Source organism: Lampetra fluviatilis, chromosome 47 (genome assembly GCF_964198595.1).
Source record: "Lampetra fluviatilis chromosome 47, kcLamFluv1.1, whole genome shotgun sequence".
NCBI lineage: Eukaryota > Metazoa > Chordata > Hyperoartia > Petromyzontiformes > Petromyzontidae > Lampetra > Lampetra fluviatilis.
In genome coordinates this window covers 9123354-9411711 of record NC_136321.1, presented here as the reverse complement: position 1 = coordinate 9411711, position 288358 = coordinate 9123354, and the positions used below count along the sequence as shown (strand labels likewise).

The following is a 288358-nucleotide window of genomic DNA, read 5'->3' as shown; positions in this document are numbered from 1 at the left end:
TTTTATGATGTACTAAATAATTACAAGCTGGTTAAAGTAAAATAATGATACAGTAAATTTTTAAACATGTCATAGAATATCATATTTTACGTACATACATAAAATACATGGATGTTGTTTTGTATGTTAATTTAAATTAATTGCATCATAATGTAAACATGAATATGACAAATATAATAAGTGTAGCATGCACTTGTGCACAAACACAAAGAACCCCCGTGTAGCCTTGAACAGACTGTTGGGGCAAGTGCTGTTAGCGAGCACCCTATGAAGGCCGGAACGGTACAAGAGGGGGTGGATGGCCAGCACCATGCCCGGCCGCCTTTGTCTCCCCAGTGGCGATGTTTTCCCTACTCTACCAGGTACTCATTTGAGACCGCGTCGACCTAGGGGAGGCCCAGGAGCGGTGTAGATAATCGTCACTGGTGTTAGCCGTGAGCGGGAATCGAATCCGGGTCACCGGGTTCATAGTGCACCGCGCTAACCGCTACACTACCGCTCTCCACACACGTACACACACACACGTACACACACATACGTAGACACACACGTACACACACACCTACACACACACGTACAAATACAACAGGTCTAATAAATTTAAAACAGCAGGCATGACTTTTGGGGAAAATATATTTTTCGCTCCTGTTTAATGGGATCGTCTGACATAACTCTTCGTGACTGGGGCTTATGTTTCGTATGCGAGCTCACTGTTCTGTCCCGATGGAAATTATTGGTGTTATGTTTCTACTCGTTTAAATATCACTGCGGAGGTTTTAAATTCAAGCTGCCATCATTATCGGCCGTAATCCACCGTTGCTGTTCATGATGTGTCTCGGCTAAATCCATGCAACGGCTCAATCAACACAATGGCTCAATAAATACCATGGCTCAATAAATACAATTAATCTCAAAATAGCCAAACGTGAGTTCCGGCTCAAATGAAGATTCAGACATTGGGGGCCCATCTCCTGTTAACAGCGCTGCAGAGCCAGTGATGGGAATTCTTTATTCATATGGCAGGGGCCGAGTCCGTCGATAGGACACACCACCGCCGACTATTTTATGGACCCCCGGAGTGATGATGGGCTCTAATCTGCCGTCAAATTATTAAAATGTATGACTTTGTTCTTGATAATTTTCCATTACTTTCTACGATTCACTCCAAACTACATTCCTAAAAAGATCAATACATTCAAATCAGGGCCAGCACCAACGCCCGGTAGCCGGGTTCTTGGTGCAGCGCGCTAACCGCTGCGCCACCGCTCTCCACGCACACAGATTACACAACGCACAGACGCACACACAAAGGTCCCTATGTAGCCTTAACAGATTGCAGGGGCAAGTGATGTTAGCGAGTAGCACCTATGAAGGCTGCCATGGCACACGAGGAGGTGGGTGACCAGCAACTACGCCCGGCCTTCCTTTGTCTCATTCGCGGCGATGTTGGCACACAGCGCACCAGGTACACACAGACACACACACAGACACACACACACAGAAACACACACACAGACACACACACAGACACACACACAGACACACACACAGACACACACAGATACACGCACAGACACACACAGACACACACACACAGAAACACACACACAGACACACACACACAGACACACACACAGACACACACAGACACACGCACAGACACACAGACACACACACACAGACACACACACAGACACATACACAGACACACACACACGCAAACACGCACACAGACGGTGTCAAATACGCACTACTCCCCCCGTCTAACCCCAACCCTGCCGGCTTGTCGGGGCTGTATTAGGAGCCAGCTTTGCCGTAGAGGGGTCGGGTGATTAATTTGCCCTTGCGCAGACAGAGGGCTTGTGTGGCCAGGTGCTCCCTTGACACACAGGGGGAGAGTTTGAACAACAAGGTGGGCTAGGTAGGTGCCCCTGGCAAATCAGTAATGGTCGCAGGGCAGGTGTTGTCCAAAGAAACTCGGGCCAGAGCAAACACAGGGAGCGCAACTTCCTTCAAACAGGGCCTCCCACTCGTCCCCCTGCGAGAGGGATGTCGCGCGGCTGCTTTAACTCAAGTCACGCAGGCGATATTCGGCGCATCATGAGACGCCCCGAAAAGAAAGAGGGCAACCCCCGCAGCTTGCGCCCGGTGTGCTAATAAAGTTGTACGAGTTTGTTCACACACACAACACACCAACACACACAACACACGCAACACACACACACCAACAACAATAACAACACACACACACCAACAACACACACACCAACAACACACACACAACAAACACAACACACCAACAACAACACACGCAACACACACACACCAACAACACACACAACACACACAACACACCAACACACACAACACACACACACACCAACAACAACAACCGCCATTCGCCACTAAAGTAGCGGCGACGTCACCACGGCGCTCGTGCCAGGCTACGTGCCCTTGAAGGCCACGTGAAGTGTCGAATGCCCGCTGGCAGGAGGTCACGGGACAGATCCCAGGTGCCGTGGGTTGACTGACTGAGATGAGTGGCCGATGCACCACCACTTGTGCCCCCTGCTGTGCCAACTTGATGTGCTTTAACACCCGACGCTTCGCTCGTTGTTGTGAGCGTCGCTCCTCCGCCCTCCGTTGTTGTTGGAGGGCGACTGCCTCCAACTGCCCAGTAGCGTCCTTCACGAGCCTCCTCCACAGAAGCCTCCTCCTGCACTCTCTCCTGTCCCGGAGCCATCATCTCCACGCACACTCCACATCCCTGGGTCTCCTCTTCGCAAAGCTTAGCCTAGTCTCTGCTCTGGTGCCTCTCACGTTCATCACCGTTCAGAATATTTGTTTTTTATCAGATTTTTTTTTTAACTGAGCCCGGACGCGGAATCAGATGAGCGTGGAAGCTCTTTCTCATTGATGGCGAAGTATGGGCGGGGTCAGCGAGTTCCAACGGCGAACAATGCCAGTGTTTTAAATTGTATTATTTCTTCTGTATACTTTCTTCTGTCCGTGTGGAATCTTATCTCCTTTACGACGCATCTCCCTTATAGCCCCCCCCCCCCACCCGAGTGGACTTTAAGCTTATCCGAGATGGGCACCACTGACCCCTGATCTGACCCACAAGCCCCAGCCACCTGAGGCGACCTCTTCTCGAATTATCTGAGATGGGTTCAAACTCAACCCCTGACCCAAATTTCTTTTTTTCCATTTCGAGATTTACACCGCACGTTACTCAAGTGGGATCGCAAGCACAGTAGCGGTCATCAGCCCCCCTGCCGGCAGACCGATGTCCCAGGCCACTCTGGCAAACGGGACCAGCCCCTTGCCTTTCGAGTTCTCAGCTGTGGTTAAACAAAAACAAAACAACCCCGTTCACTGAACTTTCTTCCCGTGTGATTTTGTCCATCTCCTCTTGAGCCACAATCGTGTCCGCATTGACTTAGCCGACTCTACAATCTACGCTTGTCAAGAGGTGGGTACCACGTGGCCCACTCACCTACCCGCCTGTCAACTCACTCACGCACCCATCCACTCACTTGGTCAGCCACTCACCCACCCACCTCCCTTACGCATCCGCTCACCCACTCACTCATCTGTCCACACATTCACCAATCGTTCCATTCACTTACTCATCCGTCTGTCCACTCACTCACCCATCTATCCATCCACTCACCCACTCACTCACCCATCCATTCACTCACTCACCCATCTATCCATCCACTCACCCACTCACTCACCCATCCATCCACTCTCTCACCTATCTATCCATCCACTCACCCACTCACTCACCCATCCGTCCACTCACTCACCCATCTATCCATCCATCCACTCATCCACTCACCCATCCGTTAACTACCCGAGGAGCGCACTTTCTCTCCGCTTGTCACGAGACGGGCACCCAAACCCTTCTCTCGCCGCCCTCCTCGTCTCTTCCGCGAGCCGCCCCTGTAATCCCTCACACCCTCGCGTATTTACATCGTCACTGCGGTGCACAGCGATCTTCTCCCTCCCCTGGTCTCTGAGAGCCCAACGCTCAGAGCCGCATGTGTGTCACTACGGTCTTGTGTTAAATGCAAGATGACAGCGATAGTGTGTCATTTTAACACGTAGGCTTTCGCGACCAAAAAAAAAATGACATTTATGATGAATAGTGTAGCCATTGTCAATACCGGTTTTAAACTCATACCGGGCGGGGGGGGGGCGCGGGGGGAGGGGAGGGGGGTAACAGTGACCGCGTCATCATCATCAGCGTAGGTTTGGCTACAAGCCACATCACCATCATCATCACCATCATCATCATCACCATCACCACCATCACCATCATCATCACCATCACCACCATCATCATCATCATCGGTTTGGTTACAAGCCACATCACCATCATCATCACCATCATCATCACCATCACCACCATCATCATAGGTTTGGTTACAAGCCACATCACCATCATTATCATCACCATCACCACCATCATCATCATCGGTTTGGCAACAAGCCACATCATCACAACCCTCGTCACGCGACGAGGTTCGACGTCGCGCGCTGTCTCCCACCGGGCGACCGCTCTCCTCTTTCGAGCGTCCCATTCCAGGGCTGCTGCTGCTACTGCGTCATTCTTCTTCTTCTCATAATTATTCTTATCATTAAAATTATTATTCTTATAAGTCTTCTTCTCATAGTGATAATTTACATTATTCTCATTATTATTATCATTATTATTTTTCTTATTTTTATCAGTATTCTTATTATTCTTATTAGTTTAAATTTCGATGTAAAGCTTTCGTGACTGCAGGGATTCATCTTCTTGGTTCTTTCGGTAAAGTTACATAGAATGGAAACAATAAAAATAATAAAATAAAACATAATAAAATAATTCTTCACCTGAAGATGGCTGCTTGCGTTGTAGCCGAAACGTCGTGAGAATTATTTTATTATGTTTTATTTTATTATTTTTATTGTTTCCATTCTACGTGACTTTACCGAAAGAACCAAGAAGATTCTTATTAGTATTATTCCTCTGCTTATTATTATTATTCTCGACCTCCGTCCGTCATTTCCTCCTGCTCATGGCCCACGCTCCACTCGCCTCGCCGTTTGGATGATGTCATTAAGCTAGCATGATGTCACAGCGCGCCCGGCCGCCTTTGTCTCCCAAGTGGGCGCCGTTTCCACCCCTTGCACCAGGTACCCTTTAGAGACTGAGTCGACCTTGCCTTCCTTCCTCCCCCCAGCAATTCCGATAAGCACGGTTGGCTACGTGCGGAGCCGAAACGAGTTGAGCGTGAATATACACAGGGGGAGGCCCAGGACCGGTTCGGATGATAATCGTCACTGGTGTTGTGAGCGCGAATCTCACCCGGGTTATCCTCGCAGCAGTAGCGGATTGTGGCTCACCGTCAAACAAAGACAAAGATGCCCCGTATAGTCTTAACGGACTGTTGGGGGCAAGTGCTGTTAGCGAGCACCTACGAAGGCCAGAACGGCACACGAGGAGGTGGGTGGCCAACACCACGCCCAGCCGCCTTTGTCTCCCCAGTGGCGATGTTTTTACGCAACGCATCAGGTACTCTATGCACACAAAAACAAAGATCCCCCATATAGTCTTAACAGACTGCAGGGGCAAGTGCTGTTAGCGAGCACCTATGAAGGCCAGAACGGTACACGAGGGGGTGGGTGGCCAAAACGACGCCCGACCGCCTTTGTATCCCCAGTGGCGATGTTTACACACCGTTCCGGGTACTCATTTGAGGGTGAGTCGACCTAGGGGAGGCCCAGGACCGCTTCAGATAATCGTCACTGGGTGTTGGCCGTAAGCGGGAATCGAACCCGGGTCGCCGGGTTCGTAGCGCAGCGCGCTAACCGCTACTCTACCGCTCCCCATGCACACACACACTCTGACGCACACACACAATCGCACACACACACACTGGTGCACACACCTCTTCTGTCCACAGAGCACCACACACAGGCACACTTCTCTGCTTGTTTTGCTTAAAGATGACAGCCACATTTTCTGATCCGTATCACAAGCCCGTGCGCGTGATGGGTTTATTATTTTTTGGGCTCGGCTGGGCTCAGAGAAAAGTTTTGTAAAATGAACAACGACAAAAAAAAAACGAGTCGAGAATTCGCGTTCGAAAAACATGCCGTGTGGAATGTAGCGCCGTGGTCTGTGTCATCGTCGTCATCGTGAGGTCGTGTTCAATCCACTGCTGGATGAAGGCTTTTGCCGCAGGCACTGCCCGCCACCACTCGCGATCCCGCGATGCAATAATCCGCGCGCACGCGAGGTTCAAGGTAACGCGAGCACGATTCCGTTGCTCCATCTCATCGGCGGATGTGACCCCTCGGTCGCGTTCTGTTCCTCAGCCGCCGCTCCGCTATGTTTCTCGCGTATTTCCTGGTCGTTGGACAACGTCCGAACGGGCGACGCATCCTACGCAAGCCTACCCAGCTGCTCACCCACCCAACGACCCACCCACTTACCCATTTACCTACATACCCACCCACTTACCCACACACCCACCTACCCACCCCACCCACTTACCCACCTACCCACCCACCTACCCACCCCACCCACTTACCCACCTACCCACCCACCTACCCACCCCACCCACTTACCCACCTACCCACTCACCCACCCCCACCCACGCCGTGTTCCGGACAAGAGCTCCTCGCCAAGCCAGACGGACGCAGAGACGACGCAGAGACGGGACTACGTGCGGGCGCTCCACAAAGCTGCGCCGGGCACGGTTCGACTCTCGCTTACAAACCCTGGGGTCGCTTCATCCACGCACCAACCAGGGCTCAACACTGCGTAGATTTGCCACGCAACCTCCGATTAGCGCGGTTGGCTATGTACGGTGCAAAATAAGTTAAATGTCCATATATAACCTGGGGTTGCATGCTAGCCGCTCATCCACGCACTACCCAAGCTCAACTCTAATTAGCTTAACCATGCATCCCATAGTACCTGTGATGCATGCTAGACGCTTATCAACAGACAATCCAGGCTCAAAATCCTGCTTGTCTTCCTGCTTTGCTCCCAAGATGTATGTTTGTGTTTGTTGAACTTCTTTTGCATCGTACGAAGCCAACCGTGCTATTCTGGGTGCATTCTGGGTGATTTGGCCGTAGATTCTGCAACGAGTTCAAAACGAAAAGTTTTTATTTTATTTTACCAGATAATGCCCCACCAAGCTATATAGTAGCTATTTTGCAGAAAGGACCTAGCCACGCATGATAGCTCGACGAAGTGGTTTATCGTGTGGAAATGTTTCACAGACAAATACTCTAAACTCATCGTCTTGATACTCAATGTGGAGGGAAAAACCGGAGGACCTGGAGCAAAATCAACGCGAACACGGGGAGAGAGAGAGACACGCAAACTCCAAATATACAGCAGCAGGCGTCAGGGTCGAGATCGAATCCACGACCTCATGTATACCAGGCGAGGTAGTTACCACCTCCTAGTCACCGTGATGACAATGAGAGAGACGCAACTCCAAATATACAGCAGCAGGCGTCAGGGTCGGGATCGAATCCACGACCTCCTGCACACCAGGCGATGTAGTTAACATCGCACCACCAACTGCCACGCAGGGAGATCGAATGGAACGGGCGACCTCGAGCACCGCAAGTCCGCCAACGCAGCGGGAGCGCCCTGCGTCAAACAAACAAAAAAACACGAACAAAAATAATAGAGAGGGCGACAGAGAGCAAGTAAGAGGGAAGGTTTATTCACTCAGGATCCCAGCAGAATCCTTCGCTAAATAGCGAGACAAGTCCTCGGGCGGAGGTGGTGTGCGCGCCGCGCTCTCTCCCCCTCTCGTCTGCCAGGGCTTTACCCCAAATCCTGGGGGGGGGGGAGTTTTTTTTATCGTTTTCTTTTCCCCTTCCAGAAATGGGGGCCGTGTTGACACCAGGATTTTGTTCCCCCCCCTCCTCTCCCCCGCCTCCTCTATACAAACACAGCAGCAGCACGATTCTTTCTGCTGCCCGGTCAAGAAATGCTGATTTGTGTCCACCTCCACCCAAGACTCAAAGCAAATGCCCCCCCCCCCTATCTCCCACCCACCCCCATCTCCCACTCCTCCATCTCCCACCCCTTCCTTCTCTCATCCCCCATCTCCCACCCCCATCTCCTACCCACCACCCATCTCCCACTCCTCCATCTCCCACCCCTCCCTTCTCTCATCCCCCATCTCCCATCTCCTACCCACCACCCATCTCCCACTCCTCCATCTCCCACCCCTCCCTTCTCTCATCCCCCATCTCCCATCTCCTACCCACCACCCATCTTCCACCCACCATCTTCCACTCCCCATCTTCCACTCCCCCGTCTCCCACCCCCCATCTCCCACCCCCCATCTCTCACTCCACCCTCCCATCTCCCACCTCCTCTACCGCCCGCCACACCCACCGCCCCCACCACCCCCAGAAAGGGTAAAGCCAAATTCTTATATTTTCATAATTTTGATACTGCCACAAAACGTCCCATAGGTACAGCTGCTCAACCCGAGCGATGAATACGTGGGCGCTCGCTCCGTCGTGATGCCCTTCGCCTCTCGGCGTTCTCTGGTCTCACACTGGTGGTTGAGACAAGGCCACAAAGAAGGCGCCATGCGTCTTCACCCGCGGGTTATCGTCCCGTACAGGGCACCGACTGCGTCTGTTTCTCAGCGAGGGGCGACGCCCGCTGTGCGTTTATAAATCTTGGGTTTTTTTTTTACGTCTGAATTTTTTGTTCTTCCCAAAATTTGTCAGATTTTGAACCCTCACCGGCTCCGCTCTCAATGTCTGAGTAATGTTTATTAACCCCCCCCCCCCCCACCACCAATTGGAAGCACGATAATTAGCTGGGCAGGGGCCCACCTTGCCCTGTCAGCAGAGGGGGGCAGGGGGGGGGCGGGGAGGCAGAGAGTGGAGGGGCGGGGGGGCTGTGGAGGGGCGGGTGGGGGGGCAGGGGGAAAGGCGGGCGAGGGACGGAGGGGGGGGGGAAAGGAGGGCGAGGGACAGGGAGGGGGCAGGGGTGGGGGGGCAGGATGAGAGGCGGGAGAGGGACGGAGGGGGGGGGGGGTGCGGGGGGAGGGGCGGGGGGGCAGGGAGAGGTTGCGAGGGTTTTATCGATTCGGGGCCCACCATTGCCAACATTTTGAGAAGCGCCGATATAACCCCCACCAAATAAGACTCCACGCACGGGGGTGTTCTCAGCCGGCAGTGCGATAGGTGTTCATCTCATGTTGGGTTAAGCATCGGAATACTCTGCCCAATTCTGTGTTGCCAAGCCCCTCCGCCACCCGACGAGGCCACACGAATTGAAACTGTCGTGCGTCCTGTACGTGAAGACACACGGATAAGAGACGCGTAACCCTGGCAATTGGACACGTGTGTGTGTGTCTGTGCGTTTGGCTAGACACGTGTGTGTGTGTTTTAATTGTGTCGAATTTGCAGCGTTCGATTTAATTCTTGTTAAGCTTACCGGTGAGCTGCAACAATAATAATAGTGGCTCAATGAGAGAGAGAGAAAAAATAAAATCAATTGCGGACCCACAAAATAATATCACACGTACCAATACAGAAGTCGGGCATACGCCGCTGCTCAAACAAAGATCCCCCGTATAGCCTCTAACAGACTGTTGGGGCAAGTGCTGTTAGCGAGCACCTATGAAGGCCGGTACGGCACACTTAAGGGGTAGATGGCCAGCACCACGCCCGACCGACTTTGTTTCCCCAGTGGCGATGTTTACACACGGCACCAGGTACGCATTTGAGGCCGTGTCGACCTAACGGCACAAGCACGCGCGCGTGACATTTCACATTGCAGGACTCTAAACACACGGCGCGGCAGAAGCACATCGCGACACCGGTGGGCAGCGGTCATCTGCACGTGTGCGGACGCAAGTGGAGGGAGACAGGGCGCCGAGGTGCGTGGGCGGACCCCGAGCGAAGGGCACAGACGCGCCGGCAAGCCCGCAAAGAAAACACGCGTCTCAAATCGTGAGGCCATTCATCAGTAATACTAGCCCGAGTGATGTGGCATGTGACCTCCGCAAGAAGACGGGCGGGGAAGGGTTCACAAGCGGGGAGATTTTGAGCGCGGGTCAGGGCGAGATTTGCCGTCCTTTGGTCGTTAGCAACAAAGCGGCTTTTTTGTTGTTGAAAAGTTTAAGTCGTTAACGCTCGCCGGGCTGAAGTCGAAGCGTTTGTGCAACAGCTTTGTGTCTGTCTGTCTGTCCGTCACGGGCGGGGGTGGAAGAGGGGATGGGGAGGCGGTGTTGGGGGGTGGGAGCAGGGTAACTCCATCAGAAAGTTGACCCGATACGATGGAAACTTTCGTGTGAAGTTGTGCCGCTATTTAGGCACCTGGCACCTTTAGAGGGACCGGACAAACCCATCCAAGGTGGGGGTGGTCTTTTTGCGTTAAAAAAAAACCCCATAGGCGAAGAGAACGAACAAAAAACCAGCGCTAAAAGGGTGCCCAGACCTCGGAGTCTCGGCGCTGGCCGGCCACACACCGCTATTGTCGCCATGATCACTGATTACATTATTATCATCATCGCTGATTCAATTAGTATCAATAATTAAATTATTGTTATCGCCGATGGAATTATTGTTATCGCTGATTTGGTCGTAATTTTTTGTTTTGCTGACTGATTATTATTGTTATCGCCAATTAAGTGACAATTATTATCACTGATTCAATTATTGATCTTATCGTCGATTAAATTATTGTTATCGCTGAATACGTAATAATTATTATCGCTGACTCTATTATTATTATTTCCGTAATTAATAATAATTATCACCGATTAAATAATTCCGATCGCCGATTAAATAACAATAAATTATTATTATCACTGAAATATGTTTTTATTGTCGCCCATTTAATTATTATCACCGATTAAATAATTTTGTATTATTCTTCTCATTGTCGTCGTCGCTTATTAAACTCAGTCAGCGTGCCAAGCAAGGCTCAAAGTGGGCATGCACTTCGATAATTTTGGCCGACATTTAACCGAACGTTTCACCATCACCATCGTTAGCCATGGTCAATCCACTGCTGGATAAAGGCCTCCCGCCCCCCTGCCCACCCCCGCTGCCATTTCTCACGATCCAGCGATGTAGCAACCAACCCAGAGCACGTGCACCGACTTCATCGCTCCGTCTCCGCAATGCGCGCGGTCTAGAGCGGTTTGAAACGCATTGTACGTACATTGAACTTCCTTGGCACCGTACGTATCCATCGCAGGTGCGGGGGGGGGACAACAAACTCAAACACAATCAGCAGTCCTAAAAGAAATGATTGTTGTAATAGGTTTTTACCCTTTCAACTGGTACAAAAACTGACACCTTTATACAAGGCATCATGTTTGCAATAACCACAACACAAGCAGTCAAAATGCAAACAATGGAGACAAGAAAAGCTGTCTCGGGTGTGGACCAATCAACTTCAAGGACAGTGCATATCATTATCATTATCAGAGTTGTTTTTTTTTGTTTGCATTTTGACTGCTTGTGTTGTGGTTATTGCAAACATGATGCCTTGCATAAAGGTGTCAGTTTTTGTACCAGTTGAAAGGGTAAAAACCTATCACTATATTTTGCCACTGGTAAAGGAGCTGTCTCATAGTGGAAATTAGTTTTGTCAATCCACACGATGTAATTAACGTGTCACAGCTCCTAACATCGGAAGGGGAACGGAAGCGCGCGCGCGCATCTCAAAGCGCACGTGAGCAGTGACCCCCCATCCCCCCCTCTTTCTGGTGGGGGGGGGGGGCACAGCGACGTATCGTGCAGTGCCGCTGCCTTGCGTGCTCCTCCGTGATGGGCGCGACTGCCGCTGACTTCAATTGCCGAGCACGCAGTTGCGGCCACTCGGCTCAATGGGAGTAATCCTCGAGGCTGTAGGAGGGTATCCGATGAGCTATGAAGGAACTTTTTGCCGCAGATGTCCAGTAAAGAGTGGGGGGGGGGTGGCACGGGATGAGAACGTTGCGAGAAATAAATGCAAAAAAAAATACGATAGGATTGCAAAGTTCAAGAAAGGTAAACAAATCACTTAAAAGTTTTGCGTAACGGAAATGATGTTTTATCCTACCAGGCAAAGGCCACTGAGGTGTTCACGTATTTCTCAGTAGCGACCTGGCCACGCATGATAGCTCAAAAAGTGGCTTATCGCGTGGAAATTTATAGCAGCAAAATCGTTTTAGGCAATCTCAACGCATGTTTCTAAATGTGGAGGAGGCGGGGGAAGGGGAATCCCGGAGGAGCCGGAGGAGAAAAATAAATCCACGCGACCACGGGGGGAGAGACGCAAACTCCAATACATCAGAGAGGGCAGCAAGAGTGCCCGAGCGAGCGAGAGAGCGAGCGTCTGTTCCGACTTAACGAAGAGTTAAATGTGGTCATGCATACCTGCTGTTATCTTAGCTGGCCCAGGGGAGCCATCTGTACGGGGCACTGATGGGCCAGCCTCCAGGGATGAATCGGGGATACGGCTTCGTGTCTGTGTGTCTGTGTGTCTGTGTGTGTGTGTGTCTGTGCGTGTGTGTGTCTGTGTGTGTCTGTGTGTGTCTGTGCGTGTGTGTGTCTGTGTGTGTCTGTCTATGTCTGTGTGTGTGTCTGTGTGTTTGTTTGTGTGTCTGTATGTGTGTGTCTGTGTGTGTTTGTGTGTGTGTGTTTGTGTCTGTGTGTCTGTGTGTGTGTCTGTGTGTCTGTGTGTGTCTGTGTGTGTGCGTGTACGTGGCGCAACGGTTAGCGCGCTGTGCTACGAACACCCCCGACCCGAGTTTGGTTCCCGCTCACGGCCAACACCGGTGACGATTATCTGAACTGGTCCTGGGTCTCCCCTCGGTTGACGCAACCTCAAATGAGTACCCGGTGCGGTGTGTAAACATCGCCACTGGGGAGACAAAGGTGGCCGGGCGCGGTGCTGGCTAATCACCCCCCCCCCTCGTGTGCCGTGCCGGTCTTCATAGGTGCTCGCTCACAGCACTTGCCCCAAAAGTCTGATCGTCGTGGAAGAGTAGACAAAATACGCTCTAGAGATACGTCCACGTGGAGGCCCCTTCTGCCGGCAGCAGCGTGAAGTGGGCAAGAAGTTGCAGGGCCGCGCCTTTGCCTTCTCATTGAGAAACCCGTGCCAAGTGCCAACCCGGCGCTCCCGCGACGAAGATTTCGATTCAATGATGACAACAACAAAAAGTTGAAGTTTAACAAAAAAACAACTCTATTCCGATTAAACAACGATCCCCCCCCCCGCCATGCCCTCCCTCCTCCCCCCTCCCCGCTCTCAAAACCAGTAACCGATCGCGAGAACGGTTACCGGTTCAACCGGTTGTCGCCTGACGACGACCCGAGGTGTTGCACGCGAGATCCGTTTACGGATTTATTTGTCGAGGACCCAGACACCAAACAGCATCGGGGGGGGCAGCGGCCGCTCGCCGCACTGCACCCCCCAGCCCCAACCCACACACCCCGGGCAACCGGAACGAATCCATAAAGGGGGGGAGGGGTGGAAACGTCGACGCTCAACGCCTTCCGACGGGATTATCGCCCCTTTCGGCCCAAGGCGCGTTTCGTTGCACAGCGGTCCCGCGGAGGCGATCGCAGCCGGGGGCCTCGGGAGAGTGAGACGCGAGTCGCTCTCCCGTCACGGGGATCGGGCCACGTGCTGCGAGTCAGCGGTGACGACGACGACGGCGGCGGCGGCCGTGCCGGCAAACGAAGGACGGAGGCCTCGAGGGAGCTTGGCGACGCGGCCCTCCACCACCCGACCACCGTCGCCATCCTCGCTTCCAAACTCGCCGGCGCATCCGTCCCCACCACCATCACCACCACCATCATCACCACCACCCCCATCATCACCCCAACCATCACCACCATCCCCACCGCCGCCATTTCCACCACCACAACCACCACCATCTCCACCACCATCGCCACCACCACCATCATCTCCGCACAACACCACCATCACCACCACCACCATCATCTTCACCACCATCTCCACCACCATCATCTCCGCCACCATCCCCACCACAACCACCATCACCATCTCTACCACAATTTCCACCGCCACCATCTCCACCACCCTCCCGCGTTGCCCCCCCCCCATCTCCCGCCAGCGCGCGTCGCTAGGGAGCCTGCCCCCCCCTCTCTCCGTGGTGTCGCGTCAAGGAAGAGCGAAGGCATAAGGCCGATTGTTTTTGCCGGGATCACGAGTGTCACCGAGAAGCTGCGGGGATTAACCGCCCATAAGCCAGCGATGGGCAGCAAAGCCTCCTCAAATCCCTTAGAAAATCGTTCACGCAGCGGCAGATGGAAGGGGAAATTCACCGCTCGGACCATAACCGTGGAACTTTTTTTGGTCGCTTTATACAACAACAATAATGATTATTGTAATATTGGCATTTACATGGCACGTGCTTCAATGCCACAGCAGCTCCATCGGCATCTCCTCTGAATCAAGACAAAGGTCACCTCCCGGCGGCAGCTGTACCTGCGCTGTGTATGACAAGTGGGGGGGCACTGGGTCTACCAGTAGAGAGGGCGATGAGAGTGGTGAACGTAATCCAATTTGGGGGCGATTTGCCGGTAATGTGTTTTGTTTGTTTGAAGATTTGGACAAAAATTCGCCGTCAAACGGCGGCCCTCCTCGCTTCGAACGACGTCGGCGGGGAATCTCCACGGGCCACTGCGGACGAGGCAAGCTGCGTGGAGGGTTGGCGAGACGCCTGGGCGCGACGCCGCTATTACGCCATCTTGCTGCTGGGAAGCTGGCATCGGCACGGGGGACATCGTGCCTGCAGATCTCGCGGCGACGCAGCCGCGTAACACGCGCGCACGTGAGCAGCGATCGAAACATCGCCCGTGCAAGGACAAAGATCACGCTACACAAAGACGAAGGTCCCCCGTACAGGCTTCAGCGGACTGTTGGTGCAAGTGCTGTCGGGGCAAGCGAGTAGCACCGATTCAGGCCGGCACGGGAGGTGGTGTGGTCAGTGCCACCGATGTGTCTCCAGTGCTGATCAAGTGAACACGCGGGCGTTTTAACACACCGCACCAGACGCCCCTTTTAGGCTGCACGTTTGTATGCTGAACTTCTCTTTTGCACCGTGCGTAGCCGACCGTGCTGATCGGAGGCTGAATCGACCTAGGGGAGGCCGAGGATGGGTGTAAAAAATAAAAATGTTTGCCACCGTTATTGTTGACGAGCGGGAATGGAACTCGCGCCAGCGCTCCCCACGTACGGGCAGATACATTCTTGCTCGGATGTATAAATACAAACATCCCCCGCATAGCCCGAACAGACTTTCGGGGCAAGTGCTGTTAGCGAGCGCCTATTAAGGACGGCACGGCACACGAGGGAGGTTGGTGGCCAGCACCACGCTTGGCATACGCGCATACGCACAAATGCACTCATATACAGACACAAATATTAAATAAAGATGCCAAATAATATATATTTTTAGGAGCTTAGACCAGATCATTTCACTCGACATGACACCGCATATTGCGTCACTTGCAATAACTAGATTGGTGTGTGATTCCTGGGCTTGAAAGAATCCCACTTGCAATTACAACCCACTTATGGCAATGCATCTTTAAAGCCGCACACGTGAGAAAAATCAAAATGCGTAAATCACAATGCGTCTTAAACGCATCCCCATGAAGAGTGACAGGTTTTTTTTTTTGTTTAAATCCAGATTATTGAATCCAAAGCCAAAGGAGTAAAAACGAAATCAATACTCTATGAATTTTAAATCAATTGCAAATGTATTCTGTGTCCGATATTTTTCACTTTTATAATTGTATTTATTTCGTAAACAAATGCTACAAATTGTTCCTATCTTTCATATTTGCCCAGGAGAGTCGAACACGGAGTCTCCAGGTCGGTGCTGATTTGGGCGTTTGGTCAAATCTACACTTAAAGGTTGGAGTGTTTTTTAGGTGGAAGTGTATTGTACAAAATGGTTTCGTCACCATTATTACCGTCATCGTCATCAATGATAAGTTATCATCCATTATCCATCCACTGCTGGATGAATGCCTTCGCAGTACGTATGCGAGTCGCAGGGGTTATTTTGACCATACTTCACCAGGCTGGTCAGTGCGGGTTGGTGACGGCGGGAAGACACAAAGACCTTTTTCGCGTAGTACGCTACAACAATGCTGCACTGTCCTCTGCTGATAACCACGCAGCCCCCTTGGCGGCAGCAGCAGCAGCCGATAGAACCTGCGGTGATGGCCCATCCGAGCACTTCGCCAGGCTAAAGCCCTGCTTAGCTTCCCGAGATCTTACCAGCCGAGTGATATGGTCACAGCCATAAAAAATCACGGTTTAATAAACACGTGTGCGTGTGTGTGCGCGCTAATCAGCATTGTAGAACACTGCACATTTTAACAGGTTGGGCTTTCGCCACCAATATGATCCATAATAGAAGGGTTCTTTTTGGGGGGGTTAGATCGCGTAAATATAAATTAACCAGGAACGGAATGGCACGTTCTGTGTATGTGACAAGCCTTACTAATCGGCTGTGTCGGATGGTGGCGTGTTTAACGACACATTTAAATATTTACGCGATCTAACCCCCCCAAGAAACCTCTGTTGTGGGTGTATCAAGTTAGAAGTTCAGTTACAAATTACGGGCGGCGGAGGGGGTCAATGAGTAATTCATTTTTGCCATTTTCAGGATTGAATATATACGAATATAAATGTTTCTGTTTACAGAAATGCCAACTATGTGGAAAAACAAACCCAAAGCAACACACACATTTTGTGCTCATCAAGTTGGTTACGAAAGTCACAATGCGGGTTTGGGGTTCGGTAGAGTTGTGAATGCCCAGCCCCTGCAAGTGCCCACTCACGCCACTGCCGGAGGGCAGCTCTGGAGAGGCCCTCTGAAGAGTGTCAGCACAAGACGATCAACTCGTCCCGACCGGCCAGACGGCTCCATCAGAAGCGGTGGCGATGCCTCACACTTTACCCCACCACACGCAACCGAACTTGCACCCTCCCTCCCCCCACACCGATTGTTCGAACGCCCGGGAGATGGAATCGAACCGGCGACCCTCTGGATACGCGACACACCGCCACTGTGACGGCAGCTGCAGCAGCAGCAGCGACAGCAGTGTCCCACTGGGGCTCGTCGAGGTGGTGGTAAGGAAAGCCCTCTTGAATTTCTGTCAAGTGCTTCCCGATATTCTGCTGCCAGTCGAAAGTGTTTAGGGATTTACCCCCTGCTCACTCCCGATTGGCTGAAAACTAATTAGACAATAAGCCTCCTTACAATTGGACCACCTGCTTCCATCATTTGCACATTTTAAGAAAGACAACGATCCCCCGTATTGCCTGACTAGACTATTAGCGAGCACCTTTGAAGGCCGGCACAGCACACGAGGGGGTGGGTGGCCAGCACCACGCCCAGCCGCCTTTGTCTGCCTAGTTGACACACCTAACCAGGTACTATATGTTTTATCACACTCGTGCACACACACGCACTCTACTGCACGTGCGTGTGTGTGTGGCTGAGAGACCCTGTAAGCGATTTTCAAATTCCAGAGTAAAACGCGGCCCAATCGACAATGTCAGCGAATAAAAGGTTTGCTTGATTTTAAAATGAAAAAAACAAATCAATTGGCATATTTGTCCCATGACGTGAGAAAGCGATTTTATTGGCTCTGTCGGGTCGGCGGTGAAGGGGATGCGTTTATGAGGCTCATTTGTTTTGCAGCTGTCAAAATGATGAAACAATAATGTAGAAATACAGGAGGCGATAGGATGTTCAAACACCAACAGGTGTCTATTGAGGGTTTGAACATCTTAACTCCTGTTTCAGAATCAGAATATTTATTTAGACTCGGAGGAATCCGATGAGCTATGAAGCTCTTTTTCACAGACGTGCACGAGTTTTCGCAGATGTCCAGTCGTATTATAATTGGAGGGACAGAGATGAACATTTCCATTACACACGACAGGACGAATCTAACCAAAAAACGAGCAAACAATGATCAGCCGCAGAAATATTGCCTGCGAATGAAAGTCCACGGGCTTGAGGAGGACACATCGCTGGCAGGGATGAAGCGGAGTGGACGATACGGGTGACAGAATGGGAGCGAAAGGAGGGGATACACCCACGGATACGGAGCCAATGAGATCCATACTCTTAGTTTAATCGGTAAAGTCACGTAGGTAAAAAATTTAATGAAATTAAAATTAATAAAAATAAAATAATAATTGATGAGATCCGTTGGCTTTCGCGACCAATATCATCATCCATAATACAGGTTTCGTTTTGGGTTAGATGGCGTGAAGAAAAATGTGTCGTTAAAACCGCCACCACCCGACACAGCCAATTAGTAAGGGTTGTCACGTAAACAGAACATGCCAAATCTGGCTGTCGCCTGATGAAGCTAATTGTAATTACTGGCGAAACGTCGTACTCAGATTGTAAATGTTGTGGCTTGGCTCTCCAACACACCGGTTAGTGCTGTGCTCGTGACGAATTGGCCACGTTCTGTTTACGTGACAACCCTTACTAGTTGGCTGTGTCGGGTGGTGGCGGGTTTTAACGACACATATTTACGCGCTCTAACCTCCACAAAACCTGTGTTGTGGACGAATGAGATCCGTTCACGTGCAGCGGTGAGTGAGAGACGGGCTCGCGGCATCGCGAAGGCTGCGCGAAGTGTTGGCAGCATACGGAGGATTTCATCTAACTGTGGATGGAGCATGGCTCAGGGGTGGTGCACAAGACTAGGACTCACGAAACACCTCCGATTAGCACGGTTGGCTACGTGCCGTGCGAAATAATTTCAACATACATACATGTCCGTACGTTCAATGATCTGGAGGTAAAAATTTTATATTGAATATTTTTAAGGGATTTGTTAACCTTTCCTATACTTTCCACTCCTATCGTGTTTTTTGTATTTCTTGTTATAACGTTCTGACCCCTTGCCCCTTTACTGGGCATCTGTGAAAAAGAGCTTCATCGCTCATCGGATTCTTCCTGCATTATAAATAAAGATTCTGATTGAGGCGACAGTTTCGTGCAAATAGCCCTTTCTCATCGCATGATGGGACGTGGCCCAACACATCACCTAGTCCAGTGTACACATGGCATTCCTTCTCTGCGCCTGCAGAGAACGGGCCATGCCTGAGAATCAGAAACATAACTCAGACCCAGGCGGTCCTTTGTTTAAAGAGAGCTCGCGGAAAATAAACCTCCGCTGCTGATATCTGCGGCGATTGCCCTGCCTTGTCATTCCATGTCTGCTCTAAGCCCCTTCACTGTCCACTCAGCATTTGCCCTCTTCCTCCCTCCCTTCCACCCCCAGCCATGATGACACACTGGTCAACAACTTCGACACGGGACAGGTGTCTGAGAGCCGGTGACATATGGAGGACACTGGGGCCATAACCATTGCGACCTCGGCTCCGTGGAGGCAAAGTGTCTTTATGCAGGACGCTGCGCGGAATTCCACTTGACGGATTTGCCGGGAGATTGGTTTGCATCTCTCCCATCCCTCCCTCCCTCTCATCCCTCCCTCCCATCCCTCCTTCAACCTCTGCGCGCTTTGTCCGCGGCCGGCACTTTTGAAGGCCCCTCCCGAATGGCCACAATGGCCTTTTTTGTGTGTCCAAATCAAACACCAGCAGATGGGAATTATGTTTGGGAGAGAGCGAGAGAGACGCACACAATGCCGGCGAATTGTCGCAAGCGGGCATTCGTCGAATTCATCATCATCGTCATCAGCAGTAGTATCTTCCCTCGGTTATGTTCCATCCACTGCTGGATCAAGGCCTCTTTCCCGATTGTAAAAGCAAAATAAACCTGAAAACCGAAGGTTGCCAAATGTCCCGCATTGGCCAGGACAGTCCCGGTGGGCTCGGAAAATCTGTCCCAGGGTCCCCCCACCCCCCGCCTATCAATCAGTATTTGATCACGAGTTTAAAATATTCTGACCGCGTGCTCGACTCAAAGGGCGGTGCTACCTGAGCAGTCAGCGTGGCTACCTGAGAGCTGTGGGTGGAGTTAACGGAACAGTGGGCGGGGCTACCTGCGCAGTGGGCGGAGCTAACGGGATAAGTGGGCAGGGCCTGTGAGCAGTAGGCGGAGCCAATTTACAGGCGCAGCGAAATTCGCTTTCTCTCTCTCTCTCTGGCATCCTCCTGACTCCCTCCGTGCTCCATCCCGCCACCGGATCTCTCCGCAGCTCCACCCAGGAGCACCTCTCGACACCCGAGAGAGTCAGGACCACGATCGCCATTGCGTCGTTTCCTCCACCACCTGGAACGCCGCCACCCACACCCCTTGCAGATTTGACCTACTTTTAAGCGCCTTCTCAAACACATTTTTTTTTTACAATATGGCACCTTTCTTGCGGGTTTCAAAATATAACAAGTGGTTTTATGCTTTCTGGCAATGAGAAAATGTGTTAAGATATTAGAACACCAAACAGAATCATGTTTTACAAGTTATCCGGTCTGCATTAACCTCACGTACCTGTGGTGAACATGCAAACTAAACCCGCTCTGGTTTGACTGATTCGGAGTGAGACATCTTCGGTCAAACCGGAGCCGGTCATGAGCACACTTCCCAAGTATGGGAAACTCTCCACTATCTCCACAACTGCCTCCCATTGTATCTGTACCAGAAGCAATCGAAGGCTTTACGAACTACATGGTCGAAATACATGTTAAATAATGTGGGGGCCAGAGGACATCCCTTTTCACACCCCAAGGTGAACAGGGAATGACTGACTCCGACTCCTGGCCACGTAGCTTTACCCAGGCCCGCTCACCATCATGAAGGTCCTTAATGATCGTGAGCAGAGAGTCAGGGACTCCGAAAGCACGAAGAACAACCCAGATCCCAGGCCTACTGATGGTATCATAGGCCTTGACCAGGTCAATAAAGCAGAGATGTATGTCTTGTTGGAATTCCCTACATATCTGCTGTAGCAGACAGACAAAGAATATGGCATTTGTGCAGGACCGCCCTTTCCTGAAACCACATTGGTGCTCCGCAAGCCTCTCCTCAGCGTGCCTAGTAAGGCGATGTTGAATAATCCTCGCCAGAACCTTTCCCGGCACACTGAGGAGTGAGATGCCCCTGTAGTTGTTACAGTCTTTGTGGTCCCCCTTCTTAAAGAGGGGGGCCACCAGGGCATCCTTCCAATCCTGTGGAACCCGTCCAGTGGTCCAGACTGTTCTTATGATGTCATGTAGGGCAGTTTGTGCACAAACGCCACCCTCCCTCAGCATTTCGCTTGGGAAATTATCTCTGCCCGGTGCCTTTCCTCGTCTCAGACTCTGGATCTCCTTCAGTACTTCCTCAACAGATGGCACCTCAGCCAGCCACTCACAGGGGGTGACTTCTTCCTCCAATATTTGAGGCACAGCAGCCTCAGCAGGGTCATCCCCACTTTGCCCCATGATCTTTTCCAGGCTGAGGGATTTCCCCTCCCCCAGGACCTCACGGAAATGGTCAGAAAATCTGCAAACCTGTTCCTTGGATAACCGTTCTTTCTCCTAATAATGGCAATAGGTGTGGCGCTGCAAGCAACTTTTTGATGGAATTAAAGAGTGATTTGTGATCGCGGGCCACTGAGGCAGATTCCATCTCCTCAGCAACCCGCGACCACCACCCATTTTTGCAGCACCTCACGGCTCTCCGAACCTTCGAGCGAAGGCTGTGGTAAGCCTCCTCATCCTCTGACGTGGGATGCTATAGACAAGCAGAGTGGGCCTTTTGCTTTTTCTCAGTCAGCCTGAATACCTCCTCTGTCAGCCAGGGTCTCTGGGGAGGTCTGGACCGTATACCCAACGCACCCATTGCAGCTGCATGAGCGACAGTCCTAAACCTCGCCCATTTCCCCTCGACATCAACTTGTATCAGCTAGCTGAGACCATGCCACTATGGGTTTGAATGGGGTCCTGGGTGTACACCCATCACCGGAGTGGAAGAATAGCAGGTGCATCTTACAAATGACAAGTCAATGGTCAGTGGGCAGATCAGATTCACGGTAGGTCCTGGTCTCAAGGACATGGGCGCACATCCTCCGTTCCATCATTATTTAGTGCAGCAGATTTTCTTGCTTGGACCCAGCATGCATCCATGATGTTGTGTGGATGCGCTGATGCCAGAACAGCATGTTGGTAGTTACAAGCTCATGGGCTGCACAAAAATCTAGCAGCCTCCGACCATTGTTATTGAGCTGATCTGGCCCATGCCTTCCAACCACTCCAGACTAGGTGTCAGCATCATGACCAACTCGAGCATTGAAGTCACCCAACAAGATGACTCTATCCCGAGGGGCCACTTTAGCTAGCACCTGGGACAGGAAGTTATAGAAGGCATCTGACTCATCGGCTTTGCCTGCATCCCTCCGCGGATGTTCGTCTTTGGTGGGGGCATAAGTAACCAGAACCACCACTCTTCGCCTCTGGTTAATGGGAAGGCGAGCCCAAAGTAGCCTGGGGCTTATAGCTTCCCACACCTCACTGCCACGCTCCCACACCACCTTCATTAATTTTGTTCAGAAGAAGAGCCACTCCCTGTTGTTTGGCAGTCTCCTGCCCCGAGTAGAGGACTGTCCACCCCTCATAGTGGCGGAAGCCAGAGCCGGTCCACCGGACCTCCTGAATACCACAGAGATCCAAGCGGTACCGGTCCAGCTTCCGACAGAGGAGTGGCAGCCTCTCCTCTGCAGTGAGTGTTCGAACATTCCACGTGGCCACCTGCAGTGTTTTTTTGTTATTTTTGGAGGAACCCCGAGGGCAAAGATTCAATCTCCTGGCTCCGCCAAATGTTTTTTTTTTCCAGAAGACATCATGGACGCCTGTCCCCCCGGGGCCTCCGACACAAGCTTAATTAGATTTATGTTCCGTGATATCGTGGTAATTTATTTGATGGTGGAGGGATTACCAGCCCCTCGCACCCTTCCAGAGCCCCCATTTGGCCGTTATGGTGGCTACAAACGCCATGAAGGGAATGGCCAATAGAAATTGGCCCTCCCCCCAGGGCACTGCTCACCACAGCGTGGCCGTCCGGCACCAACGAGGAGGTAGGGGGTTGTTTTTGCCGGACTAGCACACTCACCCACACACTTACTCATCCACACTCTCATACCTGTCAACCCCTTATGAGTGCCCTACCTCATTACAGACCAATTCAGACCTCATTGGTCACCCCGTGCCCCCTTACAAATCTCAACGTTCATCCTACAAAGTCCCATCACGAGGGAGAAACACAAACAAATAGACAATTACCACTAGTACACTCACCACTTGTACACTCAATAGACAAAACAAAAATTTGCCCGTATAGAAACGGCTGTACGCCGTATGGACCTGAAAGCTCAATTTCCCTGTACAAAGAATACGGGTTGGTAAACCGTATTGGTTGGCAGCGATGTTAATACGCGTATGTGTGTAACGCCAATCCACTGCTGGATGAAGGGCCTTCCTTACGCCGTTGCGGGTCTTGTTTGACAATACTTCACCACGCCGGTCAGTGCTGGTTGGTGAACGCGGGGAGCATAGATGTGGCAACCATATGGGTTTGTGCTGCGGTGTGTCACTGCATATGCAGGGGTGTATTTGTGTGCATTATGAACGCATGTGAGTACTGTATGCAATGTTTCTGTACCGTACTTATTATGTACACAGTATACATGCGTGCGAAAGTTACATTTGCATTGTGAATGCATTCTTAATGTCCGTGTATATTTGTACGCATATGGAGACTTCAGATATAAGCTGTACACTCTATATAAACAAAGGCAAAGATCGCATGTATAGCCTTTAGCAGACGGTTGGGGCAAGTGCTGTCAGCATGCGTCGATAAACAATACAATTACAATTTTACATCGCGTCTTTAATGTCATTGCCTCTCACAACGCTTAAGCTCCGAAAATAAGAATATAGGGGGGTGGGTGACCAACACCACGCCCGGCCGCCTTTGTATCCCCAGTGCTGATGTTTAATCACCACACCAGGTACTCATTTATGGTTGTGTCGATCTAGGGGAGGCCCAGGACCGGTCAAGTATTCGCCACTGTGATTGGGTCGTGAGCGCAGCGTGCTTACCACTGCCCCACCGCTCCCCACTATATACATGGACTGAATATATATACACACACATGCAAAGAAATGGTTGATTTTTTATTATTATTTTGAAACATAAATCTTTGTACCGGTGGCTGCATCACGGGCAGATGAGTCAAGGATGGAGTGCACGGGGCAAAGAGAAAGGGACGGGAGAGTGCAGAGACAGGACGGGGAATACGAGGAAGAGGATTGGAAAAGGAGCGGAGAAACAGGAGCACGTGGTGAGCAGAGGCAAGGCGAGGAGGTAGAGGCTGCATCAGGGTCTCGACTTTGCTGCTGTGCTGCACATAGGAGGAGGAGCGGAGTGTGTTTTCACAGTGGGCGGGGTATCAGAGTAGGGGTGGCCTCACACGAGTCACGTGGTGTACTGGAGGCTTGAGCTAATTTAGATGTAGGGGTGTGAGGATGGAGGGATTCAGAGTGGGGCTGGCCACGCACAGTTTCGCGTGGTTTACTGGAGGCTTGAGTTCGGCGTAGAGAGAGAGATGTAGAGGGGGGTGGATAGCCGCCTTCAATTGCTGGCCGAGGTTCGCGCACTCTGTCGCGTTCTCCACTCGTGCCGGTTATTCGGCGAGCCCATCGAGCCGACTCTCGGCCAGGAATCAGAACAATGGGACGCTGATCAACAGGTAACAGGAACATAAAAACTCAAACAAATCTCATCGTGCGTGAAGAGGTGGGGGGGGGGTGAAGCTTGGAAATGCCGCTGGAGCAAGGTCAGGGGACGTCCAGCGAACATTCTAGACTTCACATCGACATGCTGAGACTGCCAACACAGCTTGCTAATTCATAATCAACGTTTCTGGGTTTAGATTGCGTTATTTATAAATGTGTCGTAACCCTCCACCACCCGACACGGCCAATCAGTAAAAAAGTGTCACGTTGACCAAAGACAAATAGTTCACTGCTTTAGCCCACCGGTGTGTTGAAGCGTGAAACCACAACATTTACAATTTGAGTACGACGTTTCGCTGGTAATTGCATCCAGCATCATCGGGCAATTCGCGAAAGCCTACGCGTTAAACTGACAGCTTGCTAAACTAACTTTTTATTTAACCAGGTAAGGCGTCCACTGTGCTGTGTAGCTTTTCTTTTTTCAGAAGCGACGTGGCCACAAATTATAGCCCCAGTGAAGTGGCTTATTATGTGAAAATGTATAGCAGCCAAATACTCGAAGCGCAGGTTTATTATAACTACGGAGGGAAAAACCCGGAGAAAAATCCACACGACTATAGGGAGCGAGAGAGAGAGACACGCAAACTCCAAATATACCACAGGCATCAGGATCGCATCCACGACCTCCTGTATACCAGGCGAGGTAGTTAACATCTCCTCGCCACCGTGATGATGATGAGAGAGACACGCAAACTCCAAATATACAGCAGGCGTCAGGGTCGAATCCACGACTTCCTGTATTGTATACCAGGCGAGGTAGTTAACATCTCCTAGCCACCGTGATGATGATGAGAGAGAGACACGCAAACTCCAAATATACAGCAGGCGTCAGGGTCGAATCCACGACTTCCTGTATTGTATACCAGGCGAGGTAGTTAACATCTCCTCGCCACCGTGATGATGATGAGAGAGAGAGACACGCAAACTCCAAATATACACAGCAGGCGTCAGGGTCGAATCCACGACTTCCTGTATACCAGGCGAGGTAGTTAACGTCTCGTGTCTCGCCCGGGCCACAGTGGTCAAGGCTCAGGCGGGAGCGGCAGCCCATGCAGGGGCAGTGCGCCCGACGGGAACGTCCGCCGCGGAGATGGAGCGATGGGGATCGGCTCGTGGAGGACTCCCGGGGGTTGTTGTTGCATCGTGGCACCGCGGAGTATGCAGTGGATAGAGCACGGCCGGTGACGGAACGCACGCCATTTTGTATGCGTGATGCGTTTGTATGTGTGTGCACGTGTGCGCGTGTGCGTGGGGAAGCGGTCTCGTGGCGGTTAACGCCTCCAATGAGAGGCCCAGTGTGGTGTGTAAAATGTCACCAAGATGGAGACATAAGCGGCCGGGCGTGGTGCTGGCCACCCACCCCCTCGTGTGCCGTTCGGGCCTTCACAGGGTGCTACTCGATAACATACCACTCTGGTCAAGGCTATCCGGGGGATATTTGTGTCACGTGTTCATGCATGAATGAACTTATGCCGTACGCTACGTGTGTACGGTTCGTGTTTTCTCGTGAGTGTGCTGTTGTAGGAAGGGCCCTCATCATGACACAGCTGGTGTCTCGGTGGTAAAGGCGCAGCCCTGCAATTGCCAGCTCACGCCCACCCCTGGCGGAAGCTCCAGAGGGCCCCTCTAGAGGGCGATCGGCCGAAACCCTCCTACGCTGGCAGGACGTCTCGGAGGAGATGTTCTTACCCAGCTTGACCCCACCACACGTGACCTGCCCATCGAGTTAACTGCGGTTGAACCCACCCGTGACGAGCTGGTGTGGTGGACAGAGGCGGTGCGGTGGGTGGGGGGGGCTAAAGAAAGTTAAGAAAGTCGCTCCCACCGTTTCAGCTGCTGCGCCGGGAGGTTGAATCGAACCGGCGTGCTCACCGCTACACCGCCACTGTGGCATCGTCCCCAGTGGAGTGAGCGCGTGCGTTGAACTTCTTTCGCACCGTGCTCGATGGGAAGTGCGGGTGTGTGAAATAGGTGCACGCATGAAATATTAAACTGATTCATGGATAAGTCATCAACAATACAACCTCAGGCATTGATTTATTGATGAAGTTTGCACTTTATAGAGTAAAGGGGGGGGGGGGGCATCTTGTCGCCTTATAACCGGTGATATTCTCCCCAAGAATTCTTGGATGTTGGGCCTTCAAAAGTGAACATCAAATGCCATCAACTCATGCAACAAAGTGGCTTTGAATATGGACAGAGTTAATTTCGTTTTTCCCCCTCGCACTTTTAGTTTTTTTTTTCTCCCAACGTGACCCAAAACAATTGCAGCTACTCCGTTTTCTGATAAAATAATAAAAAGTAAATATCAACAATAATAATAATAATGATACAGGTCTCATTAAATTGTACATTTATACTCAGGGAGTCTCTGAACAGTCCTCTTGATCCACTGGCATCAAAATCTCTCCGTCCGTGGACGCCGCCGCTATTCTACACGAGCCACATCGTTTGATCGACGTCTTCTCCCCCAACCATTATATTAACCTCTCTCTTTATTTCAACGGCGCTTTGTCCACCTGGCCGCCGCCGCTGCCGCCCGCCCGCCAGCGCTATCCAACTTGCAGGCGAAGTGCAAAACGCATCTCCGGGCCAGGTCACGTCCCACAAAACTAGCGGCGGCGGCGGTGGCGAGACCACGAGTCGCTCCGCGGTTCACCCGGCCCGGAGGGATGAGACGAAAAAAAAGAATCCCGTCCAGGAAACTATCTCCCGTTCATGATGATCACCGACGTCCCGTTCAGCTGCAGGTGTCCGTGGTGGCCGTGATGAATCCCGGCGGCGTCGAAGGCCGTCCTCTCGCCGTACCCCGACAGCGAGAACCCGCCGGCCTTCCCGTCCGCCGCACCGCCGCCCCCGCCGGCGAGAGTCCCGGGGGCGCCGCCCGCGACGACGCCGGCGGCGGCGCCGTAGCAGGCGTGCCTCGAGGCGGCGCCGTAGCCCGAGTAGGCGCACGGGGAATGCTCCGCTTCCCCCGCGACGTCGGCCGGCGAGCCGCGGTCGTGCCGGGCGGCCGCGTCGCCGGGCACGCCGCGGTGGAACCGCGCGCGGAGCTCCGGCGGCGAGCCGTGGCAGTCGGCGTCGCCCGCCGACCCCTCGTACGCCGCCGGCTTGAAGTCGCGGGCGTAGAGGCCGCCGCCGCCGCCCGCCACGGCCTTGCCGTAGGCGAGCGTCTGCGGAGGGGAGTGGGTCGACGGTTGGATTCGCGAGTAGTCCAGCACGGTTTGCGAGGAGCTGTGCTGCTGCTGCTGTTGCTGATGGTGGTGGTGATGGTTCTGCTGCTGTTGTTGTTGTTGCTGGTGGTGGTGATGCCTTTGAGCCTGCTGCTGCTGCTGTTGATGATGATGATGGTTCGTGGGCGGTGAACAGCTGGCGTAGGTATTTCCGTTACCGCCGCCACCTCCTCCGTGAGATCCCTCCAGCGACGACGTCGATGAGGGGCTCGGGAATTTGGCGACAGACGAAGACGTCTTCTTGGACGGAGCCAGACGCCTCTGCTCCTCCTCCTTAATCATCTGTTGCGTCGCTTGGATGAGAGATTCAATGCGACTCGGTTGCTGCTGCTGCTGCTGCTGATGCTGCTGCTGCTGATGATGATACACCTCGGTCGTGTAATCGTCCGCCAAGCCGAGCCCAGTGTGGTCCACCCCACGCCACCCGTTGCTTCCTGTAACCAGCAGCACGATTGCGCAACGAGTTAAGAGACTTGTGTTGGAATCGAGATCTCCACTGAGACTGGAGGAAGCCGATGCACTACGTTAGGGGGGGGGGAGGCGCATCAAAATCTGGCCCGGTGGCTCTGTGTAAGAGCGAGTGGCTCACAATCGGAAGGTTGTTGAGTTAAACTCCTGGTTAGGGGGGGGGGATTGACTCATCCAATCATCCCTCCAGGGTTTATTAAATGAGTACTGCGCTGGACTCGCCAGGAGGAGGAACCACAGATGAGCGGCGAGGCAGCAGCAGCAGCCACGTGGTGAGCACACCCAGGCTCTATATATTAAGTTGTTCTTGGCCAATTAATGAGTGTTTGCATGCGGGAGGAAACCGGAGCACTCGGATCAAACATACGTGTACGAGTGGAGAAGATGAGGGTCATTGACGATCGTGATGGTGGTGACAATCACGACAATGATGATGATGGCGACGATGGTGATGATGATGATTGTGACGATGATTGTGACTGATGGTGATGATGATTGTGATGATGATGGTGACATTGATTGTGACAATGATTGTGATGATGATGGTGACGATGATTGTGACAATGATGGTGATTATGATTGTGACGATAATGGTGATGATGATTGTGACATTGATGGTGACAATGATTGTGATGATGATGGTGACGATGATGGTGACGATGATGGTGACGATGATGGTGATGATGATTGTGACATTGATGGTGACGATGATTGTGACATTGATGGTGATGATGATTGTGATGATGATTGTGACATTGATGGTGACGATGATGATGACGACGGCAATGCTCTCTCGTGCTTACCGTGCGCTGCGTGGAAGGGCATGGCGTGTGGGGGAGGGGCGATGACCCCGCCACCGCCGCCGCCGCCGTACGAATGCCTCGTGTCCCCGCCAGCGCGCAGCGCGTAAAACCCGGAGCGGACCGCCTGCCACCGGCACTCCGACTCCACGTCGGCCGTCACGCCGGAGGGGGCCGCTGGCACGACCGCGCTGAGCACGGCGGCTGCGGCGGTCGCGGCGGCGGCGCCGGCTGCCGCGGCCGCCGCCGCCGAGGAGGAGGACGAGGAGGAGGAGGAGGGGCAGTGGTAGCGGCCCTGCTGGCCCAGCGGCCCCCGCAGGGGGCTGGCGTCGTACTGTGGGTAGGAGCCCAGCGCCGGCTCCGGCGAGGCGAAGGCCGGGTGCGGGTCCTCGTAGGACAACGAGGAGATGGTGGTGGTGGCGGTGTCGCTGTGGAGACACACACACGCACGCGCGCGGGGATGATTTTGAAAATTATGACGACGGCGATCATTCGGATGATGATGATGATGATGATGATAATGATGATGGTGACTTAATTACAACTATGATCACAATGACGAACATGGGGATGATGACAGTGACGATGAACAAAATTATGATGATGATCACAGCGATGACGACCACAGCTATCATCGTCGTCGTCGTTATCCGCAGGACAGCGTTATCCATAGCACGGCAATCATTGTAGCCGGCTATCCTGGCACAGGTGGCGCGTGGCTAGCGAGTGGGACACTGGCCGTGGTGGTGTGCGGTGCAGGCGTTGGCGTACGGGTGGGACAGCGTGTAGGTGTGCTGCGTGCTGCCGTAGGCTGCGTCCCGGAACGGCGTGCCGAGGGGCGGAGGGGACTCGGCGCACGACTGCTCCTCCCACTGGCTCTCGCGGTCCGAGTCGCCCCTCTCGGAGTAGAAGGTCGTGTGGTGCGTCTACACGCGCAGAGAGAGAGACACACACACACAGATTAAGCTCCCGCCCGTATAGCCACGCAGAGTGATGCACCCGTGGGTGGCTGAAAGACGCTCCTGGATGGGTAGCTGAGTCACGATTCTTAAGTGGGTGGCTGAGTCGCACGGGTTTCCGAGTCAAGCATTTGAGTGGGTTGCTGAGTGATGCGTCCGAGTGGGTGGCTGAGTCACATGGGTAGGCGAGTCACACGTCCGAGTGGGTGGCTGAGTCACATGGGTAGCTAGTCACGCGAGAAGCAGGAGGAGGTGCTACGCCCCCACCTGTGGGTAGGGCGACGCGCGTGGCTTGCCCCGGTGCTTGGCGGCGCGCCCCTTGGCCGGCCGCCGGCCCTCGGGCTGCTGGTGCTGCTGCTGCTGCGCGTCGGTGCTGGCCAGCTCGCTCGCCACTTTGCGAGCGTGCATCTGCTCCAGGGAGAGCTGCAGGTCCTTGTACTCCACGTCCCTGTTCGCACACACACACACGCACGCACACGCACACGCACGTCCCGCGCACCTCCGATTAGCACGGTTGGCTACGCACGGTGCGAACAAACACGTCCCAAATGTCGTCTCGAATCTCAACCCAAATGTTGCTTTACACCGACAATGATGATGACGACGATGATGATGGCGACGATGATGATGACTGACGACAATGACGACGATGAATATGACAATGACGACGATGATGACAATGACTGCGACAGTGACGATGATGAAGACGACAATGACGACGATGAAAATGACGTGAATGACGACAATGACGACGATGAATATGACAATGACAACAATGACGACGCCGCGCGAGGAGCTCACGTGAGGACGTAGTTGACGCTGACGATGCAGTGCGGCCGTGACGAGCGGCTGTTGTGCACGATGGTGGCGCAGCTCTGCATCCACACCCAGCCGCCCCGCTTGGCCAAGAAGCGGTAGTACTTGGTGGTCACCTGGCCCTTCACCAGCACTGAGCAGCACGCGGACGGGCAACGCACACGCACGCGGCGTCACGATCATCGTCCACCATCTCCACCCACGTCACAGCCTCTCTCGCCACGGACGCGTCACAGCCTCGCCCGCCAGGGACACAATCTTGTAGGCTACACGTAGGGGGGGCGATGATTGCTGCCGTGCGGTCTAGCCTAGGGGCACCCCCAGTGGCAGCTGTCCCCGTGCGGAGCTCACGCAGGTGGTGGGCGTAGCGCAGGTGGAACACGTCACAGCCGTGCACGTGGTGGTACAGCGTCTTCTCGATGAGGTCCTGCGGCTCGTAGCCCGTGAGCGCCGACACCCTGGCAACACAGCGGCATCGTCAGTGACGTCATCAACGGCAGTGACGTCATCGTCGACAGTGACAACATTATGAACATCACTACTGATAATAGGAATCTTATCATCATCGGAAGCATCGTCGTCATCATCCTTGGTAAAAGTATTATCATCATCGTTCTCACCAACGTCGTCAATGGGCATCAACAGCATCAGCAATAATGATTCATAATAATCGCATCATTATAGTCGTGAATAAACTCACCATCATCAATAATCATCTCATTGTCATCAACAGCACCAGCGTCACCAAAGTCATCGCCGTGTGTGCACGAATCGCTTGCCAACATCGTTATCATCATCGTTATCAACGTTATCATCATTGTTATCATCGGCATCATCATCAGCGTCACAATTATCAGCAGCAGCAGCAGCAGCAAGGGCATCGTCAATAATTATCATGCGTCGCTTGTCATCCGTAATGTCAGAGAGATCTCACCACCACCACCAATATCGCCTTAATTAAAAAATGTCATTAAATGAAATGATCCCAGTTGCCACCATTATTATCAACAGTTGCAGTGATTAAATTCGTAATCGTAGATGACAACCATCGCAGGGTCTCCAGGTATAGCGATGGTGTGGGGAGGCCACCACCCAGCAATGGATTGATCATGGCCGATGGATAAATTCGCCATCATTTAGTAATAAAGCTCGTTGAGACGACTTCTGGAATCCGTTTTTATTCAACTTATGTTACAGATACTTCACGATGCTGATAGGCAGCGTGAGAGGGACAGATAGACAGAGAGAGACGCACTGCCACGTGGCAACTCGGAGCCCCGCTCCCGCGTGGCCCCCCTCCTCTGTTCGTTCCCGTTCTGACCACCTGTCGTTCGTCTCCACCCCTATTTAATACCCGGATCACGTGGTACGTTTCCGCCAATCCTCGTTAGCCTGCATCGAATCTTCCAGGCTCCCTCGTCAGCTCGCGGGACCACGCCCCTGACTCATCTCCCCATTGGCTGAGGCCAAAGCCAGCAGAACCAATCTTTATAGCTGTCACCTTTCCATCACGTCAGGGCCATGCCCCCAGGCTTCCCCCCATTGGCTGTAAACCAGCACCGGCAGAGCCAATCACCATGACAACTTGTGATACGTCAGTGAGCCGGATATATCCTCATATTACAATTTGATCTATTAAATGTATCATGACAGTTGTATTCATCATCAACAGTAATTCATAACCAATCATGAACAACATCATTCACTTTCCATCATCATCTAAATTAGCGTTCATCAGAAATCAAATCGCATCATTGCTCAAATACACCATCGTCTCTGGAATGACAACTTCTCGTGTCTTTGAATGTACGCATGTTGGACTTCTTTCGCACCAACCGCGATAATCGGAGGTCTTTCACACGACGGGTGAGGGCGCAGCCCCTGCAAGCAGTGCCGGATTATCCCAGTAGCACAAGTAGCTGCACATGTAGTAGCTGCTGCACATGTAGCTGCACAAGTAGCAGCTACACATGTAGTAGCTACACAAGTAGCTGCACATGTAGCTACGAGCCCAACAACTTTCAAGGGCCCCGCGCTAAATGCTTTCAAGCTATCAATTCCGGTATAGTGATTCTGCACTTGCTCTATTACTATAGTACTATACCGCCTTCAACTTTTACGAACGACCGGGTGTTTAAGGTTAGCGATTTGTCGTATTATCTGGCTGTATAGCAACTAAAAACAAGTGCAATTACTTTACTGTGCAAGTCAAAAGTAAGTATTTTAATATGTGCGTGTTGTTTTTATGTAGGGCCCCTTTATAACAAATGCCACAGAGGCCCTGCATGATCATCATCCGGCACCGCCGCCTGCAATGGCTCGCCCACGCCACTGCCGGCAGAAGCGCCTCCTCCACTCGACGGAGCTGGACGAGGTTCCCTTCCCCGGGGCACAATGGGCCTCCTCTTCCACGCTCGCCCGACGTTTCGGAAGAGGTCTATAATTGGCGTAGCAACAACAAAAAAACGACCCAAAGCGTGACATTTTAACTATAAATCGTGGGCTACTAGAATTTTAGAAGTTTACCAAACGTCGCTGCCGGCCTCATTTCCACCGCCTCGATTCACGAAGTCACGTCCCGGCAATTAACCGGGGCGTGGGCGGCCACGCGAGCGATGATGAATCGTACAACGTTCGAGAGGCTGGCTGACATCACCCCACCCCCCCACACCGATTAGCACGGTTGCGCTACGTACGGTGCGAAAAAAGTTCAACACACACGCGCGTACGTTCACGTTGCCGGTTGCGCTGCTCGCGCCACAGCACAGAGGGGGCGCTTTGAGAGGTTCGAGTGGCAGGGCGGTTTTTGCCCGGCCACTCGAACCCGACGGGAAGGGTTTGTGCAACACCGAGCGGCTGACCCTCGTTAAGACGTCAACGTTCGGCGAGCCACGTGTAGCCACGCGCAGCACGCACGCACATCAACACGCCCCGCCTGTCACGCCCCCACCGCGCCACACACACACGGCTGTGGGGGGGGGGGGTACGTGGACGTGGGGTATTTATTTATTGTTTAAACTATGGACCGTGCAAGCTAACCCATTGAGACCCATCGAGACACATGGACACCCATAGAGATACATAGAGACCCATATAGATACATAGATACCCATAGAGATATAGAGACTCATAGAGATACATGGAGACCCATAGAGACCCATAGATATAAATGGAGACCCATAGAGACCCATAGAGACCCATCGAGGTACATAGAGACCCATATACGTACATAGACACCCATAGGAGATGCATAGAGACCCATAGAGATACACAGACACCCATAGGAGATGCATAGAGACCCATAGTGGTCCATATAGATAGATAGAGACCCATAGACGTACATAGAGACCCACACGAGATACATCATGATGCAAGTCCGTCCCTAAGGAAAATGGACATCTCCTTGCATCGGCAGGCAGGCATCGTTCGTAGTCTCACGTGGTCGTTGCGTTTGATTGCTCCGAGTTCGCTTGTAACGAACAAGGCCGCCGTTTGAGCGACACACCTTGCCACGTAGACCGCACGCACGGTGGGCCGAGCGTAACTCCTGAGATGCAGATGCACCGGTTGACGCACTAACCACTTCTAGACCCGACTCTCCTGGCTCAGAGATACGTAGAGGCTCATAGAGATACATAGAGACCCATTGACACTCATAGAGATACCCATTGAGATACTTTAAAGACAGGCCACAGTAGCAGTGGGAATGTGGCCAGCACCCCACGTTATGGACCGTGCAGTAAACCCAGAGACACATGGAGATGCATAGAGACCCATAGAGATACATAGAGATACCCATAGAGATACTTTAAAGACAGGCCACAGTAGCAGTGCGACTGTGGGCCAGCACCCCACGCTACGGGCTGTACAGTGAACACCGCTGTGGTCGTCTGCGCTCCTTCAACGGAGGAGGTGGAGGAACAGCGACACGACACGAACTCTCTCCCTGCTGAAGCCCTCTCATCGTGACCAGCAGCAGTATAAGCAGTAGGTCTCAACATTGGCACCGGGCTCCTGAACATCTTGCTGCTGCTGCTGGCACCATGCATGTACGAGTAGAATAGAACATGTCACGACCCAGCAGCACTTGCGCACAATCACCTTCACCCAGTCGCGTTACCACCACCACCACCGCACGAGTCTGGATAGGCGAATTGTTTTTGAATGACCCCGCCGTGTCGCCTGTAACAGACTGTTGGGGCGAGTGCTGTTCGCGAGTAGCAGCACCTATGAAGGCTGGCACGGCACACGAGGGGGTGGGTTGGCCAGCACCACGCCCGACCGCCTTTGTCTTCCTTGTGGCGTACCAGATACTCATTTGGAGTTGACCAAGTCGAGGCCCAGGACCGGTTCGGATAATCGTCGCTGGAGTTGGAGGCCGTGAGCGGGAATCGAACTCGGGTCGCCGGGTTCGTAGCGCAGCGTAGCGCTGAATGTGGCGCTACAAAATCACGCGAACTCCGGACATTCTCACCGCATCGCGCGCTTTCAGATGCCGTTCTGCGGCCGTCTGGAACGCTCTTCTTTCCGATATTGGGAAGCCACTGGAGATGTTCGCACTTTTAAATCCCCAAGGTTGAAAACTCGTTTCTTGAGAACCGCTTTGTAGCACAGCTTAGTTTGTTGTCCTTGCCCCGCGCCTCCGCTTGGCGCGGTTGACTACGCACGGTGCGAGAGAAGTCTACAACCTGGACGTGCAAACATCCTCCTTCTCCCCAGCCCCTGGTACAGACGGACGGAGAGAGACGCATCGGCGCTCCGAGCCCCGTCGTTGGCGAGCGTAATGGGGGGAGAGGTTGTTGAGAGGGGGGGGGGAACCCACAAGGAAGCGTTTTCTCATTCCCAGAAACATTTTGGTCGCCGTAGCTTCCTCGCGACACCACCGTGTTTACGTCATCTTGTTGATCTGGCGGTGCCAGATGTTTTAATTCCGCCCGCCTCTCGTTTGTTTTTCTCTCCCGTTGGCGAGCGTCAATTCGCTGCCCTGTTTAGTGGCGGTAACACCCCCCCCCTCCACCAAGATGTTCGGCTGATGCGTCACATCTTGGTGAAACCGTGCGGACTCGCTAATGGCCCGTGCGGGAACGAGCACAGACGGGCAGAGAGAGGCACGCACAGGCGGACAGAGGTGAGGCGCGCACAGGCGGACAGAGAGGCACGCACAGGCGGTCAAAGAGGCGCACATGTGGACAAGGAAACACAGAGGCAGATCGAGAACTAAAAGAATGGAGAAAAAAAAAACAGGCAGACAATTAGATAGACACGCAGATAAATGGACATGTGGAGTGATGGTGGTGCTGCTGATGGTGCTGGTGCTGGTAGTGGTGCTGCTGGTGGTAGTGGTGCTGCTGGTGCTGGTAGTGGTGCTGGTGGTTCTGGAACAGAGATTTTAACAGCTGGGTTTGATGTAACACTGACAGATTTAGCATCCTCAGGCAGGTGTCAGGTATGGGATCTTGGAAATTTTGAGAGGATCACACTCGAAGCTAAAGTGCACACAGATGTACACAAAAAAAAACTACCCCATGTAGCCTTAACAGACTGTCAGCGAGGGGGTGGGTGGCCAGCACCACGCCCAGCCGCCTTCGTCTCCCTAGTGCCGATGTTTACACACTGCACCAGGCACTCATTTATGGCCGAGTCGACCTAGTGGAGGCCCTGAACCGATTCAGATAATCGTCACTCGTGTTGGCCATGAGCAGGAATAGAACTCGGGTTGTCTGGTTCGAAGCGCAGCGTGCTAACCACTACACTACCGCTCCCCACACACACACACACGGCACGTATGTACACACAACACATGCATGCAATATGTGTGACATTAAACATGTTCATCGACTTTAAAAGATCCAAAATCTTTGACAGCTGCAGCAGCACCGCACGCTGCTGGCAGCGGCGCGTTCCTGGACAGCGATCCGCGCAACTTCTTAACAATGGAGAAATCCGATGAGCTATGAAGCTCTTTTTCACACATGTCCAGTAGGGTCAGCAAGTTCCAGTAGCAGCAGCATCATCATCATCGCCAAATGAACCCATGAGAAACCCAAAACCATACGAACGCGGCGCTCTTACCGCTCTCACCGCTCGCTCACCACTCACACCGCTCGCGAGTCGAGCGCTCACCGCGAGTCGAGGAAGATGAGCTTCATGTCGAGCGAGGCGCGGAACATGAACATGTTGGTGTGAAGCTTGATCTCGGTGATGGCGCTGGGGGGCAGCGAGTGGCCCACGGCCACCAGGCCGACGTTCTGGTAGCACGCCTCGAACGGAGAGACGTCGAGGGCACACGGACGCACCTTCAGGTAGCCGCTGCAGTGGATCACCTGCAGGGCACGGGGGGGGGGGATGAGCGTTGAGCATGCCGGGGCTGCCGTGGCGAGCAGCCGATACGGCAGAAAGCAGGGCACGAGGTTCGGAGTCCATGCTGATGGCGTTCCGGGGGGTTTCTTTTTTCCCAGGGCCGCATTGTTACGATTTGTAATTGTTAGAAACCAAAAATATTTCGCAAAAGTGCCGTGGCCTGGCAAGGAAAAGTTTGACGAGTAATCGGTCAATGTGTCTAGGTCATGGCTCTTCTTCTTCTCATAGCACGTGGGGTGTGAGGGGCGGGAGAGGGGAGGGGAAACGAAGGTGGAGGCCGCTACAATTTCCCACGTGATGATGATGATGAGCCGCTAAGGTGAGGTGTCATTTGTGGCCAGGTCGCTTCTGAAAGAGAGCTGTATAGTTCAGTGGGCCTCATCTGTAAAAATACACAATAGTTTTAGTTCATAGCTCGGAGGAATTGCGCTGGACGTGGTGGGTTCGATCCCGGACCCTGGCGATGCTGCTGCTGTTGTAGATCTGGAGTCCGCGTGTGTTCGCTCTCTCTCCCCGTGGTGGTCCCAGCGCGGATCTTTCTCCGGGTTTTCCCTCCTCCCCCTCCACATTGAGAACCAATGCGCGCTCAGATGCTCTGGCCGCGACCTCACCATTTCCGTACGCGTGGCAATGATGATATCAACCACGACGACGATGATTAGTGATCCTCACGTGGTTTTGCGCACGCCCCCCCTCTACATCGAGAATGAACGCGCGCTCAGATGATCTTGCAGCTACTATAAATTCCCACGTGCGGTGATGACGACGATGATATCAACCGCTGTGATGATGAAGTATCATCCCAGTCGCTTCCGAACGAGAGCTAGAGAACTAACAGCTCAGAGGGCGTTAATGTTCCTTGAGATTTTACGAGAAGCGCTCCCTAAATCTGTGGTAAGCATTATGTAAAATTAATTACAATTATTCTAATTATCATAATTATTACTACCCTGGGAAAATAAAACAGTTGTTTTGTTGTTTGGCGACCGTCACCATAACTGTAAGCCGTGCCATCGAGTGCCTCTCCCCTACGAAGGAGACCCGAGGTGCTGTCGTATTTTTAGTCGCTCGTCCTTCCACCCCGCACCTCCGATGAGCATGGCCAGCCACGTACGACGCGAAAGAAAGATGCAGCGTGCGGTTACGTAACCAGGAGCCGGGTAAACCAAGTGGCTCTGCCCGACCACGTGCGGGAGGAGTGTCGCCAGTGACCGCTCACGACAGCGGCACCCCGGGGGGTTTGTTCACCTTGTATCCTCCGCACGTGAGCCCCGCGTTCCGCTTGGCCAGGACGCACTTCATGCGCAGGAAAAACGATCGCTCGATCTCCAGCTCCGCTGGAGGAGGACGGAGGGGTGGTAGGTGGGGAGGGAGCAGAGAGGGGCGTGTGAGCAGCTGGTAAAGGGGCAGCCCCTGCAACTGCCCGCCTATGCCCCCCCCCCTCCGCCTCTCCGTCTCGAGACGGCCTGAATAATGTGTTCGTCTAGCAGTGGATCGATCGTGGCTGACGATGAAGATCAACGTACCATAATAATCATTGATTTGATGCCATCATCACGTGAGTTCACATCCAATACAAATTTGCGTCACAACATCAATTGTGGAAGTACTTAATGTAAGTCATTAATGAACACCCTCATTCACTTGGCATTATCATCTGAAAAAAAAATTCACGTTAAATCAAATCGCATCATCATCATCATCCAAATACAATATCGTCCTTAGAATGATAAACAACTGCTAACGTCTTCCGCAAAATTGGCAAAGGCGCAGCCCTGCTATTGCCCGCTCACGCCACCGCTGTCGGAAGAGCCTTCCACTGGAGGGAGCTCTGGAGATACCCGCTCTTGGGTACTTGGCCTTCTCTTCCCTGCCAGCAAGACGTCTTGAAGAAGGCGACAGTACCCACACTTCACCACACGGCGCGCGATCCGACGCGCGCCACGAGCGACCCCGTTTCGACTGCCACACCCGGGACATGGAACCAGGGGGGAGTCTCCAGCGCACCGCACAGCGCCACCAACCCCGGCCACCCGGACATCTGAAGCGGTCTCGGGGCATCCGCTAGCTCCATTCGGCCTCAAACGGCGCTCCTGGCGCGGTGTCTAAGACATCAGCACCGGGGTGAAGAAAGCGGTCGGGGGAGCGGCACGTGACCACGCCGGCTGGGTGCGCCGCGCCGGCCTTGGTGGCACTTGCCCCCATCGGTCTGTCGAGGCTACGCGGGGGGGGGGGGCAACTTCGTCCCACCGCCGCCCTCTCACCTTGCACGAAGTTGGAGTGGAAGGGCTGGTGGAAGGTCAGCACGGCCGTCATCTCGTCGTGATCGGCCGGGTGGATGTACTCAAAAATACTGTTCCCTGTCAATTCTACCTACACACACAGAGCGGGGCGGGCGGGTGGCACGGTCAGAGGCGGCGGCGGCGGCGGGGGGACAGAGCCCCCCCCCCCCTCCCTGGGAGAGGACCCCCCAGACCCCCCCCCTCCACCCCAGAGCCCCATGCCCACCACATTCACCCGCTGGGTCACTGGCACCGCACACCTGGATGTCACCGACGTGACGCAGAGAGAGAGACAGAGACACGGAGAGAGATGAACACACAGGTTCGACACACGGGCAGAGAGACGGAGGGATTAACAGAGAGTCGGACAGACAGGTTAATATTTAGACAGACAGGTAGGTGGATAGACAAACAGACAGACAGGTTGATGTACAGACAGAGAGACAGGTGGATATAGAGATGGACAGGCAGGCAGATGGATAGACAGACAGGCACACAAGCGAGCACACTGACAGGCAGATTAGCAGGTAGACACAGACCATCAGATGGACTGACAGGCAGACAGACAGAGGGGGAGAGAGACACAGAGAGAGAGAGACGTAATCGCGTGAACACGCACCGCAGGTACCGGGACCGAGGCACGGGAGGGACGCGGACAAGCCGGGCGAGGCAACGCGTCGACGCCCGAGTGTTTTATTGGGGACGCGAGCCGTCCGGCTCCCCCCGGCGTTGTGGGCGACGGCGAATGGACGACGCGGAGCATCTTACCTGAGAGAGGCCCAGGTGGACCGATGCCGTCTCCGAGATGTACATGATCTTGCCGTCCGGAGCCACCACGAATATGAATCCGTCCAGCGTCTGTCCACCGACGAGACGCACCGAGAGCATTTGCGACCCGCGCCAGCGTCTGTTTACGCGACGTGAGCAAAACTCGCGTGCGCACCTAGCCTGGCACAAGCGCCGTGGCGGCGGCGTCACCGCCACTTACATGGCGAGCGGCGGTTGTGGTTGTTGTTGTTGTTGTCGTGGTGGTGGTGCAGCTACAAACCCCTCCTCTGCATCAGGTGGAGGGTTTTACGACACAACGTTTTACTCACGCGGCGAACCGACACACCCCCTGTTATTACACTTTGGTAATTGGTTAGTATCTACTTCACATTTACGCCGGTAAATTGTAACGTGAGTGCGTTCTTGGCCACGTCTCAATGCTTTTGTTTGCTTGGTTTCACGGTGCGTGTGTGTGCGCGTGTGCGCGCGTGCGTGCGTTGACCTGCAGCAGATGTGAACCCAGCTCCCGGCCCACATTGTCAAGGGCACTGCTCCGGGCAGTGTGACCCCACGCCTCACCCAGACCTGACAGCGCACACACACACAAAAACAAAGACAACGGTAAAGATCCCCCGTGTAGCTTCAACAGACTGTCGGGGCAAGAGCTGTTAGCGAGCAGCACCTATGAAGGCCGGCACGGCACACGAGGAGGCGCGTGGCCAACACCACGCCCGGCCGCCTTTGTCTCCCTCGTGACGATGTTTACTACACACCGCACCAGGTACTCAGGACTGGTTCAGATAATCGTCATTGGTGTTGGCCGTGAGCGGGAATCGAACTCGGGTGGCCGGGTTCGTAGCGCAGAGCACTAACCTGCTACACTACCGATCCCCACACACACACGGACACACAAAGACAAAGATCCCCCATGTAGCCTTCATTTATTATTGCCCCAAAATAAATAAGAAATTGGGAGTGGTGGGGGGTGGGGGGATAATAAAATATGGCTACACGCGAGAGAGACGGCGCACGCAAGTGGACATCACAGAACCAAATCTGAGACGTCACTTCTTCAGGTCACACCTTAGGTCCATATGCGTTGTAGGGTAGAGGGGTGGCCAACGCCTTCCACACGCGCCACGCAATACGAGAGCAATGGTGTCACTCTCAAGAGCTGCCATTCGGCCACATTAAGCACAACAAACATATGCACAACTCACTGCGCTTTAGACCTCGGTTTAAAATCTCAGGTGGCTTCCTGGATTCGAACCCAAGGGCCCGCAGTGGTGCAAGCCTTGCGCTCTGGTCTCTGAGCCGCGTGGTCACCTCGTGTCAGCCCACGCTGTCTGATTGAGTTGCTTCGAGCGCTGGGAGCGGGCACGCTACGCTCGTCGGCACAGCGCACAGAGGAGTGGTTTATGGCTCGCAAACCACGACCTGGAAGCTGGTGTCTTCCAAATCCTGATGTCCACACACCACACGAGGTACTCATCGAAGGCCGAGACGATCTAGGGGAGGCCCTGGGCCAATTCGGATTTTACCCGACATTGATGTTGGCTCTGACCGGGTATCGAACTTGGGTCACCGGGTTCGTAGTGCAGTGAGCTAACAACTATGCTACCGATCTCCACACATGCACCTACACGCGGCCTCGTACACGATTACAAAGACAAGACAAGACAAAGATCCTCCGTATAGCCTGTAACAGACTGTTGGGGCAAGTGCTGTTAGCGAGTAGCAGCCCCTATGAAGGCCGGCACGGCACGTGAGGCGGTGGGTGGCCAGCACCACGCTCGGCCGCATTTGTGTCGAAAGCCTCAAAGTGCACGTAGCCTGGCACAAGCGCCGTGGTGACGTCACCATCGTTGTTGACCAGATTTGTGTAACTTTATTGACACGGGGCCATATGTTTGGTGTGCGTTGTCTTACTTTCCGGAGATGATATATTTGTAGGCCACCCCATACCCCTGATCATATGGGGGGGGGGGGATTGTTTGACCATACTTCACCACGCTGGTCAGTGCGGGTTTGTGAATGGTGAATTGGGTGGGAAGAGGGGCAGCATTATGCGCAGCCCTTGCAATTGCCGGCTCAATCCACTGCTGGCGGAAAGCCCAGAGATCCCTCGCTCGATACAAATCCAGGTGCCTCTTCGTCCACGCTCAGTAGAACATCTCGGTAGGTGGGTGACCCCCCCCCCCCCACACTTGAGCCCACCCTGCACACGACGTGCCCAAAATCAGTCCCGCTGCCTGCGGAAGTGGACAGAGGCAGGAGTGGGTGGGGGGTAGAGGGGTCTGGGTGTAGGGTGGCAGGGGTGGAGAGGTGTGGGGGTGGAGGGGTCTGGGTATAGGGTGTTAGGGGTGTGGAGGTGTGGGGGTGGAGGGGTCTGAGTATATGGTGGCAGGGGTGGAGAGGTGTGGGGGTGGAGGGGTCTGAGTATAGGGTGGCAGGGGTGGAGAGGTGTGGGGGTGGAGGGGTCTGGGTATAGGGTGTTAGGGGTGTGGAGGTGTGGGGGTGGAGGGGTCTGAGTATAGGGTGGCAGGGGTGGAGAGGTGTGGGGGTGGAGGGGTCTGAGTATAGGGTGGCAGGGGTGTGGAGGTGTGGGGGGGGGATCTGGGTGTAGGGTGGCAGGGGTGTGGAGGTGTGGGGGGTGGGTGTAGGGTGGCAGGGTTGTAGAGGTGTGGGGGTGGAGGGGTCTGGGTATAGGGTGGCAGGGGTGTAGAGGTGTGGGGGGGTGGGGGTGGAGGTGGGGTGGGTGTAGGGTGGCAGGGGAGTTGAGGTGTGGGGACAAGTGGCGGTGGGCATTGAACCAACTTCCAAGAGCGTTCTTTCTTTCTTTCAAACCCTGCCCGCTCAGCGGAGCTCGAACCGCGCGGAGCGAAGTTCCCCGTTGCGCCCAAAGAAGCCGCGGGCGGCACTTGATGGTTACGTAATGGGGTGGGTGGGTGTGGAGCGGGGGGGGGAGCGATGGGTGAGGCAGCAGGAGGAGGAGAACACGCAACGAAGGGGACAGGATGGGCGAGTGGGGGCACATGAGCCCGCATACTGATGCAGAGATTACTGGCGAGGAAAAGTCATTAAGCGGTGTGGTCAGGCACTTTGCAAGCATCGGCCGCTAAACAATAAATCTTAGGGGATGCGCGCCACTGTGGACTTCTCCCTCGACGACGACGACAACCGCCGTTCGCCACTCAGTGGCGGTGACGTCACCGCGGCGCTTGTGCCATGCTAGGTGCACGTTAAGGCCACGTGGCAGTGCCGAACGCCCGCCGGCAGGAGGTCGGGGGCAGACCCAGCAAGTGCCGTGGGTCGACTGACCGAGATGAGTGGCCGATGCACCACCACCTGCGGCCCCTACTGTGCCAACTTGCTGCGCTTTAGCCACCCGGCGCTCCGCTCGTTGTTCTGAGCGTCGCTCCTCTTGACACAACCCACACACGCACGTGACACCACCAACAACAACAAAACCCAATCACACCGTTTGTGTGGGGGGGAGCGACGTTTCGGACAATGGACCCTTCATGGCATCGCTGCCAATGCAAGTTTAGGTCAACACGTGGTGTCCGAAACACCGTGGCCTTTATTTAAATAAATAAATACGTGATGAACAACTCAGCACCCGTACACAGCACGTGTCAATCCACTGCTGGATGAGGGCCTCCCCACACCTGACCGTTGCTGGTCGTCATAGAAGTGCAGTGCAACACTGGATTGGTCGGCACTGCCCTCTGCATACCATTGCATTCGTACACAAATTCACGTGCACGATATAAAAAGACAAAGGTCCCCCGTATAGCCTTAACAGACTGATTGGGCAAGCGCCTATGAATGTCGGCACGGGTGGCCAGCAATGCTGAGCTCTACACACCGTACCAGGTACTCAGTTCAGGTTGAGTCGACCTAGGGGAGGCCCAGGACCGGTTTAGATAATCGTCACCTGGTGTTGACCGTGAGCGGGAATCGAACTCGGGTGGCTAAATTCGTAGCGTGGTGCGCCAATCACTGCACCACCGCTCCCCATACTCAAGACAAAGAACCCAAGTACAGTATAGCCTTAGCAGACTGTAGGGGCAAGTGCTGTTAGCGAACACCTATGAAGGCCGGCAAGGCACACAAGGGAATGCAGTGGCCAGGGCCACGCCAGGCCGCCTTTGTCTCCCCAGTGGCGATGTTTACAAACCGCACACTCTATTTGAGGCCGAGTCGACCCAGGGGAGGCCCAGAACCCGTTCAGATAATATAATCGTCACCAGTGCTGGCCGTGAGCGGGAATCGAACACGGGTCGCCAGGTTCATAGCGCAGTGCGCTAACCGCTACACCACCGCTCCCCACCACACACACACAGACACACACAGACGCGCACCCTGCCACACACACAGAGACACACACAGACGCGCACGCTGCCACACACACACAGACACACACAGACGCGCACCCTGCCACACACACACAGACACACACAGACGCGCACCCTGCCACTCACACACAGACACACACAGACGCGCACCCTGCCACACACACACAGACGCGCGCGTTCATCAAGGAAGACACAGGTACGCCGCGCGTTTTGCTCATTGCATTTAAATGAGAGCTGGGGGTGACCGCCTGTGGCCAAGGCGTGAACATGCGCGGGTGCGACTCGGCGTCTCCCCCCCGCCCGCCAGCCCCGCCGTCTCAACGCGGGCCTGGGGTGAGTAGGGAGGAGAGAGAGACGAGGGGGTAGGGCGGGTAGGAGAGCATCGGGGTAATCATCACATCAGCATTCTGCGCCACGTGGAGGCGAGTGCTCTACACGTGTAATATTAGAGGGGGGGGGGGGGGGGTATTTGACACACATGCATATACATACGGATATTGCATGCATGCATAGAGAGGAGAGAGAGAGAGCGATGGAGAGAGACTGTTACAATGCGTGCACACAAATAGAATACAAACACCACTCCCCCCACCAGCCATACGCACGTATGGGGTCTTTGCTGGGAGCAAGTGCTGTTAGCGAGCACCCATTAAGGCAAGAGGGAAGCCCTACGGGTGTGTATGGTATCATGGCTTCCATCGAGAGAGATACAAAGACAAAGGTCCCCCGTATAGCCTGAGCAGACTGTTGGGGCAAGCGCTGTTCGCGAGCACTAATGAGGGCCTGAACGGTACACGAGGGGGTGGGGTGGCCAGCACCACGCCCGAACGCCTTTGTATCCCCAGTGGCGATGTTTACACACCGCCATCAGGTACTCGTATGAGTCTGAGTCGACCTAGGGGAGGCCCAGGACCGGTTCAGATAATCGTCACTGGTGTTGGCCGTGAGCGGGAATCGAATTCGGGTAAGCGGGTTCGTAGCGCAGCGCGCTAACCGCTACACCACCGCTCTTCAAGAACCCCCCCTACACACACTGCACACCACAACACGCACAAGCCAACCAAAAAAAACCCTTGTCTCCATGGCAGCCTCCCCCTCCTAATGATCCACTAATTATCCAGGATACAAATATATTATCTTCCTGCTACTCCCTCCTCCTCCACCACCACCGCTGCCACCACCACATTAGGTATTTAATTCAACTCAAATCGATGGCCATTTAATTGTAATCAGGGGCTCCTTTGCATTTTTATTGACTTCACGTGGAACTGCGAGCAGAATTGTACGGCATTACCATTAAGTATGATTACCGTCCTCATAACTATGCCATCGTTACAATATTTGTATTTATTACTTTATAAGAGACTGGGAAAACATGTGTGCGTGTTTCTTTAATTATATATGTTATATATTTTTGCTGCGTTGCCTGCAGTTCGAGTGCAGAATATAGACGGGCGAGAGGTGTGATTTTTTTTGCTTTCTAAGTCTTGAGAATTCAAATATTGATCGTCATCATCATTACCATCAACCCCAGAACCACCGCCATTCATTAACATCACCATAATAATATATTAGAATTATCACGATCGTTATTGTAATGATCACACCGCACTATAATCATCATCTCCACCACCACGATCATCATCATCATCGACGTCATCACCGCTGTGATTATCGTCACTGTCACACGTCACCCATCACTTTAACCACCACACATCTTTAGCATCGTCACCAAGAACCACTGCTGTTCATGAGCGCATTCTCTCACCCCAATTAACTCTACCTCTCTGGCCTGTCTATGTGCTATGAAGGGCCATTGCCCGAAACGTCACCTATTATATTTGTTTGTTTTAAGGCCACACACACAGTGATCAATTATTGGCGAGTGTGTTTAGGGGATGATCTTAAATTGTGATTGTGCAAAACTGCCATCACAGCACCACCGTCTAATGTGTTTCACTCTGATCATTATCACCGTCACGATCATAAAATCATTATCATCACTGTGTTATCATCATAATCATCATCACGTATCCAAGTCCCACTTTTTCAAAACGACAATGACATCCCCCCCTCCCTCACCCCGCTGGCTAATTAAAAGAAAATGTAATTCAAGTTGATGTTGGTGAACCACGTGGGAACTCAAGGGACTCCGCGATGAGACTAATTTGGAACGAGTCACATGGCGTCTCCAGAACATCAAATCAAAACTGAGACGTTCCAGAGTTGACAATTACAGCATTGGCTTCGCGGCCCAATCACGCAACCCTTTGAGCCGTAACTTCTAAAAGCCTTAGACTCATCTCACAAAAAAAACCCATAGACTTACATAGAGATCCACATACTCACGCAGAGACCCATGGACTCGCGTAGCGATCAAGAGACTCGCATAGATATCCATTGAAAAAACTGGAATGCGCTGACAGGGTCATCTACAGTGCTCGAGACCCAGAGTCTCACCAATTTCCGCCATTCGCCACTAAGTGACGGTGACGGTGCCAGGCTAGGTGCACTTTGAGGCCACGTGAAGTGTCGAAGGCTCTCTGACAGGAAGTCTCGGGACAGACCCAGCAGGTGCCATGGGTCGGCTCACTGAGATGACCGGTAGATGCACCAGCTCTACCCCCTAGATTCACTCACAGAGGGACCTACAGACTTACAATCCCATAGACTAACACGAAGACCGAGTGACTCACGTAAAGACCAAGAGACTCACATGAAGCGCCATAGACTCAAAGACCCACATACTTTCACAGAGAGCTCATCATTGGTGTAGCAACAGCATCATCACCATCTTCACCACCACACACTGCCTCTGTGTTCCAATTATCAACGAGTCGACCCGCAACTCGCCATCACCTGATGTTCGTGATGTGATGTTGACGTCACCCATACTCACATAGGGATCATGGGTCGCTGTGTGAGTCTATGGGTCTCTATGCGAATCTATGGGTCTCTATGCGAGTCTATGGGTCTCTTTGTGAGTCTATGGGTCTCTATGCGAGTCTATGGGTCTCTTTGTGAGTCTATGGGTCTCTATGCGAGTCTTTGGGTCTCTATGCGAGTCTATGGGTAATCTATGTAAGGTGACTTTAACGTCACTGGAGTACATTAACGATGTCCTGAAGTGTAACTTTATACGTATTTAATTTGAATATATATTTTTAATAAGCTTAAATTCGTGTCGGACATATCCACTCCGACAAAGGCAGAGACTCCGCGTATCGTTTCACAAACTGTTGGGACGCCTGCTGTTGGCGAGCACCTATTAAGGGCGGAACGGCAGACGAGGGGGTGGTGTGGTTAGTACCACAGAAGGCCGCCTTTGTCTCCCCAGTGCTGATGTGTGACACACACACACAACAGCGGGGACTCGCTTCAAGGACTAGTCCTCTTAATGGAATGTCTCTGGACCGCTTCAGATATCATGCATCAGTGATGTAAGCGCGGATAGGAATCGAACTCAGGTCTCAAGTAGAGCATACGTATAGGGGGTGGAGCGGTGGCGCAGTGGTTAGCGCACTGCACTATGAATCAACTTGGCAACCTGAGTTCGAATCCCGGCCACGGCAAACGTCAATGGCGAGTGATAACCTCAACTGGTCCTGTAGCACCAACCGGTCCAGCGTGGTGAAGTATGGTCATACAACTCCCATGATCGACACGGCATTGGGGAGGCACTCATCCAGCAGTGGAGTTTGCCAATGGTGTTTTAGAAACGTAATTAAAGTACGTTATTATTGTTGCATTCGTCGGCAAATAATAATGCAATTTTATTTCTCTACTAACTGTTAGTCCAAACATTTAACATTAATATTGTTGGACTTATTCGGGAAAGCGGTTGGCGTATTAGAATGATATTGCTGCACGGCGCAGTAATATTTACACATACAGTACACAGAGGCAATGTTCATGAACACTTATTCACAGCAACAACAACAACAGTTGCCATTCGCTCAGTCACGCGATGACCTCGCCAGCGCTTGTGCCAGGCTAGGTACACCAAACAAACACACAAAGACAAGCTTCCCTGTCTAGCCGCTAAACAGACTGTTGGGGCAAGTGCTGTGCACGAGTAGAACCTATCAGGCCGGCACGGCACGCGAGCGGGTTCGGTGTCAAACACAATACCCGGCCGCCATTGTCTCCCTAGTGGCGATGTTTACACATCGCACCAGGTAGTCATTCGAGGCTGAGTGGACCTAGGGGAGAGGCCCACTACTGGTTCAGATATAATCGTCACCGGTGTTAGCTACGCGCCAAACCTTAACAGCACTTGCCCCCAATAGTCTGTTCAAGGCGACCCGGGGGGAGGGGGATTCTTTGTATCGTTGTGGATTTGTTTTTGTATTTTCTTTAAATCTAAAATGTGCATCGTAGTGTCAGCTATCGCCCGTTGTCGGCGGGGGGAGAACATTGACGGTGATGATGAGTGCCAGACCATTCGTTGGCACTGCGCTTACAAGGGGAGGTGGAATCTTGATATTACACTGCAGTCACGCGCACGCCGATCGAGACGAAGGGAGCGAGCGAGCGAGCCAGAGCAATAATTGCGGAACATTTACAAAGCGTAGCGCTTTGCTCGTGGTTGCTACATTGAGGCTGCGAGGTCGCTATCGTGCACTGCGTGTGAGTGTGTGAATATACGTCTTGTGGGGAGCGGTGGTGGAGCGGTTAGCGCGCTGCGCTACGAACCCGGCGACCCGAGTTCGATTCCCGCTCACGGCCGACACATGTGACGATTATCTGAACCGGTCCTGGGCCTCCCCGAGGTCGACTCGGCCTCAAATGAGTACTTGGTGCGGTGTGTGAACATCGCCACGGGGAGACAAAGGCGGCCGGGCGTGGTGGTGGGCACCCACCCCCTCGTGTGCCGTTTCGGCCTTCAAAAGGTGCTCGCGAACAGCACTTGCCCCAACAGTCTGTTACAGGCTATACGGGGGATCTTTGTGTGTTTTTAATGTCTTGCCAAAAAAACTCCCCGCGGGTTCGAGTACGGAACCATGTTGTACCTTTATATAGAGACGCCGACTCATCCGGCGATGATGATGCTGCTGCTTTTGTGTTGACAGCAGGTGCGCAAGCACAAACAACAACAATCATTCCGTGTCAATAACACCGGGGTCTTAGCAAAAATATATAATTGTCAACGTTTCGGGTAATGGCACCTTACGTCCTTATGAAGCATGCTAATTACCCGAAACGTAGCCTATATTTGTTTTTACTTTTCAGACCACGATGTTATTGAGGAATGCGTTGCGTTTTGTCTTACCGTAGACTGTGTAATATAAATATAGACATGAAAGTAAAGATCCCCCCCAGTAGCCTGAACATAGACTGTTGGGGCATATGCTGTAAGCGGGGCAGCACGCGTGAAGGCCGACACGGCACACGAGGGGGTGGGTAGGCGGCCAGCACAACGCCCAACCGCCTTTGTCTCCCCAGTGGCGATGTTTACACAGAGCACCCGGTACTCATTCGAGGCCGGGTCAACACACACACAGACACAAGTACATATGTAGGCGCACACACGCGCAGACATGTAAACTCACACGTTCATGTATATACACATACAACATATATTCTTGGTTCTTTCGGTAAAGTCACGTAGAAGGGAAATAATAAAATAATACAAATATAAAACAATACAAAAAATTATCACGACGTTTCGACTGCAACACAAGCAATCATCATCAGGTGTGAAATCCACAACATGTTTTATGTCAGTAGAGAACATCTCATCATCATCATATTTTTTTTCAGACATTCGGTCAAATAATTTAAATCGATCGTCTTTCGAATTTACATTTTCAGTGATAATGATGCCGATGCTACATCGAGTGAATGATGTTTGCAGTAATGAAATGGCAATTATTTTGCAATTAGAATGTATAGATTTTTAGTACGAATGTTTGCCGTGTATATGATACTACGTCTTTATAGAGGATTATACAGTGTACAGTACATGTAAGTCAGAATGTCTTATTATGCACTCTTACGACTCCAGTGTGGCCGCTTTGTTTCACCAAAACTGATGTTTACACACCGCATTTTTAAGGCTGAGTCGACCGAGGGGAGGCCCAGGACTGGTTCTGGAATCGAACCCGGACAACCGAGTTCATAACACAGTTGCGCTAACCACTGCGCCACCGCTCCCACTATATGTGTGTATAATGATACACACACACATCGAGTGAATTTACTGCCTATTTAAAACCCTCGTAGCAATATAGATTGTGTATTTAATTCGGTAATATAATTATTGTAGTCCGTATAAGTGTTCATATGTATTTATATTCTAGTAATATACCTACCGATGTAGGTGTGTATTATATGCAATTAATATTTGTATACAGAAATATTGTGTGTGTAGTTACGTTATATGTATAAGATGATACGTATTTTTTATGCCGTACATGTGTTTGTACGTTTGTGAGTGTGTACGTTAAATTGTGACACTGTAAACACTTTAAACTAAAGTGCCTATGTACTAAAAAGAAAAATAAGCATTCTATGTACAGCACATTAAACGCAACTAGAATAAAAATGATGCTTACGCATGGATTCTGTAACGATTTCCAGTCCGCATGTATCATGAAGCATTTCAATATCGAGTTTAACGATCCTGGTCAATAACCAATTTGTCCGATGTTATCTGGGCTCAGTCCCTTAAATGACACACGACTCAATAACAAAGTTGAAATTACTTCGGATAAAATGTACGAGAGTTCTCGTCGGAGATTGTTTGGCTGCCTATGTGAGGCTCTGGATCACTCTGTGTCTATCGGTATCTATTTGAGTTTTTGAGTATGTATTCGAGTCTACGGGTATCTATACAGGCTATGGGTCACTATGGGTCTCTGTGGGTCTCGGAGTCTTTGGAAGCCTCAAGAACAGTTGGGTCGGACTTTCTCGTCTGGAAAGAGTGGCAGTGCAAATGCGTTGTGTGCACGACGGGGACTCTTGTACGTGAACTTGACGTGGATTACGAATGAAAACGAACGGGCCGATTATTCTTCCACACCATTGTCACATTATATAAATAATGTATACAGAATCCAATATTCCGACTATTTTCTTATTCCTTACATCTGCGGTACGAATGCTATGATGAACTCGGAGATCTGCGTTCAATTCCTGTCCGCGCTAACATCAGCTGTGCGTGATATCTCAGACGGTCCAGAGCCCTCCCATGAGTACCCGCTGTTTCATGTGTAACACATCGGCACTGGAGTGACAAAGGCGGCTGGCGGTTGTGGTTTCAACCACACCACCCCCTCGTCTGACGTTCCGCCTTTAATAGGTGCTCGCCAACAGCACGCGTCCCAACAGTCTGTGTAACTATGTCCGGCACGAATTTAAGCTGATTTAATTTGAAAACAAATGTATATTTTTTACGTATGAAGTGACACTTGAGCGTATCGTTAAGGCACTCCAGTGACGTAAAAGTCACATACATAGTCACCCATACACTCAGAGAGAAACCCATAGACTCAGAGAGAGACCCATTAACTCAGAGAGCCATAGACTCACACAGAGACCCACAGACTCACACAGAGACCTACAGACTCACACAGAGACCCACAGACTCACAAAGAGACCCATATACTCACAAAGAGACCCACAGACTCACACAGAGAGCCACAGACTCACACAGAGAGCCACAGACTCACACAGGGAGCCACAGACTCACACAGAGAGCCACAGACTCACACAGAGACCCACACTCTCCGTGCGAGTTTGGGTGACGTCCCCATCACATCACGAACATCAGTGGTGGTTGCCCATCACCAGTCGTAGGTGATGGCGAGGTGTGGGTGGACTCGCGAGGTGTGGGTGGACTCGTGAGGTGTGGGTGGACTCGCGAGGTGTGGGTGGACTCGTGAGGTGTGGGTGGACTCGTGAGGTGTGGGTGGACTCGTGAGGTGTGGGTGGACTCGCGAGGTGTGGGTGGACTCGTTGAATATTGGAACACAGAGACAGTGTGTGTGGTTGGTGATGAACGCGTGAACGTCAATACGTGGACAGTAATTATACGTTGAGACACAAAAAACACAGAAGGGCACGTGACAGACCCAGGTGCCATGGCTTGCCAAACTCCCATACAAAGGCAAACACTAAGACCCCCCGTATAGCCTCAACATACTATTGGGGCAAGTGCTTTTAGCGAGCACCTATGAGGGCCGGCACGGCACACGAGGGGGTGGGTGACCAGCACCACGCCCGGCCGCCTTTGTCTCTCCAGTGGGGGACGTTTACACATCGCACCACAGACTCATTTTAAGGCCGAGCCGACCGAGTGGAGGGCCCCAGGAGCGGTTCAACTGTTCGCCACTGGAATTGGCCGTGAGCGGGAATCGGGGTTCTGCAGCGCACTACGATGGTGACCCGGCGTGCCGGGCTGGACACGACGCTGCACTGCACGCGCAGTCACTCGAGACGACACCCGAGTAGCGGCTCTGCCCAGCTCGGTGTAGACGTCACCGTCACACAAACATCGCCGTGCTGCCCAACATCTCTGACGCGACGCAGATGCGCGCCTGGATTGGGGGGGGGGTCTCAGTCGAGACGCTCTCTCTCACCCTCTCTGCGTGTGTCAGTAGATCAGAATCTTTAATTTATACCGGAGGAATCCGAAGAGCTATGAAGCCTCTTCTTCACAGACTTCCAGTAGAGCCACTCTCTCCCATCCGTGTTTCAGTAGATCGGAATCAGAATCTTATTTTTATACCGGAGGAATCCGAAGAGCTATAAAGCTCTTTTTCACAGATGTCTAGGAGATAAAATCTCCCCTCTGGGTGTCTCATTTCCGTTCAGACAGACCACTAAAGTTGTCTCAATTCAAAGTCTATGCGGCGCCTACGAATTATTTCAAAAAGTTGCACAGAGAGAATGGCAGAAAATTTCGATTTAAAGCTTCTTTCGTGACTGCAGGAATTCATCTTCTTGGTTTTTTCGGTAAAGTCACGTAGAAGGGAAGTAATAAAATAATAAAAATAAAACATTAAACAATTCGCACGACGTTTCGGCCACAACGCAAGCAGCCGTCTTCAGGCTGCTTGCGTTGTGGCCGAAACGTCGTGAGAATTGTTTTATGTTTTATTTTTATTATTTTATTACTTCCCTTCTACGTGACTTTACCGAAAAAACCAAGAAAATGGCAGAGAAGCAGACGGATAGACAGACTCCCGCTCTATAACCTACTATATAAAGACAAAGACCCCCCGTATAGCCTAACAGACCGTTGGGGCAGGTGCAGTTAGCGAGCACCTATGAAAGCCAGAACAGAAAACGAGGGGGTAGGTGGCCAGCACCACGCCCGACCGCCTTTGTCTCCCCAGTGGCGATGTTTACGACACACCGCACCAGGTACTCATTTGAGGCTGAGTCGACCTACGGGAGGCCAATCGCCGGTTAAGACAATCGTCACTGATGTTGACATACACAGACGATATTCCTCCTCGACATATTAACCTTATGGCGGGACCCCATAAGGTTAAAATGTATTTCCAGATAAAACAAATGTAATCAAAGGTATGTTTTACATAACCCATAGGCCGCACAGCCTTCTCGCAGTGCATTAATTCAGCAGCATCGATTAAGGTACCGGACAGTACTAGCAAATACATACTGCACACATACCTGCAGTGATATACAGGATGGTCCAGATGTTTTGTGACCCCTCCAATTTTTATCTCTTTGCATATTAGTTTCTGTTTAAAATAAACCTTCTTTTAAAAAAAATACGTTTTTTTTAATTAAATGTAGGTCACTCGACATCATCTGGACCACCCCTATACGATATTAGACGGTGGTGGTCACTAACACACAAGCTGGACTCGCCGGATTGTGCTGCGTACTCAACATCAAGGCGATCGCGTTCCAACGGGTCAGGCCACCAACGGCCGATCCGGTCCACCGACGGCAGATCCAGTCCGTGCGGCATTGGCGGCCGAATCCGTGCTCCGCGCATCCACTCCACGTCTTCCCTTCCCCAACCCGGCTCAACAGAATCACGTTGATGCCGATTGGCCAACTTCGTGATCAGCGCAAATCACCTGAAGCCAGTGGCTCCGCCCGCGTAGGTCGCAGTCCGCGCTCGAGACGCACGCCTCACGCGCATGCTGAAGTCTCTCTCGTGTGTTCGGGCAAGCGAGTGTTTGCGAGCACCTGTTTAATGTCCAGGGTGGGTGGGCGAGGGGGACTCTACACCACCACTGCTCTATATTTCACCAAGGATTGGCGTTATTTTGCACCCGCTGGAATATTGAGGCTCGCGGCCACAGCCAGAGCGAGAGGTTAATACTCGATGCGGTGTGCCGGTTGCCACAAAAGACAAGATCCCCCGTATAGCCTGCAACATGCTGTTGGGTCAAGTGCTGATAGCGAGGAGCACCTATGAAGGCCGGCACGGCACACGAGGGGGTGGATGGACAGCACCACGCCCGGCCGCCTTTGTCTCCTCAGTGGCGATGTTTACACATCGCACCAGGTACTCATTTGAGGCCGAGTCGACCTAGGGGAGGCTCAGGACCGGTTCAAATAATCGTCACTGGTATTGGCGTGAGCGGGCATCGAACCCGGGTCGCCAGGTTCGTAGCGCAGCGCGCTAACCACTACACCACCGCTCCCACACACACAGACACGTAGATGCCCACACACACACGCGCCTGGCACGCAGGAGCGCGTGCGTTCGATCCCGGGGCCGCGGCGATTATGCTGTTGTACGTCTGGAGTCCGCGTGTTCCCCCTCTCCCCGTGGTGGTCCCAGCGTGGATCTACTCCTCCGGGTTTTCCCTCCTCCCCCTCCACACTGAGAATCAATGCGCGCTCGGATGATTTAGCCGCGACCTCACATTTCCGTAAGCGTGGCGATGATGAATATCAACCACGACGACGATGATTCGTGATCGTCACGTGTGGCTAGCACGCCTCTAGATGAGAGCTAACAGCTCCATTGACTTCACCTGATAAACAAACGAGTTTCGTTTTCGTATAGCAAAGACAAACGTCCCCTGTATAGCCTTAGCAGACTGCTGGGGCAAGTGCTGTTAGCGAGCACATGTGAAGGCCGCCACGGCACACGAGGAGGTGGGTGGCCAGCACCACGCCCGGCCGCCTTTGTCTCCCGATATTTACACACACTCATATCTGGTATTCACTTAAGGCCGAGTCGACGTAGGGGAGGCCCAGGACTGGTTCAGATATTCTTCACTAATCTTGGCCTCCACACACACACACACTGGCACACCCACACAGAAACTTGCACAGAGAGATTTGCACACACACACACACACTTTCACACACGCACTTTCACACACACACACACTTGCATAAAGACACACGCACATAGAGACGCGAAAAGACCTCGAATAGCCTCATACTTGAGTGCAAATCCATGCGTGGGGCCAACACAGCCCTTTCGTCCTTTGTGGGGACAGATTAAAGACGATCCACATCTTACAACGCGATCCAATAACAGTCACAGCCAGCCCCACACCCCACCACCCACCCACCCTCCCATCACCATCGACACCACCCAGCCACTCATTACCACCACCTCCATCACCCGCACACTCATTACTACCACCACCCACCCACCCTCTCGCCACCACCACCCCCGCTTCGCACCCACCCATCCATTACCATCACCACCACGAACTTTTCCACCCATCCACCCACTCACTTCACCACCCACTACCATCACCACCACCCACCCATCACTGTAACCACTAACCCCACTCAACCACCCATCACTACCACCCACCCATCACTGCAACCACTAACCCCACTCAACCACCCACCCATCACTGCATCCACCAACCCCACACAACCACCCATCACCACCACCCACCCATCACTGTAACCACTAACCCCACTCAACCACCCATCACCACCACCCACCCATCACTGCAACCACTAACCCCACTCAACCACCCACCCATCACTGCATCCACCAACCCCACACAACCACCCATCACCACCACCCACCCATCACTGTAACCACTAACCCCACTCAACCACCCATCACCACCACCCACCCATCACTGTAACCGCTAACCCCACTCAACCACCCATCACCACCACCCACCCATCACTGTAACCACTAACCCCACTCAACCACCCATCACCACCACCCACCCACCACTGTAACCACTAACCCCACTCATCCACCCATCACTACCACCCACCCATCACTGTAACCACTAACCCCACTCAACCACCCATCACCACCACCCACCCACCACTTTAACCACTAACCCCACTCAACCACCTATCACCACCGCCACCACCAACATCCACCCCAATCCTAACTTCCCACCGCAGCTCTTACTTTCATTACAGCTCTTTCGCTCTCTCTCTCTCGCGCTCTCTTTCAGATAATTCCCATCTCGTGTGAGGAGGTCTCTTCAGGAATGTAAATCTGGGCGCGCTTTCGGTAAATGGAAAGTTAATCTCGGGCCGACAACTTCAAAGCAAATAATGATGCTGTGCGCGATGTCCGCGGTGGGGGGAGGGGGGGTGCCTTGTGTTCAGGGAGCGGTGGCGCAGCGGTTAGCGCAACTCGGGAACGCGGCGTCGGCTAACATCGGTGGCGATTATGCAAAACGATCCTGGGCACTCCCCTAGGTCGACTCAGCCTCAATTGAGTATCCGGTGGGCTGTGTAGTAAACATGGCCTGCTGGGGAGATGCCCAGGACCGGTTCACACATGCATACGTACACACACTAATATATTGTTTCCGTGCATACCGTAGCTCAGAGAAGACGTCTGCAATTATAAACACTATTGCTTAATCGAAATGAAACACATAGGCGACGTTTCGGGCAATGGGCCTTCCTCATGAGTAAACAAATACATGTTCGTACTATAAAGAGATGGCAATTGTCCCAACACGTGAGCGATGTATTTGTCTCTGTCTTGTCGTGCAGCGTTATCGGTGCCGAGTCGCTGTTGGACTGTGCTTGTGCACCCAGCAGGAGCAGCAGCAGCAGTGGCAGCATCGCCGCAGAATTGGAACTTTGATCCTCACCCATGTCGTTACTTTGTGCGTGACATTGTCTTGATGTCGCCTGGAATTACTTTTGCTGCATTGCCCAAGCGTGCATTTGCTGTTGAAAAATCGACAGGAATTGATGTACTTTATTTATTAGTAGTTCGATTATTTTATTTCCCATGACTTGCTTACCTCTGCACTGCTGTCGCGTTTTGCATCATTGTTCTTTGCTGTTGTTGTGAAAAAGAGCTTCATAGCTCATCGGATTCCTCCTCAAGGCCGAGACGATAATCGCGACTCTGGATCTGTGCCGACGGGCAGCAGTCGCCGGAGAGCGAGAGAGGAGTTTCCAAGACGCGAAGGCGGCCGAGAGGGCGAAGGAGAGAGTGGTGGAGGAGGAGTGGAGGAAGGAGGGCAGGAAGAAAGGAAAGATGTGGCCTCGAAATTGAAACAAGCGAATGATGTCATTTTCTACTCTGGCAGTCGCGGTAGCTAAGTCGGGATCTTGCAATTTCCATTTAAATAACAACCACCCGGGATTAACAACTAATCTGGGTCCGACCTATGTCGCAGAGATGTTTTTTTTTATTCTCCCACTCTGCTTTTGCGCCTGTGTGTGTGTGTGCGTGTGTGCGTGTGTGTGTGCGTGTGTGTGCGTGTGTACGTGCGTGTGTACGTGTGTGTGCGTGTGTGTGCGTGTGTGTGCGTGTGTACGTGTGTGTGCGTGTGTGTGTACGTGTGTGGGCGTGTGCGTGTGCGCGTCTGTACGTGTGTGTGTGTGTACGTGTGTGTGCGCGTGTGTGTGTGCGTGTGTGCGTGTGTGTGCGTGTGTACGTGCGTGTGTACGTGTGTGTACGTGTGTGTGTACGTGTGTGGGCGTGTGCGTGTGCGCGTCTGTACGTGTGTGTGTGTGTACGTGTGTGTGCGTGTGTGTGTGTACGTGTGTGTGTGCACATGCGTGTGTACGGGGAGCGGTTAGCGTGCTGCGCTACGAACCCGGCCACCCGAATTCGATTCCCGCTCACGGCAAATACCAGTGACGATTATCTGAACCGCTCATGGGCCTCCCCTAGGTGGACTCGGCCTCGAGTACCTGGTGCGGTGTGTAAACATCGCCACTGGGGAGACAAAGGCGGCCGGGCGTGGTACTGGCCACCCACCCCCTCGTGTGCGTGCTGGCCTTCATTGTCGCTCGCTAACAGCACTTGCCCCAAACAGTCCGTTAAAGCTATTCAGGGAATCTTTGTCTTTATCTGTGTGTGTGTGTGTGTATGTCTCAGTCTATATCTCAGTGTGCGCGCGCGCGTCGCGATTTCGCGCCTAGACTCGCAACGAGACGTAGGAATCACGAAACCCAATTAGCGAATAGACGAAGCGACGGTGGAAAAATGGCCTCGCGAAATATAAAAAAAAGATCCGCGACACCCTCAGTCCAGGCGGCGAGGCCGCATTCTCAAAGAGACAACAACCACCACCACCACCCCCCACCCACCCACCCCCACCACCATTCATCTCCTCGGTCTCTGCCATCTGGTGCGCCAATGCCTTCCTCTGTATGCATCCAACACACGCGACGGCGGACCATTCGATTTTCAAACCCCGGGGCCAGGGTTTTCTCAAACTCCAGTCCGCGCGGAGACACCCACCTCTCACCCTGCTGCTTCGTCTTTCCGCGTTTGACAATTTACTCCATCACCCCCCCCCCTCCCTTTTCACATTAAAATACAAAATGCAACCCCCGTTCCGCGCTTCACGCACACGATGATTGTTAAAAGCACGTCCCGTGTGGCGCGCGAAGCAATTGACACGCTGCATGCGTCACGTGTAACGCGTGTACACGCGCGCGCGCACGTGGAAGACGTGTGAACACACACGCGCACTCACACGTAGACAGCGTTCATTTTTTACCAGCCCGTCACGTGGGACTTGTTTATCAATCATCGGGTGCGTGCAGCGCGGAACGAGTTACATTTGTATTCCGATGGGAGTGGTAACTTGACGAACGCGGAGAGACAGAGCGTGGTGATGGGGCCGCGGGGACTGGCGTCAACTGAAAGCCGATTCAAAAACAAAAATCGAGATCTTGGCGAACCGCCTGCGTGGTGTTCCACTTGGCTGTGGGGGTTTTCTTTTCAAAACACCAAGCGGCCAGTAACAAACATCACTACCACAATTATTATAGATGATTATTAACACGCGTTTTGAACCGAGCAGGATAATCATTACGAGTATTATGATAATGGGCCAGGGGAGAGAGGCGATGGTGATGATGATGATGATGTGAGACTGAGTTCCTCAGTCGAGCAGCGCAAGGGAAGAAGCAGCAATGGAAGTGGTGTGAGCCGCAGTGTGGGTGAGTGCGTGGGTGAGTGCGTGGGTGAGTGGGAGAGTGAGTGAGTGAGTGAGTGGGTGAGTGGGAGAGTGGATGGGTGAGTGGGAGAGTGAGTGAGTGGGGAAGTGGATGGGTGAGTGAGGGAGCGAGTTGGAGAGTGAGTGGGAGAGCGAGTGAGTCGGAGAGCGAGTGAGTGGGGGAGTGAGTGGGAGAGTGAGTGAGTGGGAGAGTGAGTGAATGGGAGAGTGAGTGGGAGAGTGAGTAAGTGGGAGAGCGAGTGAGTGACTGGGAGAGTGGATGGGTGAGTGGGAGAGTGAGTGAGTGGGGGAGCGAGTGGGAGAGTGAGTGGGAGAGTGGGAGAGTGAGTAAGTGGGAGAGCGAGTGAGTGAGTGGGAGAGTGGGTGAGTGGATGGGTGAGTGGGAGAGTGGATGAGTGAGTGGGGGAGTGGATGGGTGAGTGGAGGAGCGGGTGGGAGAGTGAGTGAGGGAGTGAGTGAGTGGGTGAGTGGATGGATGAGTGGGAGAGCGAGTGAGTGAGTGAGGCTACACCGGAGGTTGTTCGTATCGACAGGACTTCACCCAAGGGAGAGGAGTGGCTTTCGCTGGGGCGCTATGGGCAAACACAACTCTAATCTACATTTATCCACCATCGATAGTCAACACGGGGCGAGCCAACACCACCGCTGTACGAGCAGTCACCACGTCCCACCACCAACTGGTGGATGATTGATCACCACCACCACCGTCATGCCCATCAACAGCCACGCTCAATCCACTGCTGAATGAAGACTTCCCAACCCCCTCGCACACCCAAATCCCTGCTGTCGTCATCCCTCACGACGCTGCCACTGCACGTCAGCGGAGATAATAATTTACTGCTGCTGCTGTGCCTGCTGATGCCACCGATCCTGACCGTCGGACATAACGACCCGTTCTTTCGTAGCGGCGACGTTGCTCCTAAGCGACCCACAGCGACCCACCACCTTGTTCACAACGACCAACGTGATGGGACCCCGGCTTCACTCTTTTGCTCGAAGAATATACGAAGGTGTTAAGATGTTCAAACACCAAATAGACAGCCTACTAAGTCGGCATTCACCACAAGTGCCCGTGGCAGAACGCGCGACACAGACGCGCTTTGGTCATCACGTCTGCGTCGTCTTTGGAACTGGTTGCCCTCCACCAGCGCTGCGCCCTCCTCCATCGCCTTGCCTCGCCGCCGGCGTGAGATCGGAGGACAACGCCAAGAGGACAATGTGGTGATGTCTCGCGCATGGAATGCGCATTGTACATTTGAATAATTATTAATATTAAACCTCTGCGCGTGTTCTCGGGTGCACGGGCTCTCTCCAATTCTGCCTCTCTGTGTCATTTCAAACGAACCTCTATCTTCATCATAATGAAGTTTTTTGGGTTAGATCGAGCAATAATATATACAGAGACCCATTAACCTAACCCAAACACATTTATTATTAATAATATTAGTCGCGAAAGCCTACGTGTGAAACTGTACCTCCATCTAACCATCCAGCTTTTTTGCACCAATTGTGATGAATAAAATAACGATGATCCACGTTTCTTCATCAGTGTCGCTCAGATCCGGAGGAGCCCAGCTGCTTTAGCGATCAGAACGGAACAACGCGGATGTGCAAAATAATTAAAATTATTATAATAACAATAAACACGACCTCGTCCTGATTGGAGATCCACATATCGCACCACCACCACCTCCTCCTGGCTTTGACATTCCTCCTCCTGCTACTGCAAGGCACACACTGGTGGTGGTGGAACCATCAATCGCGTCGTCAGAACATCACCGGGCAGGCCGATGCTGCACCGCGTCTCGTTCGTTGAGTGTATACATTTAAAGACGAGGGGCCACAGCCGTGCGACCGTGGCCATGCAACCCAAACTACGGACCACATTGTAAGCCGACAGAGACACAGAGACTCATATAGACGAATAGGAGTTGCATAGAGATACCTCGAGAATCAGAGAGATGCATTAAAGATAAGCCACAGTAGAAGTACGACTGTGGCCATACAACCCAAACTATGGACCATGCAGTAAACCCATAGGGATACAGAGACACATAGAGATACATAGATACACACTGACACTCATAGGAGATACATAGAGACCCACTGACACTCACAGAGATACATAGAGATACCCATAGAAATACTTTAAAGACATGCCACAGTAGCAGTGCGACTCTGGCCACGCTACTGGCTGCGCAGTGAACACCGCTGTGGTCGCCTGTGCTCCTTCAACGGAGGAGGTAGAGCAGGAACAGCGACACGAGTTCTGCTGAAGCCCTCTCGTTGTGACCAGCAGCAGCAGACCGACAAATTGTTTCGAGCTCCTGAACTCTTTTCTGCTGGCGCTTATTAGAGGCCGAATCGACCTAGAGGTAGGCGGCCCAGGGATCGGTTTAGATAATCGTCACCGTTGTTGGCCGTGAGTGGGAATCGAACTCGGGTGGCCGCTAGGCCATCGCTCCTCACGCATAAAGATCCCCCGGGTAGCCGTACAAGAGGTTTTGGGCCAAGTGCTGTGAGCGAGTTGGACCTAACGCAGGCCGCAGCGGCACACGAGGTGGAGGTTAAATTTTGACTTGAACCTTTCGTGACTGCAGGAATTCATATTCCATGGTTCTTTCGGTAAAGTCACGCAGATAGAAAAATAAAATAAAAAATATCACGACGTTTCGGTCGCAACACAAGCGCAACACCGCTTGTGTGTTGCGATCGAAACGTCGTAATATTTATATTATTTTTTCTATCTGCGTGACTTCACCGAAATAACCCATAGCATACGAGGTGGGGGTTGCCCAGCATCCACACGCACCCACATCGACATCCACCCACCCACGCGCGCACACCCGTGCCGGCTGCCGGGATGTGCTTCTATGGGGTTGTTTTCTGGGTCTACCTCTGAACTCCTCCGAGTTTCGTTGGCAGCGGCCGTGACGGACGGCGGGATGTGGGAGGCGTGGGGGGGGTCTGGGTCTTGGCTTGCGACGTCTAATTGCGGATGAGAAGTGTTGTGCGGCTACTGCTGTGAGCGCGGTCTGCAGAGACTCGTGCTCGCTCTGCGTCCCTGCCAAGCGCGCGCGCGTGTGTGTGTGTACGTGTGTGTGCACACGTGTGTGTGTACGTGTGTGTGTACGTGTGTGTACGTGTGTGTGTACGTGTGTGTGTACACGTGTGTGTGTGTACACGTGTGTGTGTACGTGTGTGTACGTGTGTGTGTACGTGTGTGTGTGTACGTGTACGTGTGTGTGTACACGTGTGTGTACACGTGTGTGTACGTGTGTGTACGTGTGTGTGTGTGTGTACGTGTGTGTGTGTGTACGTGTGTGTGTGTGTACGTGTGTGTGTGTAGTGTAGCAGTTAGCGCGCTGCGCTATGAACCCGGCCACCCGAGTTCGATTCCCGCTCACGGCCAACACCAGTGACGATTATGTGAACCGGTCCTAGGCCTCCCCTAGGTCAACTCAGCCTCAAATGAGTACCTGGTGCGGTGTGTAAACATCGCCACTAGGGAGACAAAGGCGGTCGGGCGTGGTGCTGGCCACCCACCCCCTCCTGTACCGTTGCGGCCTTCATAGGTGCTCGCTAACAGCACTTGCCCCTACAGTCTGTTAAGGCTATATGGGGTATCTTTGTTTATCTTTGTGTGTACGTGCTAAAGCCCAGCAAGTTGGCACAGTAGGGGGCACAGGTGGTGTATCAGCCAGTCATCTCGGTCATCTCATACAGTCGACCCGTGGCACCTGGGTCTGCCCCGTGACCTCCTGTCAGCGGGCGTTCGACACTTCACGTGGCCTCAAGGTGCACATGGCTTGGCACAAGCGTCGTGGTGACATCACCGCCACTTAGTGGCGACTGGCGGTTGTTGTTGTTGTTGTTGTGTGTGTGTGTGTCGAAGTGAGGGGGGTGACGCAGCGAACCCGCCGACCCCAGTTCGATTCGCCGTTCACGGAAATGAGGATTATCTGAACTGGTTCTGGGCCTTCTCCTAGGTCGACTCAGCCTTAAATGGGTACCTGGTCCGGTGTGGGGAGCATCGCCACTGGGGGGAGACAAAGGCGGCCGGGCGGTGTTCTGGCCACCCACCCCCTCGTGTGACGTGCAGCCCTTCAGAGGTTGCTACTCGCTAACAGCACTTGCCTAGTTGGTTAATGCTACACGGGGGGGTGGGGGGGATCTTCGTCTTTGTTATCGCCACCACCACCACCAGCAGTAGCAGCACACGCAGGGGGCTTCAAATATTCCGCTCAACATTTTCCCGAACGCTGCAAGAACGGCTCGCTTGGAGTTGGGTATGATCGGCGTCAGGCACTCACCACGGGAGAGGTGCAGGCTAGGTGCATCTCTATTCATCCACACGCCGTGTGATTATAGAACGTCGTCGGTGTTTATCTCGAGGACAGATCAAGGTGAGATGGATCTGGCTTGCCAAACTATTTTCCGGAACGGCGTTCTGGACTGATCTGGCCTTAAAAAGCAAATATATATACAGGGTGGTCCAAAAGTCAGGACACATAGTTTTTTTATATTTCAACACCGACGTTAAACCATCTGAATTGTTTATTATTGAAGTTAATATCTTGTTTTATTATTCCACTTCCAGATGACATGAAACAAATCAGAGACCATTGACTCAAGACGAACGAGTTTCAATTCGTTTTTATGCAGGCAGCTGTAATCTTAAAAAAACTAATCCTAAAATAATTTAAAAAGAGAATGCACGCATCCTGCATTAAGATTAAATCCAAGTCAGTTTGAACATTTGCTAACATAAATTAAATAACCCTACGTGCCCACACTTTTGGGCCACCATGTGTATACAACGGGCGACGTTTCAGGCAATGGACCTTCTTCATAGGAACGTGTGTGCGTGCGTGCACGCTTAGCTCGCGGTTGCCGAGAGCAGTCCGAAGGTCCCGAAACGCCAAGCGGCGAGTACCAAACCGCACCTCTCGAAATTGCAATGGCTGCGAGCTAATGCGTGTCTTGAAGCGAGCGAGGTTATTCCGAGAGATGGGAACAAGATGCGATGATTAGAGGAGGGAATTGCAGCGCTGTGCAGCGCGCGGAGAGAAACAAAGAGAGAGAGAGGGATGCGAGGTGAGCGGCGGTGTGGCGAGTGGATCAATTGGGGAGTGAGTGGACGAGTTAGTGAGAGGGCGGTGTGTGAGTGAGTGGTTGAGTGAGTGACTGAGTGTGTGTGCGAGTCAGTGGGTGGGTGTGTGAGTGAGTGGGTAAGTGTGAGGGTGAGTCAGGGGTTGATTGACTGAGTGTGTGTGCGAGTCAGTGGGTGGGTGTGTGAGTGTGTGTATGTGTGTGTGTGGGGAGCGGTAGAGTAGTAGTTAGCGTGCTGCGCTATGAACCGCGTTCGATTCCCGCTCACGGCCAACACCAGGTGACGATTATCTGAACCGGTACTGGGCCTCCGCTAGGTCGACTCGGCCTCAAATGACTACCTGGTACGGTGTGTAAACATTGCCACTGGGGAGACAAAGGCGGTCGGGCGTGGTGCTGCCCACCCACCCCTCGTGTACCGTTCCAGCCTTCATTGGTGCTCGCTAACAGCACTTGCCCCTACAGTCTGTTAAGGCTATACGGGAGATCTTTGTACGAGTGAGTGATCGCGTGACTAGTTGTGCAAGTGGTTGATTGAGTGAGTGGGTGAGTGGAGGAGTGAGTGAGTGAGTGTGTGTTTGAGTGAGTGTGTGTTTGAGTGAGTGAGCGAGTTTGTGTGTATGTGTGTGTGCGGTGGTGGTGGTTCCACACAGTGCAGACTAAGACAACGCAGTCCGGTAGACCGAGGAAGGCCTCCCCAAGATGCACTGGCGTCCCACGCCACACACAGGCACTACGCATCATAGCAGCACACACTCACACATCGCTAAATACATGCAAAAAACACACACACACAGGCGTGTGAATGTATGGGTGATGATACTGTGGGTGATTATGACGCTGTGTGTGACGACACTGCGGTTAATGTTGCTGTATGTGATTATGACTGCATGAGATGATGATGAGGGTATTGATGATGACACCCGCAGTGTTAACCTGGGCGGACGCGTGGTCCGAACCGCGGACCACTGCAGACACGGCCAACATCATCTGCTGGTGCGTATTTTTTTCTCCTCGACTATCATCTTACTCACAACTTTGTGCTGACATGGTCGTTGTTATTGTAATTATACCTGCGTGTGTAACTACATGTGCACACACAGACACACACACACGTGCGTGTGTGAATGCACGATCGCGAGAGAGGGTGTGTGTTTGTGCAGAGTTCCTATAGAAACAAAGCGAAGAAAGAACCGCTTTCTGTATCCTTGTAACGATTGCTTTATTCCTATTCTAATGCCGGTCCTCTCTATTCAATATACATTACAAGGGCTTGTGTAGGAGAAGTGGAGAGAGGGGGAGGAGGATGGGGGGGGGGAGTGAGAGGGGCTGGTGAGAGAGGTAAAATATAGATACACACACACACACACTGATAGATACACACACATACACGTAGACACACGCACGCACACACAAGCGAACACACTCACCAGGCACACACACACACACACACTGGACATCTGTGAAAAAAGAGCTTTATGGCTCATCGGATTCCTCCACTATAAATAAAGATTCCGATTCTGATTCTGACATGCAGACTCACAACAACCAGTGGCGGTGACGTCGCCACGGCGCTTGTGCCAGGCTAGGTGCACTTTGAGGCCGTCACGTGCAGTGTCGAAAGCTCGCTGCTGGCAGGAGGAGGTCACGGGACAGACCCAGGTGGTGCCATGGGTTGACCGACTGAGGCGACGGGCAGACTCGCATTACACATGAGCACAGACACGCGCATACAAAATGAACCACACACACACACGTTGACACATGTTACAGATGCCCCTTATAGCCTTTAACAGACCGTTGGGGCAAAGTGCTGTTGTGGGCGAGTACAGAGTGAGCTGCCAGTACCATGCCCGGCCGCCTTTGTCTCCCCAATGCTGATGTTTACACACCGCAGAACAGGTTCTAATTTACGGCTGAGTCGACCGCGGTGCCACTGCAAACGCATTGTACACGTGCGTGCACACGAATCACACCGATTCACAGACACCCCCAAACCCACACGCAGGCAAACATAGCCACACGTTATCCACTCCCACTGATATATACCGGGCTTAAAATAGCCTTATTTGAGACTGTCTGAGCGAGTTAGCGAGCACCTATGAAGGCCGGCACGGCACACGAGGGGGTGGGTGACTAGCACCACGCCCGGTCACAAGGATTGCGTGTGTGTAGCAGTTTGCGCGCTGCACTACGAACCCGGCGACCCGAGTTCGATTCCCGCTCACGGCCAACACCAGTGACGATTATCTGAACCAGTTCTGGGCCTCGCCTAGGTAGACTCAGCCTAAACAAGTCCCCGGTGCTGTGGGTAGTAAACATCGCCACTGGGGGAGACAAAGGCGGTCCGGGTGTGGTTGTCGCCGTCACCACCTCGTGTGCCGCCCGGGCCTTCATAGAGGTGCTGCTCGCTCACGGCAACTTGCCCCAACAGTCTGTGGAGGCTACACGGTGGGTGGGGGGGTCTTTGCCTTTGTGTCTATAGAGGCTGGATGCTGGCTGCTGGCTGGATCGCTTTCAAAGGCGCGGCGCGGCACAATGGTGACTCTGCGTTGCCTCTCTCTGCTCGCCGCTGACCGCTACTCCATTAGGCGGCGGAGGCGCGCATTCGGCGCTTTAAGAGTGGGGGGGGGGGGATTACGAATCCGCGCTCTAAGCGACCATAATTGGATTGCGCTATGTAGCTGGGTTCCAACCACAAAGACAACGATCCACCCCCATTCCCCCCTCCCTCCCCCCGTGTTGCAGACTGTTGGGGACAAGTGCTGTCGTGAGCAAGCAGCGAGTAGCAACCTACGGCTCTGGTCCGTAACACGAATGGGGTGGGAGTGGTGGTCAATACCACGACCGCCCGCCGCCCGGCCGCCTTTGTCTTCCCAGTGGGTGATGGTTTGCACCACGCCGGGTGTACGCATTTTGAGGCCGTGTCGACCTGGCCGAGGTCCCAGGACCGGTTCAGATAATCGTCACCGGTTTTAGTGGCCGTGAGCGGGAATCGAACTTTTGGTTCGTAGCCCAGGGCGACACGCGCACGCAGACATACAGATGGACGAAGACAAAGATGACACGGGTAGCCTTCACAGACTGTTAGGGCAAGTGCCGTTATAGCGAGCATCACCTGCTAAAGCCGGCGTGGCGAGCGAGGCTGCGTGTGTAGGTGCGTGGGCCACGCCCGGTCGCCTTTGTATCCCTTACCCCAGTGCTCGGTGCTTACATTCTCCCGTTCCCTCCCTCTCTCTCTCCCTCCGAGTGGGAGCTCCCTCGGCCAGCAACAGTTGGCGTGAGAAAGCAATTGCAGGGGCTGCGCTTTCGCGTCGTTTGTTTCGTTGTAAGAGAGAAACGAGAGCGGTGACGTGCCACGCGGTGACGTCACGGCGGCCCCCGTGGCGTTTGTTCGGCAGCGCGTGACAATTAGGCTAATTATTATTATTTGTACGTTTTAAAAAATAATTATTTAACTACTAAACACGGTTACCGGTTCGTGACTTTCGGAACCGATAATGAATCAATTACGATAGCCGCTTGTCGTTTGACAACTTCTAATTTAAAAGGTATATAATATAAAGACGTTTCGGGGAATAGCCCTTCCTCATATCGCGCAACTAAATAGCGAATAATATACATATACACACAGACACGCGACAATACAAATACTTACTGCTACACACGTGTAAACATGCACACAGAGACAGCCGAATACATATATATATACAAAGACCAAGATACCACCAATAGCCTGAACAGACTGTTGGGGCAAGTGCTGTTCGCGATAAACTACGTATAATATACACATATACATATTCACTCACAACAAACACACGGTAATATATATACACACATTAAGATAAACGGTGTATATGTACACACAGATACTTCACACACACACACACATACCACACCACGGTGACTGTGTAGAGACCGGCACAAACAAACACACAATACGCACACGCTGACACTATATATATACACACACACACATTGTGTTCTGTAACTACTGCATTAGCAGGTGGGGCACGAGCAACGTTATCAACGCAACACATTCGTCAGCAACACTGCGCGTGTGTGGCCTTAAAAGGGATTGATATGAAAGCCGACGTTTCGGGCAATGGCCCTTCGTCACGGCGCGTGAATGGAGGGGGCCGGAAGAGCGACACGAGTGGAGACTGCTCGTTGCACCGTGGGGCATTATGATAATTATCTCTGAAGATTGGGATGCGGCTTGACGATTTTTCGCACCCGTGGCTCGCGCCCGCAGCCCGAGCGAGAGGTAAATACTCGATGCGGTGTGCCGTTTGCCACAAAAGACAAAGATCCCCCGTATAGCCTGCAACAGACTGTTGGGGCAAGTGCTGTTAGCGAGGAGCACCTATGAAGGCCGGCACGGCACACGAGGGGGTGGGTGGCCAACACTACGCCCGGCCGCCTTTGTCTCTCTAGTGGCGATGTTTACTACACACCGCACCAAGTGCTCATTTGAGGCCGAGTCGACCTAAAATACAAAGACACACGTACACACAGACTAATATATGCACACGCACGAACGTATACATATTACCACTCGCTAATAAACGAATTCCTATACAGACTAAAATTTAAAAAAATATACAAACACGCACACGTGCATATCACTGCGGACACGCGGAAAATGTAAATATATATATATACACACACGCACACTCGGGTTGTTAAACGACAACAGTTAAACGGATGAACCGGTAACCGTTTTCATAATGAATTAGTGGAATTTTAGTGATGCACACGCGGGATTGGCACGGCAGCAGAAGGCACCGCGTGGCGAACTGGGGTCGTCATTTATCAGTTAAAAAGGTTAATGAAAGTTAAACTTTGCGTGCGTTACTTGACATTTACATATGCGCGTCAAACCGGTAACCGTTTGGAACCGGTTTTTAAATCCGATAACCGAAAATGAAACGCAAAATTGTCCAGCGGTATAACCCAAATACATATTACACGTCGAAACAAGCACACAAAGATAGCCTTAACAGGCTGTTGGGGCAAGTGCTTGTTAGTTAGTAGCACCTATGACGGCCGGCACGGTATACGAGGTGGTGGGTGCCCTGCACCACGCCCGACCGCCTTTGTCTCCCTAGTGACGAGGTGTTTACACACCACACCAGATGCTTATTTGAGGCCGAGTCGACCTAGGCGAGGCCCAGAACCGGTTCAGATAATGGTCACCGGTGTTGGCCGTGAGCGGGAATCGAACTCGGGTTGCCGGGTTCGTGACGCAGCGCGCTAACCGCTGCACCACCGCTCCCCACAATACACTCATTCACACGCACGCACAACAACTTGTTTTGCACGGACAGACTGTTCGTGTAAGTGCAACAACAACCGCCGTCCTTCACCACTAAGTGGCGTATGACGTCACCGCGGTATTTGTGCCAGGCTACGTGCGCTTTGAGGCCACGTGCAGTGTCGAAATCTCGCTGGCAGTTCACAGGGCAGACCCAGGTGCCATGGGTTGACCGACTGAGATGGCTGGCGATGCACCACCTGTACCCCCCCCCCCCCTATTGTGCGAACTGGCTGTGTTTTAGCTGCCCGGCGCTCCGCTCGTTGTTGTGAGCGTCGCTTCTCTGCCCCCTCCGCTGTTGTTGGGGGGCGACTGCCTCCAACTGCCCAGTAGCGTCCTTCACGAGCCTCCTCCTCCACAAGGGGCCGATCCTGACACCGCTGCTACCGGTCATCGTCAAGTCCACCCAGCTCCACATCCTCCTGCACCACATCAGCTCCATCTCTTCTCCAGCACGTGCCTCGCCCGTTTAACCCCCCCCCCCCCTCTATCTGGCTTAACAGAAGCTGCTGTGGGCATGCGGGCTACCGTCGAAGTGCATGCACACACACACACACGTGGCATTCATTCCTTCATTGACACGTGCATACCATTTGTTAAGAACAGACTGTGGGGCAACTACATTCGGCATACATTTCATGTTAGAGAGCTCCTATTAAAGCCAGCACCGGCGCGTATGTTTAGGGCCTTGGGGTGGTCAGCGCTATTCCCGATCCGCCTGTCGCCTTTTGTCTATTTTCACACACGGGATATCCAAGTTCTCCGCGGTCCTATTACCTACGACTCCCATTATCCGCGACAGCTGTGTGGTCCGCTAAAACGAAGTTTATCCGCCGCTCCATTTCATATTATCCGCGATTATCCGAGGGTAAACGGTAGTTACGTCATTACTCCTTTCATCCGAGATTTAAAAAAGAAAAAAATTTCCACCGCGGTTGAGTCGCGATATCAAGAATATCCGAATCCGCGGAATTGATGTCCCCACATCACCGCGAATTATACGAGTCTTGCGGTATTTGTTTAGTTATTTAAATGCGACATTAAAGCTAATGAATCGCACTGCAATAATTGCTACTTACGTCCGCATAAAGGCAAACGCGCCTACACTGTACATACTTAACGCATGCAACGCATGCTACCCATGTTGCAGGCATGTGCAGCAGCGTGCAAGTTGTCCCGCGTATTAGTAGCCGTGAGCGGGAATCGAACTCGGGTCGCCTGGTTCGTAGTGCGGCACGAAAACTGCTACACACACACACACACACGCGCACACACACACACACGCGCACACACACGCACACGCGCGCGCAATCCGTGTGTGTGTCTTCGTGCATGGACCTGGCACTTGGCTGTCAATGGCTCGACTCTCAGACTCGTGTGTGCCTGGTGGCAGCAGCAATGAGTTCAGGATCTCCATACCATTGCCAAGGTCTGCTGTTGTTGCTGCTAGCCATGACGAGATGGCTTTAGCAGAGAGAGAGAGAGAGCGAGTGTCGTGTCCGCTGTTCCTCTTCGGTTGAAGCAGCGCAGTTGGGACGACAGTACTGTGGCTTGTATTTTATGTATATATATATCTATGGGGTTTCATGGGTTTACGATGTCGTCCCTGGTTTGGCTTGCATGACCACAATCGCCCTGCAGTTGCGCGTATTTTAATGTAAATCTATGTACGTCTGTGAGTCTCTTTGTATCCTGCTGGGGTTTATGGGTCCCTATATACACGAGTCTCTGTATCCCTACGAGCCTCTATGGGTTGACCGTACGACATGGTCCGTAGTTTGGGTTGCATGGCCACGATCGCACGGCTGTGGCCCCTCGTCTTTAAATGTTTCCACTCAACGAACGAGACGCGGTGCAGCATCGGCCTGCGGGGTGATGTTCTGACGACGCGGTTGATGGTTCCACCACCACCAGTGTGTGCCTTGCAGTAGCAGGAGGAGGAATGTCAAAGCCAGGAGGAGGATGAGGTGGTGGTGCGATGGTCTATATACACAATACACGGGCTATTTACAGATATCACACACATTTAAAATACATACAGGATACACACACCAGTGGCATTATTGGCACGCAGATATGCAGTATAGGGGGAGCGGTGGCGCACTGGTTAGCGCACTGCGCTACGAACCCGGCCATCTCAGTTCGATTCGCGGCCACGGCTAATATTTGTGGCGAGTGATATCTGAACCGGCCATGCGTCCAGCCACCCACGCACGCAGCCCCCTATCAACTTCACGAACCCGCACTGACCAGTATGGTGAAGTATGTCAAACACCGCTTGCCTCCCCTCCCCCTCCTAACCCCCATCCTTCCCCAGATATTGCCTACACGGCTAACATCAGTGGCGAGTGATACCTTGAATCGTTTTTTTTTCTCGCCGTGGGCTTCTCTCACGTTCCCCAGCCCGCATTGCGCTGACCAGAGTGGTGAAGTATGTTTGCCAAACAACCCCTATGGCCCACATGGCGTGGGGTGGCCTTCATCCAGCAGTGGATTGGCCCAGGCCTTAGTCAGAATGTTTGCCGGGTCCTGCCGTAGACGTTTAGAATTTAAATTCGTGCACAACCTATGCTAACTGATGCTGAATTACATATATATGTGTGTATACGTCCACACACACACACATATATACACACACAAATGGTCAATTCAGCCTTAAATGAGTAACTGGCGCGGTGTGTAATACAAACAGTCACTTAGGGAGACAAAGGCGGCCGAGCGTGGTGCTGACCCACCACCCCCCCTCCCCTCTCCCTCGTGTGCCGTCCCAGCCTCTACAGCTGCTCGCTAACATCACTTTCCCCAACAGTCTGTCAAGGCGACACGCGGGGAGTTTTGGTTTTTGTCTTTACGAACAATCGCTGAGTGGTGGCGCAGTTGTAGCGACACCGTGAACTATGAACCCTGCCGGCCCGAGTTCGATTCCCCGAGCACGGCTATCATCAGCGGCGAGGTGATAACCGAGCCCATCCTGAGCCCCATAACAACCCGATACCAATTCACGCCCCTAACGCAGACCAGCGAGGTGAAGTATGGTCAAACAAACGCTCGTGGTGGGGAGACTCATCCAGCAGTGGATTAACAATTCATGGATACAAAAACTAGACGCACACACGTAGACTCGAGCACACACACACACACAGATCCCCGTATAGCCTGAACATGCTTGTGGGGCAATTGCTGTTCGCAAGCACTTCTACGCACACGTAAATTCACACTGCGCGCACGCATACACAGACGTAGAAATACACCACGTGACGGGGTGGGTGGCCAGCACCACGCCCGCCCGCCTTTGTCTCCCCAGTGCTGACGTTTACACACCCTACCAGGTACCCATTTGAGGCCGAGTCGACTTAGGGGCCACCCAGGATGGTTTTATTTTTTTAGAAATCCTTCACCGATGGTGCGGCCGTGAGCATAAATGGAATTCGGGATGCCGGGTTCGTAGCGCAACGCGCTAACCGCTGCGCCACCGCTCTTAACTTGACACACACGATAAGCATTATGCACGCTCCACCCCAACACGCATCTTGCTACATACGTTATATATACACACGGGGCCCCTGGACATTTCTACAACACGCATAATTTTAGTCGCCTGTCTGGATGACTTGGAGTGAATGATGTATCGGCGTAATGCACTAGAGCGTGTGCAAGGTACGCGTAGCCTTCATTAATAATATACAACAATAATAACCCTACGTTACCATACACCTATGTTCCTGTGATCAGTTGTATAAAGGATTATACAACACAGAGATCCGTGGGTTTATTGTTGTTGTCAGCTGTGGTGGTGTGGCTTTCACGATCTAGCAACTGCTGGATGAAGGCCTCCCCATGCCGTCGACAGTCCAAAACGGTCCCGCGATGTCACAAGCCACGTGGCTCCTCCCGCGATTCCATCGCTCCATCTCCGCGATGGGCGTCCGCTCACATTAAAAAAAGCACACGCGCGACTTTTCCGAGTACTCGTACCAAAAGTAATTGCCGCTCCGTCCGCACTGTCACTGCATAAATGAAGCCCAGATTTAATCCCGAATGTATAATTTCGCACTGTAATCGCATAATCGTTTTGCTATTACCACCACCACCACCACCCACCATCATCGTAATGACCAATGTCAAGCATCCTACAGCTGTGCTCTACGCGGCGTACTGTTTGGAAGACGGTGGCGCAGTACACGCGTGTGCACATACGCCGCGGGGAGCGGTGGCGCAGTGGTTAGCGCGCCGCACTCGTACCTAAATACTAACATCAGTGGCGAGCGATATCCTAAGCGGTGGTTGATTTCGGAAAAAAATTTTTGAGCAGGGTTAGGGTCAGGTAACAAAAAAAAATAAAACCGCAATGACTGTAACAGATGCGGTATCAGGAAGCCTGTATACAGCAGTGGATAGAAAATCGCTGCAACAGACACAATGTCACATTGAAACAATGCCGCGAAATGATCGTAGATTTTTTACGGTTAATATTTCTTTTGCACGGTTTTTTTTACACCCCCCCCATATTTAATGCAACTATTTCGTGTTGCGATTTATATATATGTGTGTGTGTGTACTTGTCCAAAAACACTGCTGTTGTGTTTGTTGTTGTCGTCTGTTCATTGACTTTAGGCGTCGCGTTCGCATTCAGCAAAGCCATTATTTACAACCCCGCGATTGATACCACCCCCCTCCCCCAAAAAAAAAACAAACACAATTTGCGATCGTCGTACGAAACACTTCTGCACACGTGTTTTTTTCCTCCCATGTGCAATGAAGAAGGGCCCTAACCTGAAACGTCGCCTATTAAATATAGTTTTTTTTAACGCCACACACACAGTTGTTGTTGTTGTTATTGACAAATGTGCCGAGTTGTTGCGTTAGACTGCGCTTTCGCGTCACCGCCAATAGAGCAGCATCATCGCCCCCGTCAGAGAGTTCTCTTACATTCAAGACGCCAAACGAACGTGCGGATTGTTACTCGCCGCTCGGTGTTTTTGGTGCATTGGGGGGGGGGGGGGGGGGTCAGTGCTCTATGCTCAACCACCCCGCACCATCCACAATCCTTTCAACATATGCTACAAATTACACACATGTGCATTTCAACTCTGGATCACATCCTTTACATGTAACGTGATATATATAGTGCAAATTTGTACCAATTAATTTGCATGCGGTACGTGTGTTGAACTCCTGATCGCACCGTAGGTAGCCAACAGTGCTTCATCGGAGGTGCGCAAAAAAAGTCTAACGAATTTTTATTGTTAAATAAATAAAAGGTGCATGTTCAATTAACGTACTGGATATACCGAGAAGCTTTTTTTTTATTATAAAATTGTTTCGATTTAAAGCTTTCGTGACTGCAGGGATTCATCTTCTTGGTTCTTTCGGCATTAATATATTTCGGCATTAATATCGGTAATATATTTATTTTATTATGTTTTATAACTATTATTTTATTATTTCAATTCTACGTGACTTTACCGAAAGAACCAAGAAGATATTAAATTGTTACGTAGATTTCCGACGGAACGGTCGAACGGGCAGATGGAACCACGTTGAATGAATTATTGACATCACGCAACTGCGGGAGGAGGCCTTCATCCAGGAGTGGATCGATGAATTAAATAATTATTCAGGAACGCCTTACCGGCACCTCCGATTTGCACGGCCACGTTTACGTTTCGGTGCGAAAGACGTTCAACATGCATACATATATAATAATAATAAACACGGAAAATAAGTACGTTTTGTCCAATTCCTAAAGATGCATTGAAGCTTGATATCAGTAGAGACATCATCATCATCAGCAGCAGCAGCCATGGTCTATCAACTGCTAGATAAAGGCCTCCCCGTGCCATCCCGATCGGGCTCCTCCTGCGCCGTCTCCGCGGTATTCGGGCGCGATGTTTCACTCTTTTGGCTGCAGTCCCATCACCGGCCTCGGCCATCGACTTTGATCCACCCCCCTCCCCCTGCTATGAGACAGCGAATGCTCTCGGCCGAACCCACGTGCACATTTCTTGACGGTCAATCACGATGCCACAGATTTGCGCGCCTTTCATAAATCAATGTGCTCCCATTTGTAGGCTTTGGAGAGCGCGTTTCATCCAGCAGTGGATTTATCATAGCTACTGCTGCTGCCGATTGCAATGGCGATATAAAACCACGGACAATGTCAGTTCCCGTACATTCACACGCACAAAGAGGCAACGATCCCCCATATAGAATGTGAACAGACTGTTGGGGTGAGTGCAGTTAGTGAGCCCCTATGAGGGCGAGTGGCCAAACACCACGCCCGGCCGCCTTTGTCTCCCCGTGCAAATATTTGCACACCGCGGCAGGTGCTCGTTTATGGCAATCGACCTCAGCGGAGAAATCGGACCGGAATCAAATGTCGGTTGTGAGCGTAAATCTAACTCGGGTCGCCGGGTTCGTAGGGCAATGCGCTCACCACGACACAACCGCTCCCCATAAGACACAGACATATAATCACTTACTGCAGATATTTGACATCATTGCAAGCACATTAATATTGACATTGAAAAAAAAAACCTGTTGTTAAACTTGCCACTGTAAATGAAACAATCTTATTTAAGAATTCTATTGCTTTCGTGTTTTATCTTAAAGTGTTTTTTTACATTTAATAGGTAATACATACTTAAGTTTTTTCGGTAAAGTCACGTAGGTAAAAAATAAAAATAAAATAAATCACTTGATACAGTAAATTTAGCTGTGACGGTCCCACCTGAAGACGGAGACTTGTGTTGCCTCCGAAACGTCGTGATTTCATCGATTTATTTTCATCTATTATTATTTTATTTCTATTATTATTTTTTTACCTACGTGACTTTACCGAAAAAACTGAAGAGTATGAATCCTTGCAGTCACGAAAGCTTCAAATCTGGAATTAATAGGTAATACGTCGCAAAGGCACAGATCGGGTTCGAGTGAACAGCCCCTTCCAAGGAGATGGAGCGATGAAATCAGCTCTCGTCTGCCTACAGATGCCAGGCGGATTGTTATAGCATCGCAGAATGGCGAGAGATCACGGAGGGTTTCGGGGAGAGGCCTTCATACAGCAATGGATTGATCATGGGTAATGATGATGATGATGACGATCCCACACCTCCGATTAGTACGGTTCGCTACGTATGGTACGAAATAAGTTAATATATTCATGATTATGGTGGTGGTGGTGGTGATACACGATAGCGTTGTGTACAGGAAGCGTGTCCGTTCCCCTATATCGAGAGAGATGCCCCGTATAGGCGAATATTGCAATGCGTCTATGTTAAGATCGATTTACATTTTGGACCACGAATTGTCGTCTCGTGCTTAAGCGAATTGTATTTTTCGCTAATATTGTGGGAGAAAACAAAAATAAGCTTTACACATTTTTTTCCACGACAACTCCGTGCAACGACATGTATCATTCACGCAACGCAAGTCATCCATCAAATATTACAGTCACGCATTTGTACACACATACAAAAACGAGACAAAGATCCCCCCTATAGCCTCGCTAAGCTTTTGGGGCAAGTGCTTTTAGCGAGCACCTGTTAAGGCCGGCATGGCACACGAGGGGGTGTGTGGCCAGTACCACGCCCGGCCGCCTTTGTCTCTCTCTCGAGTGCTGACGTTTTACACACCGCACTGGGTACTCATTTAAGGTTGAGTCGACCTAGGGGAGGCCCAGAACCGGTTCAAATTTTCGTCACCGGTGTTGGCCGTGAGCGGGGATCGAACCCCCGGTCGATACGCTCGTTGTGTAATGCGCTAACCGCTGCGCCACCGCTCCCCACATATGTACAAAGACAAACAGACTGTTGGGGCAAGTGCTGTTAGTGAGCACCTATGAAGGCCGGCACGGCACACGAGGGGGTGGGTGGCCAGCACCACGTCCGGCCGCCTTTGTCTCCCAAGTGGAAATGTTTTTACATGTCGCACCAGGTACTCATTTGAGGCTGAGTCGATCTTGGGGAGGCCCAGGACAGGTTCAAATAATCGTCACTGGTGTTGGCCGTGAGCGGGAATCGAACCCGTGTGACCGGGTTCGCAGTGCGCTAACCGCTGCGCCACCGCTCCCCACATGTACACACATTCATGCACGCACTCACAGATACATACATGCATACAGTATGGATCATGCTTCTTATGCATTAAACGGAACCCCTTTAAGTATTATCGTGGGTGAGGATCGCGGTGTGGAACACATTTAGCACTGGGGAGACAAAGGTGGCCGGGGAGTTGTGGTTGGTCACGCTATCTCAATCGTGTCTTTTATTAGGTGCTGCTCGCTCACAGCACTTGCCCCAACATCCTCCGTAGGCTACACAGGGGATCTTTGCATTGTCTTTGTACATAGGAATGTATATATAGGACTTGAACAAAATCATGTAAAAGCATTCCAAGTTTACGTGCAGTATTTAATGGAGTGGATATTTTAAGCGACAAGTTAATATACAATCAAGATTGACAAATGTAGCATTTATTTTGGCAGATTCTTAATTTATTCTACGGTACATTTATCTTTATTACGCAGTTTACAACAGCGACAAACAGTACACACACACATACACGCGCATGCCCAGACACTGACACGTAAATACACGCACACATCGACACACACAAAGACAAAGATTCTCCGTATAGCCTTCAGACTGTTGGGGCAAGTTCTGTTAGCGAACGCCTATGAATTCCGCGAGGGGGTGGGTGGTCAGCACCACGCCCGGCCGCCTTTGTCTCCCTAGAGACGTTCCATGTACTCTTTTGAGGCCGAGTCGACCTAGGAGAGGCCCGTGACCGGTTAGAAAAGTCGTCAGTGTTGTTGGCCGTGATCGGGAATCGAACTCGAGTGGCCGGGTTCGTAGTGCAGCGTGCGCGCCATCCGCGGCACCACCGCTCCCAAATACACAAATATTCACGCGCACAAAAAGACAAAGATCCCCCGCATAGCCTTAACATATTCTTGGGGCAAGTGCTGCTAGCGAGCACCTATACACACACAAAGACACGTGTGTGTGTGTATAGTACTCATGCACACTCACAAGTACTCATGCACACAAGTACACAAACACTCCCCCCCCCATGCACGCACACACGTGGCCTTAGCGTAACGTAAACAGGGAAATTAAGAGCAATTATTTTCCGCATGAATGTTTCGCCAAAATTGCTGGGCAAAAGGCATCACTCATATTTCGTTGGTTTAGGAAAGGGAGCGAGCGTTCACCCCCCCCCTCTCCGTCTTTCCTGGAAAGTTTGGTTTCATCTGGAGGGCTATCATGGCGATTGTAGTCAAACAAATATTTCGCGAGGACACGTAAACAATTTTGACAAGGCCTGCGACAACAACAAATTAACTCTTCACTTAAAAACGAACCGACTCAAACATCCATCGCCCCCCCCCGCCACTTGACAATTAATGTATAAAGCCACTCAATAACGGGTGTCTCTACGGGACACACTGGGCCCCCGTCATAGCAACGAGGAATTTTCACCGATGACTCGAAGTACGAGGGGGGTGCAGTATCTGGGAGAGACAAGTGGAGGATTGCAAGGCGACATTCCATGGCAGTCCAGCAGTGGATATTCGAAGCTCCACGCTCACCCCCACCCCGCTCTCTGCATATCTCAGATTTCAGATTTGCTGTACGCACAGAAAAAAACAAAAGTCGCGTTGTTGGAAGTGGCCAAACATCCCAATGGGTCAGGGTCCTCTCCTGACAAGGAGTCTTGAGACTCCGTGAGTCTGGCCCGAGTCAAGAAGGGGGGGGGGGTGGAAGGGAACACCAGACGAGAAAGAAAGGGGGTCGTACCCCCGTATCCACCCCCTCGGTTAAATTTGCAGCCCAACGTGGAAATGAGCGGTGGCGAAGTGGTTAGCGCGCTGCGCTCCTGAACCCCCACCCCCTCCCCAGTTCCGAGTTCGACCTCCCGGTCGCGGCTCACATCAGTGGCGAGTGATGTCTGGCAATAGCAATGTTAATGACCAGCGTGGTGAAGTATGGTCAAACCACCGACATGAACGGCACGGAGTCGGAAGATGTCGACTTCATATTGTACATATACTATACACATCTAAGGCGACGTTGTTATGGATGATGATGATACGGTGTGAATGCGTGCATACAAATGAGGGCACTGTATCGACGGCGCGTACAAAACAACGTTGCTGTTATATATAAACACACACAAATAATGTACACCCCCCTTCGTCATCAGACACGGCCAATCCACTGCTGGATGAAGGCCTGCCCGACCAGGCCCGTGTCGGTCGTGTTGGGGTCGCCTCGCCGCTGGAGTTCGCGAGCCGAGGTTCGACTCCCCGGCCAAGGCCAAAAATCGTGGGGGGTGTGGGGGGGGGGTGTCACTCACGCGAGTCACGGTGACGTCGCTCAATCTGACCGTCGCATATCGGACCGACGAACCGCCCGCGACTGCGTTGACGGGCATCATGGACAGATGTTCACTTCGTCGATCCATACCCTTTGGTTCTTTCGGTAAAGTCACGTGGGTAGAAGATTAATAGATGGCGACGTTTCGATCGCAACACAAGCGACCGTCATCAGGTGAGAAACAATCACAGCAGGGACCTCTTCTGCTGCTGTGTGTCTCACCTGATGACGGTTGCTTGTGTTGCGATCGAAAGGTCGTGATCTATTTATTTTCTACCTACGTGACTTTACCGAAAGAACCGACGAGTATGGATTCCTGCAGTCACGAAAGCTTCAAAATCAAGATCGTCGATATGTTTCACTAATCCGACTATTCCCCGTGCGAGACCGATGTTCCCGTGCTGGAGCGTATTTGTCTTTGTAACTTTTAAAAATTATATTCCGGTGATGTGTAAAATATGTACCGACGAGTATGAATTAAAGAGTTGTAGGTATTGAAACGTTAATCGTGATATGTATAATTGTGTTTGACGGCCTTCACAGCTGCTCCCAAACGGCACTTGCCCCAACAGTCTATGCGGGGCATCTGCGCATATATTGTTTATATTTGTCGTGTGCATTATTTATTATGCACATACATGAATACGGACACGTGATACATTATTGAACGCGCTATTGTGTATAGAGTTGTTTAACGTGGACCACGTCTCTACGCATGGACCGCAAGGTTATTCGCGTGTGTATATATATGTGAAGCGCTTGTGTAGAAAATGTATGTAATATAACAATGTAATAATATAGTGTGTACTTCTGCATAGTGAATACGCGTACGTGTGTGTACGCGGGATGGGGAGCGGTGGTGTAGTGGTCAGCGCGCTGCGCAACGAACACGGCGACCCGAGTTCGATTCCCGCTCACGACCAATCACCAACGGCGGATGATTGAGCCAGAGCCCACCCCTAGGTGGACTCAGCCTTAAACATGAGTACCTGGGTGCGCGTGTAAACATCAGCACTGGGGAGACAAAGGCGGACGGTCGCGGTGTTTGTCACCCACTGCCTTCCCGTGCCGGCGTTTATTGAACCTCGCCAACAGCGCTCGCCCCAAACAGTCCGAGTCGTTGTCTTTGTACACGCACAACCCGATTTTTATCTCAATCCACCGCTGGATGAAGGCCTCGCGGGGGTGGTTGACCATACTTCACCACGCGGGGCAGTGCGGATTGACAGAGAGGAGAGGTTGATGTTTTGGCCGCGGGTCGTGAATCTGGTTCCGAGCGCAGAGCGCTAACCACTGCGCCACCGCTCCACCCCAGTACGCCTGCGTGTTTTACAGGGTGCTTCAAAAAAATGTTAACACTTATATGAGACTATCGTTTTTTTATGGAAACAGAACGGATAATATGCTGTGGTATGATAACAAATGTCATGTTAATAGCTTCAACAAGTCAAAAAGTCTCCACTTGTGAACGCGTCGCTGGAAACTTCTCCAGGTGATCTCCAGACCCAAACGCTGCACATTTCTTGGTGGTGTTGTTACAAATTCCCAGAAGTGTCAACATTTGTTTTAAAGCCCCCTGTATATTCAGCACCCACGCAATACACTCGTACAAATTCCATAGTTGTAATTGATGTACACGAACATTAGTGAGATTTTAACGATAATCGTTTAATAGCTGCGATTGATAACGGAATACTGTACGTAACTTTTAAAAACACATACCTACACATGCGTATGGATATACGCTCGTTGCTGATTTACGCTACGTTCTTACAGCTTCTGTCGCACCGTACGGCGCGGAGAGGTGGGGCAGCGGTGGTGAGCGCGCTGCGCTAAGAATCCTGACCCCCTTCGAGCGGGTTCGAGTCCGGACCAGGGCTAGCGAACATCGTCATACCCCCTCAACCGCTACACTTCCGCTGATGATGCCCAGGACGTGTCTAACCAATCCTTGACAAGAGCGCAACGTGCAGTTTCATAGACAAACGTCCAGTATGTGACGATGTCGGCTCGTTCGCCATTGTTAGCATATAAGGCGACGCAGCAATAACTCGGCGCTGTCGACTTTCCCGAATGTATCGCACCCCCCCCTCCTACCCCCCTCCTACCCCCCCCCCTTCCCACCCCCCCTCCTACCCCCCTCCTACCCCCCCTCCTACCCCCCCTCCTACCCCCCCTCCTACTCCTCGTTCTGCCGAGCGATGTTAATCTGAACCGCCCCATTCAGGGGAGTTGTGTGTGGAGGGGAGTGCCTGCGTCGTGGTCAGCGCGCTACGAACCGACGACGATTATCTAAAACCGGTCCTGGGCCTTCACTAGGTCGACCCAGCCTCAAATGCGTAACCCCGGTGCAGAGTGTAAATATCGCCACGAGGGAGACAAAGGCGCCCGGTCGTGGTTGATGGCCACCAACTCACCCACTCGTGTGCCGTGCCGGCCTTCATTAGATTATCGCTAACAGCACTTGCCCCTGCAGTCTGTTAATGCTATACGGGGGATCTTTGTCGTTGTGTCGTGGTTAGCGCGTTGCGCTATTAACTCGGCGACCCGAGCTTTCGATTCCAGCTCACGACCAAAATAAATAAAATTGACGAATATTTAAACAGGGGGGGGGGGGGGGCTCGGCTCCCCTAGGTCGACTCAGATTGAAATGAGTACAGGACCGCGTGCGGTGTGACAAACATCAGCACCAGGGGAAGACAAAGGCGGCCGGGAGGGGTGCTGGCCACCCACCCTCTGTGTGCTTTGGCGGACTTCATTAAGTGCTCACTCGCAGCACTTACCCCAACAGCTTATCGAAGGCTATAGGGGGGATCTTTGTCTCTGGAAATTAAGTTTACTCGCCGTTGTGCACACAATAGCAAATGCCCATCATCACCACCACCACCATCATCATCACCACCACCACCATCATCATCATCATCAATACACTGCTGGATGAATTCCTCCCTAACCCGCCGCCGTCGCCACGATGCGATTCCGAGCGACGTTTCATCGGCGAGGCTCCTCTGAACACAGTTCAGTTTTTGGCCTACAACACGTTCCTCCTTGCCGTGCTCAGCGCACTCGATGACTATGAGCGCCACGTCGGCGTGATACAACCTCGACACATTCCTCAATAAACGCTGCGTGGCCTTGAACGAAAGAAAAAAAATATGCAATCGGTAACGTTTCGGCCCACGAGCCTCTATTCTTTAAAAAGGCACACAGCAGGTGGTTTAAAAAGCGCGTGCACACGTAAACACCATCACTATGCAATACCACACCACACTGCACGGTACATAAATACGCACGTATGCGTAAAAACTATGTCATATATACGATGTCATATATATATAGCCTGTGCATTGCGAAGACAAAAGACCCCCCCCCCCACTCTCCCCGTATAGCCTTGAACAGATCTATGGAGCATTTGCGGTCTGCACCGATGAGAGACGCCACTGCACACGGAGGAACGAGTGGCCAGCACCACGCACTGCCGCCTTTGTCTCTCCCCCAGTGGCGATATGTTTTTGCTTTGTGTGCACAGCGCACGAGGTACTCATTCGAGTAGGCGCGCGTGCAATATGTAGGCCGTTGCACGTGTCCCTGAATTGTGTTATCTTTCATATTCATCGTTATTGGTTTCAGCCTACCCTTGCCGGCTTCTTCTTCTGTATGATAGAACAACGTGAGGACGACGTTCTTCTAACGCGAGATGTAGCGAGGAGTTTGGGGGGTGAGGAAGACATTCATCCAGCAGTGCGTTGATCACGGCTACTGCCAATGCTGCTGCTGATGATGATGTATTTGGCGCTAAAGGAAACGTAAAAACATTACTCACCCGGCACACCACATCCAGTATACCAAAACAGCTTTCGTCGTGTTCCGTGGCTATTCGATCCATTCCAGAACTAGCGATCCCGGGACACGAGAAAATGCGAAAATAAGCCACGGGTGTAGCCAATAAAGACACGCAAAACACATCACCCGCTTCGCCTGAACAGACCTTTGGGGGCAAGTGCTGTTCGCGAACACCTATTAAGGTCGGCACGGCACACGAGAGGGACGTGGCAGGCCGCCTTTGTCGCCAATAAAAAGACACGCACACACGCGTAAAGCGAATACATATACATATCTATATCTATAGACACGTATTAATTAGCGTGTACACATACGCGTGTGGAACGTGCATATATATGTGTGTAGTAATAATGTACACGTGTGTGCAATGTACTCGTATGATGTGGAATACACCCCGCGTCGCCTGTAACAGACTGTTGGGGCAAGTGCTGTTAGCGAGTAGCAGGGCGGCACGGCACGCGAGGGGGTGGGTGGCCAGCACCACGCCCGGCCGCCTTTGTCTCCCTGGTGGCGATGTTCACTACACACCGCACCAGATACGCTACCGCTCTCCTTGCGGAAGAGCAGCACCGTCTCCACACGTGTGCAAGCTCACACACATGTAGGTGCAATGCCCTCTTACACATACGATGAGGGTACGCTGCACGTGTTTGTCACGCACACATGAATTAGAGTATCAACAGCAATGTACATACACGCGGGTGATACCATTAACATCATTAGCAGCAGCAGCAGCAGCCAGGGTCATTCCACTGCTGGATGATGGCTTGCACAGTCCCGTCGCCCACGTGACTGTAACGATCCAACCCAAGAGACCGCCACTCGAGGCCGATTTCATCGCTCCATCTCCGCACCGGGAGGACGGCGGCGACACGAATAGCGATGAACATTGCAGACGTTTGTGGATGGGGGCGCCACGGTGGCTTGGAGATGTTAAGTACCTCGCCTGGTAGGCAGGCGGTCGTGGGTTCGATCCCGACCCTGACGCCTGCTGCTGTATATTTGGAGTTTGCGTCTCTGTCAGTGGTCGTGTGGATTTTTCTCCGGGTCCTCCGGGTTTTTCCCTGCACATTGTAGAATCAAGGTGCGTTTAGATAATTTGGCTGCCATAAATTTCGACGTGATGATGATGATGACGTTGAGTCACTTCACCGAGCTACCATTTGTGGCCGGCTCGCTTCTGATAAAAAGAGCTCTATAGGTCAGTGCGGGTCTTACACGCAATAGTAAAAACAAATAGTTTATAGTTTAAAATAAAATAATCATTCTTGATTTTAGTAAAATCCCCAAGCTCTCCCAACGTCGATGCCTAGTTAAAAATAAAAACACGTTGAGATACAATGACAAATCATTTACGAAGACGCCGTTAAATGTCCGAGTAATGTATATACACACACACATCCTATATGGGTTACACGCACTTGCCGGCAATGTACATATATACAACAGTATACGTGGTATATATTACAACAGGGTTATTAAAAGCGGTTTCTTATTGTGTACATCGCCGCGAAAGAAAAAACCCCGATGATAGATAACAGTTTTATGCCGCAGATATCGAAATATCTCGAGCAAACAACTATCATCACACGTGGATGTTGATTGTTTTGTTAACCGAGCAAACGCAAGCGAGGACACAAAGCGCGACACTTGCCACAGTCGAGGCTGTCGCTGGTTTTGCCGGGGAGCGGTGGCACTGTGGTTAGCGCGCCCAAGGCCAACATCGGCGTCGATTACCTGAACCGGGCCCATGACTACCCCCCCCTAGGTCGACTCAGCCTTAAATTAGTTCCTGAGACGAAGGCGGCCGGGCGTGGTGCTGGCCACCCACCCCCTCGTGAACTTTGTCTATGGTTTAGCAAGCTATTCTGTACCGGAGTTTGCCGTCAATGTGCCAGTCTCCCGAAAGGGGCAGATGGAACAACCACGGTGCAAGATTCGATAAGGAGCGAATATATGATCACAACTGTTTTTACACCCGTGAATCGGTTAGCGGTTACCCGACTTTCAGAACCGAGGCTGTAAAACGGTAACCGGTTCACCGTTTAACAACCCTATCAACTAGCGCGCACATAGTGTGCGCAAATAATATGTACACACAAATACTATATATTGGCACTATGTATACAGTATTTGTATGTAGTGTCTGCGCATAGTATGTTCGCATTTTATAATATTTTTTACCAAACATGTCACAAATTATCTTCATTCAATGTCTTATATATCGCGATACGAATATATTTTCCAATCGACCACATTCATAAAAAGCTCCCCCGGATCGCACTGTTGGATACGTACGGTGCGAAATAAGTTCAACAAGTGTTTGTAGCCTTAAGAATAAAAAAATAGATGACGCTTCGGGCCACGACCCCTCTTCACAGCACATTTCCAGAAGCCGACTTTAAAATCCCACACACATACACATAGTAGTTGTTGTTCGTGCACCACTGCCAACGCGACACCACCAGCATCGCCAGATGATTGTCATATTTGAAAAGCGGTGTGCAGTAATATAGGAACATATTTTTTAAAGATGTCGCACCCTAACAACTTTAAATCGGTGGTACTGGCAAGCCGACTCAGCCGCAAATGGGTACCTAGAGCAATGTGTAAAACATTGCCAAGAGGGAGACAAAGGCGGCCGGGCGTGGTGCTGGCCACCCACCCCCTATGAATGGCGTTCCGGCCTTCAAAGGTTATCGCTAACAGCACTTGCCCCAACAGTCTGTTAAGACTATACGGGGGATCTTTGTCTTTGCCACACACTCAATGCAGACGGCGTGCGTGTAACTTGCGTACGTAAAGCCAATGTACACGTGTGTGCGTGTGATGGTTGTACACGTGTGTGCGTGTGATGGTTGTACACATGTGTGATGTCTGTACACGTGTGTGCGTGTGGTGTATGTCATCAGACTGCATCGTGCTGTACTTACAAATGTTCGCCGGTACGATTGGGAACGCTACCCCGAGAATAATTTTCGCCACTCGCCATCCACTCGATGGACAACTTTTTAAAAAAATTATGAACCAGCCATTTCTAGCAAACGGTGTCATATATGTCTATATGTACGTATATACATCCGTTTCCTTATGATTCAGAGGAGTATATGGTATAATAATAATGATAGAATATTGTTAGTGATAGGGGTAGCTTATACTCTGTAGTCGTGGTTAGTGCCTTAGGCCGACACTGCCGACTTCTTAACTCGCCAGCCGAACGAGCGGCGTTCCAGGAACATACCGAGTGAGAAATGACTCCCTGATTCTATTAAATGTGCACGTGCGCAGAACGTACCGACGACAACAACGCTGATGAAACACGTGTAACCATCACGCACGCGTGTGTGATATCGTACAGCTGTGTGTAAGATGCGCGTGTGGTTGTTCATAGAGCGTGGACAATGTTACAGCCTTGGGAGACTGTAGAGCGAGTAGCACACATGATGAAAGCCGGCAATGTACACCACGCCCGACCGCCTTTGTCTCCCCAATGCTGATGTTTACACACCGGGTATCATCCTTCATCCAGCAGCTGATTGACCATAGCACACAGGAAGACGATGCACACTGCTCTTACACACGGATGTGTCACAGACTGCAGATTACATGCTATTAATCACGTGTTAGTAGATACACATGTTATACACATGTTGCACGTGAAAAAATACAGTGCGGATACTGCACTGACTTCCAACTGAATTTTTTTTTTATAAAAAGTGCGTATTAATGTGCGGGGCTTAACGTCCATACATCACCACTTTCGTTTCCACGCGTACCAACATTCTCAGTGCGCGCACGAATTAAACCGGTGCACACGCTGCACGCACCTGATGATTGCGTTATCGCGTTCCGCGACGCCGGCTGCCACCCCGCGTGTTACTCCTGCCGCTGTGTTAACCACGACGATATGGTAGCAGTGATAATGTCGCTCGCACCGCATGCTTCACTCACTCACACCAGACGTTAAATATTCGCCGAGGTCATTCGCAAGAGTTGGTCAATCGTGGTCCAAAGTTTCGCCAAATTCGAAAAGTCACAACGCAAACGACGCAATTGTTATGCTATGCATATATGTACAAGGGGGTAATGATTATGTCCGCGTGTGTAATGTACAGCTATGTGTAATATACACGTACGTGTGTGTGTGTGTGTAATGTAGCGTGTACAAAGACAAAGCTTCACCCAGTATAGCCTTAGCAAATCACAGGGGCAAGTGCAGTTCGCGAGCACCCTCCTCATCCCGGCAGCAACAGTCGCCACCTTCTGACAGACGGGTCACTCCTGGTCGCCCCGAGTTCGCACCCTGGCGACACCGCTTAGAGACGCACACACAGATCGTGATCGCAGAGCCGCTCTCAAACGCGAGACACGTTAGAACTCGTACGGAGGTAATTGGCAATTCAGCGGAGAGTGCGTGCTAACGCCATACGACGTATCGGAGTTTGAGAATACCTCGTAATTTGTTCTATGGTATTTACAAACTGCACACATTCGGCGTCGTGCTTCTCAGACCCCAGCACCCGCGACGCGCCACGCTCCGGCCATGCGCGTTTACCCATCTGTTCCACATTCAGACTCAACTTAGAGTCCTTCCACCGCTGCACGCGCCCGATGCTTGTTCAACACGTCCCACGTGACGCGCTAAGCAATTCGAATGAAGTGTTGAGATCTCAGTGCGCGTGCGTGTGTCCGCGTGTCCCGTGTGTGTGTGGGTACACGTGGCACACGTGTGTGTGCGTGTGTGTACACGTGTCACACGTGTGTGTGTGGGTACACGTGTCACACGTGTGTGTGCGTGTGTGTACACGTGTCACACGTGTGTGTATGCGTGTATGTACACGTGTCACACGTGTGTATGCGTGTATGTACACGTGTCACACGTGTGTGTGCGTGTGTGTACACGTGTCACACGTGTGTGTATGCGTGTATGTACACGTGTCACACGTGTGTGCGCGTGTGTGTACACGTGTCACACGTGTGTGCGCGTGTGTGTACACGTGTCACACGTGTGTGCGCGTGTGTGTACACGTGTCACACGTGTGTGCGCGTGTGTGTACACGTGTTCCACGCGTGATGCGGACAGCGTTTATTGTGTAGCGCGTCAGGCGGGACGTGTGTTTAACAATCATTGGGCGCGTGCAGCGTGGAGAGAATTATAATATTTGAATTCGATCGGTAAAGACGGCAAGCGGTAGGTCCGGGGGGTTCTGGAGTTCGGGAAAGTCGTGCATTCACGTGCCACTCAACACGCGTGGACACTACATCATGTGTGCGGGAAGCGAAATGTGATTTTTTTTGGGTTAACCCGTCCACTCAAAATTGTACTTGTTGGTGTTAAAGTCAACAGCATTCAAATGTCATTCTACTCGCTTCATGTTGACGACCGGGTGCTCAGGATCTGCTTCCCTGCGTCGATGCCTCTATTCTGTGACTGTGTGTGTACTGAGTGGTACTCACCTACTCACCTACTCACACACCAACTCACTCGCTCACCTACTCACTCACTCACCTTGCCTTCTTGCCCGTGTCTATGCCTCTAGTCTGTGACTGTGTGTGTACTAAGTGGTGCTCACCTACTCACCTACTCACGCACCAACTCACTCACTCACGCACCAACTCACTCGCTCACCTACTCACTCACTCACCTCGCCTTCTTGCCCGTGTCTATGCCTCTAGTCTGTGACTGTATATATTGACTGTCACAACGCATTATTAGACTCCGTCGAGCAAACCGGTGAATATTGAGCGATCGTCTTCAAACTCGCATTGCCTTCAGATGAAGAGGGGAATGAATACAATACGGAGGTGCGATATTGAGAATATCAACCTTGAATATTGAGTGGTTTCCTTTTGCACGTAAGTGCATTGCACTATGCAGTATATACATACACACACAGCAATCACACGTAACATGACTACTATTACTATATATATTTTAAGTTTAACCAGGTAAGGTCCCACTGAACTATCATCGGCCTTTCTCAGAAGCCACCTGGCCACAAATGATAGCCCAACGAAGTGGCTTATCACGTGGACATTTATAGCAGACAAATACTCTAAAGTTGTATTTATAAATGTGGAGTAAAAACCCGGAGGACCCGAGAAAAATTCACGCGACCACGGGGAGAGAGACACACACCGCAAACTCCACATATACAGCAGCAGGCGTCAGGGTCGGGATCGAACCCACGACCTCCTGTAGACCAGGCGAGGTAGTCAACATCTCCTAGCCACCGCGACGCACACCACCACGCACGCGGTTTGCATGTCAGCTACATGCAACGCGCTTGACACGCGTGTGTCATGTATGTGAAATGCGTGTGCGGTCTCCACGAAAATATATTATGCAAGCAACATTATTCATGTTGACGATTCATTCTGGATGTTGTGGCTTTGGCCACGCAACAGTGGGTGGTGGAGGGGCTTGAAGACACATATGTGGTCAGACCATTACGGGGCTTTAACTCGCACAACTATTGTGAATAGAAAAAACACAGTGAAAGAAAGCATACATACACACACATGTATACACGTGTGTGTGTGTGATGTACGAAACATACGCATGTGATTTACGTGTTGTAAGATAACAACTATATTGTACACAGTATACACAATGAACACTTCGCACACAGTGCACGCTACACTGAATAAACGTGATGTATAACAATGCGTTATTGTACACATAGACAAAGATCCCTTCCTGCAGTCTTAGACTGTTGGGGCGAGCGCTGTTAGCGAGTAACAGCATGCCTCTATGTAGGCCGGCACGGCACGCGAGGGGGTGGTGTGGCCAGCACCACGACCCGGCCGCCTTTGTCTCTCCACGCACACTGACACACAGATACACATATCCGTCATTTGCCGCGAAGTAACGGTGGCTTCAACGCAGCGGTTGTACCAGACTAGGTGCGCTTCGAGATGCACAACGGATATGCATTCGCACACCGCAACAGATATATATACACACACATGCATTCAGACACACGTACACACACAATACACGTAGATACACAGACAATGTCATGAAGTTACAAATATTATAAACACATTCACATTGACAGCCCTACACATTGACACAGACTGACACACAGACACACACTGACAACTACTCACATTGACATAAATATACATTGATACGGTTAGAAACACTGACACACCACTACACAGGCTGACGCACAACTACACATACTGACACACAAGTACACACTCTGACACACAACCACACACTCTGACACACAATTGCACACTCTGACACACACGTACACAATAACACACATATACACCGATACAGCTACAGTCACGCACGCACAGCTACTGCACCGCACACCGACACGCCAACAAACACCCGTCGAACTTAATTTACCATCTCAGACACCAGCAGCAGCAGCAGCAGCAGCAGCCGCTGTACTAATATGAAAAGTAAAATAACCGCGAGACTTGAAAATACAGCTGGTTTCATTCAGTTCTCGAAGAATCTCCCAGCGTCGGCAGCATGTGGTGCGAAACGTCGGACATCACGCGCGGCACAACACATGAGAAGAAAGAGAGACGGGGCTCCACAGTAGGTGCGCGCACGACTTCGTTAGTCCAGTCGTCGGCAACCACAACAACAATAACAAGAAGTTTATCTTTAAAAAGTTTCTCTCAAATTCAGTTAAAATTAAAATAATAATCAATATTTGAAGATCCGCAATGCAACGTGGTGAATAGGAGGTGAATTCATGGTGAATACGTGGTGAATTCATGGTGAATTCATGGTAAATACGAAGTGAATACGTGAATTCATGGTGAATAGGAGATAAATACGAAGTGAATTCATGGTGAATACGTGGTGAATACGTGGTGAATTCATGGTGAATACGAGGTGAATTAATGGTGAATTCATGGTGAATACAAGGTGAATACGTGGTGATTACGAAGTGAATACTAAATTAATTCATGGTGAATACGTAGTGAATACGTGGGGAATCCATCGTGATTACGAGGTGAATACGAAGTGAATTCATGGTGAATCCGTGGTGAATAGGAGGTGAATACGTGGCGAATTCATGGTGAATTCATGGTGACTACGAGATGAATTCGAGGTGAATTCGTGGTGAATACGAGACACCGTGGGCCCTTCGCGCATAACGTCACGAAGCAGACCAAGTTGAAAGGTCCACACCACACCGCGTGGAGCAACAACGACTACAACGACGACTGCAACGACTCCGACGACTGCAACGACTCCGACGACTGCGACGACTCCGACTAAGACGTTACGAATCTCACGCACGTGGCGATGGTGGCGGCGGTGGCGTCACGGAGTTCGGTAGCTGGGAAAGGGACGCACGCGAGTAGTTGGGTTGTTTGTTTGTTGTTGTTGTTGTTTGTTTGTTCGTTACCTTCGGGGAAGACGGAGCGCATCTTGAGGTAGCTGGTGGTGAGGCGGATGATGGACGCCTTGTCGAGCTGCGAGGTGATCGCGGACGGGAGAGGCAGCAGTTTGGCGAGCTCATAAAACTCCCCGTTTTCCTTCTCCCGCCGAGTCCTGGCGGCGTTCTTTGTCTTATCCTTCATCGCGACGGCGGCGACGACGACGACGATCTATCTTGTCGGTAAACAAGTCGCGTTGTTGTTGTTGTTGATGTCCTTGTTGTCGTTGTTGTTGTCCTTGTGGTGCCCAGTCACTCTGCGCGCGTCAAAGAAGTTTTGCTTAAGTCATGTCTCGCTATTGGAGCGCGCACGCACGCGCGCACGCACGCACGTGTTGTTGTTGTTGTTGATTGTTTGTTATTGTGAACCCGGTTGTTGCTCTCGGCTCGCTCCTTGTTGTCGTGGCCGCGAGATCGCCGTCGAGCGGTGGCAGCGAGGAAATCGTCGGCGTGGAACGGGCCGAGGTGGACTCACGTCTCACCGCTCGCGCCCATCCAGCAGTCACGGCTGCACAGGAGCATCGGCTGACAGCTCGTCGCAGCGGACGATCATTGGACAATCACAACGGCGACTGCCCTCCTCCTCCTCCTGCTCAGTTGCCCGTAACTGTAAAGATCTTCTGCTGTGCAGGACGAGAAAGCGACCAGCCACCAACACCGAGGCGCTCGTGGATGAACGAGAGGAGAGAGAACGACGCCGACTCTGCGCGCGACTTGTAGCTAACGCGGCTCTCTCCGGGTCCAACAAACTTATCGAGAGATTTCGAACTCGGGCCGACAGCCGCCCGCGCTGGACTTGTGTCGTTGTTGTTGGCCTCTGCAAGTCGTCACTCGCTGCCTTCGCTAGTGGATGCCGCGGCGGTTGGCGATGTGCAACGGCGACTTCTCCGAGACTCGAGGCGGCGTCGAAACGAACGCAGGCATCTTCTCGATGGCAAAAGAACAAATTCAGCTCGGGCTCCCTCCTCCCCCTCTCGCTCTCTCTTTCTCTCTCTCGTCCTTCCCGAGTGTAAGGACGCGAGAAAGGCACACACAGGGGCACGCACACGGCACGGCACAGACACACACACACACGCGCGCACGCACAGATGTACGTACGGCTATCTTCTGTTACCCCGCGAGCCGCTTGCAAGCCTAACGTGCCTGCCGCATGGCTATGGAGCGTGTCAGTGTGTTGTCTGCGTGTGTGCGTGTATATATATCTGCAATATAACTGGTACTATATATACGCGATACTACAGTGAAGTGTTTGCGGACTCACAACATAATTAAACACGCAGACTCGTGTGTGTAAATATAAATGTACAAGCTCAAGATCATATATCCGATGCTTTCTTGATTGCAGTGTCCTAGGTGTTAGTGCGTGTGTCAGTACAGAGAGCAATACGCGCGGAGTGACTGAGTGTGATTGTCTGTGTGTGTGTGCGTGCAAGAGGAGCCGTCTCTCTCTCTCTGTCTGTCTCTCTGTGTGGTGGGGTGGATTGAACAGGCCGAGGGATGGATGCTGGGGTTTGGGGGAGGGAGAGGAGAAGGGAGGGAGGAGAGGGCGCAGTTTCGCTTTGAAAGAAAAGTGTACGGCACGTCACCGTATCATTAACATAACCGCCGCCTCCTCCCCATCATCGCATGGACGAGAAAGGAAGAGATTTCAGGGGCGCAACGTGATGAACAAATGATGCCACCTCTTCCACGCTCGCACTCGTATCTCCACATGAAACAACACGATAGGAAAGTATATACACAAACACATTTATTTTAGACATCCCATCGGTTGAAATCCGATTAGCTTGAACGGATTTGGCTGAGAAGCGCATTGCTTGATCCGCAATGGTGTTTCAACACGAGGACATCTCTGGACCGGTTTCCACATTCAGTTTCTCACGACCAGCAGAGTCAGACTTTGCGTGAAGCAAATGCGATATTCACGTTGTGGACAAGTGGTGCTGGCCACCCACCCCCCTCGTGAGCCACAGCGCAGGCCTTCATAGGTGCTGCTAACAGCACTTGCCCCAACGGTCTATCGAGGCGAGAGGGTGGGGATCTTTGTCTCTGTAACGCGACTCACGACCTCCTCTTGATACCAAGATCCAGGATGGCCATGTCTATGCGCCGCTTCTCGGTGGCAGCCCCAACAGTCTGGAACGATATCCCTCTGCACATTCGCAGCATCACCTCAATCGCCTCCTTCAAGAGAGACTTAAAAACTCACCTCTACAATCACGTGCTTTCGAGCGACTCTGAGCTTGGCTTCGCGCCTCTGAGTTGCGGCCACTACGTCTGCAAATTTGCGCGCGTTACAAATTGAACTATTATTATATTATTATTACCGGCGCTGGGGAGACAAAGGCGAACGAGCGGCGTGCCAACCACTTCCCCAACCCCCTTGTTCTTCGTGTCGGCATCCGTGACAGTAATCAGTTACAATCCTAGGGGAGGCTCAGCCTGACGTTGTACATTCATTTAAGTCTCATTTAAACAATTACAGGGACCTCGTTTTTTTTTTTTGTGAACCAAGTAAATCGCCCGGTCGCTGGTGTGTCTTTAAATACATGACGTACACGCAGTCGGATACAAATACTAAACATCAATGCACACGGATTCCTCCAGTGTGATATAAAGATCCCCAACTCTGAAAACACTCCTTGCAGACCGCAACTTGAGTACATCACTGAAACTGCGCACACTGAAATGCTACATCTGGTCAATTTTGCTGTACGGAGTTGAGACGTGGACACTGACAATAACAGCAACAAAAAGGCTCGAAGCTTTCGAGATGTGGCTGTATCGAAGAATGCTGAAAATCCCATGGACAGCCAAAACCACCAATACACAAGTTCTGCAAGATATGGGCACTGACAGGCAACTGCTGAAGACCATCCTTAGCAGGAAGTGTTACTACCTAGGCCACATTGCCCGAAACGACCACAAATTCCAGCTATTAAAGCTAATCCTGGAAGGAAAAATCGAAGGGAAAAAACGACCAGGACGGCCAAAAACGACATGGCTCAGTAACATCAAAACATGGCTACAATTAGCAACAGCAGCACAAACTCTACACGCCGTGCTAGACCGGGACCAATATCATCGTGAAGTCGCATACGCCGTTAGGCAGCACTAAAGAAGAAGAACTCTGAGTCTGTTCGCACGCGCGAAGTATCAATCCGAATGTGAGCTCTCTCTCTCTCTCTTACATCACGTAGGCATTTGTTGACACACAATTATCGGAAACGTGTAGCGTGTAACGACCTCGTTTGCACTGGCACAGAAGCAGCACAGGGCAGCACAAGGCAGCACAGGGCAGCACAGGGCAGCACAGGGCAGCACAGAAGCAGCACAGGGCAGCACACGTGCGCAGGTTGCGATAGGAATGGCGTTCGGGAACCGCCGAAAGGCAACCCAGGTGGACCGTGACGCACCCTGGGGGTAACAAAGCCATGCACGAGGTCAAGTTTGACGTTGGGTTTGTGCAACCAGCTGAAAACTGAAGAGACCAGGGTAGAGACAAGAATCGGTGGGTGGGTGAGTGAGTGGGTGAGTGGGTGGGTGAGTGGGTGAGTGGGTGGATGAGTGGATGAGTGGGTGAGTGGATGAGTGGGTGGGTGGATGAGTGGGTGGGTGGGTGAGTGGGTGGGTGGGTGGATGAGTGAGTGAGTGAGTGGATGAGTGGGTGAGTGGGTGGGTGGGTGGGTGAGTGGGTGGGTGGGTGGGTGAGTGGGTGAGTGAGTGAGTGAGTGGGTGGGTGAGTGGGTGAGTGGATGGGTGGATGAGTGGGTGAGTGGGTGGGTGAGTGGGAAAGTGGGTGAGTGGGTGAGTGGATGAGTGGGTGGGTGGGTGAGTGGATGAGTGGGTGGGTGGGTGAGTGGGTGGGTGAGTAGGTGGGTGAGTTTAAGTTGTATTTGTGCAACCAGCTGAAAACTGAAGAGACCAGGGTAGAGTCAAGAATCAGTGGGTGGGTGAGTGGGTGGGTGAGTAGGTGAGTTAACGTTGATTTTGTGTAACCAGCTGTGAACTCAATATACCAGGATAAAGTCTCATTTGCAAGAGCCAGTGGGTTGGTAAGTGGGCGGGTGAGTTCTAGATTGTATAACCAGGTGAGAATTCAAGATAGCAGGATGAGTCTCATCTTCAAGACCTGGGCCATTCGTCTTCACTCTAGTAAGAGTGCGATTATTGCTGCTGCTCCTGAGCCTACAGTGTGATCCCAATTGTGTCATTGTCTGGTGATGTGGTCCCTGACGCTGGCACACAGAGGCCTGCTCTTGAGGGGGGTCTTTAACGTCCCGCAGTTACGCGGACGTCGCGTATTTTTTTTTTAATCGAAATCAACCAAAACCTCGCGTACATCACGTGACTTCCGTGTGGCCACCCCCGCTCTCGATCCACCGCCTCCACCAGCATCATCACCGTCATCACCATCATCATCACCATCACCACCGTCATCACCATCATCATCACCATCATCACCGTCATCACCATCATCACCGTCATCACCATCATCATCACCATCATCACCGTCAGCCACGGTCAATCCACTGCTGGATGACGAGTAGTTTCAGCCCCGCCGAACCTCCGCCTTTAGCCACGATTCAACACGACGTAGAGGCGCCGTAAGGCACCCACCGCGCTATCTAACGCGGCCATTCTTGTCCCAACGATCTGAACTGCCCTCTGAAATCCTCACACCGCCTCATCTCAATTTGGTTTGTAACAATGGACGCGTCGCGTCGTGCCTGCGAGTTCACGCGCTGTCCGTGAGCGCTTCCATTATTTAGACATTCACATATTTACTCGCTTGCTCGTTCATCGTTATCCCCGCGTTCTGCGCAGTGTCACCACACGAGGAATCCCGTGAGAAATCTCCACCCCGCTGCGTGAGAGAACGGCCCGCGGAAGTAGTCACAAGCCCGCAGAACTACCTCCGAGACCTCCGTCTTCACGTGACCTCTGAACCACACACACACCCGCTCTGAGGAGCAACTCTGGAATGAAATTTAGCCAAATTAAGCGCAGAAAGAAGTGTCACGTGATGTTTATTTTGTGTGCGTGTGTGTACAGTCATTGGAGACCGGACTGAGACCATTAACTCACTGCAGTTGAGAACCCGGCTTAATCACAGCTCATAGGGTCTCTGTGTGAGTCTATGGGTCTCTATGAGTCTATGGGGTTCTATGTGAGTCTATGGGTTTCTATGTGAGTCTATGGGTCTCTGTGAGTCTATGGGTCTCTATGTGAGTCTATGGGTCTCTGTGTGAGCATATGGGTCTCTGTGTGAGTCTATGGGTCTCTGTCCGAGTCTATGGGTCTCTATGTGAGTCTATGGGACTCTGTGTGAGTCTATGGGTCTCTGTCCGAGTCTATGGGTCTCTATGTGAGTCTATGGGACTCTGTGTGAATCTATGGGTCTCTGTGTGAGTCTATGGGTCTCTGTGCGAGTCTATGGGTCTCTGTGTGAATCTATGGGTCTCTATGTGAGTATATGGGTCTCTGTGTGAGTCATTGGTGACTTGAGAACCCGAGTCACCCCAGTGAACAATGTAATTGCCATCACCACTCAACACACACAAGACAAAGATCCCCCGCGTCGCCTTCATCGACTGCTAGGGCAAGTGCAGTTAGCGAGTATCACCTATAAAGGTATACGAAGTGGTGGGTGGCAAGCGCCGCGCCCGACCGCCTTTGTCTCCCCAGTGCCCATGTTTCATTTTTACACCGCACTAGGTCCTTATTTGAGGCTGAGTCGACCTATGGAGTTCGGAATCCGCCAGGTTGAGTAGCGCAGCGCGCTAACCGTTGCGCCACCACTCCCACAAAACGCACGGTTAGACTGTGCGCACAGCGAAGACCCCCCGTGGTGCCTGAGCAGACTCGACGAGCGAGTGCTGTGAGCGAGCACCTTACGAAGGTTTATAAACACGCACGAAAGATAAAGATCCCCCGTGTAGCCTGAACAGACTGTTGGGGCAAGTGCCGTCAGCGAGCAGCGCCTATGGATGCCGGCACGGCACACGAGGGGGTGGGTGGCCAACACCACGACCGACCGCCTTTGTCTCTCTCGTGGTGATGTTTACTACACACCGCTACACCAGGAACTCAGGTGAGGCTGAGTCGACCTAGGGGAGGCCCAGGACCGGTTCGGATATTCGTCACTGGTGTTGGCCGTGAGCGGGAATCGAACCCGGGTGGGCGGGTTCGTAGCGCAGCGTTTGCTCTAACCGCTGCACTACCGCTCCCCCCACTATACACACAGACACGCACACAGACTCACACAGACACACACAGACACAAACATAGACTCGCACAAACAACACGCAAACAACACGAGGGAATATGCAAACTAGCACCGTGCGGTGTCTTCACGCGGACCCGCGGCATGCGTCAATGGCATTGTTCGCGCAATGCAAGCTCGAGGTCTACCTGCTCGGCCGTTTCACGCGCAGCTCCCAGAGCTGGTCTCCAAGGAAGTGCGGCGAGGCATTTGTCTTCGTTGCACAACGCAGATCCACCCCGACTTGTTTGCTCGCGTTCACGGAACTCACTCTTGCTGATGAGAACCCGACGCATCGAAAACCCCCACCTTTCCAGAGGTTTGCTTGTTGGCGCAACATTGCTCGCTTGATGCACACGCACACACACACAAACTATAGTAGTGTCGCGGTGTGGCGAGACGTGGACGTGTCGGATGGCGTGAAGCCCTATTTGAACATCGCGTTTCAATCTCATACATGCGAAGGGCACCCCCCCCCCGTGGCAGCTGTCTCTGCGCGGCACGAGGTGACTCGTCGGCTGGACTGTTGGCGGAGCCAGGAGAGAGGGGGGGGGGGTGCGATTATTGTTCTGGGGTTTGACTCCAATTGAGTAAACTGACGGTGAGATTTTAAAACAAACAGAAATAAAAAAAAGATCTGCAAAAATTTGGACCGTGACGCCGTGTCGGTACACAATGGCCTCCTGGCTCATTAAACAAGAAACGTCACTGGATCTTTAACGTGCCTCTTATTGAGTGAAGGAGATGGCGAGCAGTAGTAGCTATTCATATTCCTGGGGTTTTTCGGTAAAGTCACGTAGGTAAAAAACCAGGATATATACGGGGTCGGATCTCTTGGAATTTCTCATTTAGTTGATACAGCGAGCGTGCGGTGACGGTTCCACCTGAAGACGGTGGCTTGTGTTGCCTCCGAAACGTCGTGATTTTTTTTTATTTTTTATTTTACTTTTATTAATTTTCATTTAAATTTTTTTACCTTCGTGACTTTACCGAAAAAACCCAAGAATATGAATCATTGCAGTCGCGAAAGCTTCAAATCTAGAAGTAGCTATTCAACTTAACTATATGTTTTATTTTACCAGGTAAGGCCCAACTGAGCTATACAGATTTTTTTCAGAAGCGACCTGGTTATTACAAACGATAGCTCAACGAAGTGGCTCTTGAAACGTGGAAATCTATAGCAGACAAATACCCTAAACGCGTGTTTCTAGATGTGGAGGGGAAAACCGGAGGACCCGGATAAAAATCCACGCGACTACGGGGAGAGAGACATGCAAACTCCAAATATACAGCAGGCGTCAGGGTCGGGTCCGAACCCACGACCTCCTTCATGCCAGGCGAGGTAGTTAACATCTTGCCAGCGCACTGTTAACCAGGGCCGCCTGCCGGATTCGAACCGGGAGAATCTCTGCAACGAGTGTCAAACGCGGCACCGCTCGGCCACGTCGTCACGCTCAACATAAACTCTCACACACATAAAAAAAAAACAACCCACTGCTTTCATTCGCTCACGCATGTCTGTTCTATTTACACACGCACACACGCCACCCAGTGCAGACTTTCCTAAGGTCGGCGGGATTAACGCTACGGGCGATGCTGCCTCCAGCCCCGTGGAGGGAGATTCCTCGTTCGCTTATCCCGGCTGGAGGTCGCCCCCCGAACTCTGGGGGTCTCGGGAACGGGCTGCCGGACTTGGGGGCCGGCCCGAGACCCCCTCGAGCACGCTGACTCCGCCACCTGGCACGAGCGCGCACAGCGATAATCGCCTCGCTCGCTCACGCCTCAGAATAACATTTGTACGATTCTGTAAGCCTCCCTCCCCGACCCCCTCCACGACCCGATATATAAAAACAAACCCATAGCCGTATGACGCAACCCTTCCCCCTCCACGTGTTCTAAAACAAAGCACGGCAGAGTCCTCGCTTAACGCGTGGCGGCGTTCACACCGCAAGGCGTTCCCGCGATGAAGCGGTTCTTCCGTGAGGGAAAACTTTTCAATACGTGCGCCGTTATAACGCAGAACGCGCCCCCATTATAATGATGAACGCCCACCATTACAACGCGGAACGCACCAGTTTATAACATGGAACGCGCCCCCATTGAAACGCGGAACGGCCTTGTTATAACGCAGAACGCAACCATTCATAACGCGGAATGCGCCCACATTATAACACGGAACGCCACCTTTTATAACGAGGAAAGCGCCCCCGTTATAACGCGGTTTCTGAGCGGTGACGATGAAAACTACTTGTTTGACTTGCACGGCTGAGCGTCGATACCGAGACACGGCGCGCCCTCAGTTATTTTATCTCGCCATCTCCAGTGCGCGTGCGCGGTGCTGGTCGTGCACCGTAACTCGCCACGCCTCATCGGTAACTCATCGACGGGAGAAAGCGTTTGCTGTGTTTCCGCTGAACGCGTTCGTCGCTGAACGCGGCACTTTCGAGGAGGGTGTCTGCGACCGGCCGAGGAAAATCACCGTCGTTTTATTTCGCACCGCGTCGCCATCGGCCGCACGCGCTTCCTCCCCAAGGTTCAAGCGCAAATTACTTTACTTTCCACTGCTTGCGCACGCACGCGCACACACGCACGCGCACGCACGCGCGCACACACGCACGCGCACGCACGCGCACACACACACGTGCACACACGCACGCGCGCGCACGCGCGCACACACGCACGCACGCGCACGCACGCGCACACACACACGTGCACACACGCACGCACGCGCGCGCACGCACGGACGAGAGGAGATGGAGCCGTGCTGGGTGTCCCCGCGGTGTATTTTGGCGGCCGAAATCGCCGACCGACAACCCGCACAGAGAGCGAGCGCGCATCGGCTCAACTGCGGAGTGGCCCGACCGAGAGACTTGGACTCAATAATTGTCACAAAGCTTCAAATCAAAATTGTAACAACATTTTCTTAAAAAACGTAAAAAAACCCACAAGAAACAGGCGCAGGATCGTCGGTACCTGGGTCCGGGTGTTTATTTTTTTTGTTTGGAAAATGAAATATTCAATTGTCACGCGAGGCGACGACTCCCTGCAGAACATTTCAGCTCGTCAGGCTCCGCAGATGCGACGATGTGAAGCGTCAAAACAATCTCAACGAATATCAGCGGACAACAGGGAAAGTTCAATACAAGTGTGAACCAAAACAAGTGGGGGGGGGGGGGCAATCACAGCCCCATTCACAGACCCCTTGTTTTCACTCACCCACCCCACCCACCACCCACCCACCCACCACCCACCACCTACCCACCACCCACCACCTACCCACCCCACCCACCCACCACCACCCACCACCACCCACCACCACCCACCAACCACCACCCACCCACCCACCAACCACCACCCACCTACCCACCAACCACCACCCACCCACCAACCACCACCCACCCACCACCAATCACCCATCACCCACCTCACCCACCACCCACCCCATCTACCCACCAACCACCCACCACACGCACAAACACACACACCACACATCACCACACACGCACACATACACACACGCGCACACACACACCACACACACACACACACGCGCACACCACCACACACGCACACACTACACGCACACACATACACACACACACACTACACACACACCACACAGCACACCCACACTACCACACCACACACAACACACACACACACTACACACACACGCACACATTACACACACACCACCACACACACACACCTAGACACACATCTACACACACCTAGACACACACACACACACCTAGACACACACACACACCTAGACACATACACCTAGACACACACACACCTAGACACACACGCACACACTACACGAACACACACACCACACACACACACACGCACACACACACACGCCTGAGTGAGATCCGGCTGGCTCGCGCGATTTCGTCTCCAACACGTCCGAGCTCCGTGCTAAAGACGTCTTTAGCACCAGCGGCCCGGGCCTGTCTCTCTCTCTGGCGCGCTAAAGTAAATATCAACACCCCACAACCACCACCACCACCACTCACTCCTCTCTCCCTGTAGGAGGGCGACCTCGCTGCGGCGACTGCGTGCGAGAGGGAGGGAGGGAGACGGAGCGCGCATGCCATTCCAATCAGAGGGGCTTTGTCTGCCGGACAGGGAAAGGTGTTGTGTGTGTGTGTCTAGGTGTGTGTGTGGAGGAGGCTCGTGAAGGACGCTACTGGGCAGTTGGAGGCAGTCGCCCTCCAACAACAACGGAGGGCGGAGGAGCGACGCTCACAACAACGAGCGGAGCGCCGGGTGGCTAAAGCACAGCAAGTTGGCACAGTAGGGGGCACAGGTGGTGCATCAGCCAGTCATCTCGGTCATCTCGGTCAGTCGACCCGTGGCACCTGGGTCTGCCCCGTGACCTCCTGCCAGCGGGCGTTCGACACTTCACGTGGCCTCAAGGTGCACATGGCCTGGCACAAGCGTCGTGGTGACGTCACCGCCACTTAGTGGCGAATGGCGGTTGTTGTGTGTGTGTCTATGTGTGTGTGTGTGTCTAGGTGTGTGTCTAGGTGTGTGTGTGTGTCTAGGTGTGTGTGTGTGTCTAGGTGTGTGTCTAGGGGGGGGGGGGGTTAAAGGCGGTCGGGCGTGGTGCTGGCCACCCACCCCCTCGTGTGCCGCTCCGGCCTTCATAGGTGCTCGCTAACAGCACTTGCCCCTACAGTCTGTTAAGGCTATAGGGGGATCTTTGCCGTTGTTTATCTTTGTCTAGGGGTGTGTCTAGGGGTGTGTCTAGCTACGTGTGTGTTTAGCTAGGGGTGTGTATGATTGTCATTGTGTATGGGCGAAGCGGTGGCGCAGTGGTTCAGGTAACTGTGAGCTGACCACGCTCACCTGAACCGGTAGACTCAGCCTCAAATTAATTTCGATTTAAAGCTTTCGTGACTGCAGGGATTCATCTTCTTGGTTCTTTCGGTAAAGTCACGTATAATGGAAATAATAAAATAATAAAAATGAAACAAAATAAAATAATATAATATACTAATATAATAATAAAATAAAATAATAATAATAAAATAAAGTCTCAAATGAGTACCTGGTGCGGTGTGTAAACATCGCTACTTGGGAGACAAAGGCGGCATAGTCGTGGTGCTGGCCACCCACCCCCTCGTGTGCCATGCCGGCCTTCCTTCATAGGTGTTCGCGAAATGCACTTGACACAACAGTCTTGTGAAGGCTGTGTACGTGCGTGTCTGTCTGCATACGAGTCTGACCGTATGCAAGTATGCAGTATGCCTATCCGTCTTTCTCATTGTACATATCTGTACGTGTGCCTCTTTGTGCGTGTGTGTGAATGCGTGTAAGTGTGTGTGTGTGTTATTGGAGGATCTGTAGGTAATGAGTGATTTCCTAAACGCTTTGGTAAACGAGTGCAAAGGTGTCACACCTGCACACACACACAGCCCATGCACCTTCACATATACAAAGCTACCCCGCATATCCTTAACAGACTGTGGGGCAAGTGCTGCTAGCGCCCGCCTATGAAGGCCGGCACGGCACACGAGGGGGTGGGTGGCTAACACCACGCCCGGCCGCCTTTGTCTCCCCAGTGGCGATGTTTAGACACCGCACTCGGTACTCATTTGAGGCTGAGTCGACCAAGGGGAGGTCCAGGACCGGTTCAGATAATCGAACCCGGGTCGCCGGGTTTATAGCGCAGCGCGCTAAACGCTACACTACCGCCCCCCACACACACATACAGCTCCCCCCACACACATAGACCACCCCCCCCCCCCCCCACATACAGCGCCACACACACACAGCCCCACACACACACACAGCCACACACACACACAGCCCCACACACACAGTCACACACACACACAGCCACACACACACAAACTCCCATGCAGTGTGCAGAGTGATCCATGCATAGGTATCTCGATGCGAGCCGTGTCCTTCCGAATCGCTCTCTTCGTGGCATTTACTCAAGAACTTTGCATCAGACACTCCCCGTGGCATCCAGGAGTTCACGTATTCTCGTGGTGCCCACGATTTCCCCAGGGTCACACCTTCATAACGAATCAGTCTCGTCTGGTTTTCATTGACATGTCCAAGAAATCTCACCTTAATACAGGTTGTTGTTTAAAAAAAAAATTGAGCGCGTAAATACATGTGTCGTTAAACCTGCCACCACCCGACACAGCCAATTAGTAAGGTTTGTCACGTAAACAGAACGTGCCAATTCGTTACGAGTACAGCACACCGGTGTGTTGGAGAGAAAATCCACAACAGATTTACAATCTGACATTTAACAATGTAACCCTGCCTTCTCAAAGGCAGGGTTAGATTTGTTGTTGTTCGCTTCTGATATCCGTGACACATTTCCCACTCGTCTTGTCTGTCCACCAAATGTTTAAACATCCTCCTGCGTCTTAGAAGCAAAACACACAGACTTCACGTTGTGTCGTGTTTGCTCTCTGCCTGGTCTTTGTAATTGCCTGGCCTGTACAGCCGTCTAACAGAGCACACCTGCATGGGTAACACCGCAGTATACAGGGTGGCCCCGAAGGTCAGGACACATCGGCTTATTATATTTACCCAAACAAGTGGCATAGGGGCACACGTCCAGACTGACTTCCAATTAACACGAATGCACGAGGCATGAATTATCTTTTGAAATTAATTTAGGACGGTATTCAAATAAAGCACACACACACCCACACGCACTACGGCTGTGTGCATTTCTGTCACATTCACCGCTGGCGATGTTTAGTCGTTTCACTTCACTCCGGGTTCTTGATCGAGTTTTGGTCACGGTGGATTTGAGATGACGTCACAGGGAGAAGACAAATATAATAATTATAATAGATAAGCTATCAACTTAAAGAATACACAATTAAAGTGTTTTAATGCCAGTGTTAAAAGATATTCTTAGGTTTTTTCGGTAAAGTCACGTAGATAAAAAATTTAAATTAATGAAAGTAAAATAAAAAATAAAATAAAAATCACGACGTTTTGGAGGCAACACAAGCTTCCGTCTTCAGGTGGAACCGTCACAGCCACGATAGCTGTATCAAGTGATCAAGTGATACGTGAGTTTACCGAAAAATACTAAGAATATGAATCCTTGCAGTCACGAAAGCTTCAAATCTAGAAGTGTTAAACAATGTTTAGCATTTCGCTTATTTTCATTACGAAAGGTTTCTGACGACACACGAGGCGGTGAGTGGCCAGCACCGCCCCGGCCGCCTTTGTCTCCCCCAGTGACGATGTTCACACATCGCACCAGGTACACATTTAAGTCTGAGTCGACCTAGGGGAGGCGCAGGACCGGTTCAGATAAATCGTCGCTGCTGTTGGTGGCCGTGAGCGGGAATCGATCTCGGGTCGCCGGGTTTGAACGCGTGAAACACAGTTTCGTAGCTCATCGGATTCCTCCAGATTTGCTGCATCGAGTCAGTAAAGTCACTTGATACAGCAAATCTGGCTGTGACGGTCCCACCTGATGACGGAGACTTGTGTTGCCTCCGAAACGTCGTGATTTTTATTATTTTATTTTTATTAATTTTAATCTCATTTTTTACCTACACAGTGACTTTACCGAAAGAACTAAGAGTATGAATCCTTGCAGTCACGAAAGCATCCAATCTAGAATTCTTAATCTTCTGCTTCTCAAGAAACTCGCACCATTGTCGGAGCTTCAGCTACGACTGGGACCTCCGGTCTTCGAGCCCTCGGGAACAGAGAAACAATGGGCTCATCTCTCTCTCACCCTGTGCACACGTAAACAAGTCAAACTTCGCATTCTACCGCGTCGCATCGCGTGGCCTTTAAATAACGAGGCACGCGCAGGGTGGATATCGCACAGAGGGCGAGTGCGTGAATAGCCTGACACATCGTGCTCAGCACGCACACACAGACACACGCACGCACAGACACACAGACACACAGACACACAGACGCACGCACGCACAGACACACAGACACACAGACACAGAGACACACAGACACACAGACGCACAGACACACGCACGCACAGACACACAGACACACAGACACACGGACGCACAGACACACAGACACACAGACGCACGCACGCACAGACACACAGACACACAGACACACAGACGCACAGACACACAGACACACAGACGCACAGACGCACAGACACACGGAAGCACAGACACACAGACGCACAGACACACAGACACACAGACGCACAGACACACAGACACACAGACGCACAGACACACAGACGCACAGATACACAGACACACAGACGCACAGACACACGGACACACAGACGCACAGACACACAGACGCACAGACACACAGACACACAGACGCACAGACACACGGACGCACAGACACACAGACGCACAGACACACAGACACACAGACGCACAGACACACGGACGCACAGACACACAGACGCACAGACACACGGACGCACAGACACACAGACGCACAGACACACAGCCGGCGAGCTAGCCGCGATTACATAACGCGTTCTCGAATTCACACATTCACTCAAGAGCGGCGGTCGACGAGTCACGGAGACGCGCACACACACAGGCGCGCAAAGAAGAAGCAAGCAAGCGAAGCAATGCCAGACGCCGCGAGTCGAGCCGCACGCAACGGGGGCGTGCAGGGCCCGCTTGGTGGTGCCCCCCATGAGTCTCGGCGGCGGCGGTGGCGGCGGTGCTGGGAACGGAGTCCTCGGGACACGGAACGAAGCATTTGTGGCCTCGCACGTGGGGACCTCTCGGACACGCCGACTCGCACTCGCGTTCTTCGTCGGTCGCATCGTGCGACAAAGCGACGCGAAACTCAGGTCGTCTTCTCTCTGTCTCCCTCTCTCTCGCTCTCTCTCCGCATGTACCTTGAACTTCGTTCGCGCCGTACGTGGCCAACCGTGCGGAATGGGAGGCGCCGGGGGAAGGACACCAAACTGAACGCAAAACGACACTTGTTGAAATCAGTTTCCAATTTACGAAAAAATACATGTGGATTTTTTATCGCTGTCTCTCTCTCGTTGTCTCTGTCTCTCGCTCGCTGTGCCTCTGTCTCTCTCTCGGTGTCTCTCTCGCTCGCTGTGTCTCTGTCTCTCGGTGTCTCTCTCCCTGTGTCTGTCTCTCTCTCGGTGTCTCTCTCTCTCTCGGTGTCTCTCGCCGTGTCTCCGTCTCTCTCTCTCGCTGTCTCTCTATCTCGCTGTCTGTCTCTCTCTCGCCGTGTCTCTGTCTCTCTCGCTGTCTCTGTCTCTCGATCTCGCGGTCTCTCGCCGTGTCTCTGTCTCTCTATCTCGGTGTCTCTCTCGCGTGGCGGGGTCGACAGCACGGAACACGTGGGCGAGTGGATCGCAAGCTGGCGAGGCTTGGTCTGGACGGGGTTTTCTCTCAGCCCATTATCCTCTCGGGGTCGATAAAATCAAGTGCTTGTACCCCATTCGTGGTGAAGTCAACCGTAGTTGTCCGATCGACGGAATGAACTCCACCCTACTCACCCCGCCCACCATAGGAATGTGGAATTTCCACCACTGGCGCAAGGACTGGAAGGAAGGCGAAGCGCACAGCCTCAATGCCACCTGGAGCAGGCCATCGATTGGACTTGGCACCAACCTTAGCGGCACGCTCGTAGCTTCATCTTTGTGTGGGTAGGTGTGTCATTGTGTGTGTATGTGGGTAGGTGTGTCATTGTGTGTGTGTGTGGGTAGGTGTGTCATTGTGTGTGGGTAGGTGTGTCATTGTGTGTGTGTGTGGGTGTGTCACTGTGTGCGTGTGGGTAGGTGTGTCATTGTGTGTGTGTGTGGGTAGGTGTGTCATTGTGTGTGTGTGTGGGTAGGTGTGTCATTGTGTGTGGCTAGGTGTGTCATTGTGTGTGTGTGGGTAGGTGTGTGTGGGTAGGTGTGTCAGTGTGTGCGTGTGGGTCGGTGTGTCACTGTGTGTGTGTGGGTAGGTGTGTCAGTGTGTGTGTGTGGGTAGGTGTGTCACTGTGTGCGTGTGGGTAGGTGTGTCAGTGTGTGTGTGTGGGTAGGTGTGTCACTGTGTGCGTGGGTAGGTGTGTCACTGTGTGTGTGTGGGTAGGTGTGTCATTGTGTGTGTGTGGGTAGGTGTCAGTGTGTGTGGGTAGGTGTGTCACTGTGTGCGTGTGGGTAGGTGTGTCAGTGTGTGTGTGTGTGGGTAGGTGTGTCACTTTGTGCGTAGGTGTGTCACTGTGTGCGTCGGTGTCAGTGTGTGTGTGGGTAGGTGTGTCACTGTGCGTGTGTGGGTAGGTGTCACTGTGTGTGTAGGTGTGTCATTGTGTGCGTGTATGGGTAGGTGTCACTGTGTGCGTGCGTGAGTAGGTGTGTCAGTGTGTGTGCGTGTGTGCTTAGGTGTGTCACTGTGTGCGTGTGTGGTTAGGTGTGTCATTGTGTCCGCGTGTTATCCACTTAAACGTGTTTTTTCGGTTCGGAAATCAATTACTACTTCAAACAATGAAAGCAAAACATTTTAATCGACGCGATTAGTGCATGATTGGTAAGTTATATCGTAGCATTTACCTGTCAACCCCTTACCGGTGCCCTACCTTATTACAGACAAATTCGGACCTCCTCGGTCACCCCTTGCCCCCTTATACATCTCAACGTTCACCCTCCAGTCCCATCAAAACGGCTGTACGCCGTATGGACCTGAAAACTCAACTTCCTGTACAAAAATACGGGGGGTCAACCGTGATGGGTTGACAGCTATGGAAGCAGCATTGCCACTATCGCGGCAAGCTTTCTTGTCATGGACATTTGTAAAGTCTTTGACACGAGCCCAACAATTGTGTGATGTAACGCTTTTTATTTTCACGACTTTTTCCCAAAAAAAACCTTTCGTCCACGCATCTTCGTTTATACATACACACCGGTTTTAAAGTTTTGTATATATTATTTATATATATACACACACACATGAGAAAGGTGAGCCATGTACAACAGGACCTCCACACGACAATAGTTCGGTCTAGAAAATAAGGCAATTTGTACGTAAACATAACAAAGTCTCGTCTCACAAAGTCATACGGCTAACTTAATGGCCACCATCGGTGTTGCTGAAGACCTTGTTAAATGCGCGATGCTTAGACGCGAGCGCATGTACGGCGTCCATAAAGCTCCTGGGCCTCCCCAAGGTCGGCTCAGCCTTAAATGAGTACCTGGCGCGGTGTGTAAAACATCTTCACTGGGGGCTGGGTGTGGTGCTGGCCACCCATGGTCCTGGTGTGCCATCCGGGCCTATATAGGAGCTACTCTTGAACAGCGCTTGGCCCAACAGCCGACGTAGGCGATACGGGGGGGGGGCTCTTTGTCTTTGTACGTACACACGCAATATTACTGGTACGAGAGTGGCTGTTGTAACAGATGTATGCAACACAAAACAATCAATGTTGTGTAGAGACAACTCAAACTGGCCTGTGACGGCTTTGGTAAGGATTCAACACGTTTGTAAAACCTTCAAAACTCAAGAAAATGTAAAAAAAAGACAATTTCTTATAATTACATCTTATTGAGATGCAACCTCCTATAATATATTACAGGTAATCAAGACCTGCGATAATTGTTCAAAACAAATGCTGTATACATTGATAAAGATTTAAGAAAAAAGATGAATGAGATGCCTTTTTGAATTTCAATGAATGAACCTTCATCCTAACATATCAATGTCCAGTTTCCTATGAAAATAACAGCTGTGTGATTATACGCATCTCTCAGCTATGCAGAACATAAAATAACGTCGTTAATAATTGCAACTATTACTTAAAAGGGGTTTCGTGTGCCTACATAGGCACTACGGAAGATGACAGTGGCTTGAACAGTAGAGATGATTGTTGGGATTAGGTAGAAAGTTACTAATATTCTCGGGAAGGTCACGGAGGCGAGACTTAGATGGTTTGCTCTGAGAAGGGCTTTGGAGATTAGAGGTCCATAGACTCACACAGAGAACCACGAACTCACATAGAGAGCCATGGACTCGCAGAGAGACCCACAGACTCACAAAGACCCCATAGACTCGCGCAGAGACCCACAGACTCACAAAGACCCACAGACGCGAAGGGCAAGTGGGGTGCCACCAAAGCAGAGTAGAAGAGGGAGACCGAGAGAGAAATGGGATGGGGTGGAACGAGGTGTGAAGAGGACAGTGGATGTGATGAGAGAAAAAAACACGTGACTCCTTCGGTGTCTATGTACGGTGCGAAAGAGGTTCAACATACGGACATTATATATGCGTCTATGCAAGTCAATGGGTCTCTGTTTGAATCTACGGATTTCAATTTAAGGAGCGTGAATGCGCCCTCAAGGGAAGGCACGGAACAGAAGATCACGGAGATCGAGATGAGATCTGAGAGTCTGGGCCCGTGCAGAAGATGACGAGGATGTGATGACACCTACCCGACACGGGATGATTTAATTTCTTTAAATAACATTTCCACTAACAACTTCCTTTCACAGGGCAATTCGATTTCATGTCATTAAACAGCAAAATAATTTCCGACCACTTTTATGAATATTTACTTTTATTCCGATTACTTTTAAAGTAAACAAAAACAGGTCCTTCTCTTTTATACTCGGATGATATGTTATACATTTTCGAGAAAATAAACACTCACGCGCACTAATTATATATATGATATAAGAGTATCGCAAAGTTTGCACATCCTGGCATAGAGAGCAGTGAGTGGCCTTGTTGAAGCTCTGTTATTTCTCTTACTTGGTCCATCACCATCATAATCATCATCATGATCATCATCATCAATCACCATCATCATCAATCACCATCATTGAAGTCCCAAAAATTAAATCCGCCCACGTGGAAGAACTCGGTCTGGCTCCAGACACCACTCGGAGCTCACGGCTCGCACGCTGCTCGAGAAGAACTACCCTTGAACGCGTGCCTCCTTAATCCTTTCCCGTTCCCATGATGTGCATGTGCGTCATCACTTTCTCTTCCTGTTCTGTTCCGATGACGTACGTGTGTGTGCGTGAAAAACTAAAATTAAATAACTTTATCAGTACCGAGGCTCCCACAAGGCCATGCGGGAGGGCGCGAGGCAGTTTCGCGCCAGCTATCGTAGGGTTGCGGTCGTGTCGCTACAGTTCTCCGCGGTGAGTACAATGTCTTTAAAAATAGAGGCCCTACGCCTCTCTAAATAAAATTAACGCCGCGCCGCTTGCGTGCTTCGAGATTCAGCGGTGAACGGGACACCGCACCCTGCAACTTGCCAGACGTCTCAAAAACGGGGAAGGGTTAAGCGGTCATCTCGTGTAGGTGTAACGTGCGAGAGTAGCCCTTGGTACGGCGGAGCAGATGGTGTCCCACCCGGCCGTGCTCGTGAGCTCTCCAGCCCTGGGTTGTCTCACGCACGGAACGTTCGGACGTTGGTTGCAGCCCGCGGGATGTTGCGACGGACGCACCGGACACCACGAGGTTTTATTCGACGCAAACCCCCCCACCCCTTCGCCCCCCCGACCGAGCGAAGGAGGTCGAACCATTCCAGAAGGCAAGAGGCTTCGCCGGGAAGAAACCTCCATGCGGACTTTGCACCGGAAACCTCTCCCTCGTGGAGTCAGGTCTCTCCGAGTCGGGAACGTCACGCTCGAGTTCCCACCGACGTTGGGAGAGCTGGCCAAGCCGAGCGGGGGGCCAACACTCTTGGCACGTTCGCGCCCACGAGCGAGTTGCAAACCCCGGGCCACCGAGCGTGGCAACAACGTGGGGAAGGCACTGGGAGACCGGTGTGGCGGTCTCGTGGGTGGTTTCCTTCGCGTTTCTCTCACATTTTCTCTCCAAAGTTTTGCTCGAGTTTTTTTTTTTCCGTGGCTGTTTGAGATTTCTCCACCTTCAGCCCCGAGACGTGTTAACACCCAACAGGATACGAAACCCTTGCAAAGGTGAGTGTTCGCCCTTTTGCTTGTAGCGCCGACTTCCCTGTAATGTCCAGGCCGTCAACATGTCCATCAACTTCTCATGTACATTTGGAGGCGACCAGTACTGTTTTGGGTGTTTACTTGCGATCTTTTTCCACCGAGGCCTCGGGCTCGTAAAAATGGCACGTTCCTGTCTTTAATGCCCATCGTGTCCATCATTGCCCATATTGGCTCACGTCATCAGCGATGACAGGCTTGGCACTTCTAGGAGGCGAGCCTGTGGCCTCACTTCCTCGTCCCACGAGTGTGATGATGGAAGAACAGAGGAAAAAAAACAATTGCATCCAATGATCCGGTCACCAGCTGTGTCTATAAAGTACCTCGGTGTGTTAAGCGGAAGATGCAGCCGAAAGTAAATCAGAAAAAATATATTAAAGTGACGATCAGGCACACCTTTGCAATACTCTAGGGATGTCACTGCTGCCATGATGTTTCAATCAGAGCTAGGCCCCCCATCCCTCCAGCACTCGACCGATTATCTGTTGCTCGACTGATCGGGTCGCCAAAAAAAAACTGTAAAAAGCCTCAACTCTGTTCTCATGCGTGCTGCTGAACGGGAGGTGATGGGCGGGGCTTGGTGATGTCGTGGGGGGGGAGGGTTGTCACTTTTGGAAGGCAGGGGTGTACGGGAGGAGGGGCGGCCGCCGTTTATGGCTCCGAGTATCCAACGACAGCTAAAAAGTTGCCGACCGCGATGTCTGGTCGACAGCTCAACTTATATCGGCGGCCGGTCACCCCCCGCCGGGGCTCGAACACGACCGGCTCGTCTCATCAACGGCAGCGACAACACTCGCGTGCTATTGCAAACATCTTGACAATCGAAGGCTGAAGCTCGCTTTAGGGGGGACAGCCCTGCTGACGCAGCGTGGGTGACGCAGCCAACCAACGGGGTGTGAGCCGTCAGGGTTCCTCGTTGGCGTCCACGCGCGCGGTGAAGAGCGGTCGAGCCGCCTGCCCGGGCATCACTCGCACACCTCAGAGTTGACCTGCGCTCTGATGCTGGCGGGGATGACTTCCAGGTGTATGTCGTACTGTTGGTCCAGGCCCAGGTAACAGTCGCTCATTACGTACAGCGTGTAGATGCACCTGCAGGGAGAAAAAAGGCAGGCGCGTCATCAGCGCCACACCGGCGTCATCGTCAGTGATTTTAGACATCAACATTTCCATCACTATTCACGTCTTCATCTCATTCCTTGAATAGTCACCCTCATTAAATATTACACACATAAATATGTTACTTCCCTCGCCTGTTATCCAGGAGGTCGTGAGTTTAATCCCAACCCTGACGCCTGCTGCTGTATATTCGGAGTTTTCATGTCTCTCTCTCCGTGGTCGCATGGATTTTTCTCCAGGTCTTCCTGTTTTTCCCTCCACGTTTAGAATCAACATCACGCGTTTAGAGTATTTAGCTGTATTCATATTCTTGGTTCATTCGGTAAAGTCACGTAGATAGAAAATAAAAATATTTATTAAAACAAAAAACCCACGCCTGATGAAGTCCGCTTGTGTTGCGATCGAAACGTCATGGGTTTTTTGCTTTTATTATTTCCAATTTATTAAAATTGTAATTGTATTTAACAATTTTTATTGTGGGTTTTTTGTTTGTATGATTTAAAAAAACATTTTAATTAGCATTTAAAATTGTATTTTATTATTTTTGCTTTATTTTATTATTTTTATTTTCTATCTACGTGACTTTACCGAAAGCACCAAAAATATGAATTCCTGCCATAACAAAAGGTCTAAGTCAAATTTTGCATCTAGCTGCTATAAATGTCCACGTGATGATGAGCCACTTCGTTGAGCTATCATTTGTGGCCAAGTTGCTTCTGACAGAAGAGCATCATAGCTCAGTGGGCCTAACCTGGTAAACTGAAAAAAGATAAGTTTTAGTTGAATTGCCATGGTGATTGTGGTCACCTGGAATGGGCCAAAATTGTCATTCTGGCTGGATGGAAATTATGCTACAGCAACTAAGCCAAACCATAACCAATTGGTATTTTGGCAAAATAATCGCTTTATATTGCACAACACTTCCAAGGAATCCCTGGCAGGATCAGACTCTTCACATAAATGGAAATTTCAAGGTGGGAATTACTCAGAGGATGTGTGATTCCTGCAGGTATCATTCCAGGGTTGGAATTTATATGAAATGAATACCATTTCTGCAGGAATTCCTAGCTCAAACCATCATCATCATCAATTCATTCTAATTCATCATCATCGCCATCATTCATTCTCATTCAAAATGATCATCATCATCATTCAATCTCATAAAGATCATCATCACTATCGCTCATCCATTCTCATCTAACAATGTCATTCATCACCAACAACCACCGCCATTCAATCTTCGAGGCACACCCGGTTTGTGCCACCCAGCCACAACCCTCTCTCGAAAGCAAACGGCGGGGACCACATTAAAGACATCGACAGTGAGGACCACAAAGAAAAATACGGGGGGGGGTGAGGGGGACCGCCGGAGCCCCAATTGGCGGGTGATCAACACACACGCGCGTGCTAGTGCGGGTCAAACGGAGTGCCGGCGTGAACTCGCTCGGTGGGGGTCCAGAGCTCCACCGGGCGACTGGCTCGCACGCAACGACGACGCCAATTCAGGTGGAGTGCCGTCAATTTCAATCCTCTTCAAAACCGGTGGGGGCGGGCACGCAACGGGTTTTGTTTGAGAACCCAATATGTCTATTCACGCCTGCCCACTCTCGCTCTCCTCTAAACAGCCGAAATTCAACGTGGACCGGTCCGTCCGTCGCTCACTCGGTTGCACAACCGAAGTGCTCTCGACATCGCGCAAGTCAATCACCGCCCGCCAACTGCTTTGTCCACATCTGAGTGAGCGGTTGTGCAGCATAACCCCGGCCCTGGTCTGCGCGCAACTCAATCGTGCAACAGAATCGCTCGTGTGGAGCCCCGCCTTGTGCTGTGAACACGACCCCGTGCTACGTCAAAAGCGCCCGACTTTCCATCACCACCACCACCACCGTCGTCATCATCATCACCAGCCGTGATCGACCAACTGCTGGATGAAAACCCCCACAACCCGCAGCGGTGCAACAATGATCCACCACCCTGAGCTGAACCTTATTTGACCCGGTGACTGCATCCCCCGCCCCCCCCCCCCTCTCTGTGACCTCCCAGCGTGACCCCTCACCGGCCCGTGCGCTCGGGGGCGTAGAAGGCCAGCGAGACGGTGGTGGCGCCGCGCACGAAGCCCACGCGCTTGAGAGCCAGCAGCTCCTTGCGGTCGACCTCGCCCAGGACCAGGATCCAGGCCTCGTCCTTGGGCTTGGGGAAGCGTGGGCACTGCGCCTTGCTTTCCGCCTTGCCCTGCGGGCGCGAGGGCGGCGAGTGTCACCGTGTGTCAGCGCCGTCGCTGTGCGTCAGCGCTTTCAGTGTCAGCTCCGTCGATGTGCATCAGCTTCATTGTCATTATCACCGTCATCTTTGTCATCATCATATGCATCATCATCAAAGTTGACATCGTCATCGTCAGTACCATTGTTATAATTAGTGTCGGTCACCACCAATCACTAAGTTTCATCATCATCAGTTTCAGTGTCATCATCAGTGTCACCGTGGTAATCATCAATCTCCGGTGTCATTGTTACCATCAACATTATTAGCAGCATTATCATAACCATTGACTGTGTCATCATAATTATAATTTTCATCATTATCAGTTTCGACAGTAATTATAATATTGTTGTTATCATCCCATTCATTTATCAGTGTATGCATGACGCACTTTGCCGTGAAGTGCTTGTAATTGCTGTGATGATAAAGGCTCATTAACATAATTATCATCACTATCACCACCACCTATGTCACCACCAGCAGCAGTAGAAGCACCACCACCATCACCACCACAACCACCACCACCATCACCATCCCTGCTGCTGTGCGCTTCGCACCTTGCCGTGGTGCGCCGCGTGGCGTCTCAGCCGCACGGTCAGCACGTACTCCTGGTCGGCGTGCAGCCGCAGCCACCGCTGCGCCGCCCGCGGGACGCCGTCGGCGCTCGGCACGGCCCGTTCAGTGCGGCTGCCCCCTCCTCCCCCTCGCCCCCCCGACTCCTGCACCTCCTCCTCGCCGCCGTCGTCCCAGCAGCCCCGCACGGTCACGCTCACGTCGAGCAGAGGCAGCGCCGACACGTAGGCCCACGCCTGGACGGGGAGAGGGAAGGGCGGCAGTGGGAATGGCGGCGGCGGAGAGAGGAGGATTGCGGAAGGGGCGGTGGGGAGGATGATGATGATGACGATGGAGAGAGTAGGAGGCATTTGTGGAGAGTGAGACAGGGTGGAGCAGTGCAATGATGAATAGGATAAGGAGTGAAGGATGATTGGGAGGTCGGTGGAGGATGATGATTGGGAGATGAGTGAAGGATGATTGGGAGGTCGGTGGGGGATGATGATTGCGATAATGGTGGAGGAGGGGAATGAATGAGGGCGCAATTAAGAGGATGATGCAAAGGGAGGATGATTGCGATGGCGATGATGATGATGGAGGGATGATGCAAAAAATGGAGAAGAGATTCAGGAGGAGGATGGAGAGGATGAGGAGGATTTGGAGGAGAAAAATTAGGACAAATGTGGGTTAGGAGGATGAGGAGAAATATTGAAAGTGAGGAGGATTATATGAGAAGGTGGATGGGGAGGAGGAGGATGAGAAGGATGATGAACAGGGAGGATGACGGAGGAGCAGCATGAGCTTACACACTTGCGACATCTTAGCAGCAGTGATGATTTGACCTCGGATGTATCTTTAAGTGGGACAAGCTGCGGACCGTTAAAAACGCGTGCCCGCGGGGGAATCGGACCGTCATCCATCATCATCATCATGCGACTGCTGCTGCTGTTGCTGCTACTGGCAAGCGTGTTCGGCCTGCACGCTGTTGCAAGCACATCTTGAATTGGGCGCGCACGGGGGATTCGGGACCGTCGCACGTCACACAAACGATGCCGCTTTGCTCCCACCGCCCCCCCGTAACCACGGTGATACTGCCGCTATCTTCTGTGCGACATCCATGCTGAGGTGCATTGCTCCACCTCTGATCTCCGGCGGATGCATGCAAGGTGGCGCGCGCGCGTGGCCAATTCGCACCGTTGAAAACCTGGATTGCAAGTTCCAGCGCGTTATCCAGGGTCTGTTCTACCATCACATTTTTATCCCCCATATCTAGCCTTAACAGACCGCAGGAGCGAGTGCTGTTAAGCGAGTAGCACCTTTGAAGGCCGGCACAGCACACGAGGGGGTGGATGGCCAGAAGCACGCCCTGCCACACCACCCTGGGTACTCATTTGAGGCTGACTCGACCTAGGGGAGGCCCAGGACCTGTCCGATAATCGTCACCGGTGTTGGTGGCCCACGAGTGGGAATCGAACTCGGGTTGCTGGATTCGTAGCGCAGTGCGCTAACCGCTATGCCACCACTCTCCACACATTTGAAACCACGAGAAACAGGAGGCAAAAGGCAGCAAAAGCGACTTCCACGGCACTTTTCCACCACACGTTTTTTATGCCCCCCCCCTCCACCACACACCCCACCGCTTACAGGAAGAAGTGCAAATATTAAAATTAATAATATTAATAATCGCAAGACAAGAAAACAAAATAACCAAAAGCTCCAATTAAATTCCCATCATCGCAGGTGAAATGAATTTCGGCGATTCCCCAGTGACAGAAATCAGCGGCGGTGTTTTTTTTTTCTTTCTCCACGGCTAAATCGAATTCTTGCCTCCTTGGCAAGGGTGGGGAGAGGAGGGGGCGGAGAAGATAGGAAATGAAAAAAGATCTCGTTTGGCGAGGACACCACTGTGCATATGATTATTCAATTAGCAGCGATGCAAGTCGGAGCTGTGATTATGCTGATTAAATGTAGGCACTGCGGCCAGCCTGCATCGTGACGCAAATGTAACAATTGTTGCCGGAGGTCATAAGTATTCATTGATTTTACATATATATGTATGTGTGTATTCATATACACTAAGATTGGCCCCTATCGCATTGACAGACTGCTGAGTGCTGTTGTTAGCGAGTAGCGCCTATTAAGGCTGGCACGGCACACGAGGGGGTGGGTGGCCAACACCATGCCTGACCGCCTTTGTCTTCCCAGCGACAATGAATTTACACATTGGACCAGGAACTCATTTAAGGCTGAGTTGACCTGGGGGAGGCCCACGACCGATTCAGATAATCGTCACAGGTGTTGGCCGTGAGCGGGAATCGAATTCTGATGGCTGGGTTTGTAACGCAGCGCGCTAAACGCTACACGACAGCCCCCCCTCCCCCCCACACAGCTTGACACAAGCGCACATTCGGCTGCAAAAGCAAGCTCTGCTCACCTGTGAGATGTGAGTGGGGGAAAGCTCCGGGGAGAGGATAGAGGCGAGCGTCGCTTCCCGGCCGTCGCAAGCCGCGATGAGTTGAGGCAAACTGTCGATGGGGCCCTTGAATCCTCCTCCCTTGGCTTCCATCCTCCGGCCAGCGCTCCACTTCCTGCGAGGGGGCCAGGTGACAACGAGCGACGTGACACCGGCGATTTCGCGGCGAGCCGTGCGGCAAAGCTGCAAGCTGTTACGCATTTTCCTGGTGAAAGTCAGCGTTGCGCCGTGAATCCGGCGAGCTGAGTTTACTCAACTATACTAAGCTATTTTTTTATTGTAACAGTTAAGGCCCACTGAGCTTTCAAGGGCTTTTTCAGAAGCGACCTGGCCACAAATGATAGCTCAACGAAGTGGCTTATCACGTGGAAATTTATAGCAGCAAAATACTCTGAATTCATGTTGATTGTAAATGTGAAGGAACAACCGGAGGACACGGAGAAAAATCCACGCTACCACGGGTAGAGAGACATGCTAATTCAAAATATACAGCAGGTGTAACGGTCGGGATCGAACTCATGACATCCTGATACCAGGCGAGGCAGTTAACATCTCGCCACCGCGGCGCTCAAATTAATTGAATTCCCATCCAAGGCTAACACCGGGTGACAAGTGACATCAGGAATTGGGCCTGGGTCTCTCCCCCCCTCTCTCTCGCTTCACAACTTGCGCTGTGACCAGCGTGGTGAAGTAACAACCCCAGCGCCTGTCAAGGCACGGGGGGAGGGCCTTCTTCACCCACAAGTCGATTGATGAAGGGCTGTAAAAAATCGTTACATTGGGGCCACAGGCCACAGTCTAACGAAAGGATTACCACTTTTGACTTTCTGCAAATTGGTATTTATTTTATCAACCCTGGAGGGATGATGATGATGATGGTGGTGACAACTGGCCGAATTGACCCTCTGAGTGGGAATTGCGAGTCGATCACTTCAGGTATTGGGTGGTAGATTTGTGGCAGAAAGGAACCAACACCATCACGTGTTAACCAAACATAAATTTCACTCGACTTGAATGTGAAACGATACAAGATCCGCAGTGTAAAACATCTGTACCATCACAGGATGCCCATGAAATAATAAGAGCATAGCAGCTCAATGGGCCCTTCCCGCTGAAATAAATAAAATCTAACAACTAAAAAAAAACTGAAATAACCATTGCAAAAAAGAAGTAAAAGCAAATAAGTAATCTGTGTACAAATGCATCACTCGGTAATGCTACACACAGCGAGCGGTAAAAAAAGTTTTTATAATGCGTGCGCAATAAAAGTTCCGCCGGACTTTAATCGAGGCTTACTTTGGAGCCCCCGTGCTTACGTTATAATCCTGTCTTATTGCACAATGATGTATTAATAGTAGTGGCTGTTAGAAAAAAAGACACTAACAAGGATAATCCTCCAGGATATACAACTCAGGCATATGAAGCATTCGCTGTGCGTGTGGTTTCAGGCCGGGGATGGTCTTGCACCGACATCGTATTCTCTGTTCGTCTGCTACAGCAGAAGTGCATAGAATTTCAACAGGACCTACATATCTGTTCTATTGCCTTGGTCAAGGATTACGACACCATCGATAGACCAGGGCTCTGGGTTATTCTTCATGCCTTCAGGGTTCCTGATCCTCTGCTCACAATAATTACGGACCTGCATGATGATGGGCAGGCGTTGGATAAAGCTGCATGGCCAGGAGTTGACCTTGGGGTGTCCTCTGGCTCCTAGATTATTATTGAACAACTTGTTTGACCACGTAGTTCGAGAAGCTGTCCATGACTGTGCCAGAAAATATCCATCTGGTACAGATACAATGGGAGAGGCTGATCGATGCCCGCGTGCGGTCAAGGGATGGCTCCTTATTTATCAACCATGTCACTCACAACTGAGTCATGCCGATGATTTGGTAATTGCAGCTCACTCGCAGAAGGAGTTGGAGCCTCTGCTGCTGAACCTAGAGTGTGCCAATAAGAGGTGAGGCCTTACCATCAGCCCCACCAAAAACTAAGCACCTGCCTGGATATTTTTTTGTCAAACACTCCACCCCTCAACTCCCCCATGAGTGATGGGGCAGCTGTGGAGAGAGTGGAGAAGTTACAGTCACTGGGCAATCTGCTTATGACCGACTCCGGTTTGGTAACAGAGGCCTCACTCTGACTCAGTTGTGAGTGACATTATCTTTTCATCAGCTGCGAAAAAGCTTTGTGGAAGCTGCCTGGCCTGTTGCTCCACAGAAAGCTTCAGATCTTCAGCGAGTGAAGTTCGTGGCTGTCGTAACCACGACAGTAGCGATAAGAGAGTGACAAGGATTTGACAGACTGCCGGTGATGGAGCGAGTGGCTGGATGACCAATCACGCCGCTCCACGTGCCGGCGCTCTCACCTGAACAGGTGCAGGTGCTGCCTCTCCACGTTGGGCACCGTGAGCAGCGAGTGCTCGTGCAGCCAGCGCGCCTGCACCAGCATTTGCACCAGGTGGGCGACGCACAGAGCCGACACGAGCCAGCCCTGCTCCGCCACCGTGTCCAGCATCGCCTGACGCACGGGGCGCACACGAGGCGCACACGCGCGGGATTGCAGGAAGGGAGGATTGTAATCATCACCATCGCCGTCGTCATCATCACCGTCACCATCATCATCATCACCGTCACCATCGTTGCTGTTAGCCGTGATCTGCTGGATGAACGCCTCCCCCCCTCCCCAAGCTGTTGCCATCGTTGACGATCCTGCGATCAAACAATTCACCGAGCACCTGCACGCACATCCGACTAGCATGGTTGGCTACGTACGGTACGAAAGAAGTTCAATGTACATCAACATACATCCTCCCGCCCCCCCCCACTCCGTTACAGACAGACGGACAGAGCTAACGCATCGGTGTTGGCGAGCGTTGATTATAATCGGAGAATGTTGAGAGGAAAAGGGACACAAGGAAGCGTTTTCTCATTCCCAGAAACATTTTGGTCGCGTGGCTTCGTAACGACTCCGTCTCCACAGAGGACGTGCTTTCTCCTCCAAATGCCACCCCACCATTGTTGTCAACTGTGCTAATCGCACCTCCGATTCGAACCTCCGATTCGCACCTTCGAATAGCACGGTTAGGCTACGTATGGTGCGAAAGAAGTTCAACATACATACATCCTCGATGGCAGTATCCTGCCCAAGCCCGCTTTTAACAAGTCAAGGTTATGCCTTACACCTGCGCGTGTTATTTAATTCGAGATGTTGACTACCTCGCCTGGTATGCAAGAGGTCGTGAGTTCGATCCCGTCCCTGACGCCTGCTGTATATTTGCTTTTCTCTCTCGCCGTGGTCGTGTGGATTTTTCTCTGGGTCCTCCGGTTTTTCCCTCCACATTTAATAACAAACTGTGATTGACGATAGTGATGGATTGCAGGGGATGACAGTGATGATGAGCGTGCGGTTATTGATTAAAAAAAAAACTCTCGTGTCTCACACAACAATTTTAACTCCCTCTAATAAAGCCAACTTTAATTGACAATGCACTTTACGGCCCGATGCGGACAGCTGTTATCTCAACGCTACCACAAACTGAAGCCACCCATTCTAACCGACTAGATTTTACAAAGCAGGCAATGGCAAAAAGGTCAAATAAGCATATTTGCAACATTTTCTGCCGTCTTTGACTCGCTGTAAAGGTGACAATCTGCAAGCGCTAAATTTAAATTGATTTCTTCTTTCGACGCACGGCTGTCTTGCGGACGCGCGACCATCGGGCACAGACCAGGCCGCAACTCAGTCGGGGTGTTACATTGTCGCCGAACCGCGAGGGTGGTGACTAACAACACAACACGTGCCGGCCTGAAAGCAACACTCCGTTGAAGCGGCGAGCGCCTTATGGACGGGCCGGGAGGGGCATTAATGCGCTAATCCCCTCCTAAATGTGGTCAAGGGAGCAAATGTCTCATTCGGATGCCAAGATTAAACTGTCAATTTTTAATATCAGATCTTTATTCTCATTATTATAATTATTATTGTTGTGACTTTGAACGCTCGCTGCCGTACACCTTTGAATGACCATGATAGCCCAACACCGCCCTGCACTTAATAAATAAAAACTTGAACCGTTGTAACAGCAGTGTAAACATACACACACACACAGGGACACACACGGACACACGCACATCCACCCTGGCTCCCAGCGCATCACATCGACGCTGAGCTCTCACGCCACACGCGCTAAATTAAATCGCGCAATTTCTCATTATTAGCATAGTTAATGGGCCGCCAATCTTCCTTTTGAGCATCCCGCACAGACTGTGCGTTGATTAAAGCATTGGTATGCATTGCCACTGTCGCTCGCAACGAGCACAGGTGTATCGGCAGATTTAATTTTCATCGCTGTTTTTTTTTTTGGTATTTACACATGCACACACGTGCGCGCGCACACACACGAGCAAAGGCAGACAACAACAGCCGCCATTCGCCGAGAAGTGACGGTGACGTCACCATGGCACTTGTGCCAGGCTGGGTGCACTTTGAGGCCACGTGAAGTGTCGAAGGCTCGCTGGCAGTAGGTCACGGGACAGACCAAGCAGGTGCCACGGGTAGATTGACAGATGACTGGCAGATGAACTGCCTGTGCTCCCTAATGTGACAATTTGCTGCATTTTATTCGCCCGGCGCTACGCTCGTTGTTGTGAGCGTCAATCCTTTGCCCCCCCCCCGCTGTTGCAGGAGGGGCGACTGCCTCCAACTGCCCAGCAGCTTCAGTCACGAATCGAGGCCGATCTTGACACCGCTGGTACCAGTCATCCACACTGTGTTCAACAACCACCACGACCACTCTGCAAGTCACAACAACCACAACACTCACTCACCCACTTGCTCACCCACTCACACCACACTGCAGGTCACAACAACCACAACACTCACTCACCCACTCGCACCACACTGCAGGTCACAACAACCACAACACTCACCCACTCACTCACTCACTCACCCACTCGCACCACACTGCAGGTAACAGCAACCACAACACTCACTCACCCACTCACTCACCCACTCGCACCACACTGCAGGTAACAGCAACCGCAACACTCACTCACCCACTCGCACCACACTGCAGGTAACAACAACCACAACACTCACTCACCCACTCACTCACCCACCCGCACCACACTGCAGGTAACAACAACCACAACACTCACTCACCCACTCACTCACCCACTCGCACCACACTGCAGGTAACAACAACCACAGCACTCACTCACCCACTCACTCACCCACCCGCACCACACTGCAGGTAACAACAACCACAACACTCACTCACCCACTCACTCACCCACTCGCACCACACTGCAGGTAACAACAACCACAGCACTCACTCACCCACTCACTCACCCACTCGCACCACACTGCAGGTAACAACACTCACTCACCCACTCACTCACCCACTCGCACCACACTGCAGGTAACAGCAACCACAACACTCACTCACCCACTCACTCACCCACTCGCACCACACTGCAGGTAACAACACTCACTCACCCACTCACTCACCCACTCGCACCACACTGCAGGTAACAGCAACCACAACACTCACTCACCCACTCATTCACCCGCTCGCACCACACTGCAGGTCACAACACTCACCCACTCACTCACCCACTCGCACCACACTGCAGGTCACAACACTCACTCACCCATTCACTCACCCGCTCGCACCACACTGCAGGTCACAACAACCACAACACTCACTCACCCGCTCACTCACCCACTCGCACCACACTGCAGGTAACAACAACCACAACACTCACTCACCCGCTCACTCACCCACTCGCACCACACTGCAGGTAACAACACTCACTCACCCGCTCACTCACCCACTCGCACCACACTGCAGGTAACAACAACCACAACACTCACTCACCCGCTCACTCACCCACTCGCACCACACTGCAGGTCACAACAACCACAACACTCACCCACTGACTCACTCACCCGCTCGCACCACACTGGGCAGGTCACGACATTTCTTGGTCCGCTTCCTGCCCCGCACTGCTCGATTAACCAAGCCACTGCCTCATAGCACGTTCAAGAGCAACTCTGTGGCTAAATGACAATAATATATTAGGCCAACTTGCACGAAACATAATCTGCCAATGGACGATGCACTACCAGGTACAGAGCATTTCATTAGGCTGTTTAGGCGAGTCTGGAAGTTGAATACATACAGTAATTGGCTCTGTGTGTTTGCAGACCGTTCCTCACTTACGCCATTTAAGCACTCCCGACATTGATTGCAATGTGTTCATTCATTCACCGTATTGCAGTTGCACATTCACTGCTCATGGTCGATGTAAAAAAAAAGAACTGCTTTTTTAACAGCGATTCATCAAGAGGGGCGACCGGGTGGGGGGGGGGGCATCAGATGTCAGGAAGCGGAGCTGGCACCGCTGAGAACCTGGGTTCGAATCCAGGCAAGCACCACGTGTGGTTTAAAACAGGGTTCTCGAGCGCTGCGAGTTGATGGGCTGAGCGCGGTCACCAATGACCGCACCAACAAACAGACAAACAAACTCCCATCACATTTAGTTCCCTCCTTAATTAGGCTTAATTTCAGCGCGGAGAATTGTCGACATTGAATCTGACTCGTGGCCGACATTTGAAAGCGTTGGCCCCCGTCTGTGCTGACTAAAGGTCACTTGAAGGGACCTCGGAGGGAGCTCTGTGACATCTACTTCTGTGGCTCGTTCTCGAACACCAAGGATGGCACTGCTCAAATGAGAAATCTGGACGAGTTCTTCGTCTTAACGACGTGACGCCAGTAGCGGAATCGGGGTACAATTTTGGATTTTGAGGTTGTTAAATTATGAAATAATATTATCTGCATGAATCTAGTTGATGTATAATCACACAAACGACCACCCACGACCCACATGTTACGGGGAAGTTTTTATTCTGCAGTGCATTGACAAAGCAATGGAAATGAAAAACCTACCCCACGAACAAAAATACAAAATATTTTTTTCTGTTTGGCAAATTTATCTTTGGTGAAATATGAACGACCTCAACTGCTATACAGGAGGTCATCGTGGGTTCGATCCCAATCCTGACTCCTATATATTTGGAATTTGCATGTTCTTCCCATGGCCGTGTGGATTTTTCTCCGGGGCCTCCGGTTTTTCCCTCCACGTCCAGAAACACGCGTTTCGAATATTGGGCTGCTCTAAATTTGCACGCGAAAAGCCGCTTCGTTGAGCTCCCATTTGTGGCCAGGTCGCTAGTGAAAAGAGCTCCATAGCTCAGTGTGCCAAACCTGGTAAAATAATATATATATATCGTTCATCTTCTTGGTTCTTTCGGTAAAGTCACGTAGAAGGGAAATAATAAAATAATAAAAATAAAACATAATAAAATACAATTCTCATGACGTTTCGGCCACAACGCAAGCAGCCGTCCTCAGGAGAAGAACAGGGCTGTCGGAAAGACAGCGTCTTCACCTGAGGACGGCTGCTTGCGTTGTGGCCGAAACGTTGTGAGAATTGTATTTTATTATGTTAGATTTTTATTATTTTATTATTTCCCTTCTACGTGACTTTACCGAAAGAACCAAGAAGATGAATCCCTGCAGTCACGAAAGCTTTAAATCGAAATATATATAGTTTTTAAATGTGGGTGAACACAGGAGTGACCAGAGAATGCGTCTACACACTCACCAGAAATCACCGTTAGCAGGTTTGAATGTACGCCTGCCTACATTATGCAAACGTGCAGAGGCATGCACACACACACACGCGCAAATGTTCCTGGTGCTGTGTATATATATAAACACCTGCTCTAATTAACCAAGTTTAGCCAGTTTTCATAATAACTTAATTGAAACACAATGGAAATTCACCATTTGCATAATTGGCTTCATTGAAATACAACATAAGTAATGTGGAATGAATATGCTTCAAAATGGATTCAACCGTGCATGATAGCACATTGGGATTGGTGCGTTGGGGATGTACGGATGAATTGCACCGTACAAATGTAAATAAGTATTATTATTACAGGCAAACGCGTGCCTCGTGCTGGGTAAACATGTCCACTGGGGAGACAAAGGCGGCCGGGTGCGGTGCTGGCCACCCATCTCCTCATAGGTACTGGCTGACAGCACCGGCGCCAAAAAGTCTGTTAAGTTACATCTTTGCCTTTGTGCATGCGTCTCTGCAAAATGTGTTATTCATCCGTTTCATTTCATTGTTTCTCTGGCCGGTAAATGCGGCACATGTTTAGAAAGCGGAAAAAAAACGCTCGCAAACCCACAACGAGCAATGTGTCCTTTCCATTCAATCGATTCTCGGATAACGAAATAAATAAATAACTAGCAACCCCCCCCCCGCCTTCACCAAACCAAAGAAAGATCGCAGGAGACCGAGAGAGAGAAAAAAAAAGATTTATGCTCGAATCGCTCGCTAGAAAATCCAGACACCTGCTACCCCGTGTACACACTCTCCCAGCCGGCCAGCCAGCCCCACAACCTCTCTCTTCTCCTGCACATCGCTTCCCCATCTCCACTCTCCCCCCCCCCTGCTCCTTTTCCCCCATTTCCCATTTTTCGTCCCAGACGCCCACGCGCCGCAGCAGCAGCAACCCCCCCGCCCCCCCCCTCCTCCCCCATAGGAGCCTTGCCTCAAGCTCGCTGCCGGCAGACTTAACACGCTGGCATTAGGAGCTAACACGCACTCTAATTAAGGGCAATCTGTGTCTCCTTTGGACGGGTGCCCCTGCAATATGCCCAGCGACACACACCATCCCTTTTTCTTACTCCCCGCTGACCCACCCTCCCTCCCGCCCCATCCAAATCCACATTCATGTCCGCACCATCCCCCCCCCATCACCAACCCGAACCCCATCCCATAGCGTCCCCCCGCGCCCCCAACGCAGAGCGAGCAGAACCCAATGGCTCACCCACCAACACCTCGATCGCTGCCACCACCACCACCACCCACCACCCACCCCCTCCCCATAGTCCCTCCACACAAAGGAGACCCAGGGGAGGCATCTAATTTAACGGGCGGGCGAGCGAGCGGAGAGATTTACAGGCGCACGCTTTTACACGGTTTCACAGGTTGGGGGCGCGTGGAGTCATTAGCATAGCGGCTCTTGGTCAATGCGCGAGCACAGTTTTACACTTACGCCGCTCTCAATGGATACGCCGCGACGTATTCATCGACCGGCCAGTTCACGGCGTCGTCTGTCCGCGTCGAGCGGCCAACGGGCGCGGCACGAAGTCTCCGCCGTTGGCCCCGGAGCCAGCGGGGGAAATTCCACGTTAGCAGCAATTTCGTCGGTGTAAAGTGCTCGCTCAATTTTTGCCCACCCCGGAGGCATGATGGGATGAGTCCATCCTTGACGACATGTTGAACTCCACGAGTCCTGACAAGTAACACAATCTAAACATAATGCCACCCACTCAGAGATATTTATACGAGCTGTGATGTATTTATGAGCTGTGAAAATTATATAGTGCACAATGACTTGGTCGAACACAGTAGACGCATACATTTGATGATGCTCACAATGTATACTGTAATAAAATCAGCCAGGATGTGTCCGATCTTGGAAGCAAAGTAAGTTTGAGCCCGGACAGAGTTTGGATGGGGCAAACGGCGTGCATAACGGGTGTTACAGGCAGTGGGGCTACACCGTGGGCTGCGGAAAGGAGTTCAGGAAGAAAAAAAAACACCCAACACAGCCACGAAGGGAAAAGCTAAAAGGAGGTGACGTGTTGGGTGAATGGTTATTTGTTTATAGTCCATACTTAGCCAGGAAAGTAGATGATATAGATAGGCTAGAGAAGCAGAGTCTACCTCCATGGCCTACCTATACTCGTGCAGTGAGACAAAGAGAGAAAGAGAGAGACAGGCAGCAACTGGCGCAAACACAGACATTGAAAGAGAGACCCAAAGGACAGAGAAATCGGGAGAACTCGGGAGACGAAGGAACGGAGGGAGAGAATCAGCCAAAGACACGCAGAAGTGACAGAAACACAAAGAGCGAGCAGCAAGCGACACGCACAGAAAGAGACACACAGACACAGAGAGAGAGAAACAGAGAGAAGCATAGGACACAGACAGAGGGGGAGAGGAAGAAGCAGAAGTCATTTAGAAAGCTACGGGCTGGGGTCATGCCTTGCCGGCATGTGCTGCGATAAATCGTCTCCGCTCCCACCACCGGGCCGGGCAGCGAGCCAGTAGGCGACGCAGACTTCATTATCGTGAGGAAGACGGACAACACTGGCGGCGGCCAAGAGAAATGCCGAGACGCAAAACTTACACACACACACGTGTCGTCGTCGTTGTTGTTGTGGGCTGCACTTTTGCATGGTTCAGTCGAGTTAAAAGTGTCCCGACACTTTTGCATTGTCTCTGTGCTGTTCGCCTCTTGACGTTCTCTGGTCTGACACTGGTGGTGAGACTAGGCCACAGAGAAGGCCGTCTCTGGTGGAGGCCAATCAGTTTCAAAGACAACGCCACATATTATTAGAGCGTGTTTTTGTTTGCATGTTTTGCCACAAGTACCGTGTGTGGTTAATGCAGACCTGATGCCTTGCAAAAGGTTTCCGTTTGGTATTTTAACATCTTAACACCGATTGTTGTATTGCCAGGAAGGTTAAAACCTTTTGTTATTCATCATCAGTCGAACTGGTTAGGCAAATCTAAATGACCGTGCTTCTATCGTCTTATCGTATCTTATTTTATATCCGTAGAGCGCCGGTATCGTGCGAGGAACATCAGCACCAGCGCTGGGGCACTCCGCAAGGCAGGCTCAGGCGTTAAACGAGAACGTGGTACGGGGCGTGGCAACGTCGGCACTGGGGAGACAAAGGCGGCCGAGCCCGGCGCCAGCCACCAGCGTCCTCGCGCGCCGTGCCGGCCTTTTCAAAGGTAACCAAATAACTTGGCAATGTCCCCTTCACGCATCCCGTCTCTCCGGCTTGGAAAATGTTAAATAAATAAAAGCATCATTTCAGCAGCACTGCTGCAATACAAGCAAAACTCTGGACCGGTTCGACGCACGGTGTCTGACCAGCAGTCGGGTTTTATTTTAATCGATGCTGGTGAACTGGCGACCTTAGAGGAAAGGACATGGGGGTGGGTGTGTTGGTTCGACACAAAATAAAAAAAAAGCAACTCAAAATAATCACGAGCTCGCTTTAAAGCACTTGTTCAGAGACGCCTGTATTGGGCCCTGCGAGGGATATTCTTCTGAACCGTCTTTGTTCAAAAGAGAAATGGAATACAACGTACGCACACACATGGTAATGAGCGTGCACGTATTTTGGTAGTCCCGCGTAGCGCCTTTCACAGGACACCTCATATGATTTGTATGTGTCTTCCCGCTAAACTAACTCGCATGCCAAACACACGCAAACTATTATCTCCCTTCCCTTGCCCATAAAAACAGCGGCGATTGTGCCTCGCCGCAGCTGCTGTAAGCAAGACGATTTCTCCAAGTCGCAAGTACAATTGCCGTATGCTTTTAAACCGCACGTGTCCCGCGCAATACAAAGCAACTCCCCCCCCCCCACCCCGTTAAGCCTGACTGACTGCCGGAGCCAGTGGCGTTAGCGAGCACCCACTAAGGCTGGCCCCAAGTGGAGCGGCCTGCAACATTCCTGGCCGCCTTTGTCTCCCCGGTGCCCGTTTGAATACTGAACCAAGTACTAATTTAAGGCTGAGCTGACATCGACACGTGGTTACGAAAATATATGGCTACATATGAACAGACAAAGATACCCCATGTAGCCTGAACAAAATGTTGGGGCAAGTGCTATTAGTGAGCACCTATGAAGGTCGGCACAGCACACGAGGTGGTGGGTGGCCAGCAGCACTCCTAGCCGTCTTTGTCTCCCGCATGGCGATGTTTACACACTGCACCAGGTACTAATTTAAGGCAGAGTCGACCTAGGGGAGGCCCAGGACCGGTTCCGTTTATCGTCACTGGAGTTGGCCATGAGTGGGAATCGAACTCGGGTTGCCGGGGTTCGTAGCGTAGCGCGCTAAACCGCCACTGCTCCCCAAGCGCACACACACACACAGCTATACATGCACACACACACATGCACACACACGCACACACACGCACACACACTCACACACACGCACACACATACACGCACACACATACACGCACACAGCTATACACGCACACAGCTATACACGCACACACACGCACACACACACGCACACACACACGCACACACACACGCACACACGCGCACACGAAGAATCCAAAACGTGCACCTGCATGTCTGGGCAACCAGTGCATTGGGGTCACATCCTGACTTATGCCGCGAGAGTAGAAAGATGTCCTCTAAGCTTTTTTCCCCCTCTCTCTTTCTTTCCCCACCGCCGATAATTCTTGGAGATGCCTCTGCGTTGGCGTTCTGTGCAGAGCGAGCGCCCTTGGCGAGTATCGCTCTGCGCTCAAACTTTTACGCGAAGCTGACAGCGCTGCGAGCGCACGGCCCAGGACAGGCTGCGCTCGCGACAACCGCGTCGCCGACACACTTTGCAAAGCGTGATCTATCACCCCGAGGCCGTCAAAAACGGGTCGCACTCTCTTGGCGCTCTTGACGAATTATCGCGTTGCTGTGGAGCATTGTGGGCAGAAGCAAACATACATCGCAGCTCCGTTCGGAGTCTCCAAATAAATGAATAATAAAAATATGTTGCTTAAGTCCATCAGCCAGTTGTTGGCTTTCGAGGCCAATATTTTCCAGCCAGATTTGTTCGGGCAAGCAAATTCTTAAAGAGTGGTCAGTCAACACAAAGACTGGCCTTCTTGGCATACTAACGTGGAATTTCCACCACTGGCTCAGGGCTGCCAGCAGAGATGAGCACGGTCTCTCCCATTACTAATGCGACATTTTTTTCTGAGAATAAAAGCAAATAGTGAAGTTGTAACTCGATGAGGAATTACTAACTTTTGTCGTGTAGATTATAAACCTCGGTTACGCGGCCCCGTCAAGACACGGGTCTTGAAGCTTCATTAACGGGTGAAAAAGTCTGGAGTGACTTTCAAACACACTGCCACGGTACTTGTGATGCCACTCCGCTGGTGCTGCATGGACACGTTTCCCCGCTGGGTATTTATTACATATGTAGCTACTACATATGTAGCTACTACATATGTAGCTTCTTGTGCTACTGGGATAATCCGGCACTGCCCGACTCCACTTCTGATGGCTAATTTCTTACTTTCCTTTGCCATCAGGATCATTATTATCATCGTTATGATCGTCACAAACACTTCTACAATTCTACAAACGCAGCACCACGACGGTCACTCCAACGGCCATCCTACGCGCACCACTGCCACTTGTACACCTGCCACAGTAACGTGGAATTACCAACGCTGGCGCACGATCGTTTGAAGGGGGGGTGGGTTGTCTGTGGGGAGTCATTTAAGACTTTCGCTGCAGCACTCTCAGGAAGATGTACCCCCCAATCCAACTCAAATTGCCTTTAACAGCGGAGGGTTAGGATGTGAAAAGTAATTGTGGGCAATTAAAGGGGCCTCGTTTCTTGTTCTACCCCTTCGTCTTCTGCCTCACTCTCTCTTCTCGCTCGCTCGCTCCACCCCCGACCACCAACCAACCCAAACGTTTGGCCGCACGGGCAGAACGGCATCCGGCCCGCTCCACAGACAGCCCCCTCCACCCGCGCCCCAACCCACCCCCCCACAGTTCGCAGCGCAATTACATTAATTCGTCTGTTTTTGCAGTGGCCGTTTGTTCCCAGACCCCCCCCGCCCCTACCGATGCCTTGCCATGTCTTAGACGTAATTAATACGGTATTTTCTGGACTCGCGACAGTAACCAGCATTGTGCCTGCACGTGGCTTCCACGCTGGTTAGCTGGGATGTCGGCGACCAGCGTCGGCGGGTTGAGATTCCCGGACGTGGTCAACACCGGTGACGATTACCTGAATGGGCTCTGGGCCCTGCGCCCTTAGGTCGACTCGGCCTTAAATGAGTACCTGGTTGCGGCGTGAAGACATCAGCATTGGGGAGACAAAGGTGGCCGGGCGTGGTTTCTGGCCACACCAATCCCCTACCGTGTTTCGTATTGGCCTGAAAAGCTGCTCGCTACCAGCATTTGCCCAAGTAGTGTGTCAAAGACTACACGGGACACCTTTGTCGTTGTGCGTGCGTGTGTGCAAACACGCGTGCCTGTACGCCTGTACGCGCGTACCGTACGTAACACACGCAAACGCGTACACTACACACGCCGTCACAAACTTCTATTTCTCTCGAGCAGCAACAAAAAACCCACTCCCGACTTACTCCGTCTCAACAGCAATCCACACGCCCATTCCCCATCCTCGCCCCTCCTCAAAGGCCCAAAGAGCAGCGGGCAGGCAAGGAGAGCCTTCGCCCTGTTGCCCGGAACTTATTCTGCAACCTGAGAATACCAAGGAAACATTAGAGAAGGGTCTTTATCTGACCCCGTTCCTATCCATCACTCTGGGCTGCATCCACCCACCCACCCATCCACCCACTCGCCCACCCATCCACCCATCTACCCCACCAGTCACCCCAACCCCAATTGCGTGGACACCCCCCCAGTAGGTTCCCCCCTCTGCCCCCCCGCCGCAGAAAACCGGAATGGCTGGCAATCTGTCAATGGCATGGCCATGAGCTCAGAGCCTTTTACAACCGGGCGCACATAGCCCTGGCCAAACGAAGTCCCGTTTATAAATAGCCCAGATCGCTGCAGCGTTTGAGGATGAGGGCAATTAGGGCCAATTTTAAATCAGCCGCTTCTTCTGAAAGTCGTCGCGAATGCAATTGCGAGCTTAGTGATGCTTACCGACAAACGCGAGTGCGCGCGCGTGTGTGCGCGTGTGTGTGCACGCGAGGTCTGTTCAGAGGTTTAGACACCGCTTTATCCTGTGTATGATGGGTGCGCGCGCGTGTGTGTGGGTATGCGGGGAGCGGTCGTGTAACGGTTAGTGTGAAATGCGCTGTGAAACCGGCGACCCGAGTTCCATTCTCGCTCATGGCCAACATTGGTGATGTGTATCTGAACCAGGGCCTCCTCCATGTCAACTCCCGCACCTCCGATTAGCAAGGGCGGCAAGGCAAGGTGCGAAAGAAGTTCAACATACATACACACAACTCAGCTTGAAGTGAACATCTGGTACAGTATATAAACATCAGCACTTGGAATACAAAGGCGGTCGGGCGTGGTGCTGGCTGCACCACCCCCTTGTGCGCAGTTCCGGCCTTCACAGGTGCTCGCTAGCAGCACTTTCCCCAACAGCCTGTGTAGGCTACACGGGGGATCTTTGCCTCTGTGGGGAGTGTTGGTGTTTCGGTATGACTGTGCTATAAAACCGGCGACCTGGGTTCGATTTCCAGCCATGCAAAACATTACCGGCATGTGGTATTTGAACGTTTGCCCTGGCACGAGGTGTGATTAGCAAAGCGATACGTGAATGTTCTCCCTCGGGTCAAACTCAGCCTGAAGTGAATGCCTTGCATGGTGTGTGAATATCGCTGCAAGGGAGACAGAGATGGCTAGGTGTGTTGCCGACGACACCGACCCTCCGTCGTGCCGTGCCGACCTTAATAGGAGCTTGCTTACAGGACTCGCCCCCCACGTTCTACAAGACGGTGTATGCGGAGTGTCCAAGTGCGCAAAGTATCGCCACACCGAAATAAGCACTGGGAATTGTTCCTTTCCTTTGGAAAAGCTCCAAATAGCACAGGTGGCGACGTACGGTGGGTGGAAAATAAGTTCAACCTACGTACATACATGCAGTGGTGGAAATGCCACATTCTTATAAGGATGACACCAATATTGCCTTTCCATAAGTGAGTAGTGCAGCCTCAACAGTTGTTTTATTTATGAAACCTGCAGAAATGACGATTTCGTTTCTGGTAGTAGTAACAATGGTTGTGGCTGTAGTTATGATGGTTATGACTAGGTTATTACAGTATTGATACTTGTGGTTGTCATGACGATGATAGTGGTGGTGATGATGGTGGTGACTATGGTGATGGTGGTGACGATGGTGGCTGCGATGATGAGGGTGGTGAAGAAGATGATGATGGTGGCAGTGGTGGTTGTTGTGGTTGTCGTGATGACGATGGTGGTGGTTGTGATGATGAGGGTGGTGATGACAACGACAGTGGAGGCTGTTGTGGCTGTAGTGACGACGACTGTAATGATAACAATGATGATGATGGGCACCGATACGGCCGAGCGAACACCAGTCCTGGACTCAAACACGTGCCCTCTCACGACTGTGCGCCCGGCTCTTCAAACCACCGAGCCAGCCGCTAAGTCACAACACATCACACGGCTCATTTACTCAACACGCAAACACACACACACATGACCCACAGCTCTGGCCACGTGACCACGCGTTCACATTTCTGCGGTGGTCAGCCGAAGGGACCACCTTTCACGTCTGGCCCATTCCGAAAATAATCCGCGCTCACAGCTTGCGAGATCCTGGAAAGTTTCTCCTTAACTTTTATGTGGGCGGGCGGCGGCGGGGGGCTTTAATTATTATTATTATAATTATATATTTTTTTGTCCTTCACTCCCCCAGTCCCCCAGGCCTAGATTGTGTCGGATTTCAAAGGGGCCGCGGGATGTGAAGATGGCACGATGAGACGATGCGACACGACAGGCGAGGGGTTGGGGGGCAGGGGTCTCGCACACAGACACTCACAACAGAGAGGTGAGTGACATCAAGAGCGCAATGTGTTGTTCATACACGTGTACGCATGCGTGTACACAAGCATGTATATATATGTAAACTAAAACTTTTTTTAATTTTACCAGGTAAGGCCCCACTGAGCTATGTAGCTCTTTTTCGGAAGCGACCTGGCCACAAATGAAAGTTCAACGAAGTGGCTTATCGTGTGGAAATTGATAGCAGCCAAACAGTCTAAGCGGGTGTTTATTCTAAATGCGGAGAGAAAAATCGGGAGGTCCCGGAGAAAAATCCACATGACCACGGGGCGAACACGTAAACTCCAAATATACAGGCGTCAGTCGGGATGGAACCCACAAACTCCTGTACACCAGACGAGGAAGCTAACATCTCTCCACACGTACGCACATATACATGTATGTGTACGCACATATACATGTATGTGTACGTACGTAAAGACACCTTCCCACCGGTAACCTTGACGGACTCTTTGCTGCGTGCAAGCCCTGTTAGCGAGCGCCTATTACAGCCAGCACGGCACACAAGGATGTCGTGGCCAAAGCCAAGCCATGCTCCGCCGGCTGTCTTCATCTCTCCAGTGGCGATGTTTACACGCCGGGCCGAAAACTAATTTAATGTTGAGTCGAACTATTAGGGGAGGGGCCCAGGACCAGTTTAGATGTTTGTCACCGATGTCGGCCGTTTGTGTGCATCGCAGCGCAGTGTGCTAACCACTGCGCCACTGCTCCCAACATATATATAAAGACAAAGATACACACACGTCCGCATTATATAGTGAAGATGGGCAGATAATAATAGATTGAAAGAAACTACGAGTATTAGTAACATTCCATGAGAGCAATGAGAGAAGGATAGTCTAGCAAGTGCTAGGGTATCTGTAGAGCCAAACTTGCTGACGGTGCTGCTGTTGCTGATGGTGCTGAAATGGAGATGATAATGCTTAACAAAAAAAAACATATTTCTATATTACTGTCGATGCTATGTTTAGAACAATACTGCAGCTCCTGATTAAACAGGCTAGACAATCGTGGTAAGTCATGATGATCTTGAGGATGCTGTTGATTAAAACCATAGATGTTTATAATGATGCTGATGAATACGATTTTAATAATAATCTACTCGATTCTTGTGCATGAAGGGAGCAATGTGCTCAGGAGATGAATGCCAATGGCGGGGTCTGCTGGTCACGACGAGAGGGCTTCAGTGGAGAGAATTCGTGTCGTTTTGCTGTTCCCTCCTCCAACGAAGGAGCTCCGACTACAGTCTGACAATGCTACGATTGTTTAACAACTTTCGCACCGTACGTAGCCAACCGTGCTAATCGGAGGGGTGGTAAGGCCCTACTGAGCTCATATAGCTCTTTTTTAGAGAAAGAGAGAAAGAGAACACACAAACTCCATATATACAGGCGTCAGGTTCGGCATCGAACCCATGACCTCCTGCATACCAGGCAAGGTAATTAACATCCCGCCACCGTGGGGGGAAGTGGTGGTTGGCACACCGAAGACGCAAACTGCAAACACACAGCACTGACCGACACGCCGACCCTCACCTGGCACACGCGGAGCGCCTGGTCGAGCACGGACTTGGTGTCGGTGCCGTAGTCGGGCGAGGGCAGCGGTACGCGGCCCACGTGCGCCAGCAGCAGCAGCAGCGCCTTGGTGTGCGCGCTGTCCATGGGCCGCTGGGCCACGCCGTCCAGGGACACGTGACCCGCCAGCTCCAGGTTGAGCGAGTCCTCGTTGTGGCGCACGGGCAGCTCGGCGTACTCGGAGGCGTCCTGCGGGGCGAGCGGCGCGCACGGCGTCACGGTGGTGGTGGTTGCACATCATTACAATGATGATGATGGTACATTGTTACAATGATGATGTTGGTACATCATTATAATGATGATGTTGGTACATCGTTACAATGATGATGTTGGTACATTGTTACAATGATGATGTTGGTACATTGTTACAATGATGATGTTGGTACATTGTTACAATGATGATGTTGGTACATTGTTACAATGATGGTACATTCTTGATTTGAAGCTTTTGTGACTGCAGGAATCCATACTCTTTGGTTCTTTCGGTAAAGTCACGTGGGTATAGATTAAAGTAGATCACGACGTTTCGGGCGCAACACACTGATGACGGACACTTGTGTTGCGCCCGAAACATCGTGATCTATTATATTTGATACCTACGTGACTTTACCGAAAGAACCAAAGAGTATGATGATACATTGTTACAATGATGATGTTGGTACATTGTTACATTGATGGTACATTGTTACAATAATATGTTGATACATTGTTACAATGATGATACAGTATTGCAATGATGATGCATTATTACAATGTTGATGATGCATTGTCACAATGATGATAAATTAACACAATTATGATGATGACACCTACGGTATCACGATTATGATAAAAGCGACCGCATCTCAATACACTGTGCAAGAACACTGCGCGTGTTTATTTTATATTGGCAAGCGATATCCGCACCGCCGATTTCCCGCACCTCCAATTAGCACGGTTGGCTAGGTACAATGCGATAGAAGTTCAACGTACATACTTACATCTGGATGTTCTCCCTAGGGTCAAACTCAGCCTGAAGTGAATGCCTTGCATGGTGTGTGAATATCGGTGCAAGGGAGACAGAGATGGCTCGGTGTGTTGCCGATGACACCAACCCTCCGTCGTGCCGTGCCGTTCCGACCTTAACCTTTTCGTGTTTCTGAGATGTCTGGCAAGTTGCAGGTTGGGTGTCCCATTCACCTCAGAATTTTGGAAAGTGCACCGTTGTTTTTAAAGACATTGTACTCACGGCAGCGAACTGTAGCGAACCGACCGCATTCAATGATCACTGGCGACAAACTGCGCCACACGCCCTCCCGCATGGCCTTGTGGGAGCCTCGGTACCAATGAAGTTATTTTATTTTAGGTTTTATTCCGGTTTCATTTCGCTCATGTACGCGTACGTCAGCGGAACGGGAAAGGGTTAATAGGTGCTTGCTTACGGGACTCGCCTCACGTCTACAAGACGGCGTTTGCAGAGGAGCCGAGTGTCTAAAGTGTGTGAATCCATTGAGCATCACCACATTAGTGGCAGAGGAGAGGAAGTTCTCCAGCCTGAACTTGAACAAGGTAGGGGAGCCAAAACAGCACGGACGGCTGGCGGAAGAAGGAAGGCGTTCCAGACCATGGAGGGCAGCAGAAGAGAATGAGCGAACGCCTCCAGAGGGAAGATCGACCGGAGGCTTCATCAGAAAGCCTTGGCGTGTATCGTGTACGTCGCCGCTTGTGTGCGCGTAGCATTACCGAGTACGCTTGTTGAACAACATCGACGGCGATACTTTTCTCTCTCGCGACGATGATAACCATCCAACGAGTGATGACGAGACGTGCTAACGTGGTGACGATTGATGACGATGACAAGGCACGTGATGATGACGTTACGGCGAGTTTCGTGAATGCTTTATGAGCCATGCTAATGTGCCGATGACGATGATAATGCTGCACACGGTAATGATGTCATGACGGTGGCGATGTTGAAGAGCATTGAATATCATATTTACGGTGAAAGGACCGAGTTTGGTAATCGAACGCAGAAATCATCATCATGAAATACTTGTACTCGTTGTCATCATCATAGCAACCACTTGCTTCGAGATGAGCTCGACACGTCGGCCCAAACCTTGCTCACGTGACACGATCAATCACCACCACAGCTTTGAGAGTGTTCACAAGGTGGGCTAACGAGTCAAAAGCGAAAGAAGTTTCGACGCACAAATGAGCAACGTAATCCCGCTCGCCGTTCTCTCTTGGCAGAATTGGTAGTAAAAATAAATAAAATACTCCGTGTTCCCATAGCAGGAGCCGGTTCATTGACAAGACAACCACGAAGTGACGAACAATTTATTGACCTTGAAAAAGAAGACCAACGATTGATGATGCCAGCAATGCTGACTATGCGGTCATTGATGACTATGATGATACTGATGATGAAATCCATGATGATGATGATGAATGAGTGAATCGATGCCCGACTGGGATTTAAACTCACAACCTTCAGGTTGGCGGTCAAGCGCTCGAACCACAGGACCTTTCAGCTAAAGAACGTCGATTCAATTTGGGCTCGGTTAACAACCTTAGTAATTACAAAAACAATAGATGGTTTTCTGAGCTTCGTCACGAACTGTTATACTCAGTTACTGAAGCGGCGCGTGCGACGAAAAGTGGCACAACCCTGAAAAGTGGCACAACCCTCAACGCGCGTGTGTCGGAGAGCTGTGCGCAGCGCGGAAAACCCACTCAGCGATATCAACAACGACAATAACAACAAACACCGACGGATAGGGATGAATCTATCACCACGATAGCTTTGCCCTGTCGCCATCGCCGTCAGTGTCGCCGCGCGCGCGCACTTGCGCGTGCGGCAGCCCTGCGATTGATGCGAAGCGTGCGTGCGCTGTACAACCGAGCGCCCCGCTCACACATCGGTGCGAGTGCGGCTGTGCGCGAAAGCTATTGTGGGACGAACTGTGGAGCAGGAGGAGGACGAGACGGACATCTGCTCCAGCATTCAGTCGGAGCTGGGGTTAGGGTCGAGGTTGGGGTTGGGTTTGGGACACACACGAGTTTTTTTTTTAACCAACTCCCTCCACTTTGCCCACTCCCCCCCCCCCCGCCCCACTCGGGGGCAAACATGAGTGGCCGGCAGTTGTGAAAACACGGGGGGCGCTAAAGCGGCTGTGCACCCACGTGCACAAAGACAAAGATCCCCCGTGTAGCATTCATCACTGTTGGGGGCAAGTGCTGTTATAGCAAGCACCTCGGAAGGCTGGCAGAGAGGACAAGTAGGCGGCGTGACCAGCACCACGCTCGGCCCCCTTTGTCTCCCCAATGCCCATGTTTACAGACCGCACCAGGTACTCAACTCGGGTCTGTGGATTCGTAGCGCAGTGAGCTAATTAATTATTGCTCCACAGCTTCCTAAGCGTGCCTGCCTGCCTGCGTGCACGCGTACACACGAGTACAAACTAAGCGCACAAATGCACGCGCACCTCTAAACGTAGAGAGACACCGAGACAGAAAGGCACACATTCTCGTGCGCGCGCAGAGGGTCCGATTACATCTCCATTTGAAACAACGGAGCAAGTTTCTTGCACCTCTCCCAGCATCTGTCTACCCAGCGGTGTGAGTGGGTATCGCGAGAGTTCGCGGAGGACCGGCTGCGTGCGGCGGGGGCAATGTGCGCGTAAATCCCACCTCTGTCGCGCGTGGAAGAGTAGGCCTAAAAAATAAAAAAATTCCCACCGGTATTCTTGGGCTCCCTCTCGTGGAGCCTCTACCTTCCTCTACCAGTGGCACGAGCAGCAAGACATTGCAGGGCTGCACCTTTGCCATTACCTTTTTTTTGCGTCACACCGCGTTTTACAGAACAAGCGATTTTGACACCTACGATCGCATGACCGTGGGGGGCTTTGTCTGCGGCGAGCCGGCAACTCGACATCGTTGAGCGTGGGTGGCTCCCGGACTCGCAGATAAAGGCTCCCTTTCAGCGGAGAGCGGCGGGCCAGCTAAAGGTGAAACGGGGGTTTAAAACGCGACCCCCACCCCCCCGGCACCTTTTGAGTGCGACACTCGCTGCTCGTGAATGGGGGCAGCGAGCGGCAGGGTCACGGCCATGGGGATTGTTCGCCGTCGACGAGCGATGGCGGAAAGCACGAGAGAGGGGGTAACGCGTCGCTCGCCGCGTTTTGTTTCGGTACGTTTTTCCGTCGTTTGCGTGCGAGAGAGAGCGAGTGCAGCGAGCAAGCAAGAGCGACCGAGAGGAGCGAGAGAGAACGAGAGAGCGAGAGAGAGAGAGCGATTAAGAGAGCGAGTGAGAGAGAGGGAGTGAGAGAGCGAGCGAGAGTGTGAGAGATCAAGACAGTGAGAGAGAGCGAACAAGCGAGAGCGACCGAGAGGAGCGAGATAGAGCGAGTGAGAGAGAGAGCGAGCGAGCGGAGCGAGAGAGAGAGCAAGAGAGAGTGAGCGAGCGTTTGCAATGAGCAAGTGACGGAGCTTCGCACTGAGCGATGTGACGTGTGAGCAGTGTGACGTTTGAGAATAAATGTTCCAACGGAACGAAAATATTGCTGCATCCCACGTTGAAACATTTGCACAGTTGCTGATCATTGGCTGCAAAACGGCCGGCAATTGCACTCTTGAAAGGTGCAAACGATTAGCGGTTAATGCCTCTCTACAATTGAGCAAAGGTATATAAAACAAAACTTGGGAAAAAGAGATGATGAGTGAATAAAAAAAGTGGAGCAGTGCGAGCTAAGAAAGCGGACCTGAGCTGTAGTAGCTGAATGCAGTACGGAAATGTTCACGGGCCTTTTCAAATCCACTGCTGGATTAAGGCCTCCCGACACCATGTGGAACGTATGGACTGTTTGATAATACTTCACCGCGTTGGCCAGTGTGGGTTGGTGAACATTGGGGGGGGGGAGGAGGCCAGGACCGGTTTGCCAATGATGTCAGCCTCGGCTGGGAATCAATCTCAGGTCGCAGGATCCATAGCTCAGTGCACTCACCTACCCCCGCTACCCATAGCGAGAGAGAACGAGAGAGCAAACGATTAAGAGAGCGAGTGAGAGAGCGAGCGAGAGGAGAGAGATGAGCGAGGAGCGTGAGAGCGAGCGTTTGCAAATAAAAAAAAACATTAACATACCTACTGATACACACACACAAAACACAGACTCGCACAGACACAAGTCATGAACAAATATACACGGACAACATGACACACACAGACACACTTACTAACAGATTTTTGGGGCAAAGACTACGCCCGGCCACCTTTGTCTCCCTAGTGGTGATGCTGACACACTGCGAAAGGCACTCAATTGAGGCCGAGTCGACCTAGGGGAGGCTCAGGACCGGGAATCGAACTCGGGTCGTCGGGTTCGTTGCGCAGCGCGGTAACCGCTGCTGCGCCACCGCTACCCACACGTCCACAGTTACAGACACACAGACAGTTGGACGTACATTGTTAAACACAGATCACGTGAAAGACAGCCAGACACTGCCCGACACATTGACAGCTTGACACACAGTTAGATTACCAGCAGCGCCGAGTGTGACAGACAGCGGCAGTCTTGAGCGCGAGAGGGTGCGAGGTATCAGGATGGCTTTTGTGCACGCACAAAAGACAAAGATCCCCACGTGTAGCCTATACAGATCGTTGGGGCAAGTGCTATTAGCAAAGAAGTATGAAGACCGGCGCGGCACACGAGGGGGTGGGTGGCCGGCACCACGCCTTTTGTGTCCCCTGCCAGTGCAAATGTTTATGCACTGCATCAGATACTCATTTAAGGCTGAGCCAACCTAGGGGAGGTGCAGGACCGCTTCAAATATTTGCTACGCTTATTGGTCGCGAGCGGGAAACAAAACCGAGTGGCCAAGTTCGTAGCGCAGCGTGTTAACCACGACACTACCGCACATATCAAAGATTCAACCGACAGACAGAAGTGCTGTTAGCGAGCACCTATGAAGGCTGGCGTGGCACACGAGGGGGTGGGTGGCCAGCACCACGCCCGGCCGCCTTTGTCTCCCCAGTGGCGATGTTTACACACCGCATCAGGTACTCATTTCAGGCTGAGTCGACCTAGGGGAGATCCGAGGATTGGTTCAGATAATCTTTACTGTTGTTGGCCATGATTGATAATCGAACTCGGGTCGCCGGGTTTGAAGCGCTAACCTCGAGACTACCGCTCCTAACAAAGATCCTAGCTGTCCCCTTCCCCCGCACCTCCGATTAGAACGGTTCGATCGAATTTGCGGCCAGAGGTCCCGTGGTGTAGAGTTGTCTTGCCGCCTGGAAGGATCGTTCGGTTGGCTACGTACGGCGCGAAAGAAGTTCAATATACATTCTCGCTATCGCCTTAATAGACTCTATGGGGCAAGTGCTGTCAGCGAGCGCCTCCTAACACACACACACACACACAAGCTACGCACGTGCGTACAAACGCACACACAAGACGCGCCAGCACGCCGCCACGCAAAAACCCGTGCCGCATCCACTCCGCTGCCTTTGTGCTCAGCCGATAGGGCAGTGTGCAGCAAGGGCGCGCTGGCAAAGGCCGGGGTGGCCGACGGCCATCCGCTAAATCCAATTTGGCGCGTTTAAGCTCGCTCGGGTGAGCGGCAAAGAGACTACGGAGCGTGCACGTGCTGACAGATCGAACCTGAAAAGAATAAAGAGCCGGGGGACAAGGCGGCACACGGAGGGGGGGCGGCGGGGGGGGGGGGACAGCCACCGGCTAGGGTCCTTATTTTCAACGAGTGCCGTGAATTATGTCACTTGTGTTTGCCGCTGTAATCTCGTTAGTGGGGGGGGGGGTTAACGCCGCTCGCACTTTAATTGGTTGACTCGCCCTTGCTCATTGCATTGTCGCTCGATTGTCAATTCTGTAACGCCGTGTGTGTGTGGCTGTGAGTGAGGGGGATTGACGTCAATTAGGAGGGGGGTAATTTTTTTTATTATAATTATATTTCTTCGGCACCTCCGATTAGCGCGGTTGGCTGCGTACGGTGAGAAAGACGCTCAATGTACGTGCACACATGCATCGTCGTCGTCGTTATTGTCGTTGTGGTGAAGAGTTCCAGATCGCTTGATTGAGAAAAGCCGCCCCAACGAAGGTGTGTGGCCAACAGCTTTGTAAGGACCGATTCGCCGAACTTGGAAGGAAACCTTCACATCCGGTCCATGTGTGCAAAAGTTTAAGCACTCAGAAGGTCCCACGCGGCAGGACCCGTCCTGAGAAGAAAAGGGTCTAAATTTCGATTTAAAGCTTTCGTGACTGCAGGGATTCATCTTCTTGGTTCTTTCGGTAAAGTCACGTAGAAGGGAAGTAATAAAATAATAAAAATAAAACATAATAAAACAATTCTCACGACGTTTCGGCCACAACGCAAGCAGCCGTCCTCTTCGCCTGAGGACGGCTGCTTGCGTTGTGGCCGAAACGTCGTGAGAATTGTTTTATTATGTTTTATTTTTATTATTTTATTACTTCCCTTCTACGTGACTTTACCGAAAGAACCAAGAAGAAGAAAAGGGTCTCTCAAGGTCTCCATGAGATTCACCTGCAGAAGCAAGTAACATTCGTATTCTACGTAAAAAAAATATACGAAACTTGTAAGGCAGCCTTGATGACAAAGATCGTGGGCGATTTGATATTCATGACAAGAACATTATCTCCCAAACGTTATGGTCGCGAGTCAAAGAATCGATTTAGATACGCAACAGACGTCAAAGAGAACCCTACTCCCCGTGGAAGCGGATATCAGAGAGCTACCCTCAAGAGATCTTTTGAGATTGAGCTCCGGTCCTCGACGGCGGAAAGTCTTCAAGTGCGCGCACTTCCATTTTTGAGCTTCACCAAAAAAATGCCTAAAATAAAATGAAGGTGTTAGTTACTTCCTCCTGGCGTGTGTCCAGTTTTCAAACCCACAAGACCTCGACTCCACACAAGCACGCCCACCCCCCCTCGCACACTGCCACTGCTACCCTTTGAGTTTTAATCTGTAAATCTGCATTGTGGGCGCAGAGGGAGACCCATTGTGCCCCGTGGCGTCTGGGTCCGGGGGGGGGGCACAAGACATCTCAGCGGCAGACGCACGAGTGCCTGCAGAAGATCGGCTTAAGGAGGGCCTTCTTTCTCGCCCGCTGAGGCCAATGTATCTGGGACACGCAGCGAGTAACTGGCGTTAGGGATGTCAGGGAGATGAGACCGCAGGGTCCATATGGGAGGGGGTGGTGCTGGTGGTGAGGGGTGCAGAGGGCTTTTGGTGTTGGTAGGCATTTAAATGCCACTCTCCACAGCCACCTCCCCACAGACAAATCCTTCACCTCCCAGATGCCCCGTGTCTCTGTGCCTCTGTCTCAAAAGCACACATGTCGTATTGGCGGGATTGGGGAAGGAAAAAAGAAAGCAAGCAGCACGAGCAGACAGCATGTGGGCAAACTACTTGCTGTCCGGTCACCGAAAGACACCACACCTACATGCCCTGACGGGTCCACATCCCAACTGGTCATCGACAATGGGAATCACGGACAGGAATTGAACTTGGGTTACCGCTGTTATCATTGCACAGCGTGCCAACCACTACAAGATTGTTCATATACACACAAACCATAAAGCATGTGTAAGTATATAAAGATGTAATGCTATTTCGGTCAATCATAGGTGATACTAAACATCATACTACGATTCAAATAATCTATGCCTCGAGTTTCCTGGCTGGCTGCTGGCTGGTTCCCTGTCGAACTCTGCTGTTGTTAGTGGCTGCCGCAGGGGGCCATTGCAACCGAAACTATAGCAGGGTAACTGGCTGCACAGGATTTTCTGTGAAACAAATAAACGTTGGGTTGAAACAGCGGACTTCTGCACAACTGAACAATTTGCTTGTCAGGAGAAGCAAACCACACAGATAATTTTCTGAGATTCCCTGCAGCACCGCAATGGGACTCCTCAAGATTTGAAAATGCAAACACCAGAAGCGGTGGCCTGTGCAGAATATTGGGAAAAGGCCGCATAGGTTGGACAGGAGACACGGTGAAGAAGGAAACTGGACAAGTTCAAAGTACATTAAACTAAAATAAACACATTTATGCGGAGGGAGCTGGTAGGAACGTTGGGTTGCTCGGTCAATGGCCAGGGTCAACGGCGGCATGGTGTATTCCGCAAATATGCCCGACTGTGAGGGCGGGCACAAGCTGGCGTGAGTAGGTTAAACGTTGAGTTTTATAAGGGCACCACGGGGTGACCAGCCCCTCCCCACCCAGTCCCACCCCTCCCACCCCCCACCTCCCCACCCAGCCCCAGACTCCCCACCCAGCCCCTCCCCACCCAGCCCCTCCCCACCCAGCCCCTCCCCACCCAGCCCCTCCCCACCCTCCCCTCCCAGCCCCACCCTCTCCACCCAGCCCCTCGCCACCCTCCCCTCCCCACCCAGCCCCTCCCTCCCCACCCAGCCCCTACCTGCACGACGGACGGACACAATAATCCCCTGTGGGCTGGTGTAACCAGGAGGTTCCTACCAGTATGATGATAGATAGCGACACTGAAGAGGTGGGGCTAACGAATATAGAATACTGAGAAGGTTAATTTAAAATGTACCCAAACTTTTCAAATTGTGCCCCTATTAATGTCATTCTCTTGCCAGAATATTTTTTTAGATACGAGAGAATACAAAAAGAAAATCTCGCAAGATATATTATCTGGCCATTTTATGATATAAAAGAGTGGATTACTTGTAGTGCTCAGAGTAACAAGATTGTGAGAAAAGTATTAAATTGACAGCCGTCGATAATTTTCCATTGCAGAGCAAACGTGTTCTCTACTCACTAAATAAATAAAATAAAAAGTCAAGGTGTAGCCCTAACCATTACATGCCACGGCAGTGTCTCCCATTTAAACTGAGAAAACAAAAATCTAAATATTAATTCGATGAAGAAATAACACAATCTAACATCTGATCTGCCAGTGTGTGTACAAGGCGGAGCAGCAACCCGCTGGGCACTTTGTTCAAAAAGAACGGCAACATTATCGCGTCATTTTATATTCATCCGTATCACTATTAAAAGGATTACAAGCTGGCAGTGAGGTCTGGTCGCCTCCCACCAGTGAACTAACACAACCTCAGCTTTCTCTCTTGCTGCTGCTGCTGCCACCACCAAAGACAAAGATCCCCCGTAGAGCCTGAACAGATTGTTGGGGCAAGTGCTGTTTGCGAGCACCTATGAAGGCCGGCACGGCACACGAGCAGGTGGGTGGCCAGCACCACGCGCGGCCGCCTTTGTCTCCCCAGTTGTGATGTTTTTACACACCGCACCAGGTACTCATTTGAGGCCGAGTCAACTTAAAGGAGGCCCAGGACGGGTTCAGATAATCGTCACCGGTTATGGTCGTGAGCGAGAATTGAACTCAGGTCGCCGGGTTCGTAGCGCAGCAGTGCGCTAACCGCTACACCACCGCTCCCCGCACCACACCACCGCCACACTCACCGCACAACACTCGGTCTTTTTTGTTCGTGAATCTGTCGACGCTGTGAAACGGAGAAGGGCGGCGCAAACTGCACAGAAGCGCCCCCCCCCGCACCCCCCCTTCCCCCCCGTTTACCAGTTTGTATTTGTACTTTGCATTAATACATGGCGATTAAACAACCATCACCGACGTCCTGAATACTAATGGCTGCATTAATCCTCCGCCGCATTGCCTTTCCTTTATTCCGCTCGCCCTTTCTTTTTTGTGTCGCGCCAAACCCCCCCCCCCCACCCCCCCCTAGGGCTTAGCTGTCCGCGATAGCGCCGCGCTCTGCCCGTGCCTTACTGAAAAATCTGCGAGCGTTTGTGCGCACGCGTGTGTGTATGCGCGCGCGCGTATGTGTGCTCGTGTGTGTGCATGTGGGGAGCGGTGGTGCCGTTGGTTAGCGCACTGCGCTACAAACCCAGCGGATCCGGGTCCGATTCCCGCTAATGGCCACCCACCAGTGATGATTATCTGAACCGGTCCTGGGCCTCCCCTAGGTCGACTCAACCTCAAATGAGTACCCGGTGCGGTGTGTGAACATCGCGGCCGGGTGTGATGCTGGCCAGCCACTTGTCTGTTATGGCTACATGGGGATCTTTGTCTTTGTGTGTGGATGGGGAGTGGTGGTTGGCACACTGTGCTACGTACTTGGCCAGCCAAGTTTTCACCTTCAACATCAATGTCGAAAACCAGAAACGGTTCCGAGTCTCCCCACGGCAGACTCATCCTTAAATGAGCAGCTGGGGAGACAAAGGTGGCCGGGCATAGCACTGGCCACCCACCCCTTCATGCCCAGTGCAGGCCTTAAGAAGTGCACGCGAAAAGCACTTGCCCCAACTGTGAGTATGATGGCCATACGGGGGGGGGGGGGGGTCTTTGTCTGCGTGCCTGTGTGTGTGTTGCTGTGGCACAATTGAGTGTAATAGGCTGCAACTGCTGGCCACCTGGGTTTGATTTCATGCTGTGGGTGACATTTATAGTAAAACTAAAAACTTCGTAAGGCCCATTGAGCAATATGTAACTCTTTTTCAGAAGCGACTTGGCCACAAATGATAACTTTAAAAAGTGGATTATTATATGGATATGTATAGAAGCCAAATACTCCGAATGCATGTCTCTAAATGTGGAGGAAAACACCCGAGGACCCGGAGAACAATCCACACGACCACGGGGAGAAAACGCAAACAAATAATATACAGCAGGCGTCAGAATCAGGATCGAACCCACGATCTCCTGCATACCAGGCGAGGGAGCTAACATATCACCACCGTGGCACCAAACTCTGTCTTAAATGTCTCCTGGTGCGGAGGATAAGCATTGGCACTGGGTAGACACAGGCGCCTGGGGAGGGTGCCGCAAAACCATCTTCTTTGTGTTTTGTTCCAGCCTTACCAGGTACATCCTATCAGAAATAGATCAGGCAGTTCACGAGGCTGAACGTGGAATCTGTTTGCGAAACGTTTACAGACATGGGTGCTTATTCCCGTGTGTGTGTGAGAGATTGTATATATTATTATTTTTACACAAATACATCCTGCTCACTTACAACACAGCTCGGCAAAGACACGCACAAATTCAAGTCGACACAAGTACAAAGGTCCCCTGTGTAGCCACACAGATTGTAAGGACAAGTGCCGGGACTACCTATGAAGGTCGGTGTGGTGCACGAGTGGGTAGCGTGACCAGCACCACGCCTGGACGGCTTTGTCTCCCCAGTGCTGATGTTTACATACCACACCAGGTACTCATTTAGGGCTGAGTAAAGCTAGAGGTGGGCCCTGGACAGATTTAGATTACGCCACTGGAAATCGAATCCAGGTCACCTGGGTTCGTAGAGCGGTGTGCTAACCACTGCGCCACCACTCCTCCCACAAGCCCACACACACACACGCAGGCAGGCACTGACACACCCACACACACGAAATAAATCAAGGATAATCTTTTTTTCATTCTTCCTGGTGCGTGTGTCCCATCTGCCAAGCTATTTTCCCCATCAAAGTCGCTCAATTAAGCCCCTAATTGATGAGCATGTTTAACAATAGGGAGCCGGTGGGTATGGGCTTTTTTTTTGGTTAAACTATTCAGCGTGGTGGATAATGAAGGGTGTGGATAGACCAGGCTTGGGTTAAAGGGACTCTCGGTTTGTCTTAAAGGCAGCTGGTTAACGTGGACTATAAAACGTAATTACAAAATGCAGTCGATTAAAATCTCGGCTTGAAAGCCTAAAAGTTTGGGATGCAAGTGGGTCAGAGAGATAGGTTTCAATGGAATGGCAATGAACGTCTGATTACAAACTACGAGATGGCTCAGTGTGGCGCTGTGTGTGCATCTGTGTGCATGTCTGTTTCAACATTTTCATGACCGTGCGCTTAGCAGAGAAGCTTAAGAGGCAGTGCTCAGCCCTGTTGGTTGCACGTGCTGGACATTCCACATTACTATCGTGAGAGAATCCCCCCTGCCTTTCCCCCTATATAGATAACCGCTGTTGATTTACATGAACTGTGTAATCGTCATATAGATCCTGGAATGTCTAGTGGGCTGCACTGATCCACAAAGAGATGAACCCACGGATATTTCATTGTCAGGAACTCTCAACAATAAATTAGTATTACATCATGACAATGACGATGGCAAAGATAATTACGAGAATATTTGCAGTAACAACACTACGTGACGATGATTATGATGAAGGGAATGAGGATGATGTTGCTAATGACAATTGTCAACATGACAGCATTAATTGTAATTGTGCCGGTTACTAAGATTGGGATGATAATCACGAGTGACAACGATAATGACGACGACAATGATCACGATGCCAGCCAACAAGAAGTTCAAGTGTATTTAGTTTAACAGCTCTGAGAACAAAAGAGACCAGGGATGAGTCTCATTAGCAAAGGGACCTACGGGGCAACCAAAATGACCAAAAAAAGAGAAACCAAAGGAAATAAAAAGTACGGCAACGACGCAAACAGAAAACTGGACGCATCACAATATTTAAATTTAAAACACCGCACAAACACCAAAATCAAAGGCAAATAATAATCTCCCCACGCTGCGTGTCGCCAATAGTCAAGGTTCGCGGCAGCCCACGCCGTCTGCAACGCCAACGCCACCCGCCGCGCATTCGTGCCTTCGACTCCACAGGCACTTTTAAGAGACAATTTAACCCGTGAGCGTTACGCTAACGTACGTGTACGTCAACAAAACGAAACCGGAAGATAAACGAATATAAAACAACTTATCAGTACCGCGGCTCCCACAGGGCCATGCGGGCGGGCGTGTGGCACAGTTTGGCGCCAGCTGTCGATCGTAGGGTTGCGATCGACAGTTCTCCGCTATGAGTACGATGTCTTTAAAAATAACGTTGCTAAGTCTCTCTAAATAAAAGAAAACTTTCGCGTTCCGAGACTCAGCGGTGAAGGGGACACCCACAGCCTGCAACTTGCAGACGTCTCAGAACGGGAAAAGGGTTAAAGGCCTAATTTCTCTTTCTTAAAAGGCCACGCACCTTTTCGCCTGGCTTTCGAGCGATACTGAGCTTGGCTCCGTGCCTAAAGAGTCGTCACCATCGTTTACGGTCGTGGTATATCGTGCGCGTTACAAACCCACGTCATCGGAACCGCCGTCACGGATGGTGACGACGACGATGATGACAACAAGCGTTGAGGAGGGGCGATCCATATGTATGTTGAACTTTTTTTCGCACCGTACGTAGCCAACCGTGCTCATCGGAGGTGCGGGGGAAGTACAACAAAATCTATCTAGATTTTAAAAAGAGAATAGCTCCAGTGGCTTCTAATATCAGAAGGAAGAGCATTCCAGATGGCTGCGGAAGTGCATCTGAAAGTGCTTGATGCGGTGACCGTCTTTGTTGGACGGCTCGCCAAAAAGCCGCTGCTGCTGCGAGGATGACCGGAGTTCGCGTGACAAGATGAGCAAGGTGCCGTGGCTCATTGACGGCGAGCAACTTTTGTGTGCAATGAGCGTGACCTTGCACGTAATGAGTGCGACCTCAACAGTGACTCACGGACAGGGTGACGAGGAGGTCCTCAACGCGGCTGTCGGCACGGAGCTGTTCACGGAACATGCGCACCGTGCCGTGCTTCAGGTAATAGTAGGAGGAGATCTTGCCCGGTGGGAGCGGCTGGATGCTCCGGTTGTCCTGAAGGAAACATGCATCAACACTCATTCACAAGATGAATCATTAAGACGTTATTGTTTAAAAGTTAAAATACATAATGGAGATTATGATACGTATTTTGCGTAATTTTACAAAACCGCGACACCTTGCTTATATCAGATGGTGTTCTGGTGGGTGTGGCGAGTAGCATGCCCTGCCACCACCTTCGTCTCCCCAGTGCGAACTTTTCACACTAAACCGGGTACTCGTTTAAGGCTAAGTCAAAACGTCGTACTCAAAATGTAAATGTTGTGGCTTGGCTCTCCAACACAACGGTTTTCTGTACTAGTGACGAATTGGCAAGTTCTGTTTACGTGACAACCCTTACTAGTTGGCTGTGTCGGGTGGTGGTGGGTTTTAACGACACATTTATATATTTACGCGATCTAACCCAAAAAAAACCCCTCTATTATGGATGATATTGGTCACGAAAGCCTACCACGTGTTAAACTGGCCTGGTACAGGTTCAAACAACGTCTTCGGCACTCAAGTAAACAGTGGCCAGGAATTTAAATCACGTCTCCGGGTTCACAGTGGTGCCGGGACTAAATAGGACTCCGTGAGTCCGTGACAACCGACGGGACGAGTTAAGACCCACACAGGCGATAGCCAGAAATGTTCTGGCCATCGACACATTGATAGGCACGTGATCCAACCCACAAAGAAAAAAACTTTCACCAAGGTGCCGCTCCCTTCACGGCGCTCATCTCAAGCCGCTCGCCGTTGCACGGCTACAGCCCTCGACCTCGACGTGCGGCTCCGCCGACTGCGCGAGTATTGCAGAAGTGCGTCTCTTGGCCCCGCGATGCCAAAGCACCAAAGCTTGCGCAATCGAAGGCACCGCTCAGGAATGGCTGTGACCCAGGGGAGGTCGCGCGCTCGCAGACGCGGAACGCGCCGCTCGCCCAAAACTTTCTCGCACGCAAATGTGCGCGACCGCGTGCGACTGCGTGCGACTGCGTGCGTGCACGACATGCGGCCGGTGTCGTAAACCACCTCTTCGTAATTAATATTGATGCAAACACTTTGGGTGGCGCCCGGTACATTACGGGCGTGAGCGCGGATAATTGCCTAAAGCCAATTACAAACGAATTACTGCTCTGTCGGCGTTAGAGAGAAAAAAAAATTATGCACCCGCGGCCCCCCGGTCTCGGAAGAGAGAGTAATTAAGGCATCGCGCTGCGTGGCGAAGCGTAAACAATTTAGCGCTCTGCATAGCTCCCCTGCCGGCCAGCCAAGCCCGGGCATAATGAATTGACCATAATCGCATTACTGCCGACGCGTGGCAGTAAACAGCGACATATAAAGGCGGCAATTAGTAGTGCTATGGGGGGCACCAGGTGTCTCCACAAGTGGATGGCGGTGGCATTGAATTTAACGGGGCTTGCATACGGATTTTAGAAAACTACCCATGCTAATGCCTGCGTGTGTGTTTGAGTGCACTTGCTCCAACAGTCTGTTGAGGGTATTCGGGTGATATTTTTCCTTGCTATTGTTTTGAGTACCTGGTGTGGTGGGTAATCATCGACCACCAGAGAGACAAAGCCAGCCGGAAAAGGTGCTGGCTACCCCCCCCCGCCTACACCCGTGTGCCGTAATGGCCTTCATAGGTGTTCGCGAACAGCACTTGGCCTAAAAGTCTGTTGAGGCTATGCAGGGGGATCTTTGTGTGGAGGGTAGGGATGATGCATCGGTTAGGCGCAAAGGGCGATCACGAGTTGTCAAATCAGAGTTCCAGATCCATCCACGGGTAACGCAAACAAAAAGTGGGACCAGAATCTGTCGTGAGTAATGTTCGTCAAATAATAATTGTAATTCCCAGCGTGAGAACTTTAGCCAACAACAAAAACCCGTATTCCCTTCCCCGTTGCCAATGTTGACGACTGCGTCACTATGTCGAGTGTGTCACTTTGCCGGCTGCTAATGGATATCGCTGACCGAGAGGAGGCGGAGACTTGACTCGGATAACAATTTCCACGAATGTGAAAAGCCAGTGCTGTACTCGTAATTGAACCCAGTTTTACAAGGGATGGTGGTGGTGCAGAGTGCAAACCACTACGGGAGCACTCGACACTCTAGACACAGCGTCTAAACAAGCGCAAGCACGCAAGCACGCACGCACGCACTCGCGCGCACGGACAGCGAGACGTTTTTTTACACTTTCACGCGAATCGTGTAGTGCAAGTAAAACAACATGACGATGCTGATAATTGTTGATGCTGGTGAAAAATGTTCGTGATCATTCTCATGCTTGCCGATGATGGCCATCACGTGACAATCGCTCTAGTGATGCTCTTGTGCTGAGGTGATAATCCTGCAGGCTGCTGAAGCTTATTCCAAAGATGCAAATGACAGTGATGACAACAATGACGAAGACAAAGTTGGTGAGACAGTGACAACACTGCTGCAAATTCCAACGATTACGACAACAACAACAATACTGATGATAAAGATGCCGATGACAAATACAGTAGAACCCCTCTTAACGACCACCCCTGTTCACGACAGGCCTCCATAGAGTCCAATGTGTTTGCTTACCGACCATTCGCCTGTTTGGGGGAAAAAGGGAAACTTTCGATGCTATCGGAACGAATCAAGCCTTAACGTGTATTTCCTACACTCGCTTAATGGCCAAATCACTTAACGACCGGTTTCGTGGAACCAATTACCGTAGTTAAGAGGGGTTCTACTGTATGATGATGGCGATGCCGATGGCGAACACAACTCACCTCCCCGACCTCTATACATCCCGAGAACTCCAAGTCAAAGAGGGCACTTCCCACCAGCCCCGACAGGAAGTTGTTGATGGCCTGATGGTCGATGTTCTCAAGTTTGTAGTAGCTGCGGATGGAAAAGAGAAGCGCCACCAATGTTCACTTAGTCATCAATGTTCAGATTTTAGTCACGGTCCGAGTCTCGTCGGTGACAAACCGTGGCGTACGAGTCGAGTCTGAATGTCCTACCCATCCTGCCCGCACCTCCGATGAGCACGGTTGGCTACGTACGGTGCGAAAGAAGTTCATACGTACAGCCTATGGGAGTCATAACCCTGAGACTCGTCGACTAAAGCAGTCAAACATTTAGTCAAACACTCTGAGTTATTAAACGTTCACGCGAGGGCACGCAATCCCCACACCGAATACATGCTGGAAGATAATGGTGCAGCCCTGCAAGTGCTTGCTCTCACCACTGCTGGGCACAAGGGCCTCAGCGAGAGGATGCTTTGGCCCACTCTTCGACGCCGACCAGACGCATTGAAAGAGGTGGGAGCGCCCACACTTTTATCCCACACACACGTGACTTGTCAATCGACCAACGTCAGTTTCATCCATTAACACTGCTCGGTGGACAACAGAGGCGGAGAGGGAATCGAACGAGCGACCTCCGGATTGCAAGCCCGGTGCGCTGACCGTTACACCGCCACTGCGGCAACGGCAAAAGTTGTAGCCGTAGCTTCTGCAGCAGCCGCACCAGCAGTATCCTCTGTAGTAGCAATAGCAGCGGCAATAGTGGCAATAGCAGCGGCGGTAGCAGCGGCAACAGCAGAAGTTGCAGCAGCAGCCTCTATTTGCATCGTAACCGCACTAACATGACGGCAGTGTGAATACGTAAATCTCGTGTAAAGCATCTGGTTTAATAAGCCACGGTTAACTTCCCTTCCTGTGCATAATCTTCACCACAGCTGCAATCAGTATTAGAATTACAATGTATTCCTATTGCTTTTTAAGCAGTTCTTAACATCTGCGGGTCCTATAATGCCTCTAGCAGCAGGGACCCATTAGCCTATAACCCCACCGTGATTTATGGTTTACCGCATGTCCAGTGGAAATAGTCCACAATGATATACAACTTGCACTCTTTTACGGAGCCAGAGTTTTATGTAAAAAGCGAGCATTGCGGTGTGACTCTGCTTAAATGAGTATTGATTGGAAATAATCAAAAATCCTACCCGGATACCCACCCATCGATCTGCTTACGTACCGAACAACCAACCAACCATCCACCTACCAATCCCAGCCATGCACCTACCCACCAACTAACCCACCCATCCAACAACACGCCTACCTACATACCAACCCACTTACATGCTAACCTACCTATGAACATACCAACACACCTATGCAAGCATCCGCACACCTTTAAACTCAACCACTCTCATCCAACCACTAATCCACTGACACACAATGTATCTACACAGCCGTTCACCCACACATACACCTACTTATCAATCTACCTATACACATGCAATCAATCCACCTACCTACCTACCCACCTCCTTGCTATATTCCATCACGTTTTTTTTTCCAAATTTGAACGCATTGCCAATCATTGCCTTTGAAACGCGCGCAGTTAAAAATAACGTTCCCCTCTGCCGCGTTTAGCAAACAGCGGGGGGAAGCAGCAGCAGCGGCGGCGGTAGCCGCAGCCGTTACGATCGATGGGATCGTTGCCGAGTGACCGCTAACCTCGCCGCACACGCTGGACACAGCGCTGGCCTGGTGATTTATTCCGCTCTGTCAGGATCAGCTTGCGGCATCGCTCACCTTCCTCGCTCTCTCTCTCCCACACTCTCAGGAGGGTGTAAAAAAAACAAACCCCCTCCCGCCCGCCCCACCACCGATAGCCGCTCCTCCCAGTCACCACCACCACCAGCACGAGCGAGCGAGCGAGTGAGCGAGCGATGATGTATTTACATTGGCACCTCCGAGGTCTCCCGTGTACGTCGAGCTGCCTTGCGTAATTACGTGTTTGCTCACGGAAATCACCGACGGTCTTAAGGAGATCCGCGGAATTAGCCCGTGGAATCGTGTGTGCCGTGGCAGTGTGTAACTACCGCTCAAGCGCCGCTTCTTAAAGAGGCGAACTCCCTCTCCCCCCCCCCCCCTGCAAAAACAAGGGCCGTGCCGTTTTATTGCGCGATGATCAGCGCAGTATCGACTCGCGCGGCAGGCACAGGCGGCCCTTGAAATCTGGGTCAATTACTAAAATTATCCTAGGACTTATATCGCCCTCAATGCGCCCCCCCCCCGCCCCCCGGTTGTTGCCACAGGTATTCATTTAAGGCTTAGCTGACCTAGGGGAGGCCCAGAATCTCGAAGACAAAGATCTTCCCGTGTCACTTTAAACAAGCTATTTTTCGGTAAAGTCACGTAGGTAAAACATTAAAATTTATCAAAGTAAAATAAAATAAAATCACGACGTTTCGGAGGCAACACAAGCTTCCGTCTTCAGGTGGAACCGTCACAGCCACGACAGCTGTATCATTTACTTGATACAGCTTGATACAGCTGTCGTGGCTGTGACGGTTCCACCTGAAGACGGAAGCTTGTGTTGCCTCCGAAACGTCGTGATTTTTATTTTATTTTACTTTTATTAATTTTAATGTTTTACCTACGTGACTTTACAGAAAAAACCTAAGAATATGAATCCTTGCAGTCACGAAAGCCTCAAATCTAGAATTTAAACAAGCTGTTGGGGAAAATGCTGTTTGCGTGAATCTGTTATGGCCAGAATGGCACACGAGGGGGTAGACGGCAAGTATAACGGCAAACCGCTTTTGTCTACCCAGTGGCGATGTTTACTGCACACCGCGCAAGTTACTCACTTGAGGCTGAGTAGACCTAGGGGAGACCCAGGACCGGTTCAGATAATCACCACTGGTGTTGGTCGCGAGTGGGAACTGCACTCGGGTTGCTGGGTTCATAGCGCAGTGCGCTGACTGCTACATTACCGCACCCCACATATAAACACACATTCACACACACTCACTCATACTTGCAATCACACACACACACATACACATTAATACACACTCAATCGTATTCACTCACACAGACATACACTCTGCACGCACGCACTGATTGACACACGCTGAGATGCACCTGGGGTTCATGATGAGCCGACGGAAGAAATAGGTCCAGGTGATGTAGTCCATGGCATCTTGCTTGGAGGTGATGGTACCAGAGGTGATCTCAGCATTGAGATGGTCAGCGAGTACCTCCAACAAACTAGGACACACGTACGGAGTCGGGCATGACCACACACGTTCCAACCCTGTGCAGCCTTGCAAAGTGAACGTGATCTCCAGCGAAACGTCGGTACCCATTAAAACGTCGTGGAATTCCTCTCCAACAACAACAACAATAACAACAACAGCACCGACTGGTGGCACTGCCGAGGCAGTGAACAGCCTGGGCACGTTCGATTCACGTCACACTTTTATGAATTATCTGCGTCGGGATTGAGGAGGGTTTACGATGCACACCTTAATTACGTGACGACCTCACCCAAAAGAAACCAATCATAAAACGTACTATTTTGCCGTGAAAGCCTACGAATAAATTGCGTTCGTATTGCTGTTGTTTAACGAGCGGTGCGGAAAGTGTGCGGGCTGATTATATTATTGACGATTATCGTCGTGTTGAGCAAAGCCTCCGTCCCAAACAGCCATAACACTCTCTACTCGTTCCTATTTAAACGCGAATTATCATGACCCACTGTTACAGACACACGGACGGACCAACAGAGCTAATGATGAACAATTTCCACTTGGGTTGGAAAGTGTTTAAAAAGGGATAGAGGTTCATGGGAGGAGGTAAGGAGGTGAGTCTCACCTGCACCTTACTAGAAAGTGTGAGACTATGACCCATTGATCTCTTGTATGCATGTACATATGTATGTTGAATCCAACTGTACGATCCCAGGCGGCAACACAACTTTACACCACGATGCCTTTGGCCAAAAATTCAATCGAAAAATTCGATCGAAAAATTCGATCGAGCTTCACGAGAGTTTATCGTGCGCCCCACCTCGCGCTACGGACCGGCAGGCAGACGGACAGACAGAGCCGACGCGCGTTGGAACGCGTTGACGAGGGACGTGGGGGATTCTTTTCGAGAGACAGGTGAGAGAGGGGCGTCTCACCTCGACTCTACCGGGAAGGGCTCGTAGAGGAACTTCTTGTAGAAGTCCTTCTTGAGGTCGTGCACGAAGATCACCGCCTTGCCTTGATCGTCGAACTGAGGGCGCCCGGCACGGCCCATCATCTGCAGGACGTCTGCGGCGTGGGCACAACGGGAGGCGAGATATTTGCTGGTCTTTCATCATCAACATCGATGATGATTTTTTTGTGCATTCTTATATTCACGTCATTTATGCCTTGACCAAGTGCGCCTTAGAGAGAATTGAGAACGGTACGTATGAACGCAATGGCGGAGATGTGGTGAAAAGATGATAGAGGAGTTAGTGGGCGCATCTGTTTCATGCGTGTATTAGGTCAAAGCGAAACTGATGAGAGCAAATCTTGATGAATGGATTGGATAGATGTGGAATGAGTGCTAGCGATGGAGAGAGATTGTGAAGAGGGAGCGGGAACGGTAGTGGTTATAGAGGCAAGATTAAGGCGTCGTGGGGTAAGCAAGGGGAAAAAAAAGGGAGTTTTGAGGGAGGAACGTAAACTGGTGAGCGAAGATAACTGCTTGATGTAATGTTTGTTGATGTAACTTGCTGACCCGCCCCAACTGGACATCTGTGCAAAAGAGCTTCATAGCTCAACGGATTCCTCCTCTGGTCAAAATAAAGATTTTTATTCTGAATCATCATTAACAATGTATTGCCATCATCAGCTCATTGTCATCGTTATTGTTATGAGCCAATCACTGTCTCCATCATCATAATCGTCAACAATCATCATCACGGTGCTCTTCAACACATCATATCCACGATGATCATTGTCAGGTCATTATCATTTCTGCCTACATCTGCCCCAGCATATCACCATCACCATCAGCACCATCAGCACCATCAGCTTTGTTATGGGTTAATTACAGAGTACATAGGATAACTCATTGAAGAGAAGGAAGATGGCCTAATAAGACTAGATACGCTGTTAGTGTACTTGCAATGTCCTCGAGGTTTGTGCCCTGTGCAGCAAGGGCGATTACATCTGTATATACGAACTTGGGAGATGATGTAATTGGCAGGTCACTTTATGTGTGTGTGTAGTGTAGCGATTAGTGCGATGCACTATGAACCTAATGACCCGGGTTCGATTCCCGCTCATGGCCAATACCAGTGACGATTATCTGAACCGGTCCTGAGCCTCCCCTTGTTCGACTCAGCCTCAAATGAGTAAATGGTGCGATGTGTAAACATCGCCACTGGGGAGACAAAGGCGGCCGGGCGTGGTGTTGGCCACCCACCCCCTTATGTGCCGTGCCGGCCTTCATAGGTGCTCGCTAACAGCACTTGCCCCTACAGTCTGTTAAGGCTATACGGGGATCTTTGTTAAACAGCCCTCCTATGAGAACCTGCCATGTGTAAGTTCGCACCTGTGATAGGGAAGTCCACGTATCTCCGCGTTTTTCCGTCAAAGTACTCGGTGCCTTTGATGATGACGAGGTGAGCTGGGAAGTTCACCCCCCAGGCCAGCGTGCTGGTGGCAATCAGCACCTGCAAGAAACGACGTATCTTCAATAACGACGCGGTCAAGATCGCAGCCAACGTGATGGGGGGGGGGTCCAGATACAGGGTGAGAGCCACAAGGCCACACTCAGGTACAAACACCAGCTTCACGTAAACACACACATACATGCAGATTAAAATATACGTATCCGAATTCAACACAAATACTAGATTTGAACACACATCATGTGTAAACACAAAGGGCAGACTCGAACATTGAGAAGACATTAATTAATTAAGATAAGATTCACACGCAAATATGAGATTAACACACACACATACTTGCTGACCCGCTCGTACCGGACATCTGGGAAAAAGAGCTTAAAGGCTCATTGGATTCCTCCTCCGGTCTAAATAAAGATGCTGATTCTGATACACAAACTAGATTCAAACACATGGCTCATGATGAAACACGAGACAAGACTGAGTTTCATGCGCATCACATTTGAGACACAATGATTAGGTCAATACACAAAGACCAGATTCAAACACGAAGATCAGGCTCGGGCACAAACACCACATTCAGGCACAGAGACCCGATATAGACGCCAACACCAGGCTAAGACACAAATGTTAGATTAAGACGCAAACATCACCTTCCGACACAAGCACCGGATGGAAGCGCGGAGGCTGGGCGCCGATCGCCTGTTGCCTCCGTGTGTGCGTGCGTACATGTGGACGTGTGTACGTGAACGTGTGTGTGTACGTGAACGTGTGTGTGTGCGTGCGTGAACGTGTGTGTGCGCGTGTGTGTACGTGTGTGCATGTACATGTGTGCGCGTAAACGTGTACATGTCCGTGCGTGTGTATGTAAGTGCACATGTGCGCGCATGTACGTATGTGCGCGTGCGTGCGAACGCTTGTTTGCCCGTAAACGCGTACATGCATATCTATGTATGTATGTGCACATGCGAGCGTGTGTGCGTCTTGGCGCGTGTACGTGTGTGTGTGCGTGAACGTGTGTAAGCGTATGTGCGTGTGCGTGCGAGCGCGTGTACGTGTGTGTGCGCTGTGAGCCGTGAGTTTGACCTGGATCCTGGTGTTGACAAAGAGCTCCTCCACGGTGCGGCGGTCGCGCTCGTGCAAGCCCGCGTGGTGCATGCCGATGCCGAACGCCAGACACAGCTTCAGGTTCGAGTCCTTCACCGTCGAGATGATGTGCTCCATCTGCGCACAGAGACAAAGGATACCCCCCCCCGTGTGGCCTTAACGGACTGTTGGGGCAAGTGCTGTCCAACGAGCACCAAGAGAAGGCCGACACGGAGCACGAGAGGGTGGGTGGGTGGCCAGCACCACGCTCGACCGCCTTTGTCTCCCCAGTGGCGATATTTACACATCGCACCAGGTACTCACATTCCTGTCAACCCCTTATCAGTGCCTACCTTACGACAGACAAATTCAGACCTTATCGGTCACCCCGTGCTTTTATAAATTTCAACGTTCATCCTACAGAGTCCCATCACAAGGGACAAACACAAAGATAAATATTTGTTGTTGCCCGTATTGAAACGGCTGTACACCGTATGGACCTGAAAACTCAATTTCCATGTACAAGAACGCGGGGGTAAGCCGTATGGGTTGACAGCTGTGCTCTCATTGTAGGCCAAGACGGCCTCGGGGCGGGCGCAGGATCGGTTCTGATAATCGTCACTGGTGTTGGTGGCCGCGAGCGGGAATCGAACTCGGGTCGCCGGGTTCGTAACGCAGCGCGCTAACCGCTGCACCGCCGCTCCCCTCCACGCACACGTACACACAAAGACGCACACCAACACTCACGGCTGGCTGATTCAGTGGTGAGCACAAGGGGGCCATCTGTTTCATTGGGCAAGGCACGAGGATCAACACTGAGAGTTCTTGGGATGAATAGAGGTTCCTTGGACTGAGCAACGGGTGTTCAAATAAAGGTACAACGCCGACGTATTCCCGCGCTGCGCAGCACGCTGGTGTTTGGCACGGCGTCCGACGTTTCGCCCCACGTGCCGAGGGCACGCGCAGCAGAACGTGGGAGGTCATCGTGGGAGGAAAGCTCGCGGAGAGAGCTTCCTCGGGACAATCGCGAAAACCTACGCAGTTGTAAATAAAGATACAAACGACAAAAAAATACAAAGAGCTCTTATCTTGTAGATTCGAATCTAGGTTGTGTAACCACCAGGCTTGTTCAACAAGAGTTTAATGTTGCAATAGTACAACACAACACAGTTTTTCTTTTGTATATTGCTCTCCATGCACAGTATCCCAGGGTAATTTACAATAAAAAGAACATCTCAAAAAATCAACTGGGGAACCGATCCAGCACAAAAATGACAACACGTGACAAGTGCCCATTGGTCAGCAGAACGATCTGCTTAAAAAAAACAACTGTATTGTGCAGCCGGTAAAACATTTATGGAAACGTAAAGATGTTAAAATGTTATGTTAAAGGTGTGACGGTATCATGATGCCTAGTCTGATTTGGAGCAGAGCTCCAGTGGCAGCAGGACTGCTCCTCTCGTGTGTACGTACACGTGTTGATCTTCCTTCGCAACGTACGTAGCCGACCGCGCTAAATAGGAGGTGCGGGTGGAGGACAACGAAACTAAACACAAAAGCCAAATTCTAAAATAATGAGTTTGTCAATCTCGATGATGATTTAAAAGTGCACAGCTTCCAGTGACTTCCTAATATCGGAAGAGCGTTCCAGACGGCCGCAGAAGCGCATCTGAAAGCGCCGCGCGATGCGGTAACCGTCTTTGGAGGTCGCTAGAGAATTTATTCCTGGCTGAAGACCTCACCAGCTGTTAAACACGCCTCTCTCTCCGTCTCTCGATCTGTCTCTTTATTTTTTTCCCCCACGGTAACTTCTCCTCTACATGCACGGCATTCCGAGATCCATTGCTTAAGGGCGCCTTCATGAATTTCAATCATCATTAGCACTGTTATTTCTCCACCTTGTGAATTCGGCGATGCGGTCGGATTGCCACCTGTCCTGGTTTTCCCGGGATCGTCCTATGTGTTTTTTGAGGAGGCAGATGTTTTGGGAAATCCATAAGTCCTTCCGGAACATTCCTTAAAACAATTCAGGTTTTTGTCAGTTCTATAAGAGTTCTTCCCTTCTTCCAGTACTGACACATATTCTTATTCCCACGGTACGTCCGAGTGTTTTGTATCTCAGGTAGCAAACCTCGACCCTGCAAGTGACATCATGGGAATGTGCTTGCGATTTAAACGTTTTTGTTATCTCATTAAGGAAGCGTTTGTGTCCAACAGTACCGGCCGACACGACCGTAGGTGTGTATCTATGAGATAAGATCTGTTCCACCTGATGGGTTTATGCCTTCCGTTAAAAGGGGACAACCAATGTTGCCGTTTTCAGACTGAACATGGCTTCCGCAAGCAGAGCCTTGCCAGAAGCAACATGAGCGCAATCCAGGAAAGAAAAATCACGCACGCGCATGGATCATGTAACGCTTTGCAACACGCGGTTGGTTTTATTTGGGGGTATTTAATTTGCAAAGTATTTAAAGCCGACAAGTAGCCCTTGGGGTAAAAAAATTAATGTTCAGAAATAACAATCCCTTCACACTCCGTTTTGGTTGTTAACAAACTTTTTGGTAAATTTATAAATTTCACGGCCATTTTCCAGAGCACGTGATTGAGGAATGACCTTCACCCCAAAAACCGTAGCCCGTTGCGTGCTTTTTCTTGTTACCGACAAACGCGTTTAGTTTTAGTTTTCATTGTTGTTGTTAATTGTGCTTGTGCACCACTGCCAACGCAGCAGCATGACCAAACAATGCGTTTAATTTTGTTGAATTTAATTGTGGTAAATAACAGCATAACTTTCTACCGGGGGGGAGGGGGCTGGTCCACACTGGATCATTCTTAGGAGGGTTCCAACCCCCCCTTCCACCCCTCCGTGTTACAGGCGTACAGACGGACATAAAAGACTTGTGCAGAACACTCTTTCAGACCGTAGTGGGGAAGTGCTGACAAAAAAATTGCACTGAATAAAGCAAGCGTTCAAGGGGGGTGAAAAAACGGAGGGAATTGATAGAGTACTGAAGATAAACTCCCCAAACCGGCTCAAATGCACAACTGCATTCACCCCGCCCGGAACGAATTAAACTTAACAGCTAAATCATAAAGCTGTCGTCACCAATGACCGTCCTAAAAAAAACACCCCGCTCATCATATCCGAGTTGTCACTTTTAATTTGCCGTTTTCCCATCGTCGGCTACAGAAAAAACATCAGCATATTACTGTTACGAGTGACATATCACGGAAAATGCGCATTCATCAACACGAGGACGTGACCTTAGAAAGTGGTTACGCAAAGTCTACTTCCTCGGCTCTTCTCGGGGGACACGCGGAGTTTGTCGCCCCTGCTCGCTGTGAGAATTCTGGGTAGAAACGTCGACTTTTCATGACATAACCGCCGATATAAAAGCTACAAACGGAAAATAATTGCAAGCAAAAGAAAAGGACAAAAAAAATCGCAATACTTTGGGAGCGCTGGCCCGGCTTGTGATGTTAATTACGTTGCCGCCCACCCACCCACCCAAATTAAAACGTTAAGTCTGCGAGGAAAGCGGGCATGACAAACAGACTGCCTTGGCTGGTTTGTTTTCAAGTGAGAGAGGTGGGGGGGGGGCGGGTGGGGGCGGTCTTGGCTTGGAGCTTGGCGGTGGAAAAAGATATGTAAACAAGCTTTTCCCAGGATAACTGGGAAACGAGCGAATGTGTGGGGGGAAGGGGTGGGTGGCGGAGGTGGTCGGGAGGGGGGCGCTCCCGTTCCCGGGTCTCGCTAATCAGCTACACAAACAGACACGCACACTCGCACACACAGCAGAGGTCGCGGACAGTTCAGGGGCCAGAGGTCGAAAAGGATCACCTCGGCCTGGAATATACTTCTCAAGGGACTCCATATATGTTACGTGCGTTTCGCTCGGCAAATGCAAGTTTTGCGTGACGATTGCAGCTGTGTTTTTTTTGTGAGGGTTTCAGAGTGGTGCGGGGGGGGAAGGGAAACAAAAAAATGCGTCTATTTTTTTTACGTCGCGTTCTGCGGAAAAACAAGGGCAGTTTGCGAGTTTGTGTACGGGGTACGCGCGCGCGTGGTGAGGGTGTGCCCCCTACTATACCAACAGCAAGTTGGCATAGTAGGAGGCACAGGTGGTGCATCGGCCAGTCATCTCAGTCAGTCAACCCATGGCACCTGGGTCTGTCCCGTGACCTCCTGCCAGCGGGCATTCGACACTTTAAAAGGCCTCAAAGTGCACATAGCCTGGTACAAGCGCGGTGGTGACGTCACCGTCACTTAGTGGCGAATGGCGGTTGTTGTTTTTGTTGGGTCAGCACGCCTGGCGAGCAGTAGTGTAGCGGTGAGTGGCACTGCACGACCTAACCGGCAGACCCGAGTTGGATTCCCGCTCGTGACCAACATCAGTGCCGCGTGTCTAAACCGGTCGTACGTCTTCCCCCGGGTTGACTCGGCCTTACATCAACGCATTGTGTCCCGTGTGTAAGACAAAGGGCAGCCGAGCGTGATGCTGTCCACACAACCCGCTCGGGCCTTCATAGGCGTTCGCTAACAGCACTTGCCACAACAATCTGTACGGCTATACGGGGTGCCTGTGATCTCTGTGTGTGGGTGAATGGTGGGTGCAGTGGGACGGCAAACTGCACTGCAATCTCCTAAAACACAGGTTTGTTTCCCGGGCCAAGCTTGACAGCAGCGGCAGCGGTATCTAAACCTGTCCTTGTCCCTCAACTAGGTCAGCTCAGATGTAAATAAGAATTCTGTGCATTGCATGAACTACCAGAACTACTTCGGAGGTGAGGGTGGCCAGTCGTGTATGAAGCTGGCCACGCCAACTCGTTGTGCACAAAGCCGGCCTAAATAGGTGCTCATTAACAACATCTACCCCTACGGTGTTGTAAGGCTAAAGCAGCACCCAATGTTTGTGCATCCCAAATATTAAAGTCATTCCCATTGACAGCCATGGGCCAGTGCAGCAGTATCACAGTTCTAACGCAAAGCCCCCATTAGGTGGTTGGCTTCCCACAGTTAGTACCCAGTTAATTCATGTTTGAGGGATGACGACGCTGAGGATGAGCTGGGTTCAACCCGAGACCAGGATTTGAACAAATAACTTTCCCGACTGAGTGCTAGGCGTAGCTCAAGCCAGTCAAGGGCAGATACAAGTTTATGTGGAGGCACCAATGTGATTCGTTAAGGCAAGGTTGGTGTTTTCGTCGGCAGTACAAGCTGGCACGGAACAGGCCAGGGAAATATTATTCAACGTTACATCACGTATCATCTACTCGAGTGTCTTTTAGCAGTTTTGGAGGTAGAATTGGTGGATCACACAGAGATGAATATGCGAGTTGGTAAGCCCCAACCTTATGATATAAACAATATGTACCACCTACGCCATCTGCTGGACACTAATGCTGCATGCTCTACGTGGGGGGGACATCCTTTCTAACCACCGTTCAAACAAGGAGCTGTCACAAATTGTTCACGGTCTTCACTTGAAGCCCTTTCATAAAAGCACTGCTGGATGAGGGCCCACTTCCTCCCCATGCCACTTGGGTCATGGGGGTTACTTGACCATACTTCGCCACTCTGTGCTTTCGTGAAGGCGGTGAGCACAGACGACGGGAGCTTAGTTCAGTATAACAATTCATCGTTCTGCACTGCCTGCTGCTGACGACGCAGTCCCACAGCAGCCTATAGCACCTGTGTTATGCACGGTGATCGCCCATACAATCACCATCCAGGCTCAGATCCTGCTTAGCTTCCGAGAGCTTACGAGATCGGGCATGTTCGGGGCGATCTGATCACAGGCATCTGTCAATAAAAATAGAATCACTTTGCTCAAAGCCAACTCTTGTTGTCCTGCTATATGAATGAGAAATGTAGAGTGTTGGCCTCGATTGGAGATGAGTGTTGCCCCACGCTCCTTTGAGCAGGCACACTTTCTGAATTGAATAGAGAGGTTTGATGATTCTAACAAGCAACACAAGTCTGCACAGTGGCATGTTTACGCATATTACTTTTCGATTTGCAGTATTGATATGGGATCGGTGTCCAATTTTGCCTTACTTTCCAGGACAACTAGCACAGTGTTTTATTGTTAAAGACATTCGTAAAACAAAAACAGAAGTTAATGCTGGACTATCACTGAGCATCATTGTTTTTTGATAATTGTTTTTACTTTTTACAAGTAATAAAAACGGATTGGAATGATTGCAGCAGCTCATCATCCATCTGGGGTCAATAAAAAAGACACGATCATCCGCCTGGGGTTGTATTATGGACATACTAGTCCCTGTCATGGGAACGTCAAATTTCCATCACCGGATAAAAAGCTTCCATTCGAGAGGGGCGCCCCACCTCTTGATTTACCGTGGAGACACGCCGACACTTGTCGATTGTGACTGCGTTTTGAGAATTTTGCCGGATCCAGAATCCAGTTGGTAAGAAAGCACGTCGGTCCACTCCAGGGGTTTTGCTAACCGCTTGGACCAGGTGCTGCTGGACTGCGGACACTTGCAAGAGTTTGTCGCACGGACAATGCGCGCGATGACCTGAGCGGGCTCCCGCTCGCTCGGAACGCGCACGCACACGGAGACCACCACCGCTCCCACCACAACATCCCCCCCCACACACCCACACCCACACGCAGACACACCCACGTGCACGTGCGTGACGCATACACAACACAAAAGCTATCTTCCTTCCTCTACATTGTCCTTGCAGGTGCTGTTAGCGAGCGTCTATTAAGGCCGGCACGGCACGACACGCCCGGCCACCTTTGTCTTCCCCGTGCTGACATTCAGGGCCAATGATACACGTGTTTATTTTAGGCTGACAGCATGTAAAAGAGACCCTTTACGATGATATTTATTGATACGAGAAACGCTTACTGAGTGTTAAGACTTTTTCAGGATGGCGATGCATTGGGAATAGCTGGCCATTTCTATTTGAAATTATTATTTTTTAAGTGGATTTTTTTGTATATATTCTTAGATAAAAACCACACGGCAATCGCCGAGATTCCATAAACAAAACACATCCATGCAGTCAGAAACCCACTTGCTGCACTGCCATCTCCCGGCCACCTTGCTGATAATGGGGAGTTTCACAGCACATGGTTCGTTGACGCATGACACCAGAGCACCCATGGGCACCGCCAAACCAAACGTGCTGCAGCTGTACGAATGAAAACGTTGAGGCTGGAGAGATTCCCTTAAACCCCCATCCCCTACTCTTTGGTTCTTTCGATAAAGTCACGTAGGTGAAAAAATTAAAAATAAATTAATTAAATCACGACGTTTCGATTGCAACACAAGCAATCATCATCAGGTGTGACAACCACGGCAAGAAAATTTTGACTTCAGTAAAAATTTCAGCAAAAATTTTCTTGCTGTGGTTGTCACACCTGATGATGATTGCTTGTGTTGCAATCGAAACGTCGAGATTAAATGTATTTATTTATATTTTTTCACTTACGTGACTTTACCAAAAGAACCAAAGAGTATGGATCCTTGCAGTTATGAAAACTTCAAATCTAGAATGAACCCCCACCCCCTCTTGTAGCCTGTCCACCCAGCAGTGTGACTGGGTACACCACGGTAAGTTGACCAGCAGCAGGAGGGCCTAACGCTAGCAGAGGAAGTGAGTAAAACAATTGTAGGGCTGCACCTTTAGGCTGTATGGTGATTGGTGGAGCTGTTCGTCTTGGTCTTTGTGTGCGGGGCAGATAGCAGCGGTGGCACAGTGGTTAGTGCATTGCACTACGAACCTGGCGACCGGGGTTTGATTCCTGTTCACAACCAGTAACAGTGATGAATATCTGAAGCAGTTCTGGGCTTCCCCAAGGACGACTGAGACTTAAATAGGTACCTTGTATGGGGTGTAAAACATCAGCAATGGGGGAGACAAAGGCAGATGGATATGGTGTTGGCCACCAACCCCCTTGTATGCTGTGCCAACCTCCAATGGTGCTCACGAATAGCACCTGCCCCAACAGTCTGTTGAGGCTATACGTGGGACCTTTGTCTTTTTGTGTGTATGGAGGGTGGTGGTTGGCACACTGCACTCTGTACCGGAGCCAGCTGAGTTCGATTCCCACTCACCGTCAACATCAAGGCGGAGAACCAGAACCGCTTTACATGAGCAAGCTCTACGGGGTGCGGGCGGGCGGGAGACGTCTCCGTTTGGTAGATCGGAAACCGCAGTGCTCGGAAAAAACCCACGCGATGCACGGGGCGGGGGGCGACTCGTGGGGTTCACCTCGGTCTCGTCCGTGTGAAGCCACTGCTTGGGATTGTCCTCGCCGGCCAGGAAAGCAATGAGGTCGAGGGCCGTGAGACGCGTCTGCCTCCGAGACGACACGAAGATGAGCACGGGCTTGGCCGGGGAGTGCGTGCGGATCGCTGCGGGGACGTCAGGTGGACGCGGAGACGAGCGATCGACGCGAGCAGCAGCATCGTGTTAGCCACGTGGGCATCAGCATCGTGTTAACCACGTGGGCATCAGCATCGTGTTAACCACGTGGGCAGGAGCCTCGTGTTAACCACGTGGGCAGGAGCCTCGTGTTATCCACGTGGGCATCAGCCTCGTGTTATCCACGTGGGCATCAGCCTCGTGTTATCCACGTGGGCAGCAGCAGCATCGTGTTAACCACGTGAGCAGGAGCCTCGTGTTATCCACGTGGGCATCAGCATCGTGTTATCCACGTGGGCAGCAGAATCGTGTTATCCACGTAGACAGCAGCCTCGTGTTAACCACAAGGGCAGCAGCTTCGTCCACCACGTATGTAGTTCTGCATGACTGGTGGACATTCCACGTCCTTTCTGGCAAAAGCCAATTTGTCTTATAGAAAATCCACTTGGTTTCCCACATTGTGGTCCCAAATTTTATCAACCCATCGGAATGCATTGGTTGAGATCTTACGAGGGTTCGACAAACGCTTCCAATGTTACCAACTGATGAATTCACAGACTACACACACGCGGGTTAATCCACACACGCGGATTAATCCACACACAGCACCACGACGCATTCAGACGCCGCCACGCAGCAGCAAGCTACGAGGGGGTAAGACGGGAGTAGTGCTCGCACGCAAATTTCAACAAATCTTCAACAAGCCTCTACAATCCACGTGCGAAGAATAATTGGCGCTAAATAGAGCGCGTTCCATTCAATCAGCAGCTCCCTCAACAGACAGCAGTGGCAGCCATATCCACATTATGACCCCATTAATCATAACGTCCGTGCGCATTTGTGCGGAGACCCGGTGACTGGTAAATGCTACTGACCCAATGCAGCGTGACATTAAGTGGGCGGAAAAGCCACACACACACACAATACACAACAAGAGAAGAAAAATGCTGCCTCCCGATAATACACAGTAGCTGCAAATTGTGTTTCGAACACAAAAGGGATGTTGTTTTTTGGGTGTGGGCGTATGTTATTTATTTAGCAAAAAAGTTTCATCCGGGGCTGAGTGAAATGAGCACACGAAGGCTCAGGAAGTTTGAGACGGTGAAAGGGCGAGAGTTGGTGCGCTTAGCTGCAAGTCCCAGGGATGTGGCACCATGGTGGGTGAGATGTTAACCACCTCGCCTGGTTTACAGGAGGTCGTGGGTTTGATCCCGACCCTAAAGCCTGCTGTATATTTGGAGTTTGCATTTTCTCCCTGTGGTCGTGTGGATTATTCTCTGGGTCCTCCAGTTTTTTCCTCCACTTGTAGAAACATGCGTTTATAATATTTGGTTCCCATAAATGTCCACATGATAAGTGACTTTGTTGCGCTATCATTTGTGGCAAAGCCGCTTCTTAAAGAGAGATGCCTTACCTGGTAAAGTAAAAATAGCTTCGTTTTTTTTTTGCGAGCGTCATTATTTTCACAATGATGATTCAATCTCTAAAGAAACTTTCAACGTACGTACCGCCAACCGCAAGCAAGCTGCCGCGAGCTCGTGAGCTCCACCGGCTGTGGAAATGAATCGCTGAGTTGGCGGTGTCTATAAATCCACACATTTTACGGCTGTAATCTTGCCGACGTGCAAGTCGGCTGTTTGGCGAGCGATTCTGTGCCCAAGAAATATCGTGTCTGTCAATAACCCAAGGCTAAACCGACAGATTTTCACGAAAACTACAAACAAAAAACTCCTAAATTAATCACTGAAATGTACCACACAGATTACCAATAGCTATGTGCAAATATGAACAGTTGTACCGCAAGACGGAGATAGGAATATTTTTTTTTAAAGCACTATTTTTTCTACGTAAAATAAATGTATGCCGTACATCACTTATTAGTGTGTGTGTGTGCATGCTAGTGTGTTCACGTCCATTTAAGCTCACAAATAATATCTCATTTGAGGCCGAGTCGACCTAGGGGAGGCCTAGGATAGGTTCATAATCGCCCACTGATGTTGGCTGTGAGCAGGAGTTTTAACTTGGGTCACCGGGTTCGTAGCGCAGCGCGCTAACCGCTGCACTACCGCTCTCCACATATATACACAGGCACACTCATGTACACACTCGCACCCATGAAACCTCACGCACATATCTACATATACATACAAATTCACACACGCACACATATAGATGCACACATATATAGATGCACACACACAGATATCCACTCATATTGAGTAAGCCAGTGGTAAAAGTGAGGGTAAAAGTGAGTGGTTCGGGGGTTTGAGCAAATTATTGGGCGAGTATTAGATTGAGTGAGTGAGAGATTGAGAGAGAATGTGGTTGAGCGAGCGGTCGAGTGAGTGAAATGATGTGCACGGGGGCAGCACCTTGGAAGGTCGGCTTGTTCATGGTTGCCATGCGAGGGCAGTAGTGCTGCCCTGGGAAGCCGTGAATGTGAGCCTCAAGGGGCACGGGACGCACAGACGGACGGAAGTTGAAGAGGCCAACCTGTGTGGACCACGCACGCACACGGTGAGTAACACGAGCACACACACACGAGTACACACATACACGTGTGCATACACACGAGCATGCACACACACGAGGACGCACATGTACAAATACAACAGGTGACTTGAATCACCTCTTTGATGGCAAGCCAATCGGCGAGGTCCCTGGCATTGGCGAGCGCCGTGGACAGCCCGACCACGCGCACCGGCTTCTCCGTGTGCGACGAGATGAAGTTTGTGCGAGACACGATCACTTCCAGCACCGGACCTCGGTCATCGCCTGCAATGGCACGGAGACCGTTTACTCGCTCACTCGCTGGCTCGCAGCTCGCTCACTCGCCCGTCGATCACTCACGCACCCAATTACTCACCAGCTCACAGCTTGCAACGCTCGTTAACTCACTCGCATATTAATTTTATGTAAGTCAGCCTGTCGTGCTGCTCAAACATGTGTTTGGCGTTACCCTTCCCTGCCGGTGGTGCTCAGCTAGAAGTAGATTTCCCAAGACGACGCAGTGAAGACCCCTGAGCAAATGCCACGGTGTGTGAACGATGATGCCACCACTCGCATACATTCTCTCTGGAACGCAGGTGGCATGGATTGTAGCACGCTGTGCGAACCACTGCAATACCAATACAATGACAAAGATCCTCCCAAACAAACTTTTGGGCCAAGTGCTATGAAGTCCGGCACGGCACACGAGGGGGTGGGTGGCCAGCACCACGCCCGCCCGGCCACTTCTCTCTCCCTAGTAGCGATGTTTACGCACTGCACCAGGTACTCATTTGAGGCAGAGTCGATCTAGGGGACGCCCAGGACGGATTCGGATATTCTTCACTGGTCTTGGCCGTGAGCTGGAATCGGGCCGCCAGGTTTGCCGAGCAGTACGCTAACCGCTGCACTACACATCTATACACTCAATCCCACACGCACGCACACGCGTCTGCACACTCAGGGCAATGGAGCCACTTACCCAGCAGGTGTATCTCGTCGATAACGAGCAGCGCCACCTGCTTGACGTAGGAGCGGCTGTGCCAGCTGCGGCTCACGCCGTCCCACTTCTCGGGGGTTGTGACGATCAGGTCGGCGCTCGCGATGGCACGGGCGTCTGGGGTCACGTCGCCCGTGAGCTCCACCACCCTGGCAGCGGCGCACACACACACAGAGATCCCCCCCCCCGTATAGCCTTAACCAGAACTGCTGAGGCTGTTAGCGAGCAGCACCTGGCCGCCTATGTTTCCCCCAGTGGCGATGTTTACACACCGGACCAAGTACTCAATTGAGGCTGAGTCGACATAGGCGATGCCCTTGATCGGTTCAGATAATTGTCACTGGTGTTGGCTGTCAGCAGGTATCAAAGCCCGAGTAGACTGTTGGGGCAAGTGCTGTTAGCGAGCATCTATGAAGGCCAGAATGGTACACGAGAGGATGGGTGGCCAAGACCACGCCCAGCCGCATTTGTCTCCCTAGTGGTGAAGTTTACACACCACACCAGGTACTCATTTGAGGCCGAGTCGACATAGGGGAGGCCCAGGACCGGTTTAGATAATCGTCACTGGTGTTGGCCGTGAGCGGGAATCAAACCCGGGTCGCCAGGTTCGTAGCGCAGCGCGCTAACCGCTACACTACCGCTGAGCACACACGCAGTGACTACACAATTTGTGTCATGCCATGGAGTGCGTGACCGATTAGTGTAGAATCTCGGAAGTTAAGTAAGGTTGAGCCTGCTTACCATCACTTAGGTGGGAGACTGCTTTGGGATACCAGTTGCTGTAGGCTTGAGCTGTGATGCAGCCACCTTTCCATCACCCAATGACCTACTGATTAATACACCTATGAACCCACTGAACCGCTGTCTCACCTAACAACCCAGGCACCTACCCACCCACCCGTCCATCCATTCTATCGATCTATTTATTTGTTCCTTAATCTACATGATCTCTGGACTATCCACAAGCCAAAGCACTGCGTAAGCCAGCACTGGGCATGGTACCACACAGTTCCATCAAGTGGGGAAAAAGGCCTTGTACTGCGTGAGATGTGAGATGAACCACCTCTTTCCCAGCTTCTGTTCCAGTCGAACCTTCCAGTCCTCCATCCTCTCCCGCACCAAGGCCTTTAGGGGAGCGATGTACACCGCCTGCCAGACACGTGCGCAGGGGCGAGCATTCAAAGGCGCGGAAGCCGGTGACGTGTTAAGGAGGCCTGCATCCAGCAGCGGATAGACCACACCAATCGCAACAAAACACCGAAACGCCGGCGACCGAGACCGGACCTTGGCTCCGGGGTGAGCGTTGAAGATGCGGAAGATGGCGAGCTCTGCCGCCACGGTCTTGCCGGAGCCTGTGGGTGCGCCCAGCAGAACGTTGCCGTCCCCGTGGTACAGCGTGTGGAAGATCTGCGTCTGCACGGGGTTGAAGTGCGTGAAGCGGTAGAGGGCCTCCAGCCGCGTGTCGCCTAGCGCGCTCACGGGAAGCGGCTGCAGGTCCAGCAGCTCTGCAGGGGAGTGGGCACGCGGGGAAGGTAGCACACACGGGGAGCCGCGGTCAGGCCACAGTGTGGTGGTGGTCTCAGGGCAAAGCTCTCGTCGTTATCGCGACGCCACCTGACAAAAGACCGATCCAATTCTGATCGAGAACGATCCTTGCTGGTCCCTTAAAGGCTGTTCGTGACAGAATTTAATTAACATCGAGACCTGGCTTTTTACACCGACCGCTCTGAGCTTCATCAAGTAATGAACCTTGGTCAGGTGGTGGAGGGTTCATGAGAAGACTTTTGGCATAAAACTACTACGTGGCCGCACCAAAAACTAAATATGGATCATTGCATTTGCTAGGACAACCCCTCGTTTTAAGTTAGGTTTTCTACTCTGACGCCTTTTCCAATGGCTCCACAGATCTCAGCCAGCGTGGGGGCCATCAAGGTATGGGCGCTTTCCCACTAGCTCTTTGTCGAGCCGAGTCTAGCTCGGGGCCAAGCAGGGCCAGGGACTCGATCGAGCGCACAACTCAAACGCAGCGACAACCACATCATCTACACGCGTCTCGACGCGTTCATCCCTGAGCGACACCGGCTGCATGCACGGCCTGGCTTCTGCACCTCCAGAGCCATGCCGGGCTGGCCATCGGCGAGAGGGGGCCTTGATAGAAACTCAAAGGAGGACGTGACCTGAAAAACCAAGCAGCTCGGTTCATCCATTCATCGATGAGTAGGTACCCCGGTGGCGAGATGTTATCTGCCTCGCCTGGTATACAGGAGGTTGTGGGCTCGATCCCAACCCGGACGCCTGGCTGCTGTATATTTGGAGTTTGCATGTCTCTTTCCCCATGGTCGTGAGAATTTTTTTCCAGGCCCTCCGGTTTTTCCCTCTGCATTTAGAATCAACATGCGGTCAAGAGCATTCGGCTGCTCTACATAGTTTAAATAGTTTTAGAGTCAGTCTGACTCGGTATCTCGCACTATTGATTGGCAGTGCTCAAGTCTTCTTCTTGCATGTTCTCTCTCCCAATGGTTGTGTGGACTTTTCTCCGGGTGCTCCGGTTTTTTTCCCTCCACATACAGAAACATGCATTTACAGTATTTGGCTGCTATACATTTCCAGATGATAAACAACTTCGTTGAGCTATCACTTGTGGCCGTATCTCTTCTGAGAAAGAGCCAAATAGCTCAGTGGGGCCTTTACCTGGTAAAATAATAATAGTTTTAGTTTTGTTATCGCTTTAGAGTAGTCGTAGTAGTAGTAGCAGCGGCGGTACCAGTGTGTGGCGGGTGCCTCTCTGGCAGGATCAGCTGCTGGAAGTTGATGGGGCACACGGCCTCCGAGCCCAGCCAGCGGTCCGACACGGCGCGCACGTAGTACTGCGAGGGCAGCGGCTCGAAGATGGGGATGGTGAACGTGACGCACTGCGCCTCCTGGGACAGCACCTGACAGGCCGGTGGGAGGGGAGGAGGACGCAAGGATCTCGACGGTGACTTCATCTTAACGGCGGCAGCGTGGTGGTAACGGTTACGCATCACGGCAACGAGTGCCTGGGTTCAATTGCCGACTGGGGCGCCTTTCTGTGCGGAGATTGTTTGTACCTCCCCCCGTTCTGCAGAGTGAGAGTGCGTGCGTGCGTGGAGCTTTACGTGTGGAGCGGTGGCGTAGCAGGTTAGCGCGCTTTGAAGCAATACAAATGCAACACATTCACTGTATTCATTACAATAGTATGGGGGTTCTTTTAAATCTTAATTTAACGTCTGTTTTTCATTTTCCATGTTTTTTTTTATTCCATGCGGCCTACAATCCTGCCCATTAATTACCCCGCATAATCAAGAGTTGACTCTGCATTAATACATTTCAGATGTTACCAGAAATTAAACAGCATGCTACTGCTGGTTATGAATGCTGTGAACGCTGCTGCTACTGCTGCTGGAAAACGTGTTTAGATTTCATATATTTGTACAAGTTGTGCATTTCGAAGTAAGGTCTTGCTTAACTCCGTGTGTATCCCAACATGACCGACAGCTCATTTTTAGAACCTCACATGCACGGTGACAACCCTCAGCCTCATACATTCACGTTTTCCTCGAGGCAACCTGGGGCTCCGGTGCCGCGTGTGGGCTCTTTGCTTCGTTACCGTTATTCACCAAGGATCCACCCCGTCTCGTATTCACATGCAATATTGAGTTTTCTCTCAGGCTACGATGCAGACACGTAGGCTATGATTATTTATACATTCAGACTGTTACCTAGACGCTCAACAGAAAGCGCTCCGAGGCCTTGTGTGAATGGCGCTATATAAAACTGACTAACTTTCTTACTTACTAATATATTAACATTTTTAAATACCTTTGTTGGGCAACACATTAAAACCCCGCTCGGTCGCTTCGAATTGGCCGATGACACCTTAATCTATAGGGGACCGCAGATGTTGGGGTGAGGAACTTGGCACCGGCTCACCGGCCGGCTTCCTTTCCCACTCATCTGTGGTTCCGCGCGTCCCCTCTCTCACTTCAACGGCGCGCGAACGCCGTGCAGTGGCGGCGCAGCGGTACAAGTTGGCATTATTATTATTCCTTCCGTCGAAGCAAGCGGCCGCTGCAGCAACAGCGGTGGATGGGCGCACCAACATTAGGAACGCAATGTTGGCGGTTAAACATATTTCCCTCCAGTGCCCGAAAAGCAAGGCCGAGATGCTCGTGTTGACGAATAAATATAGGCTTTTTTGGAAGTGCAAGGCCTCATGTGGCTGTGAGCCGCACGAATTAAAGTTGCGGGTCGTCGGTTTCCGCTCTGATCTAGACGCTCCGACTACGAAGCACCGTACCACATGTCAGTTTCAGCTGGACATGAAGGCGATTACACACTCTGGATATACGCTGTCAGTTAGACACTCGGGTTACGAGTATGCGAGTGGCTCACCAAGCCTGTGGGGTGTCCACGCGGCGCGAGGGTAGGACGAGTGCGAATGTCACCTCACCTGCTTCTTGAGGATCATGAAGTTCTCTGAGTGGTAGATGTGATCGTTGGTGGGGTCCTCAACCCAGATCCACCACGGTTCGCCAACAGAGCCGTGAACCTTGACGTGGTTTAGATAAACAAACACGTCATCAACAATCGAGCAGTTACGTTTTGATTTAGTCATTAACGTACGATTGTGGTGGCGACATATCCATGTTGGATGTATCTCGAACTTCTTTCGCACCGTACGTAGCCAACCGTGCTAATCGGAGGCGCGGTGTTTCAAGGCATCGTTGCATACCTGACGCCTACGAATGGTCGGACAACGCTTGCGAATATCCTTGAGTAGCAGCTCACCTGGTCGCACCAGGTGAAGTCGGCCGTGATGGAGAGACGCACGCGTAGCACGGTGCGCGTGATGGGCTGGATAGAGGCCTCTAGGGCCAGCGTCGGGATCTGCTGGACGCACTGCTTGATCTTCTGACCCATTGCCACGTGATGGATCATGTGTCCTGCGTGCATGCGTGGGTGGGAAGGGGAGAAGCGGCAGTCACTTCAAGCACTCATTGTGAAAGACCCGAACGCAGGCGATGCCGGGGATTGATCTTCCGCGAAGCTCATGGTCCAACCTAAACGACATCCACTGCACATACCAAATGGCAGATGCCAATACCCGATGCACAAATGAAAAATATAAAACCCTCCAGTTTGCGGCCGTGGCCATCCAGAACGAACCGTACAACATATAACGATGCAATGCCCGATCCACAAATACGAAGCAGACATCACAGTGATACCTGCGATTACCTGGCTTGATCACCTTGATGTGAAATTGTAGTTGTTGCTCTGCATCTACATCAGCCATATGGAAGAAGAAGACTTGAGAGCACTTCCAATCAATCGTGCGAGATACCGAGCCAGACTGACACTAAAACTATTTAAACTATTTAAAGCAGCCGAATACTCTTAAACGCGTGATGTTGATTCTAAACGCAGAGGGAAAAACCGGAGGACCGGGAGAAAAATCCACAGGGAGAAAGACACGCAAACTGCAAAAATACAGCAGGCGTCAGGGTCAGGATCGAACCCACGAGCCCCTGCATACCAGGCGAGGTGGTTAACATCCCCGCCACCGTGGCACCGCTATGAATGATCCAGTAGGCGGCGTACCCTCAACTCGGCTCTTTGTCCCGCCATGAGATGAGTGCAGGCCGATTTCACGCTGCGAATGCGATTCATGCGAGCTGCCAGTGGGGAGCGAAGCTGCCGTGCACAATCCCAATCGAGGAATTTGCGGTGTCATTTTTAAAACTTGGCAAAAATGTCGACCACAATGGGCCTACGCTCCTTTCCAATGACACCAGGGGGGATTTTGAACGTCCACGGCGCGCATTTCTGTACGGTCAATACGCGCCGCGGAGATAACCAGTGAAGCCTCGTTGGCTTCGAACCAAACCACGAACCTCCGGCAACGAGCGGCAAACGCTCCGCACCGCTGGGGCCACGTCACCACCCCCGCTGCCCATTCACTCGTAAACGTGAGATAAGGAAGCCAACACACGGGAGACCTGCCCTGCCCTTTTCCCCTTCTTTTATTCCACGGTCGTGACGCAACGAGCGTGATCAGTGTGGGGTCGGGATGGGGGGGGGGGTTGGGATGGCGAGGTGTGTCTTTTCTGAAGAGTTACGGCTCCCCCTTGCCAAAAAACCCACGGCCGTCACGGGAAATTTACCACAAGTGCCGTGTGTCGGTGTGCCGTTACGCACGGCTGCCCGGGAACCACGCAAGCGTCTCGACGCTTGTCACAACAGCCGCCCCCGGCCGAGGTCGGACGGGAGCACACGCGATGGCGATGGGGATAGGCAGGCGTGGAGGCAAACGAATGAGAAATTCAAAACTCTGGTCTGCTACTTTAAAGGGACGTAAACGCAGGAGGAGACGGTTGAATAGGCAAGGCTGGTGCCCCAGGGTGTTGCCGCTAACTAACCGCGATGGACTCACATTTGCTGCCTTTACAAGAGCCTCCTCGCCACGCTTAAAATTCCTCTCGGGGGTAAGTGACTGCGTTGGGGTCAAAGGTCATGGTGCTGAGCTGGCACCGCTGAGATGCTGGGTTCGATACAGGACAGCCAACTAAGATTACCCCGAGTTGTCAAGTCCAGTGAGTTTATTGCCTTAGCCCAGTCACAAATGACTGCAAGACCCCATTAAATTGAGCTGCGTACTTAATTCAGCTAAATTATAGCTATAAGAATTAAAATATTGGTTTGATTTTGACCATCAGGTCCGGAACCGTACTCTCATATGCAGAGCGAGTAGGACAGTGCTGCTCTCCACTCTGGGGACCAGAGTTCAGAAGTCTCCATGAAATTTGCCTCCGTGGTGGGCCATTTTCTCGCACGAAGGGTTGCAACTGGCTCAGAACCGGCAAGATTCTTCAACTCACGGCGTGACGTCGACAGCACAATCGGGATAAATATCTGTGGAAAAGCTCTGCTGGACCCACGTCGCCTTCAAATCCTCCCACGTGATGTTCCACACGACTGACAGTCCCGCCTCGTCAAGTCGTTGCTCAGTGACTGACCGTCTCCACCATCCAGCGTCTTCTCTGCCATTCGCACTGCACTGCACTGCAGCGCACTGCAGTGCGAACCAACGGGTCACAGGTCAGTGGCGGCCGGGTATCTGAACCATTCCCTGGGGCACCTGCTTCCATCGAGGCACACCGACCGAGTAGGGTGAAGTACGGTCAAACATCCGCCATGACCTTTCGCAGCAAGCGGACGTCTTCAATCAGCAGGAGATTGACAGAGGGCTGTAGATTATTACCGTGATTAAATTGATTGATGCGATTCCACGGTCTACAAGAAGCAATACTTATGAACACAAAGCCTAATGTCTCTACACCATCTACCTTTCTCAGATTTACCAATCGCAACACGAATCACAACCACTACCCAGGAGCTTGCTAAACACGGGCAAGCTAGAAACCGGGTAAGAACAATCAATAAAAAAAGACGACGCATGCATTTCACTCTGATGTAAAAAAAAATAACAATGTTATTATTTAAATAATTATATCTATGTTTTGCATTCCACGTGCCACAGGGAGAAGCCATTCAGCTTGGCGATTCACCTTTGGCCATTGTGCTCACACAGCAGCACCTCCCCGTTCATCATCATCACTATCATAGCCAACGCAGACAGACTCAGACGAGCTGGCAGAGTTGCGCACAACACGTCGGGCACAGGTGCGGCCCCCCTCCGATGCCGTCTGATGTCTAAGAAGATGGAGCGCCCGATACAGAACCAAACAACAAAGAGGGGCATTTGTGTCCAAAACGGAGCACAAGGGAACAATACCTCCGCTTGAAATGCCTTTGAGAGATGCGGGCTCCCGTAAATCGTGGCTAGTAAAACAAACCAGACAGGTCGGCCCATTAGACGGGCCTTGGCCCCGTTAAATTTAGAGGCAGCGGCGTTTTATAGGGTGTGCCGTATAACTCGGAGAAATGTGCAAATGCAATCTGTTCCACCTGGCCGCCCGTACAGGGTGTGTTCGTTCGAGTGTGGTTTGCACATTCATTACTTCTGCTGTGTGCAAGAACGAGGACAAAGATTCCCCCTCGCTCTGTATTAACAAACAGACTGTTGGGACCATAGTGCTGTCAGCGAGAAACTATGACGGACGGCACGGCGCACTCGAGAAAAGGTGCACCGTGCCCAACTGTTAATGCCTGCCCCAGCGCTAATCTTAGCCGAGAGGGACCAGGTTCTCATTTCAAGATGAGCCGCCAGCCTAGGAGAGGCAAAGGACTGACGGTTTAGATATCAATCGCCACTAGATGTTAGCCGTGGCGGAAATCGAACCCAGGTAGCTGGGCTTGCAGCCAGGCACACTAACCAATGTGCCACGACTGCTTCTCATCTATGGTGCGTGCGAGTGCACACACGCCTTCGCATGCAAAAATAAACACGTGTGTGCGTCACACGTAATGCATCAGTCGAATGAGCAATCGGATGAATGAGCGAGCAGTTGAACACACGGACAATCGAATGAGCGAGCAGTTGAACGATCATTAGAATGAACGCGGCTGAACGAGCCACGAGATTGCGATGTGCCACAACACGCTACCTATGTCGTGGCTGCTCATGTCTCGGAGGTTGTCGACCGTCATCTTGCGCGCCTCCAGCTTCTCGAGCGTCGTGTGCGGCAGTGCCGAGAACTGGCGCAGCGGGTGGGCCCAGCCCCAGAGGCGGCGGTCGATGGCCTTGCTCAGGGCCAGGAGGCGGCTCGTCATGGTGGGCCAGCGCTTGCGAAGCGCCGTCTCGAAGAGGGAGCGCACGATTCGCGCTGCGTTCTGCCAGGGGGAGACGGACGGACGTGTTTTGGAACGGGGAAGGACTCGTTCCATGTCCTCGTGGTCAAAGTGTCTACCTACTCAATTGGGAGTTGGAATGGTTAATCGGCAAACAAATCAAATGAACCAAGCCATGAACCACTTAAACCGACTATTTAACCAGCCCACCAACCGCCAACCATTTTTACCAAACACTAAAGCACTTAATCATCCAACCACTAAGCCAAACACTTAACCAGCCAGCCAACTAACTAACCTACGATCTATCCAATGAATCACCATAACAACCAACCAATCAACCAACCGACAGACAAACCAGCCATCTAACAGGGCAGCCTGGCAACAGAGCCACAGACCAACACACAAACAGGCAGACACATAGAACAACACCAAGACGCACTGAAACACAGGCAGACACACGCAATCAATCACGCCCCCACAATCGTACAAACGCCCATCATTTAGACCAGAGGTCGACAACCTGCAGCTCCGGAACCACGCACGGCTCTTCCAAGGACCGCTTCGTGACGTCGTTTATCAACGACCACCGTCTCTCGTATTCACCACACTCGCGGAGCGTGCCATCCAGACCCACCTGGGCGATGTAGGAGAGGTCGGACACGAGCGAGAAGCAGTCGACGTCCCCGCGCGAGATGTACGTCTGCAGCAGGATGTTCACCTTGCCGTAGCCGTTCTCCACGCCGCCGGCCACGGGCAGCAGGCAGTAGCCGTCGGCCAGCTGCTCGAGCTCGCCGAGTTCATCCTCTCGCACCTGCTCAGCAGCCCAGGGGAGCAAATACAAAGATCCCCCGTATAGCCTGTAACAGACTGTTGGGGCAAGTGCTGTGAGCGAGCGCCTATGAAGGCCGGCACGGCACACGTGGGGGCGGGTAGCCACCACCACGCCCGACCGCTTTTAACACACCGCACAAGGAACTCATTTGAGGCTGAGTCGACCTAGGAGGGGGCCCAGGACCGGTTCAGATAATCGTCACTGGTGTTGACCGTGAGCGGGCATCAAACCCGGGTCGCCAGGTTCATAGTGCAGCACACTAACCGCTACGCTACCACTCCCCAGACACCTACAGGCACACACACAGCAGGCTGACGTAGCAGTTGCCGATAGTGCGGGCCAGGCGTGGTGACGCACGCTAACGGAGCCAGCGCGTCGGAGACAAGAGTTGGTGGATGTGACGCCGATAGCAGAATCGGTATAACATTGGGTAAAAGATAGAACGATAAAAAATTAAATACAGACCGATTGGCATCTGCATGAACAATGAAATTGGTTGATTGAGAACAAACATTCAATGGGCATGGGGATGCCTTTGCAAAAATGCTCATACTGTCTGCAATTGCCATGCAGTCCCACCTTGATCTGCTCAAACTCCTCTGCCTTGCACACCATCGATAACACGTCCGATTCCGTCAGGTGCGGGCCAAAGTAGTCGTTGAAAGTCTGCGACAAGAGGAGAAACGAAACGGAGACAGCGAAACGCCGTTTAAATTACGACAAAACCCCAGCGTATACTTTCCGTACAAAATTTTAGAAACCGTAAATAACTGAATTCTACGTGTTGCGATTCAATGTACGTAGTGCAATTGTAACGGTTAATTTGAATCAACAACGTGTTGTATAGGCTTAGTTGCGAAAAATATCAGTGGAGCTTTAAATGCCAGCTTCGCAAAAGAGAGTGAGATTATTTTTTATTCATGACAATATTTGTTGGGCAGAGGTGTGGGACTCTTGCAACCTACTTAGCATGTTACCCAGTGAACTACTGGTAGCTGTATGCAAAATACACGTGTTCAAACATGAACGCAATATATGGTACCACTGATAATAGGGTTTTCCACTTTTTTCTGGCAACAAAACAGGTGTTAAGATGTTAAAACACCAAACTGAAACCTTTACAAGGAATCACGTCTGCATTAACCACAATGCTTGTGGTCAGAATGCAAAAAAAAAAACCTACTCTGATAATATATGCATTGTCCTTGAAACTGATCGGTCCACACCAGACATCTTTCTTTGAGCCTCGTCTCAAACAGTGTTAGAACAGAGGACGCCAAAAGGCGTACGGGTACCACTATAGCAATCAGGAAAATACATCAGAGAGTATTCTGAGAAGTGTTTTTTTTATCTGGCTTTTTACAATTCTAATGTCTTTATACTAACAGTAAAGCATTATCATTTACTAATTCAGCTTAAAACAATTATCTCATTCGTCTTTGAACCCATAAGCAGTGAGGCACACCACACACAAAGCTCTCTCAGTCAAAGCTATGTTATTCAATTTAATTCGGATATTTCTCCCCGTCCCGTGGGACCACAATCTAAATGCTAATTTACCCTAAGCCGTAACGCTTTATGTTCATTTAAATAAAGGCATAAGTTTAAAGGCATTTTCCATAAAGAGGTATTTACTGCCAATGTCTTTTCCCCGGGACGAGTTAGTATGCGCCGATACCAATCAGGCCGAGATGGCGGAAACGTAACGGTGCCTGCCAGGTGGCTCAGCGGTAGAGCGAGCGGCTCGTGAACTTAACCCTGCGAGTTCAAACCCTGGTTTGGGGCTTGTCTCAGCCAATCATCCCCTCTAGAATAAAAAATAAACGAGTACCACTTGGCGGGGAAGTTCACAGTGCACCGTCCTATTGATTGGACTTGGCCCTGCCATAGGAATGTGGATTTTATTTTATTCCTGGCACAGGGCTGCAAATAAGATATGAGCACCACCTCCATGCTTATTCGAGCAGTAAATGACTCGCCCCTGGGTTGGCCAAATAGTAGATGGATTGGGCCTCTCCTCACAGCCAAACGTGAGTAGTAAGTAACCTGGTGCAGTGGTCATTGTTTGCATTGTGGAGACAAAGGAGGCGTGGGGTGCTTGTGGTGCTGGCCACGTCACGACGGCTTTGCCAGCAGTCGTTAGCTGTGATGGTCTGGCATAGTTCTGGCATTCGGTGTAAATGAGAGGGATAGAACTTCCTGCGATTGTGCCGATAGCATTCACTTGATCACGGATAGCATTCACAGTGTTCGCACTGCTAGTGGCGGCAATGGCTGTGATGGCGTCTGACAGTGATAGTTTTTTACAACAGTAGCCGTGATGTGAAATCGATAGTGATACTGCCAAGAGCCACATCGCTGAGTGAAAGCGGTGACAGCGACGGCGTTGACAGTGCCAGCACTAACAGTGACAGTACCGACATTGGCAGCTATGACTGTGGTCGTTCAACACTGGCATTGCCAGCCGTGGTATGACTGACAGTGCACGGGTGGAACCGGAAACATGCGAGTGAGACTAAAAAACAAAGTTCCCCCATACAGCCTTGTTGAGGCGAGTGCTGTTAGTTAGCGAGCACCTATTAAGGCCGGTAAGGCACACGAGGAAGAGGCTGGCCAGCACCACGCCTGGCTGCCATCGTCTCCCCAGCACTGATGTTTACCCAGTGCACAAGGTACTAATTTAAGGCGGAGTCGACCTAGGAGAGACCCAGGACCGGTTCTGATATTCGTTGGCCACGAGCGAGAATCGAAACTCAGGTCGGAGGGTTCGAGGTGCAGTGCGCTAACCGCTGTATTACCGCTGGAGGCGCCACAAGCGCATGCACGCATGAGCACACGCAATGCACAGAGACAAAGATCCCCCGTGAAGATTTAACAGGCTGATGGGGCAAGTGGTGTTAGCAAGCACCTATTAAGGGGAGCGGTAGTGTAGCTGTTAGTGCTCTGCACTATGATTCCCACTCACGGCCAACACCAGTGACAATTATCTGAACCGGTCAAGAGCGAGCCTCCCCTAGGTCGACACCCCTACGCCTCAAATGAGTACCTGGTGCGGTGTGTAAACACTGCCACTGGGGAGACAAAGGTGGCCGGGCGTGGCGCTGGCCACCCACCCCCTCGTGTGTCGTCCCGGCCTTCATCGGCGCTACTCGCTAAAACACACACGCTCGCACACGAGCACGCACGCACCTCGATGGTGTTGTACTTGATGTAGAAGTGGCTGGCCGTGCGTCCCGTGTCGGTGGGCGAGAAGTATCCCGTGCGCTCGTCAAAGCGAATCATTCGCGCCTTGTCCAGCTTCCGGCCCGCGTCCACCACCATCTGCTCGCGGAACTTGTGCAGCGACGGGTCGGCCTTCGCCGCGGACACGCGCCGACGGGGACGGGGAGAGAGGGTGACACGCGGACGAGGGCATGAGCCAATGGAGGCGTGAAGTGAGAGACTAACGTGGAGATGCACAAGAGAAGAGACCGGCGTTTGGGATTCGCTTGCCAAAAAATACACGGGAATGAGAAGGCGGTTAACGAAATGTTTACTAGCGCCTGAGAGCCAGGTGGCTCAGTCGGTAGGGCTTGCAAATGCTAGGGATAGAGATTGACATCCTGGATGGGGATCGATGAGGTCCATCATTTATCTGGGGTTACTATATAAGTACCAACTTTGTGGGGAAGTAAACACTAGTTTTTATAATGATAAGACTCGCCCCGGCCATAGGAATGTGGAAATTCCACCACTGCCTCGCGGTTGTAAATGGGAGATGAGGTCGCCAGTTCGATTCCATCTCCCAGCGCGGCAGTTGATAGAATGGGCGAGTTTATTAAATCCGCCCCACTTCTGTCCACCCAGCTGTGTGAATGGGTACAAGTTAGTCGATCGACAGCTGGCGTGTGGCGGGATAAAGCGTGGTGGGCACTCCCACCTCATACAGCATGGAAGAGTAGGCCAAATACATTCTAGATTCGGGGCTTCTCCAAAGCTCCCTCTAGTGGCAGCCCTTCTTCCGCCTGCAGTAGCGGAAGCAAGCAATTGCAGGGCTGCACCTTTGCCGGCTTGTACGGCGGTGTCACGTGACATGCAAGGTATTCTATGGGGCCCCGAGCTCCGGGTCACAATCGCCAGCCTTTGCGTTGTCTAGATATCGCTTGGACACATTTGTGTGTACGTCTCACCTGCTGCGTGTTGTAGCTGATTCCGTACGCCAGTGGGTTGGCTCGCATGCGGACGTACAGGTACGTGTAGCTCAGCCACCTCACGGCCTCCTGCACGTTGGTCACGGTTCCCAGGGAAATCTGCGCCGGGAGAAAATAAAACGCCACAGAGCTCAATCGGGCGCATCAGTCTCGACGGCCCGCTTTGACGTCAACACACGTGCGCGTGCGATCGAGATACGGTGTAATCTACGTCAAAAAGGTCATCACGGCCAATGCCCCAGATGCCACCACACCCCCGCGATTGCTTCCTTCCTTCTGTCAGACACACCCCTGTTGCAGTTGAAAACCGACCTTTAAGATCTGCCCTTACAGAACCTCTACAATCTGGCCTTATTGCCTTGCCCTTGACACACACGCAGTTCATGTGTTATCCGAGGACATGGCCTTGTGTGAGCGCTGCACAGGTACACGGTTCGAATCCAGCGGGTGACCTGGTTAATACTGCGGGTAAACCAGTGTGCTAGCGTCATGCTACAAATTGCTAAATTGGGATGATGCTGATAAATCACCGCCCCCTGTCGCGAAAACTCGGCAGGAACTCTCCCTGAAATAGTCATGAGATTTGGCAAAGCTTTCCTAGATAAACATGCAATAACATAACGTGAACAAAAGGTCATCACGAGCATCATCTGGCTTGAGGTATTTCAATTGGCCACCAACCTCTGGCTACCACCCCTATACATGCTGCATTATATTATACAGAGATATAAACATGAATATGGTGGACGTTTTACATTCCCAATGGTGGAGACAAGTCTCTCTATCGGACAATCACTGTTGGCTTCCCCACAAAGTAGTCTTAATTTTATCGACCCCCCCGAGGGATGATGGGCGGCTGAGTCAACCCCCCTTAACCAGGAATTGAACTCGCAGCCTTATGACTGCGAGCCGCTCTCTCTGCTGCCGAGCCACCTGGCCAGACATCGAGTCCATGACTTTAGGAATCGATTTGACAAACGGCTATCGCAAAAAACTGATAATAAACTGACAACCCCCCAGTAGGTTACATTCAATATCAGGTTTCAGCACAAGTCCTGAGCCAATGATGCTGACACGTTGACCGACTCGCCCACTCTAAACGTGACAATGACAATGATGAATAGCAATATAACGATAATAGGTTTTTGTCAAATGCTCCTCGGCTTTCTTTTTGTTAGTATTATTCGCGGGGCAAATGCTCTACATTTTGACCGATTCCCTTTTTACAAACACTTAAATAGGCAAACCGCATTGAAGACCTCTCACCCGTAACGGCAGATCCAGACAAAAAAAAAATAGACATTTGTTACAAAACCCACGGAGCACGAACAAAACAAAAAACGCATGGGCAACGCAAGCCCTTTCTTTTGTTATGGCAACTCCTCCGTGCCAAGTTTGATGAGGCTGCCGATGAAAGGCACGAGTCACGCAGGTCAGCGCCAAATGACCTGGGGGGGGGGGGGGGCTCTCTCTGAATTTCCAGCCGAGCGTGTGCATCTGTGCAACAGGTACGACGACGACCACCGCAGGAGGACACGGAGCGGGCCAGACGCCTGCCCCCGTACGTGACAAATTTACCATCGCGTGATGCGCGCGGTGATTTATTGGCGGCTAATGGCACAGTTGTAATAACAGCGGCGTGGAAAGGGGCCCGAGGCGAGCGATTATTGTTCATTGATATCTGCCAGAGGCATCATTATTATTACCATCATCGGGCCAATTATCTATCCATTCAGAGATGAAGGCCTCACCATGCTACTGACACGCCTTGCAGTACCAGTAATGCCACAATCCATTTAACTTCTTCACACGAGCCGATCTCATTGTTCCATTTCTGTGGTGGTAATCCTCTCTCGGATTTGCATTATACTGCCAATAAATTACTAGGCTTGTCCACTGGCTGTCGTCATTCCCTCCAGCTTTGTATCCCACTCATTTGCTTGGACTGAATCCATACTGCTCAAGTTAAGCACTCCCAGAAGGCCGTGGGGACGATGGTTTGTGTAATACATGCGTTTATTTCTTATGTGCAGAAACATATTGATGCACATGAAGGTATCTGCTTGCTTATATGTTTACTTACATGAAATCAACACGATGGCTCTGATTTGCATTTGTTCCCTGATTCCAATGAGACTCCACCAGTCTCTAAGTGTAATTCCCCAACGTACATCTCCCCATGCTTCTTTGCACACCTTTTATCTCCAGTTACATTTTTCGTAATCAGTGTCCATAGTTCTGATCAGCATGTTTTAGCTGGCAAAATGCAATATTTTTTTTTAAAAACTACATTTTTATTTTATTTTATCATTCAGAAGCGACCTGGCCACAAGTGATAGCCCAATGAAGTGGCTGATCATCATACAGAAATGCACAGCAGTCAAATACTCTACACGGATGGTGATTGTAAATGAGGGAAAAACCGGAGAAAAATCCACACGACCACAGAGAGAGAGAACATGCAAACTCCAAATATACGCGCGTCAGGGTTGGGATCGAAAGCACTAAAACTCATCCTCGTCCGTGCCTTCATTTCATAATTCTCTTCTCAATTCCACCTTCACTAAGTGCCCGATGTACAAATTTGTTACGTTTTACTTTCAAAGAAGGCTGAAAAGTTGGACTCCAGACAAGTAGGAACAAAACATAGGCAATGAACAACAGCTTTTCATAAACAAAACAAATCACGTATTGGATGGACACCACTTGGAAACACACACACACAGACGGCAATACTATGTACTCAAAAACCTTCCTCAGGCTTTACTGCCCCCTGCAGATTTAAAACTGCATTTAACGTCAAAAAGTTGCAAGCGGTTGACGTGTATTCATTACAATAAACACTGTGGCCTCACGGGAAAAATGTATATTTTAATCTGTGACGTTTCTGGCAATGGACCTTCTTCAGAGCATATGTACACACTATGTACGCAGCTGTGGCTAAGCCCGATTCATCCTATCACCCACACAGCATTCTCGGTGCACAAAGCGCCGCCACCTCCTATCCCACTGCGACCGGACACCACAAATTCAACGGACAACCAACCGTGGCCGTTCGGCTTGAGCGTCGCCAAGTGCGGCGCTCTCTCCCGTACGCACCTCCGCGTTCAGGTTGTCCTGCAGGCTGGCCTGGAACTGGCTCTCGATGGGGTTCTGCTGAGTCAGCAGCGTGAGGTAGCGGCCGAGCTTGTCGTGCGACGTGATGATGATGCCGAGGCCGAACGTGTCGTACTGGGGCCGCCCGGCGCGCCCGAAGATCTGCATCACGTCCAGCGCGCCGAGGTCCACGAAGGTGCCGCGCTTGGCGTCGTAGATTTGCGTGCCCTGTGTTGGTGACAATAACGATAATGCTACAGTCGAAGTCGACGATGATGCTGCATGCTACTATTGACGATGACGACGACATCTGCAACAACGCGGCTGCTACCGCCGCCGCGGATGAAAAGGCGAAGACGACGACAACGCCGACGATGCTGTGCCACCGCTGTAAACAATAACGGCGTTGTTCTGTCGCTACCCAAGATGGTGTTGCAGCAATTAAATCATCTTGTGATAGCACAGCTGCTATTACTGGTGACGATGACCATGGTGCCGTCACTGTTGCTAATGCAGCTCCTGCCAACAACAGCGATGCCGCTGCCGATCACGACGTCGACGCCGCGTCCGCCGCACCGCTGAACCGGGGGGCAGCCACCACCGCGGTCGCACCTTGATGATGACAGCGTGGGCGGGCAGGTTGACGCCCCAGGCGAGCGTGGCAGTGCACACGAGGACGCGCACGAACCCGCGCGAGAAGAGCCCTTCGACGAGCGAGCGGTCGGGCCGCAGCATGCCGGCGTGGTGCGTGCTGAAGCCGTCCGGAAACAGCTCGCGCATCGGCTTGTTGCGGGAGCGCTCCACCTGCACTCGAGGGGCACGCGTGGAGGAGGAGGAGGACGAACGCCGTCGGTAATACCACACTGGGAGCACGCAAAAACGTGCAGCCCTGGAGGATTGCTTGCTCAAGTCACTGCTGGTGGAAGGGGGTCAAAAGGAGATCAAGAGAGCCGCCACCCCATCCAGGACCGTAAGAGGTCACTTGGGGCTCGCGCGCTGCCTCACCAGAGTGCCATAGGGGCCACAGGAGGCAGCTGGGGTCCGCGCGGCCCTAACTTTGTTCGATGTGCGCTGTAGTACAATAAAAACGGACCACGGGTGATTCACCGATCGTGCAGATGTTAGCCAATCAAAAAAAAGAGGCATTTAATTTGAAGCTTTACTAACCAATGGAATTACTCAATCCATGGATCGCCTGCCAATGAATCGACGCGCCGATTAGCCCTCAATGCATCGATACTCTTAACTTGGCCGTCGGATCGACCGCGAGCAGAGTCGATACAACAGACACCTCGATACGGGTTTCACAAGACCATACGTGGGCAAAGACGTGCCCCAACGGGCAACGCCACGCCTACTTTGTTCCATATACGGGCCGATCGCTGATCGTCGATTTCGTCGGGTGTCCGATTTCATCAACTTCCAGCGCCCGCCGCCCTCACCTGCTTGAACGCCGTGCCGTACTCGGCTGACTGCGGCGGCGTGAAGAACCCCGCCTCCCCGTTGTTCTTCGCCATCTCTCGCAGAGCCATGGCCGTGCGGACGGTGGCATTGCGAGCGTGCACGAACACCATGACCTGGGCAGCGCCAAGTGGAGGCGATGCGCAAACGCTTTAGAATCACGCCTTCGAATCACAGCCCACTCCACGCCTTGAGAAGTCCGCCGGTCCGACCGGACGTGCGTTCGTCCGCGTGAGCTTGCGTCTTCGCGCGGAACATTTTTTTTAATAGGCATGGTGCGCGATAGTGAATGGGCAATGGAGATCTTTCCACGCGCGGTTTGGGACAATTTTACCGGGTTTTTTTCTCCCAGATTTTTATTTCATTTTCCAATTTTACAAGATATAAATAACATGTGGTCGGCGTATGACACTCGCTATTTGCAGGCGAAAGGACGAGTTTTAAATCTTGAGTCAGCGCAGCCCATTATTCCCCTGCGGTTGTTAAAAATCGGTACCACTGTGGGAATATAAGAGGTCATCATCTCACTTCCTCTTACAAATTGATTCCCCCCCCCCCGCTCCCCCTCCCCCGTATGTCCCTGATCGTTCACTCCGTTCCCGAGAGGAGAGATTAATGAAGCTCCCTGCATTCAGAAGTTGAACCCCGGAGTGACAGAACCCATTCTTATTAGGCTCCCAAGTCTTTTGAAATGTCTTACCACCCTTGGTAACATGTGCCAACTCAGCATCTACTTTCAAATTATGCCTGGAGAGTTAATTGTAAAAACATTTTTTTTAATAACATTCAAACAATAATGAGCCGGGTCCTATTTACCCAAACATTTTTACTTAATATAAATTTTATTTTAGGGCCACAGTGTTACTAACAAATTGTTGAGTTTGTTTTTGGTTATAAATCTGCTGAAGCACCGCTGTCAATGCAGCAGCATCACCAAGTAATGTCAAATGTTGCTGATTTTACTATATTAATCACTTTTTTTATAGTAACTGTTACAGAAACTCAGGAATCATCAACCCTTTGTGAGAGCCTTGGGAGCTATAAGAGAGGCGGCGTATACCAAAACTTATTTATGTTTGGCTTTGTAAGGGTTTTGTGATAGCGAAAAATTGCGGAAAAATCCATAATTTAATACGTGTATAAAACGTGAAGTTATTGTTTGAACTGATGCCATCCTTGGCGGTTTTGAGATGCTGCTGCCGACGTGCATACGTGCGAGTGCAGTTTTGAAAGCACTCACCAGTTAATCTCGTAAATTCAAAACGTACAGCAAGCGCCCACGTTGCTAGAACACCATTCCCATTTTTATATCTTTGTAAAAGTTTACGGGGCCAGCGATTCATTATTTTTGATTCTTAAAAATATACGTTTATATTCCTCGACGTTAAAGCAGCCCCTGAACACGGTCGGAACAGTCAGCTCTACATGCCAATTGCAATACCGTGAGATGCTTCATGGACGTGAAGAAGATGTTAGGAGCCAAGCTGAGATGTGATGTGTTTTCAATTTTGTTTCCGTTGATCATTGTTGGTAAATGTGTACTAGCCTTTTGCCCATCTAAGGACGGGTTTATTTCAGTAAATCTGAAACTTGCAAGCGAAAAGCAGACCGTGACGTGATATTCATTGCATCAATCCGTGTGCAATTTATAACGCCGCGTTGACACAGACCTATTTCATTTAAAGGTTATAATCCCTTGTTCATTATGTCCATTTTACTTCTATGTCTCAACAGCGTTACGGAGATCGCGTGACATGTAGTGAGGGTTGTAAGTTGACGCTGAGGAGGGGGGAGGAGGCGACTCGCCCCCCATGTGGAGTGACGTCACCCGCTAATTATTATTAATGGAGGGGGAGGTCCATTTAGAAGACGTCACCTTATGAAAATCGATTCGCGAAGCCACTTGCTGTACTGCCGCCATCTTGCCAAATTAACAACCCCAGTAGGTTTATGAGTTTCACAAATCCAAGTGATCCACCAATCATTTCTGTATTGCATGTGGCGTAACATCTCGCTCGGTTTAAATGCTGTACCACAGGATACGTGCAGCCCTATTGTCAATCCACTGCTGGATGACAGATTACCCATACTATGTGGGGCATGGGGGATATTTAACCGTACTTCACCACGTCGGTCAGTGCGGGTTCGGTGTTGGTGGATAAGCACGGTTGTGGGACCGTTGAAGTGCAGTACAACAATGTCTTTGCCCTCTCCTGCGTGTTAAAAAGCCTACGTGTTAAACTGCCCTCTCCTGCGCGTGAATCAAAGCCCTCAGGACGAAACATCCCGCTGTGTGTGGTAGTCGCCTATCCGAGTGCTACAAAGCGTTACCCAGGCTTGGGATCTGACAACACTGGGCACATTTCTGATGATACAACAATAGTGGGCCTGTGACAGCATCAACATATTAAGTGAATAACAAAACTAATAATTGGAGTGTCCATTCATGATAATGCAGCACGTCAAATTTGAATATTATTTCAGCAAATGCCTGGATTTTCTCCAGGCCCTCCCTCCGGTTTTCACCCACATTGAAATTGGCCAAGCGTCCCAACACAGGACACTTCTGACAAGATGTCACAAGACCCCCAGTGAGATGACCGTCCCAGGAAAGTTAAGCGACACTGTTACCGCCGCACCTCTGATTAGCACGGTTGGCTACGTACGGTGCGAAAGAAGTTCAACATATATGCACATACATACCCCGACCATAAACTATTCGGGGAGAGAAAAAAAAACCAACCTGGTGTCCAGCCTTGACTTGCTCCAGAACTTTATCATAACACACTTCATCCATGTCGTGCATTTGCTGCATCTGTGAGGCAAACAATTAGAGCGAAGACAGCAGCGCATGTGCATACACGTCTCCTGCAGCCAATGCAGCTTGCTTTCAATCACAAAAAAATAAAATGACATTTCTAACCAGATCTTGTCTAATGCATGTGTCCCTCTTTCAGTCTCTCAGCGTAAGTAACTCTGAGCATCCGCCACTTACTGCACGGTAAAAACGTCTTTCAAGGATCGCTCATAGTTCAAATTGGCAATATCTGGCTTTAGGTATTTCCTTTGTTGCGGTTAACAAGTCCTTCAACGTCAAATCTCTATGTCCCTCTACTACCACCATCTGACATTAGCTCTTTCCTTTGGGCACTGACCAACTTGCTGTGAAAAAGAGCTTCATATAGCTCATCGGACGTTTCCAGGATAAATAAAGATGCAGATTCACGTACCACTGGGTACCACTCGAAAACAAGTCTTGCCTCCTCTGCTATAAACTTGGCTGCTATAAATTGCAGCCAAACACTCTATGAGCCACTTCGTTGAGCTATCATTTGCGACCAGGTCACTTCTTGGAAAAAATAGCGATATTCCTCAGTGGGATGTTACCTGGTAAAATAGTTTAGTTTACTGGTTGGGGGGGGGGGGGTGATGATTGCTGCTGCGGTGCGTAATCTCAACATCGCTACGAAACAAACTGCGGAGTTTTCCCAAACTGACAGGCACACCTTGTTGGTCGTCTTGACGCCGATGAACGTCTGGCTCAGGGGCACGGGCCGGAAGCGGCTGTCGAAGAAGAAGAGGCCGATGTACGGGTTCACGTGCAGGAACCGTGCCACGTCCAGGTAGTTGGGCAGGGTTGCCGACAGACCCACGATGCGAATCATGCTCTGAGTGCTCTCCACCTGCAGTCGGACACAGCGGGTTTAACGGCGCGATTCTACAATCAGAATGCATGTACGTGTGTATGTATGTTGAGCTTCTTTCGCTACGTACGTAGCCAACCGTGCTTAATCGAAGGTGCGGGGGAAGGACAGCAAACTAAACAGGAAATAAATCATCTTTAATTAGACTGGAGCTATTTTTACACAGGCATCCAGTTGGGGCATGGGGTCAGAAAGTTACAACAATACAGAAAACGTTAGAAGTGCAGGGGAATCAGTCTGTAGTGGGGCAAAGTGTGGGTACTCCCACCTGTTTAGACGGCCCTTGAGCTCTCACCCTAGTGGAAGCCAGCAGTGTCATGACCAAGTAATTGCAGGGCAGCGCCCTTCCACTTTACCAAGGAAATTTGACCACCTTGTATGTAACGACTTTTCACTTAATGTTGATTTTACACTCACAACTCCGCACCTCCGATTAGCACTCAGCACCTACGAGTAGCACGGCTGGCTACGAACGGTGCGAAAGAAGTTCAACATACATACACAACGGATTATACGCGTCACCCTAGACACCCCGACACCACGAGGGGCTCTACGGGTACGCAAACGGACCGCGAGCTGCAGGTCGCCCACCCACCACTGGTTTAGGTGTTCAACCACCACCCTGCAGGTCTCAACACTTTCTGCGTCAGCCCTCGCCACTGCCCCACTTTGACATTCCCTCTCATCATCTCTTCACCACTTCCCCCCCCCCCCCCCTCAAAGTTCTTATAACAACCTTGTTCGATTAAAGAAACGTGTTAAATCGTATCTATTACAACTTTAACAATGCTGTTTGTCGCCAGCCACGGGGTGATTTGGGATTCTGGGCCCGTGTTCAGCAACCGAGATTAACAATCAAAGTGCAGGCACTGGACACAAAACTAGCCTTGGCAGAAACCTCCCATTAAAGTTGCTAGAGACTCGATGATGGTGTTTCAGGATATATCATCAATCATCATTTTACAGAAAGCGGTAACCACCATGACCATACTTTCTCCAAGCGGTCATTCATTAATATACACATCAATTTTTCTATTTACATTCCCAATATCTGATAACTAAGCTCAATGCAATATACATGTTAAATCTAAATGATTACAACTCTGACAATGCCATTTGTTGCTGACCGCCAGACGTTTTGGTCCTTTGACCCTGTGCTCAGCAACTGTGTTCGAAAATAAACACAACATATCCAATCTGTTGACTATAAATAAGTCAACACCTGGGGCTAAATCAGAAAGTTTGAGCATTATCGCTCACTAATTATATAAAGGTCTCACTGTTGGATAAACCACCACCCTTTCATCTGCATGGTAATTTATATTTATTTACTCATTAATGAAACTCCCGAGTTAATCTGCTCATCTGTTTTAAAACTAAATGTTATAATCTCCCGGCACTAATCACCTTTGCAAATTAGTTTTTCTTTGTCACATGCAGTAAAAAAGAAAAAAAAAACCTCATCACAAGCAAGCCAAATTGGGTGGAAAAAATTGCAGCGTGTATATATTAGTACACGAGCGCATCTCTCATCGGCGACTTAGCATTCGAGATGGCGACGAGCCGTTTGCCAAAGATAAAACCGCAAAAGTTGTCACGTCGCACGAAACGCAAAACCGCCCGCCCCCCCGCCCGCCCGTCCCCCCGCCCCCCCACGCTGTTCGTCAGAAATTCGCCGCCACATCGCGAGCCGTTGCCACCCTTCAGCCTTCCGCAATTCCACCGCGTGGTGTTTTGACGACGCCAACAGCTGGATCGTAAGAAATAAAAAACCCCACAACCGTTGGCTCCACGACGTTCAGAATGAGAATCGTGATGTTTTGTTACACTCGAGAAATCGGATGAGCTATCAAGCTCTTTTACACAAGACGTCCAAGTTCACTCGGCCTAGCTTTCCTGCTTATTTGGCGTAAAACTATATATGCCGCGCGGGAACTGCCCACCGATTAATATGCAGCGCATAAGCGCAATTCGGTAAATGTGGAACGCAAGTCCCGTACAAACACAAATGCTAATAAAACCCAAGTGATTTTCAGTTACACATTGCAGTTCTCTGAAAGCGGAGCTGATGCCAGACCAAAGCCGTGAGTCAGCAAAAGCTGAGATTTACGGTTTTAATTTCCGATTCGTAACAAAAATAGTACCTCTTGCGTGAAGCAGCGCAGCAGTGCGGCACGATCCACTGTTATACCCCACGTGATTGCTCCGCAACTACGGACCTGGCCTTCATCGATCACTATCTCTGAACCTGGAGAGTGCCTGGATTAGCAACCACCGAGCATAACAGGTATTATAGGCTGTCCGGCTACACTATGCGGAGCATGCAGCAGTGCTGTAAAATCCGCTGTTGTACTGTACTTCTACACTCCTACATCTCAGGACTTGCATAGTCTGGGGGAGGCCCTCATCCAACAATAGATCAACCAAATCGATGCAAATGTGCGTATCAATATTGCCTCTCTTGTCAGTTAAAGGGCTTTTGTGTATTACCTTACAGGTTTGCCAGATTTGTTGAGTTTGTGAAAAAAGGGGGTATGGTTAGGCTGTCGTAAAATGTGCTTCAGCAGAAAAAATAAACTTTTTTTTTCAAGATTCAACTCTGGCAAATGGTACGCACTCAAGCTCTGCAGCCCAAAAGGTTTTGGCAGCTAAAGCTGCTGCTGCTTGCTAATGATGACAGTGCTGTTGTTTGCTCCGAGCAATGAGAATTACAATAATGATGCTATTGCTGTTGCTTCTGATAAAAATGATGCTATTGCTGCTGATTGTGATACCAATTATGATAGTGGCATTACCGCTGTTGGTGCTGCTCATGCCATGAATGATTGTTATGACGTTGTGGCTGCATTAATGATGGCAAGTGCAATCAGTGAATGTTCACGTTAATGCGGAGAGCAGGGGGTATGCATCAAAAAAACTTAAAACTAACAAGAGCAAATACGCACAAAAACCCGAGACACTTTCAACACAGGCTCCCTTATGGCGCAGGTAATAGGGTTCTTTATCATTTGAGCTCCGAAGTCAAAAGAATGTAAATTGAACACTTGGTTAGGCAGACAACGGCGGCTGGGTCACGGCGACAGGTCTACGTGACATACATCACGGACGCAACGAGAACTGAAATTGGATCACGACAATACGGGCGGGATAATACATGGCTCTCGGTCAAAACGACCTCAGTGTAGTTCCGCATGCAGCAAAATTGTAATGGCCAACTGCTACCGGAAATTAAATTTTCTGCTTTTGTCAATAGATAGAACTTTATTAAAAGAAGAAGAATAAGGAATTTTTTGTTGTTGTTTTGGGGGGGCAGGGGGAAGCAGAGGTCTCTCAAATGCATTGTGTGACTTATACAACACAGGAGACATTGTGGACAAGTGTTAGGATGGTCGATATTTTTCAAATGCTAATTGAATATAAGTGAACAATCAAGCGTACTGCGAGTGCTCACATGAGCGAGTGAGCAAATTCGTTTGTCTATGGTTGATTCAGTGAGCGACATAGTTTGCCTACGAATGAACAAGTGATTGTGTTTACAAATGAGGAAATGTATTCGTTAGTGAGTGAACCAGTTATTAAGCGAGTGACTGAGTGTTAAAATGATCATGTGAGCGATACAGCGAACATGCGAGTGAGCCAGTGCGTAAACGCGTGAGCAAGCCACCGAAAAAAATGAGCGAGCGATTGAGTGTCTGAGTGAGTAATAAACGAATGAACGAGTGAGCAAGTGAGCAAACTAACGAGTGAGCGGGCGAGCGACACGGCGAGCGAGCTGGCAAGTGAATACAAGTGCGCGGCTGTGCGAGTCAGCAATCCCCCAAAACAGTGAGCGAGCAAGCGACCGAGTGGGCAAATTCAACGAATGAACGCATGAGCGAATAAACGAGTGAGCGGGGACGAGCGATTGAGCGAGCAACACAGCGGACGATAGGGCAATCGAGAAGGTGGATAGGGCGGAGCGGGCGAGTTCACCTGGCGCAGAGTGCGCGCGACCAGGCTCTCGAGGACGGGCCCCCGGTCGTCGTGGAGGAGGTGGACTTCGTCGAGGATGAGCAGGCGCACGAGCTGGCTCAGGGCCACGTCGCCCACGCTCTTGCGCGTCACCACGTCCCACTTCTCCGGAGTCGTCACCAGCATCTGTCGCCGGCCGAGAGACGCAGTGCGCAGGGGAGGGGTTGGAGAGAGGTGAGCGGGGAGAGGAGAGGCACACGGGGAATTCCAAATGTGTGGTCGTACTTTTATAAATGTCCACGTAAGGTGCGACTGTGGCAGCTGCAGCAAAGAAGCCGTGGCATTTATGCGATTTGTTTACACGGATGGGTTGTGCTTCAGTTGGGGGACCCTGACTTGCGACACCGAGTTTGACCAAGTGATCGAGCCTAACCGAGCGGTGCTCAGTTTATTCACCCCAAAATGAGTAGTGGTCATGGTGAAGATGATGGTGATAGTGGTGGTGGTAGCAGCATGAGTGGTGGTGATTATGCTGCTGGCAGTGAGAGGGATGAGGGTTTGGTAATAATTTACTAGGCGATGGTAGTGACGATGATGATGAAAACAATGCTGAAGATGATGCTCGTGGGACTGTGGTTGCAGCGATAACGATGATGGCTGTAAAGGTGAGAATTATGACAATATTGATGCAAATCATGATGATAAGGATGGTGGTGATGGTGGCGAATTGACCCAGATTGTGATTTTTTTAAATTCACAACTCAATTCAACTGAATCACAAGGTGCGGAAAGTATATAAATTCATGTCTCACTGCAGGAATCTTGCCGTTCTACCAATGGAGCTGAAGCACATCCCCCGGGTGTTACTCAACCGGCAACGCCGACGACACGCAAGCTAACAAACCTGAGTGCGTAAGATCTCCCCCTTGGTGAGCTGCATGTCTCCCGTGAGCTCTCGCACCGCGATGCCAAGCGGCTGGAGGCGCTTGCCGAAGTTGCTCGTCATCTCGGCCGCGAGAGCCTTCATGGGGGCCACGTACACGATCTGTAGACGGCGCACACAAGCAAGCGCACGTACATAAGTATGTACGTAGGAACAGCACAACAGGGGAATGCATATGCAGACACGCGCACGCACAACCGCATACTCGCATGGCATAGCATGCAAGTGCACGCAACAAAGACGACGCGCAGGTCGCCAGGTTCATAGCGTAGTGTGCTAACTACAATAACACTGCTCTCCTATCTTACAAAGACAAAGATCCCCCATAATGAGGCAAGTGCTGTTAGCGAGCACCTATGAAGACCGGTACAGCACATGAGGGGGTGGGTGGCCAGCACCACCCCAGGTCGCCTTTGTCTCGTCAGTGGCGATGTTTACATACGACACCAGGTACTCATTTGAGGCTGAGTCGACCTACTTCAACTCCTCTCTTACACGCATGTACATAGCTACACGTGAAGAGACACGCGCAAACTTTGTGTTGTTGTTGTCTAGTTCTACCAAAACTAACTAACTGAAGTTGCATTTCCCGTACCTGCTGTTGGGCCAGAGAGGCATGCCATACGTTTATCTAAATCACTGGTTCTTAACCTGGGGTCCACGCACCCCCTGGGGGTGCGAGATGCCCTTACGGACACGTAAGTACAAGTACTTTCTTTTTCGATTTAAAGCTTTCGTGACTGCAGGGATTCATCTTCTTGGTTCTTTCGGTAAAGTCACGTAGAAGGGAAATAATAAAATAATAAAAATAAAACATAATAAAATAATTATCACGACGTTTCGGCCACAACGCAAGCAGCCGTCCTCAGGTGAAGAACAGGTCTGTTGGAAAGACAGCGTCTTATGTTTAATTTTTATTATTTTATTATTTCCCTTCTACGTGACTTTACCGAAAGAACAAAGAAGATACAACTACTTTGTTTCATCAAACCCTAAGTATTTATTATTGTACATTTTTTTTTTACCAATTGAGAACCAAATGGGTGCAAGGCTGCAGTAAAGGTTAAGAACCACTGATATAAAGGTACGACCTCCAGCTTTGCCGGCAGAGAAATAAAATAATATAGATGCATACACGTGGGGGTGACACTAACACGGCAACCCACAGTGAGAGGTAATGCATATTTGATGCATCCCCTCCAAAGCGACGTCACTTTGCGTGCACACTGTGTTTAACGTCGTGGTGGCAGGGCAAATCAAACCAGATGTGGGCAAAAACCGCGGCAAAGCTGTATGGGTGCCAAGGAAAAAATAAAGAGCGACCCGACAGAAATAATTTATAGCACGCGAAAGAGAGATTTCACGTTGTGTTAAATTATACAGATGTGTTGTTTCGTGCGTGCAGTTTTTTTTTTTATGCCGTGTAAGCTGGATCGTACAATTCCCTGTTCATTGCACCAGCCGTGCGCTCCGCATCAAATATTCCACAGGTCACATCCAATGGTGGGAATTTGCAAAACGTGCGGTGTTTTAACATATCACAAAACGTACAAGCGGGCTTCAAAGAGGGCTCATGTGGTCCCACATTGCAGACACGTAATGAAAAGTGAGCGTGCCTTCTCAACGAATAAAAGATGTAACTGTCTGAATTTCAGTAGAGTCTACCTAAGGATTCCTGCATCGTGTGTAGCTGCGATTGAAACCAAATGTTTGTTTTTAAAAGGAAAATTTTTAATGATAACTCTGGCCAACAACCACTCCTATCCTAATCACTACTCCTGCCAGTACTTGTCAATGTCACGTCCACCACGGTTGACATTACCACCGTGGTGATCACTAAAACCAACACAAGCCATTGACGTGAGCAGCAAGATCACCGTAATCATGATCATGATCATGACCATCATCAGCGAAGTCATCGCCATCAACAGCAATGCATCAGCAATGGCATTGGCAGAGCCATTATCATCTTAATCTCCATCATCACCATCATAGGCTTCATCACCTCTGCCATCATGATCAGCACCATCATAATCACTATCACCACCTTCCTCTTCACCACCAATCCCGATTAGCACCGTGGGCTACGTATGGTGCGAAAGAAGTTCAACATGCGTGAATTTACAACCACGACCGCCACAACAAATTAACAACACACGACAGCAACATTATACGCACCAATGATCACCTGCCACTACCACCTACATTATCAACATTACCATCATCACTAACCACTACCACCACCATCCACAACAAAAGCCGCCATTTGCCATGAAATGAGAGCGACGTCAAACCCAGCCCGCCCCTTTGCGCCAGGCTAAATGCACTTTTGAGCCCCGCCATCGAAATCCGCACCACGCACCAGTGGCGCCATCGCCGCAGCCAGGGGTCTCACCTTGAAGTCTCCGCTGTTGAGGAGCCCACCAGGTCCCACGTGCTGCCGGACTTCTCTCAGCACAGTCAGCATGGCCACGTTGGTCTTGCCAGCGCCCGTGGGGGCGCAAATAAGCAAGTTCTCGTTGGTGTGGTACGCTGTCTCGAACACCAGTGACTGCACGCGGTTCAGCTTCTGAGTGCCGCTGAAGGCCAGCTGTCCGATCTACGAGGTGGAGACGTGAGCGAGAGAGGGAGCGAGTGAACGAGCGGATTATTCGCAAAAACCTAAAAACACGTTCGTCAACAGCGCTGCCCTGAAAGTAAACAAAAAATATACGAGGTGACGTTTCGTCGTGATCTGCTTAGCTTTCAACAGCTGATGCTGTAAGGAGAGGGGTGATCGCCTGTAAGATCGGCAGTTTACCAGCACCGATTCAAGCGAGCCGGACTCTGCTGATGAGACACTTCGCGCTAAAAACGGTTGTGAGTTTTCTCGTCTTCAATAAACGGTGCCGAAATTATGCTATCCTGATGGGTTGTGTAAGAAATAATTATAATTACCCATGAGATCAGGTGCATTCTGGGTGATACGGTCAAAAGCATTGCTTAGACAGCCAAGGATACAAAGACTGGATGTGGTTCTATGAATGTAGTTGTAACATCATCTCAGTCAGACGACCCGTGGCACCTGGGTCTGCCCCATGACCTCCTGCCAGCGGGCGTTCGACACTTCACGTGGCCTCAAGTTGCACATGGCCTGGCACAAGCGTCGTGGTGATGTCACCGCCACTTAGTGGCGAATGGCAGTTGTTGTTGTTGTGTTTGCGATCACAAAGTATCCCACCTCATCGAGGTCGCGGATGAAAACCGGCTTCTCTGCAATTCCGATGGGCAGTGGTGGAGTGGGTGGGATGCTCATCTCTTCGTACATCTTGTTGTTCTGCACCGAGAAGCCTTCTGGCAGAAGCATCTGTGTCAACGTGCGCAGAGAAAAGGAACCCGGGCAGGCCAGCGTGACGAATAAGCTTCAACTCACGTTATTTCTGAATCTCCATCGGTGGAAATTCCACATTCATATGACGGGGGGGAGGGGGGGCGAGGGACTATCCCAACAGCACCACATTTCAGTGTTAATTGTAGTGGTACTAATGAATTCAGTTACACTGGAACCCCTCATACGTAGAGTAGACCAATTACAAATAGTCATACGTAATGCACATGTACAGCCATTTTGTCTATCAACTGTTGGATGAGTCGTCTTGTGCTGCGCGGGGGCTGCTGCCACTGGGAGTCCCCTTGGAATGTTCTGAGATGTGATGCGTGGTGCTTTCAGTTGCCGAGTCGTTCAAGCTCCGTATAAATGCAGAGATGATTATTATTATAATTTGTCTTCTTGGTTCTTTCGGTAAAGTCATGTAGAAGGGAAATAATAAAATAATAAAAATAAAACATCATAAAATAATTCTCACGACGTTTCGGCCACAACGCAAGCAGCCGTCCTCAGGTGAAGAACAGATCGGCTGCTTGCGTTGTGGCCGAAACATCGTGAGAATTATTTTATTATGTTTTATTTTTATTATTTTATTATTTCCCTTCTACGTGACTTTACCGAAAGAACCAAGAAGATGAATCCCTGCAGTCACGAAAGCTTTAAATCGAAATTATAATTTGTATTATGGTCATCCGACACTGCGCGGGGCACGCTGGTTATTTGACGATACTTTAAGACTGCGATCTCCACGAACGCTCAAAATGCGCGTCTCCCCGTACCTTGGAGCCTCCGACAAAGGCCGACGTCTTGCGCGCGTCCGCGTAGGCGTCGTACACGTTGGGGAATCTCTCTGGCTCGGTCCACTGAGCCCGGGGCAGGAGTATCGGTGCGATCTGAGCGTTCAGAAGGGCCTCCTCCCTGCCACACGCATTGCACCCGTGCCAAGATTTAGTTTATTTTTTATCGTATATATTGAAAACTCATATGTTGAGAACTGCGTAGTCTGTTTAATTTGTTGTCCTAGCCTCCGCACCTCCGATTAGCACGGTTGGCTACGTTTGTGCGAAAGAAGTTCAACATACACACATACAAGAGGCGATGTCCTGCTGCCACTGGAGCACTATTCTAAGTCATATCAGGTATGCGTGCGTATATCAGAAAATCTTTAAAATAACATTTTAAAATCGATACATTTTCATGGCTAGCCATCGAACAAAGACGGTCACCGCATCACGCGCTTTTAGATGCGCTTCTGCGGCCGTCTGGAACGCTCTTCCTTCTGATATTAGGAAGCTACTGGAGCAATGCACTTTTAAATATAGATTGAAAAGTAATTTTAGAACTGCTTTTTGTATTTAATTTGTTGTCCTTCCCCGACACCTCTGCTTAGCAGAGTTGGCTATGTACGGTGCGAAAGAAGTTAAACATACGTACTTATCCGCCCTGAACGATTGAAGGGTCACACTCAGTGCAGTGTTTGTATGTGTGTGGCGGTATAATCGTCAGTTTTCTACAAATCGCCAAAAAGCCAACCTTTTCACATGCAGTACATGGATATTATTCTTAATCTCATGCACATTCACCGAGTGGACCCCAATTACAGTGAAGAATTTTCGCATGTTCAAAGCAGTTTAGTAACCAATTTGTGTATGGCACTTTGATCAAGATGATGTTGACAATGGTGAAGTTGAAAATTTGCGATCACGCTCACGATGGCAATGATGATGATAACAACATTGAAGATAGTGACAACTATTATTTTTACGACAATCACGATGCTGAAAATGACAACCGTGATGACGACAATTCGTGATAATAAAACAATCACGACGATGATTACAATGCGGAAAATTACGGGTGCTGGAAGTGACGATCACGTGAAAATGATGGGACAGCCCAAGGCAACCCACGACCACTGGGCACGTGACCTTGTTATATCTGTGAAAGAGGTGCTTTATAACACTCGTTGGATTCCTCCAGGATAAATAAATATTCTTCTTTGGTTCTTTCGGTTAAGTCACGTCTAAAGATAAAATGATGAATTAAAATAATAGTGACGTTTCGATTGCAACACAAGCAATCATCATCAGGCATAAGAGAAATAGCAACAAAAATCTAACTAGAAAACTATAGACAGACATACAAGCAGACAGACATCACAAGGACACACAGAGAGAGGACACATATCGGCACAGAGAGAGGGGTCGTTTCTGTGACGGTCCCTTAAATTTAGGGAGGGGGGGCGGGGACGGAGAGAGGGAGGGGGCAGAGAAAATTAGCATATCAATGAGTGGACGGCAACGTGTTGCTGCTGCGCAAGTAAGATGACGACGTGGCACGGCACGCAAGCTTGAAAATTAGGAGAAAGACACACTAAAATTAAATAACCTCGCAAAATATCGAAATGTGATGTAATGCAACACAGAGAGTCGGTCAACACACAATTAACGCATAGCCTGGTTGTTTACGTATTTCAAAGATTGCTAAGTTAGAATTTAAGTGTGAAAATTCCAAAGAGAGGACACAGGCAGAGAGAACAAATAGCCAGAGAGAGAAAAAAGATAAGCTTAAAACTTCCCCGTAGAAGTGGTTCAATCTTAATTTTTGGAGCTTTCGTGACTGCAGGAATTATTCTTTGGTTCTTTCGGTTAAGTCACGTCTAAAGATAAAATAATGAATGAAAAAAAAATAATGAATTTTATCTTTAGACGTGACTTAACCAAAAGAACCAAAGAATAATTCCTGCAGTCACGAAAGCTCCAAAAATTAAGATTAAATAAATATTCTTCTAAATCCCAGAGCTCTGTAACCATTGCGTCTTCATGCACCTCTGGAGCCGCAGGGCCAGGGGATCGAATCCGTTGACACCGGTGGCGGTGGTGTCGTCATCGCCGTTGCGACGATCTCGCTTGAGGCTGCGCTTCTCCTCGCGGCGCGCCGCTTTCCCCAACAGCCGCTCCGTCTCCGACTGCACGGTCACCTGGCGGGCGACGCTGGGGCCGACGGGGGCTCCCGTTCCTCCGGCCGGACCTGAGCGCACAAAGACACGGGTGGGGGGTGGCGGCCTCTAAGTCTAGATCGAAAACGAATTTCTTTAGAAATGCTTTTTGTGTTTTGTTTGTTGTTCTTCCCCCGCACTCCTGATTAGCGCGGTCGGCTATGTACCGCGCGAAAGAAGATCAACATACGCACATACATAGTCACTCAAGTCGCCTACGAGTTCAGCGCAAGAGAGTATGAAACTCGATGCCATCATCATCAGCTGTGGCCAATCTGCTACTGAAGGTCTTTCCCAAGCCGATTGTGCCAAGAGTGTCGCCGCAAGAGATGAACCAACCATTTGGATCTCTCGCACAGCAGTGCAACTCCTGCGTGTTCGAAAACGGCCCACAGATGCAGAAATTACATGAAGGACCTCTGCTGAACACAATAAGCGACAAAACTTTCTTATCTGCTCTGCCACTGGCAGTAATGTTCACCGCAGGAGAGCCAAACCGATATAGATATATATTGTTAATTATCAGATCTACAAACACAAATTTCAATGCAGAACCAAATTTTGTGTGCAACTCATTCGTAACCATTCTGACGCTGTCAGCTCTTTTCAGTCGACAGCCCTGGTTTAATTACGGGCTCCTGTCCGGATTTGAATGCACGGATCTCAGCGGTGCAGGTTTAACATTCTGACACCCACAGATTCACTCAGAACACCAGTCTACAATCTCAATCGCTGTGGGGGTGAGTGAATAGAGGTGATCTCACCACGATTAACCGGAGGACCCTCATCCACGGGCTCCATGGCACAGTCCACAATCTTCTTCCTCTGCTGCAGTAGCTTTGTGATGAAGTCAAACCCGCCCACTCCCAGCAACTCGAACAGCTGGGAAGACACACAGTGCGGTGGAAAACACATCAAAATGTCAACATCAAAACGGAATATGCAGCCGCGTGGCTTGCTGGAGTTTAGTCGCTTGCTGTAACTTAACCCTTTCCTGTTCAGATACGTCTGTAAGTTGCCGGGTGGGTCCCATTCACCACTGAATCTCGAAATTTTATTTAGAGAGGCATAGCGTCGTTGTTTTTAAAGACACCAATAAAGTCATTTAGCTTCCGATGAAGTATGACATCAGAACGAGATCGGAAGAAAAACTAAACAAACTAAAATATGGAATCAGAAGAAAAACTGATGGCTTGCACGTACACATACGTCATCAGAAAGGGAAAGGCCTAATCGCAAATGGTTTAAATTGTCGTCACATTTTTGTTGTCTTTGTCTACGATTGCATTTGAAACGTGCCCATCGGCGTCGTGTCCTGAGATGAAGACACGCCCATTGAGAAGTCCCGAATACACCAGTGCATCATCCTGTATTAGAAAACTGTGAATGCACAAGAGGGACCCTGCACTTCCGCACGTGCTCTGCTCGAAGGATGATCATCGCATGGAAAATTACAAAGAGGCAGCCCTGAGATGACTTGCTCATGCCACTACTGATGGAAGGACTTTCCAGGTAGGAGAGTTTTAGAGTGTCCCTCCAGAAGGCACTCCAGCCTACCCTTCTACGCTGACCAGATACACATAAAGAGATGGGAGTACACACACTCTACCCCACAAAACGGGAACTTCTGTAAAAATGGAAGATTGCATATGTATGCATATTTAATGTGTGCAAGGACATTAATGACTTGGTTAAAATAAACTTCAGAAAAAAATAAAAAAAAGGATAACGTTGTAAATGTATAAACACACAAGGCAGGAATATTACAAATTTCCATAAAGACCTGACATGTTAGATGAAAAATAATTTGTTTACATCTAACAAAAATGCCCTTTAAAAAGATAACACGGAACTCCTGCTGTGGGTTCCCACATCAGGGCACTGACCTGGAAGATGATGCAACTGACCCAATTCAATAATAAGAGGCCCTTCGAAAGTGGTGGTTTCTCTCACCCAACAGGACACACTTAACGCTCTGTAAAAGTCTCTAACCCAAGTTTTTAATTCAGCAGACTTGCACAATGCTTGCTCTAACTTTCCTCCCGAAAGTATCCGAACAGAACATAAATATTGCTCCTAAGAGAGTGCAGTTCCACAATGAATGCGCTACTCAAGGGGAAGGAAAGGGTAATGGGGTAGAGAAGCTTCAAGGCGATGAGCTCAACGACCGGAAAAACATATGGAGCCCCCCGGCGGAGGAAAGTTTGCAAAGTTACTGGTAATTGTACCTTTTTAAAAAAAGAATGCGCGCAGCGTCGTTAAAGGCAGCTGGCTTTCCCGCTGATTAAAACCATAATCACCGTTTCACTGGGGTTCGTGGAGTTAAAAGACGTTTGCCGCACTCTAAATGAGCCTTGGGACGGCGCGCCGTGCCACCGCGGAGTCGCTCGGGAGTGGGAGGTTTACTTTCTCCGGGCTAATGGTGTTGCGCAATCGTTAGTGCAGCCGTTCGTGCAGAGCACGCTCAAGTGGTGGCACGTTTCAATCAATCAATGATTCAAAGTTAAACATCTAATTTGCAGCACTTTCTGCATTCCTATTTTTGGGGGAAAAACCACCGCCCCCACCGATTCTATTCAAATTGTGCCTGCCAGAGTCTGGTTAAAAAACAATGATCCAATACCGATCTCTCATAAGGCAGTATAATCCCTTCATGCTACAGAACACCTCTGTGAGAAGCGGATATCACAGAACTACCACCGACATTCTTTCAAAGGACCTCTCTTACACACAGCAGGAGGCAGCAGCAATTTCTCACTTGCACCGACACCAACGTTTGTTGTACAACATCCTGGAATTTAATGAGAATGGATTCTTTTGGTGGAGTCATTGATGACCGGTCTGAGACAATCAACTAAAATCCAATTAAAATCTGAGCGTAACGCGGCTAATTCTGACAATGAACTTGATCCTAACAGCCTCGAGGTTCCAAATTACCCTGCAAACAATTAATGCATTTCCAATTTTGGGATTAATAAAAAAAAATCAGGCCGAGGCACAACATTTTCCAATGATCAGAATTCTTAAATGATTTACTTTATTTTGAATTCATATGAAAAACGTACGTGACGTCGCTTTTTGCGACGCCAAAAATGGCATCACGCGGCATTGGGTCACTTCCCGACACATTTTAAATTAGTACATCATGTAAATGACCCCAAACCGCAGAGATGATCTGAAAATTGTTCTTGAAAAATCTAGAATTTTTGTTGTTGTCAGATCTCCAAAGTTCCCTTGATCAGTGTTGAATCCCTATCCCCTACATCCCCGTCTTTCGGAGTGGGGGGGGGGGCATACCTCGTTCTGAAGCGCGTTGTCGCTCTTGTCCGAAATGAGCGCCTCGAAGAGGCTCGAGCAGAGCTCGGCGGACGGCAAGCTCGAGCCGCCAGCGGCCACGAACTCCTCCACCTGGCTGCGCAGCCACCCGCCGTCCACGCAGCTGGCCTGGCCCGCCGCCCCCTCCTCCCTGCCGCCCGCTGCCTTCACGAAGCGCGAGTAGTCGAGGCTCAGCTGGTTTGGCGGATCGAGGTGCCTCCGGGCGATGAGTTTGTCGGCGGGCTCCAGGACGAAGCCGTCGGAGGAGAAGGGGATGTTCTGCCCAAACGGAGCGCAGGTGTTGCCATCGTCGTCCTGATAAGAAAAAAAAGAAAAACGGGAAAGAAAAAAAACCGACGATTTAATCGCCGGTGCGTAGAGCATTTCTACACATGAGCTGAATTAGACTAGTTGAGTTGGTTCAACTCCGCAAGATGATCATACATTCAACTCCGGAAGATTCCCGCAGCGGCGCGTGGCGAAAGTTTTTGAACGCACAGCGCAACCAGAAACAAACCACACTTGAGCGGCAGCGATGCTCAATCACGTGCGTGTCCAAGCGGGTGCCGATGGTGGATAAGTAGATGAAGAGATAAGTGTGGAAACAATCACATTCAATAACCGATAACAGGTCGATTTTCCACCGGGTGCCAACAGTGATAACGGGAGACGGTGAAGAAAATTGTAGATACAAACTCCAAAATGCATTGTTGTGGTGCAGTATAGGTAGCACCGTTAGCCACCAGCATTTGTTTAAGCAAGCAAACTAAAGCAAAAAAAACTGCATATTTGTCATGCTCTTGTCAGCTAGATTCGTAAGTGAAAGCGAAGAGCATTTTTTGTCCCAATGCAACTGCTCCACAAATGTTTAAACGTTCCCATGATTCACAGTTTTCACCCAATTGCAGCTTCATTCGTCCATAAGTGTGCAGATCGCCCCTGAGCCCGGCTCGGGCGCCGGGGGCTAAGACGACGATGGCAAATTGGACAGGGGTTGGCGGCATCGTTGTATTCCTCGCACCAGGGCCCATGCCAACCAATGGAGAAGAGCATGGAAATGTTTAATCCAGGGCCGATGCCAACCAAGCAGGCCAACTCAAATGCTTATTAAACTATGAAACTATTTTTGATTTTGCCAGATTTTGCTTTTATCACGTGGAAAATGTTCATGAATGTGGAGCAAAAAAACGGAGGATCTGGAGAAAAATCCACGCGACCACGGGGGGAACATGCCAACTCCAAATATACAGGCGTCAGGGTCAAGATCGAACTCTCGAAATCCCATATACTTGGTAAGGTATTTAATAATGAGTTTTCGGGTTAGATCGCGTAAAATATATGTGTCGTTAAACCTTCCACCACCCGACAGAGCCAATTAGTCAGGTTTGTCAAGTAAACAAAACATGCCAATTCGTTACTATTCTTCGGTTCTTCTGATAAAGTCACATAGATAGAAAATATAATAATACTAATTAATTTTTAAAATTTAGACAAACATTTTTTTTTTCTATCTAAATGACTTTACCAAAAGAACCAAATAATATGCATTTCTGCAGTCACGAAAGTTTTAAGGCAAAATTAAATGTGTTACTAGTTTAGCACACCGCTGTGTTGGAGACTAAAATCCACATTTACAATTAGAGTATGACGTTTCACCAGTAATTACAACGAGCATCATCAGACGGACAGCCAGAGTTGGCTGTCCGCCTGCTGATTTTACTCTCCAACAGACCAGTATGCTTAACTGGTAACGAATTGGCATGTTTTGTTTAAGTGACAAAGCTTACCAATAATAACAGGGTTTTTCCCCTTTTTTTCTGGCAACAAAACTGAAACCTTTTTACGAGGATTCATGTCTGCATTAACCACAATACTTGCAGAAAAAATGGAAAAAAAAACACACTCTGATAATATATGCATTGTCCTTGAAACTGATTGGTCCACACCAGAGACAGCTTTCTTTTGAGCCTCGACCCAATTGGTGCTTGACCAGATGACGCCAAAAGGCGTACAGCTCAAAGACAACGCACTATCAAAGTATTGAGGGCTCGGGGTAAGCATCGACATCATTATTATATTTTGGTACTGGCAAAGGCGGTCTAATGATGTAAAGCTTACCAAATTGGCTGTGTCAGATGGTGGCAGGTTTAACAACACATTTATATTTACGAGCTCTAACCCAAATGTTTCTATTGTGGAAAATATTGGTCTCGAAAGCCTACGTGATACACTGAGATATTTAACACCTTGACAGAACGGTGGAGACAACTTACAGGGGGGCACATTCTTACCTGCTCCTCCTTGCTGGGCAAGGAGAGCTCGGAGAGGCGCGAGGGCTCGGGCAGCCGGGACACGATCCGAGCGACGACGTCGCTGGCGTCGCGAGCGGCGCCGGAGGGCACGGGACCCAGCGCGCCGCGCAGACGGCTCGCTCGCTCCTGGCGGGCGGCACTCGCTCCTCCCCGCTCCTCCTCCTCCTCCTCGCCTGGAGCAAAAGTCTCGAAGAGGAATGCGGCAGCGCACTCCACCGACTCGGTGTCCTCCTCGCTGCCAACTTCGGTGTGGGGCGGGCGGGGGGGAATAAATAAATGAGCAAACAAAATCGCACGCTGGCTTGACGTACTGGGGACACTTCGAAAGTATTTATTAGAATTCCTTTGAGTTCAGACCATAGGGTGCTGCCTGATATCATTGCGCTTAAATGCACTATCGGGCGTGATCCCCTCCTTTGGTTGCCAGTCCATCATTATTCTCATCGACCAGCCATCATCTTTTATAGAATCATATTTATCCTGGAGGAATCCGATGAGCTATAAAGCTCTTGTTCACAGATGTCCAGGAGGGGCGGGTGAGAACAATACTAAAACAACGATTGGAGTGCAGAGTATAGAAAAGGTAAACAAATCACTTCAGATTACCTTGCAGACTGACGGCACCATGGCCTAATGATGCTTTGTCAGGGCAGGTCACGGACCTGCCGACAACTAGTGCAAATAAAAGAAACCTTCACAAACACACCGGTCGCTCACAGTGGAAGGGTAACAACGCTCGGCGAAGTCTCACCGATCCGCTTGGCCACCTGCAGCAGCGCTCGCAGGTCGTCGCTCAGCTGGCTGCGCTGGCTCTTGACGATGCTGCAAGACAGGAAGTCGACCACCTTCTTCCAGCTCAGCCCCACGTTGCCCGAGGTCTGTTTGACCAGCTGCCTCTTGGACTGAGTGGGCGTTGAGAGAGAGAGTGGCTAATTAACGGAGGCAAACTAATTCTGTTCTGAATTACAAAAAATAAGGGACAGTGCTAGGCAAGCACAAGTATCAACAAACTCACAGCATTCATACTCTTAGGTTTTTTCGGTAAAGTCACGTAGATAAAAATAAATAATAAAAGTTCAAATTATATAAATATTAATTACTTATATTATTTTAATAATAATTATTTCTATTATTTTTACTTTAATTATTTATTTTTACCTACGTGACTTTACCGAAAAAACCTAAGAGTATGAATCCTTGCAGTCACGAAAGCTTCAAATCTAGAATCACAATATTCATCATTAAAACTGGATTATTGCTGAAAAAAAATATATTGACACTTTTAGCAATGGTCCAACAGTTTGTTATGACATCAGCCTACAAGCAGACATTGTTAATGTTGGCTGTGGTGAGTCTTTTCAACTCTGTTCCAAATGACATTGGTTTCAAACAGAACCTGTTCTGAACCAAATGTCTTTGACGGCAACCTTTTAGTTTAGCCATTTCCGAACAAACGATTTTACTGTCACGGGTGTGTTGCACGTTTGCTCATATTACTTGGGAAAACAATCGTCAATATTTGAGCACACTTCATCCCACACTGGTCAATGTGGGAAATCTATAATAGAAGTCGTTCCTCCAAACTCAAAACGAGTCAACGCTTGAGGAATATGTCTCAGCGGCACAGGAGTGAAAAACGATGGCATTCTACCATTGCCTCTTCGTCATTATCCGCTTTAGGGAAGATACGTTTGTGTTTAAACAACCGCGTGTTTATAAAACGTGGATGAATGTTCAATGTTGTTAGCGTGCATGTTGCAAAGCGTTCTACAATCCATGCACGTGAGACTACTTTTGTCTTCCTTGTTGGGGTTGCGCCTTCCTGTAAGTCACATCGTTAAGTCACGCAGAAATAAACCGAGGAGCATAAACCATCACGTGAACTCCGCTCGTCCTCGCAGCGGCTTGTGGCTTGCCGTCTAACAAAGACGGTCACTGCATCGCGCGCTTTCAGATGCGCTTCTGCGGCCGTCTGGAACGCTATTCCTTCCAATAATAGGAAGCCACTGCAGCTATGCAGTTTTAAATAATATATATTGAAAACTCATATCTTTAAAACTGCTTTTTGTGTTTAGTCTGTTGCCCTTCCCCTGCACCTCCGATCAGCATGGTTGGCTACTTATGGTGTGAAAGAAGTTCAACATATGAAGAACATAACTTTGAACCACGCGATGGGCCTGCTTTTGCGGCAACGTGATGTACGATTGACGCAATGACGCAAAATTCTCCGCTATCAAGGCGGTGCTCACCTGCAGGTCAAGGTCTGAGTCCGTGTCTGGCTCAAAGCTGCTATTGCTGACATTGGTGAACGACCGCAGGGCATTTGTGAGCCTGGGCAGCTCCATTGCCATCAACATCGCTCCTCTCTCCCTGCAACAGAATAATAATACATTAAATATCCTTGTGGTTTAACAAGTGACTTGGTGATGCTGTGCTGACTGTAGCGTACAATAAACATACACAAATAACAGTGTGGTCTTAAAAATTTCAAACATATAGTAGGCAACATTGCGGCCAATGGCCTTTCTTCACGGCACACACATTACTTGTTGCATTGTTGAAATATCGCCCCCCCCCCCACCCCCGAGTTATTTTTTTGTAATGTGGCCAGCACCATCACAGGATAGGGATGGTGAGGCTTGCAATACCAACACAAGCACGCACAAAGCGCACATCACACAACGACACGGGTATCTAAAAAAAAGTGCTTCGCGCATGTAACCACCAGTAATCACTAAGACGAAACAAAGCTAGAGTATAATGATGTTGTGCAAATCCCCACTTATTTATCTTCTACTGTGGAATACCTAGAGGTGATTACGCACACTGGCTTGTCAATTCACTGCTGGATGAGAGTTTCCCCCATGCCGTGCATCACTGACTGTATCTCAAAGTACTTTGGTGCAACATTACAGCATTCACTAAATTACTCTACAATGACATTCACCTCTCTGCATACTTCTCGGGTTTCAAAGCTATCCTCTACTCTTAGGCGTGTAGATATCATATGCAATCTCGTGTATGTATTGTTTATACGAGTCACATCAAGAAGAATACACGTACAATTAATTATGAAGAGCGTTAGGTGGCATTTGCCTCCATCGAGGGGCCATGAGATAATGGCAGAAATCCCATATTCTGATGGCAATAAGTTTCATTTAAAGAGCGGCGACTGGACTGTATATACTTACAGGGGAGTGGTGTCATTGTGGATCGTGTACATTGACGTCACGTTCAATCCCGGGGCCACGAGGCACATTGCCATCAGCAGAAACACAAATGAAACCATTGCGGTAACCTCCTGGGTGAACTCAAGCTTATATATTTAAAAACATTCAATGAAATGAAGACCACCAGTACAGGGGAAACAAAGGTGGTTGGGGCTGCGAGGTTCTGGCCACACAATTCGCCTTACTAATTGCGACAAACAGCAACCCGGACAAATCAATGTATAAATGCAATAATATGAGGCACTCAATATTGCTTCGCATACATGCAGCCGATGACCAAATCGCTGGGAATGTGCCCGATCTCGCCAGATCACAGAAGCTATGCCTGGAGGCCTTCATCCAGCAGTAGATCGTCCATGACTGATGGTGATATATCATTGGACCTCCTCTGCCAGTACCAAAATATATAGAAGTTTGTTTGCATTCTGACCACAATCATTGTGGTTAATGCAGACATGATTCCTTGTAAAAGGTTTCAGTTTGGTGTTTTAACATCTTAACACCTGTTTAATTGCCAGATAAAAGGGGAAAACCTCTTCTCTGATGATGCAGTGAGGAGGATGACAATGATAGTGAGGATGATGATGATACAGTGAGGATGATGATGATACAGTGAGGATGATGATGATACAGTGAGGATGATGATAATACAGTGAGAATGATACAGTGAGGGTGATGATACAGTGAGGATGATACAGTGATAATGATAGTGAGGATGATGATAGTGAGGATGATGACAGTGAGGATGATGATGATAGTGAGGATGATGATAATACAGAGGATGATGATACAGTGAGGATGATACAGTGAGGATGATGATGATACAGTGAGAATGATGATGATACAGTGAGAATGATGATGATACAGTGAGGGTGATACAGTGAGGATGATGATGATACAGTGAGAATGATGATGATACAGTGAGGATGATACAGTGAGGATGATGATGATACAGTGAGAATGATGATACAGTGAGAATGATGATGATACAGTGAGGGTGATACAGTGAGGATGATGATACCGTGAGAATGAGGATGATACAGTGAGGATGATGATGATGCAGTGAGAATGATGATGATGATACAGTGATAATGATAGTGAGGATGATGATGACAGTTAGGATGATGATGATAGTGAGGATGATGATACAGTGAGGATGATACAGTGAGGATGATACAGTGAGGATGATGATGATACAGTGAGGATGATGATACAGTGAGGGTGATGATGATGCAGTGAGGATGATGATACAGTGAGGATGATGCAGTGATAATGATAGTGAGGATGATGATGATAGTGAGGATGATGATACAGTGAGGATGATACATTGAGGATGATACAGTGAGGATGATGATGATACAGTGAGGATGATGATACAGTGAGGATGATGATGATACAGTGAGGGTGATGATGATGCAGTGAGGATGATGATGATACAGTGAGGATGGGCCGAGTCTGCCGGTGGTGGCGCTGTGCCAGTGGTGGAAATTCCACATTCCTATGGTCGGGGCCCAATAATTGCACGTCAACCACCGTTTCACTTCCCACAACGTGATACTGTGGTGAAGTATGGTCAAACAACCACTGAACCAGCGTGACGTATCGTACGGCCAAGTAACCACTGAATCACAGAGCATGAGCGTAGGGAAGCGTGGTCAAACAAGCGTGGTAAAATATGGTTAAGCAGTGAACGAGCGTGGGGAAGTATGACCAAGGCCTCAATTGCGGCCTACCGGCTACTTGAAGCAGCACCAAACGCGGCCAAACAGCTGTGAATGACACCGCGGCTAGGCTCATTGTAGACGTGACTCGAGTGTAAGTACAACTCACCGACAGAGACTTTAAACCTCTCGTCGTTGTTTTTATCACGAACCCGTCAACAGTGACAGCAGCAGCAGTAGCAGCAGCTTCGAGTGAATGCGCACTGTTCCCGTACAGTAACGCCGCACAATCACCACATGGGTTGGTTGTTTTTCGTGTGAGAACTGTTGCGTTTTATTTCTGCCTCGCACTTAAATTAACAGCGAGAAAACGACGCGCACTGATGGGCGGGCGAGCGAGTTTGGCGGTTATCTTCTGACTGTCGACGTCTCTTTAACGCCTCCGTTTGTCATTAATTGTAGTCGTGACGCCTCTCGTGCCAAGGCCTCGGAAAAAAATCGGCAAACAGGGGGGCGGGGCGAGGGGCGGGGCGAGTGGTGGGGGGCGGGGCGAGGGGTGGGGGGGCCTGACGTCACGCGCGATTCTTGGGGTTCTGTTTTTGTCTCCCCCCACCAAACACCCCCCCACCCAAACACCCCCCCACCCACCCAAACACCCCCCACCCAAACACCCCCCCACCCACCCAAACACCCCCCACCCAAACACCCCCCCACCCAATAACCCCCCCACCCAATAACCCCCCCCCCACCCAAACACCCCCACCCAATAACCCCCCCCACCCAAACCCCCCCACCCAAACCCCCCCACCCAATAACCCCCCCCCCCCCACCCAAACACCCCCCACCCAATAACCCCCCCACCCAATAACCCCCCCCAACCAATAACCCCCCCCACCCAAACCCCCCCACCCAATAACCCCCCCCCCCCACCCAAACACCCCCCCACCCAATAACCCCCCCACCCAATAACCCCCCCCCCCACCCAAACACCCCCCCACCCAATAACCCCCCCACCCAATAACCCCCCCCCCACCCAAACACCCCCACCCAATAACCCCCCCCACCCAAACCCCCCCACCCAAACCCCCCCACCCAATAACCCCCCCCCCCACCCAAACACCCCCCACCCAATAACCCCCCCACCCAATAACCCCCCCCAACCAATAACCCCCCCCACCCAAACCCCCCCACCCAATAACCCCCCCCCCCCACCCAAACACCCCCCCACCCAATAACCCCCCCACCCAATAACCCCCCCCCCCCACCCAAACACCCCCTACCCAATAACCCCCCCCACCCAAACCCCCCCACCCAATAACCCCCCACCAAAACACCTCCCCCCCCACCCAAACACCCCCCACCCAATAACCCCCCCCACCCAAACACCCCCCACCCAATAACCGCCCCCACCCACACCCCCCCACCCAATAACCCCCCCCACCCAAACACCCCCCACCCAATAACCCCCCCCACCCAATAACCCCCCCACCCAATAACCCCCCCACCAAAACACCCCCCCACCCAAACACCCCCCCCACCCAATAACCCCCCCACCAAAACACCCCCCCCACGTTTGAGAGACAAATCTCCACTTGTTTGTTTATATTCACCACAACGTCTTCGATGATTGTTGAAATTTTTGTTTTCTTTCGTCACATCATATTTCCATGGAATTGGGATCGATATTGCAGAGAACGACGAGCAAATGGCAACAAACTAACTACAAAATGGTAATTGTATTTTATTTTACCAGGAGTGATGTTGTGGCGTGATGATGCAATGAGATGGTGTGCATTGATGGTTGTGACTAGAAATCAGGGGTGGGGAACGTCCGGCCCGCGTGCCGTATAAAGCCCGTGGAATCATCTGGTGTGGCCCTGCCAATGCAACCGGAGGCGGGACTCGAAATTCAATAAATCTAGGAGCAAACCTGGAAAAGCAGTTGCGAGTAGCAACATCATCAATACCAGCCAACATCACACGCCTCACCAAAGAGAAGCAGTTCCAGCCATCGCATTAGGGGTGAGTTAATTAAATGTTTGACCAAATATAACAGGCGAATTTTTAAGTTGATAATTTTGTATGACCCGCGAATGATGTTATAAATATCCAAATGGCCCTTGGCAGAAAAAGGTTCCCCACCCCTGGACTAGATGGTGTGATGAGATGATATAATGGGCCTTGGAACCATTTCAGAACAGTTATTCAAGCAACAGGTTTCAGGTAAAGTCTTAGACTCATCATTGCTCAGCAAGCACTGAGTGGCCACAGTTGCCCTTGGTGAATGTATTGTTAAACAATTTTTTTTTACCAGGTAAGGTCCTTTGAACCATATACTGTAGCTATTTTTCAGAAGGGACCTGGCAACAAATGGTAGCGCAACGAAGTGACTTAAATATTATTTCCCTTCTACGTGACTTTACCGAAAGAACCAAGAATTGGAATCCTTGCAGTCACGAAAGCTTTAAATAGAAGTGGCTTATGTGTAAATGTATAGCAGCCAAATACTCTAAAATGCATATTTATAATGCGAAGGGGAAAACTGGAGGACCCGGAGAAAAATCTACGCGACCACGTGGAAAGAGACACCACAAACTCCAAATATACAGCAGGCATCAGGGTCGAGATCAAACTTATGACCTCCTGTATACTAGGCGAGGTAGTTAACATCTACTAGCCACCATGGCAAAGACAGGCCGGGATCAAATGATGAAATAGAGAGAGAGTGAGCGCAGATAGCAGTGCTTTTTGAAAGCTGAAATTCATTAATCTTTATTTGAAGCTTTCGTGACTGCAGGAATCCATGCTCTTTGCTTCTTTCGGTAAAGTCACGTAGGTATAAAATAAAATAAATCACGACGTTTCGGGCACAACACAAGCGTCCGTCATCAGGTGGGAAAGCCCGAAACGTCGTGATTTATTTTATTTTATACCTACGTGACTTTACCGAAAGAACCAAAGAGTACGATTTTGATGCTTCGTCTCAAATGGATTCTCACGCGGTTGGTGAAATCCCAGGTCAGCGGCCACCAGATGGCAGCATCGGAACGTCGAATTAAACAGAAAGCGTGTGACGGCAAATCCTGACTTAAAGCTCTCTTGACTGCAGTAGCTCATATTCTTTGGGTCTTTCGGTAAAGCCACGTAGTTTTTGTTGTTGAAACAAATGTTCGACGAAGAATGCGGCATGATGAGTGAATGGTGCTCGGCTCAGCGAGGCGATCGATGCAGATGACAATCATGGGAATCGTCCCTGGCTCAACGTACACCGCGTGTCCATCAGTGGCAATTCTTAAATTCATCAATTGTTCGAGTCTCAACCACACAGTCGCGACACGCCGCGCTGATTTCGCACCTCCGATTAGCACGCTCGGCGACGAGGGGAACTTCGACATGGCACGTGCACACAACACTTTCTTCAGGCGCGTCGGTGCTCTTTATAAACAACCTGTACCATCATCGCAATGCCTAATACACCTTGACGCAGGTGCCGGGATTGTTTTGTCAATCCACTGCTGGATGAGGGCCTCTCCAAGCAGGTGCGGGTTGTGGAGGTTGTTTGGCCATACGTCACCACGCTGTGCCAGTGCGAAATTAAGAGAAAATAATCCTTGGTCATGGGAGAGCATTTATTTTTATTTTTTTATCAACCTCTTATTTACCAAAAAGTTGTCATATAACTGCTGTCTATGGGAAATAGGACCGCCTATACGACGTGAATGCCCGGGGCACAGGCGTGCGTGTATGGACGTCACTTCGACGCATTTGAGGGCCCAATGAGACGGACGTGTCTCTGACAACGCGGAAAGTTCGACACCTTCGTCAATAACACTGCGGTCTTAAAATGAAAATAATAATATTATAGGCGACGTTTCAGGCAATGCCCCTTCTTAATAGCACATACAACGTAGAGCAGGGATGTGAGCATACATGTTTCGGGGCATGGAAATTAAGTGATAACAAACAACAATCACACAGACAAAAAAGAACTAAATTAACAAAATAAATTTGCGACGCGCAACAACAGTGCAGCGTAGGTTAAAGCGACATTGATTGTCTTATTCAAATGTAACATTTTCATCTCCGTCAATTTAAACTTAATATTTCCATCACTGGATCATAACCGCACATCGATCCATTACAAAGTTTTAATGGAACGCTCCGTTCGGCATAGGTTGATCGTCGTGATCATCATCATTATTGCTTCAGCTCATTAAGACTAATCAATGTACGTAAATTGGTCTCTCTGAGCAAAGTGGCTAATTAACGGCAGATTACACGTTACCTCCCAAGAGGGTTAACAATCTCTCAATGTTGTCAACCATCACGCGGTGTCGTCACTGGTGACCTTGTGACGGCTCTTCTCGATTTGCTTCGTTTTTGTTTTTGTTCTAGATTTGAAGCTTTCGTGACTGCAAGGATTCATATTCTTAGGTTTTTTCGGCAAAGTCACGTCGGTAAAAATCAATAATAAAAATTAATAATAAAATAATAGAAATATTAATAGAAATAAAATAATAAATCACGACGTTTCGGGCATGCCCCCCCTTCAGCATTTGTTTCTTGCTGTGGTTGTCCCACCTGATGACGGACGCTTGTGCTGCGCCCGAAATGTCGTGATTTATTATTTTATTTCTATTATTATTTCTATGATTTTATTATTCATTTTTATTATTTTTTTGTTGCTGTTGTTGGTGGGGCCACGTCGGTGCCTCGTGTTGCTCATGAGCTTGCAAGTGTGGCCTGTTTATTGGCCGCGGGCGGATTTCTGTTTCCCCTTCGCCTGCCCCTTCCCCCGTAATGTTTCTTCCACGGGAGTGCTTAATCGGGTTGCCCGTGGAGACGGCGTTTAATTCACGCTAAAGTTCATCTGTTGTGCCTTCTGAAACTTCTGATTTGCATATTTAAGTGCGCATTGTTGAGTAGGCTTGAGTGAATTCAGAAAATGTATGTATTTACTTTGTACATTATTGCAAACTTTTCATGAATCATTCACAAAAATACTTGTTGTTTATTATTTTGTTACCAAACGAAAGCCCCAATGTCTCTGATATGGAGATGTGTTTGCTTCCTGAGCCATGAATTCGTTAAAATCAAATAGTTATCTTTGCATGTTGAGTGAATGTCACTCATGCTATCATACTGGTAGGAACCCACTGGTTCCACCAGCCCACAGGGGATTATTGTGTCCGTCCGTCCGTCGTGCAGGGAGGGGCTGGGTGGGGAGGGAGGGGCTGAGTGGGGGGGGGATGTGTTTTCGAGCACAAGTAAGCCCATTCAACCATTGTAACTGGACCGTTTAAACCATCTTGAACATGCATACAATTATACAACCATCATGTTCTGATTTTAAGTTCCGACATAAACATTATAACATGTTTACCGGGGAGCTTTAGGTAACAACTGTTTTGACTTCAAAGACCCTACTTAAATGTAGACGTTAATATAAGTTGAACGAAACGAGCCATCATTAATTAAATTCAGGTTTATTTTGGTTAACAAGTGTGAGGAACTCAAGAGACCAGGGATGGTTCTCGTTTGCAAGGGTTACATGGGTCACCAAAAATGGCAAAAAGCAAAACAACTTAAGTGGGAACATGATTTGGTGATGCTCAGTAGCGTGACGAGCATGTGGGCCAGGGGCTCCGTTGATAACCACCGTGACATATGTTTTCAACAACAGTGCAAAAGGAACAAACAGTTATTTAAAACGCAGTTTGAATTAACATTTTATGCAAATTATTTCATTTACGTTGCACGTTTTATTTTTGTTTAATTGGGAGCAGTGCCGTTCAGGCTTTTGCAAATTGCGTAAATCAAATATTCGGGTCCCCATCTGACCGATTGCCGCACCGCCTCAGCTGATCTAATGTAGTTACTACGTCGCTGGCGATGCTGCTGCTGGGTTAGCAGTCGTGCATAAGCACATTTAAAAACAACAACAAAAATAAAACGTTCATTACATCGTGGTCTTAAAAAGAAAATATAAAATATTAGGTGACGTTTCGGGCAATGGGCCTTATCTACCGCACGTCTTAACAGTACATGCGCTTCTTCATACCACGTGCGTTATGAAGGGCCATTCCCCAAAAAGTCACCGATCAGATATTTTTGTTTCCTATAAATCCACAGTGTTGCTGACGAATGTGTTGAGATTGTTGTTAATTGTACACTCCTGTCAGCACAGCAGCAGCATCACCAAACAACGTGTTCGTAGGTAGAGGTGACCCGTGGCTCAGAGACAAGGGCTCTGACCTGGCAGGGCCCTGACCCTGGGTTCAACTCCAAGGCAAGCCGCTTGTGATTAAACGAGGTTCCCGAAAGGGTGTTGTGAGTTAATCGTCTCAGTCCCATCATCAATGACTGTGCAATGAATTCCAGCCAGCGATGACAGTTACAAATATCAAATGTGACTGTCATACAACAAACATTATACTGTCGTATGCAGAGTGGGTGGGAAAGCGCTGCCGTGTGCAGATCTCGGAGGTGGTTCTGCTATATCCGCTTCCACGGGCCGTTGTTCAACACGAAGCGTTGGTTCGCCCTGTTCTACGAGGCATGGATTCTTCATCTCGTGACCAGGCACGGATATAGCACGCAAACAAAAAAACACTTAAAGGACAAAATATTATAGAACGCACGTCGTGTTCAGAATACACGCTGCGCTAAGACATACGTGCGTGACAATAGTACAATTCAAATCGTATTCCCTTAAGTGTCTCGCTAGCATATGCAACTTGAGGCCAGAACAGCCATTTCGCTGTGACATTAAAGCCCACAATTTAATTAACAGCATACTGTCCCAAGCTGACCTGGTTGGCTCAATTAATGCTGTTGGCGCTTTGCCGTACGCGCTGGTACAAGCCCGGAGAAGAAAAAAAATATCTCTCTGTAGCGTTATTTCACTTGACCCAGAAAGACATGCTTTTACAAACACACTGATGCGCACACACACACACACTGATGCACACACACACACACAAACACACGTACATGCGGTACTGGTAAACAAGCACTGACACGCACACATCGATGAAGACAAAGGCACAAATAGGACAAAGATCCCCCCTATAACCTCAACGGACTGTAAGGGCAAGTGCTGTTAGCGAGTACCTATGAAGAGCGGGACGACACACAACGGGGTTGGTGACCAGTATCACGCCCGGCCGTCTTTGTCTCCCTCGTGGCAATGTTTACACATCGCACCAGGTACTCATTTGAGGCTGAGTTGGACGAGGGGATGCCCAGTACCGGTTCAGATAATCGTCGCTGGTGTTGGTGGCCGTGAGCGGGAATCGTTGCGCAGCATGCTAACTGTTGCGACACCACTCCCACGGTAATGCACGCACACACGGTGATGCACACACACGCACAAACGGTGATGCACACACACACACGCACACACGGTGATGCACACACACGCACACACGGTGATGCACACACACACACGTACACACGGTGATGCACACACGCACACACGGTGATGCACACACACACACGCACATACTGATGCACGCACACACACACTGGTAACACACACGCTGACACACACACACACGCCATGTCGAATACAAACACATACGTACTCTAATTCACGCACACTGTGTTTATGTTAATAATGCTAGGATTATTAAAATAGTTTTTTTGCATTACCAAGAACCAGAACGAAAAAAAACCCAGTAAAAGTCCGGTTACCGGTTTTGCCACACGTATATAAATGCCCGGATGAATAGGCACCACGTGTTTAGATTCTTAACTTAGAAACGAAAGCGGCCAGCCACTGCAGCGTTGCCATGGTCAGCACACTGGACTTGCAATCCAGGAGTCGCCGGTTCGACTCCGTCTCCAGGCCGAAATAAACAACGCCGCAAGTTTCTCAAATCCCTCACCGTCTCTGTCCACCCAGCAGTAAGATATCGCTCCAGTGAGAAGTCTGTGCATCGGCAGATCACACGTGGTGGGGTAAATTGTGGGTACTCGCACCTCTTCCAACTAATCTGGTCGACGTGGAAGAGTAGACCAAATACCACTCTAGAATTTACTTGCTTGCTCGATTGACTGTTTTTTTTCTTCCGACATCAGTGGCATGAGCTCGCAATTGCAGGGCTGCGCATTTATCTTTTTGACATCATGTCAACACGTGGAGCAACAGCAAAACTGCACGACATCTCTTGAACATATCGTTGCTATATGCAAGGCTGTGGGGGCAATGTTAGTCTATGGGCAATGCGAGTCTATGGGCAATGTTAGTCTATGAGCAATGTTAGTCTATAGGCAATGTTAGTCTATGGGCAATGCGAGTCTATGGGCAATGTTAGTCTATGGGCAATGTTAGTATATGGGCAATGTGAGTCTATGGGCAATGCAAGTCTATGGGCAATGTTAGTCAATTAGCAATGTTAGTCTATGGGCAATGTTAGTCTATGGGCAATGTGAGTCTATGGGCAATGTTAGTCTATGGGCAATGCAAGTCTAGGGGCAATGTAAGTCTAGGGGAAATGTAAGTCTATGAACAATATATATCATGGGCAACGTTAGTCTATGGGCATTGTAAGCGTCTATGGGCAATCAACGTCTATGGGCAATATTAATCGATTTGCCATGCAAGTCTATGGGCCATATAGCAAAACCACTGCGGTCTGCGCTCTTTCAAAGACGGAGGGAGGAGCAGCAGCGACACGAACTCTCTCTCTCTGTGTGTGTGTGTGTGCTAAAGCCAGTGGTAGACATCGACGTCGGTTGGCATCGAGCTCCCTGAACGTGTTGCGGAAGAACAGAATCAAACAAACTTTGGCACCGCAACACTCAATCGCACGTACAAAGATGCTTGAAGAAAAAAAGAACACGCGTTACACAGTTCTGCTGTCGTATGCTCCTTCCCGCACACCCCAACATTTAAATCGATACAAAAAATAAAATCGAAAATCAGCGCTGGGTGTAATTTTGCACGCTGGGAGTTGATGTGAACAATGCGGAGAGGGTGGCAGGGGGTTCGTGCGAGATTGGATGATTCCTGTTGATTGTCGGTGCACACACCCAAGGCGAGATGGATTATCCCTGTTCAGCCCAGAGGCTCCAAAAATCGGATAATCAAAAGGGATCTAACACAATGGCTCAGATATACAATACAAATATCCACTCCCCACCCCCCCCCTGGGACAGGCACGTGTTTCTCTCCGTACACAATGCTAGGGACGCCATGCATGTGCTGCAGGCCCGCAATCGCTTACTCGTGCCACGGCTGGCCTGCCCCTCTCCAGAGATGGCTCTCGACTGGAGAGCGTCTCGAGATGGGGATTTAGCCGGCTCTTACACACAGAAGTGGGGGTACCCACACTTTAACCCACCACACGGCACCCGCTGATGGGCTTAAACCGCGCTGTAGCCATGTGCACTGCTGGGTGGACGGCGGTGGGAGAGTGGCGGGGTTTAAGACAACGTAGCAATTGATAATTGTTTTTTTACCCTTCTATCTGGCAATAAAACTGACACCTTTTTACAAGGAGTCATGTTTGCATAGACCGCAATACCTGCAGTCATAATACAAACAAAAGAACATAACTCTGATAATGTGCACTGTCCTTGAAGTTGATTGGTCCACACCCGAGACAGCTTTCCTTATAGATTAGTCTCATATGGGTTGGACCAGATGACGCCAAAAGGCGCACAACTCAAAGACAATGCACCATCAGAGTATGAGAGCTCGGGGAAAGCATCTACACTATGGGAACCTCATTTGCCAGTAAAAATATGATAATTGGTTTTTTACCCTTCTATCTGGCAACAAAACTGACACCTTTTTACAAGGAGTCATGTTTGCATAGACCGCAATACCTGGCAAATGAGGTTCCCATAGTGTAGATGCTTGCCCCGAGCTCTCATACTCTGATGGTGCATTGTCTTTGAGTTGTGCGCCTTTTGGCGTCATCTGGTCCAACCCATGTGAGACTAGGCTCTAAGGAAAGCTGTCTCGGGTGTGGACCAATCAACTTCAAGGACAGTGCACATTATCAGAGTTATGTTCTTTTGTTTGTATTATGACTGCAGGTATTGCGGTCTATGCAAACATGACTCCTTGTAAAAAGGTGTCAGTTTTGTTGCCAGATAGAAGGGTAAAAAACCAATTATCATATTTTTACTGGCAAATGAGGTTCCCATAACGTAGCAATTGTTGAAACTGCCGTGCAATGCGATAATTCACTGGTCAACAAAAACAATTTCTGGCCTGGACTTTTGCAGCTGTTCTAGACTAATTTCAGGGTGCTGATTCCAAATCTGATCTCAGATTTGCTCTATCTCATCTCATTTTTATGCTATCGGCATACCCCATTTTCATTGATTATACCCGAAATTAACTCTGTCACTTATGATTGCAAGTTGTTGCGAGTCAGTGACTGCTTTAGTGTTAAAATATGGTGCTGTATTTTTAGGATAGTGTATTTTTCTTATGCAGTTTTTATTGAAAATGCAATATTTGATATCTCAAAAACCTGATGTGATTGACAAAAACTGATGCCAGATTTGTAATCAGCACCCCAAAATTACCTTGAAACCGCTGGAATACCTTATTCCAGAAAAAGTGTGTTGACCAGTGTAACCATTACACCACGGCGGCATACCACAAACCCTGGACGTATGCAAGACGACAATTTCATTAAATCAAAGCCCTTTGTTAATCCACTGCTGGACGAAGGCCTCCCTCCCCAAGCAGTGTCGGTGACGGGTTCCTTGACCTCAACACGCTGGTCAGTGTGGGTTGGACCGGTTTAGGTATCACTCACCACTGATGTGTGCCGTGGTGGCGAATTGTTAACTGCTTCGCCTTATTCATATTCTTGGTTCTTTCGGTAAAGTCACGTAGAAGGGAAACAATAAAAAATGAAAATATAAACAATAAAATTCTCGCAACGTTTCGACTGCAACACAAGCAATCATCATCAGGTGTGAAATCCACAGCAAGAAAATTTGAAAAAGTGGCGTTTTTTTCGTAACGTCAGCACCACGGACAGCGATTTGGCAGTTGTTCAGATGGACGAGTCCAGGTCATGGGTTCAATCCTGACCCTTACGCCTGCTGCTGTATATTTGGAGTTTGGGGTGTCTCTCTTCCCGTGGTAGCTCTGGATTTTTATCCGGGTCCTTCGGTTGTTCCCTCCACATTTAGAAACATGCGTTCAGAGTATTCGCATACGCTTATGAATTTCCACTCAATCATTTCCACGTAATAAGCTACTCCGTTGAGCTATCATACGCTTCTGAAAAGGAGCGATATAACTCAGTGGGCCTTACCTGGTAAGACCATTTTTTTTTTATAGTTAACAGTTTTGATGCGGTCGTCTGGGTATGTACCATAGCACGACGTGCTATCACAGTGTCCTATCATCCCCGTCTCTTGTCTGCACATCCATCCTACTTGAAAGTGTGAGCCCCAAAAGTAACGGGGGGGGGGGCATCACCAATGTTTAGGCAATGGAGACAATATTCACTGTGGAGACAGTGTCTCTCAACATCGTAGCCTTGGAGGCCACTCCAGTCAAAACCACACGGCCAAAGTCCCTGCGACCCGCCCCCTCCTCCAGCCCCGACACGGCGTCGGGGGTCACCGAGGCCACGACACACAGGGACGACAACGCGTCCACGCCGCACAGCCAACGCGGTGTTTGTTGTGGGTCCTTCCGCCCGCACCTCCGAAGAGCGCGGGTTGGATACTTCGGGTGGTGCGAAAGAAGTTCTGCTGCGCACGCACGCACCCACACGCACGCACACGCACCCACACGCACGCACCCACCCACACGCACGCACCCACACGCATGCACGCTCCCACACGCACCCACACACCCACACGCATGCACGCTCCCACACGCACCCACACGCACGCACCCACCCACACGCACGCACCCACACGCATGCACGCTCCCACACGCACCCACACACCCACACGCATGCACGCACCCACACGCACCCACACGCACGTACCCACCCACACGCACGCACCCACACGCACGCACCCACACGCACGCACCCACACGCACGCACCCACATACAAAGACAAATACAAAGATCCTCCGTATAGCCTTAACAGACTGTAGGTGCAAGTGCTGTTAGCGAGCAGCTATGAAGGCCGGAACGGTACACGAGGGGGTGGGTGGCCAGCGCCACCCCCGACCGCCTTTGTCTACCTATCGGCGATGTTTATATACCGCACCAGGTACTCATTTGAGGCTGAGCCGACCTAGGGGAGACCCAGGACCGGTTCAGATAATCGTCACTGGTGTTTGCCGTGAGCGGGAATCGAACCCGGGTCGCCAGGTTCGTAGTGCAGCGCGCTAACCACTACAATACCGCTCCCCACATACACACACATGCACACACACATACACACACACATGCACACACACACACGGCCTCCCTCTGCTGCAGACACAGGGCGAGTGACACGGGGAGAGATGTAGAGAGTGGGGTCGGGGGGGGGGTGCGGCGGATGGCGAAGACAGCACAGCGATGATGATGCAGGGTCTGAGCCGCGAGAGGTTGAACGTTGCAGGATTCAGAGCAAGCAGCGACTCTGCACTGATCGCGCAGTGCGCACGCACCCGCACTGACGGGCGGTGACCCGCAGACAAATCCAAAAATAAATAAATAAGCCAGCGAGCGCCACGTGGCAGGCACCGTGCGCCTTCGTGGAAAAGCGTGCCCGCGGTTGGTTCAACCACTTTTTTTCTTGACGTTCCCGATTGCATTTCGAACGTCATTCCGCAGCTCCGGGTTGCACCGTGTGAACCACGCCGCGACGCGTGTTCAAGTCTGCCTGTCGCCAGACTTGCAACTGAAACAACGCGGCATGTTTTTTTTTTTTTCTCAATCCGTACCACCCCGCCACCACCACCAACCAGCCAAGGCCCTCTGCCCACACAGCAGCATTCGTGGGTGCACCGCAGGTCGCGCGCGGTAGTGGTGGTGGGGGTGCAACTAATTTGTGGCCGCTCCCAATTAATCCAAGGCGCGTGACCAGCGTGGAATAGAAGGCGGCGAAGACAAACGCAAAGATACCCATCTGGATGGGCTCCAAAAGAGCGGAGGCTTCGTCCGCCAGCGGGCAGCGCGAGTAGGAAGTTGCAGGGGCTTTTACACTACCTTGACCCCGCCAGACGCCACGTTAACCTGTCACTCACGGGTAGGTGGGGGGGGATGGTTGGTCGCTTACAATCTTCGAGGTGTCCTGCAGTGCTGGCTCGGGTCGCAACTTCCTGTAACCGCTCCTCGCTCCGCGTGATTTTATTTTGCGAGAGGGATTACTCCTCTTCTCGGTGGCCTCACGGCAAGGCTGAGCAACTCTGCGGATCTAATCTTGGAGGTCAGAGATTGGATCACAATTATTCTGCTGAATGATGGTAATAAGAGGTGGTGCTGTAAAGATTACTCTTTGATGGAAAATACAAAAACAAATTGTGATTGAGGACTGCCGAGGCAGTGTTTCCATCCCCTCAACTGCATGAGCCACAGTCCTGAAGCTCACCCAATTCCCGTTGGCATCAGGAGGCGTAAGGGAAGATGCAGCTGTAAGCGATGGTCAAACACTGGCTCGGAATTTTTGACTGCTAGCCGACACCAAGTTATTGTGGCTGTGGATATGGCCCTAAGTTTACCAAAATCTTCCACTACAGATGACAAGCCAATGGTCAGTGGATAGATAATCTTTACGGTAAGTCCTGGTTTCAAGGACATGGGTTAGCATGCGCTGTTCCGCCAAAACATAGGCCAGCAGATGTTCTTACTTGGACCCAGCATGAACCCCAAGATATTGTGTCAGTGTGCCTATGTCGAAACAGCGTGTTGGTAATTACTAACCCACGGGCTACATAAAAAATCTTGCTGCCTCCTACTGATATTGCTGAGCTGATCTGGCCCATCCTTTCCACTCTCTCCCGCCAAAGAGCTAGTGTCATGACCCAGTCGGGCATCACGCAGTAAGATGACTCTATTCCAAAAGGTCATTTTAGCCCGCACCTGGGAAAGGAGGTCATAGAAGGTATCTGATTCATCAGCCTTGACTGTGTACCTCCACTGATTTTCATCTTCAGTGGGGGCATAGGCAACCACCACCACGGCTACCAATCCACGCCTCCTGTTGAAGAGGACACCAACCCACAAAATGATTTTCATTCGTCCAGGGCTGGTAGTGAAATGCCCACAATCCATTCAACCATAACTGTTGACCTCTTGTAACTAGGTTGTGCAGGCTCTATTGCTGTTGTCAGTTTATCGACCTCAAAGGGATGATGGATGATGATGGATATTGATAATGGATTATGATTCAACCCTGGCTGAGATTTGAATCTATAATCCTGTCATTGGGAGCCCCCTTGCTAAACCATAAAGAATTTGAAAGCCTGGATAATGTTCTGTAAGTAGGATAAAGGTACAGCCCCGAAATTGCCGTTTCACCCTACTGCTGGTGGAAAGGCCTCACGAGAGGACGCACTTAGAGAGGCCCACTCAAGGATATTTGGTCTACTCTTCCACGGTCGCCAGATATCGTGTAAGAGGAGGCCGTACCCACACTTTCACCCACTCAAACACGACTGCACTGGTACCCACTCACACTCCTGCTGGGTGAACAGAGGTGGCGGTGGGGGGGGGGTTTAAAAAACTCGCCTCCCTCGTTGCTTCCCCTCCCACGCCGGGAGATGGAATCGAGCCGGCGGCCTCTGGATTGCAAGGCGCAGCGCGCTAACCGATTCGCCACTGTGGTGGCACGCCGTGCAGCACAATACTGAGCCGTAATAAGATTGCATTTGAACGGGCTCCCGAACATGAATGTTAAATATGCTGGCCACATATGCCTGCCTGCCTGCCTGCATTTATTTGAATTTTACTTTGTTAATTACAATTTTAATAAGCAGCCAAACTGCACGGGAATGCTTATAAACGGAATAATGTAGGTACATATAAAAAAACATTCGTGCTTTACAAAAAAGGGTTCACCCTTTCCATCTGGCTGGCCCATTTATGAGACTCGCGGTTTGTTTTGTGTTTAATTAAAATCGTACTTAGCTTGTTCATTGCACGTGTAAATACCTACGCAGCACCTGGCTAACGATGACTTTGGTTGACATCGGGAGGCGGTTCAGCAGGTGGTTCAGGCGGTCTCGGTCTTCATCGTGAATCGGCTCTCTACGAACGCAATCGGCGTTGATTGCTGAGCGCGTCAGGTGCGACGCGTTTAACAATCATCGGGCGCGTGCAGCGTTGAACGAGATAATGTGGCATTTCAAATGGGGACGAGGTAAATGAGTTAAAGCGGAAAGACGTAGTGTGGTGAGGCCTGACTTACACAGACAAAGATTCCCCCCCCCCCTATAGCCTTGACATGCTGTTGGGGCAAGTGCTGTTAGCGATTACCAATGAAGGCCGGCACGGCACACGAGGGGGTGTATGGCCAGCACCAAGCTCGGCCGCCTTTGTCTCCCTCGTAGCGATAATTGCACACCCGACCAGGTACTCGTTTGAGGCCAAGACGACCTAAGGGAGGCCTCGGACCGGTTCAGATAGAATCGTTACTGGCGATGGTGGCGGTGAGCGGAAATCGAACTCGGGTCACCGGGTTGACAGCGCAGCGCGCTAACCGTTACACTACCGCGCCCCCATTACTTGACTTACACACACACACGAACGCGCATCGTCACACACACAATGAATCACATCAATGCATAATTCGCATCTCGTAATCATGATCGCCGCGTGTTGCTCATACCAGAAATAAAAAAAAATCACAAAGTTTAAATTCATCTGCCGCTCATACAGAGCACTTCGCCGTCAATTTCAAGGCTTATTAAACAGCCTAACAACATCTGACAATGCAGGTGGCCCGCGCTCGATATGTTCCTCACACCGAGCACAGCCGAGCACTTGGACAGCGCAGGGCACAATTATTATTCGTATCGATGACAGCAGCTCGTCGACCTGCCCATTGCGTCGAGGACGATGCGTAAGTATCTCTCTCTCTGCGTGTCGCTCCGTTTGCCTCCCACGTGTGCGCTGCACGGTCACACCGAGCGGGTGACCCCCCCCACCCCCTCCACGTGTGCGTGGTGGTGGAGCGGTTAGCGCGCTGCGCTACGAATCTGGCGACCCGGGTTCGATTCCCGCTCACGGCCAACATCGGTGACGATTATCTGAACCGGCCCTGGGCCTCCCCTAGGTCGACTCAGCCTCAAATGAGTACCTGGTGCGATGTGTAAACATCGCCACTAGCGAGACAAAGGCGGCCGGGCGTGGTGTTGGCCACTCACACCCTCGTGTGCCGTGCCGGCCTTTATAGGTGCTCGCTAACAGCACTTGCCCCTACAGTCTGTTAAGGCTATACGGGGGATCTTTGTCTGTCCGTGTGGGGAGCGGTAGTTTAGTGGTTAGCGCGCTGCGCTAAAAAACCCCGGAGCGTCCCGAGTTCGATTCCCGCTCACGGCCAACATCAGTGACGATTATCGGAACCTGTCCTGGGCCTCCCCTAGGTCGGCTCGGCCTCCAAAGAGCACCTGGTGCGGTGTGTAGTAAACATTAGGGAGACAAAGGCAGCCGGGCGTGGTTCTGGCCACCTATCACCCCGTGTGCCGTGCTGGATTTCATAGGTGCACTTGCCCCAGCATTTCTCTAAGGCTATACGGGTGATCTTTACATTCCGTGTATCAGTGCCGGATCATCCCAGTAGACAAAAGTAGCTACAAATGCTACGGGCTCGCACTTTCATGGACCTCGCGCTAAATACTTTCAAGCCATCAATTCCGGTTCAGTGATGTTGCACTTGCTCCATTACTATAGTACGATACCGCCTTAAACTTTTATGAACCACTAGGTGTTTAAGGTTAGCGATTTGTCATATTATCCGGCTGTATAGCAAATGAAAAAATACAATTACTTTGCTGTGCAAGCTAAACATTTATGTTTTAATATTTATATGTTTTTTTTTATTAAACCCCTCTCATAACATATATGCTACAGGTCCCGCACTAGCTTAATCCGGCACTGTCGTGTATGTGTGCGTCTGCGTGCAGGTTCGGAGAGCTCCCCACTGCCCCAACTCGGGGCGTTTTAACCGCCCGTCGCTTCTCTCGTTGTTGTGAGCGCCGCTCCTCCGCCTCCATTGTCGGTGTTGTTCACACGACAGAGACACAGATCACCCATCAGGGTATTTTCAGACAAGTTGGGTCACGTACTGTTACCGAGAGCACGAAAGCCGTGGCGGGTTGGTGCGGCCATACACAAGCCTGGCCACGTGGTTGTACCCCCAGTGCCGATGTTTTACAGCGGGTATTCATTTCAGGCTGAGTCGACCTAGGGACGGCCCCGGCCCGGTTCAGACATTCGCCACCGAGCAGGGATCGAACAGTGGACTCCGGGTTCGTGGTGCAGTTCGCGAGCTAGCACGGTCCGCTCCTCCACCCCAAAGACAAAGATCCCCCACGTAGCCTGCACTGGCTCTTGGAGCAAGTGCTGTTCGCGAGGACCTATGAAGGCCGGCACGGCACACGAGGGGGTGGATGGCCAGCATCACGCCCGGCCGCCTTTTTCTCCCCAGCGGTGATGTTTACACACCACACCAGGCACTCATTTGATGCTGAGTCGACCGGTTTAGATAGACGTCGCCGGTGTTGACCGTGAGCGGGAATCGAACTTGGGTGGCCTGGGGTTCGTGGCGCAGCGCGCTAACCGCTGCAATGCCGCTCCCTGGCGCAGAGAGACACAAAAAAAAACCACCATCACCGAAATCGTGCTGCGTAGATTGCGAAATGCATCACGGTAAGCGGGTCGTGCTTGCATCAACAGCGAGAGCAGAACGTGGCTTGGGAGAGAGACGTCGCATTTTGTGACAATGAGCAAGGGACCCCCCCCTACCACGGCTCGCTCGCACCTCGTACCGAGCGCTGTAAACACAGCTCTCGCCTCGCGCCGCTGCAAATTACGCGACAATCGTCGAAAGGGGAAAATGGGAAGACGAAAAAAAATGTGCGCGCGCGCTCGATCTGCGACAGCTGTTGACGGAGTCGCGCCGCATTTTATTTTGTTTGCGGAAATATCGAAGAGGGAATCTCATCCGCTCGTCCACAGAGCCGCGGGGCTTTGTTGTTGTTGTTGTTGATTCTGGTAATGAAGCCAGCCCAGAAACTGTTGGGGGGTTTTGAGAAGGAGGTGTAGAACGGGGGGGGGGGGAGGGGAGGGGGGCAATGGGTGGGAGGAGCTAAAAACGAGGGCGTGGCTCTTCCCACGTGCGAGGGTTGGTGGATCACGCGAGCGTTGTGAGGCTCCCCGTGGCTGCCGAGGAGGAGCCCGACTTGCCAGGACAATGCAGTACAGCCAAGTGCGGACTCCACCTCCTCCTCCATGTGCAAGGGATAGAGTGTTGCCCCCTCGCACGCGTAGGTTTTCCCCGGGTGCTCCAATGTTCTCCCACATGTAAACACTCGTTGGTTGCCCGATGACACCTTCATACACGAAGGACCGCAGAGCTTGGGCAGTTGTTGGCCACGACTCGTGGCGTGGCTGCTTCCGCTCGTCGTCTGTGGTTCCTCCTCCGCGTGCCTCTTGAGTCGCCCCCTCTCTCAGAGGAAGCAAGAAGATGCTCGGTGTAGTCGGCACTTTGCTTCGTTCATCATTTCGTTTTTTTTTTCAATGCTTTGCTTTATGTGCCCCCCCCCCCACCCTGTGTTTAAATGAAAGATTTTACGAAATATTTCAAGCTCTGCTCGTTCTTCTTGCCCCTTCCCTCTCTCTCTACCCCCTCTCTCTACCCCCTCTCTCTACCCCCTCTCTCTACCCCCTCTCTCTACCCCCCCTCCCTCTCTCTACCCCCTCTCTCCCGACTCTATGTCTATGTTCCCCCTGTTTTCTATGTACATTTTTCTCCGTGTCTACAAGAGCGAGCAAATAATGTGCGACGCGTTACCAGTCTCACTCAACAACAATCCTGATCGCGGACCAAAGAACAAACACAGGCTGGAGACCTCGTCTCTCCAGTGCGCTACTTGGTGTCAGCCGACATCGCCGTTGGCACGAGGCCCCCCCTCCACCCCTCCGTCTGCGCATGGCACGGGGTGTTCCCCACGCCCGCACACCGCCTGAGTTCTCCATGCGTCTGTCGATCGATCGAAATCACGACGCCCCCCCCCGTCTCCGCCTGAGCGCTCAAGCGACGCGCACGAAGGCATGCGGAGGCAATCGGGAGAGCGGTACAACGGATTGGGTCAAATAAACCGAAGGAGAAAAAACCCCCCAAAAAATTGAAGAAACATCACGAACAATCGAGCCGACGTCGGGCTGTGGACGCGCGCGCGTGCCGAGTGATGAACAGCGACGGCGGCGGATTCTGTTGGGGAACGCGCGGCGCCCTTTGCGAAGTGTCACGTGTCGCGCCCGCTTCGGCGAACGTCGATGAGACATTCGTCTGGCTGCGCCGAACGGAGGACGCGAGCAGAAGGGATGCATTCAAAAGTGTGTGTGTGTAGGGGCGTGGGGGGGGGTACATGAGAGGTTGTTTGTGCTGGCGTTTGTTTTATACATTACTAGCTGTACTACCCGGTTCGCCCGGGACTTGGATTCACCACACCCGGCCGCCTTTGTCTCCCCAGTGGCGATGTTCACACCACAACAGTTACTCGTTTGAGGCTGAGTCGTCGACCTAGGGGAGGCCCAGGACCGGTTCAAATAATCGTCACCGGTGGTGGCCGTGAGCGGGAATCGAACTCAGCGCAGCGTAGCGCTACCCGCTACACTACAATGCGTTACGCTTCCACATGAGCGGGTCACGTGACAGATTTGACGTTACAGTTCACTTGCCGTGCAAAAAAATATATGTATTATTGAGCTCCCCCCCCTAAAAAAAACAACAACACAAAAGTGAATTTTTCTAATTGTTGCATGGTGTACAGTCTGGAAAGTGCCCACATTGCAAATTTGAGTTTATTGCATGTCGGGAAGTATGCTAAACATTTTGAACAGACACACATATTCACAACTTTGCCTTTTATATATATGGATATATATATATATTCACGTGTTTATATGTTGGATGCTATTTTTGAATTCGATGGATCTACAATAACAGACGGCCGCTCGCGATGCGAGACTCTTTATTCTTGTTCCTATCTGTGTGTATGATGAACTTTTTTCGCACCGTGCCTAGCCTACCGTGCTTATCGAAGGTACGATTAGCACCCAAGCAAAACGATTCCCCTGTACAGCCTTCACATTCTTTTGGGGCAAGCGCTGTTAGCGAGCGCCTATGAAGGCCGGAACCGGTGGCCAGCACTACGCCCGGCCGCCTTTGTCTTCCGAGTAGACTGCACGTGTCTCGTCTATATGTGATTGAGGTTTTCCCCCTACGCACGCGCAGACTTTCTCCGGGTGCTCCGTGTTTCCCTCCTACATGTGAACACTCCTCAATTGGCCGATAACACCTCGACACATATATACAGAGGTCCGCAGAGCTTGGGGGCGGGGGGACTTTGACGCCCGGCTTGACCGCGTGGCTGCTGCAGCTGCAGCTGCCTTCGTCCGTGGTTCCGCCTCCCTCTCTGTCTCTGTCCACGAGAGCGAGGAGTGAGCGCTGTGGCGGCGGCGGCGTGACAAGTTGAAGCTACTGTTGCCATCACGAATTGCTCCTTCTTGCCCGAGTGTCGGTTGAAGATCAAATGAACGGCGATCCGGGCGCTACGGTGCGTCGTTACTGCACGGTTAGCGGCAGCGGTGTTTGTACACAACCACTCTGGAGTCCTTACATGAAGCGGCTCTTTAAAGGAGCCGCTTTATGTAAGGACTCACCGTCTCTCGTATTGATTTTGCGTTGCGGCTCTCGAAATATTGAGTTTGTTGTTGGGGTACAGCAAGGCCGTAGCCATGGAGTCAACATTGGGGGGGGGGGGGGCAAATCTTCCAGGGGGTCTGGGGATCCCATCCCAGAAAAATATCGAAATTTGAAAACTAATTTCCTGCTATTTCCTGCCTAAAAATATTTAAAAAAATTCACTAACACAGGAGATGGACTTTTATTTAATTTTTTACAATAATGTGCAATTGTGTATTGTATTTTTTACCATTTCTTGTTTCATTGTATGTAATGATTGAGATTAGGGGTTAATAAAGTACAAGCATAATCATATAAACATAAATCTATGCATTGATTTATATGAAGACAAGTCCAGATATCGTGGCCAAGGTTTAGCAAATTGTTCTTTTTATTTACATAGCATAGCAATTATTATAACTTTTTATATTTTATAGCAATATATTGGGGGGGGGGGGCATTTTGAGCGTATCTATTATAATGTCGACCTTGGTGTACTGACTTCGCCAAATAAAATGCTGGTTATTTTGGTTTAGCCGTGCCTCTTTGTCTGCACCAGTGGTGGGTCGTAACTTGGGGGTGCGAGGTGCCCTTTCTGGGATCCAAAGGGTGCAGAGTGAAGGTTACTCGAAGCGCCGGTCTAAAACTTAGCACCGTCTCACGCCACGAGCGGCGGCGAGCCGCAGATTAAAATATCGCGCGTAAGAAAATAATACGAAAACAAAATAGAACAAGACATTAAATATAACCGTCGTAAAACGGCCCCCCCCCCCAAAAAAAAAATGATTTCGCTATTTGCTGGCAAACGCGTTAAATAACGAAGAGACGGGCGCAGGGGAGATTAAATTTCGGTTTATTGCCGCAAGTTTTTGTTGGAATTAATCCGACATCACCCGGGGGACACCGTTGCGGCTCGGGGAAGGCCACGGGAACGCGCGCGGAGCTGCAACGTGGTTGTCGCGAGCCGCTGGGGCATTATTTACGAATTTAATTTTATAAGTGCGGTATATAATCATAATAATAATAACAATGCCCCGCTCCGAGAGCCCAATGTATCAAATGATTTGTCCGCGACGATATATATTTTTTATACGTAGAAATTTAAAACCCTTTTCTTTAATGGTATTTTTGCGGGCCTGTGCTGCTTTGCCAGGCAAATGAAATGCCAAGGTTTTATTTAAAGGCATTTCAGGGGCGAAAAGTAGTCTGATGCCTGTTCTCATCAGAAAGCCATCCAGCGATGACCTACACAGACGGTCGTTGCAGCTGATGGGTTTTGTAATATTTTAGTTTTTATTGTGGAGAAAGACGGACGCATCCGTGATTGAGATGTAGAGTCTGCTTGTTTTGTTTTTTGATATTCTCCACACACGCTGACGATTGCATTGAGTTACGTACAACAATATAATGTCACGTCCAACTGGGACATCTTAACGAGACGCCCTTCGCCTTTGTAAGATCGCCGGTTCACCAGCATTGATTCAAGCGAGTTTGACTGCTGATGAGACACTGTGTGTCAAAACCAGCCCGGAGTTTTGCTCGTCTTGAATCAATGCTGCTGCAGTGATGCACTCCTAGCATTCCCTGCAGCGGGTGCGTTGTGTAAAGAATATTATTTGTTTGATATTTTATATTCTCCACGAGGACGCAAGTTAATATTGTTACGAGTTACATTGTGAACAAATGTTTCATCACAGTGTGATATATATGTGTGTGTAATGATAATATACGATGTCATGAAAATGTTCTCGTATATATAAACACAGTGTATGGATGTACATGGTGTATGTGTAACAAAGTGTTGCCATGTTCATGGCTATGGAAACCATGAACCAGGGTCTGAAATTCCACATTACCGTGACAAGGACACGTACACTCCTGAACACAATGATGATCCTGCATTAAGTAATCATCATCAACACCACCACCACTACCACTGTTATTATCAATATGTTCATACCACAATTATGACGATAATCATCATCGCTGCTATGGATGTCAGTAGCAGTGATAGGAATATCAGTGATGTCTATTGCAATAAAAGTGGTATTGATGATTATGACGGTGCCGTTTGCGGTGGTGATGCTAATGCCAACGTTTAAGTCAAAGTGAATGCCCATTGTTTACAGCCCTCAGCTGGTGATGGAAATTCGACATTCATATGGGAGAGACGAGTCTATCCATAGGACAACAATTGTTGACTTCCCCACGAAGTAGTAGGCGTTTTGTCGACCCTGGAGGGAGGGATGATGGGCTGAATCAACCACAATCGGCAAAACCCTCCGAGAATCCATTGCCGTTCTGCCATCTCCTCGCCTAATGGTGTTCGCAAGAAGTCACAAACTCCTCCTCCCTTCCTCCTCCTCCTCCTCCTTGTGAGAGAGCCGGCGACGCAGAAGGTCTTCGTCTTCGATCTCGTGCCCCGAAACTTCTGGGGCCACAACCGCTGAACCGCTTCCATACACAGACCATAGCAGCAGTAACAGATGCGGTCCCTTCATGAGTTGATGATGATGATGATGCACGAATGGAAAATAAAAAAATAAAACTCTCAGGCAGTGTGCAGAGCCTGGGGCCACCACCCAGTGCAGAACTTGCGTGAAGTAGCACATCGACTCGATGCCCCCCGATTCACAAACACGAAGGAGGAGGTGACATCATCACCGCAGCGATAAGTCCACTCCACTACTCCGAACACCAAGGAGGAGGCATCACAGCGATAAGTCCACTCCACTACTCCGAACACCAAGGAGGAGGCATCACAGCGATAAGTCCACTCCACTACTCCTTACTCCGGAAAATTCTGGCCCAACAGCCTTAATCTATAACGATAGTTGGTGTTCTACATGAACATCAACATCATCAATTCGCCGTAGGAAGGAGATAGTCGGATTTGAGGGGTGCACAAACCTCTTCCTTCAAGTAGAAATTGAAGCAAGCCATTGCCTCCAAAGTTCTGGTTCATAGGCACGTGTCATCATCCTTTGATGTTTATTAGTATGTTTTTTTTCTCCCATTTGTATCGTCAAGGGAAATCGACTTTAGTAGCAATGTTCTGTGTTGGCAGCTAGAAGCAATTACGTGAACGTTCCGATAGTTCTCCGCTCAAGGGACGGTTACATTCTACGGACGTGCAGATTCCCGAGTTTGCGGGTGGGCCGATTTTCTTTTTTTTTTCTTTTAAAATCCCCAAATACGCGAACTTCTCTCGATGTGAGCAACAAATAAAAAAAAGGGGCAGAACATTCAGACGCCGTTTTTGTTGTTGTTGTTGCTGTAGGACTTTCGCCAGCTCGCTTGGCAGGAATTCGTGAGACACGTCCAGAATGAGTTTGCGTGACGGAGGTAAAGACAACCACGCAGTTGCCCCCCTTTGTGGGGGGCAGGGGGAGGTAGAGAGATTTAGAGAATACGGAGTCTCCTTCAAGTCGACGTTCGCGCTTTCCTCGTCGGTGCGAGTGTGTGGACTGTGAAGTACAGCTTTCAGAAGCACGAATCATTTTAATAATCCGTTAATCCTAGATTTGAAGCTTTCGTGACTGCAAGGATTCATATTCTTAGGTTTTTTCGTTAAAGTCACGTAGGTAAAAAAAATTAAATTAATATTATTATTTTTATTTTTTATTTTTTATTAATGTTAATGTTTTACCTACGTGACTTTACCGAAAAAACCTAAGAATATCTCGTTAATTGCTGAAACTTTGCCCCAGGACATGAATGCGGAATAACAACGAGGTGGGTGGGGGAGACGTTTTCTGTGGGGGGGGGGGCGGGGGGTGACACCCCCACAACGGAGTTCTCCATTGTTCCATTGTTCTTTGCTCGGGTACGTTTTGCTGTTCGTCCATCGCTCTCTACAGCTGAGAGTGTTGAATCAGTGGCTCAGCCCTCTGGGGGGCGGTGCCGAAGTGGTTGTCGGGGGCGAAGTGGGGGCGTGAGTTCGTTGTGGCACGAGAGCTCTGGGGAAGATGGTCCAATATGAACGGAACTTTGGTGGAAGATTGTTGGTGTCGACCATTTGTTTAGCCGAGTGATATGAAAAGAAAAGTGTTAAAACTATTTGGGAAAAAACTAATTTCAGGGCGATAAGGAATATTTGCACACTGAATGCGTGTCGTGACGGCTGCTTTGGGGTCCCGTGCTCACGATTAGACACTTCCCGAGACGAACACGCGTTGTAAAGTGCGTGTGCGTGACTCTCAATCTTTTCTATTTGCTCTAACCGTCTGCGTATCTCAACCAGCTCAAGCCTCCTGTATACCACGTGACTTCTGTGTGGACACCCCGCCACTGTGAACCCTTCAGTTCCACTTCCCTTCCTTCGCCCCTCCACTCTTTGCCGTCCCTCCCCGACCATCTTCGCGACCTCCAAGTTACCCCTCCATCGCTGTCGCTCATTCCTCAATCCTTGCAGCACGCCCCTCACATTTGTACATCATTCCATTCTGTCGCCGTTCTATTCTTCTTTACTTTAACTCTGTACAGAGTGCCTTGAGTGAAGGCGCTCTATACATCTAAAACTAGACTTTAGATCGAACTCTCTATCGCCAGGGAAAGTGAGGAGTGGACCGCTCTACTCAACACGCTGCTGTAGTGTATAGTGTAGTGTATAGTAGTGTGTAATAGTTATAGTGTAGTAGTGTATAGTGTGGTAGTGTTTAGTGTAGTAGTATAGTGTATAGTAGTGTGTAGTGTAGTAGTGTTTAGTGTAGTAGTATAGTGTATAGTAGTGTGTAATAGTTATAGTGTAGTAGTGTATAGTGTAGTAGTGTTTAGTGTAGTAGTGTAGTGTATAGTGTATAGTAGTGTAGTGTATAGTAGTGTAGTGTATAGTAGTGTAGTGTATAGTGTAGTGTAGTAGTGTATAGTGTAGTAGTGCTGGAGTCTGTCGCCAGGGAGAGTGAGGTGTGGACCGCTCTACTCAACACACTGCTGCCGGGGCGACCCTCACCACGACAAGCTGACTGAGAAACGAACGAACAAACGGTGTTATATATATATTTACATTCTCACATATAGTTTTAAGCAAATTAATTTCAACTTTAAATGCATTAGGCGCAGCCCTGCAATGTCTTGACCACAACCACTGCTGTGAGACGGACCTCCGCCAGAGGGAGCTCTAGAGAGCCTCCTCTCGAGACGGTATTTGGTCTACTCTTCCACACTGACCAGATGTCTTGGTTAGAGCTGGTAGTGCCTGCACTCCACCCCACCACACTCAGCCTGCCAATGGACTGCGGCGGTGCCCGTTTGCATGTACTTTGAACTTCTTTCGCACCGTACGTAGATTAAACAAAAAAATCGAACTGCTGAGTGGACAAAGGCGTTGTGAGGAGGGGGGGGGGGAAGGATTCAGGTGGCTTGCATTGTGGTTTCAACTGCCGCGCCTGGAGATAGGACCGGCGAACTCAGGATTGCAAGTCCAGCTTGCTGACTGTTTCGCCGCGGCAGCATCTGCTGTCGAGGATTTCTGTTCAAGGATTCGTAATTCCGTTGTAACGACCGGGCGAAACGCCGTTGCTCGAAATGTAAATGTTGTGGGTTTACTCTCCAACTCGCCATCGGGGTGCTGAACTAGAAATGGCTTGGCACGTTTTGTTTACGTGACAAACCTTCACTGATTGGCTGTGTCGGGTGGTGGCGGGTTTAACGACACAGTTATATCTAACCCACCCCACCGCCCAAGAAAACCTCTTATGGATCGCATATCCGTGTCTCTGACACGGTGTGACATCTCAAAGCGGCCGATTATTAAAGACAAACCCGCGAGAGAGAGAGAAGCACACGCACGCACGCAATGCCTTCAGGGAAGACAGGCGAAGAGAAATAAAGAGGAAGAGAACAAGAGACTCACAAGAGGAGCCGATCACAGGACACGGACAGATCAAGAAAGCCGAAGGTTTTACGTGCCCACGCGCACACACACACAGACACACAGACACACACACAGACACACAGACACACACACAGACACACACACAGACACACACACACAGACACACACACACAGACACACACACACAGACACACACAAACACACAGACACACAGAGAGACACACAGACACACACAGACACACACACACACAGCCACACACACAGACAGACACAACAACAACCGCCATTCGCCACTAAGTGGCGGTGACGTCACCACGACGCTTGTGCCAGGCCATGTGCACCTTGAGGCCACGTGAAGTGTCGAACGCCCGCTGGCAGGAGGTCACGGGGCAGACCCAGGTGCCACGGGTCGACTGACCGAGATGACCGAGATGACTGGCTGATGCACCACCTGTGCCCCCTACTGTGCCAACTTGCTGTGCTTTAGCCACCCGGCGCTCCGCTCGTTGTTGTGAGCGTCGCTCCTCCGCCCTCCGTTGTTGTTGGAGGGCGACTGCCTCCAACTGCCCAGTAGCGTCCTTCACGAGCCTCCTCCACTGAGGCCGATCTTGACACCGCTGGTACCAGTCATCGGCAAGTCCACTCAGCTCCACGTCCTCCTGTACCACATCACTCCATCTCTTCTCTAGCCCGTGCCGCGCCCGTTTAGCCCCCTCGATCCGGCCGAACAAAAGCTGTTTAGGCATGCGGTGGCTGGGCATGCGGGCTACATGACCCAGCCAACGCAGCCTTGCCTGCCGGAGGAGCTCACTGATGGGACTTTGCCCAGATCTTTCAAGGACTTGTGAGCTCCTCACACAATCCAGCCTGGTCAAACCCAGGATGGATCGTAGGCAGGCCAGCCTAAATGTTTCCAACCGGCGAAGATGCTCCACTAGGGGGGTCCACGTTTCGCAAGCGTAGAGAAGGGAGGGAATGACCGTGGCCGAGAAGACCTGAAGCTTCGTGCGGAGCGACAGACCAGGTAGCTTCCACACAGCGTTACGCAACCGATGAAAAGATATTGCCGCTCGACTGATTCGGAGTGAGACCTCTGCTGATAAACTGGAGCTGGTCATGAGCACACTGCCCAGGTATGGGAAACTCTCTACTCTCTCCACAACTGCCCCATCACCGATTGGGAGTTGTGGGGGCGGAGTGCCCGATGGTACAAAATACCCAGGCAGGTGCTTAGTTTTGGTGGGGCTGATGGTAAGGCCCCACCTCTTAGTGGCACACTCCAGCCTCAGCAGCAGCGTCTCCAACTCCTCTTCTGAATGAGCAGCTATTACCAAATCATCGGCATACATAACGTGGTTGACCAATAGGGAGCCATCCCTTGATCGCACCCGGGCGTCGATCAGCCTCCCATTATATCTGTACCAAATGGTAATTCCCCCGGTACAGCTATTGAAGGCTTCACGAACTACGCAGTCGAAATAGATGTTAAATAATGTGGGAGCCAGAGGACATCCCTGTCGCACCCCAAGGTGTACAGGGAAAGGCTCCGACTCCCGGCCACGTAGTTTTACCCGGGCCCGCTCACCATCATGAAGGTCCTTAATGATCGTGAGCAGAGGGTCAGGGACTCCGAAAGCACGAAGAACAACCCAGAGCCCAGTCCTACTGATGGTATCATAGGCCTTGACCAGGTCAATAAAGCAGAGATGTAGGTCTTTTTGGAATTCCCTACACCTCTGCTGTAGCAGACGGACAGAAAATATGGCATCTGTGCAGGACCGCCCTTTCCTGAAACCACATTGGGGCTCCGCAAGCCTCTCCTCAGCATGCCTAGCAAGGCGATGTTGAATAATCCTTGCCAGGACCTTACCCGGCACACTGAGGAGTGAGATGCCCCTGTAGTTGTTACAGTCTGTGCGGTCCCCCTTCTTAAAGAGGGGGACCACCAGGGCATCCTTCCAGTCCTGCGGAACCCGTCCAGTGGTCCAGACTGTTGTTATGATGTCATATAGGGCAGTCTGTGCACAAACGCCACCCTCCCTCAGCATTTCGCCTGGGAGATCATCTCTGCCCGGTGCCTTCCCTGGTCTCAGACTCCGGATCGCCCTCAGTACTTCCTCAACAGCCGGTACCTCAGCCAGCCACTCACAGGGGGTGACCTCTTCCAATATTTGAGGCACCGCAGCCTCAGCAGGGTTATCCCCACTTTGTGCCATGATGTTTTCCTGGCTGAGAGATTTTCCCTCCCCCAGGACCTCACAGAAATGCTCAGCAAATCTGCAAACCTGTTCCTGGGGGTCGGAGATTGGATCACCGTTTTTTCCTCTAATGATGGTAATAGGTGTGGCGCTGCAGGTTACTTTTTTGATGGAGTTAAATAGTGATTTGTGATCGCGGGCCACTGAGGCAGACTCCATCTCCTCAGCAACCCGCGACCACCACCCATCCTTACAGCGCCTTACGGCTCTCCGAACCTCCGAGCGAAGGCTGCGGTAAACCTCCTCATTCTCTGACGTGGGATGCTGTAGGCGATGAGAGTGGGCCTGTCGCTTTTTCTCAATTAACCTGAACACCTCCTCCGTCAGCCAGGGTTCCCGGGGAGGTCTGGACCGCGTACCCAAAGCAGCCATTGCAGCTGCATGAGTCACAGTCTTAAACCTCGCCCATTTACCCTCGACATCAGGTGGAGTGGGGGACGATGCCAACCCCAGCTGCAAGCGATGATGAAATTCTCGCTTGCAACTTTCATCAGCTAACTTAGACCAGGCCACTTTTGGTTGGAATGGGATCCTGGGTGTACACCCACCACCGGAGTGGAAGAATGGCAGGCGCATCTTACAGATGACTAGTCGATGGTCAGAGGGCAGATCAGCTCCACGGTAGGTCCTGGTGTCAAGGACATGGGCTCGCATCCGCTGGTCCGTCACTACGTAGTCCAGCAGATGTTCTTGCTTGGACCCGGCATGCATCCATGATGTTGTGTGGATGCGCCGATGCCGGAAGAGCGTGTTGGTAATTACAAGCCCATGGGCTGCACAGAAATCTAGCAGCCTCCTACCGTTGTTATTGAGCTGATCTGGCCCATGCCTTCCAATCACTCCAGACCAGGTGCCAGCATCATGACCAACTCGGGCATTGAAGTCACCCAACAAGATGACTCTGTCCCGAGTGGCCACTTTAGCCAGCACCTGTGACAGTAGGTCATAGAAAGCGTCTGACTCATCGGCTTTGCCTGCATCCCTCCACGGATGTTCGTCTTCGGTGGGGGCGTAAGTAACCACGACCACCACTCCTCGCCTCTGGTTGATGGGAAGGCGAGCCCAAAGTATCCTGGGGCTTACAGCTTCCCACACCTCACCGCCACGCTCCCACGCCCCCTTCATTCTTTTGTTCAGAAGAAGAGCCACACCCTGTTGTTTGGCAGTCTCCTGCCCCGAGTAGAGGACTGTCCACCCCTCATGGTGGCAGGAGCCAGAACCGGTCCACCGGACCTCCTGAATGCCACAGAGATCCAGGCGGTACCGGTCCAGCTCCCGACAGAGGAGTGGCAGCCTCTCCTCCGCAGTGAGCGTTCGAACATTCCACGTGGCCATCCGCAATGGTTTTTCGTTGTTACTGGAGGAGCCCCGAGGGTTAAAATTCAATCTCCTGGCTCCGCCAAATGGGGTTTGGCCAGGAGACGTCATAAAAGCCTGACCCCCCGGGGCCTCCGGCACAAGCTTATTAATTACAGGTTTATGTTTAAATCGTAGTTTAGTGGTGGTTAATTGAAGGTGGAGGGGTTACCAGCCCCTCGCACCCGTCCAGAGCCCCCGTTTAGCCACTGTGGTGGTCACAGACGCCATGAGGGGAGAGGCCAATGGGCATTGGCCCTCCCCCCACAGCACTGCCCACGACAGTGTTGCCCGTCCGGCACCGCGAGGAGGTAGGAGGTTGTTTTGCCGGACTGACAGACACACACACAGACACACACACACAGACACACACACACACAGCCACACACACAGACACACCCACACAGACACACACACACACACAGCCACACACACAGACAGACACACACACAGACACACACACACAGACACACACACACACAGACACACAGACACACACAGAGACACACCCGGCTGTAGTGTAAGAGCACCCGCGTAGCGATCGCTGTTATTTTTGTGCCATTGGCGGTGATCGTCAATTATCTGAGTTCCGTTTCGGAACATTCAGTTCCAGCACATCCGATTAGCACGGTTGGGGGCCGTCCATAAATGACGTCACGCGATTTTGGACGATTTTTGACACCCCCCCCCTCGCCACACGGCGTCATAAAAAGTCAGACCGCCCCCCCACAAATATGACGTCACAAAGCTCTGCCCCCCCCCCCAAAAAAAAACGTGCTTCAAATCGCTTTAAACTATTGTCATTGTAGTGCGTATTTAATGTGGCGCTGCACTCTGATGTTGTAGGAGAAAATATTTATTAAAAACTCTATTTAATTAAGTAGAACGTGTTGTCTATATTTATTTAAAGTTGTGCATTTTGATGTGACGTCACATTTCTCACCCCCCCCCCCTCGTCACACATCGTCACAAATGTCTGACCCCCCCCCCCCCCCCCCAGGTGCGTGACGTCATTTATGGACGGCCCCTTGGCTGCGCACAGTGTGAAATGAGTTCTACATACGTCGGTAGGTACACCTGCTAGAGGGGATAATGGCCAACGTTCAAGACGAGTGATGGTGTTGCAGCCGATGGATGGACTAGATATGAGGGGACGTCCCCCGAAGAAGGACCGTCGCTCGAAACGTCGACAATTATATGAATACGTTTTTTTCCTCTTAAGGCCGCCGTGTTATTGTCGGTTGTGTTTGAGCTTTTGCTGCTGCTGTTGTTATTGGAGCTCAGGACAATTGCAGTGACATCACTCTTCAGAGGCCGCCCGTGTCCTCCACACTCTGCAACTCTGGCAAAATGTCTTTGGCGACCGGCCACGGAACGAGCATCCGTAGCAGCGAGCATCATGAACTAGTCCGGGGCCTCCCCTAGGTCGACTCAGACTCAAATAAGTACATGGTTGCGGTGTGCAAAAAAATATCGCCACTCGGGAGACAAAGGCGGTTGGGCGAGGTGCTGGCCACCCACCCCCTCGTGTGCCGCTACTCGCTAACAGCACTTGCCCCAACAGTCTGTTGAGGCTACCCGGGTGGATCTTTGCCCTGCCTGCGTTTGTGTGCTGACATTGGAGGTGACACGAGCCCACGGCCCTTCCCCTTCATCTCATCGCGGCGTTCCGCCACTGTGGCCCGGTGCTCTCTCCTGCGGGCTCCGCCAAGTAGACAAATCCCATTTTGAAGGGTGTAATCATATTGCTAAATGGGCTAATCCTATTCCCCGGGCACATTTGTTGACGTTGGTTTATACCACATGTATTTACGTATGCTTGCGCGCGTGCTTGTGTGCAGTGTAGGGGTTAGCGCGCTGCGCTACGTACCCCGCCACCCGAGTTCGATTCCCGCTCACGGCCAACACCAGTGGCGAATACTGTATTTCAACTGGTCCTGGGCCTTCGCCTCAAGGTCGACTCAGCCTCAAATGAGTACCTGGTGCGGTGTGTAAACATCGCACACTAGGGAGACAAAAGCGGTCGTGCGTGGTGCTGGCCAACCACCCCCTCGTGTACCGTGCCGGCCTTCATAGGTGCTCGCTAACAGCACTTGCCCCAACAAGTTTGAGGCTATACAGGGGATCTTTGTCTTTGTTCTTCACACGTATATGGGTGGGTGGGGGTGCGGTAGTGTAGCGGTTATCGCGCTGCGCTACGAACCCCGCCACCCGAGTTCGATTCCCGCTCACGGCCAACGCCAGCGACGATTATTGGGGCACTTGCCCCCAATGAGGCTACGTTAAGGCTATACGGGGGATCTTTGTCCTTGTGTATACGTACACACACCACACACACGCGCGCGCGCACCCGTAAAGCACTCAACAGCTTTGCCCTACAACACAATGATAAACCAATTGACAGCACAGAAAGCACTCAGGTAGAATTGATCGTTGATTATATCACGGCGTATTACTACTCCACGTGTTTACCGCGTATGTTAAGCTCAGCTCTTCCTGTTGTCCCCGGCATTGACTGCACTCGCGTGGAATCAGCCCTCCTCCTCCACGACTCCCTCCTCTCCCCGGGACATCCACTCGGCACCTTCACTCCGTACTCCTCCACGTCCTGCGGACACCCCTTCGCACCACCTCTAGCCCAGGCCTCTCAGATGCCGCCCAGGTACTTCCATGGGCCCCACGGTGGCTGTGAGATGTTAACTACCTCGCCCGGTATACAGGAGGTCGTGGGTTCGATCCCGACCCTGACACCTATTGTATATTTGGAGTTTGCGTGTCTCTCTCTCTCTCTCATCATCATGGTGGCTAGGAGATGTTAACTACCTCGCCCGGTATACAGGAGGTGGTGGGCTCGATCCCGACCCTGACGCCTGTTGCATATTTGGAGTTTGCCTGTCTCTCTCTCTCTCATCATCATGGTGGCTAGGAGATGTTAACTACCTCGCTCGGTATACAGGAGGTGGTGGGCTCGATCCCGACCCTGACGCCTGTTGCATATTTGGAGTTTGCCTGTCTCTCTCTCTCTCATCATCATGGTGGCTAGGAGATGTTAACTACCTCGCCTGCTATACAGGATATCGTGGGTTCGATCCCGACCCTGACGCCTGTTGTATATTTGGAGTTTGCCTGTCTCTCTCATAATCATCATGGTGGCTAGGAGATGTTAACTACCTCGCTCGGTATACAGGAGGTCGTGGGCTCGATCCCGACCATGACGCCTGTTGTATATTTGGAGTTTGCGTGTCTCTCTCTCATCATCATCATGGTGGCTAGGAGACGTTAACTACCTCGCCTGCTATACAGGATGTCGTGGGTTCGATCCCGACCCTGACGCCTGTTGTATATTTGGAGTTTGCCTGTCTCTCTCTCTCATCATCATGGTGGCTAGGAGATGTTAACTGCCTCGCCCGGTATACAGGAGGTCATGGGCTCGATTCCGACCCTGACACCTATTGTATATTTGGAGTTTGCCTGTCTCTCTCTCTCATCATCATCATGGTGGCTAGGATATGTTAACTACCTCGCTCGGTATACAGGAGGTCGTGGGCTCGATCCCGACCCTGACGCCTATTGTATATTTGGAGTTTGCCTGTCTCTCTCTCTCTCATCATCATGGTGGCTAGGAGATGTTAACTACCTCGCCTGCTATACAGGAGGTCGTGGGTTCGATCCCGACCCTGACGCCTGCTGCTGTATATTTGGAGTTTGCGTGTCTCTCTCCCCGTGGTCGCGTAGAATTTTTTTCTCCGGGTCTTCCGGTTTTCCCTTCCACATTTATAAACGTGCGTTGAGATCATGTGGATGATTTTGCCGCAATACATTTCTACATAATAAGGAACTTTTGTTGAGCTGTCATTTATGGCCAAGTCGCTTCTGAAAAATTAGTTCACAGCTCAATTGGCTGTCTGGTAGGATGGGGATGGTTTCGTTTAATTTGCACGTTTTGGCTGATTTGTTTCCCTTTCATGTACTTGGCACTCCTATCATGTCTCTGTACTGTTTGTTGTTCTAACGTTCTTACCCGCCCCTACGGGACATCTGTGATATAGAGGTTCAAAGCTCGTCGGATTCCTCCTGTATAGATAGTCTGATTAACACGCAGGAGGCTTTCGCGACCAATATCATCCATAATACAAGTTGTTTTGGGTGAGATCGCGTAAATATATGATCTAACCCAAAATAAAAACTGTATGTTGAAAAAGTCTGATTTCTGATTCTTTCGCCATGTGCTTTTCTCTCCTCTTCTCCAACGACGCGTCCCTCCCCCATCAACCTGAGTCGATCTTCTCCCAAAACTTGCCAGCGATGGTCCACCACGACCCTCACTCGCTCACCGAACTCTAACCCGATGAAAGCTTCCGCCTGCTCATCGGGAAGTTCGCGAGATCACATCCCGGTCGGGTGGTGGCTGCAATCATCACTTCTTTGCGTGGATGTCAAATAGCGGTCGTCCTCCGGAGAGACTCAGCCCCGGGCACAGGAATGTGGAATTTCCACCAATGGAAATTCCAAATCGTCGACGACCCCTCAATGTTCATTTGAGCAGCACCCCCAAAGGAAATCACTTTTAGTTTGTGTCTCTCAAACAAGGAGGTTAAGTCGCGCAGAGCAGTAATTGCTCCGCCAAAAGATGCTTTTGTTGGGTCCGATCTTAGACGGCCGCAATGAATTCTTGACTCATCAACGTGTGCATGCGTGCGCATGGATGCTTAGTTTGATGTATGATGCCATAGGACGCGCGTCGTCATGTCTGGACTGTTTGTCATTGCGCAATGGGTCATATGCGTGTATGCACGCCGTATGACAAATGTGTTTGTGTGCGTGCTTGCATCCGTAGTGATGTATGTGTGGAGCTGTGTTTATGCTGCTCGTGCGTTCGTATATTAATATGATAGGATAGCGATACTAGGTATACATAATAATAGATCATTTGTGTAATACGACTGTGTGAGTAGGCGAGTTGTTAGCGCACCGTGCTCTAACCGTGCTCATTACTTCAACTCCCGCTCGCGATTTACAAAAGTGGCAGCGAAAATATTTGAATCGATCGTGGGCCTCGCCGAGGTCGACTCAGCCTTAAACGAGTACCTGCCGCGGAGTTCAAACATCAGCACGGGGGGAGAGACAAATGCGGCCGGGCGTGGTGATTTATCCACCCTCCCCCTCGCTAGCCGTGTGTCGGCCATCACAGGTTACTATTTGGCTAACAGCAGCACTTGTCCCTTCGGTGTGTTGAAGGCTATAACGTGACGGGCCTCTTTACCTTTGTCTCACGTGTGAATGTAAAAAATGAAACCGTCAAAAAATTCAACCACCCCCCCCTCCCCCCTTTTATTTAATGACGGTTATCTCAGAAGTGGCGCAACGTTGCCCATCACGGGGGCATCCGACTGCATCTGCCACACGGGTCACACGCAAAGCGCGTCTCTCCCTGCTGTGATTAATATTCACCGTTCCTAAAGAGAAAGAAAAAAAACTACAAAAAACCCAACAATCCCCATCCATTCTTCCATTCCTCCTCGCTCCCTGTTGCTCCTCATTTTCCCTTTGGGTGACACAGAATGGCAAGTTACAAAATTAAAAGTCAGGGAGATCAATCTCATCCCGGGTGACATCACCCCCGCTCATGAAGGCGGGCAGCGTCGCGCGTGGCTTTTCGATCGGATGGCGCGTTGCTCGCGAGACCCGCGGTGCTACCAGGAGGTCGGTTCAATTCATCCATTGGTTCAATTAATTAATCCTCCGGAATAAATAAGGATCGTGATTCTGAAATAGATGATGGTGTAACGGTCAGCCAAACGCTGCTCGCCCTGCGATCCAAAAGCCGCCGCCGCCGATATGATCTCCGGGCGCGGCAGTCGAACGGATGGCGCACGCTTACCGAAATTAACACTGCCCCCCAGAAGCGGTGTTAACGGGTGCCACCAGCTGCGATTCGACCGGCAGGTTTGCGTGTGGTGACGTAAAGCGTTGGTAACCCCGCCTCTTCCAAGGTCATGTCTGGCCAACGTGGAAGAGTAGGCCGAATACCATCCCCTAAAGGGGCTCTCGAGAGCTCCCCCTAGTGGAGGGCCTTCCGCCAGCAGGTGCGTGAGCGGGTATTTTACAAGCGCTGCCTGCGCCTTTGCCGTACCATTTGGTTCAATCAATGTACCTGTGGGGACACCGTAAATGTGAAATCACAAGTTTTGGAATTTCGCTGGACACATTTTGTGATGGAATTTTCCAGCCGCGCGTTAAATTGGGGGGGGGGGGGGGCGTTTAATAATCCTGACACAGGGGTGGAGGTCTTTAGGCGAGCGCGATTGTTTCTACCCCCCCCCTCACCAAACGGTCACAATGTAAAATAGTGTGAAAATACGTTTAAAACAAAGAGGTAAAAACCGCATTGATGCGCCAGCGTCGCTCCGATTGCGTTTTTTTAAAGATGGCAGGTCCCGACGCGAAACAATATCCTGCTTCAGGCCGTGGCGCAACACACAAAGACAAAGATTCCCCGTATAGCCTTTACATACTTTTGGGGGAAAGTGCTGTTAGCGAGTAGCACCTATGAAAGTCGGCACGGCACACGAGGGGGTGGGTGGCCAGAACCACGCCCGGCCGCCTTTGTCTCCCTAGTGGCGATGTTTACGCACCGTACCAGGTGCTGATTTTGATGACGAGTAGACCTAGGGGAGGCCCAGGACCGGTTCAGATAATCGTGACTGGGTGTTGAACGTGAGCGGGAATTGAACTCGGGCCGCCGGGTTTGTAGCGCAGCGCGCTAACCGCTACACTACCGCTCCACACGCGCGCGCACACACACACACGTAGTGCACACACACACACGCACACACACGTAGTGCACACACACGCACACACATACGGAGACGCACACACACGAAAATCACTAATGAAAAAAAAAATTCCCCCACACAGCTTCTTTAATTGAAACAAATGGATGAAGGTCGTAAAATATAGCAATGCAATACTTAACTGTGCCTCTTCTGTCCAATCTGTTTCTCGCTGTCCGGACTCTGTAATCCATCAGCCTGCCCACAGCGATCCATCTGGGGCTTGTTAGTGCCACGGTGCAAAATGATGAATGTGGACGCTCGAAAAGCAGTCACTTTGGCCCGCCGCATGTTTGACGCGTGTTTACCGACAGCACGTCAAGGCAAAGACATTTATCCCAATTCTGAATGTTCGGCCCACCCTTTCCCAAGCAAGACAAAGATGCCCCCGTGTAGCCTTGCCAGGCTTTTGAGCCAAGTGTCGTTTGCGAGCAGCGCCGATGACGGCCGGCGAGGTGCGTGAGCCGGTTTGGGTTGGCCAGCACCACGCCCGGCCGCCTTTGCCTCCCCAGCGGCGATGTTTACGCTGAGTCGACCTAGTGGATGCCCAATGACCGATTCAGATAATCGTCACTGGTGTCGGTGGCCGTGAAGCAGGAATCGAACTTGGCCCACGACGTTTGTATCGCGGCGCGTCAACCTTTAAACTTCCGTTTGCCACCACCACCACCACCGACCAACCACCGCCCTCCCAAATAGTTGCGTGCATCCTTAATTTGAAGCTCATGGACAACCCTCAATCGCATTCTCGCACACACCATGCGGATATTTGATGATGATGAGGACGGCGACGATGACGATGATTCTGATAATGTGCGAATGGGAAAGCCAAAAAAGCTCCAGCTGTGTGCGGAGGCTGCGGTCCCCCAGAATGCACCACGGAACACGACTCTCAATGTCCGACTCGACGGTCTGAAGGGTGGGCTGATGCGAATATGGAAAACAAAAACATCATTGAGGACCCGACCGTGGAAGTGCCTGGATTCTCTCTCTCTCTCTCACGACGGCTGTGGAGGCCCACACTGAACCGCGCTCGGACGCAGCACGGGAGATGTGCCGACACGTTGTTCCATGAATGGAAAATCAAAGATTCGCCAATCGGCGACTGTGGTAAAACCCAAACCATTGAATGCATCACCGACGAGAGTGCGTCGTCCATGCCACACACCCTGACATCATCGATACAATCCATAGAGCGTCTACTGCCGCCTTGGATTGGTTGGAGGACCTCAATATTCAACTATGACATCATCTATACAATCCATAGAGCGTATACTGCCGCCTTGGATTGGTTGGAGGACCTCAATATTCAACTATGACATCATCTATACAATCCATAGAGCGTCTACTGCCGCCTTGGATTGGTTGGAGGACCTCAATATTCAACTATGACATCATCTATACAATCCATAGAGCGTCTACTGCCGCCTTGGATTGGTTGGAGGACCTCAATATTCAACTATGACATCATCTATACAATCCATAGAGCGTCTACTGCCGCCTTGGATTGGTTGGAGGATCTCAATATTCAACTATGACATCATCTATACAATCCATAGAGCGTCTACTGCCGCCTTGGATTGGTTGGAGGACCTCAATATTCAACTATGACATCATCTACACAATCCATAGAGCGTCTACTGCCGCCTTGGATTGGTTGGAGGACCTCAATATTCAACTATGACATCATCTATACAATCCATAGAGCGTCTACTGCCGCCTTGGATTGGTTGGAGGACCTCAATATTCAACTATGACATCATCTATACAATCCATAGAGCGTCTACTGCCGCCTTGGATTGGTTGGAGGACCTCAATATTCAACTATGACATCATCTATACAATCCATAGAGCGTCTACTGCCGCCTTGGATTGGTTGGAGGACCTCAATATTCAACTATGACATCATCTATACAATCCATACAGCATCTACTGCCGCCCGTTTAGCCCCATCGATCCGGCCGCACAAAAGCTGTTTAGGCATGCGGTGGCTGGGCATGCGGGCTACATGACCCAGCCAATGCAGCCTTGCCTGCAGGATGGATCGTAGGCAGGCCAGCCTGAATGTGTCTAACCGGCGCAAATGTGCCATTAGAGCGGTCCACGTTTCACAAGCATATAGAAGGGAGGACATGACTCTGGCCAAGAAGGTCCGAAGCTCCGTGCGGAGCGACAGACCAGGTAGCTTCCACACAGCGTTGCGCAGCCGATGGAAAAATAATTTCACCCGGAGCTGGTCCTAAGCACACTGTCCAGGTTTGGGAAACTCTCCACTTTCTCCACAACTGCTCCATCACCAATGGGGAGCTGAGGGGGTGGACTGTTTGGTGGCACAAAATACCCAGGCAGGTAACGAGTTTTGGTGCGTCTGATGGTAAGACCCCACCTCTAAGTGGCACACTCAGGTTCAGCAGCAGCGCCTCCAACTCCTCCTCTGAGTGAGCAGCAATCATTAGCATACGTAACATGGTTGATCAATCGGGAGCCATCCCTCGACTCCACCTGGGCATCGAACAGCCTCCCATTGTAATTGTACCAGATTGAAATTCCTCCGATACAGCTATGGAAAGCTTTTCGAACTACGTGGTCAATAAATATATGAAATAATGTGGGAGCCAGAGGCCATCCCTGTTGCACTCCAAGCTGAACAGGGAATGGCTACGACTCTTGGCCTCATAGCTTTACCTGGGCCTGCCCACCATCATGAAGGTCCTAAATGATTGTGAGCAGAGAGTCACGGACTCTGAAAGCATGAAGAACTGCTCACAGCCCTGGCCTGTTGTTGGTATCATAAGCCTTGACCAGGCCAATAAAGCAGAGATGTAGGTCTTGTTGGAATTTCCTACACCTCTGCTGTTGCGGACGGACAGAACATATGGCATCCGTGCAGGACCGCCCTAGTCCGAAACCACATTGGGGCTCCGCAAGCCTCTCTTCAACGTGCCTGGAAAGGCGATGTTGAATAATCATTGCCAGGACATTTCCCGGCACACTGAGAAGAGAGATGCCCCTATAGTTTTTTACAGTCGGTGCGGTCCCCCATCCTTCCAATCCTGCGGAACCACTCCGGTGGTCCAGAAAGTTGTGCTGATGTCATGTAGGGCAGTCTGCGCACATAATTATCACACAAAGACAAAGATCCCCATATAGCCTGGAACAGACTGTTGGGGCAAGTGCTGTTAGCGATCACCTAAGAAGGCCGGCAAGGCACACGAGTGGGTGGGTGGCCAACACCACGCCCGGCCGCCTTTGTCTCCCCAGTGGCGATGTTTACGCACCGCACCAGGTATTCATTTGAGGCTGAGTTGACCTAGGGGAGGCCCAGGACCGGCTCTGATAATCGTCACTGATGTTGGCCGTGAGCGGGAATCGAACTCTGATCGCCGGGTTCGTAGCGCAGCGCACTAAATATCACACACACACGCACTAAATATCACACACACACGCACTAAATATCACACACACGCACTAAATATCACACACACACGCACTAAATATCACACACACACACACTAAATATCACACACACACGCACTAAATATCACACACACACGCACTAAATATCACACACACACACACTAAATATCACACACACACGCACTAAATATCACACACACACGCACTAAATATCACACACACACGCACTAAATATCACACACACACACACTAAATATCACACACACACACACTAAATATCACACACACACGCACTAAATATCACACACACACACACTAAATATCACACACACACGCACTAAATATCACACACACACACACTAAATATCACACACACACACACTAAATATCACACACACACACACTAAATATCACACACACACGCACTAAATATCACACACACACACACTAAATATCACACACACACGCACTAAATATCACACACACACACACTAAATATCACACACACACGCACTAAATATCACACACACACGCACTAAATATCACACACACACACTAAATATCACACACACACACACTAAATATCACACACACACACACTAAATATCACACACACACGCACTAAATATCACACACACACACACTAAATATCACACACACACGCACTAAATATCACACACACACACACTAAATATCACACACACACACACTAAATATCACACACACACGCACTAAATATCACACACACACACACTAAATATCACACACACGCACTAAATATCACACACACACGCACTAAATATCACACACACGCACTAAATATCACACACACACACTAAATATCACACACACACGCACTAAATATCACACACACACACACTAAATATCACACACACACACACTAAATATCACACACACGCACTAAATATCACACACACACGCACTAAATATCACACACACACACACTAAATATCACACACACACACACTAAATATCACACACACACGCACTAAATATCACACACACGCACTAAATATCACACACACACACTAAATATCACACACACACACACTAAATATCACACACACACGCACTAAATATCACACACACACACTAAATATCACACACACACGCACTAAATATCACACACACACACACTAAATATCACACACACACACACTAAATATCACACACACACACACTAAATATCACACACACACGCACTAAATATCACACACACGCACTAAATATCACACACACACACTAAATATCACACACACACACACTAAATATCACACACACACGCACTAAATATCACACACACACACTAAATATCACACACACACGCACTAAATATCACACACACACACTAAATATCACACACACACACACTAAATATCACACACACACGCACTAAATATCACACACACACACACTAAATATCACACACACACACACTAAATATCACACACACACGCACTAAATATCACACACACACACACTAAATATCACACACACACGCACTAAATATCACACACACACGCACTAAATATCACACACACACGCACTAAATATCACACACACACGCACTAAATATCACACACACACGCACTAAATATCACACACACACGCACTAAATATCACACACACACGCACTAAATATCACACACACGCACTAAATATCACACACACACGCACTAAATATCACACACACACGCACTAAATATCACACACACACACACTAAATATCACACACACGCACTAAATATCACACACACGCACTAAATATCACACACACACACACTAAATATCACACACACACGCACTAAATATCACACACACACACACTAAATATCACACACACACACACTAAATATCACACACACACACACTAAATATCACACACACACGCACTAAATATCACACACACGCGCACTAAATATCACACACACACACTAAATATCACACACACGCGCACTAAATATCACACACACACACACTAAATATCACACACACACACACTAAATATCACACACACACACACTAAATATCACACACACACACACTAAATATCACACACACACACACTAAATATCACACACACACGCACTAAATATCACACACACACACACTAAATATCACACACACACACACTAAATATCACACACACACACACTAAATATCACACACACACGCACTAAATATCACACACACACACACTAAATATCACACACACGCACTAAATATCACACACACGCACACTAAATATCACACACACACACACTAAATATCACACACACGCACACTAAATATCACACACACACACACTAAATATCACACACACGCACTAAATATCACACACACACACACTAAATATCACACACACACACTAAATATCACACACACACGCACTAAATATCACACACACACACACTAAATATCACACACACGCACTAAATATCACACACACACACACTAAATATCACACACACACACTAAATATCACACACACACACTAAATATCACACACACACACTAAATATCACACACACGCACTAAATATCACACACACACTAAATATCACACACACACACACTAAATATCACACACACACACTAAATATCACACACACACTAAATATCACACACGCACTAAATATCACACACACACACACTAAATATCACACACACGCACTAAATATCACACACACACTAAATATCACACACACACACACTAAATATCACACACACACTAAATATCACACACGCACTAAATATCACACACACACACACTAAATATCACACACACACGCACTAAATATCACACACACGCACTAAATATCACACACACACGCACTAAATATCACACACACGCACTAAATATCACACACACACACACTAAATATCACACACACACACACTAAATATCACACACACACACTAAATATCACACACACACACACTAAATATCACACACACACACACTAAATATCACACACACGCACACTAAATATCACACACACGCACTAAATATCACACACACGCACACTAAATATCACACACACGCACTAAATATCACACACACACACACTAAATATCACACACACGCACACTAAATATCACACACACACGCACTAAATATCACACACACACACACTAAATATCACACACACACGCACTAAATATCACACACACGCACACTAAATATCACACACACACGCACTAAATATCACACACACACGCACTAAATATCACACACACACACTAAATATCACACACACACGCACTAAATATCACACACACACACACTAAATATCACACACACGCACTAAATATCACACACACACGCACTAAATATCACACACACACGCCATCACACACACACGTGAGCGATAAAACACGCAGCGCATCTCAGATGGAATATTTTAATCGGCGCGGAGACTTTATTTGCGTCCCCCTCTCGCAAAAAAATGACGCCCTTTTGTTGCAGCAACCGAAATGATCAACATCAGGGCATAAATCTTTTGCGGCAGTGCTAAATTACCCCGCGTGGACACACACGCACACTACTCCGCAGTACTAAAAACAAACAAACCCCAAACTTGATTTACCGTTGAGCACGCTGCGTTGGCGCGTGTGCGTAGTTTGCAAGTCTTCTTTTGAATATTTTCCACGGGAATAAAAAAAAAACAGCCTCATACCCACACCGTGCCTGATTTACGTTTAGTATGCGGCTGGCGGTAGCGCAGGGTTTTAAACACGTCCGGGCTTGTGCTGCTGATTTTTGCGCCAATTTACACACACACACACACGTGTGTATATACATATATGCTCCTTCGGAAATTTTGTGAAGAAAAAAAATGGGTGAACCCGCTGTAAATAGAAAGGACTCCTCATTAAATTGGTGTGTGTGTGTGTCGGTGTGTGTGTGTCGGTGTGTGTGTGTCGGTGTGTGTTAGTGTGCCTGTGCGTGTGTTTGGGGTGCAGTAGAGTAGTGGTTAGGGCGCTGCGCCACGAACACGGTGAACCGAGTTCGATTACCGCTCACGGCCAACACCGGTGACGATTATCTGAATCGGCCATGGGCCTCCCCTAGGTCGACTCAGCCTCAAATTAATGTTTGTTGCAGTGTGTTAACATCAGACAAAGGCGACCGGGCGTGGTGCTTGTCATACCCGCCCATTGCGCACAATGTTGGCCTTAATAGGTGCTCACTAACAGCACTTGCCCCAACGGTCTCTGTAGGCTACACGGGGGAACTTTGTCTTTGTGTGGGAAGGCATGGCGACCTGAGTTCGATTCCCGGGCCTGGCAAACCATCAGCAGCGAGTGAAATGAGAACTTTTTGCTTGGACCTCCCCAAGGTCAACTCATCATGAAATGAGTGCCGTGCCTGGTACGGTGTGAAAACACGACCATCGGGAAGACAAAGGCGGCCGGGCGTGGTGTTTGCCACACGACTTCCTCGTACGCCATTGCAACCTTAATCGGTGCTCGCTAAACAGAGATCTTGCCTCCTGTGGTACACTGCCATCGTCGTCATCAACTCGCTAACGTCCATTGCATTATTCATGAGTGAGTCCTGCTTTGGTACAGAGATGACCTGATGATAATTTGTAAAATGAAAATGTTATTTCGTAATGATGTTTAATGCACGGAAGCACATGGACACATTATCACGGCGTGTCTCGCGTTAATATTAAGTTAATGAGGCACAGCATTGCACAGAACAGGCCCCTCTCACCTTGTCGTCATTGCGAATTTGTTTACGAGGCTCATTTGTTGGAATGGCTGGCCCAGGTTGTTTTTTTCCCCTTCCTCATTATTATGATGCTGATGCTGATTATTATCATTAAATAATGAACATTATTCAATGATGTATACACGATGACGTTATTACACGTAAATATGTGTACATTTATCCATAAAGTGACATATTTCCATCGTGTATTCATGGGAAAATGTGAAATATTGTTTCCCATACACTGATACGTTTAGGTATGAATGTATGCATTATTTAGACGCATAAATTATTATTTTGTATGTATCTATGCAAACTTTGCATGCATGTGTATGTTGATATGTATATGTAGAGTGTGCACTTATGCACAGGTAAAAGTGCAATTGTTTGGTTCACGTCACAGGTGGCGGAAGGGCCTCTAGAGGGTATTTGGCCTACTCTTCCACGCCACTGTTGGCCTCGCCATCCGTAGTGGTAGCTGGAGAGACTGGAGAGCGCCTTTCAAGGGGGACGAGCCGACTCTCACCACACACCTCACCCCACCACACTCACCACACCACTCACCTCACCCAACCACACTCACCACACCACTCACCTCACCACCCCACACCACTCTCACCACACACCTCACCCCACCACGCTCACCACACCACACTCACCACACCACTCACCTCACCACACCACACTCACCTCACCAGACACCTCACCAGACCACACCACACCACTCACCTCACCCAACCACACTCACCACACCACTCACCTCACCACACCACACCACACCACTCTCACCACACACCTCACCCCACTACGCTCATCACACCACTCACCACACCACACTCACCACACCACTCACCTCATCACACCACACTCACCTCACCACACACCTCACCACACCACAATCACCACACCACACACCTCACCACACCACACTCACCTCACCACACTCACCCCACCACACTCACCTCACCACACTCACCCCACCACACTCACCTCGCCACACCACACTCACCACACTCACCCCACCACACTCACCTCGCCACACAGCGAGCGCTCTACCGACTGCGCAAACAAAGACAAAGACTCCCCCCCCCCCGCCATGTAGCCTACACGGACGGCCGTGGCAAGTGCTGTTACCCAGCAAGTCTGACGGCCAGGACGGAGCACGATGGATGGGTGGAGTTCGCGTGGCCACAAACCATGCCCTGTCTGGGCGTCCGTGTGCCTCCCCATTGCCGACTAGTTACTAAAAAAAATGTTTTCAATAATGTTTTTACCAAGTAGCTTTTTTTTTTAGAAGCCACCTGGCCACAAATGATAGCTCAACGAAGTGGCTCATCATCATCACGTGGATAATTTATAGCAGCCAACAACTCTGAACGCGTGATGTTGATGCTAAACGTGGAGGGGAAAAAATCGGAGGACCCGGAGAAAAATCCACGCGACTACGGGGATAGAGACACCGCAAACTCCAAATATACAGCAGGCGTCAGGGTCGGGATCGAACCCATGTCCTCCTGTATCTCGCCACCGTGGCACCACTGCACGTACTTATTTAAGGCCGAGTCGACCTACGGGAACGATTCAAATAGTCACCGCTGATGATGGCCATTTTTGTTGTTGTTGCCAAACATCAAAAAAATATTGGCAGCACGTTTACCGAAATGCTATTAAAAATAGCGACGTCTTCACCTTCCTGTGCCAACGTGGCCGGACCCATCCTGAAAACAAAGTCACAAGCGTCAGAAGAAAACCAATAATGATAATAATGATAATAAGAGCGAGTGGGAATTGACCTTTGGCACCGCCGGGTTCATCGGAGCAGAGTGCGCCAGCCACTGTGGAAGGCTCGCTGACAGAGGTCATGGGACAGACCCGGGTGCCATGGGCTTATTGGAGATTCCTGGCACATGCACCAGCTGTGCCACCGGCTGTATCACTGCGCTGTGTTTTATCCGCCCGACGCTTCGCTTGTAGTTGTTGTGAGCGTCGCTCCTCCACCCTCAATGGCTCTTGGGGGTGACTGCCTCCAACTGCCCAATTAGCATCCCCTTCCACAGAGACCGATCTTGACACCGCTGGCGTACACAAATACAAAGATCCCCCATATAGCCAGAGCAGACTGTCGGGGAAAGTGCTGTCAGTGAGCACCTTTGAAGGCCAGCACGGCACACGAGGGGGTGGGTGGCCAGCACCACTTTCGGCCGCCCTTGTCTCCCTAGTAGCGATGTTTACGCAACGCACCAGGTACTAATTTGAGGCTGAGTCGACCTAGGGGAGGCACCAGGACCTGTTCAGATAATCGTCACTGGTGTTGGCCGTGAGCAGGAATTGAACTCGGGTCGCCAGGTTCGAAACTAAATACACTACCGCTAAAATCCCCCTTATAGCCTTTAATAGACTATTGGAGCAAGTGCTGTTAGCGAACACCTATGAACGGCACACGAGGGGGTGGGAGGCCGGCACCACACCCGGCCGCCTTTGTCTCCCCAGTGGTCCTGTTTACACACCGAAACTGGTACTAATTTGAGGCTGAGTCGACCTAGGTGAGGCCCAGGACTGCTTCAAATGATCATCAATGGTGTTGGCCGTGAGCGGGAATCGAACTCGGGTTGCCGGGTTCGTAGCGCAGCGCGATAACCGCTGCACCACCGCTCCCCACACACTCACACACAGTCTCGCGCTGTCTGGCTTCAATAGAGCATTTAGAAGATGCTCAGTGCCTCTGTGGCGAGGGCTCCCACCGGACGGGCTATTTAAAGCGAAGAGAACGGGCCCAGTCGAATGGCATCATAAGGAGATTCCTTTGGCTCTCTGCGAATCCTAAAGGGATTATGAAGGGGCGTCGGACGCTTGTGGATAATGTATGCCGTTGGCAGGGTCACGCACAATAGCTCATCACCATGGCCCTCAAGAGCTGTGCCCTGCTTGGCCGTATCGACTGTGGGGTTAAGTGAGGTTAGTTCGCGAGCACCTATTACGTACAGCATTAACAGACTATTGCTGTGAGCGAACAGCACCTATGAAGGCCGGCATGGCACACGAGAGGGTGGGTGGCCAGCACCACGTCCAGCCGCCTTTGTCTCCCTGGTAGCGATGTTTACACAACGCACCAGGTACTAATTTGAGGCTGAGTCGACCTAGGGGAGGCCCAGGAGCGGTTCAGATATCGCCAATGGTGTTTGGCCGTGAGCGGGAATCGAACTCGGGTAGCCGGGTTCGACGCGCAGCGTAGCGTTAACCGCCACGCTACCGCTCCCCACAAGACAAAGATCCCCCGTGTAGCCGTCACAGAATGCTGAGGCAAGTGCTGTCAGCGAGCACGTGTATGAAGGCCGGGACGGCACGGGGGGGGGGGGGGGGGGCAGCACCACGCACACGAAGGTCAGCACGGTGGCCCCCCGGCTCTCCCCAATTAGGGTTGCCGCCACCTCTCCTGGTTTTCCTGGGGTCGTCGTTCTCTCGTTGAGGCAGCTGTCATGCGGGAATCTGTGAGTCTCTCCCCGGGACATTCTCAACATTAAAAGTCCCATGGCTTTTGCCTGCCGTGTAATATTAATGAGAATACAGCACTCAAGGCGCATCAAATTACACGTGCCTTTCTCCTCCTCCTCCTCCTCCTCTGATTTTGTGACATGCTCCTCTCGCCCCTATAATGCGTTCTCGTGTTTATTTTTTTTGGAACCTCCGAGCGAGGCGGTCACCCGAATCTACGTCGACTGTTGGGTGCCATGCGCTGTTCAGGTCAGCGGCACCTACTGAAAGGACGTCACAACCCCTTGCCACCTTTGTCTCCCCGTAGCCTGATTCTCGCAACCACCGCACCAACGGGCACAGGCTCCCCTCGCTCGGCGCGTTGCTCCTACTCGTAGTAGATGCGTTCCTAAGAAAACAAAGGGCGTGCACAAAGTGGAATCGCGTGGCCATGGACCCAACAAGGGTCATGCAACTCAGAAGCCGCCGCGCGAGAAAGCTGCCTGCCGTGTAGCGGACGCTACACGGCAGGCAAAGATCCCCCGTGTAGCCTGAACAGACTGTAGGGGCAAGTGCTGTTAGCGAGCACCTATAAAGGCCGACACGGCACACGAAGGGGTGGGTGGCCAGCACCACGTTCGGCCGCCTTTGTCTCCCAAGTGGCGATGTTTACACATCGCACCGGGTGCTCATTTGAGGCTGAGTCGACCTAGGGGAAGCCCAGGACCGGTTCAGATAATCGTCACCGGTGTTGGCCGTGAGCGGAAAACGAACCCGAGTCGCCGATTTCGTAGCGTAGCGTAGCGCTAACCACTACACCACCGCTCCCCAGTGCTCGCTGAAGTGCATCGCAAGATCGTACTCATCGCACCCACAAAGTGATCTTGCCACAAATGAACCACAATCCCTCGCCGATGATGTATCTCGTCAAGGAGCGTAATGCCATCACCACCGCGCGAACTCCGCTCATCCTCGCAGCAGCAGTCACCAACATGCGCGTTTTCAGATGCGCTTTTGTGGCCGTCTGGAACGCTCTTTCTTCCAACATTGGGAAGCCGCTGGAGCTATGCACTTTTAAATTATCATCTAGATCAGGGGTGGGGAACCTTTTTTCTGCCAAGGGCCATTTTGATATTTATAACATCCTTCGCGGGCCATACAAAATCATCAACTTAAAAATTAGCCTGTTATATTTGGTCAAACATTTAATTAACTCACCCTTAATGTGATGGCTGGAACTGCTTCTCTTTGGTGAGGCGTGTGTGATGTTAGCTGGTGTTGATGATGTTGCTGCTACTCGCAACTGCTTTTCCAGGTTTGCTCCGAGATTTATTGAATTTCGAGTCCCGCCTGCGGTTGCCTTGGCAGTGCCAGACCCAAATGATTTCGCGGGCCTTATACGGCCCGCGGGCCGGACGTTCCCCACCCTGATCTAGATTGACACACTTCTTTCTTTAGAACTGCTTTTTGCGTTTACTGTGCTGTCCTTCGATTAGCACGGTTATCTACGTACAGCGCCAAAGAAGTTCAACAGACTGTACATACATAGAAAGGTTAGTGCGCAGCCCTGCAATGTCCTGCCTTGCTCTGCGCCACTGCCACCGAAAGAGGCCTCCAGTGAAGGCAGCTCAAGAGGGTTCCTCCTCTGCAGGGTATTTTGGCCTACTCTTCCACGCTGACCAGACGTATGGGAGGAGGTGGGGGTAGCCGCGCTTTGTCCCACTTCGCGTGAGACCTTCCGACGTGACTCGCTGTGGCAGTCCCCGTTTCCACCGCGAGGTGGACAGCGGCGGTGGTGAGTGGCGGTGGACCGGGAGTTTAAGAAACTAGCGCCGCTGTGTGAACTGCCACGCGGCGAGATCGGATTGAAACGGCGTCCTGTAATTGCGATGGTCCTAAGCATCGCATTAAAATGGCAGCATCTGTGAATAACAAAGACGCGTTTATATATATAAGTAAGATAATCATATGCAGGTTGCATGTTTTAAAAGGGAATTTTGCGTTCATGCATTTGTAGGCAGTTTCGTGCCCTACACGTGGAGAGATTTTACTGGTAGGAACCTCCTGGTTCCACCAGCCCACAGGGGATTATTGTGTCCGTCCGTCGTGCATCCAAAAATGGGAGGGGTGGGGCTGGGTAGAGAGGGGAGGGTGGGGAGGGGCTGGGTAGGGAGGGTGGGGCTGGGTGGAGAGGGGAGGGTGGGGAGGGGCTGGGTGGGGCTGGGTGGGGGGTGGGAGGGGAGGGGCTGGTCACCCCGTGGTGCCCTTATAAAACTCAACGTTTAACCTACTCACGCCGGCTTGTGCCCGCCCTCACAGTCGGGCATATTTGCGAAATACACCACGCCGCCGTTGACCCTGGCCATGGACCGAGCAACCCAACGTTCCTACCAGCTCCCTCCGCAGAATTGTGTTCACTTCCCAGAGGAAATCTTGTCATAACTTAACATAATTTCCAAACGCAGGGCTCAAACCCATTGTTTCAGAGGTGGTGGTGTGCCATCGCCAATGTGATTGGGGTATATATTTATATTTTGTTGGGTTGTAGAGCGTATTAATTTTCCAATAAGTGGGGGAGCAGTGGCGCAGTGGTTAGCGCACTGCGCTATGAAACTGAGCACATCAGCCCTTCTGGATTTCTAGGGAGCCGCTCCAGAGGGTATATGCCTCAAGGTGGCCAGAGTTGCACACAAATGGCCTTGCAAACGTTACACACGCTCTTACGGCCTCCATACTGTAGGTACTTCGCCGCAACGGTTAACTTTAAAAGCCAGATTTAGCGAAGACGTGACTTTAATATCATGGCCTCTTTTTTTGTTTCGCAGCACGATGAATCGAGCCACGTGGGGTGTCCTTCCTGTCCACGGCTCTCATCGAGTTCTGGTACCGCTCCCTTTCACCAAGCCGCACGTACCAGCAGTGGTGAAGTACGGTCAAACAAACCCCCTGTGAACGGTGACGCATTGGGAGGCCCTCATCCAGCAGTGGACTTACACAGGGCTGAAAATGATTGTGCTGTATTTTATTATTTCGCAAAGGGTGACAAGAGAGAGAGAGAGAGACTTACAAAAAAACTTTTTTCTCTTGGGTCGATCTTGGTCCTAAGGCGCACAATTAGACACTCCACCGTGACTCGGGTTTGGAATTTTCTTAATTCCCACCTGGCAAGTTGCGGACAAAAGCCACCGCACGTCTGGTGGCACAAGAGCACTCCGCAGAAGCGCAATGCCATCAATCACAGCACATCTATTTTCCACGGACATTTTATAATAAGAATAAAACAAAAATCTGCTCGTTACACCGGGCCGTTGTCACCGCACGGTATCTGCTCCTCGCTCTTAGAATCAGGATATTTATTTATTTACATTGGAGGAATCCGATGAGCTGTAAAGCTCTCTTTCACAGATGTCCAGTAGAGAGAGGGATAGATAGAGAGAGATAGAGAGAGATAGAGAGAGACTTCAGATGGAGGGGAAAACTCAGAGGCGCCAAGAGGAGGAGCCACAGACAAGGAATGGGAAGGCAGCAGCAGCAGCCCACGCGGTAAGAAGCCGGCGCTACCAACAATTGCCCAAGCTCTGCGGTCCTCTACATATCCAGACGCTTTCAACACATTAATAAGTACTAATACGTGTGGAATAAAACCGGAGCACCCGAAGAAACCCCAGGCGTGCGAGGGGGAGACACTTTCCCGCACAGACAGAACTGGTGGCGTTCACGTGTTTGCTCTACTGCCTTCCCTTGGCGAGCCAGGACACGGGTTCATCCTCGGCACCCACAGGAAAGGAGTTTTGCAACATTTTGTTGGTGCGATCCCCCAACCTTCGCTGCCTTCCACATCGCCGGATTCACGGCAGCAGAGTCAACCCCGGCCCACCTTCATATTTGCAGCCGGGAGACGATAGCGACATTTTCGGCGTGGACAGGAGGATGGGCAGGATGCCCGACTACATCGGGACGATTGGCACGTCCGAGGGCACGGCCGCGAATCTTTATGTTTTCAGGAGGAACCCGCACGATTGTCGGGATTGGCACCATGCTCATTTTAGCTCGGAACAAAAAATAACAAAAAATTGGTGAATGATTTTTTTTAGTGTGTTCAGCGAAAAGTTTTGGTGAAGAAAATAAAAGATTTAATAGAAATGTTTTCATGAATTGGGCACCTGTAGCCAATGCGCCAAGGAGGTTTGGTGGGTTGGTTGGTCCCACTCGGGGTAGCGAATGCTACAAATGTGTCCACCACGAGCATTGAGCTTAGTGTATATACCACGTTTTGTAGACACACGTTTCAAATTGTGTACATGTTTCATATTGAATTCAGTCTTTTTTTCTTTCCAAAATGAAATTCTCGATCCGACACTCCACGGCACAGGTGCCGCCGTAACGGCGTTGTTTCCTCACAAAAAGCTACCACTGTGACATTGCCACCGTACACATTTGTGATCTGGAGATGAAATCCTTTTTAAAAGTATTCGATGTCGTTTGCCACCCTGGGTTGTACAGATAAATATTATTATTTTCCCCGTGGCAAACGGAATTCTAGGACCAATTTTTTCAACGGGTTCTCATTAGCTCTTGGCTATCGGTTTAAGAAAAAAAACAACCTTCACCGGCAGATACGGAATTATGCATGTGGTAGCAGTCTGGCTGCTGCTGCTGCTGTCTAATGATTATGCGGCAGAGAGGCAATTTTGGGGAGGGTGAAAAAAAATGACTGTCATTGACTCGGTTGTTTCTCGTCACAGAATGGTTGGGCCAGGGAAATCTGCGCGGGCTATTAATAGCGAGCGATCGGCTCAATTGGGGAGGGGGAAGCGGCAAAGATGTTGGTGTGATCTATAGCTTTACGAGAAGAGCTGGCATTTATAACGACAGTGTGCATAATAGTGTCACCTGCAATCGTGTCCTTAGCAAATTAAACTGAATGAAAATGCCAACATCGCCTCTCCTCCACTCGTGCTGCCAGTCTCTGCTCGCGGTCTTAATTCGAGCATTCGTAGCTGAAATAACAAATTCTCGGCGATTGACAATCTTGACATTTTATTGCCAAGACACATACCTGGCAAATACGATTTATTGTCTCAATAGATCCTAAGCAGCAGCAGCAGCCATGTTCAATCCACTGCTGTATGGATGTCTCTCTCCCTCGAAGGCCCAACAATGCACACTCCGGCGCGAACGAAGAGGGGCGTGATGCTGGAGTCGAGAGAGAAAGAGCAGACTCGGAGTGCACTGTCACGCGCAGCAATGCCTCGCAGCACGAAGCGCATGGGTTCGATTCCCGACTCAGGTGTGTTTCTTTGCGGGAATGTGTGCGTTCTGCCCCCTGTTCTGCACAGTGTCGGAGTGAGCCTCCGACGCTCCGTGGAGTGTTTGAGCGAGAATTTCAGAATAGCAACAACCTACTTTCTGTACTCTCTCTCCCACAGGTTTCCCATTGCTCCGTGACACCGTGACACAACGGGCTATATGCAAGGGGGTAGAGAATGCAGTTGGTGGAAGCTGTGACCCTTCCTTACATTCATTCGTTTGCATATCTTCCCGTGTGCATCCTAATTACTTACTTTTGATAAACAGGATACAGTGTCAATCTTGATTTGAAGCTTTCGTGACTGCAGGGATCCATACTCTTTGGTTCTTTCGGTAAAGTCACGTAGGTAGAAAATAAAATAAATCACGACGTTTCGTGATTTCCCACCTGATGACGGACGCTTGTGTTGCGCCCGAAACGTCGTGATTCATTTTATTTATAACCTACGTGACTTTACCGAAAGAACCAAAGAGTAAGGATAGAGTGTATTTCAATACTGATACAAATAATAATAATATTACTTCTATAAAGTGTAATGGGGTAAATGGACGACGTGGCTAAAACGCTGCTCGTAATGGCAATAAAATCCAGACTTGCGCTGTAAATGGTTAACTCGGAGGATTCTTAACGCATTTTCTGTGGCAATGAACAAGTAATTGCGAATTACAAATCAGGCAACTTCAAATTTAATATCTCTTTCAATTGTACTGCATCGAGTGTGTAATGTATAATTAAACACGCATGAATACGCAATTGCGTTATTAAGTTTCTCGGTGTTTCTACTCACTATTGGCGTGTGCACCTCTCGTCACAGTTGCGAGGCACAGGCCCCATAGGCCGCAGGACAGCCACACGGCCAGCAACAAACAGCACCTACTGAAGTTGTAGTAAATGGGGGGAAGAAGAACACGTAGATAATGTAATACGAGTTTAAACGCGTTTGTTGTTGTATTCAACGACTGAGGGTGTGAGTCATTGTGGGGAAGAGAAGAGTGGTAGGGAAGACGCAACAGGTAGGGGGACCTGGTGGGTGGTGAGTGGGTGAGTGAGTGGGTGAGTGGGTGAGTGAGTGAGTCGGTGAGTGGGTGGGGAGTGAGTGGGTGAGTGTTGTAGTTAGTCGGTGAGTGAGTGGGTGAGTAAGTGTGTGAGTGGGTAGGTGAGTGGGTGAGTGTAGTAGTGAGTCGGTGAGTGTGTGAGTGGGTGGGAGAGTGAGTGTGTGAGTGTGTGAGTGAGTGGGTGGGTGAGTGTGTGAGTGTAGTAGTGAGTCGGTGAGTGTGTGAGTGAGTGAGTGGGTGAGTTGGTGAGTGTGTAATTCGGTGAGTTGGTGAGTGGGTGAGTGTGTGAGTGGGTGAGTGTGTGAGTGTGTGAGTGGGTGAGTGTGTGAGTGTGTGAGTGTGTGCTGCATTGCTCCGTTCTCTCACAACTTCCATCGCATCCTCTGCACGCACTTACACGGTTATTTTCAAACGGCCCGGGAGAATCTTTACCCTCAGTCGCTTTGTTATAGGCCTGGCTCTGTGACCCCCCACACGTTAAACGTCCGTCTCTCCTGGCACAGAAGCTGACCTCTCTACTCTTCCAAAGTGGTGTATGCAGTCCATCACCTCCCCCCCCCCACACACACACACACTTCCACTCAACATCCCTCGACCTTAGCACGACCCCGCTTGCATTATGGACATTTCACTGCCTCTGTGCATGCTGCACAACAGCGTGGCTTGGCGCCGCGGTGGCGAGATGTTAGCTGCCTCGCCAGGTATACAGGAGGTCGTGGGTTCGATCCCGACCTTGACGCCTGCTGCTGCACATTTGGAGCTATCTCGCTCAGTGGTCGCGTGGATTTTCCTCTGGTCCCTCCGGGCTATTCCCCTCCACGTGTCTACAACACGCGGTTTCGAGTATTCGGCTGCTATAAATGTCCACGTGATGATAAGCCACTTTTTTGGGTAATTATCATTCTAGATTAGAAGTTTTCGTGACTGCAGGGATCCATTCCATTTGATTCTTTCAGGAAAAGTCACGTAGGTATAAAATAAAATAAATTAAATCGCGACGTTTCGGGCGCAACACAATTATCATTGGTGGCCAGGTCGTTTCTGAAAAAGAGCTACAGAGCTCAGTTGGGAGCTGACCTGGTAAAATAAAAAATAACAGCACAGTGGAGGTGTACAGTGGAGGTGTACAGTGGAAGTGCACAGTGGAGGTGCACAGTGGAGGTTATTGCGCAGCACTGGCAATCCCAGTTTCAATCTCCTGTCGCACGTTTCTCATGGACGCTCCCTCCGACTTCTGCCCACAAGGGCGGCCTCAGTGGGTCCCGGGCGCAGTGAAGTCGTGTGGCGGGGTGAAGTTGGGTGACTGCCGAGTCTTTGCGGACGCGCGGTCAGCGGCGAATGCCCTCTCCAGACCTATCTCGAGTGGAGACTCTTCTGCCAGCAGTGGGGTGAGCGAGCAACTTGCAGGGATGCGCCTTTATCTCTAGAACATTGACTCCCTCGGTATGAAAACAAGTTCAGAGACACGGGCGTGTGTACGATATTGCAATTTAGGGTTAGATCGCGTAAATAAATCAATTAGTAGTTAAACCCGCCACCACCCGACACAGCCAATTAGTAAGGTTTGTTACTTAAACATAACGTGCCAATTCGTACTAGTAACTGTACTAGTGACTAAATGGCAGTACCAGTGACTGTACTTCTAAGTGTACTCGTAATGTTCCGTTCACGTGACAAACCTTATTAGTTGGCTGTGTCGGGTGGTGGCGGGTTTAACGACACATTTATTTTTTTTACGCGATCTAACTAAAAAAAACCTGTACTATGGATGATATTGCTCGCGAAAGCCTACCACGTGTTGAACATTGATTTTTGTTTGTTTGCAACGGAGGCGACTGCTGAGATTCACGTGTTCTTGGAAGGTGCCGGATTGGCGAATTGTAACGAGAATGTTGCTGCTGCTGCTGCGGTCGACATCGATTCCACTTGGACGCGCTTCGGAAGACAGCCATCACGGTGCCGTTGAGTTGGGGTTGGTGGATTTGACCAAGCGCTCAGGAGAGAGAGACAGAGACAACAACAACAACCACAACAAACGTATGGCTGTGGCTTCAACATTTTAGCACAATGAAGCAACGCCACGGATGTAATTGCAAATGCGAGTTGAACGATTACATTTCATGTTTATGTATGATTTCGTTTTCTCCCCGTCTCCTTTTGTTCCGATACGTTTAATATGCTAATTGTCACATTTGGTGATGAATTTAAATTTTTTAATCTCGTAATTCTGCTCATTTCCATCTAAAAGATATCCAAGATTTACATTTACATATTTATTATTTATGCAGACGTGAATCATGCACAGGGTGTACACACAATGATACGGACACAAAAAAACAAAGATCCCCCGTATAGCTTCAACAGACTGTTGGGCAAGAAGTAATAAAGGCCGGCACGGCACACGAAGCAGTGGCCAACACCACGCACCGGCTCAACTTTGTCTCCCGAGAATGGGGAGGTGAGTTAGTGAGTGAGTCAGTGAGTGAGTGTGTAGGTGAGTGAGTGTATCAGTGAGTGAGTGAGTCTGTTGGTGAGTGGGTGAGTGTGTTGGTGAGCGAGCGTATCTTTCTAACAAATACAGATATCCCCCGTATAGCCTTAACAGACTGTTGGGGCAAGTGCTGTTAGCGAACACCTTTGAAGGCCGGCACGGCACTTTGCCCGGCCGCCTCTGTCTCCCCAGTAGCGATGTTTTCACACCGCACCAGGTACTGATTTGAGGCCGAATCGACTCAAGGGAGGCCCAGCACCGGTTCAGATAATCGTCACTGGGATTGGCCGTGAGCGTGAATGGAACTTGGGTCGGCGGGTTCGGAGCGCAGAGCGCTAACTGCTGCGCCACCGCTCCCAACGCAATCACCCATCATTTGGTAAATGTGCACCAAGACTGTATGTGTGTACGGTATTTTGAACTCATTTCCCACCGTTCGTACCCAACCGTGCTAATCGGAGGTGCGGGACAAGGCCAAACTTAACTAAACACAAAAAGCATTTCTAAAGAAACGAGTTTTCAATCTAGATGATGATTTCAAAGTGCATCATAGCTCCGGCGGCTTCCCACTCGGGGAAGGAAGAGCATTCCAGACGGCCGCAGAAGCGCATCTGAAAGCGCGCGATGCAGTGATGGCTGTACTGCGATCAGCTGTCGAACATGCGTTCGAAGCATTGTTCTGAAGAGTCTATAAAACAAAAAACTAAGAACTATTGTTTATGTTACCATTTAAGGGACACTGAGCTTTCCAGCTATTTATCAGAAGCGATCTGGCTATGAAAAAAGTAGCTCAACGAAGTGGCTTAGCACGTGGCATTTTTATAGCAGCCAAACACCCTAAAGTCACCATGTCCATTCTACATGTGGAGTAGATAAAAAAGCGCACAGACACGCAAACTCCAACTATACAGCAGGCGCCAGGGTCGGGTTCGAACCCACGACCCCCTGTACACCAGGCGAGGTCGTTAACATATCGCTGCAGTGGCCCCACGACGTTGTAAACGGTGCGATTTGCCGTCGTTGATCTGCGTGTGCTCTCCAATGCACGCGCTCCTCTTGCGGTCTCTCAATGTAATTCCAAGCGGTGAAACTCTTCCGTGCGTTATTGCGCAAAAAAAACAACAACAACAACAACAACAACAACAAAAAACCTCTCCGTTTTTCCTCCAATTATTCACGTCTTGATTTTGTCTTGGCCGACGGCCGCGCTTTCTGTGACACCATCTGTCCTGGCGGGGTCAGTACCAAGGCCCTCACCGATTGCGGAAGCAACTGAAGAAAGCGGACTTCTGCGCTGCCAGTCACCCACGCACGCTCGCTCGCTCGCCCGTTTAGCGAAGGGCCCGGATACACACGCGGCCAGTGCCGGGAGGGAGACGGAGGGGCGAGAGCCGGGGCGTTGGAGAAAGGAAAAACAAAACGCCCACTTCTCATCGGCGCACCTCGCTTGCAAAACAAAACGGATTCAATTAGGCACGGTGGAAGGTTAATTCGGTAATTAGCCTCCTTCCGCTGTTAATTGGGCACGCGTGGTCTCGCGCTGCAGTGGAGGAGTCGCGCTCTGCCAGGGCTGCATGGACTAAAGGGTCGCGGCTCTCTCTCCCGAGCGCTTCTCTCCTCTCCAGTGACCCCCCCCCTAACCACCCACGCCTCCCTCTCACCTCTACTCCCCACCCCGTCCCCCCACTTGTGACGAATTTATTTTGATAAAAAGTACGGGTTGGGATGAAGCGACGAGCGTCATCCCCGGGGGTATAAAACAAACGGCGGTGGCGGTGGTGGTGGTGGCGGTGGTGGTGGTGGTGGCGGTGGCGGTGGTGGCGGTGGCGGTGGCGGCGGTGGCGGTGGCGGTGGTGGTGGCGGTGGTGGTGGTGGCGGTGGCGGTGGCGGTGGTGGCGGTGGTGGTGGTGGTGGCGGTGGTGGTGGCGGTGGTGGTGGTGGCGGTGGCGGTGGCGGTGGTGGTGGTGGTGGCGGTGGTGGCGGTGGCGGTGGTGGTGGCGGTGGCGGTGGTGGTGGTGGTGGCGGTGGTGGCGGTGGTGGTGGCGGTGGTGGCGGTGGTGGTGGTGGCGGCGCCCCGTACGAGACTGCGCACACGAAGTACGGGGCTGAGCCTTGGCAGGGATTCTCTCCCGAAACGTCGAACGGCCGTCAAGAGCGCTCACGCGATTTTTTATTGTTGCTGTCGTGAGATCCGATTGAGCACGTTGGGCTATGTACTCGGGCTGAACGATTAATCGATTTCAAATCGGAATCGTAATTTTAAACAATGCGATTAGCAAATCGCAAAGACTGCGATTTGATAAGTCCTATTACTTTCTGATTGGAATTGTTTTATTTTTTATTATTATTCTAACTTAATTTATTTAACTTAATAATGTTCTATGTTTGATTGTTCTATTTCAATTAATTTTTTTAAATAAATACATGTTACAAGCAATTCATATATTTGAAGTTATCATCATTGCATTAGAATATATACAGTAGAGCAGTTCATATTTTGATGGTATAATGTGGTAATGCTCCATCACATGTTTAAAATCTATTACACAGTGAATATTGAACTGAAGCTTGACTTACATTTTTTATCGCAAATCGCAATCGCAATATCTGTCAGAAAAATCGCAATTAGATATTTTCCACAAATCGTTCAGCCCTACTATGTACCGTGCGAAAGAAGTTCAAGCTACTAAAAAAAACTAAAATATTTTTATTTTACCAGTTAAGGCCCGCTGAGCTATTTCGATATTTTCCGGAAACCACCTGGCCACAGATGATAGCTCAACGAATTTTCTTGTCACGTGGCGCTTATTCAGCGTTGACAATTCCACATTCTTATGGCAGAATCAAGTTCATTCTAAGGACAAGCGGCTGTCGAATTCCTGTGCTAACGGCAGTCATTGGAAATAAGCAAACAAACTCAACTTGACCAAACAATAGACGTGCTGACAGATTCATCATTATCATCATCCACGATCAATCCACTACTGGATGAAGGCCTTGGGCATGCGGACAGACGGAGGCCCTCACGATTTAACGGTCGCTCCTACCAGGATGCTGACAAATCCGAGAGCGCGTGGCGGAACAGCGCACAGCGGGAGTCGAAAATTGGAGGCGTTTATCTCGTTCGTCCGTTTGATTTTAAGGGGTGTGTGTGGGGGGATTAGTCTCGCGGTGACCTTTAAAGAATGTTGAGCAAGGGGAAGCTGGCGTGCCCATGTGCCGCTGAGAGAGAGCGGCTCAGTGTTTGCCCAAGGCGTCTCCCACCCTCCTTTCTCTATAATTCTCTAAAAGAGAGTCGAGATGACTCCACGCTCGGTCTGATGCTTAATGCGCTGTGTCCGCATTCAACGTGATATGGGCTGGCATCTCGCGCATGGTTCAGCCAGCTTTGCCCGAGGCTTACACAGCCAGGCGAAGGAACACCCCGGCCCCCACCCCGTAGCCCCGCCCCCCATAGCCCCCCTTCCCCCTTACACCCCCGCCCGCCCACATCGCCACCAATGCAAAGCGAATTCCAAATTGAACATTCGCGTGTTTCAAAATGCTGATGATGATGATGTTGGGGAAGACAATCTGAAACGTGGGTGCTGAAATCAAAATGGCTACAAAGGGCCAAAAGTGCAGCCCACGCCAGCGTCATCGTGGCAGACACATTCCACGTTACTATGGCGGCGTCAGGGGAGAGTCTGTCCACAGGTCAACCACTGTTCATCTTACCCACAAACTGGTACCTATTTTACCGACCTCCCCATTGCGAGCCACTCACTCGACTCCTGCTGAGCCAGCTGGCCGGAGTGCGTTACAATTTGACAATTAAAATTGTAATTGAAAGATAAAGGTGGCAGCCCTGCAAGTTCTTGCTCACGCCACTGCTGGCGGGTAGGCACCTCCGCTCGAGGCTGCTCGAGAAAAAAGAAAACCCCCGAGATGGTTCATAATCAAGGCTTTTGGGTCAGATCGCGTTATTTAAAAATGTGTCGTAAGCCTCCACCACCCGACACGGCCAGAGAGTAAAACAATGTCTCACGTTTTCAAAGGACAAATTAATTGACTTCTTGGGCACTCTTGTAAATGATGCTCATCGCCAGTGACGATTCATCCACTGCCGGATGAAGGCCTCCCCGAAGCTGTCGGCCGATCTCTACTAATCCTGCAACCTGCCAATCCACCTGGCACGTGGAGACATGCGGAGTACATCGCTCCGTCTCACCTGGTGACGTCCTCCTGGGCGCGTCTCATCCCTTGGCTGTTGTGCCGTCATTATTCATTCCCTTGGCTGTTGTGCCGTCATTATTCATTCACTTGGCTGTTGTGCCGTCATTATTCATTCCCTTGGCTGTCGTGCCGTCATTATTCATTCCCTTGGCTGTTGTGCCGTCATTATTCATTCCCTTGGCTGTCGTGTCGTCATTATTCATTCCCTTGGCTGTTGTGCCGTCATTATTCATTCCCTTGGCTGTCGTGTCGTCATTATTCATTCCCTTGGCTGTCGTGTCGTCATTATTCATTCCCTTGGCTGTTGTGTCGTCATTATTCATTCCCTTGGCTGTTGTGTCGTCATTATTCATTCCCTTGGCTGTTGTGCCGTCATTATTCATTCCCTTGGCTGTCGTGTCGTCATTATTCATTCCCTGGCCGTCGCTCGCCCATCGTCCCTTCCGGGCGGGACTCGTGCTGCACAATCCCCGTCAACTTCGCGGACGCGTTGAATGGTGCCACTAACCCCAGACCGCGCTGTTCTCTGAACCACGTGCTCTTCTCTCTCTCTCTCTGTCTCTCAACGTAATCCCACGCTTCTTTGTGCATTTTAAGTTGTGTGTTCTCTCTCCCTCTCTCTTCCTCTCCAAGGTTGTCGTGGGTGGTGTGTGTGCGCGCCATACGCCAGAGCAGGTGGTGCGCGACAATTAATGAAGGAATGTTTATATATTGTTTGTTGTCGTGCCGACTTCTCGAACATCGTCAACAACAACAACAACAGGTGGGAGGGGGGGGGAGTTGGGAGAAGGGGGGTTCACTCAAACGTGACGACGCATTTCGGAACCTTTCTTCTCCTCTCGTGTGGACTTTGCTGCGGGTCTTTGCCGGGGTCCCTCACCCCCCTCCCTCCACATTTAGAATCAACATCACGGCGCTTAGAGGATTTGGCTGCTGCTATCAATGTCCACGTGACGACGAGCAAATTCGTGGAGCCATCATTCGTGATCGCCAGGTCGCTTCTGAAGACATAAAAAAGCTGCGTAGGTCAAATAAAAGAAAAGTTTCGTTTGAGTTGTTTTTTGACTCTAGGACCGTGTCAAGTTGCCCCTAAGAGCTCCGTGACGGTCGTGCGCGAACCACGCGGCGAGTGATAACCCCGCTGCCCCCCCCCACGATGTCGTCGCTTTGTGTGCACGCCGAGTACCAGCGGCGGTCCCTCACGTGGGGGGCAGGGATGGGGTGCTTTGCCCCCCACACCCCCACACCTTCACAAACCCACACCTTCACACCCCCACACACCCCACATTTTCACAAACCTTCACACCCCCACACACCCCCACACACCCACACACCTTCACACACCCACACCTTCACACCCCCACACTTTCACAAACCTTCACACCCCCACACACCCCCACACCTTCACACACCCACACCTTCACTCCCCCACACCCCCACACTTTCACAAACCTTCACACACCCACACCCCCACACCTTCACACACCCCCACACCTTCACACCCCCACACACCCACACACCCACACCTTCACACACCCCCACACCTTCACAAACCCGCTGGTGGCCAAAGCTCCAAGTTGCCCCCTCCCCCCTGCCCCTTGACAGCCACCGTGAGCTGTCTTCAACAACAGCGTCAAAGGACGACAACAACAACAACGTCAACGTTTTTATTATCTAAAACGCAAGAGGAAGGCGCAATAGGCGAGGTGCGGCCGTCGCGAGACGCAATTGAATATTGGGGGGCGGGGGGCGGGCACCTGAGGCCGATTCCCGCACCCCCTGAGAGCGCTGACGACGTCGTCACGGGGCAGTTGCCCGAGCACCGTCATCCGACAAGGCCGGACCTCTTGTAACAGGACAACTCCTACAAGCTATGTGTATATTGCCTTAATGTGTATACAAGGCACCGGCCTTGTGTGTATATTGCCTTAATGTGTATACAAGGCACCGGCACGAACGTGACTCGCCAGCGTGTTGCCCTTGCCGCAAGACGAACGATGTCGCCGCATCCCTGATCGGGGAAGCGATCTCTCTCCGTCGGTCTCGCTCGCCCAGGCGATGATAGCGCGACGCGCCCCACGGCGCGTTGTGACGTTCACCTGACGTTGGGGTCGGTTTGAAGCCGCAGATCCTCGCGCCAAGCGGGTGAGGTGGAGAGGGGGATGGTGGTGGCAAGGGTCGCGAAAGAAATCGACCAGAAGTGAAGCACGTGGCGGCGGATGCGGGACTTTAAATTGCCGCTCGCCCCGTTGTGACCCAAGCGAAGTCACGTGTGTCAGTGTATATAGATATGTGAACTGCATTGTATTCACAACTGATTTCGCACCGTACGTAGCCAACCGTGCGATCACCAGATGCGGTGGTGGGCGCTATATGACCGTGATAAAATTAGCCTGTCCACACAACCCTCTCGTCGGGTAATTTCCCCCAAGAGCCGACGAGAACCAAACCGCGTCGTCTCTTGCGCGAGCCGCTCCGGAGTTTAATCATCCTCGTGCCTCCACCCCGGAACCGCCTATAGTTTGTTTCTGGGCTGCTGCTTTCATTATCACCACCACCATCATCATCACCATCATCACCACCATCATCATCATAGTCGCCATCACCACCCTGGCCTCCCCAAAGCATACCATTACATATTGTTATTTGCGACAGAGGCCTCTTCTGTCTTCTTATATTTACGTACGGATTAAAAGCAGCAGATAAAATATGTAATTTTAGATGTTGTTATCCGCTCAAATGCCCGTTCAAAAGCAGCGTGGATCTCGTCCGCCCCTCCTTCAAGGCAGTCAAGAGACAGCTGCAGCGGCTTCACGACGCGTGCCGATGGTTTGGTGTTTGTGGCCGCACCGCTCGCAGGCCGTCGAATCTTTGATGGCGCCATTCGTGGCACGCGGTGGGCCCCCAGCGGCCACGCGCGGCCCGCTCCTGATTCGCGTCAACGGTGAAACCCGTTGGCAGCGTGGGAGGTTGGAAACCGGCGAGGTTCGACAGAGGCAAATAAACAAACAATCAATACACGTCGCCTCGACGCTTACAGAACGCCAAGTACCTGGCGGAGCGCGGTGGGATTGTTTTTCACGACTGGCAACAACAACAACCGCAACATAAACACAAGAAGAAGAATTAAACAATTTAATCAATTACTTGACACTTTCAACCGGCGTAATTAGCGTTTGAAATATGAGAGTACCCCACGTTCTCGTCACGCTCCTCCCCAACTAGCACGCGCGCCGCCTGTCACGGGCATCCATCACGAGGGGGATGTTGTATGTGTGTGTCTCTCCTGCATCATCACGAGGGGAATGTTGTCTGTGTGTGTCTCTCTCCACCATCACCACGAGGGAAATGATTTCTGTGTTGGGGTTCGCAATCTTCTTTTCGGCAGAGGGAATACGTCGACAATGTGGATAATTGAATGGGAAAAGTTCATAATAATAATAATCAGAATTGCCGAGCTCAATGCGTCATGTAAATAACGCATTCAAGAAATGTGCGGAATATTATATGATGCATAACATGTAGTAGATATATAAAACACTAGCTGCCACAAAGTTTTGGAACCACCTAGTTTCGTTTCTTGGCGTATCCATGCTGCCATTCTGTGCTCTTTTAAACTGACTATTAAAATAACTCAAGTTTAAGTGTGAATACAACATCATTGCTCTTCCGTTTTTGTTGTTGTTAAATCTGTAATTGTGGAAGGCTTCAATATTAACTAAAATACACTTCCTAGCTCAACTTTTGACTCGATAAATCATTTATCTGCGCCATCTGCGTTCAGTAATTAAGCCTCCCACCTTGAGACTACAAGAACACACGCACGTACATTTACTGAAAGTAAACATTCTTCACGATGTCAAACTCAGGACCGCACTCTCCCATTGTCACTGCGTGGCGATTTGAGCGTGAACATTGGGTGGTGCTCATCTATTTTAAATACGCACTACAATGACAATAGTTGAAAGCGATTTGAAGCATGTTTAATTTTTTTCGGGGGGGGGGGGGGGCAGAGTTTTGTGATGTCATATTTGAGGGGGGTCTGACTTTTTGTGACGCTGTGTGACGAAGGGGGGGGGGGTCAAAAATCGTCCAAAATCGCGTGACGCCATTTATGGACGGCCCCTAAACGGGTACGGCGACCACCAGTTAAAGTCGACCGGCAGATCACCTGGGGTGGGGTGAAGTGTGGGTTCTCTCCCACGTAGAGAGGCTGTATGTGGAGGTCTCCCTCGGCTGGGGGTCCCTTCCGTGAGCATTGGCATGAGCGAGAATCTGCAGGGCTGCAACCTTGCCTCTTCTGTGAATGTGACCAGATCGCTCAGTGGCATCATAATGGCTGTAACAGGAGCATTGGAGCCTGCTACAAAGAGTTTGAATCTGGGATTTGGGCCCCCCGAGTTTAAACTGGGCCATGTGTGACCAGGTTGAGACCACTCCCTGGAGAGGTCGATGGCCCACTATGGAAATGGGAAGGGTAAGGTCAGCTCCTGTTCAACAATGAGATGGATTTGTGGTGTCACAAGATTGTGACGGTGCAGAGTGACCCTCATCCAGCAGTGGATATATGACAGCTGATCATGATGTTGATAAAGGTGATGAAAGGAGACCGACGGTGCAGATTGAAATTGCGGGTGATCTCCTTTTAATTTAGTGCGCCGTGCGTGTATCTTACAACGTACACGAACTGTCCCACACATTTAGCCAAAAATCCATTTACGTGTAAATTATAACTCGCAGCACAAGTAAATAATTGAGTGGATAATTGAATAAATGAACAATTGTGGCTAATAAAAACAAACTCGTCCAAGATAAGGATGTAAATTTGCCACCAAAAATAAGGGATATGTTGTCAGAGTAAAACACAATTACGCCGATCAATTGATTAGGTTCACCCTTCTTAACAGAGTGAGGACCATTTCAGAATCGTTATATCTTTAGGGACGCAAACCTGTGTTAACGTTAAACAAGCTATGACCAGTCCTGCTGGATGAGGAGGGTCTAGTGTACATACGACGCAGAGCCCTTTTTTTTTGCTCGATCCACTGCTGGATGAGGGCCTTCCCACGCCGTGCGGTGACTCGTAGCGGGTGCTTGACCATACTTCACCATGCTGATGGTTGGTGTGAGTTGGTGGTGAAGGCGGGGTGCGTAGAAGTAGAGTACAACATCGAATGTCGCTGCACTGCTCACCAACACTGGTCAACAAAAAAAAAACATTTATTTCTGGCCTGGACTTTTGTTTAGACTAATTTCAGGGTGCTGATTCCAAATCTGATCTCAGATTTGCTCTCTCACATCTCATGTTATGCTATAGGCATATCCCATTTTCATTGATTTTACCCGAAATTAACTCTGTCACTTATGATTGGAAGTTATTGCGAGTCAGTGACTGCTTTATTGTTAAAATATGGTGCTGTATTTTTAGGATAGTGTGTTTATAATATCATTTTATGTAGATATCCACATTTATTTAATATTTTTCTTCTGCAGTTTTTATTGAAAATGCAATATTTTATATCTCAAAAATCGAATGTGATAGACACAAACTGATGCCAGATTTGGAATCAGCACCCCAAAATTACCTTAAAACAGTTGGAATACCTTATGCCAGAAAAAGTGTGTTGACCAGTGCAATTCTTATTTGATTTTATTCAGCGAATTCTATTTCACGCGACTTCCCACAGTCAAAACACCGGATACATTTACGATATATATAGATAAATAAATGTTCTCTGAGTGCACGTCAGCCCCCGCACAGCCACAGAGCCACTTTGCAGCCTCCTCCTCCTCCTCGAGCACGTGCTGGGCAAACCTGTCCACCCGGCACGGCCTAGCGCACTTCACAGCCGAAGTCCACTAGCGCCACGGGTCTACTGCTCCACGAATTCACACGTTGGGCTGTCGCGTACCACGGCCCCTAATCCATGTTCGGAAGCGGCAACAACAACTCCCTGTGGTCGCACAGGAAGCGGTTTAGCTGCCCCAATTGTCGCCTTGGGAGGTCGAAACCAGGAATCTGGACGCTTAAGAGGTTCTCGCTCGGCACGTCCACGGCTCTCCATTCGTCGCTCCAGGCAGTGCGGGTATCACGCGGACTCCACACTCTTCGCACTGGGGTATTGCCCACATTTCAGGCGCACGTGGTGGTGGCTTTAAAACGTCGACATGAAGGGCGCTGCCATCGTAGCAGCAGCACTGTTGACGACTTGTCGAGATTGGCGGTCATCTCGTCCAAGCGATGGACAGACTCGACCCAGCCCCTGCGTGGCTAAACCGACATCCCAAGCAGATGTGGGACGTTGCGAGCGATTTTTGTTCATCGCCGTCGTCATCAGCATTGCACGATGTAACTACACGTGTAAACAAACAAACAATTGTGCCGCAACGTGTTTACAAGTACAACTTTCATTTCCCGCAAATGTCATTTGTTCATTAAAGTAGCGAGTACGGAATTAAACATGTTTGTTTGGCGGTTGGAGCTAAACCCACCAAACATGCAACGTTGGGCCATCCTTGGTATACGGTTGGAACCGTTGTCCCGACGTTCGCCCGACGTTGAAGCGACATTGGCCCGACCTTTTCCATTCATTTTACTACGATTACGGATCCTCTAAAACTACCCATTGGGTATGAGCATTAAGTGGATAAATCACCGAGAACAGACACATGGGAACATTTATCGACACGTAACGGATCCACGCACACGGCGGATAAGGCGGGAAGACATCTGTCACAGCGACGTATGCATGCAGGTTAATCGAACTTCTTTCGCACCGTACGTAGCCAACCGAGCTCATTGGAGGTGCGGAGGCGGCGGGCGGGATGGGGAAGGACACACTCCACTCCTCCTGGCGCAGAGCCTCCAGCTCGACCACGTCCACACGCCGGCAGACGTAGGCAGAGGAGGCAGACGACCACTGAGATTAAAAACAACAATCGATTACAAAAAAGCAGTGCCGGCCGCGAGCGAGCGAGCAATAGAGCGGGTGGGGGGAGATAAAGGCAGCTGGCTGGGTGGCAGAGGCTCGCAGAGGCGCTCGGCTTTCGCGCAGGAAAGGTCAACGACGCGGGGACACCATTTAGAAATGTTAATGAGATTATCCGGGAGGATTTAAGCAAACAGGGCGATATGAAAAAGCATTTATTCAGATCGCCAAATGAAGTCGTCTTTCGTCTCCATCGCGGATGTTGCCTGGCAGCCAGAGGGCGCGTGAGCGCAAGAGTGCAGGTGTGTGTCTGTGTGTGTGTCTGTGTGTGTGTGTGTCTGTGTGTGTGTATGTGCGTGTGTCTGTGTGTGTCTGTGTGTGTGTCTGTGTGTGTGTGTCTGTGTGTGTGTGTCTGTGCGTGTGTATGTGCGTGTGTCTGTGTGTTTGTCTGTGTATGTGTCTGTGTGTGTCTGTGTGTGTGTCTGTGTATGTGTCTGTGTGTGTGTGTGTCTGTGTGTGTGTGTGTCTGTGCGTGTGTATGTGCGTGTGTCTGTGTGTTTGTCTGTGTATGTGTCTGTGTGTGTCTGTGTGTGTGTCTGTGTGTGTGTCTGTGTGTGTCTGTGTGTGTGTCTGTGTATGTGTGTGTGTGTGTATGTGCGTGTGTCTGTGTGTTTGTCTGTGTATGTCTGTGTGTCTGTGTGTGTGTGTCTGTGTGTGTGTCTGTGTTTGTCTGTGTGTTTGTCTGTGTATGTGTGTGTGTCTGTGTGTATCTGTAGGTCAGTCGACCTGTGGCACCTGGGTCTGCCCTGTGACCTCCTGCCAGCGGGCGTTCGACACTTCACGTGGCCTCAAGGTGCACTTAGCCTGGCACAAGCGTCGTGGTGACGTCACCGCCACTTAGTGGCGAATGGCGGTTGTTGTGTGTATCTCTGTGTGTGTGTGTCTCAGTGTGTGTGTGTCTCAGTGTGTGTGTGTCTCAGTGTGTGTATCTGTGTGTGTGTCTGTGTATGTGTCTATGTGTATCTGTGTGTGTATCTCAATGTGTGTGTATCTCAGTGTGTGTGTGTCTGTGTGTGGTTTAGAAGTAATTTATTGAAGGTGGAGGGGTAACCAGCCCCTCGCACCCGTCCAGAGCCCCCATTTAGCCGCTGTGGTGCTCACAGCCCATCAGCCCCACCAAAACTAAGCACCTGCCTGGGTATATTGTACCATCGGACACTCCACCCCCACAACTCCCAATCGGTGATGGGGTAGTTGTGGAGAGAGTGGAGAGTTCCCCATACCTGGGCAGTGTGCTCATGACTGGCTCCGGTTTAACAGCAGATATCTCACTCCGAATCAGTCGAGCGGCATTATCTTTTTATCGGTTGCGTAACGCTGTGTGGAAGCTACCTGGTCTGTCGCTCCGCAGGAAGCTTCAGGTCTTCTCGGCCACGGTCATTCCCTCCATTCTCTATGCTTGCGAAACGTGGACCCCCCTATTGGAACATCTTCGCCGGTTAGAAACATTTAGGCTGGCCTGCCTAGGAGTCATCCGGTATTGTGTGAGGAGCTCACAAATCCTTGAAAGATCTGGACAAAGTCCAAT

At 50.6% G+C, this 288358-nt stretch overlaps 2 protein-coding genes across 3 annotated transcripts; both read right to left on the bottom strand.

Moving 5' to 3' along the window:
• Window positions 1-27498: 27498 nt before the first annotated feature.
• On the bottom strand, window positions 27499-93418 carry LOC144947781 (single-minded homolog 2-like). The gene is made up of 13 exons (XM_078877136.1): window positions 93244-93418; window positions 40982-41064; window positions 40480-40569; window positions 39694-39802; window positions 38678-38766; window positions 37193-37392; window positions 31421-31527; window positions 31055-31202; window positions 30521-30701; window positions 30034-30220; window positions 29298-29498; window positions 28168-28367; window positions 27499-27966 (listed from the first exon to the last, which is right to left on the bottom strand). The coding sequence occupies exons 1-13, from the start codon at window positions 93416-93418 to the stop codon at window positions 27499-27501; spliced, it is 2238 nt and encodes a 745-aa protein (XP_078733262.1).
• Window positions 93419-110322: 16904 nt separating this feature from the next.
• ASCC3 (activating signal cointegrator 1 complex subunit 3) lies at window positions 110323-218531 on the bottom strand. Of its 2 annotated transcripts, none has more exons than XM_078877367.1 (43): window positions 218193-218531; window positions 215382-215502; window positions 213884-214034; window positions 213112-213374; window positions 210803-211135; window positions 208270-208387; window positions 207336-207537; window positions 205287-205425; window positions 204361-204486; window positions 203536-203739; window positions 201102-201242; window positions 200219-200383; window positions 196049-196225; window positions 195286-195357; window positions 192524-192658; window positions 191694-191885; window positions 191085-191309; window positions 187965-188084; window positions 186985-187149; window positions 184375-184461; window positions 183598-183774; window positions 182777-183002; window positions 178998-179152; window positions 178660-178758; window positions 176953-177121; window positions 175473-175693; window positions 175252-175337; window positions 174171-174337; window positions 173331-173476; window positions 173074-173194; window positions 170549-170691; window positions 162298-162435; window positions 161136-161256; window positions 159730-159862; window positions 158688-158813; window positions 155535-155646; window positions 152653-152787; window positions 138100-138327; window positions 122222-122373; window positions 119812-119965; window positions 117383-117634; window positions 116623-116798; window positions 110323-114539 (listed from the first exon to the last, which is right to left on the bottom strand). In XM_078877367.1, the coding sequence occupies exons 2-43, from the start codon at window positions 215487-215489 to the stop codon at window positions 114416-114418; spliced, it is 6684 nt and encodes a 2227-aa protein (XP_078733493.1). In that variant the 5' UTR covers window positions 215490-215502; window positions 218193-218531; the 3' UTR covers window positions 110323-114415. The 2 variants fall into 2 exon arrangements, with proteins under 2 accessions (XP_078733493.1, XP_078733494.1); XM_078877368.1 differs by having other exon boundaries at window positions 201159-201242.
• Between the last annotated feature and the right edge of the window lie 69827 nt (window positions 218532-288358).

Excerpts from the sequence above, each read along its gene's own strand:
- ASCC3 (XM_078877367.1), bottom strand. The coding sequence starts at position 215,489 with ATGTTGATGGCAATGGAGCTGCCCAGGCTCACAAATGCCCTGCGGTCG. Across the intron at positions 158,814-159,729 it reads CCCTTCCCGGTAGAGTCGAG|TTTGTTGGAGGTACTCGCTG; the intron begins GTGAGACGCCCC and ends CGTGTGTCCTAG. Across the intron at positions 119,966-122,221 it reads CAGCACCTGCACCTGTTCAG|GAAGTGGAGCGCTGGCCGGA; the intron begins GTGAGAGCGCCG and ends GCCCCCTCGCAG.
- LOC144947781 (XM_078877136.1), bottom strand. The coding sequence starts at position 93,418 with ATGAAGGATAAGACAAAGAACGCCGCCAGGACTCGGCGGGAGAAGGAA. Across the intron at positions 41,065-93,243 it reads GCGCTCCGTCTTCCCCGAAG|GTCTGGGTGAGGCGTGGGGT; the intron begins GTAACGAACAAA and ends GTGCGCTGTCAG. Across the intron at positions 27,967-28,167 it reads GCGGTAACGGAAATACCTAC|ACGCTCGCCTACGGCAAGGC; the intron begins GCCAGCTGTTCA and ends TCCCCTCCGCAG.